A 212,765-nucleotide genomic window follows, 5' to 3' on the forward strand; every position below is an offset into this window, starting at 1 on the left:
GTTTTGAACTGAACTGTCACGGTCACTCTACCCTGGTTTTTGCCTCATTGATTGCACTATAAATCCATTTAATCGGAATGTTCCAGATTAGCTTTCTGTCTGTTGTTGATATCATGGCTTTTCTTTTTCCTTTAGCTACGGCGTCACTGTAGGGGCACTCGCATCCCTGATGGGATTTACTGCTGGATTGGACACTTTATATGCAAAATAGTTTGTTACTAAAATGAGACTATTGAGGCCATGCACTATATGATTATTAGCAGAGTCTTTCTCTCTCTCATCCGCATATCCACTCATTTCTATTCTTATTTCTGCTTTATTAATTGCTTTCTTGTCTCTGTGCAGATAAACTACAGTGATAAATGTTTGTTGGAAAGCGAAGACTAGTGACAGTAAAGGTTTCTTTTGTACCAGGGGTGTAACGATTTCCCTTTTTCTTCTTGCCTGCATGGACTTCTCTCATACGACCTCTTTCCTTACTATGCCTGATTTCCCGAACATCTCAATTTATTATTAACCTTTAGTTTTCACTTTGTTAGGGCTGCTGGTTTTGCTTTGAGGGCATTGGTAATGTTGGCTTTTGGTTGTTGTCTTCCTTATGTACTGTGCTCTAGGGACAAGTTAAAGACCTTGAACAAGTGACCTGTTCTGTAGATATACAATAATTTCAGAAGGTAAGTTTCACAAAAATTGGAATATAATATTGTATGCATGCATGTATGTGACTTGTGGTTTACATCACCCAACAGGGCCACAATATTATATTCGTTCTACTAATTTGCAGACTAGTTGATAAGTGTTGGTGTCACATGACCTTTTGTTTTAAGAGTGGCAAACTCTGCCTGTAATGAGTCATTCTCGAGCGCTCTCCGTTTGAGCAGAACATGTCCAGTCCCGTCGCAGCTTCAAGCTGTGATAAATGAGGTAAATTATAATTAAATTAAAGAAAGGATAATGCGTCTCCTTACTCCCCAGTGTTGACACTGATGAGGAGAAAGCTTCAAGTGGACAGAAAATTGCTGCCGACGTGTGTGTATCTAAGTAATGAGTTGCGTATACCCATTGGGCCTCTCTCACAAAACACAAGCAGAACGAATGTCTGTGGAAACTGTTTGTAACACTATTCTTGCTTAAAAATTTGCACTGAATTTGTATAAGAATAGCTTAACAAATGATTTACACAGAAATTGGTTCTTATGTCTCATGAATGAGGCTCCTTGACTTTTAGACAGTGTTGTTGTAAACAAAACAAAAACTACTGTTTTTGGTAGCTGAAAAGCTAAGCTAAACTAAACTAAAATATTAGATGAAAAACATGTTGAAATGTTGCATTGGTTCAAGTTCAAGTAGTAAAATTACTAGTACAAGTAGTAAAAAAAAAAAAAAAAAACTGTAATAAGTAATTATAATAATGATAGTAGTAGTAATAATAATATTTAAAAATATATTATAAATTAATTAGATAAAAATAATAATAAATTAAAGCTATATAGAAATAAAAATGACAAAAGTACATATCAAAATTACTAAAACTTAAACTAAAATGAAAATAAAAATGTAAAGCATAAAAATTAAAATAAAAGAAAATTTAGTATTATTGATAATTACTATGAAATAACACTTAAACCAAACAAAATCCTATGTATTTTTGGGAAGGACAAAATAAACTTACAAATATTTACATTGTTTTGCAAAAATGATGCTCCATGTAAAAAATATTTGCTTTGCAGTACTTAACATAAACCATGGTACCATGGTATTACCATATTTTATGTTTTGGACATCTCATTTTTATTTAGTTCAAGCTGAAGTACTAAATGACTGAAACTAAAACTAAAACCTTAAAATTATATAATTTATTTGAATTATATATTTTATTTATATAAAATCTTTAGGCCCTTGGGGTGTCACTGATCCGTACATTGTTTGAAGCAGGGATTTTGAGTTCTGCTCTTCATCGCTCGCTCTCTCTCTGCCTGTGTTTATCCCTGCTGCTCTCCTCTGAGAGTTTAGTCACGACTGTATGTGTGTGTATGTGTCTCTGTGTGTGTCCAGGGGCGCAGGGAGGGAGAGAGTTGATTGATCTCGCTCTAAAGGTTGGAGCAGCGGCAGGTCGGTGTGCGTCTGCGGATTAAATCGGGCAGTTGCTCTATTTTTGCAGGTTTGGGACTATTTTTGTGGGCTGTGAAAGGTGGGAACTCACCCTTTGTGAAAGTGCGTCACCCTGCGCATGCAGCTTCTAAAAACAGATCCACTACACACGTGGCCACGCACGCAGACTGACACACAACGCACCGTGTGAGATGCTTTAGAAAGAGAAACTGCTATTTTTAATCACAAAAATACCAAACAAGATCTTTTCTTAGACCAAAATGGTGCCGACTTCATTGTTAGCACACATTTCTGACCTGATTCTTTTATGACGATATAAAGTCTTCATTATAAAATTGGCTGTTGTTTCAGTGAGAGATGCTAAGTTCGATTCTGGCACAGATGTATATGCATTCATTTGATTTGTCATTTGCATTACATTAATGTCGTTATTCATCTGTCTAGCTTGCTCATCTTCTCCACGGCTGCGGTGTGGGAGAAAGAGTGAAGAAGGAGTTGTGACAGATGTGATTATGAGTGATTTATTATTATGCGAGTAAACACAGTTTGGCTACACTTTGGGTAATATTCTGAAATTGTTGCCAATTTCTTTTCCTTGCAATTTTGCTACCTCTCTTCATTGCTCTCACTCTCATTTATAAATCAGTCATTCCCCAAGCTGTTGCATTCATAACAGGCACTTTTATCCAAATACAATACTACAAAATTGAAAGATGCAGGTTACATCATATAGTTTGAGTCAAATGTGAGTCAGGTCATGGAAGATTCTTAAGACATCTCAATTTTGCAAACATTCCATTTATGTATTTACTTTTATATTTACAGTAACATGTACAGTAATGGGTCCAGCTTTCTTTCTTTCCTTCTTATTTACAACTAATATAGCAAGTTTTGTTGTTGTTGTTTCAAATTTAAAAACAAAAAATTACAATTAAGAATTTTGTATTTACCAGAAGATTCATTATTTCTTGGTTGCTAAACAAATAATAATATTAATGTCTTTTCAATTCAGTTTTTCACTCAAGTGTTATTATGCTGATAATATAAATTGTAATTAAAACATTTGTATTCAATTAGTAAAATTACAAACTAGAATCATTTTCTGTAATGTAATATGAATAGGGATTATTTATGTATTTATTCATTTATTTACAGTGTATATACCCGGAAGTGAATTAGGTTTTAAGATTTTGACAAAAGTTATGGTGCAGAATGAAGAAATTTAAGATTCTGCGGTCACTAATCAAATAACTATATTAATATCTTTTGAAATATACTTTTCACTGAAATGTTGTTATACTGATAATATAATTTGCTATTCAAAATTTTGTATTCAGTTAGAAAATGAAATTTTCTCTGGGGATCCCACTGTTTTGTCTCACATTAAATCAAATCTTTTCATTATCTTTTGAAATAACAGTTTGATGTTTAACTGTAAACTGAAAAGTCCAAGAAATATCTGTTCAGTTTGCCCTCTCCAGTTTTGGTTTAGTAATAAGGTGGAAGTAGGATAGACTCATGGTCCCACAAGTCCTTTGAGCTGTCTTTGTATTCCCCCTTCTCCTCCTATGCAAATATGTTCATGAAGTGTAAGAATGGGGCCTCATTTTTCCCCAGAACAATTGTTTTCTTTAGCATTTTATCCAAACAGCATTATATGAGATATGAGAGTCAGTTCCATGATGTCTGCCCTGAGGGCTGCTAGTGGTCAGCTTGTTTTTTTTTGTTTTACACTCAAAAAGGGCATTTATGTAGAGATTTTAAAGGCATAGCAGCAAAGTGGCCAGTTTAATTATATTAATATACATTATTCATATATACTGTATATTGTTTCCACTGTCTTTGTTTCTCTCTCTAAACCTCTTATTTGTTGAGGTTGTTTTCCCATCACATATTGTCTTCCCAACTCTGCGGTGGTCAGGTCTTTCTCTTTCAACCTCCCTGTGGTGTACTGAAGTGGATGTGCCATGTCTGTACTTGTTCAGAGAGAGGCAGCAATTTATTACCACCAGTCCACTGCTGCTCTGGGTTTGCACTAAAAAAGCCTTCATTCGCTGGTCTGTAGCACTGAGGATGCATCTCTTGCTCCAGTTTATTGAAGAGCAGTGACGTCAGGAGCCCGAGGCCCTCATGACAGATAGATAAAATCAATGTGTGAGGTTGTTCTGTCACAGACTAGACATGTTGTTCTTGAAATTGACTGCACTTCTTTGTGTCTACTTCATTTTTGTTTCATTAGGGCTTCTGCATCCTATGTGTAAATTATGTGTTGATCAGCACAAATGGTGTTGTTGGATGTTATTGCATGTTAATTATATTTGCTGCGTATACAAAAATTACTGTGCGGAACTGATGTTGTCATCATTGCTCTTTATATTTTATAACATTTTAGAAAAGCACCATTCAAAATCACATTTAGCCATTGTTTTATCCTAAGGGACATACAACAGGGGCAATTGCCTGAAACTAACCTGAGGTTAAATCTCTTGCTTAAGGGCATTATGGTGACAGCCAATGAGTCTCTCCTTCTGGGGTTTTAACCTGCAAACTTTTGGTTAATAGCCCAAATTCTTAACCACTAATTGAATATTACTTATACATCTGCATCAGTATTTATCAGTAACGTGAATTTTTTTAACTTAAAAGCTAAAGCTCAGGGCTGATAATTGTAAAGCGAGGTGTTTGATTCCCATAAGTTGTCCTTGAGCGAAGCGCTTGATCTAGCGGAATTATTCCTGTACTATAAAATTACTATAATTTATAATCCTATAAGTGTACTACTGGGAGTACTATAATTTGCTTAGGGTAAAACGTCTGCTAAAAGACTACTTTGGATAAAAGGTGTTGGTTGTTCAATCCTTGTTTTCAGCATATTTCTATGTACATACGTATATATACACACACACACACACACATTTTGTGTGATTACATGTACATACTACAAATGTGCCTTCAGTGCATAAGTTTGCAGTTGTTACTTCTTGAACTTGTTACTTCTGATATTTTGTTAAAAAATGCAATGATGTTCTAACACTTTTTCAAATATGTTATACAAAAATGAAGCATAGCTTAATTGTCTTAGTAGTTTTTATGGTCACTTTAGATGTAAATTGTTTGATTTAGAAACTATATATTGTCATACAAGTAAGCAAACCACTAAGCAGCTCTCAAGATCCAAGAACATTGGGAGAGGATGAATTAAGTGTCTAAATAGGTTTTAGAACTGCTGTAGATATAAATTGTCTGTTCTGGAAGCCATATCAACCTGGGAGTTTTTGCAAAATACATATACAGCAGTAAAACACTAACAATTGTTATTACTTTGCACACAAATTATGATTACGGGGCAAATTATTGATTATTATTGATTATTGACTTTCATGCCAGTCCTTTCACTAATTTATGACACTTACCATGATTTGTAAACCAACTAATACATTTTAGTTTTGTATCACATAACCAGCTCCACATGGCTTTTCTGATGTAGTAAACTTGCTTGGTAGTTCAACTGGTACAGTATTGTTGTCCTATGAAACATGAGTCACGATATAAGATCTCAAAGACTTGCAGAAGCAAGCTGAAATGGCACAGTTGCTTAAGGAAATGCATTTTTACCTCAGATTTGCTTTGGTTAACACTATCGGTTAGGTTTTGAGAAGGGTTTAGCGTAGATGCTAAACTATTTTCAAATGCACCCCTCACCAGACATTTCATTTCTGAGCTGCTGCAATACATACAACAACTAACGTAAAACATTGCAAGTTTCCTATGCATCCGTTTTGGATTACACTAAATGTGTTTTTATTGCCACTCATTGGACATTTCTCTTTGAAAGTATTGCAAAACATGAAAAAAGCGACATGATATCATTATATTATAAATTATATAAGACATTTATATTAAACAGAGAGAGGGTGGCTTTCAGTGTCCACGTACTTTTATGACCACTTTAGATGTAAATTGTTTGTTTAGAAGTTATACATTTTTATATAAGTTAGCATAGCATTGCTATGTAGCGAACTGCTAACTGACTACCTCCTCTGACTTCACGGTCATATTAAAGAACAGAGAGAGTGGATGAGGAATGAAGTTGTAGAGTAAATTCTGCCCTTTTGAGAGATGAGTCATGAGTTCAGATGTACTCTGATCATCATGGTCTTTGTTAACATCTTGTCCTTCCGCTTGCTCTGGTGTCCTAGCAAGCAGATCCATATGGGTCATGGATGCACAACATTTGCTTTTTCAGTAGACTGCTCGGGACATGAGCCACAACCTACTGTTCTTAATATCAGAGCAGTCCTCTCTGCACATACAGTACAGACACCCACACAACTGGACACGAAAAGAACACCGTGATCCCAAATGGGTTTGTGTGCATCAAAGCTTGTGTATTTCATGCATGAGCAGGAAAACTAGAAAGAGTTGTTCACTTACATACATGTCTGTAGGTGTGTAAGTTAGTGTCTGCAATACCCACATAGAGTGGCCCTAAAAAGCATTTGGACCCTTGAGATGTTCTTTCAAATGAATGAATGTCGCAGCATTATATAACAAGATATCAAACCAAATAGGATTTATTTAAAAATAGCATATTTGTTTGTTAAACCTTAGGGGTTTGCAATGCTATGACATTGATTAATTTTACGGGTACTTTAAAGGGATAGTTCACCCAAAAATGAAAATTCTGTCATTACTCACCCTCTTTTTGTCCCAAACCCGTAAGACCTTTGTTCATCTTCGTTCAACACAAAGTAAGATATTTTTTGATGAAATCCGAGAGCTTTCTGACCCTCCATAGACAACAATGTAACTACCTAGAATGGTAAAATAAAATAAAACAGTCCATGTGACATTCAGTGGTTCAACCATAATTTTATGAAGCTAGGAGAATACTTTTCGTGTGCAAAGGAAACAAGGTCAGAAAGGGTCCGAAAGCTCTTGGACTTCATAAAATTACCTTAATTTGTGTTCCGAAGGTGAAGGTCTTACAGGTTTGGAATGACATGAGGGTGAGTAATTAATGACAGAATTTTCATTTTTGGCTGAACTATCCCTTGAAGTGTCCAGATACTTTCTGGGGCCTTTGTATGTGTGGAAGAAGCATACCAAGCAAGACAAAGCCTTGATGACATCATTAGTGAAGGTATCACAGTGAATCCAGCTGTTTGCTCTGAGGCATGTTTTTTTCTTTCTCCCAGTCCCCTCCAGCCTGAACGAGCACACCAAGACTTCTCGTTTGGGTAAACAGAGCTCAATAATTCATCTGTCAGCATACGGGAGAGCTGCCAGGCTTTCATTCACTCCCAGGGCTCGGCAGAGGCAGCATGCTCATCTCCTGGCCCTGCCTCACCTCACAAGTCACATTTAGACAAATGAGCGCCAGCCCATTTCAAATCTCTGAAGGGGAACTGTAAAACCAGAGATGAGGCAGAGAGTGACTGGAGATGAGATAGAGAGGCATAGTAAACACTAAAGGACAGGCAGGTCAAACTCCAGAACAGCCTACATATTCTCTAGATCACGGGTCACCAAACTTGATCCTGGAGGGCCTGTGTCCTGCAGAGTTTAGCTCCAGCTTGCCTCAACACACCTCCCTGGAAGTTTATACCTAGTAAGACATTGATTAGCTGCTTCAGGTGTGTTTGATTTGGGTTGGAGCTAAACTCTGCAGGACACCAGCTCCAAAACACCGGTCTGGAAGTTTCTAGTAATCCTGAAGACCTTGATTTAGTGATGGGACAATTGACACCAAGGCTCCGATGCAGTTTTCAAAGCACTATTGTATCACACACTGAACCAATGTTTGTATCGAAATGACAATATCACGTGATTGATTGACGTTTGAAGCTTCGAACGTCATGCAGTATTGGAAAGTCGGGACAGCTGTTTTGAAAAAGTTGTCGCTTCGCATGACTCTTGTGTTTGACTTTACATCAACTTGGTTGTGTGTGTGAACTCTTACTTGGGATTCAGTAGAATAGTTGAGTCAACTGTAACCTCAACACCAGACAGAAACTGAATGCACGTCACACCTCTATTGCATTCAATCATGTTCTAGCTGGGGTCTCAAAGACCCTGAACAGCTCACCCAACATATTTTTGCAACTACTCACGTCATTTATTAATTATAAATCACACACACATATTTTAGGTGAATCCGTTGACCGGACGCATGACACGAGTTGGCACTTAAAAAATTTCAAACCATCTGCTCCACGATGTTTCGTTAGATAGAGAAACTGAGTCTGACCACCAGATGTCGCTAATGCACACGGTGTTAAAAAGCTTCAAGTAATGAACCGTTTTTGGCACAATTTGATGAATGCCTCAAACGGTTCAGAAAGCCTCGGCTTCCCATCACTACCTTGATTAGTTCATTCAGGTGTGTTTAATTAGGGTTGGAGGTAAACTCTGCAGGAGAGTGGCCCTCTAGAGCAGAGGTCATCAACCCTGCTCCTGGGGACCCACTCTCTTGGAAAGTTTATTTCCAACCTGCTTCAGCACACCTGCCTGCAATTTTCAAGCAGTCTTGAGGAGCTTGATTGGCTGTTTCATGTGTTTGATTAGGGTTGTAGCTATACTCTTCGGGATAGTGGGTCCACAGGAACAGGGTTGAGGACCTCTGCTCTAGAGCATAGATGTCTGTCCAAGTCCTGCTTCTGGAGAGCCACCTTCCTGCAGAGTTTAGCTTTAACCTGCTCTAACACATCTACTGGGAAGTTTAAAGTGATTCTGAAGAACTTGATTAGCAGGTTCAGGTGTGTTTACTTGGTTGGAGGTAAACTCTGCAGGATAGGACACCCTATTCCATTGGTCTCGAACTCAATTCCTGGAGGAGTTTAGCTCCAACCCAAAACACACCTGATCTAGCTAATCCAGCTACTCTTCAAAAAAAATTCCAAGCAGGTGTGAGTTGGAGCTGTTTGGAGCTAAACTGTGCAGAGCTGTGGCTCTCCAGGAATTGAGTTTGAAACCACTCCCCTATTCCCTATGCTCTCAAAAGGACAACTTTGTACTTTACGCACCCTAAAAGGTATACCTTAGAGCAGGAGTGCCCAACCCGGTTCCTGGAGATCTACCTTCCTGCAAAGTTCAGCTCCAACCCTGATCAAACACAACTGAACCAACTAATAAGGATCTGAAGGAGCACTTGATAATTACAGACAGGTGTGTTTGATCAAGCTTGGAACTGAACTCTGCAGGAAGGTAGATCTCCAGGAACAGGGTTGGGCACCCCTGCCTTAGTAGTACCTTAAGGGTACATGCAGTATCACTCTATGAAAGTTTTAGGTATGCATATGGTACAGAGGTTTGCCTTTCAAGAATACTTACCCAGTGACATGCTGTTGAACCCCTAAATGTACAATTTTTGCAATTTGTTTGTGTAGACTATATTAGAACAGCTCTAAAACCCCATGATCTCAAAGGAATTTTTGTATTGGTAATGTTATTATAGAAAGACTGTTCAATATAAGCAAAATGTCTAGTCCACACAATTACAGTTTTACATCTTTCCAGGAGACTAGACCCTTGGATATATGTTTTTGGAGGTCCTGATGTTCAGCTTGCTCTGTATGTTCCAGGAATCTGTATGTTTCACTTTCTGCTGGTCTGATCTTGGAAGTCTTGGAAAACTTGGAAATTTCATGTGCCCTGAGGCTTTGGAGGCCCTGGCAGTATGAGGCCCCAGAGAACTAATCCCGCTTGTCTGGGCAGTGATTCAGCTCCGGGTAGCTATCAAATCAGACATAGCAGATTATACAGTTGTGCTCCAGGATATCTCGTTTATTTGCTGTTATCAAACTGTTTAAAGATTTGATGCCACAGACCTTGCAAACTTTCTCAAATCAAGCAACTAGGTCTTTGTCTGGAGTGTTTAAAGTTTGCCTGTTACACTCAAAAGCTCTTGCCACTTTTGCATGCAGTATTTATGAAGATGAGACAGTTGGTGAGTAGTCCCATTATTGTTTAACTGGATTTTCTTATAATTATTACAGCAGAGAATGCATAATTCATAAAACTGTACGCAATTACAATACGTGTACATTAGTATTGAGCACCTTGCCTGTACTCCTCTCCATCTGTCTCCACATACCTTCATGTATCCACCTCTCCCTACCTCCATTCTATTGTTCCCTCTCTCCCTCCCAGCTGTTCCTTCCCATCTCCCTCCCTCCATGCCAGGAATCAGGCCACGTGGTCACAGCCAACAGCAGGCAGGGGTGAGAGAGTGTAAAGCAATAATCTCCTGCAACATGCATCATTCTCCTAGAGCCTCATGTCAGGGTGAGATACAGGCGGCAGCCAGTGCAAATATTCACACGTGAATCTCACACACAAATCATGGCACTGTTCGTCACCCTACTATAGTGCTTAGCTACTGCGGTATGTGCCAAGGTGAAACAAGGAGCTGATAGACATGAGACTCACGTACGGTGCAAGGGCTCCCTCTCTCTGGCAGGATAATCCGGCAGGCACTAATGGTGCCCATCCCGGTGCTGCAGCACTGATGACATTGCTGGAGTTTTTCAGAACACTTGAGGAGATTAACACATATTGGACATATTCGGTAATGTTTGACCTTTGGCGCTTTTGTCCTCATTTGTCATTTTAGGGTTCACCCCCTATGTGCCCTTGATGCACCCCTTAGCCGATCATGCACTAGTTCAAACCTGACAGCAAACTGTTACCCAACAGTCTTTGTCACATTGTCTAGGCTTGGAGGGACTATGGGACTGTGATGGCTGCGGGTGCAATTTGAAACAGGGCCAGTGGTGATGTAAACTGCTGTCTGATGAATCTTGAATGCAGGGTATTGATACTATAACCAATCAGAAAAATGTATGTACAGTTATAAATTATGGACTGGATTTGGTGTGAAATCTTTAAAAGTCATGCAATTGTGTTTTCAGTATTGCCGTCACTTCTCGTGGCCATCCTTAGAGTAAACCTGTTAGACTTTGACCTTAGCTTGATAGGACTTATATTTACCCCCGGTTTCACAGACAAGGCTTAAACCTAGTCCCAGACTAAAGTGTAAATCTGAGCTGTTTCAACTGAAAGAAACTTACACTGACTGATCTTAAAATATATCAGTGCCTTTGTTTTGTCTCAAGATGCACACCAGTAATGTTTTTTTCCAAGGCAAATTTATAAAAATTACTTGAATGTCCTAATTGAACTATGGCCTAATCCTGGTTTAGTCTAAGACTAGGTTCACACTGCAGGCTAAAGTGGCCCAAATCTGACTTTTGCCCAAATGTGACCCATATCTGATTTTCTTATGACAGTCTGAACAGCACAAATCAGATTTTTTTCAAATCAGGCCCAGGCCACTTTCATATGTGGTCCTAAATCGGATACATATCCAATGTTTTGCAATGCGACTTCTGTCTGAACGGCCATGTCGCATTTCATGCATTTTTTATGTCATTGAAATGCGACAGACGTCACAATTTTGCACTGGAGGAATATTAATATTAATATCTTCTTAATATTATTCTTCTTATCACTTCGTTATTTAGGCTCCAATTGCACATTAACTTAAAAATTGTATTTTTATTTCTGCAAATACAGTGTGCTGCGTCTGACGTCACGTCGTCTTCTGCGCATGCGGGTCACTTCAGGGCCATATACGGTTCACACATGAGACTACTGGCAGTCGCATTTAAATGACAATGTGAACAACAGCGCAAAAAATTTGGATTTCAGCAAAAAATCCGATCTGAGCATTAAGACCTGCAGTGTGAACTAAGCCTACGCCAGGCATCCTCATATCTGGCCCACTCCTGCAGAGTTTAGTTCTAACCCTAATCAAACACACCAGAGCATGCTAATCAGAGTCTTCAAGATCATTAGAAAATCACAGGTAGGCGAGTTTGATCAAGGTTGGAGCTAAACTCTGCAGCAGATTGGCCCTCCAGGGAAAGATTTGAGGAACCCTGGTCTAAGCCTTGTCTGTGAAACCAGGCCTTAATGTCACACACACTTTGCTTTATTTTTTTTTAGGTAGAGCCTGTGAAAATCTGTGAGTCTGGGTCTACTCACTGAGAAATGATAAAAGAAAGATTGATTTAAAGCTCAGTATCATTATTTGACAGTATCAGGGCACATGATGGTCTCTAAGAGCAAGTTCAGCTTAAATTGAAGCACTTGTAGACCTAGTGCCATGAAGTATCTGGACATTTAGGTCTCTTTTTTGGATTTCATTGCATTAATACAAAATACAAAATCTCAATGCATCTGAAAACAAATGCTGAGTTTTTTTAGTTAGGTAGCTAACTTCACTTTCGTGAGCCATTATACATATACGTTCATACATTAAGTGTGCCATGGAGTGTACCACTGTGACCATGGAGAATGATGGCAATTTGGGTGAGATTTAGATTGTCATTTAGCTGCACTGACCTGTACTAAAAATCCCCATAAGAGTAGCAATAATCCTGATGATATCGACTAGATAGGGCTGTTGTAGCTGGGGTGTGTGCGCAGGTGTATGTGTGCTTTTGCGTGCTTTGCCTTTTGTCCATTTGTCAGTCTGAATCAGCCTAGTGGAGTTTAGTGAATGTGAGCATTTGACCTTCTCTGAAGTAGACATTGTACTGCTGTCTGGAAGGTTCTTTGTTTTTGTTCTTCACGCTGCTCGCTACTTAGCAAAGGGGCATGGAGGTATTATGTATAAGAGGTAAAGCTAGCTAAATGGTCACCCGTTTACTATGCTTTTTTTTTTTTTTATATAATTTTTTTTAGAAAAATGGAAGTAATTGCTTGTCCATGTTGAGCTGGGCTGTTCTGCATGGTTGGCCATTGTTATGTGTTTGCTAGTTTCTAGCCCACACTCAAGTCTCTTATGATATTTATGTCTGTAGATGTGGCTTGGTTTGTTTTTTAATGTAAGTGTATGGGATTTTTTCACCTGCTTTATAATCCGCCATGCATCATTATTCTAATTGCTTAGAAAAGTAACACATTTTTCGTTAAAATATTAGCAAGGGAATGAGATTTCACAGCTGTAGCAAAGATGCATTTTTTTTCTATTTTTTTTTACTTTTTTTTTTTTTTTTTTTTAGGAGTTGAACAGTACTCAGTTTTAAACTGAACGGACCAGAGCAGCTCGGACATTCTTCCTGACCTTTGTGTTTCATGGAAAAGAGAAAATAATACAGGGTAGGTAGTTGATGTTGATAAACATCTTATTTTGGGGTGAACTATTACTTTTAATAAGATTCTAAATAACTAGAAGCGAACAACTGTAAGCCACAAATAACAACAGTGTTGTAATTGTCCATTAAAATGTTTGCCAAGCCATGGGGTGATGTTGTTCAAATTTGTGGTCCTTCTGTTGTGGTCATTCCTTCGTGACTAAGGATGGTCTGTAGTGACAGGTTTCAGAGGAGATGTGGAGAGTCTGGGGGTGTGTGTATATGACTCAAAAGGTATCTGGGGGATCTGCGCTGTAATTATCTGTTTAATGATGTGTACATCCTGGGTTTCTAAATAAATCAGCACCGCTGCCTCCTCACAGTGGTGTCATCTGGAGGATATGTGAATCTTCCTGTCACAAAAATCACTTACTTTACTGTAAATGGATTTGTAAATGCATCATTGCCTTTTCATTACCGGCAGGGCTGAGTGTAATGTTGTTGAGTCTAAAGCAACGTAAGTTGACCTACATTGCTAAACTTATCAGTGTTTCTTTTTTTTTTTCTCCATACTAAATGTCTAAATGTAAATATAAGTCCCTCACATTTACATTTGTTCATTTAGCAGAGGAATTTCTTGCAGGAATATTCTGGGCTAAATTCAGATATAAAATTTTATATAACTACACAGAAAAGGTACGGTAAAGTCCAGTAATGTTAACAATGTACTAGCCCCATTCCCTTTCACTTTACTGTAAGTGCCACACTGTAACCAATTTTTTTCCCCCCAAAGAAAAGGAGGGTCAAGAAATAAATTTTTGTGGAAATTAACATTATACTACATTGTATTAAACATCTGAATATTCCTTTAAGGTGCAATACTGCATGCAGCCTTTAACTGTGAAGCCAATGCAAGGTCATTTTCTGTGGGATAACTGTGTAAATGTTTGCATTTTATTTTAATTGTCAATTTTACATTAAAATTCCTTACATTCTTGAATAATTCCATCAGATATATTTGCGTTTCTCCTAGACACTCGCTGAAACAGACGCTGTGCCAATTTGAATTAGATCATTTGCCTGTTGTACCTACACGATTACCAATTACTGCATTATTCAAATTAAGTTTCAAATTATGCAAAGCACCGAAGATAAGGGTCTCTCTGTTGCAATTATCACAACAGGTTTTAAGGATTGCTCTCCTTGCTGGTGTCAGTGGGAGTTTATGAGATTTCACATGCCGTTATTAGCGACTATCGATACTCAAATGTGATGTGACAGGAGCTCTGGCACACAATGAGCCAGTGGAGTAATGGAGTACGAGTGTTTTGGCTGACCTTGTTAGGTTATTTGTGTTGGAACAGACCGTGAGTGATGGAAACAGCAGTGCCCCCCTCGAAATGATCCAGGTGTGTGAGAGAGCGAGGGAAAAAAGAGAGACTTTGTCCAGAGCACAGATGAGGGCATCCTGTCCGGAGGAGCATATTGCGTCACCATTCCCTCTTCATCATCATCATCTGAAAGAATAAGACATAAAAGCACAAATTCAATGTCAAACTGCTTTTCTTTGTGTGTGTGTGTGCATTAGGTGATGAGTTTTTTTTTTTTTTCATTTTACATTTGTCTTCTTGGAGGACATTTCTTGCCAAAACTCCAGGCTTCAGACAATGTTGCCAGTAGTAAACAAGACGTTTCATTCAGTTGGAAAAGAAGTCTATTATGCAGAGGTGGGGAATTTTTTTAATACATTTTTTGAATAATTAATCTGTAACGCTTAGCTGTGCATGATGTGAACATCCACTGCAGTCTGTGTGGGGATAATTAACAAATTCTATCGGCTTTATCGCCAGTACATGCTGTTCGTAGCGCTGCACGTCTCGGTGCTGTTAAAGAAAGGGCATTTTGTCATTCTTTCATTTCTGTTTTTCTTCCCTTCATCCGCAGTCCCACCACGCACACTTGCAGCCCAGGGCTACCACGGATTATTTACTTAAAAAAACGGCGTCGACCACAGTAAAAACCCAGAAGCACTGTAATATATACTTTTCTTCAATCCAGCTGACTTCTGCTTCTTTCCATTTGTCTCCCTATATGACACAGACAGACCACGTGTTCTCCTAAACACACAGAATATAGGTAAAAAACAGGTTTGTGACCCTTATCAGAGGATTGATTGAATGTATACAGTAGAGTCACTAATGCATATTTCGTTTGGATCTTCATTCTACTGATGCTGCTACAGTAAAGCCCTTGTTCTCTACACTTGTTTGTCTAGCTGTCCTAGCAGAGGGACGGTTCGTCTGTTGTCTGTCTGCTTCAGTGAGGCAACTGCAGACAGTTAACAGCCTGTTATGGAGCGAGGGCACACTGCTATAATCCATACATGTGTGTGTTTATGTGCCTGTGTGAGTGTGTATGGCGATACAGTTACATGCATTGTCTGAAAACCTGAGAAGGTACGCATAGACATATGCAAATATGGAAATGTGAGGTGAAGGTTTTTATTTAATGAATTGGACAGATGAGTGAGCTATTTCTGCCTGAATTTATCTAATCTATGGTATGAACGTTGGATCAGTCATACCGAATAAGATTTTTGACACATACTAATTAACATTTGACGTTTCCACTTGAAGCATTCTTTTAGGCATTACACTTATTACAGTATAAATAGATTTAAAAAATGGATGGATACAGAGAGGAATGTGAGTGGATGGATAGATGATAAATGCATGTATAGCCTGTATGGATAGATGGATGCATAGACAGAGTATGTATGTATGGAAAGGTGAAAAATTATAAATGGATGTATAGACGGGAAAGATGGATGGATAAACAGAATATGCATGGATGGATAGATGGTAGATGATAAATTGATTGATTTGAGTATAGATAGATACACGGACAGACGGATAGATTGATATATGGTTGATATAAAGGATGGATGGATGATAAATGGATGGATGAATGGGTAGATAAGTGGATGCATGGATAAATGATAAATGGATGGGTGGATAGGTGGATGCATGGATGGATGGATAGATGGTAGATGGATAGATGATAAATGGATGGTAGCTGGATGGATGGATAAATGGGTGGATGAATAGACAGAATATGGATGGATGGATGGAAGATAAAATGAATTGATAGAGTATAGATAGATAGATGGACAGATGTGTAGATGGATAGATATACAGAGAGTATGGAAAGAAGGATGGATGGGTGGATAGATGACAAATGTGTGGATGAATGGATAGACAGAATATGGATGGTGATAAAAGATAGATGATAAAGGAATTGATAGAGTGTAGATAGAAGGATGGATTGATGGATAGATGGATAGATGAACGAATGGACAGAAGGATGGATAGATAGAGTATAGAGAGATGGGTGAGCGGATAGATAACTATGTAACTATAACCATGGGCGTAGATCACGGAGAACATCACGGAGCGTTAAACACTCCATGCAGTGTAGGCTATGTTTCATTCATACTCGTAGCTGGAGGGCGCTCTGGCTCAGAAAATCGTACCAGGAAATTCCTAACATGGACAAAAGCGTCCGCTGTATGAAAACAGTTGTTTTCACAGAAAAACAGAAACGTTTGGAAACATGAAGACATTAAACATGGATTGCGACAATATATGGTTTATTTGTGTTTTTCCATGTCATCTCCAGGTAATAAATAAAGTATATGAACAATGCAGTGCTAATTGACATAGCATTTATTACAGTATAGAAACTATTCTGCGTTGTGATAGTGTTTGTAGTATATAAACAAATCATTATTATTGGTTATTGTCCAGCAATGTATCTGATTTCTAAGCCAATTAAAAGATAGAAATAAGAGAGAAATTAAAGTTGCCTATACACTACCATTCAAAAGTTTTTGAACAGTAAGATTGTTAGTTTTTTAAAGAAGTCTCTTCTGTTCACCAAGCCTGCATTTTTGATCCAAAGTACAGCAAAACAGTAACATTTTTAAATATTTTTACTATTTAAAATAACTGTTTTCTATTTGGATATATTTTAATATATAATTTATTGTGATTTCAGATCTGAATTTTTAGCATCATTACTCCAGTCACACGATCCTTCAGAAATCATTTTAATATTCTGATTTGCTGCTCAAAAAAACATTTATTATTATTGTGATGTTGAAAACAGTTAAGTAGAATGTTTCTTTGATGAATAGAAAGCTCAGAAGAACAGCATTTATCTTAAATGGAAATCTTTTGTAACATTATAAATGTCTTTATCATCACTTTTAATCAATTTAAAGCATCCTTGCTAAATAAAAGTATTAATTTCTATCATTTCTTTTCCAAAAAAAATAAATAAATAAAAATACTGACTCTAAGCTTTTGAATGGTATAGTGTATAATGTTACAAAAGCTTTTTATTTCAGATAAATGCTGATCTTTGTATCCTTATATTCATCAAAGAATCCTGAAAAAAATGTACTCATCTGTTTTAAATTTTGATAATAATAATTTTAAAAGGTTTCTTGAGCAGCAAATCAGCATATTAGAATGATTTCTAAAGGATCATGTGACACCGAAGACAGGAGTAATTATGCTGAAAATCCAGCTTTGATCACAGCAATCAGTTACATTTTTAAATATATTCAATAGAAAGCAATTGTTTTACATAGTAAAAATATTTCGCAACATTCCTGCTTTTGCTGCATTTTGGATCAAATAAATGCAGGCTTGGTGAACATAAGAGACTTCCTTAAAAAAACATTAAAACTCCTACTGTTCATAAACTTTTGACTGGTAGGTAATATATACTACAGAAATGTTATATTGTTATGTTATGTGTATGTGCGTGTGCATATAATATAAAACACATTTGTGTCCCCCTCACTTCTGAAATGATGGCTACGCCCCTGACTATAACTATAGGAGGCTCTTAAAACATTTTGATTCTGGTAACGTTAATGAGAAGTGCGGTATTATGCATGTGTTCCGGTCACTCCAGCTCATTCTGCACCTGACATTAGCGCTGGACCCACTTCACGAGTGGGCGGAATTGGAGGAGTGGTCGCTCCATATAAGGTCCCACTGGGTTTCCTGTCTGGACCCTCACACTCTCCCACCACCATAAACACTCTTCAAGCCATCGTATCTTTCTCATCTCAATGGAGAGAGAGAGAGGAGGGGAGGGATCTGCTCGTGCGTGTGTTTTTTCTTTAACTAGTTGACACTAGCAAAAGGAGACGGCAGCATCCTCTGTCCCGCATCACCTCGAGAATTTTTGCGCTATGCTATAAACAGACCTTCACGTGAACGCAAAAGGATCCGCATCCTAATACCATCCTGTTCCATCAATTTTTCACGCGTTTTCTCCAATGCTTTGACATCTGGAATGTGCTGTTTTCTTGCAAGCGTTGTTTCCATGCCAGCATGGGAACTGCAGTGTCCAAAAGGAAGAATCTGAGAAATGATGCGATTTCTTCGGTGGCAGCCAAAGTTAGGTGAGTGTCTGCTTTTATCTGAACTCGTTTTGGGTTCCGCACCGCATGAAGCCCGTCAGCTCAGCTCTGCATTCGTACGTGTGGCTTCAGAGCTCTGAAGTTACAAAACGCCGCGTGGGGATCTCAACTCTCATTCATGCGAGAAAGGAAAGGTCAGCCGTGATATTTGCCTGAGCAAACCGGTCATTTAGAAGACCAACGTCCCGAGAACGAATGCGTTTGTTTAGCGTTACGGTTCCTTTTATCTGCGAATAATCAATAGGCTACATTGATATTCACATGAAAATGATAATTCGCCCTAAAATGATATTTTTGTCATCATTTCCTTTCCCTCGTGTTGTTCCAGGACCTGTATGACTGTATATATTGGCGGAAACCAAAAATCTGTCTTATATATGCAAATGAACGGTGACTGAAGATGTCAAGCCTCATAAAAATATCATAAGTATCTTAAAAGTCTGTGAGAGACGATACGACGCAGAATGTGAGGACGAAAGTGAATCCAAATTTAATGAAAATATTTTTTAGAGTAGCTACATGACCGAATTCAGAATGTCATGTGTGTTGAATCTTCCAGTGAATCATTACAGATAGGGCTCTCAGGTTCATATCGGTGACTCAATAATGAAGTGAACATCATTATTATTAGCGAATAACCTCAATTTTGATCTGTTCCTCACACAATACTATTGCTATTGTAGGCTACTGTTATGGTGCTTCTGCATGCTTTACATGTTCGATTACCAAAAGCATTTTTCAGAATTTCTGTTTTTATGTTTAGCAAGGGAAAGTATACCATACAGGTCATGAATCCATACATACATTTATTTTTCTGTGAATTATCCCTGTAAGTAAGGGGTCCCACAACTTGCTTAATATATTCAATTATTAATTCATTTTGTTAATTACTCTTGAGAGTAGTTCTCACTGTAAACTCTTTTTATTTTCTAAACAAACAAACAAAAAATCACATAGATGTGAGAATGTTAATCTAAAACTTTCATCTTGATCACCTTAGGCTGGTTTACTGGTCTAAGATGGTCTTGTCAGTGCTAATGATCAACTTGTTAGACCAGCTAGAAACCAGTCTAAGATGGATTTTCCAGCAAAGGTAGCCTAACAAGTCATCTTCTCGTCTCAAGGCATTGACAATGTTCTTCACCGCTGATACGCTTGCAACGGTGAATGTGATTTTCACCAAGTACAACATGTTCCTGGATCAACATCCTTGTTGATCCTGGAACAACATTCCAATCAACCAATCAGAATTGAGGGATTATTTTTCAGGAAATATCTATTTTAGGCTTACTATCTGGGTTAGGTGCTTCTACACCCTTGTTAACCAGCTATCATTTCCCACTGATTTTAGGAATAAATTATGGGTAGTGTTAGGTTTAGGGATAGGGATTGGGTTAAGTCTATATTTTTGCACAGTAATGTTGATCCAGGATCATGTCTTACTTGGCAAAATCACGGCGGCCCGCTTGCAACAGGCAAATATGCACGAGACCGACTCGATCTGTCAATCACCCGCAGCTGACTCGTACTGCCCCTGGTGTTCCTGTGTCACGGTGAATTATATCGTCATTGGAAAACGGACTGGCAGTCTTGTAACCAAGAGGATGATTCAGCCACCACAGGCGTTAAATCAACACGTTACTCTGAGACAACACAATAGTGTCTTGATTTCATTATTATTTATGAAAAGCTTATATTGATTGACCTCTAGTCTTGAGTACAGACTTATTACATAACTAGTGTCTGTTTAGCTCTCATGTGTATCACATCTGTTATAATTCATAAGATGGCAAGAGGTTCACCTTCTCACCTTAACGTCTGGGCCTGGTGCCTCAGGGATGCTGTGAGTCATTGCATCCTTAAGGTTCACATGCAGAATGGATTGTGATTGTTGCATTCAAGCAGAAAAACTTTGTAGCTGTCATTTCTTGTGTAGAGGTCATTGAAATGACCTTGTCTAAATCCAGCTGTAGACGTAAAGCATTCAGGCAAGGATTGAAGTGATAAATGGGATGGAAGTCCTTTACCTCGATGCATTTATGTGTGTGTGTGTCATAAGCCTGAAAGAGTGGCTGTTCAGTATGCAGGGCAGGTAGATCTGTGCAAACAGCTTTGCATGCTGAGTAGAAATGACCGATGTAACAAAGAACGGTAGACAGAATCCTAAACGGACACAACATGTTAATAGCACGATAAGACACTCTCATACGTAGTCTTGAGTTATGCATTATTACTGTTAATGCATGAGTAATCTACATATTGTATGCTGAACATATGAATCTTTTTTGATTAATTATGACCAATTAATTGGTGAAAGTCTTTGTAGATTAACTGTAGGGCAGTGGTTCGCAATCAGGGGGCTGGGACCCACTAGGGGGCGTCAGCACACTCATAAGTAGGTGGAAAGATGACTTCAAATGATTTAAAATTAGACAAAACTAGGTTTAAAATAAGCTAAAATCACATTTTAGCTGAAATCATATTTCTTATTATTTGTTCCCTTAATTCTCCCCCCCCCCCCTTTTTTTTTCTTCAAAAACCATGGTTCTCAAAGGTGTGATTTCTAGACCCGGAAAGGTCATGAAAATTTATATTATATTATATTATATTATATTATATTATATTATATTATATTATATTATATTATATTATATTATATTATTTATAAATGTCTTAATTATAAATTATTATTTATTTAAAATTATTTTATTTTATTATTTTAATATATGTGACCCTGGACCACAAAACCAGTCATAAGAGTCATTTTTTGAAATTGAGATTTATACAAAATGATCTTTACTTAATATCCTAATGATTTTTGGCGTAAAAGAAAAATCGATCATTTTGACCCATACAATGTATTGTTGGCTATTGCTGCAAATATACCTGTGCTACTCATGACTGGTTTTGTGGTCCAGGGTCACATATTTACTCCAAGTTTCTGTAAATAAATAGCTTGAAAATGAGCAGCTTTGGCGGAAATATTGCAAATATTCAGTTGGCCTTCAAATCAGAGTCAATGCTCTAGGGTCCGTCTCTATCAACATAAACAAAAGGGTCTCTAAACTGCCTTGAATTCAAATTAAAGCAAGCTGCATTGGAGCAATCAGACAGTATTCAGACTTCAGATGTGGACGCTGTTAAAATGGGCTGCCCTGCAGGAAGAAACTGCTCATTTGCAAAGGAATTAGTCATTGCCCTGTGGCAGTTGTTACTGCTATTATAGCCTGTAAATTATAGTGTTTTGAGCAAAGAAAGAGGTGTTGTGCTGTAGAATAATTGTCAGCCAAAGCTGAATTTAAATCATTGTCGCACTGAGATTAGTTGACTGTCAAAGAAATGGCTATTTATGTCAAAAGCTAGTCTTTCTCGACACAGTTTGGAATAATGTGCACGCTTTGTGCTCACTTACTATTGAAGCTCCCTGTCAGCCCCTGGATTCGGCATTGTCCGGGGGACTGTTGCACCTTGTGAAGGCGGTCTCTGGTAATCTCCTCTCCTTCAGACACTGGGTCATGACCACTGAGCTGTTCAAAAACAAAATCTGTAGGTGGACCATGTTCTGTGAATACACACAGGATCAATAGTACCCCGGCCCACTCCGACACACTACAGAACAGGAAATACTCCTCTCAACCTGCACTACTTTTAAAATCTTTTCAGCTTGGCCACCTCATGCATTTGTAGGGGTTTTCTCTGAATAATCATTCGAAGTGTGAAACGAAACAGACTCTTTTGATAAGATCTGAGCTGCAGGTTTGAACCCCTCAACGGGTTATTTTTTAGGTGAATTATGTAATAATTTACTCACCATATGATATTTTCGTATCATTGAGATGATATTGTAGTTTGTTAGCAATTTCAGTTTCTATTTTCATTTTAATTCTAGTTAAAATTAAGAATTTGTGTGTTTTTGGCATTTTTATTAGTTTTTCCCCCTTTTCGATGTGTTGCAATAAATGTTCTTTTCTTCTCAGAATAACTTCGTATGACTTATGTAATGGGTTCTTCCTGTTGGTCTTTCTTTCTTTTTTGTGTTTCTGAGTCATTTTTAGGCTGAATGCTTTCAGGGCCACTGGGTCAGCATGGAGAGCCTGGTCTGTACAGTGTTTGTATGCTAATCATGAGCGATCTGCAGATTTCCACTTGATGCTCATCCACTCTGATTTATGAGCCGAGAGTCTGAGTCACCGGCTGTGCTATAACGCCGTCCCGTTTCGACAGATACATGCATATTTCTATTTTGTGAATCCTTTGGGTTTTAGTTAAGGTGTGAATTTGTGAGGTTTAAATGTACCGTAACATTTAGAAATCCATTTGTTATTCCTTTGCTGTACTGTTTATAGTGTGTATCCTTAATATCAGGATGGAAAATAGGTGTAGCAGAATTAGATAAAGATGTTATTAAGGGATAAGCAGTCAGACGTGTCTTAAAATCACTGCCAAACTGAATGCAGTGTATACTGGCGGAGCGTTTAGTGAGATGTCACACTATTATGAGGTTGGGAGTGTTTTTTCATTCTGATTGGATGATTGCAGTGCGGTGTGAAAACTTCTCAAAACAGCCATATTGTAAGATATTTAGCAAAAAATAAAACACATGTAAGAAGCAAAAAGCAATACTGCATACATTTATTTTGCTCAGCTATTAAGGCTTTTATTATATATTTAGAATACATTTTGAATTACTTTTATTACTCTATTGAAATATTGTTTTTTTTAACCATAAATATACTAAACTAGTGAGGTTTATGCTGAAAACAGGAACAGATTATTTGCCAATGGGTAGGAAAAAATAAATGAAATTTAAGATATTACCTAAAAACAAGTCTTATGTAATTTTGCCCCTTTTTAAATATATTTTGTTTTGATGATTTTTGGATTTTTAATTTTTTTTTAAAGAAAAACAGACTCCAATAAGATTAGAAAAATTACTTTTTTACTTTATAACAGACGGACCCTGGGCCAAAGTTGAAAGTAGGAAGGTTTATTTATTTATTTATTTATTGCCGGCTGATGAAAGCACCAGGACCAAGACATCTTAAAGAAACATAATAAGAAATGTTGCATTTAACCTCTTTGACAGTCTTGAGGCTGCTGTCAATCGAAGACCAGTGCAGTGTAATCTGTAACTCTGGCACTTAAAACAGACACTGAAATCCATTGACCTATATGGAACCTTTTAAGGAAGCATCCCGGATATTCTCTCACGCCTGCAGTATCTGAAGAGACTGTCTTTTTTTTTAAGCCTAGTCTGAGCTATCGAGTGGGAAGTGAGGCTCTTTTCAGTGTGTTTTTATTCACTGCAGGCTGATGAGATCTGACTCATTGATCTTTGGACCTCGGATAAGTCTGCCGAATGCTGGCATTTCAGATGTGCTCATAGTTTCCCGGAAAGGATCTAGAGCCACAACCCTGTTGTCACCCTCCTTCCAGCATATTAAAAATAGCTTGTATTTTCATATTAAATATCAAAGCAGGGAATTTATTTAGATTTTCACATATAGCTTTGTGTTTTTGGCACAGGCCACATGAGGCATTGGGTCAACATTTAAATCAGCCATTTATTAACACTGCTGAAACACCAGCCAAGACCAGCTAAATTGGATCAGCTGGTGACCATCTTAAATGAACAAATTGCGGACTACAAGGTACACTGTAGACATGCTGATTTTGACTAGTACCCATTAATAGCTGCTCTGGTCAGGCTAGTCTGCTTGAAACAATAACAAGCCTAACAAATGTTTGATTATGAGATTATAAGCATATCCACTTGGCCAATTAACAGCAGTGTTTATCTTCTCACTTTGTCGGTTTTAATTTCTATTCATTTTATAATCACTGTGTAAATGAATGATAATTGAGTACATATTGTCTAAAATAACTTTCTCTTTATTTACAGTAATTTTGTAAAATACTGTTTAAAAGTTTGGGGTCAGTAAGATTCCAAGGCTGCATTTATCTGATCAAAAAGGCAACAAAACAATAATATTATGAAATGTTATTACAATTGAAATGAATTGTTTTGTATTTGAATATATTTTAAAAAGTAACTTATTCCTGTGATGGCAAAGCTGCATTTTCAGCAATCATATGATCATTCAGAAATCATTCTAATAATAATAATACATTAATAATAGTTAATATGCTGATTTGCAGCTCAAGAAACATTTCTTATTATTATCATTATCATAGTTTTGCGGCTTAAAATAAATAAAAAAATCCATTAAAAATATACTTTTAAAATATTAATCGCCTTTACTGTCACTTTTGATCAATTTAATGCATCATCTCTGAATAAAATATAAAGTATACCATATTGATTGACCTGTAGTATAACTCATGTACTATGTTTCAAGTATAGAAAAAATTATTTGATAGTTTTCTGTAAGGACCAGACTGAAATTGAACTCTTCTCTAATAACCTTCTACTATTCTGCACTTCTTTTCACATGGTCCTTGTATGGAAAAAATCTTCAAAATTTCTCATCTTGTGTTCCAGAGAACAAAATAACCACATCCAGATTTGGAACGACATGAGGGTGAGTAAATAATGCAAGATTTTTTGTTTTTGAGTGAACTCAAAAGTGATCCTTTTTTGGTAGGTTAGACTTAACTAATCCTATTTTATCCAAATGCTAAAAGAACAAATCCTAGATAATACCTCCCACTATGCAAAGCCTTACAGTTTTAACATCGTTAATTATACATCTTTGTGAAGAGACTCCACATCTTATATACTTGTATAAGAAGTCAGTCAGGCGTCTCCCCTCTTCACTTCCTGCTCTATTTATTATCTGGTAGCGGAGATGAGACCGTGTCCTGTAATTAGTCTGACCATTTGAGATAATGCAGATCTCAGGATGACTCTGACACTCTGCGATTACGCCTTTGACATTGTTGTCTCTGCTGTTATGCAAGAGAGAGAGAAAAGGGTCGAGTGAGAGTTGAAGAGAGGGTGCGCTCAGGGCGAAGGAGGGTTCCAGGCGTCATTAAGCCCGGCTCTCAAACCGTGGAAGAGGGAGGAGGGTGACATTTTAATCTGTGGTCTGTGTCGAAGCGCAGGTCCCATATGCTGCACAAACATGCACTACAAGAACATGCCATTAGCCGTGCTGCTGTTTTACTAGCTCAGAATATATCAGAGGAAAATATGTCAGAAAGGCTCAGAAATGCTTGACTGTTCGGTTGTCCCCGGGCTCATATTAAATTCATGTTATCCACTCGCATTATAATTGTTCTCAAGGACCTGCTTGAATTAAATGCATAAGGATCTCTGGGAAAAATGCCAGTGAAGTGTCTGCTTGGTGAAACTGAATAAAGTTTTTTTAAAGTTCTTAAAAAAATAGTTCACCCAAAAATTCAAATTTGTTGAAAATGTACTCACCCTTAGGCCATCCAAGATGTAAATGGGTTGTTTATTCATCGGAAAAGATTTGGAGAAATTTAGCATTACATCACTTGCTCACCAATGGATCCTCTGTAGTGAATGGGTGCCGTCAGAATGAGAGTCCAAACAGCTGATAAAAACGTCACAATAATCCACATGACTCCAGTCCATCAATAAACATCTTGTGAAGTGAAAAGCTGCATGTTTGTTAGATACAAATCCATCATCCAAGGCGCTCTGCACTTCTGACCAATATACCAGTCCATAATCTGTAATAACACTTCTTCCAGTGAAAAAGTCCGTCCTCTGTTGACCTCCTACATCAAAATCCACCAGCATATTTGTTTAGAATGATTTGGACTGTTATGCAGTGCTTGATCAGTGCATATTTCTCTCCTGATTCAGATAAGACTCCTTTTTCACTGGAGAAAGCAATATTATGGATAGAGGACTCACATTTTAGCCTGAAGCCACGATTTGAAAACATCTTGATGGATTAGTTTTTTACAAACATGCAGCTTTTTACTTTAGAAGATGTTAATTGATGGACTGGAGACGTATGGATTAATTGTGAATTATTGTGATGATTTTATCAGCTGTTTGGACTCTCATTCTGACGGCACCCATTCACTGCAGAAAATCCAATTACAAAAAAATAATAATAATCTCCTAATCTGTTCTGATGAAGAAACAAACTCATCTACATCTTGGATGGCCTGAGGGTGATAACATTTTTAGCAAATTTTTATTTGTGGGTGAACTATCCCTTTAATTATAATACCTGTCTATCTGTTAGTATTAGCATTCATCTCAATGGCAGTTGCTCGGTTGGCGTGAGTGATTTGAAATCTACCATATTCTTGTTCTTGTTCTAAACAATTGATGTTAAATGCTATGTGATTAATTTAAATAGGATTTTATGTAAATACAACAGCAGTATACTGCATTATGACAGTCCTGTAATTTAGAGTGGCTTCGAGTGTGAATTTTCTAGTGTGTGTGTATGTTTCATGCATGAGTGCCTGCTGTGTGTGTGTGAATGTGTGTGAGTGCACCGTCATGAATTCTGTCCCCTCCTACCGTGCCCATGCTTTTATGTGCTGCTTCTGTTGAGTAACACTGCTGAAAGCAAAGATACAGAAAGAGCTCTAAAACATTTGCGGTGAGAAATCTGCTCTAGATGATCCTGTTGTCCCAAACCTCTGTGGCATACAGTGAAAGTACATGGCTTTTGGAGTTGTTTTGGACCCCACTGATTTTCATTTTATGGATATAATAGGTTTGTAATTACATAACATTGAGTACTTGTTTATTCATTCATTCATTCATTCATTTACTGTGCTCGGTTCTAACATATTCTAAAACATAGTTGTTTGCTATGATGGCAAAGCTGAATTTTCAGCAGCCATTACTACAGTCTTCAGTTTCACATGATTCTTTAGAAGTCAGTCTAATATGCTGTTCAAGTAACATTTCTTATTAATGAATAAAAGTTGAATTCCTTTCAAAAGAAACTTAAAACTTTGAACAGGAGTGTAGTAGTGCGGTTTATGTATACAGTATAAGATATTTAGCACACCCTCCCAAAAACATACTGTAGTACAAAAAACATAAGACAAAATTATGCTTTATGAGAATCTATAAGGAATTGCCATTGAGAATAATGATAATTACTGAGACGCACAAAACAACATGCGGATGCATTACGGAAATGTAGAATTTGTGTGTGTGTGTTAGTTTTATTATAAATGGCTTTTAATTGGTTGAGCCACTGGAAATGGCTCTGCTGCTGTATTGAATTTCACCAGTTTCTCGCATCTTCTCTGACCGCGTTTCATACACTTTCATGTTTAATGTTCCTCTCAGCTCTCATTTTTTTCATCTACCTTGTTTCCCCGACCTTTTGGAATCACATGATGCATTCCTACACTCCAGCCTCAAAACACACACATTTACATAGTTTTTCCTCTTTTTGCTTCATCTTCATCTTTTTCAGTCACATGTCTGGAAGCATGCTGACTTCCTTTTATTATCTCATCTTCACCTAGTAGCTCTCTTTTTTTCTCTCTCTTTTTCTTCCTCGCTTTACCCATTACCCATTTTCACCCCCCTTTTCGTTCTTATCTTCCTGCATTTCTTCTGATATTTTATTAATATGATAATTCCCTCAGCTTGGGACGTCTAGCTGATGTTAATCAAAGGAGCTAACAGAAAAGGAAGCGATGTAGAATTTTTGCATACAAGAGCGGATAGAATTTATTAGAAATTTCGAACTTTTATTTGTATTTTTTATTTTTTACTTATTTTAATTGAAAAAAGAGCTTTAATTTTAAAGCTCAGTATAAAATCCAAGATTCAACTTTCATTCACTGCTGCATAATATCATTAATACTGAAATGTAAAAAAAAACGGTGCAAGTGTGTAACTCAAAATGTATTATTTTATCCTGTATTTTTTCTGATATTTTATTAATATGATAATTCCCTTGAGACATCTAGTTGATTGGATATTATGGATAATTGCTTTGAATTTTATTTTAATTTTATATTTATTTATTTTTAATTGTAATGTTAATGTTTTTTTGTTTGTTTAATTTTACAGCTCAGTGAAAGAATCCAACATTCAAATTTAATTTATTACTGCATAGTATTGATGATGCTATATATTATACAAATTCAATATGTATTCTTTTTCCCAGTATATTTTATGCTTTATTTAAGCATCACATGGCTAGCTTAGCAACAAGATAACATCAAACCAGTCAAAATTTTGTGCGTCATTTATGTAGAGGCTTCCAAATCTGTCACTAGGATGCTCCCTAAGTAGTAAGCTTCCTATGTAGGCAGCATGCTTACTGCATTCCCCTGCTCTTCAGGTCAAGTATGTGGCTCTTCAGACTGAATTGGCACTCCAATTAACCCTGTTGCATTGGAGGATGCTTGTTACGAAGCGGGCGAGAATGACCTGGTTCAACACGAGCTGTTATGGCAAAACTGAATAATTTAAAGCGCTGTCACAAGTGTCATGATGTTGAACGTTACGTCAGGAAAGCTGAGGGCTACTGCGAGCCACCAGGGATGCCTGTGGAATGATCCCAGGGCGTGTGACAGCTTCTGTGGAGGAGGTTGCAATATTGAGATCGGAGTGGGTTTTCCGTGCGTGGGGAATGCATGTGATTATGTGTGGGCCATATATTGTGCGGAACAGGTTCATTAGATACATTAAAGGCATGTGTTGGTGCAAATATTTGTCTGCGTGGCGAAAACGGGTTCAGGCAGAGCGTATTAAGGACTCATCCGTCATGTCTCCTACAAGATTGAATCAGCTTCCCGAAAAGCAATGACTCACCCGGAGATTTACACAGTTGCGAGTGCCAAAGCCACCGTATGCAGAACAGAATAAACTGTTCGTTTATTATCGAGGCGTCAATATGAAGAGTTTGAAATTTTTGCTGTCTGAAATTTTCTTCTAGAATGAGCATTTTTATCAGGCTCCTATATTTATGTTCAGTTGTTTCCCTTTAATTGCATCGAAAAGGACCTATACTTTGCCATTAGAGTAAAATTACTGAACCTAAACATAGGAACCTGATAAAAATGCTCATTTTAGATGAAAATTTCAACTCTGAACTGTTCATATGCACTTATGAAATGGGAACTGTCAAAGTCTCTTTGGTTATACTGGCTTCATTATTTATTCAAATCTTAATAGTCTGTTCTGATTGGCTAAATCATTTCCCATAATTCTCAGTCAGTGTTATCGATTGTTACTGATGATACCCCCTCAGGCCCGAACTAATTAGTGTTTCTCTTTCTGTCTCTTTGATTCCTGCTGTTTACGATGGGCCAATGGTGACAAATATTTCCTGTGGGAAGCGTTGTGACGTTGGTTTCGCAGTTTTTATGCGTTTTCTCGCTCTTTCCGTCTTTGACACTCTCTTTATAGCCGTTATCGAGTTATCGAGCAGCTGATCATTTGCTTCACTGTTATTCATGAGGCTTTAATTCAAACCAATCAAAGCTGTTATCATGTTCTAATGAAGATAATTTTCTGTAGGCTATATTTGAGAGAAATTCATGCAGATAATAAAGGTACTTTTTTTTAATATCCAGGTAGTTGGCATGCTATACTAATTTTTAACCATATTTATTTTATTTTATTTTATAGTACTGTAGTTGACACGACCTGCAGCATGACATGATATTCTTTTTTTAAAAATGTTTTTAAATCTTATTTTTAAATTCTTATTTTATTGTAGTTGTTGACATGACCTGCAGCATGCCTTGCTATACTAATTTTAAACAATATTTTTTCTCTCTTTTATAATTATTTTATTATTGTAGTTGATGTAACCTGCAGCGTGACATTATGCTAATTTTCTTTTTAAATTCTTTTATTTATTTCTTATTTTATTATAGTAGTTGACATGACCTGCAGTGATTTTAAACTATTTTTCGTTTTTAATTATTTAAAAATATATATATATTATTATAGTAGTTCACATATCCTGCAGCGTGACATGCTAAACTTGTTTATTTATTTATTTATTTTTTATATAGTAGGTGATATGATCTGAAATTACATGGTATATCATTTTTTATTTTTTTATTTTATTATAGTAGTTTACATGACCTGCGACATGACATGCTATCTTCCTTTTAAATTAGTCTTTTCTTAAAATATTTTTCATGATGTATTTTATAATGATTATTATTATGATTTTATTTTATTTTATTTATTTTCTTATAACTGAAAAAAGGTGATTAAAATGGTAAAATAAATGCTGAAAGTCTTTATTTTTCTTAATTTCACAGTTGTTATATTTTATTTATATATATATATATATATATATATATATATATATATATATATATATATATATATATATTATTATATATTTATATTTTCACATCCATATTTCTACTTGTCTCCATGCCCCTGTTTGTTCCTTTTTCACCCTTCAAATCCATCATTCTCCCACATTGTTTCTATTGGACTGGAAAGATAAAAACGCCACATCTGAATCTGTGGGTGGCTCTGAAATACAAAGCAACCAATTACATTTACACAGCGCGTGTGTCTCTGTTCCTCCTCGTCCTCCTCCTCTCTTTTTCTCCCTTGCTCTCCCCACTCTTGTTTTCCCACCTTTCTTTCTGCCACATGCCCTCTTTTTCACAGTCACATGCGTTTCCACATGCCTGCCCCTCATTTCAGCCTTCACGCTGCAGAAGCCGAGCCACATTCTCAAGTTTGAGGAGTCCGGCTTTCAAACCTCTCGATGCAGACAGCTGCCGCATGCAGAGCATTACTCATATCCCTGTGAAAGCCCTTTATACCCGAGGCTGGTGTCAGCTTAGCAGGTGACATTAAGAGGCTAAGAGTAGTCCGCACTGGGCCTGTCATTTCTCAAATTGAAAAAGAAGTGAGAGAAACTGACAGCCGGATCCGGATGCAGGACATACAAGGAACCATCGTCCATCTAGACTATGTCTAGAATGGCTTTCTTGTGTTCATTTGTGGCGATAAATGGTTGTTTAAAGGGGGTCACATCATCAGAAATCTAATTTACTCAATCTTTTGTACATAAAATAGTTTAATTTGCCAGAACAAAGTGCTGTCATGTGAAAATGATATTTGCATAAAAGTCTTAAAGGCTCAGAAAATATATAAACTCTCATTAGTGTCAGTATGAGTGCCTCTCATGGTCACGGGCATAAAAAACAAAACAAAATTATGATTGATTTAGCACACAAAACCTAATTGAAATAATAATTAAATCCAAATAAAATGATAAATATAGTGATTATAATGTTTAAATGTATGCAGGTGCATACAAGTTTTAAAATGCAAGTTTGCGTTAATCCTTGCTTGAATGCTCTGAAGTTAAAAAGAGACATCATTGTAAAAGAGACATCATGATGGGCTTAATTCATTAAAACAGGATTTAAGCAATGAAAGTATTGCAGTAAATGTTAAATATGATCAGTTGCTGACAGGGTCATTGGATTATGCAGTTCTGGATTACACTGTGTGATGCTTCTGTGGTTTTGTAGCCTGATGACTAAGCTGATTTCAGAAGAAAATGTGTGGAATTCTGCAGAATGGATTTCACGTGGTGAAATGTGCTAAACGGAGCTGAGAATACTTTTCTATTACATTTTTTTTTTTAATTAAAATGTTTATTGCAAATGTATATTTTAGCTATACATTGTCATTAAACAATCAGTCAGTAATTATTTTAACTGATGTTTATGTTTAACTAATGTCCGAAACCTTAAATTACATTAAAAGAAAATTAATTACGCCACAATTCACTTACTCTCATTTGATACACCTCATCCAAACTTGTATGAACATTTTCTAGGATATTTCAATACACTTGGAAGTCAATGGGCACTAAAACTGTTTGGTTACCAACATTCTTCAAAATATCTTTTTTTGCATTTCAAAAGGTTTGGTGAGTAAATGTGGACATTTTTGGGTATACTATCCCTTTAAGCACTCAGAAGTGCTCAAAGCTTAATTTCGAGACTGACATCATTGGAAGTTGCAGTTCAGTAAGTGAGTCTAACTGCTCTGATTCAGTGAGTTAATTTGATGACTGATTCAAGCCTGAAATGGTTTGTGAGTCTTTTTGAACAATCCATTAATAGAACCAAGCCATTTGCTTGTGACTTCACAGCCTGTCGTGCCTAACACTATCCTTCATCCGTGACTGTATTCACAGTGTGGGCCTGCCAATGATGAATATGTGTGTGTTTTTTGCAGAGCAGCTCGTGCATTCGGAGAGTACCTTCACACCCATCCTGAGAACCGCAACGGATCAGGTCAGTTATCTCCAATCCTCTTTCTTTCCGCTCTTCTTTTTTCCAGTCCACTCAGAGCCTGTGATGTTCTCAGACTCCAGGCGCGTTCATGTTTCATGAGGAACAGTGGCACTTCTTAATGTAGCGTGTGTTACCTCATCTGTCTTTTTCTCTGTGCATCTCTTGCTGTTTCTCACTCGTTCCTCTCTTTCTCTTGGCATCTGTCCTAATGTTTGATTTGAAGATCACTTACTGTCTGACACCCTCGTTGGCCACGACTCTGACTCCCCAGACAGCCTGTGCACTCAGAACAACAACTTCCACAGCTGCACCATCCAGGGCTCCGCCGTCAGTGCCGATCCCAGCTTGATCAACCCTGCCCTGGGCCTTCTGGAACCGCCGCCTCTGACAACTTCCTCCAAGAGCCGGCTGTCCCTAGAGCGCAGCTTTTCGGCAGAGGAGGACCAGCAGAAGTGTGTGGAGTGCGCCCTGCAGCCTGCCCGGGTCTACACCATCACCGGAGAGAGCGGCATGCTGGGAACCAGCAGGGGAAGCAAGGAGAACCTGGAGCTTGAGGTCTTGAAAGGGGCGCAGGAGGCATGTCAGGCCCAAGCGCTTGCCCAGCCCTCTACGTCCTCCAACTCGTCTTCTCCAACCCAGCATCACCACCACCGTGGAAGCGGAAGTGGATCCGGAAACCATCATCACAGCAACCACCATCATGGTATCCACCATCACAGCAACACCACCGGGGGTGGAAGCAGCGGAACTAGCGGATCAAACCCCCACCAGCACCTCTCCGGTGCTGGAACGTCGCACCATCACCACGGGGCGCACCATCCCCACCACCTTTCCCAGCCACTGCAGAGCTCGGTCAGCGCACACAACATCCGCGGCTGGGGGGAGGGAAAGGAATGTGGCCTGGCGTGCGAGTCCTGTCCTGGGGCTCCCTCGCGCAGCCAGGGCTCCCTGGACCTGGAAAGCAGCACCCGAGAGGCAGGCAAGCAGCGCCGGCCACCACTAGAGCGGATGTGCAGTGTGGACCGCGTGACTGGGCTGGAGCGAGGTGAGAGGGGGAGAGCGACAGGGGAGAGAAAGAGAGAGAGAGGCTCTGGCCGAGGGGAAGGGGTGGGGTTCAGCCAACAACGGGGGCGTTGATGTGTTCGATGTGCCGTGGTCTGTATTTTTCCCGCTCTCCTGTGTCTCTCTCCTCTCTCCTGTGTGTCTCTTTTGTGCTCTCTCCCTCTGTGGAGTGGACCATGTGTGTATGTTGTTGCTGGTAGATCTTTACACAGTGGCCCCAGAAAGTATTTGGATGCTTAAACTACACTTAATGGAATGTTTCAGGTTCAAAGGTAAAGCTCAATCAACGGCATTTGGGCATAATATTGATTACCACTGAAAATAATTCAGAATTTTTTCTTTAAAACAAGCAGAAATTGTTGTTATGGTGAGTGAGGCACTTGCTGATAGTAAATCGAGCCTTGAAATGCATATGGAAGACACTTTTTTTGTTTGTTTTTTGTTTTTTTCCCCAATTGTTTAATGTATACAAACATTTTTGTCAGTTCATGCATACCTTGGGAATCAAACCCATGACCTTGCCGTTGCTACCACTATGCTTTGCTGTTTGAGCAACTGGAATAAAAATGCTTTTATTTTAGCCAATAGTGTTGTACAGCAATGATACTTAAATATTATACATGTTACCATGATACAAGTCAGACTATTTAGTTCATGCACTCATTGGGAATCAAACCCTTGACCTTAGCGTTGCCATTCTCTATTTTTTGAGCCACAGGAATAAAACGCTTTTAGTTTAGTCACACATACAGTACAGCCATTGCACATCAATATTATTCATTAGACTGGTGTGATGGAATAATTTACTGACTTTGAGTGAAGTTTCAACATCAAGCTAAGCAGGTAGTTTTCCAGCTGTCTGGAATCAGCAGATAGACATAAATGTCTCTTTCTTGTTTGCATGCATTCTTAAGGTCTGACAACTGAAAACTAGACAGAAACAAAGTCATCTGCTATGCCTTCATCTGACAACATGTCTCTGTTGATGTACTGGCAACAACCCACAGATACACAGATGCATCTTTGATGAATAACGAGAAGTTCATTTGTCTAGAATTTGTCTTCACATTTCACTAGCACTATTGACTTCTATTATATGTGACTTTGTTTTACCATGTTTTTTGCTTTCTTTAAAACAACAACAACAAAAGGAAAAATTAAGGGACAAGCCAACATGATTTTCTGTAGTAATTGTAGAAAACACTTGCAGTTGAGCTTAACTTGTTTTGAACCCAAACATTAATTTAAAAATGTATGTGTCATCAGATGACAGATGATCAACCAAATGCCATTTATTATGAAAATAGCTCAAGGTCACTTTTCATGCTATACATTTGTTAATACAATATGTTTGTATGTATGTATGCGTGTGTGTGTGTGTATGTATGAAGGCCTATGTATATTATGTGTATTATTGTTATATAGTTAAAAGTAAAACTAGCATCATTTGAGTGCTGTTTTGGTTTGATATTTTGTTGTCTATTGCAATGAAACCTACATTTTTGAGTGTAACTTACGTGTCTAAGTACTTTTTGGGGCCACTGTATATGTTTGTTCAGTTTGACACAATTCATATATTCAGATACATCATTTCAACTGTACTAATGTTGTCTCTTACGTCTGTTTCTAATCAGAAGATAACAGTTGGTTCCCTAAAGAAAACATGTTCAGCTTTCAGACTGCTACAACAACCATGCAGGCGTGAGTACTCACTTCGTCACACACACACTCTAAAACACACTGAAGATAGACGCCTATATTGACCTCAAGTACAGATGGCACAACAGGTGTCTCAGCACTAACACACATTCATTTAGTGACATTTACTGTCAAACTGACTCAGAGAGCTGACAAGTACACGCTGACCACACACTTTCTTCAAACATGGCTGTTATCTAAGCTTTCTGTCTGTCTTTCTCTCTCCTTTTTGTCTGCCTCACCTCTCCGCTCTACAGGATTTCGTGAGTATCCCTTTTGTACCCTTTAAATGTCATAAAATGACAGTGTGTAATGTCAAACGCTAGCTTCCCCAGCACAGCCTCCCCTGCCATCCCTCAGTCCCACAAAATTAGCACTATTTACAATATTTGACGGTGTTTTAAATAAATGAGAAGAAGCTAAGGAGAAAAAATAATTTACTACAAGCACAAACATTCCTATACGGATGGGATTTGATTTCTCTGAGGTAATTTGCTCTGTAATTTTTTTGTAATTGCTTCATAATTTGAGATTGTGTGAGGGAAAAACACACCTGTCTATGAAACAAACATTTATTGGATCTTCTCTGGGTAACTAGTCCCATTCAAACAGTGCTTGTGTGTATGAACCGAGGAAACCACCATTTCACCGCTGTCAAGTTGATGAAACTGAAGTGAAATGATTTTACCTTGATGTATAAATGAATCAGAATGCGCTTGGTTTGAAAACCTGAGGGAAAGATTGATGATGTTGCTTTAGTGGTGCAAAATGCAGCGATGCATTTTGATTCAAGAAATTGCTTTGAAACACATTTGATAGGCTGGTCTGAATAATTCTGATTACCTCAGCCAGAGACATAGATGTAGTTGTCTTGGATGGTTTAGAAATGCTGACAGATGCTGATGCCGATCATTTTTTGAGTTGAGTTGTTTATCTAGAAATGTTAAGTGTCCCTTGAGATGATTTCATATGGTTTTGAACAGCATATTGAATTGCAGGTGTGTATCTGCAGTGTCTTTTTGTTTTATTTACACTCTTTTATTTACTTGAAAGGAGAAACTAGGTCTCTGGGTGTGTAGGAAATTTCAATCTGTAGGTGACACTGTTGGTTAAGCTATCAAGAAGGTCAAGATATTCTCTTATCAATGCAAAACAACACAGCAACGATAAACGGTCTTTTGATTTTCTGCACCAGCAGTGTGGTGGCATAAGTCATTCATTTGATCCAATCCGAGGCTCTGCTCGTTGGCTGATCCTTTATTTACCCAGAAGGAGCTCCTCCTGCCTAACCCCAGCCTAACATTGCCCCTTCATGAGCATGGCTCTAACCTCTAACCGCACTTCAGTGAGCCCTCGCCCTTGCTGGCATTAAAGTTCTGTCACCTCCTGCCAGGGTTTTCCGGAGTCTAGCAGAGAGAAAGAGGAGAAAAAACGAGGTGGAGTCAGCTGCCATCATCCAGAGGTACTTTGTTGCAGGCCTGTCATTTATCACTGCTTTTATTCCTGTCAGATATAGAGGAAGAGCTTTGGCAGTACAACCTTATCTGGCACTACTATCTATCGATCTATCTATCTATCTATCTATCGATCGATCGATCGTTAGTTAGTTACCTCTATACCTGTCGTTCTATCTAAAGCTGAGATATGTATCCATATCAATATAGATTTTGTCCGAGGACTTGGCGCGTTCATTATTCTTAGACATGAACCACCCTAAGCAGTTTAGCCTCCAATTTGCTGTGTGGTTGGGCTGAGATGAGAGTCAGATTCAATGTCCAACCTCCAAGGTTACAACACACCTTGAAATAGCTTTTTGCACAGCCACAAACCAACTTTCTTACTGTTGTGTAATCAAGGTGTGACTGAACTATGCAAGTTGAGAGGAAAATTACAATTGTTTGCAACCTCAGAAATAGCTTTTTTTGTTTTAAGAGGAAAAATAATTGAACCTATGTCAACAGGAGTGCAAGAGAGATTCTAGACATTTCCAATGCTAAATAATGTCAGCGATTTGTTCAGAGTAATAAAAATTAAAATGCATATAAATTAATAAAATGCTTTTTAAACGACACCATAGGGCAGCCTTTGCTAGCTGGTCATATCATATTATAGCAGTAATACTAAATTAGCTAGTGAAATAAGCATGTTCAATTGCAAATAACTTTATAACAAGTTTTTTGAGAGTGATAACTGATGTTTGAGGTATATGACAAATAATAAAATATAATATATAGTATAATAAAAAATAGTTTTTCATTCATTTTGAAAATTTGCTTTGTATTTTGAACTACACCATAGTGTAGTTCAAAATACAAAGCAAATTTTAAAAATGAATGTACACCATAGTGTAGCTTCTCCCTACTGGTTATATCAGCAGTTGATTGAATCAGTATGTGCTAATCATAATTTGGCAAGTGTCCTGCTTTTCAGAAAATCAGTTTTGACTACTGGATGAGCAGTGCATCACCTAATTAATATTCATGAGTCAATGCTGATAAGATTTATAATCCCATCCACGCACACATTTTATCATTTCTAAGCCTCTGATTTACTCACTAAAACAGGAAAAAAAGAAGAAGAAAAGGGGGGGGGGGGGGGGTAGCATATACTGTTTGGATATATCATTAAGCATATTGATCTGATCTCTTAGAATATTCTTCATATAATCAATAAGGTTGTTTTTTGCTTGGCTTTTGTTTTTTAGCCATTATATTTCATTCAGAGTTCTCTCTAAGGATCAGGGGTAATTGAAACAGGACCAGATGGTCACAGTAGCAGTAGATGATTCAGGAGTGTATTGTTGGACAGGGGTGGTGTGATACGTCGCTGGAAAGTCAACCCTGTGAGACAAATGATACACTGCAATCATACATTCAGGAGGAGAATGGAAGGACAGAGAGATGATGAAAGGACGAGAGTGAGAATCTGAATGAGAGGAAGAAAGGCAAGCAGACAGTTACGTAATCATGCTGCTGTGGGTGGGGACGATTGGGAGCCGGAGAGGTCGTATTGGACAGGAGTCTGGAGCATCCAGCCAGATGTCTCCCACAATGCACGGCTGCTGTAGGGGAAAGACAATGTGGTATGGAAAAACACCTGAGTAATTGCTGAAAGCTGAGGTGACCTGAAATAACACATACAGTAGTTCGACCCTACTGAATTTCCCCTTAAAAATTGGTCATCATTTACTCATCCACATGTCGTTGCAAACCCATATGACCCATATAACCCTTTGGTCACACTTTATTTTAAGGTCCAATTCTCGCTATGAACAAACCATTAAATATGATTTTTGCCTCAATAAACTCCTAATTTGCTGCATATTAATAGTTAGTAAGATGGTTGTTAAATTTAGGTATTAGGTAGGATTAGGGATGTAGAATATGGTCATGCAGAATATGTGCTTTATAAGTACTAATAAACAGCCAATATGTTAATAATAGGCATGCTAATAAGCAACTAGTTAATAGTGAGAATTGGTCCCTATGCTAAAGTGTTACCGGCACTTTTTCTTATGTAGAATGCAGATAAAGATACTTTACAGAATGTCCAGGCTGCTCTTTTCCATACAATGAAAGTGAATGGGGACTAGAGCTGATAAAGTCACTATAAAGGTAATTCACGTTTTGGTGCTTTTTGTCATTTTTTGGAGTGTGATCATTCCAGCCCCCATTCACTTTCAGTTTCTTCAAGTAGAAGAGCACCCAGGATAAAAATAATATAATAAATAATAAATGCATTATAAATTAATCTATATTTATTTTTTACTGAATCTTACTATTTCTTTAAATAGTAAAGTAGTGTCTTTTTAATTATTTACAAAAGAAAAAGTCATTTTTGTGTTTGAAATAACATGAGGATGAGGAAATGATGATGACAGAATTTTCATTTTTGGATAAATATTCCTTTAAAAAAAGAAAAGGGGCATGATTGAGGGAATAGAATTATTTACAGCGTGAGAGAGGTGGTGATGAAATTAAAGAGCTAATAGAGGAGCAGAGATTGCAGACATGGGACAGAGAGAGTGAGAGAATGAAAAGAGAGACAATGGAGGAAAAAAAAGCCTCTGACTCATCCTCAGCTGCGGGGGCGAGGGAGGTTTCTCTCTCTCTCTCTCTCTCTCTCTCCAATGTCTGTAGGTGTAAGTAAGCCGTAAGAGGGACAGAAAAGGGAGATTTCTCCATATCTCCCTCCTCTCACAGGTGGGCACAGCTCTGTCACATGTGTAAACAAAGCGTTTTTTCTATCTTCCTCCCATGTTTCTGCCTCTCTCTTCCTGTCTCCTCATTACTTCCCTTCCAATTAGTCATGATCTACAGTGTAATTATGTCACAAAACAGGACACTTGTTGGAGAAAAATACTGAAACAGACTCAATAAAATTCTGAAATTAAATTTTCATAACACAATACACTGGCTAATGAGGATATGCTTCCCCAGTGCGCTAACCATGTGTAGCACTGCAGTCCTGCCAAGAGTGTTGTTTAAACCAAGGCCCAAAATATAGACTAGTACATGAACACAAATGCCTTCCTGTGCTGCAAATCTATGAATATTTTGCCCACAAGGTCTATGTACCAGTCATGTGACTGAAAACGATGAATACCTGAAGAAAGCTAGTTAGCTGTTAGCATTTCCATTGGCATTTTGTCAACATTTAGTAATATACTAGCATATTCCTAGCCTCAAAGCTAACATACGAACTAAATGCCTCAAAACTCAAATTTGGATTTCATAGGGTCTTTCATGGCACAGTTATTTGAAGGTAACTATTTACCACAGTAACACAAGAACACGTTGTACACTCTCAGAAATAAAGGTACAAAAGCTGTCACTGGGGTGGTACCTTTTCAAAAGGAACATGTTTGTACCTAAAGGGTCCATTTTGGTACCTTAAAGGTACATATTAGTACTTATAGTGTACATATTTGAACCTAATAGGTACAAAAGTGTACCTTTTGAAAAGGTACCGCCCCACTGACAGCTTTTGTACCTTTATTTCTGAGAGTGTATGTACAACAGGACCGCATGCTTGTAATGTGTTTGTGTAATGTGCAACATTTGCGTACTTGCGTAGAGTATGTTTCTGACCTAAGAACTCCTCTGTCTTCAAATTTGCTGTTATTTCTTCACGTGCCTCGCTGTCTCTGTCACCTTTGTCCACCCCTTACTAGTATTATACAGCTTTTATAATTAAGTGTACGGTTGTCATGGATATGCGTAGGGTAGTTATGTTGGAGGTGTGGGACTAACTCTACTGCAGTGGCATTTTTCTCTGTCTGCTTTCTCAGTTAGCTGGAGAGAAGCCAAATGGCTCAAAGAAAGTACACACTTGCTGGTTCAATACTGCACATGAGTGCACACAAGCAAGGACGTCTGCTGGTGTCTCCGACGGCCTACGTGGTGCAAATATTTGGCGATGTACTAAAATAAATAAGCGTTTAAGGGTTTCATATAGTCTTCAAAATATGTTTGTGCTGCTGAATAACCAAAGGAAATCTCATCGCGTTCCCAAGCGCAGATACAGTATGAGACAAGGGTTTTTGGTGTAGTGTCACACACATGCAGATATTGATGACCTGTTTTACCTTCCACTCTCTTTTTTCTTTCACTCCTCCTCTACTAATTTCTAGGAATTTCCGGAAGCATTTAAGAATGGTGGGCAGCAGAAGAATGAAAGCACAAAGTGAGTCTATGTGTGAGTGCACAGTATGAATGATTGCACAGCTCCATTCGTGTGTTTTTGTTTGTACATGTGATGCATGTGCTGTAAATTAGCACGTGTATTTTTGCATGTTTGTATGAAAGATGATTGACAGTTTTGCGTCATTGTGACCTATAAACCAGCGACTGAGGACGAGTGTTGGTCCATTTTGCTTCTATGTGCATTGCAAGTGTAGCATAGGAACAATGGACATTGAAGCATATGAGAAATGTGTGTGTAGCTGGTGGTTGTTGGTGTGTTTGAGTGTATGTGATGCAGCCCAGTCTGTGAGGATCATGGGGCGTCACATGTGTGTGCGTGTGACCATCTCTCCACTTCACTAGCATTTGCAGAGCGCAGGGCGAAGAGTTTCAACCGATCCTGGAGCGATCCGACCCCTGTCAAACAAGACTCCCTAAACGACTCAAAAGACAGTGAGTCCATCTGTACACACACACTTATACATGCCACTTTGACACACTTAGCATATCAAGATCACAGCATAAAATGATTGACAGCACTAGTTATTACTTATTTACACTGCTGTTCAACAGTTTGTGGTCAGTGCTTTTTTTAATGATTTTTGCAGTCTAATGCCCACCAAGGCTGCATTTATGTGATCAAAATTCAGTTAAAACAGTAATATTGTGAAATACTATTACAATTTAAAATAAGTATTTATTCTATTCTATTCCATTCCTGTGGTGGCAAAGCTGAATTTTCAGCATCATTACTTCAGTCTGTAGAGCCACATGATAATTCAGAAATCAGAAACATTTCTTCTTATAATAAATTTCGAAAGCAGTTGTGCTGCTTAATATTTTTGTAGATTTCTTATTTTGTAGATTATTAATAGAAAATAAGAAAAAGTCAAATATAATTTTTGGTTACAAATGCAATAGTCTTTACTGTCACTTTTGATCAATTTAATGCATTCTTGCTGAATAAAAGTATTATTTCTTTAAAACAAGGAATCGTATAGACCCCAAATTTTTGAACGTTAGTGTATATAAAATCTTTACATTATGAACAGAAGCCTTCTTGCAGACCACTTATATATCCTACACATACACAGTCTGGCAGTGACGTTCCTCCTCTGCTCTTGATGCTGATCCTGTTTGTCTGTCTTCCTCTGAGCGTGGTTCTGTCCCGAATATGTGCTCCTCTCTTTCTCTCTCTGTGAGTATCTGTCCTGCCTGGAGCGTCTGGACTGGAGACGTATGTGTGTGTGTGTGTGTGTGTGTGTGTGTTTGTGTGTGAGTGTGTGTAAGTGGGCACACTGTAGTATTCTGCGTCAGCATGTGTGTAGTACTCTGTGTGTAGTTTGTCATCATGTTTGTTTTTGCCACCTGTGTCTTCAGGGAGCCTTAAGAATGATTGTGAACATTTGACTTGCAGTTGCAATATTTGTATGTTGGCTTTTCTCTGTCTGTTTTCTATCTCTATAGCTGCCTGGTTTTTCTCTCCTCTTTACTTTCTCTTATACAACCACTACTACTAAGGTCTCATTGCAGTTTTACATTTATAACTCTAGTTAGGTATACTGCTGTATATTTAAATGGACTGCAGTCAAACAAGTGTGAAGAGGAATTCACAGCAAATGAATGCTCCATTTTAGCCGATAAAAGGATAGTTCACCCAAAAATGAAAGCTCTCTAAATGTCATCATTTTGTCACCCTCATGTCATTCCAAACCCACAATCTGTTATTTTTAGTGGAAAATGAAGAAATAAATTTCATACATACATAACATACATGAAAATTTCATCACAGCTGTCCAAAAAGGACTTTCAAATTAAAATTTTGATTAGTTCACAAAAAGTGATATTTTAGTATTATTTATATACTTAGTTTTAACTTAGTTTTACCAATTTATTTCAGTTGCCAAGGCAACATTTCAAATTTTCTTTTAACCTAAAATTTGTTTTATTTTATTGAATAAAAAATGTAATAATTAGTTTTTAGTTAACAGTAATAACACTACAGGACTTATTGTGGAAATCCCAGCAACACTGAATGTTCATAAAGTCATATGAACTACTTTTATGATGCTTTTTCTGGGGTTCTGTTTCTGTTTCTGGGGAGCTTGACAGTTGTGCTCAATATTAACTATCCCTCTGTAGGATTTCCTAAAAAAAACAATCTCTTTATGTTCCACATAAGATATAACAGCATAAAGGTTTGGAATAACATTTTTGGGTGAACTTTTCCTGTTATCAGGTTATGGCTCCTAACATGGAAGCAAAACTGAGTGAAAGTCAACAGCTCAATTACTGCAGTCCATGTAAACAAATTCACTGTCAATCTGTCTTATCTTTGTTCCTTTCTCTTTCTCCACCACTCTTTCCTCTTCTCATTCCTCGGTTGTCTCTTTGTTCCTTTTTTCTCTTTGTCTTCCTTCTGCTTTCTCTGTGTCCATCATTAAACTGTCTGTCTCTGCTGTGTTGTGTGATGCCACAGGTGGGGATCTGCAGACGACCTGCGGTACTCCAGAGGAGGGCGGATGTGAAGACCTGGACTGGGAGGAGGAGAGAGAGATGGAGAGACTGGCATGTGAGGGGGATGACTTCATCCCTCCTAAAATTATGGTATGCAATTGTTTTTTTTTCAGTTTTTACCGCAATTCAGTTTTTGATTTTTTTCTTTTTAATTTTTAAGTAATTTTGCTTCACATAACTATATTGTAAATATAATGTTAATTTAATGTATTATATTTTATTTTAATGTAATTAAAATTTTTACTGTAATTTACTTGATTAACTTAAATTAATTTCTTGGTGACAATCACTTAAGTCATTTTATTTTAATTAAAGGGGTCATCGGATGCCCATTTTCCACAAGTTGATATGATTCTTTAGGGTCTTAATGAGAAGTCTAAATGAAAGAATGAAAAAAATGAAAGTAACGTTAATCCTTTGTGTCTTCAGCGGCTCAGATGTCGGGAGTAAATGACGATTGCTATGTTCATTATTATATCCAACAACAGAACACCTCAATCGCTTAGGAGACATTCTTGTCTTCCCCTGCACCGGAGTTGACATGTATTGAAAGGGACTTTATTACAGCTCACTCAGCTCATTTAGGGTGGGTCTAAGGTAAGACGGCCATGTCAATCAACTATCGTGGGAGCGGCCTTTGTCGGTGTGACGTCACACGGACAAGAAGCTGAGAATGACCTGATTTGAAAAAGGGGATATTACTTATAAAGATTTTTAAAAAGTACCACTGGGTGAATTTTTATCATTATATGGTAGTTGTGTACACACACTGCCAACACACATTTATGTTCAAACAGCATGTAAAAGTGAGTTTTGCATCCGATGACCCCTTTAATTACATTAAATTTACCATGTTAATTTATTCTATTTTATTTTTTACATAATTTGTTAATTGAGTAATTTTCAGATTATTACTGTAATTTATTTGTTTAATTTAATTAAAACTTTTGTCACTTTTGTATCCTTTAGCTGATCTCATCTAAAGTTCCTAAAGCAGAATATGTTCCCAACATCATTCGAAGGGGCGATCCATCTATTATACCCATTCTCTATGTAAGTCAAGCCAGTCTTCACTCTACATCACACAGGAATACATTACATTATCATCCAGATGTCCATTTTGACCATTTACAAAAAAACTAATTAGTTAATGGATTTTCACCGAAAAGATATTTGAAACACAAAGCTAATGTTTGCTTTGTCCTGTGCAGTAGAACCAAAGGCACTCTATAGGATGTGATACAAGAGGACACATCACAAAATACTGTCCAGAGGTTTAAACAGACAAGTGATGACCAAATTGATAGCAAACACAATAGTAAATGAAAACACATCCTCAACAGAAAGCCAGTAATGTTATCTGGAGTGTGAATTAGAGATTAGAGACGTTAAGCATGATACAAAGAACATTTTTCCTTCAGAATTGGTCTTATCTGTGTGTTTATATTGATTGTTTTCATTATTTTTATCTCCAGGATCATGAGCATGCCACGTTTGATGATATTTTGGGTATGTAGCTTTATGTGTGTGTGTGTTGTTTATTGCTGTGTGTTTGTTGGATGCTGTGTGCTTTTTTTGTGTGTGTGTGTGTTTGAGCATTTTACCCCTTGCCTGGTTATTTCATTGTGGAACGACGGTGGGCTTTGTATTGATTTTTGCACCAGCCAGCATGAGAAACACAAAAACAATTGGATTCCTGATAAATGACACTGGATCAGAGAAGTGCCTATATTTTCTAGTGACTGTTTTACAACATCTGTAGTGATCAAGTTTTATTCAGTGCGTTTTGGAGTCAAACAGAATCAGAAATTCATAAATGAACTTTTTTTCTTCCTTTTTAAATGCCAGTGGGTAGTTATGCTAATTATAATGTTGATTGTTTGTTCATTTGTTTGTCCATATAACAAGCAACAAAATGATGATAGCCATCAAAATTAGCTCATTATTAACAACAACAACAACAAAAACTAATATTTAGGATTGAAAGTGCTTGAAAAGTATATAATATAATATAAGGATATATTTGCATGCAAATCAATAAAGCAATAATGCAAGAAAATGGTGGTTACATGAGATTTGGAAATTCAGTCCTGAATAAGTCTGTTATATATTATAATAATATTGTTATATAATCCTTTAAAACAGTGATTTATAGTTAGGTTAGGATAACAGGCAAAATGTAGATTTCGATCTAAAATTACTCATGAAAAATTAAAAATGAAAGAGCTTGAAATAATATATAGAAATAATGCATAATATCATCCCATATATAAAAATTATAATATAATATAATATTAGTGCTGTCAAACGATTAATCGCATCCATAATAAGTTTTTGTTTACATAATATATGTGTGTATTTATTATGTATATATAAATACAAACACATGCATGTATATATTTATGAAAATTTTATGTTTATATATTGAATATATTTATATATAATATAAAATATAAGAATATGAATATATAAATGTATAAACATAAATATTTTCAAAATACTGTATGTGTTTGTATTTTTATATACTTAATAAATATACACAGTACACATACATATATAATGTAAACAAAAACTTTTATTTTGGATGTGATTAATCGCGATTAATTGTTTGACAGCACTATATAATATAATAAAGGGTAACCTCAGCAATAAAGTCAAAAAAAGGAACCATGCAAGAAAATTATGGTTACATTATCTTATTTTTGACATCTAAACTGTTATATTTTGAATAGGCTGATAGAACTGTGATTATAGACTCTTACATGTGAAGTAAAATCAGTGTAATATGCAAAAGGTTTCCATCTGGTTTTGCTTGCCATGGCCTTTCCCCGATTTAAAAAAAAAAAAAAAAAAAAACATTTTAAAGGCTGTAGACTATGTCAACTTATGTATATTCACTGTAAGATCATGCATGTATATGCACTCAATGTAACTACAGCAGTGTTTGTTTTGTGTGCAGAGGAGATTGAGAAGAGACTGTCAGCCTACAGGAGGGGCAGTAAGATCTGGCGCATGCTGATCTTCTGTCAGGTGAGAGAAAAACGAAGCCAACAAACAAAAATGACAAGAAATGAGACTGTAAGTGCACCAGAGTGAATCAGCGGTGTCTCAGTTTGATGATTTGGGTTTGATGTTGTTCAGATGGACAGGAATTCACAGGTCTGTCTCTCAGTTCAGAGGGCAATACTACTGGTCTTCTGTTTCTTTGAGTTTGATGTTATGTAAGGTTTTAAATGTGTAATTTTCTGTTTCAGGGCGGCCCGGGTCACCTGTACCTTCTGAAGAATAAAGTGGCCACTTTTGCCAAGGTCGAGAAAGAGGAAGACATGAGCCTGTGAGTGAGAGCCTTAGAAAAGTCTTGTTTTGATATTCCTTTAGTGACTGTTATCTGAGAGATTCGCTCATGTGTTTGTGGTGTACATGCAGGTTTTGGAAACGTCTGAGCCGGTTTATGAGTAAACTGAATCCGGAGCCCAACCTGATCCACATCATGGGTTGTTACGTCCTGGGAAATCCTAATGGAGAGAAGGTCTGGCAAGTTCTGAAGCAGCAAGTCTGCAGTATTTACGTAATGCTTGTACCTTGAGTTTCTGCATTATATTTAGAAATGGTCCCTCTGGGGCCCGCCGTGGCCATGTTCAGCTCTCATCTCTTTAGACACAGACATGCACCAACTCCATCTTTCCATTTTTCTATATAACACCTCTCTGTCTGTCACCATCATGCCTGACAGCATTTTTCCCCTGGTTATGTAACTTAAAATAACCCTTTCCTGTCCAGTACTGAATCTTTCATAGATCTAGAGCTGTGTTTATGCATCAGCACTCTGTAACAGTCTATTCATTGCAATTAGTGACAGTGTAAAATAACTGAAATAAATAAATAAGAACTACGTAGATATATTTAAAAATGACAAAAACAAAACAAAATGACTAAAACTTTAACCAAAATTAAAAATATAATTCAAAATATTACTAAAAACTATAATAGAATATCAAAAATACTAAAATAGATAATCATTAGAACTGTTTTTGACCACCGAATCAGCATATTAGAATTATTTATTTTAGTACTTGTATATAAAAACATATATTTCAGCACGGTTCTTTTAGTTTAAGTACTAAATTAAATAAAAATGAATAAGAACTGTGTAAACTAATAAAATGACAAAACACAGCAAAATTACTAAAACTTTACCAGAAAAAAAATTTAATAAAAAAAAATAAATAAATAAAAAAAAAAAATATATATATATATATATATATATATATATATATATATATATATATATAAACATACAAACTATGTACTATAACATATATAGTACATTTATAGTACAACACTAATACTACAATAATACTGTTAATAATTAAAAAAAAAGTTTCTTGAGCACTAAATCAGCATATTAGAATGATTTCTGAAGGATCATGTGACACTGAAAATTTAGCTTTGCATCACTGATTTAGATTTTAAAAAACAGTGGAAAACAGTTATTTTAAATTAAAATAATAATCATCAATAACATTACTGTTTTTACTGTATTTTTGATTAAATGCAACCTTGGTGAGCAGATACAGTATATGAGACTTTTGAAATGTAATGTACAGTATATAACACTCAAACTAGTTGCTGTCATCATTAACATCTAATCTGAGACTTCCTTAACTTCTGGACTTCAGACTTAAACACAAATCTCCAACTGTCCTTTAGGGTCGGCCTTAACTTTCAGCTCGTCCGTCTGTTTGGTAGCCTGACGAGTGTTATATGACAGGAGCCCCGAGATTACGCCCCAAGGACACATTCATGCCGCCCCTGGAACCTAATGTACGAATGTGTTTCTATGGAGACGGGTTCAGCGTAAATCTCATTCGCCGTGCGTCATTGCCCAAGAGGCGCCACCATTCTCGAGAATTGCGTTTGCGTGCGTGCTTGTGATTGACACATGGAGGATGACTGACTTGTGTAAATTGCTGTGTTATCTGCCGACAGAATTTGGCTTTCGTGTGTTAATATCAATGTACGTTTATCTCAAATGAGAACTCTATGAATATTGCAACATTTGTTTGTGGCGTCCCCCTTAGCGTTGTGCTCATATTTTCACTTTTATCCACTCTGTAAGGCACTGGCTTCCTTCACAGGGTGAGCCGGAAGAGAAAATCTGTGTCTGTAACTTCATCTTTAATCTCTGTCTGGGTTCTGATGCCTCTCAAAGCGTTGCATGGATGTTAAGATCTTAACTGGGTTCTTTTGAAGGTTCTCGTTTGCCTTTCCAGTTGCCCGTGTGAGATTTATCCAGGGCCACAAACATGGAGGCTGCCATTATCCCTAGCTAACCTCCTCGAGTCAAAGAGCGAGTGAAGGAGAGAGTGAGAGAGCTGTGTGAGGGGGAGAAAAAAAGCGGATTATTAATGTCTTGGCTTATCATGTGCCAACAGCTGTTCCAGAAACTGAAGAACCTGATGAGGCCTTATTCTGTCACGTTTGAGTCACCGCTGGAGCTCTCCGCTCAGGGTGAGACTGTCTGCAATAAAACTGCTGAAATGTGCTTATGCTCACACTCCTACACACAAATAAACACACATAAACAGACTCTTCCTTGCATGATTTGGAATCTAGTAGTTGTTAATGAAGGAATACTGATATATACAGTCATGGCCAAAAATATCGGCACCCTTGCAATTCTGTCAGAAAATGCAACACTTCTCTCAGAAAATTGTTCCAATTGCAAATGTTTTGGTATTCACATGCTTATTGTTTTTCTTTGCACTGCAACAACACAAAAAAACACAAGTCAAACTCAAAAATGGACTGGACAAAATTATTGGCACCTTGTCAAAATTGTAAGAAATAATTGCTTTTCAAGCATGTGATGCTCCTGTAATTTGTATTTAGACACACCTGTGGCAAGTAACAGGTGTGGGCAATATAGTAATCACACCTGCAACCAGTTAAAATGGAGAAAAGTTGACTCAACCTTTGTGTTGTGTGTCACACACTAAGCATGGAGAAAAGAAAGAAGTGTAAAGAGTTGTCTGTGGATTTGAGAGAAAAAATTGTGGAAAAACATGGACAATCTCAAGGCTACAAGTACATCTCCACAGATCTTAATGTTCCTGTTTCCACTGTGCACAATATCATCAAGAGGTTTACAGCCCATGGCACTGTAGCTAACCTCCCTGGATGTGGACGGAAGAGCGAAATTAATGAAAAATTACAACGAAGGATTGTTCGAACGGGATAAAGTACCCTGATTAACTTCCAAACAAAATTCAAGCTGATCTGCAGATACAGGGTACAACAGTGTCAGCTCGCACTATCCGTCGCCATCTGAATGATGGTAGGAGACCCAGGAGGACACCGCTGCTGACACAAAGGCATAAAAAAGCAAGACTGGAGTTTGACAAAACTTATGTGACAAAACCACAATCCTTCTGGGAGAACGTACTGTGGACAGATGAGCTCTGTTTACGAGAAGATTCATGGCACTGTTTACAGAAAAAGAAATGAGGCCTTCAAAGAAAAGAACACAGTCCCTACAGTCAAACATGGTGGAGGTTCAAAGATGTTTCTGGGGTTGCTTTGCTGTTTCTGGCACTGGATGCCTTAACTGTGTGAACGGTATCATGAAATCTGAAATCTGCGCAGCATAGTGGCCAGTGTCAGAAAGCTGTGTCTCCACCAGATCTGAATCCCAAGGAAAAAAGATATGTTTTAAGAGATGATTGAAATAAAAACAATGAAGAGGCCTGTCTAATGGGCAGAGGCAAATCATTCCATAATTTAGGAGCTGCCACAGCAAAGGCACGGTCCCCTCTAAGCTTACGCTTTGTTTTTGGCACATTCAGGAACAGCTGATCAGCTGACCTGAGAGAACGGGTAGGCATATAAGGGTGTAGCAGCTCAGAAATATAAGGTGGAGCAAGCCCATTTAGGGATTTATAAACAAACAGAAGAATTTTAAATTGAATCCTAAAATGTACGGGCAGCCAGTGAAGTGAAGCTAATATGGGGGAAATGTGCTCATATTTACGTGTTCCAGTTAAAAGACGCGCTGCAGCGTTTTGCACCATCTGCATACGAGCAACAGAGGACCCACTAACCCCCACATACAATGCATTACAGTAATCAAGCCGAGTGGTTACAAAGGCATGGATTACTGTCTCAAAATTTTGCCTTGTAAGATATGGCTTTATTTTGGCCAACTGCCTCAGTTGGAAAAAACTTGATTTAACTACTGCCCTGATCTGACTGTCGAACTTAAAATCTGAGTCAATTTTCACCCCTAAGTTAGTAATGGTTGGCTTGATGTACTGAGCCAAGGCACCCAAATCAACCAGAAGGAACACCTGTGGAGAGATCTCAAAACAGCAGTTGGGAGAAGGCATCCTTCAAATCTGAATGACCTGGAGCAGTTTGCAAAAGAAGAGTGGTCCAAAATTCCAGTAGAGGTGTAAGAAACTCATTCACGGTTACAGGAAGCGAATGATTTCAGTTATTTTTTCCTAAGGGGGTGCTACCAAATATTAAGTTAAGGGTGCCAATAATTTTGTCCAGTGCATTTTTTGGGTTCTGTGTGGAATTGTATCGGATTTGACTTTTCTTCTCAGTTTTTTTGTGTTGTTCCAAATAAACATGCAAGTACCAAAACATTTGCAACTGCAACAATTTTCTGAGAGAAGGGTTGCATTTTCTGACAGAATTGCAAGGGTGCCAATATTTTTGGCCATGACTGTATGTATGTATATATGTGTATGTGTGTGTATATATATATATATATATACACACATTGCATGTTATGTAAAAGGGATTTTTCACCCGAAAATGCAAATTCTGACCTTCATGTCATTCCAGTACACTGTTATTTTTTTTCATATAGTACGAATAAATTTAACAAATTAATTAATTTACATTTATTTTTATATATTTTGCAAAGAATCCATTAAATTAATAGAAAAGTAAAAGTAAAGATAATGTTTCAAATATACGCTGTTTTTAAACTTTATATGCATCAAATAATCCTGAAAAAAGTTTCCACGGTTTCCACTTTTTTCAAAATCAATCATTATTAGAAATGTTTCTTAAGCACCAAATCAGCATATTAGAATGATTTCTGAAGGATCATGTGACACTGAAAACTGGAGTAATGAATAAATTAAAAAGAATACATTCTATTTTAAAATATATTCAAATACAAATTTTTATTTTTTTTTTAATTGTAATTATGTTTTACTGGTTTTTACTGGATTTTAATCAAATAAATGCACACTTGGTAAACAAGAGGCGTCTTTCAAAAACATACAAAATTCTCATCAGCCTCAAACTTGTAAAGGTATGTCTACTGACACTCTTATTTGCTTATTATTTAATGAATCGAATTTTGGCATTTGCTCACCCTCATGTTGTACCAAACTCATATGGTTTAAAATGGCATGAAGGCGAGTATAATGACGAATTTTTACTTTATAGGTGAACTATGTCTTTAATGCTCATCTTTACTGACATGCCCTTTACTGACATGAAGTTTACAGGTCTTTTTCTTCATTATTTATTTTTTTTTTTTTAACCTGTCCTGGGTCAACCGAACAGCCCACCTCTCATTCTCTGACTCTTAATTTTCTCTCTTCATTCTCTATAATTTCTCTCTCATCTCTCTTCATCTATATTGTCCCCCACTGCATGCTGTTTTCCAATTATCACCTGAGAAAATCTATATGGAAGTGTCTTTTCATCATAGAGAGACGTGCTCACATTGAATTCACCAAATGTATTCCAAACTCCTATCTACCTCTCTATTTCCCTCTCTTTTAGGCAAAGAGATGATTGAGATGTACTTTGACTTCCGTCTGTTTCGACTTTGGAAAACCCGGCAGCACTCAAAACTCCTCGACTATGAAGATCTCGTGTGACCCCGTGCGGGTCAGTGTGTAGCATTGCGGGCAGGACGTCCCACTGTAAAACTCCATTCCACCAGCTTTCATTTTGGAGTACAGGAGGAAGAGGAGTGGAGATGGTCACAGCCACTTCGCTACCATCACTGCATCTCGAATATTGTTTATTTCAGCTCACCTCTGTGGAGTTCGACCGCCTCAGAACGGTAACACAAGAAACAAAAACAAGTGGTTCAAAACACAAGAGAAGTCCGGATACGTGGTGTTTTTGTTCTCTAACGGAGAAAAGAGAAGTCGTTTCTCAGAACTGGTTGACAGTCTGTCGACTGCTTTTGTTTTTAAACTAACATATCGCCGACTTATCGATCACTAGCTGAGACCGTTGTGCTTACAAGTGTCACGCCGAAACTTACCTACCAGAACACAAAAATGGTCCTATATGAAATAACAACTAATATATCGGTATACATACATGATATACATCTCATAAGTATATAGAGTAGCTATAGTCATGCAAATAATCTAAATGTCAATGGTACACACTTTACTTTTTCAATGTTTATTGTTGTGGTCTTTCTAATGAACTATTTTGAATAACTCAGGTTTTAGGCTTTACCGATATATTAATTACTCCCCTATCCAGATGTGTGGAAGTCATTTAGGTGAAAAGAATGTACATTCTGCCAACATACGTTATAGATTTAGTAATCTTTCGTCAAGTTTTGCTTTCGGCACAACTCCTTACATGCCAGTATCTGTCCCTCCATCGAAAAACATAGACCCGCATTGCAAAACACAACCATACGCAGTCCCCAAACTGGGAAATCGTGACTTCCAGTCATATAATAATAGAAACACTGACCTCAATATAGCCAGACATCTACACCAGGTGCACCTGAAGCGTCAGCAGGAACATAGCGTTACAGAACTGCTAAAATAAGCGCTTGTGTCAATGTGTTCATAACAATTAGGCTGTTTTCACACTTGGTTTGAACCTGTCTGTCTTTAAACATAGTATTCGGCTTCAAGCGGCAGTATATTTGCATCTTCATCATGTGTTTCTCAATACATGCGACTGCTATCAAAAAGGGAATTGTTGTTCAGTTCACTTTTTTACTTATTTGTTTGGGTTTAGTACCAAATTTTACTGTGGCACTTCATTCTGTACTAAATATACAGCAATTAGTAAGATTTCAGTAAAACCTTTCCAATAAGAAATTAATATTTTATTCAGCAAGGATTGATTAACTTGATCAAAAGACTGGAATGGCTGCTAAAAATTCAGCTTTGCATCACAGGAATAAATGACGTTTTAATATATATTTAAATAGAAAACACTTAAATTGTAATAATATTTCACAATATTGCTGTTTTCACTGTATTTTTGATCAAATCCATAAATCTAACTGACCCCAAACGTTTGAATGCTAGTGTATGTATACTAAATAATATGCCATCAATAGCTTCTGGCATCCACAAACAAGGCTGGATTACTTTTATAACAATTGTGAATCATACTTCACTCCACATGAACCCCAGTTTTCTTGACGTGGGTTTGTTTTCATAATATCAGAAGCCGATTTGACCCCAACCAAATGGATTTGGGTTCACACCATCAGCTTTAGTGTGAAAACAGCCTCTCGCTATTTAGTCTAAAGCCGTTGGTGTTGTGGGTCATGAAGAGGCATTATTCTGAAGGTCATTGTTGCCTTATGGGGCAGGGTGGCATTTGATGGCCGTATATGGATAATAGAACCATTTAGACCGTTTTATGGCAGCTTGCAGGTGTAAACTCTATGCATTCTTCTTCTTCTTCCATTAGTAGCTTTCAAAGGTTTTGAGCAACTCGGGAGTTGTTTCTCATGTGTATCTTTATGAATGTTCTAATGTACTCAGCTAATAAGCCATACCCTCTTTAGCAAGCTGCTCAGACTGATGGCTCTTTGATGTGGATGGCTTCAGGCACTCATGAAGAACTTCCAGCTGGTTGAACAATGGAATCTTCTTGTCTTGTTTTTTTATGTATCCACAATGCTAATTGGCTACTCCTTTAGTGTTGTTCATGCAATTCCTAACTTAATTGATAGACAGAATGAGGTCTTGCCCCATGGAAATAAGTGAAGCCGTAAGTCTGCTGTGCCAAGCCATCTTATGAGAGAGAAAGGAACTCTAACAACATGCTAATAGAATGTTAGCAACATACCTTGCCAAGATGTGCATCATCTGGGAATGCGTCCATTTGATTTACAGATGATTTAATTGTGTTTAATGTTAAAATACCTTCTCTTATTTCAATTTAATATGGATGCACGACTAAAAATAAGGTTTATTTCCCAGAAAAGTGTAAACACTGTTGGGGGCGGGACTAATCTGTTCATTCGAAAGGGTTGTCGATAGGGGTGTAAGAATACACTCAGGTCATGATTCAATTTGACGCACAATATCTCCTCACGATACGATAATCTCGCGATTCAAACAAAGCCAAAATATAGTTAAAGAGAGAGTTCATCCAAAAAGCTAATTCTGTCATCACCCTCCACTTGTTCCAAACCAGTGTGAATTTCTTGCAGCTGTTCTTGCAGGACACAAAAGATATTTTAAAGAATGTTGAGTAAGAAAACAGTTGACGGTAGTCATTGACTTCCATAGTATGGAAAAAAATAATAATACTATGGAAGTCTGTGGCTACCGTCAATAGTTTGGTTACCAACATTCTTCAAAATATGAAGAAGGAAATTCATACAGGTTTCGAACAACATGAGGGTGAGTAAATGATGACACAATTTTCATTTTTGGGAGAACTATCCCTTTCAAATGTTTTTTTTTTTTTAATTACTACTTCTAATTACTACTTAAAATGCTAAATTTGGTATTACATCAGAGTGTACTTGAATATTTTTGGACTAAATACATTTAAAAAGTTTAAAATAGTGTATTTTATTTTTAATGTATTAATAATATTTAATAAACATGGAAGCTCAAACGTATGACCTTCTTAGTATACCATATTTGATATGCTCCATTAGCATATTTAATGCAAAATTTTAGCTTTAAACTTTCATTTTGAGTAAACTATACACAATACATATTGCCGCTATCCGCAATACAAATTACTGCATTTCTGTATTATGATATATTGTGACACAACATATTGTTACATCCCTAGTTGCCATCAACACACTTTTGGTCATGTATGGTACATTTTTAATCACAAATGTTGCAAATAAAGCAACAAGGAACATTTTAGCAACATATTTAGCCATTAAAACATTACATATTTAGCAATGAATCTAAAACGCATCAAAATGCACACTTTGATTGGACATCTTGGCAATGTATATGTACTACCAAGACATTTAGCCATACATGCCCTCATTTTAAAGGTACAAAAAGGGATCCGATATGGCAGACATACACAAAAGCTAGTGAAGAAAAGCTTTAATTAGTCTGCAAAATTGCATTGGAAGTGTCTGGATATGGAATACAGTAGGGTTCTGTTATCATAAGGGACGTTGCTATCTCTCTAGTCTAGCTGACACGCCGCTTCCCCTAAAGGGCTGCACCCCGGCCAGAAAATAGGTTGCAAATGAATTGGACCTGATCCTCTAGCAATTCCAGTCATTATGGGGCCATCTGTGACTCACAGTAGGCGTCAGAGAGCCTGGCATGTCAGAGGGAAAGAGAGAATCCACAATCACTATACTACAGACGGCCACATCACACTATAACGGGAACATTTGGTGGCAAGAGTGAATGTTAACTCGGGACGTCCAGTATGAACAGAATGCATCAAATGGAGGGCAGTCGTATCACTCAAATCACTTATTACAACTGTTCTGTACGAATGTTTGCACATTTATTCATTTACTTTTGAATAGTGTTTTAAAGCTGTTTGTCGATGTAGCAATATATGTAATTCCTCTATGATGTAAATGTTAATGTTTTGAGCTTTTTACTAATTTATTATATATTTATGCTATTTATTTTGTACTTGTGCTGGACAGTAATGGCTGTTTGTGCAGAGCCTTCTTTTTTTGTTAAGGAAGAATCTTGATTCTTCTATACACAAAGCTTGGGCAATGTTTGAGGAATCCGCTTTATAAATTGATCTTTTTTTCTGATTAGCCTCAAAAAATGTTTTGCAGTAACAATAAGGGTCAATTTGTTAACATTAATGCATTAGGTACAATAAACAACATCTTTTTATGAATCAGTGTTATTTTAATACTATATATAAATTATTATATTATTTTTTTTAATTAGCTTTTATTTTTATATTTTAATTTAGGTCTTACCATTTTTATTTAATTTTTTGTGTAATTAGTTTAGTGTTTATTTTATTTTATTTCAGGTTTAGTCATTTTGGTATTTTATTTTTATTTCAACTTTATATAAATTATCAAAAGTATTTTTTAATAGTTTTAGTTAACAATGAGAACTCTTTAATCTAGCTTAATTTTATTCATTCATTTTAATAGAAATATATTTTTGTTCATTTTTAACGCATAATGCTATACATTAATAATGTATAAACAATGATAATTAATTATTTAATGTATAATAATGTTGATTTTATTCAACTTGAAATGTTAAAATATATTTGTATATGTAAATGTATTGATTATTTTTAGTGTATAAAACCCTTATATTGACAGTCATGTTAAGACATTGAACCTTATTGTAAAGTCTTACTGATTTCACTTGATGCCAGTTTGCCTGTACTTGATGTAAACACAGACAGTTTATAGAAGGCTGACAATTCAGCTCCTGCCCAAATGTCATCAATAACCCAAGCCCTAACCCCTAGTCCCAAAGATTTTGTGTTAGAGGTTGATTCTAAACCAGATAACCAACAGAACGTGCATATGTTTAAATTGGCATTGTTTGTCAAAAGAGCTTGATGTGCATGAATGGGCGGTTTCAGCTGTCACTCTACATGATCAGAAGATTGCCTCAGCTTTAACAGTGTTTAGCCATCTAATGTATTCCCTTTGTTGTTGGGCCTAAACTAATTATGTGTGAAAAAAAAAAATGTATTAAAGGAGCGGTGCTGTAATTTTTTTAGACAAAAGATTTATTTATTCAAACATACAAGGTATTTTTATGAGACTTATTGAAAATAGTACAGTATGTCGGTATTTGTTTTTATTCACAATTTTAGTAGCCTTTATTAGGCATTATGGTCAAGAAGGTCTATAATATCTGGAGAAAGCTATCTGTTAGCATTTCCATCCATCACAACTGCACTTCCTAAAAGTATGTGATTTAAAAATACGTCAACTTTGCTCATAGTCAGTTCTGCATCTATTCATCTATGAGGCCTATCTACTATCAGGAACTAACCTGGTTAAGTCAACTAGCTGAACCTTGACCTCTTGAGTACAATATTTACATTCATATATCTTGCATTGGTCAGCTACAATCACCAAATCAATCTGGTGCTTCTAGTGAGAGCACAAAGAAAATATTAGATGTAGTATATACAGTATTATTTTATATCTAATGCTTATATGGAAGCTTTTTTTCCACCATGGGATACAAAAAAAAAAGTAATTGTGAATACTTATCTCATAATTTAGACTCAGAATTGCAAGATAGAAACTCAGAACTGTGAGATAGAAACTCAAAATTGCAAGATATAGACACATTCTGAGAAAAGAAGTATGAATTGTGAGATAAAAAGCTGCAATTATAAACTCGCAATTCTGAAAAAATATCAGAATTGCTAGATATAAACTCAGAATTGCAAGAAAAATGAAAGGTTAATGTCTTATTCTGAGTTTATATCTCACAACTGTGAATTATTAAAGAAAATCTGAATTGTGAGATAAAAAAATAGCAATTATAAACTTGCAATTCTGAGAGAAAAAAATCTGAATTGTGAAAGATAATTTCAGAACTCTGAGATATGCAAGATATAAATGCAGAATTCTGAGGAAAAAAGCCAGAATTGTGAGATATAAATGGAAAATTGTGAGATATAAACTCAAAATTGCAAGATATAAACGCAGAATCCTGAGGAAAAAAGAACTGTGATAGAAACTCAGAATTGGAAGAAAAAAGTCTGAATTTATATCTTGTAATTCTAAGTTTATATCTCGCAATTCTGAGAATTCTTAGAAAAAAAGTGAATTATGAGATATAATCTCAGATTTCCGAGATGTAAATGCAGAATTGCGAGATATAAACACAGAAATCTGAGAAATTAAGTCCGAATTCTGAGTTTTTATCTCGCAATTCTGAAAATTCATAGAAAAAAGTCTTAATTGTGAAATAAAAAGTTGCAATTATAAACTCGCAATTCTAAAGAAAAAAAGTCAGAATTGTGAGAAAAAAATTTAATTGTGAGAGATAAACTCAGAATTGTGAAATGTAAACTTGAAAGTAAGTTCAAATTCTAAATTTATTTTCAATTTTCAATTAAAATTTTCAGAATTTTAAGCCTTTTTTATTCCATGGCAAATATGCTTTCATATATTTCAACTTCGTGATCATGCACTACGATCATGTTAATGCATTTTAATGGTTATGCCGAATTCATTTCTAGCGAGGGTGCAGTTGCAGACCAGACTTTCAGTTCTCTCAAAATGCCCTTGAGTAGCATAAATATCTTACACTTTCTCCATAAACTTTCATCCGCTCTCATGTTTTCTCTCTCTGCCCCTCTCGCTTTGTCCTGTTCATGTGTGCGGGAAGATTAGCAGGAGCACAGGTGCGCCAGAGCTCATTAGCCTTATGAGAGACTTGATGGATGGTTCGCTTTTCAGAACATTACACTCCAACCCTCTTCACATCACATGAGACTGTTTTATAATTGAAGAGTATGAATATTCAACAAATAAATACATCCTTTTTCGTCTGTTATTCAGTAAAGAGTAGAATGAACATGTTCTCTGTGCCACTTGAGAGGTGGAGTGTGTGTACCATCAAGGATAATTGATTTTTTTGTCGTTCCCATGAATAATGATGACATGTTATTGTTTTTTATGAAGTAGGTATTGTAGATATGAATTACATAACAAATATATCTGGTGTTGATTATGTCATTGAAATATCTACATCTGCAGAGTTGTGTCTTGTGCATTTCATGGTGTAACTGAATCATTGTGCTGGAGACTTAACTCATGTGGAGATGTATGCGGTTGCTGGACCCGCAGCATCCTAAATACGAGATATTCCAACATGCTGGCACTGAACGGGTGCAAAGTGTTTCTAATGCTTTTCTTTTCTAATAAAATGTTGTTTCGATCATGCTTTGTGAGCTCTTTCCTCTGTTCCTCAACTGTTTTCTTCACGAATGCTATTACTGTTCTCTACCCCTTTTTCTTCCTTGTTTAATTTGTTTAGCTTAAGAATTTGATTCAGACAAGAATATAGTCTAATGAATGTCACAGCTAAAGGGCATTTGTAGGCACCATGTACAGTGAAGTTACTATGGTATTGCCATTGCCATGCTTCTTGCAAAAAAAAAAAATAATAATAATAATAAATTTCATTCAAATTAATGGTATAGTTCACCCAAAATGAAAATTCAGTCATTATTTACTCACCCTGGTGTTGTTTTAATGCTTTATGCCCTTCTTTTTTTTCAAACCACAAGAGGAGAAAACATCCTGCTCGCTGCTCATCCAATGGAAGAGAATATTGACCAGCATCAACCTTTTTTAAAAAGACACAAAAGTATCACAGAACGATCCCATCTGAAACATGCTGTATATTCCAATTGTTCTTGGGGTGTACAATAGGGTTTGATGAAAAACAAACTGAAATTTAATCAGTTTATTATTTAATGAAAATCCTGACCTTGGCCGTTGGTCTTTGGTGCACGATGTGCATTCATGAAACTCTGCGCCACAAAAACAGAAAGATTTACTTAATTATTATTATTTTTGTTTAAATTACAGTTCATGTTACTTAATATTATTATTGCAAATGTTTATTGTAATTGTATTAATTCATTAAACATATAGTGTACCCAAAAGTGAAAATCATTTTTATCTATCCATCATCTATTCAGCTATCCAATATCTTTCATGGCCTATATATGACATCTGCAGAAAAATACAACAATTTGGAAAATATTGCATTTTAATTTCCTGTTGACTTTAAAGGAAAGGTCCACCCAAAATGAAAATTTGCTGAAAATGAACTCTCTCTCAGGTGATCCAAATTGAGTTGTTGTTTTTTTTATCATCAGAACAGAACAGAGTTAGAGAAATTTAGCATTACATCAGTTGCTCAACAATGGATCCTCTGCAGTGAATGGGTGCCGTCAGAATAAGAGTCCAAACAGCTGATAAAAACATCATAATAATCCAAAAGTAATCCACACAACCTCACTCCATTAAAACTCCACTTCAAAAGCTGTGTTTGTAAGAAACAAATCCATTAAAACGCAAAACTTCTTAATGGACCATAAAAACTTCAAACCGTTGCATTAAGCTAAAATACAAGTACTCTTTCCTGCTTTCTCCGGTGAAAAAGTCGTCTTGTCTGAATCGGGAGAGAAATATGCACATATCAAGCACCAAAATCAGCTGTCCAAATCAGTTATTAACAAATATGTCAGTGGATTTTGATGTGAGAGGACAACAGGGGATTGACTTTTTCACTTGAGGAAGCATTATTATGGATTATATTTTAAAGTTTCAAATGCCTTCTAGGGATAGTTCATCATTTACACTGATGGTGACATGATAGAGAGAAAATGATGATATGAATCCTTTTAATTATAGATTTGCTTATTACAAAGGTGCAGCTTTTCACTTCACAAGATGTTAATAGATCTGACTGGAGTCATGTGTGGATTACCTGTGGCTTATTGTGGTGGGGGTTTTATCAGCTGTTTAGTTCAATTCAAAATTTGCTCAGAAATGAAATGTTGTTCAACTTTTCTCAAGATTTACCCGGTTTCACTCTTTCCCAGAAGGCCATCTGGACAAGTGAGGTGAGAGCGGACAGCAGCAGTCATGAGATGAGGGGGGCCGTGATCTGCTGACCTTGCTGAGCTCAAGGCTGCGGAGAGGACGGTGATGACTTGTCACAGCACAACGTGTGTCTTGCAGCCCTCCAGGCTTGAGCTGCAGAGATTTATCACTTGTACTGTTTGCCTGTTCACTTTCACAGGCAGTGGACTACAAGGGCTTTGGATCAGTGAACTCTCTCCCTCTTTATTACTTTATTCATTCACCTAAATGAGCACCTGTGGTTTAACTTGCATCAAAAACCTGATGAAATATTTGTTTTGGAGGGATTATGTAATAAGCCTTATGCATAATAAACTAATTTCTAATAAGCCTTGACTCAGAAGTGTTTTATTAAGCATTAAAAACAGAAGCAGCAATATTAATTAGGTTCTCATACCTCATAAATATTTATATATGTCCATGTTTAACAAAAATATTTGATATGGATATGTAAATGCTGGATGCTGATTGGTCAGTCCAGTACACTTAATACAATATTCCAGAAATGTTAAAGCACATTAGGATTTTTATTTTGATATTTTTGGTTTGTTTGTGGGTTTATTGGCGAATTTAGCCTAAAAACAGAACATTTTATAACGGATGTTAGCTAAATAAGAGCACAGAAACAAAAAGGCCTAAATTCAGGCAAGAGTCAACTATAAAATTGCTAAAAAGATGGCTAGTTGTCACGTCTAATATTTTGTAATTCTATATAACTTATTTAATGGCAGTTTCTTGTCTTATTCTTATTCGCTACTGCACAATATATCGGAGAAATACCCAAAGGGCTGTTTGATGTACATTTACTTTTAAATATACATTGTGTATAGCATTTACATAAATATAAAATAAATAAATATACATAGCCTGAGAAATATTCCCTGGAGTAAACTGTGATAACTAGCCAAGGCCTGAGAAAATTTACCTTACAGTAAAAGTTGTGTGGACAGACTTGCGTTTATGTGAAAGCACACATATGAAGCCTTGAGAATGATGCAGTGAACAGACTGACCTTGCGCAGAGAACATCAATCCAAACAGCCATATGCCAGGAAGCCTTCAGCTGTGACAGTAGCGGCAATATGTTTTCTCTTCCATCATCCACTGACCTAGATGAGAGAGATGGTCCTGTATCTATCATTTTCTCTCATATAGGTCTGAGAGCTGCTCTGGACATGAACCCATCTGACGGAAGGCTCGACTGTAACGCCACCCAGAGGACAGGGTGAGTATGACACAGAACTTTGCCTGCCTTGTTTTAACAGAATTAAACAAGAAAGAAAGGACATGAAAGGACATTTATCGTGAACATTTATCTTCTACACCTAAGTTAGATGACATTGTGAATTTAACGAGGATGAAAACGAGACTGTGAGGGAAAATGGTACCCATTTTACGTAAATTTAAAGTTAAATGATATTAAAAAATAGTTTAAAGTCAATTAAAGGGTGTTTTTTCGAAAGACGTTTCGTCAGTCAATATGTTGTTAGTAGCCTACAATCCATTGAACTTCACAGCTTCGATCTTTTTCCAAAAAAACCAATCATTTAATCATTTGTGCTTATATTTTTCACAACTAATATACATTCATTTTTTAAATATCAAATTTAATTTAATTAAAAAATAATTTTATGGTTGAATTAGTTGTGATAAAAGTATGAGCACAATCATAAAGTAATTTCAAAGACTATTATTTATGATAATTCAAATAAAAATATTGGAGTCACCAAACATTTCCACACAATCATAAAATAGCCTAATTTAAAAAAAAAACGAAGTATAAGACATACAGCAAGTGCAAAGTATGTGTGGGATTGATTTACCTCAGTATCCCTCATAAGTATGTACTACAGTTTAACAGGCTTGAACAAAAAGAGAGTGCATTAAAGATTACAGAATTGACATTTTAGGGCAAATTCGTTTACTGTGTGAAAATTAACAATATAGAGTAATATTAAATTTAATCAATATCAAAATATGTGCAATATCACTGTGCACAAAATAGTACAAAAGTCTCCACTTTTTGTCTTTGTTCTGTTTTTATTTATTTTTATTTTTTTTGCTGGGTCAGCTTTTTGTTTGTATTCAGACTAGAATAGGAGTAACACAAGGGGAGAGAATCTCTGAAAGCAACGTTACAAAACCAGGCCTTGCACCTGCAGTTTTAGAGTACTGACGATAATCCTCATATGGTGCTTGGAGATGTTTGTCGCTGCACCTGTTCTCTGAATAAACAATTAAACATGGCGTCTGGATACAATGCACCCCTGGAATCAGCAAATCTTGTGTGCTGACTCAAGGATCTGAACCCCACATGTGCCGCTCGGTCCAATCCTCACATGAGCCCACGAACAAGAGCTTTTAATGTCACTTTCTTGGCGAGTGAGCTGAGATTGACGGCCTATGATTCCTGTTCCCACAACCTTAGCATTTACTAAAAGCTATAGCATTGTTTCATATATAAGACATTACCTGCATTAGCAAACAGGGCAAGATAACAAACACAACTGCATCAACAAAATAATGACAGAATCAATTATGACGTGTACACAGTGAACACAGTGAATAAGGTTGTGTATAATTTTAGCTGCTGCTTCAGCGGTACAATTTTAGTTTCACCTTTCTGTAGATAATCTGTAACAGAAGGCCATTACTCTTTCTGCCTGAAACATGCTGACCGGAGTGAATGAAATGATTTTGCTGACTCTTAAACCCCACTTTCTTTACCCCGAGCACTTGTACTTTGACTTGCGCATTGCTTGTGAAGGCCGACCTGCGAGTATATGCTCTGATTCTCTAACATTGACTTCTATAGTATTTAATTCCCATACTATGGAAGTCAATGGGGACCAACAACTGTTTAGTCACCCCCGTTCTTCAAAACATCTTTTTATGTTCAACAGAAGACAGGAATTCAGACGGGTTTGGAACAACGTGAGGGTGAGTACATGATGACAGAATTTACATTTTTGGGTGAACTGTCCCTTTAGTTTGTATGAGCCATTTTGTCAATCAAAAATGCTGAAGCAGGAAACAGGTCAGCTAACAACAGATTTTGGTAAATGAAACATTTGTTTGCAGCATACATCTAAAAAAAAGGTACATTCTTGCTATGTGATTGCTCAACTCTTTGTTGACGCAGGTCTTTTACAGAGAGGACTGTTTAGATGTTGTAAGTATGTTCACAGATGCCCCTTTCACTCTATTGCTTGTGACTCTACTGAACCTCAGGTTATCTGCCCTCAGTTTACCCTAGAAAACTGCTGACATGCCACATCTAAGGTTTATTTAGTAGCAAAGTGTTAAAGCCCACTAATATTATTTCTACTGGACAGTAAAACAGTTAGTTGTGCATTACTTGTGTGTCAGGGTTTGGGCCTTCAAAAAATCTCTTCCCAAATACTCTATTTATTTTAGGAATGCTTAATAATCAGAGACAGATGTGTTGTTGTAGGAACTGATTTGTTAAATTCATGCACTTTTTATTTATTTACACAGCCTCTTTTTTTTTAAGTTTGCTTCCTTCTTTTCTGAGAAGATCAATAATATCAGAAAGGCGATTGGCACATCTTCAAGTTATGCAGAGGTCACACAGATTCAACCGCAATTTCAAAAAGCAGTAACTATGTCTGTTTTTGAAGCAATTGATAGAAAAATTTGGGAAGAAATAGAACAGCACCTTAAATCGTCAACCTGCTATCTTGACACACTTCCCACATCTTTTTTTCAAAAGTGTGCTTAACTGTTTAGAAGCAGATCTCTTAGAAGTGGTGAATGCCTCACTTCTTACTGGGACTTTTCCAAACTCCCTGAAAACTGCAGTTGTTAAGCCCCTTATGAAAAAGAGCAATCTTGATAACACCATATTGAGCAACTATAGACCAATATCAAATCTTCCTTTCATAGGTAAGATTATTGAAAAGGTAGTTTTTAATTAGCTGAACAACTACTTAAACTCAAATGGATACCTGGACAGTTTTCAATCTGGTTTCCGAGCGCATCACAGCACAGTGACAGCACTCATTAAGATATAAATGATATTCGCTTTAATTCTGATTCTGGCAATACCAGTGCTGGTATTGATCGTAGTGCTGCGTTTGACACTGTTGATCATAACATACTTCTAGAGAGATTGGAAAACTGGGCTGGGCTTTCTGGGATGGTACTCAAATGGTTCAGGTCATACTTAGAAGGGAGAGGTTATTATGTGAGTATAGGAGAGCATAAGTCTAAGTGGACGTCCATGACATGCGGAGTCCCACAAGGCTCAATTCTTGCACCGCTCTTGTTTAGCCTGTATATGCTCCCACTAAGTCAAATAATGAGAAAGAACCAAATTGCCTATCACAGCTATGCTGATGATAACCAGATTTATCTAGCCTTATCTCCAAATGACTATAGCCCCATTGACTACCTCTGCCAATGCATTGATGAAATTAACAGTTGGATGTGCCAGAAATTTCTTCAGTTAAACAAGGAGAAAACTGAAGTCATTGCATTTGGAAACAAAGATGAAGTTCTCAAGGTGAATGCATACCTTGACTCTAGGGGTCAAACAACTAAAAATCAAGTCAAAAACTTGTTCATGCCTTTATCACCAGCAGGGTGGACTATTGTAATTGTCTTCTCACCGGCCTTCCAAAGAAGACCAGTAGACAGCTGCAGCTCATCCAGAACGCTGCTGCCAGGATTCTGACTAGAACCAGAAAATCTGAGCATATCACACCAGTCCTCAGGTCCTTACACTGGCTTCCAGTTACATTTAGGATTGATTTTAAAGTACTTTTACTTGTTTATAAATAACTCAATGACCTAGGACCTAAATACATTGCAGATATGCTCACTGAATATAAACTCAGATCATTAGGATTGAGTCAGTTAGAAATACCAAGGGTTCACACAAAAAAAGGGGAGTCCACTTTTAGCGATTATGCTGTCCACAGTTGGAACCAGCTTCCAGAAGAGATCAGGGGCCTGTACCATGATGGTGGCTGAACAAACTAAGGGTTACAGGATTAGTTTTGAGTTGACAAAACCAAACCAGTCCAATCCGGCTTTGTTGGTACCATGACACTGATCGTCAACTTTCTCTGTCAACTCAGGCTTGATCCTGAGTTAATGGAGCGCGTGCACACGAAAGTATGACATCAGTAATGAGCAGCCAATCACATGCCTTAAAACTATGATTCACTTCTCATGACAGAGTCAGTGCGAAGATTAAAAGATTGAACAATATGAAGAATTTAAACACATTTACACAGCACGGTCATGAAATTACCTATCCATTAAAGAGGAAAACTTAAAGAAAACATCTTACCATATAAGTGCAAGTAAAAGTTGTAAAGTTAGTTCATAGAGTTGATAATATTTATAGGTATAAAAACACTTAAAAATCTAAGCTCATATGTAGTCATGTTTAAAGCTATTGATTTGAAAATGTATTTATATTGCATATTATCTACAGTATCTCACAGAAGTGAGTACACCCCTCACATTTTTGTAAATATTTTATTATATCTTTTCATGTGACAACACTGAAGAAATGACACTTTGCTACAATGTAAAGTAGTGAGTGTACAGCTTGTATAACAGTGTAAATTTGCTGTCCCCTCAAAATAACTCAACACACAGCCATTAATGTCTAAACCGCTGGCCACAAAAGTGAGTACACCCCTAAGTGAAAATGTCCAAATTGGGCCCAAAGTGTCAATATTTTGTGTGGCCACCATTATTTTCCAGCACTGCCTTAACCCTCTTGGGCATGGAGATCACCAGAGCTTCACAGGTTGCCAACGGAGTCCTCTTCCACTCCTCCATGACGACATCACGGAGCTGGTGGATGTTAGAGACCTTGCACTCCTCCACCTTCCGTTTGAGGATGCCCCACAGATGCTCAATAGGGTTTAGGTCTGGAGACATGCTTGGCCATTCCATCACCTTTACCCGCAGCTTTTTTAGCAAGGCAGTGGTTGTCTTGGAAATGTGTTTGGGGTCGTTATCATGTTGGAATACTGCCCTGCAGCCCAGTCTCCGAAGAGAGGGGATCATGCTCTGCTTCAGTATGTCACAGTACATGTTGGCATTCATGGTTCCCTCAATTAACTGTAGCTCCCCAGTGCCGGCAGCACTCATGCAGCCCCAGACCATGGCACTCCCACCACCATGCTTGACTGTAGGCAAGACACACTTGTCTTTGTATTCCTCACCTGGTTGCCGCCACACACGCTTGACACCATCTGAACCAAATAAGTTTATCTTGGTCTCATCAGACCACGGGACATGGTTCCAGTAATCCATGTCCTTAGTCTGCTTGTCTTCAGCAAACTGTTTGCGGGCTTTCTTGTGCATCGTCTTGAGATGAGGCTTCCTTCTGGGACGACAGCCATGCAGACCAATTTGATGCAGTGTGCGGCGTATGGTCTGAGCACTGACAGGCTGACCCCCCCCCTTCAACCATTGCAGCAATGCTGGCAGCACTCATACGTCTATTTCCCAAACACAACCTCTGGATATGATGCTGAGCACTCAACTTCTTTGGTCGACCATGGCGAGGCCTGTTCTGAGTGGAACCTGTCCTGTTAAACCGCTGTATGGTCTTGGCCACTGTGCTGCAGTTCAGTTTCAGGGTCTTGGCAATCTTCTTATAGCCTACGCCATCTTTATGTAGAGCAACAAATCTTTTTTTCAGATCCTCAGAGAGTTCTTTGCCATGAGGTGCCATGTTGAACTTCCAGTGACCAGTATGAGAGAGTGAGAGTGATCACACCTGCTCCCCATTCACACCTGAGACCTTGTAACACTAAGCAGTCACATGACACCGGGGAGAGAAAATGGCTAATTGGGCCCAATTTGGACATTTTCACTTAGGAGTGTACTCACTTTTGTGGCCAGTGGTTTAGACATTAATGGCTGTGTGTTGAGTTATTTTGAGGGGACAGCAAATTATACAAGCTGTACACTCACTACTTTACATTGTAGCAAAGTGTTGTTTCTTCAGTGTTGTCACATGAAAAGATATAATAAAATATTTACAAAAATGTGAGGAGTGTACTCAGTTCTGTGAGATACTGTATATGTTTACATTGATTTTAAATAAAAGCTTAATAATTACTATTAAACTAAGCTGGCTTGTGTAATGGATTAAGGGTATAATAATTATATAAATAATATAAAATAATTATAATCATCTCTAAAAATCAGATGATTTTATCTTTAAAAATGTTTTACTACGTAGCGTCCTTTAATTTGAAGTAAGAGAAACTGGAGGAGTGGCTTTATTGCATCAGAGACGTGTCACTTTGCTTGAAGCTGATTGGCCAAATTTCGGTTTGAAATCTCTAAACCAGAACATAACCTGCTGTGGAGCATAAGTTACTATGGCGATGAACACTGCTAAAAGCCAAACCACTATCATGGTACCTAAAACCCAGAGTTGGTGCAAACTAAACTGAAAGTAAACTGGCTTCATGGTACAGGCCCCAGATGTGCTAAAACATTAGCCACATTTAAATCCAGATTAAAAACTCATCTGTTTAGCTGTGCATTTGTTGACTGAGCACTGTGCTACGTCCGAACTGATTGCACTGTATTTTATGTATAAACACTTTCTATTCTTAACCATTTTAAATTCATTTTAAATAAATTTTTATATCATTTTAAAAGTTTAAACAGAAGACAAAAGCAAGTGCTGTGATGGTAAAGAGAATGTGGGCAAAGATACAAGTGTGTTGGTTAATCAGTTGAAAGTAGGATCTCTGAGTTCTATTTGTTTGGTTTATGATGGTCAAAGTAAGTGGGGGGTGAAGTAGTGGAATATTTAGGTGTTTTGGAAGGTTTTTCACTTAGTGCGGAAGAGTTTGAACAAAGCTTGAGAATGTTTGTTTTTAAATTCCTTGTTTTTATTGTTGTGACTATTTTACTTCCTTTTATGTAAAGCACTTTGAATTACCACTGTGTATGAAATGTGCTATATAAATAAACTTGCTTTGCCTTGCCTTGCCTTGCCTTTTTATTAGTATATTAAGTTCTGATATTATTAGGTCTTGGCAAGTGTACTTAGGATGTGTTTCAATGAATCACTTGTATGACAGCCTTGTACTGAGCGACACTGATTGCATTTCCCATATAATGAGGCCTGCATCAATGTATTTGCCGCGTTCAGTTACACCAGGGTCATTTACAACCGCCATAGGAACATATTTCCCAGCAGAAATGACACCCACTTACCATCACCCACGTGCATTTCCTCGCAGGAAGCCCTGTCGTGTAGCTGCAAACTGCAAACGTCTGTAAACGCTTCCGTCACAAATCATACTTGCTGTTTACCACCAAGTGCTCTCGTTTCACACTGCTGGTGGCCTCCAAATGGATTTATTTTATTTTTTTCATTTTCCATGATCATAAATTAACATTACCCGAACCATGTCTCTTACAGGACTGGCCTGGTGGAGATCGAGCTTTCGAGCACACAGCATTGTCAAAACGGTAAATCCATGGCCTTCAAGTCACCTCAATTACAGAGGAGAACACGGGCAGTAATGCAGACACCCATATCAGAGAAACCAAGCAGGAACCCTGAATTGCACCTGAATACTAATGACAAAAATAAGAAATGCTCCATTCACTCACAGTAGGTACTTCAAGTACTTCATTCCCAAGTACTTATCATATTGAGTCATGATTTGATTTAAGCAGAGCTTTTTAATGTAGTCTAAAGGAGTTTAATAAGGACATATTGATTTTTGATAGATTTTGCTTAATTGTGTTTTCAGAAATGTAAAAAAACCCTGAAAACTAATCAATATACATTTTATAGATATTGTATGTAATAAATAAAATAAATATAAAAAGAAATGAAAGAATTAGTAAATAAAAGTTAAAAAGTATAATAATAAATATAATTATTATAAAGGAAAAGGGTAATAAAAATAAAGTAAAAGGGTAAAAATAAACAAATAAATTCAGGATTAAATTTCTATTACAAATGAACTATATTTGTTTTTAGATATTATTTATTTATTTTCCTGTTATTACATTCATTTATTCATTCTGCAGGTTTGGTCCTCCATAATATTGCTCAACTGTGTTTCAATAAATGTCAAAAAACTGATCAGTATGCTTTTATTGGTGTAACTAATAAACCAGATATATACATATATGAATGTAACCAAGCACCATATACACAAATAGAGTCAGCAATAATACAAACAGTTCAATTAAACAAAATAGATTCTGGTTTAGAAAGACTAGTTGCAAACATCTGTGAAATCATTATACAAACATATGTACAAGGACAAAGTACAAGACCCAACTAATATGAGAATATTCACATATTTAAAACCCCTTTGTGACCTGAGAAAACAGTGATTCCACAGCCCTTACTTTAGTACATTAACAAACAGCTCTGTACTGTTATTTTTTTGTGATTGTTCAGCTTTTATGACTAAATGAACTGAATTATTATTCAGTAATACATTATGTATTTGTGCAAAAACACTATGATTTAGAAGTTGAGCTCTATGCATATTCTACAACTATATTTTTGATAAATTTAACTAGATATTTTAGAGCTCTATCAATCAGACATGGATGTTAACAGTGGGAAAAATGGGTGACATGGCAAGTACAACAAGGCATAAATAGGTGACATTAACAGTGCGTGTCAAATAAGCAAAGTGTACAATTATTTTGACAGAATATGCTAGTTTTTATAAACAAAAAAGGTAAGAGGTGAAATCGAATTAGTTTCTCTGGTCTAGTTTGTTCCAGGTTTGTGCAACCTCTGCTGTATATTAATTTTAAACTCATTTCCTATACAAAAAAAATAGTAAACTCATATTTTCCTGAAACCCATATAAAACAGGAATGGTCCGTAGAGAATTTGGTCTTTTAGAAAAGTCAGCTGACATGTTGGTCCCTAAACAATCATATTACTTTCATCTATATGAAATGAAAAATAGAAAAGGTAAAATTCAGCCTCTCAAATGGACTCTCGCAATCATTCAGGGTCACACGCTGCAGGGAGGGCGTCCAGAACTGGTTATTGAGCGAACATTCAGTTGAGTGGTTTTGTCCTCAATTACCAGACATTCCCCTGTATATTCTACTCCTGGGAGAACAGAGTGCCAGTCACGGTCCACCGCTGCAGACTCTTATGAAGCGCAGTCCCTTAAATCCTTCAGTCCAGGGGTTTGTTAGGATGGATGTGTGATCACCCTGTAGTTAGGATGTTGTCTGGTGGCTCTAGGGTCTCAGCGATGTCCTCCAGCTCATCCAGGAGCTCAGAGAAGGAAGGTCTTCGGAATGCATCCATCTGAGAGGAAGACAGAAACAGGATAAGCTTTGGTGTTTCACTGAATGTGACCCTGGACGACAAAACCAGTCTTAAGTGTCAATTTTTTTAAATTGAGATTTCTACATCTGAAAGCTGAATAAATAAGATATCCATTGATGTATGGTTTGTTATGATCGGACAATATCTGGGTGAGATACAACTATTTGAAAATCTGGAGTCTGAGGGTGCAAAAAAATCTAAATATTGAGAAAATCGCCTTTAAAGTTGTCCAAATGAAGTTCTTAGCAATGCATATTAAGTTTTGATACATTTACAGTAAGAAATTTACAAAATATCTTCATGGAACATGAACTTTACTTAATATCCTGATGATTTTTGGCATAAAAGATAAATGGATAATTTTGACCCATACAATGTATATTTGGCTATTGCTACAAATATACCCCAGCGACTTAAGACTGGTTTGTGGTCCAGGGTCACATATACATCTTCAAAATAGTTAACCAGGTGATTCAGGAGCCACAATATGAATGCTGAAGGTGAAATCTCTCTCTTGACAGGTGTTAGTTCTATTCACAGTCACGCCATATTAAACACAACCCTCGAGTCGCTACTTCATACCTGACAACAGCTGGCAGAGAGTTCCAGAACCCGCTCTGGGCAGCCCTGCACCAGCTCTCTGAACGATTCCACATCCAGCCCATAGTCCTGTCAACAGATCACACACTGAAGTCAATATTCCTTTTAATATTTCCTTTGAGACAGCACTGCAGAAGATGTGACGTTGTCAGCATTCAGTTGTTCTCTCATAAAAAATGTATCTCTCAATTTTTTTTTTTTTTTTTTAAATTAACGCCAATTTGAAAACACACTGTATTTCTTTAGGGGCGTCAAAGACAAACAAATGTATTTTACTAGGAAAGTGTAGGGCAAAAATGTAAATTTCACCCAAAAAATTATACAAAACACTTTAGAAACAAACTATATCTCACCAGAAAATTACAACACAAACTTCACAAACTATACAAGAAAATTGTAAGACAAACTTCACAATTACATTGTAATTGTACGACAAACTTTACAAACTATATTTCACCACAAAATTGCAACACAATCTTTAAAAACAATCTATATTTCACCAGAAAATGATATGAAACACTTTATGAACATTTCACCACAAAATTGCAACACAAACTTAATCTATATTTCACCAGAAAAGTTTAAGACAAACTATAATTTCACCAGAAAATTATACAAAACACTTTAAAAACTATATTTTAAGACAAAATTGCAACAAACTTTACAAACAATCTATATTTCACCAGATAATTTTAAGACCAACTTTACGATTTCACCAGAAAATTATATGAAACACCTCACAAACAAACTGTATTTCACCAGAAAACTGCAACACAAACCTTAAAAATAAATTATATCTCACCAGAAAATACAAACACAAACTATATATCATCAGCAAATTATAAGAAACACAAAAAAAGTACAGACAAACCTTACAAACAAACTATATCACAGTAATGAAGGTCAAAGCAAACTTTACTTACTTTATTTTTTAATCAAATAAATGCAGCCTTGATGAGCATAAGAGACTTCTTTCAAAAACTTTTGACTGGTAGCATATACATGACAACCACGTGTCTCATACATATATTAACAACTACAGTGAAAATGTATATCGACCAGAAAATCATTATCCTTGATGTGATAGAAGAGCACGATGAATAAATCCATACTAAAGAATCTAAATGTCCGTGTGATGGTTCCCTTGACCCAGATCAGATCTGTGTTCTCTCCCCTCCAGACATCATCGGCTGTCCATCAGCATTAATGAAGCGTAAATGACCACACTGCTGTACACCAGAGCGCAATCACTCTGTCTGACCTTACTTTCATCCCCAATGCAGCAAAGAGAACCATATTAATTCACGCGACATAACAAGCCTCTCTTAAGGGTTATATGTAATCATCCCAGAGCTTGTGCAAGTGCTAAATTATGCATTCTGTGTAACGATATAGTGTACATGAAGAAGTAGTATTCATTTGCATATGCTGAAAAAAAGGTGTTTTCTTTGTGTGTTTACCTTTGTCCTGGGCAGCACTTCTGGGTCGGCAGGGATTCTTGCTAAGATCTCACACAACATGATCCCAAAAGAGAAGACATCAACCTATGATTAAACAGGGGAAACGGCCAGTCAGCAGAGGTTCAGTTCAGTCTCTTAATAACATCAGCACCAGCACTGGCTCTCTCTCTCTCTCAATGAAGCAAAAACAGCTCCCAGTTTATTGTATCTGTTACTCATTATAAATGACTTTCCAAATCTGTACCTCAGCCCTGACCTATTAAGGTTGGCATCAAATCAGAAGGTTAATTTTTAATTAAAACGCAACTGCAAAAGGTTATGTGGATTAATGTGAAATCTGTCAGTAAATCAATACTAATTTAATTTTCGGGAAAAAGACCATCCAACCATAAATGTCCTGTTTTACACTTTTCTCATTTTCATTGGTACAGCATTCTGTTCTCAGTACCTTGCGGTCGTACGGCTCTCCTCTAAGCATTTCAGGCGCCATCCAGAAGGCCGACCCCACCAGAGACAACTTCCTGTCAGGGTCATTTGCAGGCAGATCCCCCACTTCTCTGGCCAGCCCGAAGTCAGTGACCACAGCCTCCCTGCCACGCGAGGTCACTCGGATCAGGCAGTTCTGGATTGACAAAAACAAGATTCCACATGTAGTATGTTGCGTAAGATTTAAGATTTTATCTTGCATCTTTCAGTGTGGTATGAGGAAAGAAAGCAAGCGAAAATAAGCAAAGGAAACAAGTATAAGGAAGATTTTTCTCCATCTCAGATTACCAAATGACAGAGCCATTTTACGACCAAAGTAACACAATTACAGTATAGTGCCACAAGATGGCAGTATTGCTCCACATGAAGATTGAACACTAAGAAATTATCATTCACTCTGCATCTCTATAACAAAATCCCCAAGAGCCTAAAGAAAAACCAAGACATTACCTGACCATTCAAATCTGGTGTGTCATGGACAGTTTGTCATCAACTGTGGAGTTATCCAAGCTTGCTGTTTTCCTCTATTTTAAGTCAAGGCTCTAACATATGGTTGGACTACTAATAGATAATAGTATGCAATATTAGTGCTGTCAAATGATTAAATCGCATCCAAAACAAAAGTTTTTGTTTGCATAATATGTGTGTGAGTTCTGTGTATATTTATTATGTATATATAAATACACACACATACAGTGTATATTGTTTAAATATTTACATGTCTATATTTATATTTATGTAATTTATTTTATAAATAAATATATTTAATATTTAAACATAACATATTTTTCTGAAATGTGTGTGTATTTATATATACATAAATTTACACAGCACACATATATTATGTAAAAAAAAAAAAAAACATTTTGGATGCGATTAATCTTTTGACAGCACTACAATAAATAGAACTATAAACAATACTTAAATGATAATAATAAATCACTTAAATCACATAATTACACAAATTATTAGGAGGGTTAGTCATGGCCTAATGGTTAGGGAGTTGGGCTTGTAACCTGAAGGTTGCTGGTTCGATTCTCGCGTCGGCAGGAATTGAAGGTGGGGATTGTGAATGAACAGCACTCTCTCCACCTTCGATACCATGACTAAGGTGCACTTGAGCAAGGCACCGAACCCCTAATTGCCCCCTAAAGCATTTTGTTCAGTCAGTGAATCACTAACATTAGTGAGTAAAAATTAAAAAATTTATCACAAATTGATAAATATGATACAGAAAGGTGAGAGCAAACTCTCTGACTTCAACTCAACTTAAAGCACACAGTAGTCTTTCACCAGAGAATCAGGTAGAGATATGCATCAATAGGACATCAGTGAGAATGTGCAATGAGTGTGGTATAATGCTCTGAGGTCTCATGTGTGGCAGTAACAGTACCCATGTATTTTGAGTAAACCCATTGACATAAGGCAGCTATACAACCACATGTAACCTGCCGTGTTGTGCAAGCAGTAATGTTTTACCTCCACGCTGTGTAATGGCTTGTAAACTATAGTAGCAATATTTGTGCTATGGACTTCATGTGACTTGTTCAGATGTGTTATTACTTTTTTTTTTTAAGTGAGTGCACTTTCTTTGCCTGCCGGATGACAAAAAGCTAAAAAAAAAAAAAATTATACCCCAGACTTACACTGGGCCAGTAAACAACCCCCAGCTACCAACACATTAGCAACGACATAGCATTGTGGCAATGAGTTTACTTTAGCATGGACAATCTAGTAAAAATCTAGTTATACACAATATAATTGTGTGCTTGTGAGCAGGGTGAGAGGATAAAAGCTTGACAGTTGACAGGAGTCAGCGGGTCATTTCTTATGAGAGAGCGAGAAGAAAGGAAACGAGAAAAAAAGGTTAGCGAGTGAAAGCAGTTTATGGAATGGTGAATGCTGGCTACAGCATTAGCATAATAAAGGTCTGACCTCCCCATCTCTGTTCAAACACACAGGCCTGTGCTCACTGCACACTGCAGCCTGGCAACTGCCACAGTTAAACCATGTCAAGACCATGACTCTTTTTCTCTGCTTACAGCTTTATAGGGGAACAGGTTCCTTTCCCAAAATGCAACAAAATTCTTGTCTTTTAGTCATTTCAACAATATGAGTGAGGGTGTCTCATACTTTTAATACTTTTATGTACCATGGATGCACTAAATTGTTTAAAAGCGACAGTAACAGTGTTGCCAAAGATTTCTATTTTAAACAAATTTGTTCTTTTGAACTTTCTATTCATCACCCTGAAAAAATATATCACGGTTTCCACAATAACAATAATACTTGAGCTCACATCTCCGAAAATGTCGGAGCAAAATTTCAAATAGACGTTATCTTTATTAACAATCCGCATATTTGAAGTCTAAACGAGTATATTCTCACCTCAAAACTACATTCTGTGACGCAAATTTTTTTTTTTTTTAATACAATTATAATGGATTTGAGTGTCCACCATGAGACTCTCTTTGAGAAATACTGCAAGCGGAGTGATACAAATGGTGAAAGAGTTAGAGTTCTGTTATCACTAGAATATCGCACCACTGGAAAAGGCTCTCAGCCAATTAGATTCGAGGACCAGAAAGAACTGCTTTATAAATAATAATATTTTACAATATAATTGTTTTTACTGTATTTTTAATCAAATAAATCCAGCTTCAGTGAACATAAGAGAAAAAAATCTTACAGAACCGAAACTTTGGAACACCAGTGTATTTACGGAAATTTAAGAAGGATTTCCTGATATGTTTTTTCCTTCACTGGATTTCTATAAACACATTCTGTAGAAAAACATAAGAATGTCAAGAAGCATCACTCTTATTTTCCCCAGGGCTGATCCTGTTCCTTTACAAAACACGTGTCCTTCAAGACACAATGTTCTTTACCAAAAAATGTTGAAATACCTTGGCCCGTGGTGTGAGAATGGTCACAGTGGAGGCATGTGGCACAGTTTTTCGTGTTCTGTGCGTTTCGGTATTAAGCACGTTATCTAAGTTCCATCACTCTGCTATTGTGTTCATAAGCGATGAATGGAAACCATAACTGAAGTAAATCTACAGAAACCAAAGCCCTTCACTCAAGATAATATCAAGCATTCGGAGTTTCACACATTGAAAAACTCACACTGAGCGCTACTTGTCACAAAATGCCATTAATTTTTTTTTTCCCCAAAGTGAATAGAAGCCAAATAGACATTTTTGCACACATACTACCTATAAAATGCATTAAATTCATCGCATAATTTACATAAGAAAAAGAACTAACTTCCCTTTAGCTGGTTAAAAGGTAATGGCTAAAATGAGTTAAGTTAGAAAATGTTTAGCAATATCTTGCGGATATGACTTTGATATTTCTCAAATGCAATGAAATTAAATTTTTTTTTTAATTTATAAATTTTATTTTATATTAAGTATGACTTGAGCATCCAGATACCTTTGGGGCCACTGTGCAAGTATGCCAATCTTCACTTTGTAAGATTATGGGAGATAATATTATGTTTATGTCGCAACTAATATCAGAAACTAAACTGTACCCAAGCAATAAAAAAAAAAATGAGGTTATATGAGAAAGGAGGAAATGGACAAGCGAAGTGTGTTAACTACCAGTTAAACACTAAAATATGTGGTATTATCTACATGGTACTTGCTGAATCATGTATTGAACACATTTTGTTCAAAACATGACTCAAGTCAGTCAAGTCAGGCAAGCTAATAGAACATTAGACGTAAAAAACATTAGCAGAAATTTCAATTGAGTGACATTACAAATGTCAGTCATTAGCTATAAGTGCAAGGTGTGTTTCTTGGCACACACCTTCAAATCTAGGTTGAACGCTGCGAGGTGATATTTCATAATACATCTTTGCCATAATTGCTCAACTTTGATCCCTAAAGTCTGCCAACTCACTCGTCCTCACCTTAGAGTTGAGATCTCTGTGGTAGATGTTCTTGTAGTGGAGATAGGTCATTCCTCGGCTGATATCACAGCCCAGTTCGATCTTCTCTCTCCAGCAGAGGTTGACGTCATGCCTGGCCAGCAGCTCCTCCAGACAGCCTCCGCTCACATACTAGGTGGAGGAGGGAGCGACATGAGATTATGATTTATACAGTGAAAATGCAGCTCACTTTTGCAGCATGTTAAATCAGGAAAACCTTTTCTTTGTAGAAAATTATATACTCTTGAACCATTAGAAAAACATAATGATGAGTGAGTCACCGCTTGTGTCATGAGACTTTCTGGGCAGCACGTTGAGACGGCAAAAGACTGGATATGCTGAATTGTGAATACTAATTCCTAAAAGTTTCCACCCACCTCAAGAATTGGATACAGCTTGTTCTCCTTAACACAGATCCCCAGGTACCTACAGAATGAAAATCACAGAACTTTACTTTATCCATCTGAGAACTGAGGAATTATGCAAAGTTTAGAAGTTTGCATAGGTAATGACATAAATGACAAATGACAAATCATTCAATCAGCACCTGTGAACTTTATACATCTGCATAAATTTTCATCACAACCCTTTAAATTGACTTGAGATCAATTTGAAACTCGTAAATGAAACAAATTAGTAGTGCAAATACATTTTCAACCAAATGAAAGTAATCCCTATCTAAAACTCTCTGCTATATCATGATAGGGCGGTTAAAAGGGCGTTTCTATGCAGTTGCATACTTAAACTCAAAGTAGTTTTTAGTTGCTATTGAGTGTTCTGGGTAGTCAAAGGAGGTCACGTTTTTATGATATTATGGTCTCTAGATATGGCCTGAATACAAAGGGTTAAATGTTAGTTCTTATCCTAAGTATGAGCACAGAGGGATATTAAAATTCTGGCTGATCCCAAAACATTATTTTCATGTTATTAATGATAACTGATAAATATATTAGTGCTGCCAAACGATTAAATCGTGATTAATCGCATCCAAAATAAAAAAAATTGTTTACATAATATATGTATGTGTACTGTGTATATTTATTATGTATATATAAATACACACACACACATTATATATTTTGAAAATATTTACATGTATATACATTTATATTCTTATATTTTATATAAATATATTTGATATAAAAATATAAAATTTTCTTAAATATATACATGCATGCGTTTGTATTTATATATACAAAATAAATATACACATATTATGTGAATAAAAACTTTTATTTTGGAAGCGATTAATCGTTTGACAGCACTAAAAAAAATATATATATAATAGTCTAAAATAAATATATATTAATAACAATAAGAATTGCAAATATCAATTGTTTTAAATGCTACAGGTGTGCAGTATGAAAATGGATATTCATATGGAAATTTGTTAAAGACTTTAATGGTGTTATTAAATTATTAATGTTCTTGAAGATAAACTTTTGTGAGTGTTAGTTGACAGGAAAGGCAATCTAACAATAAAAATATTAGAAATTAGGTTTGCACAATTAAATAAAAAAAATCCTCTAAATAAAAATATCTAATATCTATCTGATAATTAACCTGGTGCAGATATATCATCTATACTTAAAAGCAATACTAATAATGATTAGCAAACATTACTAAAACTCAGTATCTAAAACAAGGGCTGATTGTATGTAAAACAGTCTCACAGGCTGATGCTTTTAATATCAGAACAGCTTCTAAATAGTAGCCACTTCACCGGTTACCTTTGTTCAAGGTCTGGAAATCTTAACCCAGTCGGGTTTTATTACTTATTATTAGGCCGACAGAGTCAGAGTTGTTTTCTTCCCATGTTCTGTGTGGGCGCTATGAGCATCAGGCCGGCGTGGGATTGATGGTAGTGATTAATTGCGTGTGCAGAGGCGGCTCACCTCACTATGTTGGGGTGGGAGAGTTTCTGAAGTAGACTGATCTCCCTCACGATGCTGTTCTGATCCACGTCATTCTTATAGATCTTCACCACCATCACCTTCTTCGTGGTGCCGTGCATCACCTGAGCGAGGGAGAATTACATCATTACTGACTCAGCAGCGAGGGCGTCACATACTGTACATACAGTGGAAGTTTCAACAGGAGGGATTTCCTGACACGTTTTTCCTTCACTGACATCCTGTAAAAACATTCACAACAAAAAGGAGCATCACTCTTATTTTCCCCTGGGCTAATTCTGTACAGTACATGTCTCCTTAAGGACAAAATGTTCTTTACAAATGCTGTGATTACTTGGCCCGTGGTGTGAGAATGGTCACAGTGGAGGCATGTGACACAGTTTTTCACGTTCTGTGTATTGATATTAAACACGTTATCTAGGTTCAATCACTTTGCTATTGTAAAACTCTGCTGTGATCTTAGCCCTCACTGAAGTCTTTCCTTTAAGATAGTATCAAGTGTTTCACACTATAATAATGACATTTTTGTGAATGTTGGCATTACAAAATGGTGTTATGAGGTTAAAGGAGCACTGAAGCGATTTTGCAAAACAAGAAAAGCTAGCATATAAATATTGTGGTTACTATAGTTTCCTCAGGCATTTTTTAAAACCATCTAGTTATTTTCCTGTTTGTGAAGGTTTTCAAGATCATCTAAGCTTGACAGGGTGGTGACGGTATGTGACGTTAAACATGTATTTCTTAGTTGGGTTAAAGACTGTCTGCAGGACGTAGCTTGTTTTTAGGAGACAACAGACACGTCATGTCTGTAAGGTTCTGTTGTAAGGACTAACAGGGCTGTGACTTACACACAAAATGATTAGAAGACTATTTAACATTTTGATCAACAGAATTCGGGTGGGTAGAAAATATTTATACTGGAGATACAGAACAAAACCTTTGCTCTTGAAAGGCAGCAGGTGGTGGAACGAAAACATTTATCTTGAAGGTATCAACGCCTGAGATCTCGATGTGCCTCATTTTCACAGCATTGATTAAATCAGTGCACTTTTGCTAAAGGGCAGATTATCTAATCAGATTCTGTGCTGTTCAATAACAGCCACATCCATTATCACACGCCGCCTTTATTTTACCACATTTTTCGCAAACGTTCAATCTCCAAACGGTAATTTGTCTCGCTCCTCCATTACTGACAGGAAACCCTTACCTTGTAGACCATGGAGAAGAAGCCGGTTCCGATAAGCTCTGCGCTGAAGTCTTCCCAGAACTCTAGCTTTCGGACGGTGGTGCGGAGTTGGTGCCAGCAGTCGGTCTGGCAGTAGGTGTCTGTGGACTCATTGAGCAGCGTTGGACTGACTGGTTCTGGAGTGTCTTCTACCTCACACATCTTGGAGATCTCATCTACAACAGAAAAAGCAGAAGCAGGAGAGATAAAGCTTAGTTTTACACTGCACAAGAGTAATCAAAGCAACCAAGACTTATTTGTAGGAGATGAAAAAAAATCTGTTATATACAGTGTATAAAATATTATATACAGCCTAAATCATCTGACGTAAGACCAGTTTTGCAGTAAAACCTGCATTACTCCATTAAGATTAATCATTTGTCCAAGACTGCATCTATACAGAGGATAATCCACAGATAAATATGCCTGCAAATGCATGCATTTTGATGAAAAATAAAATGTCAGAAAACACAATACCTCAAATAACAATATGCTTTTATATAAGATACTTACGTCTGGATTAAACATGCATTTGCATCGAGTTATTTATTAATTTAGCCATTTCATTGCTGAAAAAAATCTATCATTATTTTATCATAAGGACTATTATTTTTTTCAGTATATTTTAATAAGATTTCCATAAAAATGTGTATATTATGATATATAACCTATCGTTATTAACACCCTTGAGCACACCTGCATATTCTTCTTTGTTGTCAGTTATATCCCGTTTCAGATTTACCCACCTTGAAAAGCAACCTGTGGTAGGTCACTCTGGATTTTGGCCAGACGTTTTCCTATCTACATTGGCCTAAATAAGCTGGCAAAGTGGACCAAAGTGACTTTGTGCCAATATTAAAAGGTCTAGATATACAAGCTATCCTGTAAGTGCACATTTAAAGAAGGTTTGGTTTATTTAGGCCAAGTAGACATGACATAACCATGTCCTAAGAACTTGCAAATGTCCTCACGGGATGATCTCATAACATGAGGCAACATGAGCTTAATATTTAGTCAACGTTAGTTTAGATAACGTACACAAGCTTTTATGTACTACACTAGCACAAACTTTCGGCTGACCCTGTGCTCAATAAAGAACACAGCTTACAAAAAAACTACTGTATGTGTGTGTAGCGTGTATAAGGCTGGACATTTCATTGAATTGCGTAGTAGCGTGTCAACTGGAGATTACATCACTGCGCGTCATGTTTGGTGCCCAGAGCACTGGGTGTCCTAACTGCCCGTTAACATGTTTACAGCTTCGGCACGCAACATCCTACAGGGTTTCTCAGTGATGACCCTGCCACAACCTTTATCCATCAACGTCTGACCCCAGGCTACTGACACACACTCACTCCTTCACACTTTATTAGATACTGTATGTGTTAACATCACCCTCAGATATTCAAAGCTCTGTATCGGTTGCAATAATCCCGAAGGTGATGACACATTGCTGCTGTATTGGAAAGCTCTGGAAAGCAGAGTCCATAATATCAGTGTTAGCTCAGCATAAACTCTGGTTAGATAACTAGCTGGCCACACATACGGAGAAAAGGCTGTAATCATTACAGAGTCTAAGAGATTTGCTGTGAGAGAGAGATAAAATAACCGGGTTAGATCACTGCTCTGATGTTTGTCTGAAAAATACATAATTCAGTCCTTTAAAATGTTAATTGCAAATGTAACTGGTCAATACTTTATTTTTTTTTAACTGTAGCTACCTATTAAAATGTTTTGACATTGTAAAAATTACATCAACCCGCAATTACAAGAACAAAAACAATGACAATGCACTAACTGCAAAGTATTATGATATTACCTTGTTTTTCAAACATACACCATGGAAATACCACATTATATGAATATGCAAATCAATTAATCGTTTAGTGGCATATAAAAGTATTTACAAAACTAAAACACTTCAATTCAAATACTGTAATACTATTTCATATTTAAAATATTAACTGTTACCCTAAGATGATGTTATATATATATTATATATATATAATATTTAAAATTGTAATATTTAAAAAGTATATATGTGTGTGTGTGTGTGTACAGAGCTGCTTTCTATACAATAAAGATGCTTGTATTATTTAATAGCTTTGATGACTTTACTTTTATTAAAAATGTGCAAAAAAATAGCAATAAAATTGACAAAACTTATTGTATTATTATACCATGGTATTTCCATCTGATACATTACTATACCACACACAGCACCACAAAAGTACTTTTTGTAAAGATAATTTGTGGAAAATCTATGGCATATGTGCAGTGCACCTATGCTAACAAAAAGTGTTGATTGACATATTTTCTTTGTCCCGCTTGGATGATATTAAATGCTGGCGCGGTACATGCATGTGTGGTTGCATGTGTGAACAAACCAAAATTTTTTTTTGAAAACTTCCTTGAATGCATTATGGTGGCATATGTACGTAAGATGTAATAAGATCCATCAGGGTCTAAATCTTGATATTTCTGTTATCATCTAAAAAGGGAGCATTAGCACAATTACCTAAAGTAAACAGCACTCAAAGATAGACAGCTCATCCAACCATCAAAGTTCATACAACACCAGATAAGATAAGAAACTTGCTAATCCTGTACGATAAGAGAGAGAGAGTGATTACTGCCAATGGATAACTGGCTGATATTTGATATCTTGTACAATCACGCACAAACCCATGCACACGCATGCACGCGGATGCACCAAGTCTTAACGCCATCCTCAGATGTCATTGTCGTTATGCGTGACACCTGAAACCTGCTTTGCCAGACATACCTTGTCTCTCTCACATGCAAACGACAATGGTGAATGTAGGATCGACTGACGTGGTCTTTGAGGGGGTTTAGCAAGCCAGGGTGTCTCTTTCAGTGTCTGCGGGTATGTTAATGTAAATGAAACATGGAAAGAGAACAAAGACGGTTTGGGGAGCGAGTGTAGAATGGATTCAGATGTAGTGTGACGCAAAGCATTTGTTTGATCTACCTTGGGGTGAAGGATAGAAAGAAATTAAACTACACACAGCGCCCTACTGAAATGATAAATTTCACCTCTTGATTCACTTGGAAAATGTAAGAAGAGAGTCTGAAACAAAGCAAACTTTGTTTGCAATGAAAAAATAAAGGTTAAGACTGATTTATTCTACAGCAAGTTGAGCTTCATGCCATTCGTGTAGCTTTTTTCATAATCAAAACCCCTTCAAGTCCACACAGGAAAAAAATTGGCACAGCTGAAGGGTTAAAACAGGGCATTTTTACAGTAAATAATTCAGTGTAAGGCGAGAACTCTCGTGTGTGTCTCTTTGGATGCTCTCCTTTAGAGATCCATTTCCTTCTGTCTGTGTGGCAACCGAAGCTCCCTGGGTCACATCCCCTCTACTTTCTATGACGTGAGCTCTGAAGCGTGTGAATGAGAGAGAAAGAGTGAGAAAAAAAGGAAAAGAGGCAGAGAGCGGATTACAGTTTGGCTACATTCATCCCAAAGCTTAATATTATGGTAGAATATTCAGTGCAATATCGTCTCACAGATGGTTACTGAAACCACAAGCTGTGAAAATCTGTCATTTCAGATCGGTAACCATCTCTAGTGCTTTGATTTGGCCGATCATAACCCTGAAGTCATGCGTGGGTTAAGCAGGTCTCAGTCTTCATAGGTAATGCAGATGGCGCATGTATATTTTACACATTCAGAACGGGTGTGATGAGTATTCAAACGCATTCAGGACCGAGACACTTCTATAAATGCGGGTCAAATATCAGTACAAAAAGACATGGGTTTCTTCATCAGAATAGATTTGGAGAAATCACTTGCTCACCAATGGATGACGGCACCCATTCACTGTAGAGGATCCATTGGTGAGCAAGTGAATGCTTAAATTCTCCTCATCTGCATCTTGGATGGCCTGAGGATAGGTACATTTTCAACAAATGTTCATATTTGGGTGAACCGTTCCCTTAAAAAAAGTAGTGATTTAGTTTTTCCATGTCCATTTTCCAGCCTCTCCGATGATTAGAATTAAACATGCTTTCTTTTCAGTGCGGTGCTTTTATGGATGTTTACATGTAAGCAAGCACTTTGCATGTGAAATGATTATTTATAATGAATTATATAGTTAGCACTGCCTCATGCATTTTCATAACAAACTCCCTGCATTACATTCTGACAGGTTCACACAAAAATCTGCTCTGAAATGTGACGCACAAACTGTTAAGGTTGGACATGATCAGGAACACTGTTGAAAATAAACTTTCTGTCCTAACATTATGCAGAGCTGCATGTGCAGCCTCACAGCTAGGAAGAGTGAAAGATTTGGCAGACTATCTTATTAGTGTTCGTTTATATACAAACTGTAGTCATAGTTACTACTTCTTTTAGTGTTCAGGATTAATAGTTTCTATCCTGTTTTATTAGGTCTTTATTAATTCATCATGACAGGGAGAGCCAAACTTAATACTGAAAAGTTTTCATTGGATTGGCATAGAAATGTTAGAAAACAGAGTGAAACACACCGAGTGAAATGATGGTACAAAATGCTGGAGAGAAAACATTCTTGAAATCAATTGTCTGACTTTGAAATGTAGTCAAGTGTAAGTATCAATTAATGTCAGAACTACATGGGGTCCAACAACCGATTGTTTTACAACAAACAGACATCTTCAGGGTGTAATCACAGGTTATCGGTTTCATTTAGAAAAACAGAGTAAAGGAATCGCCCTGCAGGACATGGATATAGCTGAGCTCTGCAAACACTGGAAAAATCTGGTACGGTGAAGTCAGAGAGGTCAGGCATTTGAGTACAGTGAAGGCACTACCTTTAAAAGTTTGGGGTCAGTACTATTTATTTTTTTAAATGAATACTTTATTCAGTAAAAGTGCATTAAATTGAATTTGTTTTGTTTTTTTAAAGAAATTGATACAAAAATCAATTTCACATAAATGCAGTTCTTTAAAACTTCCTATTCATCAAAGAATCCTGAAAAAAATCATGGTTTTCGCAAAAATGTATTAAGCAACAGTTTTAAATACTGATAATTACAAGAAATGATTCTTGAGCAGCAAATCAGCATATTAGAATGATTTCTGAAGGATCATGTGACACTAAAGACTGGAGCAATGCAAAAGATGCTAAAAATTCAGCTTTGCCATCACAGGGATAAGTTACATTTTAAAATACATTCAAATAATAATATTTCACATATTACTGTTTTTACTATATTTTGTGTCAAATAAATGTAGCCCTGTTGAGCATAAAACACTTCTTTCAAAAATATTTTGATTTTGATTGCTTCCATTGTCCTCATTTGTAACTCGCTTTGGATAAAAGTGTCTGCTATAAATGACTAAATGTAAATATTAAACAACATTACCCCAAACTTTGAATGGCAGTGTGAAAACACACACACATAGGGTGCGGTTCATACCGAGACACCATTCTGTGAAATTCCACACTTTGTGAAGATTTTGAAGCATCGGACATGAGAAAAAGCACCTATCTGCTGTTCTTACCAGACTAGAAATCAATATCATGATGAAAGACACACTAAATAAAGCCTTAAAAAAAGACTATGGATACAAAAACTAGGCTACATGAACCAAATTCAGAAAAGTCAAGAAGTCCCAGAAAAGCAACATCCACAACTGTGGCCTAAAGAACTGATACGATTGGAAACTCTTCGGCTATAGTCACCGACACCTTTGAAAACGAGACTCTTTTCCGTTGTTCAAGGGTTTTAAGACACTTGATCTCCATTTGCACATGTATGGACGGATCTACCAAGTTAACACAAGCAGCTCGAACCAAATCTTTAAAGACTTACCAGCCGGTAATATGCAAAACGTGAGGAAAAAGGTCATCTGATTTTCCGCAAAGGAAATTTATCCTGATTACATCAAGAAAACGAGAGATTAGCTACAGCCTGAGTTCATTAGCGGGTTGCGTGCCACTGCTTTGCCAGAATACAGCTGGCTAACTGAATCAGAGCCCTTGTTCTCTTTGTTTAGCTTGCATAGATGACCTTTAACCTTCTATTGAGACCTTCCACTGCAAACTGGACGGTCAACAGTGATTCCAACAACTTTCATTTTGAACTAAGTGACTGACATGGAGCAATAAGAAAGGGCCTGCTGCCTGGGCATCGTGTCCAAATCATTTATGACCATGAGATTCTGCAATTCTGCTTTGGGTTGATGTAACAAACATTCCCCTCACAGAACTGTCAAAAAGGTCATTGACCTCAGGTCTGAGATGTTGCAAGTTTGGCCAAACCTATTAGCAACAACATGAAATTCAAACAAACTGACTGTCTGTATAAACAGACATCTTGTGACCCTGAAGACTGCAGTAATTGTGGCGGAAAATTCAGCTTTGCAATCCCAGAAATAAATTACATTTTAAAATATATTAAAATACCTTGACCCAGAGTATAAAATACATCCTGATTTAAACAGAGAGTAATTTCGACTCCGCTTGTAAAAAAAATGCACTGACATGAGGAAATCATTCAGCGTTTTCTTCCTGTACACTGACAGGAAAGCAAATCAAATCCAGTCATTTTTTAACAGATTTAGCTGTAAACCTCATAAAAGTTGATTTTCTACATCTTGTACATGAAGCTTACACTAGAAATGACATGGTTCTTGAAATTTCTGTTTTCACATGGCCTCATCCATCTGCGATGTTTCTGTTTATGTTAAACTGACAGTACTGGTAGACACTCTGCGGTCTGTTACCTCAGTAGATATAAATATCTGATTTATCGCCTCCATTTTCATTCGCACTCTCTAACTTCTCAACAACTCTTCACACCTACATAATTTGCAAAACAAAGTGTCAAATCTCACAAAACGTAATATAAATCCTCTTGATAGACACAAGCAATCAATTTGAGAAAAATAATAAGTCAACCACACGTGATTTTAATAGCCAGTGACACACTCCTAAGAATATCCTCGTGTGCATTTGCATTTGTAATTTATTCAATTGAATATTTGTCAACAGCAATACATTTCCAACATATGCCATTCAGTAACACCTGGGCAGACGGCTAGACTGTCATTTTCCGCTGCATTACAATCCACACTTCTGACCTGACTTGCAACTAATTTTAACCCGGGCCATTAGAGGGTTCATATCCCTCTCAGACCAAACAAAATACACATTGACATATAGCTTGTATGTAAAAGAAGCCAAAATATGTTCTGCACTGTCCTTATCGACAAAAAAGCTGAGAAGGAAAGTATTTTAGAAGTGAAACTATAAATTCTTACTCCATCGGTTCAATAAGCTGTTCATGTGCATCATAAGGAGGTGGTGATGGTCAGCTTCCTGTCACTGCCTCTAGAAGAGACCACACAAGTGTACCATGAAATAATGGACAGCAAATTATATCTAAATATGTACTGCAATAAAATACAACATATCCTAAGTAAAATGAAGTGCTGACTGACTAGGCAGCATTGGTTTTCTTATCTACTGCCTGTTTTTTTTTTTTTTTTTGTAAAGCTAGATCTCATCTGTAGCCTACTTCTAAAGATAAAGCAACAATGTTAGATAACTGTTCCTAACTAAACTTTCTAGAACACTGATTATTTGCTTGCAAATTCCTTATGTTTGTGACATTTATGACATAATTTATTCCTGACCATCTTTCGAGATAAGTTTTACACCGAAATAAAATTGAGAACTGAAATCAAAATAAATAAATAAAAATATTGTTTTTTTCAGGTTAACTATATTTTATATTTATTTAGTAGTATTTCTTATATGTAAATAAGCAAATGAAAGAACAGTGAATTGTAATATAAAACATTTTAATGTTATAAATATTCAAATTAAATCTACATATACATCATAAATACAAATATCTAAATAATTACTATTATTCAGTAAACAAACACAAGTCAAACGTGAACTAAAACAGTATAGATTCCGCAATGGCATCTCTAATTTAAATAAAAGAAAGGAAAATATGTACTTACAAATCCTGCTTCCCTCAAAATTCTTTCTGACAGCTTTTTGCGAAAATGTATTAATAGATGTCGCAGGTATATCCAAAGTATGAATCCACAGTGCTGTAAATGCTTCCGTCTCGGACACAGGCTCCGCGCGCTACTGCGTTCTGCACACAAGCACAGAACGCGCGCGCAGAGCTCGTCAATAAGCGTTTGATCAGTTGCCATAGGAACCTGCGAGGTGAAGCCTTCATGCTGATCATAGGCTGCAGATGTCTGCGCAGAGACTGCAAACTTGTGGCGCCTCCCACACGCTACAGATTTTCTTCATTTCCGGGCAAAATATCCGTAGAATGTCCTACATATTTTGATACTGTGTAACGTTCATGTGTAACGTAAAACGAAATATTAAATTAGCCAAATAAAATCATATGTATCATTCTCAAACTAATTTATTTTATCTTATACTGCAAGACAAATATTTTGTCTGCAGAATGCACGAGCACTAACTCCCTCTAGTGATGCATCAATGAAATTTACACGAAGAGTTATTTACTTAAAACATCATTTACATTAAAACTTGTGTCATAATTTACTTATGTTCATACCGTCAAAACCTGTATGGTTCTGTCTTCGGTGTAGAACAAAATGAGATGACCGAATATTCATTTTTGGGGTGAACTATTCTTAAAAGGAAAGTTCTGTCATCATTTACACACACTCAAATTTTTCCCCCGCATGAACACACAAGAAGATATTTTGAAGAACGCTGGTAACCAAACAGTTGCTGGTACCCATTGACTTCCATAGTAGGGAAAAAAATACTATGGAAGTCAATGGGTACCAGCAACTGTTACTATGGAAGTCAATGGTACCAGCAACTGTTTGGTTACCAGCGTTCTTCAAAACAGTATCTTTTGTGTTCAACAGAAGAAAGAAACTCAAAGTTTTGAAACAATTTGAGGGTTAGTAAATGATGACAGAATTGTTATTTTTAGGTGAACTATCCCTGTACCATTTATGATTTTAAGACTACCTAACTTTTACATTTTTGATTAAAAAAAATAGGAACAATTGTAAAACATTTGGAAAAAACAACATTACTACAAGTTAAATGTTAACAGAAAATGTTACAATTTTGCAGACTTGAAGGCTTTTAACCATGTCAAAACAATACTATTACGACTCTACATGCTACTACTATTAATAATACATGAATAAAAATAAAACAAAAGTAAAGGCAACTTTAATTTATTCAAATAATCAACTGGATACAATATATAGTATGATCAGCAATGAGATCAGAGGATGCTGTAAAGAGCTCAAACATGCTTCGAAAACATGCTGAATGAAATTGCGTGATTGTGACGGCATGCATTTATGTAACATCCCTGTAAACAGTCCTCTCAACAGTGCTCAAATGCTGTCGCTAGTGTGATATGGATGCAAACATTTACTCTAGCCCTTCAAGAACTACTGGGCAGAAACAGTGAGGAATGAGGAATTAAGGGGTTATAAATATACAGTACAGCGTTCCCTTCAATATACAATACACCTCTATTCAACGTACCATTTGCAGTGTCAGTATTTGAGAAAGCGGCTGTACATAGGAAACGGAAAAATGCTGTCTTTGATTTCAGCTGGTGAATTTAGCTCGTAGTTTTGATTGTACAGAAGAAAACATGGTTATGGAGGATTTCGCTAAACATGCATCTGAATTCTGCTAAACATTCTAATGTGCAAAGATTTTTTTCTCAGATTTTCCCTATAAATACTTAATCAAAAAAGGGGAACGGTGCTTCTCTGGTCCTGAATATATTATTTAAAGGTCATTAAAATCTGTTAAAATGTCCACTTACATATACAGTAGTGATATTGTATAACCAGCTTCGGTCGGTGCACATGCATATTTAAGTCAATATTACAAGATTCCTTCAACAATCAACATCCAACATACACAAGAGACCAACCGACTGACTTACACAGTCCAGAACTGCACCACAATGTGAGATTTCTTATGCATAGTAATAGTACCTACACAAAAGATTCAAATCAAAAGTCTTAAAGAGAAAGAAAGAAAATCACAGAAAACAAGTACTATAAAATACAGCAGAGTTTAACATGCAGGAAAACTAAAAAGTGGAAAAAACAAGAAGGTAGAGAGTTGACTTATAGAGTTACAAGGTAAACCAACAACATACATTCAACCTACTTGTGCAGAAAAGACTCCCCTGATACATGGAAGCATGAGCTATGTTATTCATTTCAGTGGTGGAAAAGCACCATCACTCTGACATTTTGAAACTACCGCTAAATAGAGCAAACAAACAAACAATCATAGAAAAATAATCAACACAGGAGATACATGACCGTAGTGCACATTGAGAAAATCTCAACAGGGCTTTGGACTATTTTTGCTAACTTTAAAACTGAGCTTAAGCGAGTTACTATAGTTCTACACTGTCTAGAACAGCTTTTCTAAAATTTCCAATTCTACTTTATCTACAATTCTATCGTACCAAAAAACTCTACACATGTACTGATGATCTATGCTACAGTTATGAGTATGAAAATGTAAGGCATACATTTGTGTCAAAACAGACTGACAAACATTGATTCCTTAAGTGAAAAGTCATGCATAGATTGCACAAAGTTATTGTATTTCCTTAAGAACTTCATAGAGTATGCGTCCTATATAGAAATGCCGATAACGAACTCGCTCTGATCATGACGAAGTCGAAATGCACTACTACATGGCATTTTGGTAATCCTACACAGGAAAAGGAAGTGAAATTACAGTAAGAAACTGTTAGCTTCATGATTAAAAGGGTCATGTTACATACAAGAAGACATGTCACAATGCCTATTGTGGCATTCCCTAAAGGTTATTTGTGGCCTAAATAATTAACCTACTATTCAAAAACATGCTATGTAACTCTCTCATTTCTTGGTTTTGGGCTTTGTCGTTTAAAAAAAAATGAGACAGTTTCCAGGTTTGGTCCTGTTCGCCATCTACAGCGCTGACATTATAATATAAACACAAAGTTGTGCGATTTGATATATAAACAAACACACACACACACACACACACAAACTTATCTGCATTTTCCCTAAATGACATCCTGAAGTGTTTCCATACTACATTTATACACATTTCCTGACTGCAAATTTTAAGAATTTGAATTAAAAAATTATGTTTTTTTTTTTGTATTATTTTACTTAATTTGCTTAAACAAACCTGATTTTGAGAAAGAATTCCAGCTAAAGTTGAAATATCTGAAGAAAGTCTGAGTTTTTTTTTTTTTTTTCATTTATTTTTAAATTCAGTTAATCTAATGAGATCTGTAAAACTGCAATGAAGTCCCTCTAATTAATCAGTGATGGAAAAAAAAAAATGAAGAAATCATAAATTTCTTCTTATAAGTACATTTTAGATGTTACTGTCAGCAATTTTAAAGAATTTTAAGGATTTAAAGCTATTTATTTCATGTGTTAATTTCTGTATATTTTACTGTAAATTCATTTAATTTTTTTAATCAAACAAACCAGATTTTTTGAGATTTAAGTTGAAATAAATTTCTGATGAAAGTCTGAGCTATTTTTTATTTTATCATTTTCAAATCATATCATGCCTCTCAAATTAATGAGTGATGGAAAGACATTAAGCATTAAAAACTACTTAAAGGTTATTGTCTGCAAATGTGCAAAGGCTATTTATTATTTTATTTGCCTTGATTTTTTATTTATATATGTTATTTTATTTAAACCAAACAAATCTGATTTTCAAGATGATTTTTTTTGTTTTTGAGAATAAATAAATTTTTGATGAAAGTCTGAGCTATCTTTATTTTATTACGGTCAAATTCAGTTCTAATAAGATCTGTAAAACTGCCACAAAGCAGCACGTCTCTTTAATAATTGAGTGATGGACAAACCTAAGAAATTGTACAGTTTTTCCTAAAAAATTCTGTTTAGCCTTGCGGTGGCGCCCCCTAGCTGAAGTAGAGGAGTAAAGCAGAGTCTCCGTGCCCGGAGAGGAGAGTAGAAACACACGCGCACACAGAAAACAGGTCCTGAGAGACGGCAGAGACCTGGGCGGACAGATACAGTGCATGCTGCTGTGGACTGTACAAATGCATGCATGAGTGGGTGCGCACACTCCACATCAACAACCCAACAAAAGCATCTTCCTTTCTTCCTTCCATCTTTCCGTCCACGCCCCAGGTCCATATCCTGGCCTTCCGGCAGCCACGACAGCCCCATCCTTGCGCATTTCACCCGAGCAAGATGCCCACAACTATCAGGAAAGAACTTCATCCTCGCCCACGAAGGGCAGGTCCATGCTCCGCATGCCTTCCTCGCTCTCTTGTTTCCTAGGAAACAGACAAATGTGGAGGTTGAAAATAACCGCACATTCCAGGCGTGTCAACCTGTCTATGGCAATGCAGACTGTTGTTAAGTGCGGCTAGAATTGTTAGGCAGCAGGTAAATTAAGACAGCGCGAGGGGTGTGGGAGGGGGGAAGCATGGCATCGCATCAGTCATATGCTCGGGTCGGAAGGAGGCACATGAAAGTGACTGACTACCATGTTTTTGCAAGGGGTTGTACTGCGAAGCCCGGGACTGTGGCACCACATGCAAAATGCACCAAAGTCCAACAAACCAATCAGAGTCCTGGTAAAAAAATTACTATGGCTGGGCGGCAAATCAGGATGCTCCTCTCCTTTTTTGTTGCTGACATTATGCATGAGGGGCATGCAGATATAGAAGGACCTGGAAAACATCATCCTGAACTGCCCATGAACTTACAGGACATACATGAACTTGTTTTATCTGTTAAACATTACATGCAAAATATGCTTGATGTACTAAGGGTTGATTATTAAAAGTAGCCTGTACAGCTACTAAGGTTCTTTAAGAGGGCATATCATGAATATTTTATATATTACATGCATGAAATGCCATTCATTAGGTAGGAAAACACAAGCGAATAGCTTGTTATTCTTTAAGCCATCTGAATGATAGTTTTGAGCATGCTAAAAAAACACCACACCATTCCTTTTAAGTGCAGATCATTCAAAATGGGCATGACCATTATCTCCTACATATAATATAGGTGGAGGAGAGTGAACAGGACATAGGTGGAGCGCTAACAGGCTAGCAGAGCTTTACCTGGGGGTACTGAGATTGCGGCAGTATTTCAAACTCCCTGCTCTCCCTTTTCTAGACGGCAGGAGAGATGCGGATACGTGAGAATTCTTAAATCGGAGCGTTTCTATCAAATATTCCTGAAAACATGACTAAACAAGAGCCTTAAAGGAATATTTCATGCTAAATATAACTCAAATATGCTAATGATTACCACAGAAAATAATTTGTGCTTGTCCCTTGGTTTCTGAAAACCTGAAAGGTTCTGAAAGGGATAGTTCACTCAAAAATGAAAATTCTACTCACCCTCATGCCATTCCAAACTTGTATGAATTTCTTTCTTCTGTTGAGTACAAAAGAAGGTATTTTGAAGAATGTTGGTAACCAAACAGCTGACGGTAGCCATTGACTTCCACAGTATGGAAAGAAAATACTATGGAAGTCAATGGCTAAGTAAAGTAAGAAGTTTCATTTTTGGGTAAACTATCCCTTTAACAATCTTAGCAAAGCTATTATTACAAGATATTGTTACTTTGCTAGGTAGTAATCAACCTAGCAAAGCACTGCAATGAAAGCTTCAACATAGTTGCAAAGGGGGCACTCATGAGTCATAAAATGATAAAAATGACTCTAGCTTTGTTCAAATATGCACTGCACACTTTCCCACTATGTAGATGGTGAGAAACAGTATGTGATGTCTGAATTCACAGTATTCATTAGACATTATGCGAAAAGTACCCGTATGAACTACTACTTCGGGTGTATCTGATCCATTTACTATCCCATGAGGCAGCTGCAGAGGATTTGTGAATGGCAGTGAAGCGACGACAGCAATGACAACCTGGCAGATGTATTACGTCTGGATTTCATTCATATTACACACACTCATATTATATAGAACATTACTTTAAGTAGGTTCACTTAGTCATTTAGCAGACACTTTTATTCTAAGCAACTTACTAATGAAGTCAATAGAAGCAATCAAAGCCAACAAAAATGACATTCAAAAATTCAAATGTAGTACCTTATCGGACAGCATGGTCTTGTGGACTTTATGGATACACACAAGTGAAGAATACACATTAAGTATGCTGTTTGAAACAAGGCCATAAACATCTTGAGTAAAGTATTTTAGCGTAGCAGGCTAATCGGTTAGCTTGGTAACTGTAAGCTAAATGAAAACACAATAAACATGTTTAATGTGACCATTCTTAGCTTTGGCTTCATAATCCAATGTGTGATGTATAAGTTCAAGAACATGAATTTATTAATTGACAGAGATGCATTAATTTAGCAAATCACTGGATTAAACTTCACACACAGAAACTGTTAGAAACACACAAAGAGTTAATTCACCAAGAAATGTAGTCTCATCTTAAAAAGATAATTAAGACAACTTAAGAAGTTAAATAATACATTTTACTGAAGGTTTAGTGTAAAAACATTCAAAAGATTTTTTAACATTCACTTATGCTCCAAGGCTGCATTTATTTGATCAAAAGTAGAGTAGAACAGTAACATTTGTGAGATATCCCAATTTAAAAGAGGTGTTTTCTATTTTAATATATGTCACACGATCCTTCAGAAATCATTCTAATATGCTGATTTGCTGCACAAGAAATATTTCTTATTATCAATACTGAAAACAGTTGAGCTGTTAAAGTGTGATACATTTATTTGAAATCAAAATATTTGTGACATTCTAAAATGTCTTTACTGTCCCTTTTGATAAATTTAATGCATCCTTGCTGAACAAAAGTATTAATAAAAGGACAGAAACTAGACAAAATTATTTTCTGTGGAAATGTTGCATAGACATTAAGCTCTATTTTACCTGAAAATACAATTAAGCTCTATCCTTATCATATTACAGTATAACCTAGTGTAGTTAAATAGCATAGAGTAATTAAATCACTAGCTAGGCAAAGCATTTAAAATTGTCTGTGACCACTGAAACCACTGCAGAGTTCCAAGTCTATGCTAAGGAAGTTTGTTCCAGTTATATAGCCCATCCCTAATGAGGAAGACTTACGATAGCATGTGTCCTGGTGCGGCGGGACTCCTGTCTTCCCTGCGGCCCCAATCAAACGGGTTCCCAAAAGAACGCTTGCGCAGCATAGTCCTAACCAAGATCTGAAGCAGAGAGCATGCAGCAAGAATAAGAACTCCAAAAACAGGCGCTGGGCTGTAATCTGTGTGGGTCATTAATCTGTTTATTCATTTGATGAGGTTATTAGCATTGAATACATTATGAGTATTCATAAAAACAGAATTAGGTTGTCTAAATAGGCCACCAGGGGCTTGCGATCTCACCACGGTGGCCAGGCTGGGGATGTGCTTGACAGAGTTTTCCACCTCCTCCTCTGTCACTTCTATCAGGCTGCAGCAGTTGTCGTCCTCAGGGGGGAGGGGCTCAGCACCGTGCCGCGTCACCCATGGGTGCACCTACAAAAACAACAACAACGGAAAAGAAATCCTGCTTTGATATCATTAATTAACTCAAGACTCTGTCTAAGCAGCTGGAGTGTCCTATATTCACACAGGAAGTGCTTTGAAATCATCTTTTAAGAATAAGGAACGGTTTTATTTTTGGTCCATTTGAAGTATGGAGGCTAATTATAACACTACCATGTACAAACAATTTGGGGTCAGTAAGATTTTTTTCTTGAAAGAAATTATTACTTCTATTTAGCAAGAATGCATTAAGTGCATTTTTTTACCAAAATATTTTTATGTCAAATAAATGCAATTCTTTTGAACTTCCCATTCATCAAAGAATCCTGAAAAAAAGTATCACAGTTAAAAAATTAAAAAAAATAGCTGCTAAAATTTCAGCTTTGCCATCATAAGAATAAAATACATTTTAAAGAACATTAAAATAAAACATGTTATTTTAAATTGTAATAATATTTTCACAATATTAATGTTTTTACTGTATTTTTGAATAAATGGAGCCTTGATGAGCATAAGAGACTTTTTTCAAAACTATCAGCCAAATCTTACTGACCCCAACATTTTGAATGGTAGTATGTATGGTTCCAAAACAATTACATGCAAAACAACCAAACGTCAACCAATAGTGTGATTCTAAGCCAAAACTGTTTATTTTTCTGGCCAATCATAAAAGAGGGCTAGTATTGTTGTACTTTAGTACTAGTGCTTTGTTAAACTCGAAGGTGGCGTCATCAGTGAAATAAAAGTCACACTGACCTTAATTTGTGGGACGGTAATTCTGGTTTCAGGATTCTTGTCCAACATTTTAAACAGAAGGTCCTTTAAGTCATCTGATATGTCCGCGCTGTTAAGTGGGACAAAAATCAACATCAGAACATCAGGATGGGGAAGGTCTTTCAGGCTCAAGAGAAATACTCACTTCTCTGGAAGCTCCACCGGTTGGGTCTTGATCTTCTGATGGAGGCTCAAAATACGCTCATCCATAAACGGACACTGTAGAGTGAGAAAATAAAGTCAAAGACCGCAACAAAAAGAATTCATTTCATACACTTTTCTTGAACAGTTTTGCAGAATTGTTACTGTTTACTGTGCGTAGCTCATGATATATACGAAGGTCAAAACAGGGCGTACCACTCCAAAGATGAAACAGTATAAGGTGACTCCCATTGCCCACACATCCAGAGCCTGTAAAAACATGATGGTAACTTGATTAAATCAATATTGACAGAAAGACTGACAGCATATTAGCAACAGAGCTTTTAACCTTTCCAGAGAAGTTCTTGCGGGTCTCTGAGAGGGTCTCTGGGGCGAGAAACGCTGGCGTCCCAACTGTGCTTGTCAGGAGGGCATCCGCTCCCTCAAACTGGTTACTGACCCCAAAGTCGGCAATTTTAACATGGCCATCTTCCCCCACAAGCAGGTTAGAAGGCTTGACGTCCCGGTGAATGATTTTCTGGTAATGTACTGTTGAGGATGAATAGTTGCCATCACTTTAAATCATTAACTATTGTATGCTATTTCTAAGAGAATGGGTACACACATTTACTTTAAATGTCATTCAGATGGCTTCTTCCTGTCCTGTGCTGTTATCTATTATATATTAATTATAACTATTAAAAAAGGTTTTGTTAATTGATAGAAATAAAGCCGAAATAAAATAATATATAAATATTATATGAAAAACTTAAATGAAAATTAAAAATGTACTGCCAAACAACTGAAATAAAAGAAGTTTAAGTATCAAAATTACTAACAAAATTAAAACTGAAATAAAACAAATTAAAACTATAAAAGATATACAAAATCTAATGAAAATGACAAAATGACTAATGGAATAAAAGTAATGAAATGTAAACTGAACATAGTATACAAATAATATCCAGTAATAGTATACAAATATAATAATAAAATACAAATATTAATATAAAGCATATAAATAAATAATAATTTATAAATAATACTAAAATAACACTGCTAATTGGCCAGTTCTTGGACAGAATAGGCAATGTGGACTAAACATGAAAACTAAAATTATATTGAAAATTGAAAATATAAAAATAAAAGCTAATTCAAAATATGAATAAATCCTATAATATATAAATAATACTAAATGCTAAGTAGGTAGTTGGCCAGAATAAGATATTTAGATACAAGACTTTAGTCTAAAAGTTTGGCTCCATTAGACTATCCAGTGTCCAGCCAATGGCACGAGGCCATGAAAATGCATCTTGTCCTTTTATCTGGATGTATTAGCAACAATCATGAGTATTGATCACACTGCTAAGCATTAGCTGAATTCCCGCACTCACAATACTCGATTCCTCTCAGCAAGTCCTGGAAGTAGAAGCGTGCCTGGTCCTCATCCAGGGGCTTATCAGTAGGAACCTCCATCACTGCTCTGCAAACACATGGGGAATGAGACACAGTTTCTCTAGCAGAGTGACACTAGCACAGCATGGGCCAGCGCTACAATCAGTAATAACATGCTTACTCACCCTCGTTTGACAAGCTCGAAAACTGTGAAAGCACACAGGAAACAGTTAGGACGTTTTGCATTACCTTCTCTGATTTCGCATACATTTAGCACAGAAAAGTAGAATAAATTGTGCATGTGCAAGTGTTTAGCATCTGCCAAGAGGATGAGTATCTGGCCAGACTTACCCATGTACAGATGGTCCTCACTTGGATCATCCAGCACCTGCGCAAAAAAACCAAAGCGGTTTAGAAAAGGAATGAAACCAGTCAGCATAGACCTTATATTATGCCTTATTTGATGTAAATGAAAACAAGGGTTTGACGGATAGAAATTCAGTTCATTCAATATGACAGACTGCATTAACATTAACATGCATCAACATCTAATTATTACAACCCAGTTTTGTTGACTTTTTAGGGAAAAACTTTCTTTCAGTGTTTTTATTGGCTAAATATTAACTGCCCATTACATATCAGTAGACTGCAAATAATTATTTTTGTAATCAGTATTAATGTCTTATTTTCCAGTAAAAATATTTTTTCAGATATCCTAAAACCAACTTTTTTTTCTGGTATACTTTTATTTGGTTCTGTTTTAATTATATATAATTTAATTAATTAATACTATTTTTTATTTGAATATTTAATGCAATTTTGCTTAAAAATAAATGCATCTTTATACTATAGTACATTTTTATGGGAAAATAAAGCAAAAATACTGATTCCTCACTGCCTTATTTTTATTCATGTCAAATTTAATATGATGCTTGCAATTTTTTCAAGGTTAAAATACTTTACCCCTCCCAGTTTAATAAATGTATAGGTGGACTTTCTGTTTAAACGGTGGAAGTGTTTGGGGAAACCTGTTTGAACATAGTCATAATTTTTTAATTCTACTTGGTGGTGCACAAATTACACATTTGATTCTTTATTTATTTTTTTTTTTTTTTGAAGTGTACAACATTTAAGAAACTCTATTTATAACCCTCACAGCATTATTTTTATTAATGTTAAATTTATTATGTGGTGTGTAATTTTCCCCTTCCAAGTTTAATAGATTTAAAGGTGGACTTTCTTTTCCAGACGATAGGAAACCTGTTTGAAAATAGTCTTTTTTTTATTAATTTTTTTTATTACACTTGGTGGCACTAGTGGTGTATAAATTACACCTTTGGCTGCATATTGATAATACAAGCACCCACCTCCACAAGCTTAACCACGTTAGGGTGATCAAGCTTCTTAAGGATGGCTATCTCCTGGTAAACACGCTCCAGAGGCCCTTGGGCTGAGGGGGGCCCTCAGGGGCCAATTTTGCCCCACGAGGAGGAGGTCTGCCTATTTAAACCAGCACAAGAGGAAATCATGTAAAAGGTTGAAGTATTGGGCATTCTGCTAGCTGATGAAACTGCGCCCCCAACTTCATACACACATACACTCAATCATAAACCCCGCTGAGCGCTCCATCTGCTTTAAAGCAGACACTTACGCGGGAACCCAGCCTGCCTCATCAGTCGTTTCTTGGACAGCACTTTCATGGCCTGTGGAGAGCAGTGAGAATGAGAGAGTGAGAGCAGATATCCAGTGTCATTACTGGCGCTGGGTGACATATGCCCCATTCTACAACCAGTACTGAGTGAGGACTACAACTGCCCCAAAAATTAGGATAAAAAAAAAAAACGAGCAAAAATGAATCAGAGATTGGGCAATTTTAAGTTAACATTTATTGTAATATTACAGCAGTATATTATTATTATTATTACAGCATGTTCATAATCATCATTATCAAGATATTCTATTTCATATTAAAATTAAATTATTTATCAAATCCCAATAATATAACAATCATTTTTAAATATTACAGCAATTTATTGTTATAATGCTAATAATACTACTAATCGATTGAACAATTTTAAGTTAACATTTATTGTACTATTACAGCAACATATTATTATTATTATTATCATAGCATGTTCATAATCATTATCAATATTTTCCATTTCATAAAAACATCCCCAAAAATAAAAATAAATAAAATAGTATTTTAAGACTATCTATCTATCTATCTATCTATCTATCTATCTATCTATCTATCTATCTATCTCTTCATTTTGATGCCATAGTGAACTGTATATTCAAGAAACCAGCTCTGTATGAAGAGTACTACACAAAAAATTTAAATTAAATAAGCAACAAATAATAAATTTAAGTAAAGAAAAAGCAAATAATCAGAGGAATGATGAAAATGAAGTTAATATCGAAATATTACAGCAATATATTATTATTATTATTATTATTAATACACGTTAATAATGCTAATAATACTATAATTAACTAATTAATAATAATAATAATAATAATCAAGATTAGGACATTTACAAATGTAAAATATTTACACACACATATATACATATACAGTCATGGCCAAAAATATCGGCACCCTTGGTAAATATGATCAACGAAGGCTGTGAAAATAAATCTGCATTGTTAATCCTTTTGATCTTTTATTAAAAAAAATTCACAAATATCTAACTTTTCATTGGATAATATGAATTTAAAATGGAGGGAAATGTTTTTCTCTAATACACATTGGCCACAATTAACGGAACTCTTTTATTCAATACTTTTTGAAACCTCCATTTGCCAGTTTAACAGCTCTAAATGTTCTCCTATAATGCCTGATGAGGTTAGAGACACCTGACAAGAGATCAGAGACCATTCCTTCATCCAGAATCACTCCAGACCCTTTAGATTCCCAGCTCCATGTTGGTGCTTCTTCTCTTCAGTTCATTCTCCAGCTGTGGTCCTTGGAGAGTCTTTAGCCACTCAAACTCTCCTTCTCACCGTGAATTAGGACGATATAGACACACGTCCTCTTCCAGGCAGTTTCGTAACATTTTATGTTGATTGGAAATTCTTAATTATTGCCCTGATGGTGGAAATGGAATTTTCACTGCTCTAGCTCTTTTCTTAAAGCCACTTCACTAATTTGTGAAGCTCAATTATCTTTTGCTGCACATCAGAAATATATTCTTTGGTTTTTCTCATTGTGATGAATGATTAAGGGAATTTGGGCTTTGTTTTCCCTCCTATTTATATTTCTGTGAAACAGGAAGCCATGGCTGGATAATTCCATGTTCATAATCCCCCTGGAGTGCTCAAAATTGTGAATATGAATGGCAATATACTTCAGAGATATTTTACTCATAAGAATTTCTAGGGGTGCCAATAATTGTGTCCAACGTGTATTTGAGAAAAACATTTATTTCATAATGATATTTCCCCCCATTTTAAATTCTTATTATCCAATGAAAGGTTAGATTTTTGTGAATTTTTTAAATAAAAGATCAAAAGGATTAACAATGCAGATTAATTTACACAGCCTTCTTTGATCATATTTACCAAGGGTGCCGATATTTTTGGCCATGAATACAGTAAGAAACAGCCATTTAGTCAACAGTGAGAATAGAGATGAAGTAATGTATGACTACTGATGAAATGACTACTAATTTAGCTGGATTATGAGTCCATGGCTTGTGCAGAAATTCTACATTTCCCATCATTCTATGTGGTATGCTTTGCTCTTTGTTTTGATGCACTAGTGCTTAAATACATTTTACTTCAATTAAAATTGCACCATAATTATGATTTTTGAACCTATTCTCAATGGACAGTGTCTATGTGACCGTTTTAAGACTGGCTGCTGAAGATGACCTCAACACTCATAATTTAATGATTACTGATAACACTAGGATGTTAGCTCTTTACTCTTCATACATGAAGTGTGTATATACTCGTGCAAGATCATGAGAGTGTGTTGCATCAGTGTGTACTCACATAGTACGTGTTGTCATCTTCATTGTACGCCAGCTTGACAACTCCATAGGAGCCCTTTATCGGGAAAACAAGGTGCGTCGGTCATGACAACTTGTAAATGGATCAAATTGCAATACAAACATACTCAGTAACATGCAAAAACGGTGGGAAACAGGAGGCTAAAGTGGCCAAGCATTTGTGCCGTTTGATTAACTGGAGAACATGTAAACCAAACCAAGCCAGTAGGCAACAGCCGGCATCATGATGAATGCCATAGACAGGCATAATTCCACTTCTGTTCTGTCTCTATCTCTCTCAAACCCACACACACACAGGTCCCAGCTGGGAGAGCAGATTGCCGTTCCAGCAGGGAATCCAACCCTCAGACACAGAGATGAGAGCAGAGCAGGAATCTCCCCATCCAAGCTGACAGTTTTCCATGCCCTCGAAAAGAGATGAAGCTTAGTGGAACAGCAACAGTGAAAACACTTCACTGCTCCCTTCACTTGCTTTACTGCATTACAATGTATACTGCTTTATTAGTAAATTCATTAAATGCGCTTATGTGTACTCTTCTTAGAAAAAAGTACTGCGGTAATACTATGGTACACATGGTTCACAAAGAACTCTTCAAAATAGTGTGTAACGTAGCATTAACATGATGCCATGTCCAAAAAAAAACCCATGGTAAAACATGGTACTTTTGTATCTAATTCATTCTGTTCTAATCATGAAACTTTGATCTATCCTATGGTGTCACAAAATTACCATATTCATATACTATGAAATTAAATAATATTCCAAGTTATTTCAAACTCTATTACCATGGTACCCTGTACCAGAAAACATAGTTATCTCTAGTATAACTTTTTTATTCTCATATTCACTACAGTTTAAAAGTTTAAGTTTAATTTTTATTATATTATATTATTATTTTTAGATACGTTTATTCAGCAAGGATGCTTGAATTGATCAAAAGTGACAGTAAAGGCAGTTATGATGTTGAAAAGATTTATTTCACTGTTTCCACTAACAGATATAATATAGCACATTAAACATTGCTTAAACATTGATAATAATAAGAAGAAATGTTTCCTGAGCACCAAATTATTACACCAATATTAATTAATTAATTTTTTTTAGTCATTACTCCAGTCTTCAGTGTGCAAAAAAATAATTTCAATATGCTCATTTGGTGTTCAGTAAACATTTCTGAAAACTCAGCTTTGTCACCACAGGAATAAATGACATTTCAAAATACATTCAAATAGAAAACCACTATTTTAAATTACAATAATATTTCACAATTTTGCTGTTTTTACTGTACTTTTTTAATACAGTGATACAGCCTTGGTGAGCATAAGAAACTTCTTTCAAAAACATTTTAAAATTTTACCGACCCCAAATGTTTAAACTCAAATCTAATTTTCATGTCTATTTATTTCCAAGATACAGAAAAAATGAAAAAGTGTGATCATTTCATGTGGCTAATTTTGTAATAATAACCAATATGCCTCACGTATTTTGTTACTTTTCATATTTTTACTATCTCAAATATGTGAGATGTTTGTTTGTTCTGAAATATGTTTGTTCAATGAATCTTTCAGCAGAGTGTTCATTCATCCCAGACTCAGCAGGAAATGATCTATACATAAATAATAAATGAAAAACAGACATACCTTTCCGATCTCATCTTTCAGCTTGTACTGGTTGAGCTGCACGCAGTCCTTTTGAAATAAAGAAACACACGATATCGATCAATGACACTGAGGTCTTCTTTAAGGAATTGTAGCCACTACTTCAGCCTGTGTGGCCAAAGATCACAGCAAATGCTAACTTGATTCTCTCATCAAGAATATTCCAGGTTCAAAGAATCAAAAGCATTAGCAGAAGAAAAACTACAAGGGAGTATCTGAGCAAGGGTTATTATAGTTAAAAAAAACTATAACCATAAAAAACATTTCCATCACTTAAAACAAATTGAAATAAAATATTAAAAAACATTTTATTTCAGCTAGTTGGCATTTTCTCATTTTCGTTTAGCTTAATTCGAATGACTAAAATAACTACATAAAAGTAAAATGAATAAATAATATATAGACAAAAACTAATAAAAATGACAAAAATGCACAACTAAAACTTTGAAAACAGAAAATATATATAAAAATAATCAAATTCAAAATCTTAAAAACGATACTAGTAAATCAATGATACTAAAATAACACTGACTTGAGCCCAGAAAGGTACACAAGCTAAAGCTACACACATTTCTCGCTGATTTCACATCCTAATGGAAAAGCAGAAGCATCTATAGGGGAACTTTCTCTTGACAAGCGCCATTAAGAGGAAGGTAATTGCTCCTGTCTGTAACCTTACCTTACATACCCTCTCAACCTCGCAGACTTGAAGCCAGTGCAGAGAATGAAGAAAAGGAAATGTTCTTCTCAAAGACAACATCAGTTCTCAAACAAGCAGCTCAAATGATCTCAGGCCACAGCATCATATTCGTCTAGTTTTTAGTGGTGTAATTATATAAGCTTACATAATTGTTAGGCATCATGGTAACCATTGTGTTGTTCAGACAGTTGGGTTGTGTTCAAATAGATGATGTTGTGTTTTACACCTTCCAGACATTGCCCACCTCGAATATAGAGATCACAAAGAGCAATTTCTATATTTGATCAATTATCTTATAATACATTTAGTTTTATGTAATATTTAATATCTAAATATACATGAATTGATATTACTAATTCATTAAATGTTAAATATTATATAAATTATATTAAAATTGTTTTTAAAAAATGCAACATTAGAGTTGAGCATAATTAGAAGAAAAATGACATTTTTTCATGACATTTACAAGCCTACATCACTCAAAATATAGAGACAAATTCATTTATATTAATAATTTAAATATTAAATATATAATAAATTTTTTAGCATAATTACAAACTTTTCTACATTTTATTTCCATGACATTTACATATTTAATATTATATAAATAATATTTACTAGTTAAAATATTTTATATTGATATATACACACACACAATTACTTTATAATGTAAATTTTATATTATATAAAATATTTATTATAAACTATTTACTGTCTATATATTATATATAAATAATAATTTATTGCTATTAATATATATAATATATTACATAATATATTTATATTAAGTCTATATTTTATTTCCAGCCTACAAGCAATTTTTACAAGCCTACATGATTTAAAATATAGTGATCACAAAGAGCAGTTTATAGCCCCAAAGCTTAATAATTTATATATATTATATATTTAATATTTAGATTTAATGCGTAATTATGAATGAATTGATATTAATAATTTAAATAATACATACATAAATAATTTAATTATATAATAACAAAAATGTTTACATTTCATTTAAATTTAATATCATTAATTAATGGATATTTATGTAAGGGACTTCCCTACTCTTCCAAACACACCTGCCATTACCTCCGGCCACCTACCTGCAGGTCTGTGATGGAAACACGATGAGACTCCACGGTTGGTCTTCGAGGGAGGCGTGGAGATGAGTGAGGGGAGGTGATTGGCGAGTAGGGCAGCGATGGGTAAATATAGCGTCCGTTCAGTCCCGGCGAACCGCAGGGCGACGAAAGCGTCTGCGAGCGTTCCTGTAGCGACAGCTTCCTGTCGGAGAGGCTCAGTCTACCTCTGTGCTCCTGCGGTACTGGGAAGAGTGCTTCCGGGCGGCCCACCGTGTGGGACAGAAGATCACAGGAGGCCATGCGGAAGGGCGGGACCGGACCTGACGACGCCGGCTCCGGCGTTTCTGAGCTGTCCATGTCCTCCACCTCCTCCTCCTCTCCGCCCTCCTGCCCTGAGCCATCACTGGGCTCGTACTCCGTCACCACAATCATGGACTCCATCTCGCTGATACAAGGGCTCAGGCGCGTGGATGGGGAAGGGAGCACAACACAGCTCCGCAGCAGGTCAGGCAGTGGCTGATTGGGCAGTTGTACCAGGGGAATGGGCGGAGCATGGCCCAGAGCGGCAGGGGGATCAGAAGAGGGCCAGGAGGAGACACAGGGAAACATAGTGTCCTTCCCAAACACCTCTCAGTAGCCCCTCCATCAACGCCTGGCAGGAAAAACAGAGTTGGAAAATGTTAGATGTCATACAGAATGTCAGCGCTTTTGACCAATGACTTCGAGCATCATTTGGGAATGGCCGTTAAGGTCACTTCACATTTTTATTATTATTTTTGCCAACTCAATATTTTATATATCCAATCCCAATCAATTAATTTTACCCAATCAACAATATTTTATAATGTATTATTTTATATATTATTGTTATCATAGAATTATTATAGCCATTATATAAATATTTGATATTTATATAATAGTTAGTATCCAATTGTTTAGTGTCCAATTATGAATTGATATGAACATATCTATTACATAAATATACAAAAATATTTACATTTTTGAGTTGATCATAACTAAATTTTATTTAGTTTGTATATATATATATATATATATATATATATATATATATATATATATATATATATATATATATATATATATATATATATATATATATATATATATATATATATACACACACACACACACACACACACCTCAATTTAACACACAAAATTAGATTTTATATACCTTTAAAATTCTACAAAATCACTATTTTAAAATTCCTTGATATTCCTGAGTTTTCCTTGACACTGATTCTAGGACAAAGCCGAACTGGGAACAATCCCTTGACTCAAAAAAACCTTTGCTCTATATATATACTCAACCTCCATTTTTGTCCTTAAGTCAGGTCATTGTTATAAAATGATATTACACTGAAAAATGGTTTACCTGTACAGATTAAATGAGTGAATACAGCTAATAAGCTTATAAATATAAGATGCTTCAAGTAAAGCCTGCGCGAAAAGATTACATATCTCCATTCTGCTCTGAGCCTCCGTTTTTCTTATGGCCTTGATTTACATGCAAAGAGCTGTAGTTTCTTTGGCGAGCCGATTTTCTGAACATTGGAGACTCTCTGTGTGTGTGTGGGAGAGGTGTGGGTCTCGCAGAATGAGAGAAATATAAGCAGGTACAATAAAAAAGACATTCATTACTCTGAGGGGTTCAGAAAGGAGAACTTGTGTGGGCTGGCCCACCCCCTCCATCCGTCCTCATTTCTACCGCTCGCATTCACCGAGAACCACTGCAGCTCTGTTTCGTTCCCTGCCATTTCTTCATCTGCGATCGAATCCCTACTTATGTTTTTGCTGTAATATCATCTCGGGGCCCTGGCCTCCATGCGTTCTCCTGACAAAACACCCACACAGCTGGAAGATGGAAGAACACTGCAGGGGAAAAAAAGCCTATTTTTCTCAGCGTTCCTCATCTTTGACCCCTCCCGCATCCATTTCCCAAGTTATTGTGTCCCTGACACTCATTTTCACCCTAAATCAGAACGCACTGATGAGGATTCAAGCTTTTCTAGCTTTCTCACAAAAAAAAAAAAAAAAAAAGAAAGTCACATTCATACTGGAAATAACCTCAATTTTCAAAAATCTCCATTCGGATCAAAAATTACATTACAAGAGAGACTCAGAATATAATAGAAACTTGGTAGGCTCTTAAATTAAACCACTTTATAATCACCCAGAACATAATACAACCACCTAGCCATGTGCTAGAAACCTCGCAGAACACCTTAGGAACAATATAAGTGTCATCCTTTGTATGGTTAAGCAAGCACACATTTATGCATAAAATGTAAAAATCTTGTTTATTAAACTGTCTCTCACCATCCATCACCCACTGAGAGATTCAGCCAGTAAGAGAATTAATGATGGATTTTAGATGACATTAATATGACAACAAGTGACAACCAAGTGATTGTAACATCACGCAAGATGATGTGCACAACATCCTGTGTTGTAAACATTTTTAAAACAGATCACCAGTCAAGCAGACAAAAGTACTGTTATGTTTATTATTAAACTTATAATGACACTTATAATAAACTTACATTTATGCAGTTTCTATTTAATCTTTATCTTGAGATTAAAATTGCATATTTAAATTTTACATTTATTAATAAAGAAAAACCGTCTATTTCAAGTAAACACTGTTCTTTCTATTCTATTCATTAAGGAAGCCCTGAAAACATTTTCAACCTTGATAAGAAGAAATGTTTCTTGAGCACCAAATGCATTTTATAATGATTTCTGAATAATCATGTGATATTGAGGACTGGATTATGTTTGCTAAACATTCGGCTTTGCCATCACAGGAATAAATGATATTTAAAATTATTAAATATATATATTAAAACTCAAAACAGGTATTTTACATTGTAATAATATTTCACAATGCTAATGTTTTCACTGTATTTTTGATCAAATAAATGTAGCATCTTTCCAAAACTTAAAAAAATCTTACTGACCCCAAACTTCTGAATGGTAGCATATGTAGTTATTAAAGATCTGATTGCATTTAAAAGTGATTATTGGTCAATCTCTGAAGGTAATCATTCAGTACTGTAGCAAAGTATCATGGTATTGACATCTGATGCCATTACTGTACCAACACAGCACTAATGGTCAACTATTATTAGTACACATTGGCTAATAAAGCAGCACACAACCAAATAAATCACCTATTTTAAGATATCGGAGTAGAAATTTTATGATGAAATGAGACGTTTTTAATGTCAGATCTGATTTTAATCACTGGTCTGTCTCTGGTTTGGACGCCGTTAGTGACTTCCTGTCTACATCGATGACAAAGAGACAGCCCATCTGAGCACAGAGCGACCAGGCATGTCCGACCCATTTGTCAGCTCAGGTGCTGATGGGGGGATGATGAAAGTGTGCAGAAAGTCAAAGGGATTGATGTGTCATTATCCAGTCCGAGCGTCAGGCAACTACCTGAAACTCATGCGGCAGTATTACAGGTACATTGCAAGCATCTAAAAAACCCAGAGCATCACGTCCTCTTTTCAAGAACAGGAAATTCACAGTAGATGTGGGCAAGATGTGGCCTGACTTCAATGGTAGGCTGAGCTATTTTAATCTGAGAGCAGTTTCCACATTCTTCTGTGACCTACTTCGATCTTTGATGGATTGCAAAGCGAGTGTTTCTCCTTCACGTGCCCAACCTACCGAACCTCATTTGTTATGGAGACTCGGACTCACGAGCAAACAAGCCATGGACCCCAACGGACCACATGTATAACAAATAGGGTCTACATTAAAGGGATTCCACAAAGGACAACATCAAAAGCATAAAAAGATCCACCATTTTCAGTCAAGCGCTTACCCAAGAGGAACTCCAGCAAGAAACCAATTTTACCCTAAAAACAAACAGATGCAGCTTTACACCAGATGACTTTCCACTGTCTAGTTGTCTTTATTATGGTGAGATGCACAGGGCATCCACAGGGAAAGGGGTCCACAGAGGATTGATCGTATGGGACCATCTGGAGTGTTCAGCATTCCTCGAAACATTAGCTTTAACAGGGAAAACCAAAGTACTAATCTGTGGACAAGAGGAAGCAGGAATAATCTACACACTGACTTAATGCTAACCTTTAAAGACAAGTTTTGGGTTCAAAACGAGTTGAGCTCTCACAACAGTATCTGTGGGGTGCTGTCGATCTCCACAGACAATGATTTTGGCTTTACCCCCATATACAGCACTTCAAGCGAAATCAAAGAATGAACTGGTGTGACGCCATTTTGAACAAAATTTAGGCCAAAATGAAGTTCGTTTCAGGAGTTCAAACCTGCTTGCCAAAGTAAGAAAGTTCGCATTGGCTTGAAAACACCTTCAAACTACCATTGCTCCATGGCGATTTCGTAACCTTAAAAATTAAGGTCATTTATTGGCAAATGGTTCCTTGAATGCGCTCATCGGATGCAAAATTAACTTTTACAAGTTGTCTGAACTGAAATGTGTGTTGGGAGTGTGTGTTCACAACCACCCTATAATGATAAAAATCCACCCAGTGTTGTTTTTTAAATCCTAATAAATCATAAGCAGTGTCTCAAATTTTTGGCAGAGTGACGTAGTTCTGCACACAGGCCCCTCCCACGTCTATTGATGAACACTGGCGTTTTATCACAGACCCACCCTGAGTGAACTGTAAACAGTCCGCCATTGTTTCGATGCCGGAGCGGTTATAGACAAGAATGACTCCTAAGCAATTGAGGTGTTTTGTTGTTGGATGTAGCCTAATAATGAACATAGCAGTCATCATTTACTCCCGACATCAAGCTGAAGACGCAGAGAATTACTTTTGCTTTTGTCTATGTTTGCGCGAATCATTCGTGATACAGCTTCACCCACAGAAGTGAGTATACGTTTTTTTATGAATCATCAAATTGCCCAAATTTCCTAATAATGTGCTAGTTAGCAAGTTTCACGATGAATGCGGCTAAAGTTTACAGACTCTCAGAGAGCGGTCAGGTGAGCAGAGCTCATTAGCATTTAAAGAGACATGCACCAAAAAGGCTCGCTGTGAACAGAGCTGTTTTTGACAAGGTAAAATGCGTGTTGTTTTACTCTACCATTGAGAAATTTTAACCAAAGTATGTTACAGAATTTTCATTAAGACCCTAAAGAATCATATCAACTTGTGGAAAATGGGAATTTGTGTGGTAACACAAAAAGCTCTTTAGATTATTAAAATGTTCAGTTTAAGAACTGTTCACTGAAGGGCTCTTTGGGGAACTCAAAATGGTTCTTCAATGCCTTCTTCTGTTCAGTCCGTCAAGGTCAGACATGAGTAAAAAGCTGCTTTATATTAGAAATTGACATTGTAATTCTAATTGAAAGCGCCAATGACACTGTTTTTTATGTTTCTATAAAAAAAGTACTTTGCCATGAGTACATTGGGGCCTTTAAAATGGAAGGGGGCAAGATATTCAGCAGGTTTTAAAAGCAGCTCATATTTCTGTACCTAAATTAACCCTTCTGAGCAAAATTATTATTTATTTGAACTATAAAGTTGTCTTCTACTTTTTTTTAGTTTTTATTCCAATGAAATCCCTTTGACTCCTATTGCAAGTGCATTAGTGAAAACACTGTTGTTGTTGTTTTTCTTACAAACTGTGGGCTAGTTTAAATCATTATCTCTTGTACTAGGTTATATTGAATTTGAAAGCTGTTTAAAAACAAAAAGGTCTGCCACACTTTATACAAGTCAGTGGATATTTCCCATGCCCATGCGTTGGCTGTTAGATGCATCTTCCATAAACTAAGAAGTGAAAAGTAATTACGCCAACCTCAATCACATTTTTGCACGAGGCCTGAAAAATAAATAAACAACTTTATCCAGCTCACCCACAGCTAGATTTCAAATCATACCCGAATGGCTCATTCCACAGGGAAAAGCCCTCCAGAGACCGTCTTATGCCACTCTCTCCAAACAAGGCAAACTATTTTAGACCCAAACACCCAAGCAACATGAAAACAAGTCAGTGAATACAAAATACCATTTGTTAATAATGCAGCACAACTGACATCTAATGTACTTGTATGCATATATCCCCTTTCATTATAGCCATATGGATTAAAATATCACACAATAGCTGTCAAAACCTAGACAGCATTTTTGGACATGAGAACCATTTGCATGTTCCTTTGAAGCCCAAAAATACTGTCTAGGCAAGCAGCTCACTAGATGTTGATCCACAGCCAGAGATTTTACGGGTTTCACTCGTCAACTGTCAAACAAACAGGATGAAAATGAATTAAGGATGCTGAATTCTTTGGTATCTGGGTCATTCTACAAAACAGGTGCCATTTTTGTCTCTCAAATACATGTGTGGAAAAAATGACTTTAACATTCAATAGATGATGCCAACTTTAAACACAAACAAAACCAGTAACTTTCTGTCATGCTTTTTTCTTTCTTCATAAAGAGGAGTCATTTTTAACACTCCTGTCTGTCCAACGTTTAGCTATATATTAGAATAATATATATTTGTAATATTAGCAAGAATTTCATTAAACATAAAATACGTGAAAGCCTAATATATATTCTAATACAAAATTATCTGCTTTACCTAGCATAATCTAAAAATCAAGACAACTTGTTTACCTCTTATCTTTTTTTTTTTTTTTTTTTTTACTTTTGTTGGTAGTTAAATCAGAAATGTTCAACGCCGCTTAGATGGATATGTATAGTAAACATTTGAAAACCGAAAAGTGAATATTTGTTGAAAGATCAGCATTAAATTCTCCTCATAATAAGCACTTTGTAGTTTCACGACCTCGCAATATCAACTTGAACTAAAAACTGACAACCCTGTTTTATCATCAATCCTCTCCCAGCATTAATTACAATTTAATAATTTTACAATTCATTGACACATTGTCTTACTGAATGTTTAGAAACCATACTTTAAATCACCTCATTAAAACTAAAAATGCATAACCCAACTTCCCAATAACCAAACTGATCTTATGTGAATTTTAGATGTGTTGGCTTTGATCACTCCTGCTTCACAATAGCCGTGCAACGCAATTTCATGCATATTATTTGTAAAAGCTTCATGTAAACACTGACACTGGCTCGAAGAGCAGATTCCGTTTGGAGAATAATTTTAAGGCTGGTTGTTATTTTGCTAAAGCTGGCTAACGCATCTCTTACGAAACAGATGTTTGGAAAATCCAGCCGAGGATTAATAAAATCATTGTGATCACGCATGTTCACGCATGTCGCCCTATAGAGGTATAACAGGAGTCGTCGGTTCAGTGTTGTGTCCTTACCTCGGCCGCTGGTAAGATCCTGTTTTTGAAGGGTATGTTGTTAGCTCGCTGGCAGTAATGGTAGCGGTTTATGATATGGTATGATGTGCAGGCAGCGGGGGACGGAGGTGCTTCTGCTGTGAGTGAATGTGAGAGGAGTGGCGACATCTAACGGCCACGAGAGGAACTGCGTCTGATGTTGAACGGACAACCAGGGGGTTATTAGCTTGATTAATTGAACTTCATCGCTGTGCTTCACTCTAATGCCTGTACTATTACTCAACTGCATATTGACACTAAATCACGTCAAAAATTAACTTTCGATTGTTTCAATTTCGTGTAAATCCCCAAAGTACCATTTTTACTAAGCCGGTGTAATTACGGCCCTAGCTGAACTTTCATAATCGATAACATTGATTTCAGTGGGAATCTGTTTGGAGATAACCATGGCATTTATCCATTACTCTAAAGAAATAAACTTCCATTTTTAGATATTGCTGAAGATTGACAAATTATCTAACAGTTTTCAAATTAATATTTTGTGTGTGTTCTACAGCGGTACATAATCAGGACTCCAATGCTAAAATGCAAAAAACAAAATGATGTGTGGTCATAAAACCTGGAGCACCAAAATGAACCTCAACATCTTTGTAAGACAAGTACGAGAAGCTGATTCCCTCCTCCAACATATCTCGTGATATCTGAAGCAACTGGCATGGTTTTATAGACAAAATTCTACTTGAGACGATTAAAAAATTGCATGAACCTATTCTAAGAAGTTTGGAAGCTGTATTAAAGGCAAATGGTAGTGAAACGTCTTAAAGAAATATTGCCTATTTTGCGAGTGTTATTTTCTCTCTCTCACACACACACACACATATATATATATATATATATATATATACACACTTTTAATTACATTAAGAAAACTGCTTTCATTCAGTTGTTTTCAGTCAAAAACTTTGCCCTTTGTAAGTGAAACCTGAGACAAAATCCATATTTTTAATAGCCAATTTAAAAAAAAAAAAAGAAAAGGAAAATGTCTTAATTTCTCCCAACTTCTACTTTTTCTCTCATCTGACCAAAATAAAGCAAACTTTAAGTGTTGTGAGGTTTAGATTTTTATCTGTTAATAAATGCAGTGCGATACAATTAAGGAATGGTTTAGCAGCATTGATAAAACAGATTTCTTCTATAATTAGACAACTTTATTATATGAGAAAAAAGTGAAAATAACTGTTACAAAGTCAACAAAACTTCAAGATCACCAAATTTACCAAACCAGAAAAAAGCACACAATTTCTCATTAACAAAAAAAACCTGTACAAAATGACACCGTGATTGAAACAGGATTCACATTATCGTCTTTTCTGGAAAATATTTCCCCTTCCTCCTGGCCCTCCTCGACCTCGGCCCCTTGCTGCGACTGCAAAGGAAAGACAAACAGTTAGTGGTTTCATCTTATGCGTTTCCCATGAAAAGCATTAACTTGTTCAGCCACCCAATTAAACTAATGACAAACAGTGCTCAGTGCTTTTTTTAAGGACATTTAAATTAATTTTATTACTTATAATTTAATATTTATATATAATTTATATTTAAAGGCAACTGATTTAATTGCTAATGGTATTAAAATGTACTGGATGCTCCAACAAAATCATTCGGGACTACACAAATAATTAATGCAGCTAAAAAACATTTGTCATTGCAACCACTGAAAAACACAGCATAACTGCAGTTACTGTAACAAAGTCAAATATGCCATAAAACGGTCCAACCTTGAGCTTTGAGAATAGCAGCTTTGCCTCTTCCAGCTCCTGCACCTTGATTTTTGTTTTTCATGCTCTTCAACATGGGGGCGTTTTTCAACATGTCGGGCAGAATGAGGAAGCGTATTTTGCTGCCACGAATGTATACCTGCTCCAGCTGGGACACTCTGCCATCTCGATATGTCACTGTAATGTTGGACATCTGATTCAAATAAAACATAAGCCCAGTTAATTTCATTATTCAAGACTCCCTGTAACTAAGTTTAAAGTAAACGTTTGGATAACGTAGATACAATGCATCAAGAATGAATTCAGCAGTACCTGGCAGTTCATGTTATCCTCTGCTTCAATCAATTTGCCTCTGTACACCTCACCAGTGTTTGTCTCGCAGGTCACGATGTGACCCTCTGCTTCATGCAGGACTTTGATGGGAACACCAATAGACATGTTTTAATCTGAAGACAAAAATAAATTAATTAACACCAAGTTTAGAATGGTCTCTAATCGTACATGATGAAAGTAATAACTAGAGGTGAAAGAGTTCAGAGAATACTGATGCTTAAGTGCGAGTCACTTAAAAAGAGCCGATTCATTAGAACAATTCGTTCGAGAATCGGACTACACTTGTCCCGCTTTATACTATTGATTCAGTAAAACGAACCGGCTCAAAAGAATCATTCGTTCAGGAACCATGTTCAGTGCATATTGCATATCCACGCATAAAAATGGAACGTCGTGAAAACCATTCAGTTTTAGTATTCAATAAAGTTAGCTTATACTGACTTAAATAACAAAACGAACATATTCCCAAAGAATATGTAAACTGGTCTCAAACGAGTCGAATACACAAACCAAGCAAACAATGAATGTCTGAAATGGACGTTGTTGTTCCGCTAAAACATCGAACAGACCCAACCAGACCGTGTACTTTCGTGAAAGACAAAACTATAGTCTACAAATAATAGGTTTGCGCAATTACAGTACCTTGTATCAACGGCTTCTCAGAAAACCTCACAGTTGACCAACGTGAGTATTTGCGGCGTTTTCCCGCTCCCACAATGCAGCTGAAAGCAAAAGCCCCGCCCTTTCCTGAAACCCTGTTGCATTTTGGGAGTTGAAGTCCTATTACTAAGTAAAATTCAGGTCAACGTAAACAAGAATCAGACACCTCAGAATTACACAAGAGGGCAGTATTGAATTGTGGATATTATCCCAAACAATGTCATTCAATTTAATATTTTAATTAAACGTCACAATTAGCAATTATAATAAACAGTTTAAAAATCTTTGTCAATATGTTACAGCAAGTGTTCAGCATTTATTTCTGAATGCTATAATAGAATTTAAAACATGCAACATCTTAATATTTTTGTGCACGAAATACATATTTGACACGATTCTGAAACAATTACTTTTTAAAATATATGATACAGTAGGCTACATGCCACATATTAAACAATAAATTGTTAAACAATGGGAAAAAAACATTTGTCTGGTTTTGGCATCATCAAGATTCATTGCTCTAGTCTGAGACACTGTGCAAGGCAGCAATATACAGTCTAAATTTGTTCTGTCATCCTGGTGCTTGATAGACTGATTCTGTGTCTATTCTTAGCAGTAGTCTTTTCCTCTTTGTCTGTAAATCACGGCAGAACAAGAGACCTTTTCAAAATGGGCTGAACTGACAGCCAAGACAGGAAGTATTACTTCTGCCGACTCTGTTTATTAATTGAATGTTCCTGTTTTCCTGAAATTAAGGGTGGTCAAAGATAGCTTTTTTTTAATATAGGCCTACCACATAATGTTGTAACAGCAAATTCCTATAAACCCACCTCCCCATAAGATATTTAACCTACTTTATTTATTTTGTATCAGATATGTTACAATGTTATCTAAGGAATTTTATCATTGGTAAGATGGAAGAAATTTAATTCTTTTCCTTAAAAACATGTCAGCGTTTCTTTCTGTGACCTGAAATTGCCCTCATGAGATTGAACCTGATGTTCTGAAGAATTTCACCTGTATCAAATCCACAAAAGAGTAAAAAGTCAATTCAACCAATTACAAACAGTGACATAGTGGAATGGGTGGGTATTTGTCCGTTGATTACACAGTAACTCTCAGCAATGTCTTCAAACCTCATTTTAGCAGCAGAATGAACCTGCCAGCTGCTACTGATCTATGTGACAAGCTGACAGTCTGTTAGCTTCGCTCCCGACTGATTTACACTACAAGCATTCATGATGGAAGAAGATAAATTACTGCGTAAACCCAGAGATTCGTTTTTGTAAAGAACATCTGTCTCATTAAAAAATGGTGCTCTCAACACAAAATCAAACCATTCCACTGCTGAGCTGACTGACATTTCTCAGCTAAAATCAACAAACCACTAGATTTGAACTGATATACTATAACCAAGTGCTGGACACATTGCACCACCTTTTAGGCAATGGAAGGAGCTTCCGTTTCTTTCCTTTTTACTGTTGTAATGTCTACAATTAGTGTAATTTGGTATTTGGTTGCCATAACAATAATAACAATCAATAATACAATTATTTATATTTATTTTATAAGGGATACTGTGAAATATTATTACTGTACATGATATATTTTATATAATTGTTGCTGTATTTTTAATCAGTAATATTGTGAATTATCATTACAATTAAAAAGAACAGTTTTCTGTCAATATTTTAAATGTAATATATCTATATCTATCTATATTTAATATTATATATGAAAATATAAATAATATATAAAATATGAGAATGTCTGATTATTTATGCTGATTTAAAACATGTTATGGATGTGTTAATGTGTCAACAGTATTGATCAAGGATATAAAAAAACTAAACATTTTCTGGGAAGTCTAGCTCACTTGTTCCATTTTTATGAGTGGTCACTCTAGACTCGCTGCTTCTATAAATGGACAGTTACACATACAGAAATGTCGACTCCCATGTGTCAAATACATGCATCGTGTACACAGTGCAGGTTTTTCCCACTCTAGAGCTTTTTAATGAGGAAAAAGGAAGCGTAATGGTCCAGTTTAAGGGATCATCAAATGCCCCTTCATTTGATTTCCTTTGCATTAGGCCGGCTGCTGGCGTCAGCGGTCTCTTTGTAAATACAATCATAGCTGGTCTGTGTAGGAGTCCAAGATTGCGCTCGTATGCGTGCGTGGCAGAAGAGGAGATTAAACAGCACTGTCCTACATTCTCAATTTTATGATCCCTAATCATTATGTTGTGTTGTAGACTAAATAAATCTATTACACATGATTGCTATTTGTGAGTCATTATTGTTTATACTTGTATAATTTGAACATTATAATGAGAATCAAAGTCCAGTTTATTGAGCACCAAGAAGTCCACTTGACCTTGCACAGACAGTTTGTGGCTTAAACCAGCTGTTTAAGCATTACTGAAGTTGATTTAATGGATAATTGATGTCTGCATGTGATTCTAATAAAGCACATCACTATTCATAAATTCTATTTGGGCAAAATTCGGTATAGCTTTGTTTTATTTAGTACATTTCTTAAAATATTATCACATGCTTACAATCAGTACAGTATTCAGTTTGGCCATGTTTTAATAGGGCTGCATGATTAATCTAAATTAAACTGAAATCGCAAAATGGCTTAGTGCGATTATCAAATTGCAAAAGCTGTGATTTTATTAAATACATTTATTAATATAAATACATATACGCTGCATGTATAGTTTCAGAGTGAAGTATGATCCGGTGTTTTCAGCAGCTTGGTTGACAGTAAATGCAGAAAGCTCCAGTTTAGGTCACTCATAACATGCATTTATTATTATTATATATATTATTATTTTATATTTTATTATTATTATATAGTCATATTGATATATAATCACCTCATTTTTGGCCAAATTGTGCAACCCTACAAACAAGCATAGCAAATCTGGAGTTTTTTTTATAAAACCGCATTTTAAATTGCAGTTTCTATCAGAAAAATTGCAGTATGTTTTGTTTTCCACTAATCTTGCAGCCCTATGTTTTAAAACACTACAGACGCTCTGAAAGTTGTATTGGCTGTACAGGTTCTCAGGTTGGACAAACACCTATTTAAAAAAAGAACAGAAAGGTGATACTTCTTTAAAACATGCCACACATCAAGGTCTTTTATGGCACGGTCATAACAGATTTAGCTGAATTCCCCAGAATATTGATTTAATCCATTATGCCTCTCCCACTTTGACCAGGAAACAATGCTCTTTTAATAAAGCTCCTTGGAAACATTTAAGCTTTGAAAATGCTCAACAATGTCAGCAAACAAGTTCTTCATGAGGTCTGAAAATCTGGAAACGCCATCAGGGGTGTTTGACTGCAAAGATGAGTTGGAATTCCTGGAATTTGTGTCGTGAGGGTTCCCACAGGAGCTATGTGATCCTCGCATAGTTTTATCTTTCCTGACCCTTGATAGTACTGTAAGTGAAGTCACACTCACTAGCAATTCACATCAGTGATAGCTTTGTGAAGAATGAAACAAGCTTCATTCGGGTATTTTCTGAGGAATAACTCTTGTGGAAGTGTGTGTCAAGACACTTCTGCAAGATCGGATGAGTTGCTTGTCCTTATGGGCACCAGACATCTGACATGTGCATTAGTAATAGCACTGCAGTCTTTTACAGTCATGATTTCTACATGGTCCCTGATGGAGGGAACTTCCTCCCCGGTATGTAATGAGAAAATTTTTGTCGAATTGACGGGAAAGGAATGTTCCAAAGTTCCATTTAAACTGTATCCTAAGTCTTGGAATTCCGTTTGAGGCCTGGTTTTTGGTGGCATTTGCTTTGTAAATTTGTCACAGGAAACCATGCCAGGAATGGAATTGGCATCCAACACATAGCCATTGGACGCTGTACAAGAAGTCTCAATCACACTGACCGCAGCAGAAGAAGAAGCCATGCCTCCATTGCTGTTACCAGTGGCCAGTCTGTTTGCATGCCACAGGAAGTGCTGTCGGATGATCCTTCGGAAGGTGTGTCTGAAGTCACGTATTCGGTAGGCGTATATAAATGGGTTCACTACTGAATTAGCATGTGAAAGTATTATGGCCAGGTACATGACCCAGTCCTGAGGTCGAGCACACTGTGGGCAGAACAGTGTGAAGCAGTTAATAATATGCAACGGGAGCCAACATATAGCAAACAGGCCCACGATGATAGCCAGTGATTTGGCCGCGTGGACTTCCCTTTGCAGCGTGGACCGGGATGAGGATCCCTCCCCGTGATCATGTCCTTGCAAGTGTACTAGTTTCTGCTCCATCTGTCTGAGCTGGCGACGGGCAGCCATGAAGATCCGTGCATAGATGGCCAGCATGACAAGTAGCGGAGTCAAGACGCAGCCGAAAAAGTTGAAGTAAACCATGTAACCCATAGTGACCACCTTCTCGAACAGGCACTCTGTCATACCTTGAGGACAAGAGCTGTTGGTGCCCGCGGCGACACGCCTGTTCCAGCCTAGCATGGGGGTCAAACCGATGACCACTGAAAGTATCCAGCATACCGCAATGATGCCTTTGGCTCTTCGGCCTGTGACAAGGCTGTTGTACCTTAGCAAGACAAAACAAAAACAAAAACAGACATGAGACAGCAATTATTGTAGGACGTATGCTATGGAGCACTATATAGTGATAAGCATGCAAAGTTTGGTCATATATTACAACTCTATCTTCCTCAAACAATATGTTGATGTTTCCTGAAGTCCATCCTGGGGTGGGACGTATTGTTTTGTCACAATTCTGTCAGAGCTGCACCATTTTTTTCCCCAAATCAACACATGCATGCATTGACTTTACTCCTGGGAAATGTCCATTGTTTAGGTGTTAAGCTTTGGTAATTGCTGCCAAAGTAGAAAATACCAGGATATGCGCTAATAAGAAGCATATATTTCACCTGTATTGTGCCTATTCTTAAAATAATACTTACAGGCCTTGTTTTTGTACGACTTAACCTTAATCTTTTCAGTGATATAATTAGAAAACCATGAGAAGAATTAAATTGTTCAATTAAATCAGGGGTTTTCAGCTGGAAAAGATGAAAAACTTTTCAGTCTTTTTAGAGGAGGTAAAAAAGCAATCCAATTATTCAGCCTTAACTGTTTAAGAATATATATAAAAAAAATAAAAAAATTGTGGTAATGTATTTCATAATTTTTTTATCATTTATCTTCACATTGTCATATGAACAACCAGTCAGTAACTACTGATGTAACTACCACTTCTTTAACTTTTAAGCTGCATGTGTTTCATTGTGCCTTTATGTTTTTGATTCACTTAAAATAATCAACTTATAAGAGTCATTCTTCATTCTTTCACAAGTCGGACTACACTGTTGTGCTGTATGTTTTTGTTCCCTAAAAAGAACCAGGTCATAAAAGTTATTAATTCAGGAGAAAGACTACATTGGTTGTGCTGTTTGTTTTTTATTCTCTAAAAAGAGCCAGCTCATAAGAGTCATTTTCTTTGCCAAGGGCAACAGTTGGAAACGGTGGTCAAATGTCAATTGTTTAAAAAATCCTTGGGCTTATATCAGGCCCATTGGGAACAACAGGGGCTGCTACATTAAACCCAGAGGACTTACAGGGCTCCAGTACTACTGGTACCTCATTCACACGCCCACAGAGGCTGGAAGCCGGCAGACCTTATGTAATCAACACCTGCCTGGGCTTTTGCTGTCACTGCTGTTCTCTTACAAAGCTTTGGGCGGCTCAATCTACACCATGAGCAGAAATGTGCATCACACCCTGTATGCAAGCGGATGGTAAAGTCCCACACCTTTCAGCTACTGAAAAGTGCTGCTGAGAGCTCCTAGGCCAGAGCATTTAAGAATAACCATTACAATATTTAACAAAGTGCAAAATGCCCCACGTTAAAGACTCTACACTGGTTGCCTTTACATCCTAAATTGTTTAAAGAAGCCCTTTTTTGATAAATATCACTGGACTGAGATATAATTAGCAGTAAATACTAAGGCAAGTATTTTTTGCTATGTATTTTAATTACTAAGTAAAGAGTGCATATACACATATTTGGAAAAAACCCTAAACCTAAGTATTAAACTCCCACACCGTTTGTGATACAGACAATGAATGATACCACAAATCATGCGGCTTATTGTGCAGAGGTGTGCTATTTTTTGTTTTTTTTAAGGGATCAGACCTATGATTTACAACTGACGGACAATATAACGGCTGAAAATCCCCTAGGCTTTCACTAAAAAAAAGGGACTCAAGTCATATTTAGATAGATTTGAAAGTTTTGTAGATAGATAGATAGATGTGTGGTGTGACGTGTTTGTTGTTTCTTTGTATGTCACTATATTACAACATGGTGACAGATTAAGTATTGATTATTGATTTGGCTTTACTGAAATGAACTATTCTTGAAACATTTGTCAACAGTGAAGCTGCATGACTCATATTTACTGAAAAAATCCCCTCACTGCTAGAAGAAAAAGAGTCATTAAAGGGGAAATTACATGTAACTGAGGGAATTGCAGTGCATGTTGTGCCCATTATCAAGTCATTATCAAGAGAAAGGCAGAGGGAGTCACACACATAAATACAGATTAGATAAATATTTCTGCAAACACATAACGTTTGATAAAGACACATGTAAACACTCACACAAACACAATCACATAGACAATGGGACTCAAGTTACTCCAAACCTGTATGATCTTTCTATACACTGTACTTGCTAACTTTCATTTTATGGACAAACTGCACCCCCCCCCACACACACATTTTTCAATATATTTTGTGTGCCAATGACATGAGCGTGAGTAAATGATGACAGACTTTTCATTTTTGAGTGAACTATATATTCAGTTTTGGGTTGAGTGTAAATTCTGCAGCACCAGATGGTATTAAAATTGTATTCAAATAGTTTCAAAAAACTACCCCCATCTGCTATTATTTGAACAAGCAGACACAGTGTAATTCTGTTTGGTCTTTAATACAAGTTTTGATCAGTTTTTTACCATTAATAATAACCAATTGTGAATGTACTGGTAATGCTAATATAGGAAAATCTTTTGGTCTTTATGTTCCTTCTATGAGGTGACTGTAAGTTCAAGCAATTGTGTGATCAGTAATCCTCTTCCTACCAATAGTCTGCCTTCAACTATTGCCTGAAACTCACAACAGAACCATTCACTCACCTCAATGGGATCTTGATGGCGATGTACCGATCCACTGCAATGGCCAACAAACTGAAGATGGAGCTCTGTGTGAGGACCAGCACGAAGCAGGCAATGAAAAGGCACCCGTGAAAATGGCTGCAGAAGCCCGTGCTGATGGTGACGGCGAACGGAATGGCCAGGAGTCCAACTGCGATGTCCGCCAAAGCCAGCGACACCACAAAGAAGTTGGTGATACTCTGGAGGTTACTGTTAAGACAGACAGCCCAGCACACCAGAACGTTCCCAGCCACGGCCAAAACTGCAATCAGGAGCTCAAGAACAATGTAGACGAGCGAAGACATGGTGCCATCAACCGGTGTGAAAGGACATCCTCAGGTTCACACATAGTTGTGCTCCCGATAATTGCTCAGTGGGACTTCACTCCGCCTCTCAATGGCTCCAGCAATAGGTGTGAGGACTAGCCAATCTAACCATTCCTCTTGAATGAATGATATCTCGTTTTAATGGAAAGAGGGGATAGAAATAACCTGGTATCAGCTGCTAAACCACTCTGGGGTACACTGAGGTGACTGCAGGGTCAGTGGTGACACCCCTCTGTAAATCTTGATTTACCCGTTCACCAGCGTGTCCCTTAGGTCCAGCTCAGCCTTTCATTGAAAGTCTTAAAGGAAACAGCTACTAGACTGCATAAAGCGGCTCCGGTAGACCTTCACTGGGACTTCTTACCCTGTAGAAAGAACAATCATATTGCACAATAAAAGATCAACCTCTTTGGGTCACAAAAGCAATCCATCTCCCAAACAGGAGGTCTCCATCAAAAGACGACAATAAGCTTTTATTTTAAGAATGAAATATTTTTGCATGCCTGCTGTTTATTACAAGACCTGGCCAGCACTTCCTTTACTGGTTTCTAGGATGTGTACATTTGAACTTTGCAATGCATTTGCTATTATTGGCTTAGAATTGTGAACAAGTATTCTTTTGTACCCATTCACATGATTCTGCTTTCATGTTTCATTGACTTTCTACATGAAATGGATAAGTTTCTTCTTTATTGGATGAATAAATGGCAATTATTATCAGTTATTTATTTTATATCCCAACAAACACTATCGTCCAAAAGTTGTGGGTCTGTAAGTCTATTATGCTTACCAAGGCTGCATTTATTTGATTTAAAATACAGTAAAAACAGTAATATTGTGAAATATTATTACAATTTAAAACAACTGTTTTTTTTACTTCCATACATTTTAAAAATGTAATTTATTCCTGTGACGATAAAGCTGAATTTTCAGTCATTAATTTTCAGTGTCACATAATCCTTCAGAAATCTTTCTAATATGCTGATTTGATGCTCAAGAAACATTTCTTATTATTATTTATTGTGGAAAACATGACATTTTTTCTAGTTAAAAAAAATGAATTTGTTTGAAATAGATGTGTTTAAATGTGTTTACTTCTAGTTAGACCCCAATATTTTGAACAATAATGTAAGTTTCAGCTCTACTTCTTTAGTACTTGACAATGCTCAGTCTGAATTGTTCAGGTTTGGCTTCAAAAAAACAACAAAAAAAAAAGAACAAAGCATCTAAAAATGTCTGTTTGTATGTGTAATTAAAACAGTCTGGCATCCTCTGACTCTTTTGGGTCATTTATTGTGGTTTTGTGTAGGCCTATCTAGAATGAATTGACTAACTGCAACATGCCTTCCATGGTAGACCACATTATCTGTTTTTTTTTGTTTGTTTTTTTTTAGAGATTTCTTATCTTTTAGCTCCAGTCTGTTTGATCAGGTACAAAAATGTGATGATTAAAGTCACAGTCACTCTTCCTCTGAGTTTTAGTGTTGCTGTTTGCTTTTTATAGCACAGCGTGACTTTGGTATGGCTGTTGACTCCCTCAAGTGATATAATGACAAATTGTTTCCAAAGCACAGGTCTGGCATGTTGCGTTTGAACAACTTTTGCATTAGCATGCATCAGTTTACAAAATGCTTCCTGTGCGTTAAGACAAGGTACTTTCCGTAACTGGTTAAACCGTTATGAGGTATTATAATATTAACTATATGATGTCCAGACTAAAAAGAATATACAAAGTCCCTCACGAGTCACGTCATGCACGTCTGTATTAAAAAAAAAGGGTGGGAGTGCGGAAATACTGTATCTGACAGCTGCTCAGTGAGCATGTTCTGTGTGAGAGGAAATGATGCTTAGGGTTTGGGGACTATGATAAGCATGTACCGCACGCCTATCTGCCATTCAAAAAGCATGCTTAACAGTCATCTTGGTCACTGTAACGTAATTCTAGTGTAGTTAAGATGCATGTTTCCAGGTAACACAAGTCATTTCAATAACATCACAAAGCAGAGAAACACACTGCTGAAAAATTGAAAAATTCGACATTTAGAGGAATGTTGAAACATTTACACAACAGAGAAACAATGTCTGAAACATTATGAGATATTTGTGGCAGAATTCTGTGACAATTCTGCCACACATAACTAGCATAAGTGGTTATTTTAAACTTGCTCAACAACTGTACATTTAATGGAGAACAGAGAAGGATGCTTTATATAGGCTAGCTTGTAAATTACATCAGTTTTCTGTAAATCATTCTATATATGGATTTATGTAGGTTATAGTAGCTGGCAAATAGCATGTATATGAAATTTAAAAATATTAATTAAAATCTTTAAGAATTGTATTTATCTATAAGATAAGGTGTTGATTAAAAATGCTCTAGCTGGTCATCTTTTTTATTTTTTTACCCTTTTTAATCCACTTATATGGCCATGAGGTGTGGCAAATGGTTTAAAAAATAAATAAATAATTAAACAAATAAAATACAGTATTTTCACAGTTAAAATGAGGTTATAAAAGTGCATGAATAGTGCATAATATTTTTTTAAAATTAAAGAAAAACAAATGCTTGTCATGTGAACTACTTATGCCCACTGTAAAAATATACAATAAAATTAGAAAAGGTGAGCAAAGTTGTGACATTAATTAATAAAAAGGATGAATTTAGTATAGATTAGAATGAGCAAAACAATACAGGTGTCATTCAGTCTCCCTCTGACTAACAGGCTGACAAAGTTATAAAATCTAAAAGGCTGACAAAGTTCAACACTTTCAGTTAAATCACGAACTTTACTAGTAAACAAATACATTTACGAACTGTTTATAATGTAAAAACACTCACTTGAGCTGTTTACAAGTGTGTTCCCGCCGCGCACCTGAGGTGTAGGTTTCTCCGCAGGCATTCTGTCATTTCTGAATGTTCAGCCGCAAAACTGAATACAAAAAAAAAAATGAGTAGAGACCAAATCGTTCCACACGTTTTATCACTCTGACGAAGTAACATATACACAAATGCACTACTCTGAACGTGTTGGGTCAAGAAAAAGGCGAGTTGAGTCGCCGCTTCTCTCCGCTCTGTGGAGTTGTGTTGGCCACAGACAAGTGCGCGCCCTTTCACAGTGACACTCACGCGCTGTGAGAGAAGGAGACCCACGCCTGGATTGGTTTTCGTGGTTTGATCTATTCGAGCTATGCCTGCATTAAACACGATGTTTTCCTCCCTACAAGACCCTTGTGGGTGGTAACTTCATCATGTTGCCATACTGTCATTCTTCATTGTCCTTGCAGTTACAATAAAAGTTAAGATGGATGAGCCAGCACGCTACCATAAATAACTAGGCTAAATAAATAAAACAGAAATAATATTAATAAATAAAATAAAAAGATATAACAGCAAAGACAGTTTAAATAACTATAATAATAAATAAAAATAACAATAAACTGTTTATTTAAAAAAAAAGTAGTATTTTAAAAAAAACTCTCTCTCTCTCTCTCTATATATATATATATATGAACAAAGAATAAATAAAATAGGAATAAAGGAAAAATAAAATCTGAATAAAAATAATAAAAGAAACATTCATAGCCTATATTATATAGCCCATAGATCAATGTCACAATGAATGAATGAATACTTACCACTGGTAATATACAATAATAATAATAAAATGTATAGGCTAATAAAAAAATAAAAGTATAAAACAGGCTAATTAGCCTAAAGTAGCAACTGACGTAAACAGTTAGGCTTTTTTAGGTGAACATGATGTGTGAGAAGAGATTTTTTGAAACTTATTAAGTTAAGCCTTAACTTAACCTAATTAAGTATGTTGAGATGATCGTGCAGATCATCTATAATCTTGTTTTAATGACATTACAAGAAAATATAGGCTATTTTTGATCCGATATGACCAAAGACTTCAGAATACCTTAAATGAATTTAGTATCTGACGTTTACAGCATAACGAACGATATTTCATCCGGGAATTCAGCTCGAATCAAGGAGGCTATCTTCTTCATCGTTGGTATAAGCCCAGTGTGAAATATACGCAGACAGTAGGCAACAATGGCTGATGTAAACGTACGTGAGGGACCTGATGGGTACCTTGAGGTTGTGTGGTTTCTCACGTACCGCCGAAACATCCTGCTTCACCTCAGGGCCACATGAAGATAAATGTATGTAATCAGCAAACCAGAGGCTGAGGTCCACCCACCAAGGACTTCATTAAAGCACGCAGCACACACTGCAATGACATTTCTTAATGTTTTGGATCTAATACATAAGCCCAAGACTTTTTTTGTGGCGCTTCAGTAAATCAAATCACAGCCTCCATGCTCACCTTTTACTACAGCCTTGTTTATTCAGAAAGCCTTCGGCACAAATACAGACACTTACCTCAGAGTGCCATACACAATCAGTGTGAAAATGAAAGGTTATTTTAGGAGGAGGAGGAAGTACAGCTGTTTAAATAGACCTTTTCTGCGAGAAGAGAAGGGGTAGTTTAGATTCTTTTTTTTTTTTCCCCATTTCTGATTCTTCCCATAAGTGCTATGCAGGACTTCCAGGAAAGGTTGGATTAAAAAAAAGAAAGATTACCATCCATTGTACAGTCTGATGCTCATGTGCCCTTGGATTGATTTAAAAGAGTGGTGTGTGCTGTTGAGCTCTAACTCATGTCTGTATAAAAAGTATCCATTTTGGATCTATAAGGACAAACCTGCTCAAGCCTATACAGAAATGCACTGAATTTATGTACCGTAAAAGTAATTGTTTACAGGTGCCAGGAATAACCCCAAGGACCAAGAAGAGATCAATATATCAGTGTTTAAATAAACATGAGTGATATTTGGGAAGAAAATAGATTGAGAGGGGTGTAACAACTATGTTAATTTATTATTATTTATTAGTAATTTAAATTAGCTTTTATTTTTATATTTTCAGTTCATTTAATTTTATTATTATATATCTTTAGTTTTAATTTGTTTTCATTTCAGTTGTAATAATTTAAAATAATTTTATTTCAGTTTCTTGCTAAGGCACATTTCTTTAAGTTTTCTTTAAGTTGAAGCTTTTCACCCATTAATATTTTATATTCAAATTTGAATAATTTTAGTTTCAGTTTTAGTTCACAATAATCACACTGACGAATATTTCAGTCTTTATGAAAGAATAAAACCCATTCACATAAAACAACACACTTGAAAATATCAGACTGTATTTGTGCACACAAATATTGTTCTCACAAAACCTTGCTTTATTTTTTTCAAAATCCTCCCCTTGACATGTCGTACATTGCTCTAGAAGTCTTTCTTTGTGAAACAAAGTATTTGTCGTGTCAAAAAGGCATTACAGGATTTATACAAATATGAATTACGGCAAGTTTTAAAGGAAAGCACAGTATATGACATGATTTGGTTCAAATCAAAATCTTCATATTAAACTCTACACGATTAGGTCACAACCTACATCTCACAAGAAGATCCAAACAAAAATACTCCTTGTCACTACTGACCTTTTCTAGGTAATTCAATGTCAGTGTCAATGACATTTCCACATATAAACAAACCAATACACCACAGAGGACTGTCAAACAAAATCTATCACTTAAAACACGACAAAGCTCTCTGTAGCTTAAATGGAATAAATTATAGTTCTGCAACAAATGACGTGCCCTTGACATAAAATTCACTTTGAACTGCTGTGATTAGCAGAACAATTTTGCTGCAACCCACTTGAACCCTTCAGAGAGGTCTCAGATTAACAAAACAAATATATTAAAACAGCAGTGCATTGAAGACAGCAGAGCAAGTTCATCTAAAACATCAATTGTGCTACTGGCTTTTCCTTTTCCATGTAAGGCTTCGGTTTTGTGTGCGGAGGCTTATGTTTGACAGACGTACAGTATATAATGGGAGAGGTACAATGCATGATTTAACCATGAGCTGTCAGTGCGGATGGATTGTAGTCATCTTATTTCACATTTCATATCATTGAATACACATTCAGCCTTTTTTATTTGTGCTTTTACACCCATAAAACAGACTCAATCTGAATCAGCAAGCTTCCAGGACCCAGCTGGCTTTAGGTGTCAAATAAGGATTAGTAGTGCGTAGACAAAAAGGACTGAAATGCTGAAAAATATCCTGTAAAACAGAAAACAAACAGCCATGCATTTCATTTGTGCTGATATTTCAAACAGAAAAAACGTCCTGCAGCATTTTTAGTGATGGAAGATCAGCTGGAATGAGCATTGAGGAAAAAAAAAAAACATGTCTGGTCAAACAGCTTCATTAAAAATTAGAAAATTAGATTCATAATTAGCGTTTGTTTAGTGTATGAAAAAGAAAAAACATTTTGATATCAACAAAACTAAGTTGAATGTTAAAGGAGTAGTTCACCCAAAAATGAAAATTTAATTACCTTCAGGATATCAAAGCTGTAGATGAGCTTGTTTCTTCATCAGAACAGATTTGGAGAAATTTAGCATCACATCACTTGCTCACCAATGGATTCTCTGCAGTGAATGGGTGCCGTCAGAATGAGAGTCCAAACAGCTGATAAAAACATCACAATAATCCACAAGTAATCCTTCAATTAACATCTTGTGAAGAGAAAACAATGCATGTTTGAAGAAACTAATACTTTTTTAAAGAAACAAACCCATTCTGACGGCACCCATTCACTGCAGAGTATTCACTGGTGAGCAAGTGATTTAATGCTAAATTTCTCAAAATCTTTTCTGATGAATAAACAACCTCATCTACATCATGGATGGCCTGAGGGCGAGTAAACTGCCAGCAAACTTTTATTTTAGGGTGAACTGTTCCTTTAAGGAGCCCTGTCTTTTTTATTAGAAAATGTTTTAAAATAAATCAAACGAGACAGATTTAAGCTTATTCAGGCTAAGGAAAACACAAAAACGCCATTTTTGTGGGTGAAGCCTGTTGTGGCATCACTCTTTTGAATAAATACTGATATATCCTTATGACAAAACTATAAAACAAGGCAACTTTCAAAGGCAATCGTATTCACAGATACACATTTTTGTTGCTCGGTTGGCACAATACACTTTAAATAGTGTTGCAATGTTCTTAAAGGAAGTTGCTGGCTCATGATCCCACCGACTTCCCACTTCTCTTCAAAAGCAGTGGTGTTCAGAGAAGCTTAGTAGCATCTGGCCTGTTTCAGCAGCTATACAGGATTCTGGGAAAACACTGGAGGAAAACAGTAAGTTGTGTGGGTAAGTCCCCCATTTGCAGGTAAGGCATCTGGGAAATTTGTAGCATCTTGGCCGCAGCAAGGAAGGTGAAATGACTGCAGCCATTCAAGAAGATTCTCAGGTCTCAAAATACTTATAGATGGCCGTCACGTAGGTCATGACACGCTGCCAGTCGGGTCTTTCTGTGTGCACCATTTCACCAATGTCCTGTCAGACAGAGAGAATGAGTCAGACGTGGGAAGGCAAGAGGAATTGGTCAGAAAAAAATGAGATTTGCATCAACCTATTTGGTGTTGTGTGCTGTATTACACAAGAATCTTGCAACAGCTTGTTGAGCAAAGAGCAAACAACACAGCTGTTACAGCAAGAAATTATCGACTAATGTTGAGGGAAATTCAAAACAAATGAAGATTTATTCAACAGATCTCAATAAAGAGATTGTACATCATACTGAGATCATATATTTAACAGAATTTCTTTAGGAAAGATAAAAAGGCATGGATAAAACATGCCTCCTCTGAGAGGAAAGTTATTTAAATGCATAAAAAAAAGCTCAGCAAGGCTGCATTTATTTGATTAAAATACAGTAAAAATAGTAATACTATAACAATTTAAATGATCTGTTTTCTATTTGAATATATTATGTGAATAATATATGAATATAAGCTGAATTTGTGTCACACGATCCTTCAGAAATCATTCTAATAAGCTGATTTATTATTATCAACAGTTGTGTTGCTTCATATTTTTATGGAAAATGTGATGGATTTTTTCCAGGATACTTCGATGAACAAAAAGCTCAACCGAACTGCATTTATTTGAAATCGACATCTTTTGTGACATTATAAATGTCTTTATTGTCACCTTTGATTAATTTAATGCATCCTTGCTTGAATGAAAGTATTAATTTTTAATTAGGTTCTGAGGCACTGTAATACAATATATATATATATAAATTAGATGTGATGTTCATATTAAACTCACCAGTGTCGATTTAATTCCCACACTTTCTGCTGCCTGGAAGGCCAAAGTGAAATTTCGCCTCTGCAAAACACAAGCAAGAAGAACTAATGTCAATAAATGAATGGAATTATATGCAAGTCTTGTCTAAAATGTTTTATTGTGCCAACTGATATATGTGACCATGGACCACAAAACCAGTCATAAGGGTCAATTTTTCGAATTTGGGATGTATATATCATCTGACAGCAGAATAAATAAGCTGTCCATTGATGTATGGTTTGTTAGGATCGGACAATATTCGGCTGAGATACAACTATTTGAAAATCTGGAATCTGAGGATGCAAAAAAATCATAACATTGAGAAAATCGCCTTTAAAGTTGTCTAAATGAAGTTCTTAGCAATGCATATTACTAATCAATAATTATGTTTTGATATATTTACAGTAAGTAATTTAAAAAATATCTTCATGGAACATGATCTTTACTTAATATCCTGATGATTTTTGGCATAAAAGAAAAATCGATAATTTTGACCCATACAATGTGGTCAGAAACCAGACTGGTTTTGTGGTCCAGGGTCACATATACTAACTGATCAGTGAATTCAGATAAACTGGGCCAAATTAAAAATTGTCCAATTTACCTGAATTCTCCCAGTTTGTGCCTTATGTGTGTTGAGTGTACAGACCTTGTCCTGGTTGTTGAGTTCGTGGTAGGGGATGTGTGCCGGCAGATAGGTGTGAAGTATGGCACAGAAAGCGAGTCCATCATTCCAGCTGCTGCTGAAGTTGGTGATGTCAATGTTCTGTGTGCGTGTGGAGGGGGAGAAAAAAAAAAAGATCAATAATTACAATTTCAGTAGATGAACTGAGGGAATTGGGTGGGTGATTCAGAGGCACTGATGAAGCATTGAATCTTTCCGTGTCCCTGTGACATTATGGTTGTAGTTAAGAGCCACAGCTGTAAATCTTGACAGAAATAATGTCTTTTTTCAGTGTTTACACAAACGTTGGAAACATTGCTTTTCATTTATTTGGAGATACTTAAAGGTGTATGTTGACCAAAAACCTTATCTTGCTACATACGTTACATTACACGCAAGCATTACATTATTTGCTTAGTAAATATTTTGCCTATTTAGTGCTTTCAGCCACAGATAAGGTCATTTTACAGAACATGAACACATGAGCACATGAGCACAATCAGCACTGAAAATGTGAAAACAAATATCAGATTCTGTGTAGACTTGCATACATTAAAATGTGGGTCAGAAACGGTTTGTAAAATAACAATTGTTTCAAAAATAACATGCGTTTACAGTAAGCTCTCCGTTACCTAGAACTTGATGGATGGGATGTATTCTGGGTACACTTTTGCGCAACCAACTATTTTTTCACGCACTTCCACAAAATGTGATTGCTCTCAGAACAGCATTAAAGTTGAATTCAGTGGTCACCTACTTTTTCATATTCGTTTACGGACAGTCTCGGCTCGTCCTGAAGTGTTTGTTCAACAGCCTTGCTTATCTGTATCAGCATACTTCACACATGCTTCAATTCATACACGCAAGTAGCCATCTGACTCAATGCGGGCCATTTATGGTTTTGTTGTGACCAGGAAAGAGGGTGTGTGTTCACTAATGCCAACGAACGCCCTCCTTCTCAGATCTACAGTTGTCATGTGTTGCATTTGCACATATACACAACCATTCAAAAGAGTGGGGTCAGTACGATTTTTTTTTAGACAAATTAATACTATTATATAATTATATTCATCAAGGACGAATTAAAAGCAATAGTAAAGACTTTATATTTTGTTACAAAAAATATTTCAATTAAATGCTGTTTTTCAAAATAATCCTGGAAAAAAAAGTATCATGGTTTCCACAAAAAATATTGAGCTGTTTTTGACTAAATGTTTCTTGAGCACAAAATCAGCACATTAGAATGATTTCTGAAGGATCAGGTAACATTTAAAGGGATAGTTCACCCAAAAATGAAAATTCTGTCATTAATTACTCACCTTCGTGTCGTTCCAAATCCGTAAGACATTCGTTCATCTTCCGAACACAAATCAAGATATTTTTGATGAAATACGAGAGCTCTCTGTACCTGCATAGACAGCTACGCAACTGACACGTTTAAGGCCCAGAAAGGTAGTAAGGACATCATCAAAATAGTCCATGTGACATCAATGGTTCAACCTTAATTTTATGAAGCTACAAGAATACTTTGTGTGCAAAGAAAACAAAAATAAAGACTTCATTTAACAATTTCTACACTTTTGTGTCAGTCTTTGACAGTGTTGGGAGTAACGCATTACAAAAGTAATAATATTACAGTAGTATATTACTTTTTGCTGTAACGCAGCAATATAACGCATTACTAATAAAATTTTGGTAATATTATTAGTCGTTACAATCTCAGTAACGCAAATTAAAACAACATATTTTAACTCAAAATTAAGTGGTGAATTTACCAACACCGCAAAACAGCCCCAGAGAAGAAAAAAATTACGCTTGTAAAATAGTTTGTCTATTTCCTGTTGCTGGAATTCAACGGTTGAGATGACTACAGAGACGGATTCTACGTTTGTGAGACGGACACACACTCCCATTATATTTTCCTCACGCACACACATACAGCATTGCAAACGTTGCAGCCTGTTCGTTATCAAATAAAATACAGTCAACCAAACATAAAGATACACTGGTTAATTTAAATAGTGCGTACTGCGTAGTCAGCCTGAGCTCGGGCCAAACACATTTGCTCATGTGACGAGGATGTTTTTTTACGTGCGTCAAGTGTAAAGCCTGGTTTAGGCCTACATAATAAATAATAGTTTAGCATTCAAATACATCGCGAATATGGACACATTTAATTGGATTCATGCTGAATGAGAGGTAGGCTGCGTTTGCTTTCAGTTTCGCTTTAAATTAGCCTACTTTGTTTCAGCTCGTTTAGCAACTTATATTTTTCAATCTTGTTTTGTTCTGAAAACCGTTCAAAATAGCCTATAGGCTAGGTATTGTGTTTATTGTTTGTACATTATAACAATTCGCTTTATTTACAGGTGTTATTTATGAATGTAATAATGTGGTTTGTGCTTATCTGTGTTTAAATTACAACGTAACCGGTATTTAAATATGATTTTATGCTATATAGACCTACCACATTACCCTCTACTGGTTGTATAATGAGCATTGTATAATAAACTACATTCGGCATTTTATAATGCCTAGTAGTCATACTTCTGTGGATATTTTGGTGAAAGTAACTCAAAAGTAGTGTTACAATTCAGAGACAGTAATATTGTAATGTAACTAATTACTTTCAAAAGACAGTAACTAGTAATATATAATGTATTACATTTTGGAAGTAACAACACTGGTCTTTGAAGTGCGATCACAAGAGTACATGAGAGTGCGTCGTGGTACTCATGAACAAGCATCGAAAACTGACATGTTATTTTTGTTTTGTTTGCCCACAAAAAGTATTCTCGTGGTTTCGTAAAAACAAGGTCGAACCACTGATGTCACATGGACTATTTTATTGATGTCCTTTCTACTCAGAAAGCTCTCGGAAATTTATCAAAAATATCTTAAGATGAACAAAGGTCTTACGTGTTTGGAACGACATGAGGGTGAGTAATTAATGAGAGAATTTTCATTTTTGGGTGAACTATCCCTTTAAGAGTAATGATGTTGAAAATTCAGCTTTCCATTGCAGAAATAAATCAAATAGAGAACTGTTATTTTAAATTGTAATAATATTTCACAATATTACTGTTTTCACCCTGTTTTTCAACAAAAAAAATGCTACCTTGATGAACATGAGACTTTTTTACAGATCCCAAATTTTTGAACACTAGTATAGGTGCAATTAGATTACAAGAGAGGTGCAAGAGGCACAATAACGGATAGCTACGCTAGCAAGGATAATTATCTAGTGCTTTTTTGTATCATATCTGTTTTTTGATCCCAAGATTTGCTTTGTTTGTTATACCTGGAATCCAGAATGAAATACGTAGGCTGTATGGTGGCAATTTACTGGAACTGATATTTGTTCACCCATTCTTCTGATCTATACTCGAGAGTTTCCAAAAGAAACAAAAGCACTCTTTCAGATTACGCTATCACCGACTTCCTCTAGCAAGATGATTTGAAAGAAAGAGTAACAGCCTTTATCAGATGTGGCAGGCCAGTGTAAACGTGCAAAGGGACGGCGTAAATTGGCAGAGCTTTGTGACAACCCACAGAGAGTGGAGTGAAAGGAAGTGATGAGCTCGGAGTGGGCCACAGCAGCAGGGGATGGAGAGGCAGCAACAGACCCAGGTCTGTGGAGAACCAAAGTGGTCTCACACTGATAATGATGCCCTGTTTTTCATCAAGAGATCTGTGATAGCACACTGACCACTGACTGTGGTTGTGTTTTTGTAGTAAGTGTGCCCAAAAAGCATAGGCGTAATTTAAAAATATCAACCCAAGTGGCAAATGTTTTGAAAAAAACAAACAAACATGGCACAAATATGTGGTAATTTACCATAAAAGTTAAAAAGTTTTGTTAAGATTAGTTGCATTAGGTATCATGACAATTACCACTATGAACTGTACTTTTACCACATTTATTAATCAGGTTAATATTTGTTTAAAAGCTACTGTTGTTTATGAATAATTTATGTTGGTTCACTGGAAATTAAGACTGATTTATACAATTTTCTGCCATGGTCTGTCTGAATACTCGATTCTGATTGGCTGGCAGGTGTTGATTAAATTCGTTGAACCGCACAGGTAGTTCCAGGTCAGTTTAATCACGTTCTATATTAATGCGCTTCCTATAAACATTGGTAACCATAGTAACATACAGTTACAGTTGAATAGTAATACAGACGAAAATAACTGTCATTTTTATCGTTCCGGTCAAATATTGCAGCGCAAATATTATTAGCATCTTTAATATGTGAATGCTGGGAAATGACCATGGCATAAACGGGAAAATCAACGGCTAGCTGTGCATTAAACGATTTGAATGCACTTCGCGGAGGCAACCAATGGTTCTTCGCCTCCACGTCCTGCATTCAAATTGTTTAATGCACAGCTAGCCGTTGATTATCCCTTACTTAAAATTGTTCACTACCATTAAAAAGTGTGGGGTCACTCAGTAAAACTATTTTAAATAAAGAAATGTATTTTATTCAACAAGAACACTTTAAATAAATTAATCAAAGGTTACAATAAATGTCTTTAATTTTAATTTAAAGTGTCCTTGCTGAATCTTGTGTCAAAAAATAAATAAATAAATCTATTTAAAATAAATACTAGTCTTTTGTACTTTCTATTCATTAAGCATTCTGAAAAAAATATACACATCACAGATTCCACAAAAATAATAAGCAGCAACCTTTTTTCAACATTATAATAAGAAGAAATATTTATTGAGAACTGATTTCTAAAGGATCATGTGACACTGAAGACTGGAGTAGTGGCTTTTGAAAAATCAGCTTTGCCCTCAAAGCAATAAATTACATTTTAAAATAAATACAGTTTTTTTTATTGTAATAAGTATTTCACAATATTGCCATTTTATTGCATTTTAATCAAATAAACGCAGCCTTGGTGAGCACGGGAAAACTACACCTCTGCTTACTTCCTTAAACACCTGTGTGAACTTGAGGAACTGACTTAATACATACAGTAAGACCAGGAACATGTACTGAGGAAGTTTCAAAGGTCAATTTTGCTTTTACTTCAACTGTAAATTCTTTAAATAGCATTCACTATCATTTCATTTTTCACCAGCCAGTTTAGTCCACAACCCTCCCTTACAATTCAGTGCACAAACTCCAGCCACGTACAGTCTGCAGCCAAACAAACATCAGCACAACAGAACCGTGTGAAGAGAGGGTTACGAAGACATCGAGACGTGCTCCCTGTGTCCTCTCTCGTTTGTGTGCCTGTGTTCAAAGCGAGAGGCTAATGAAAAGAGGTCTTGTGTGCAAAAAAACAGGAAGGCCCAGGGGAGAGAGCATTAGGCTAATCACATTGAAAACGGAGAAACAGAGGCCTGCTCGCTGCAAAAAGTGCACTCCAAGTAAAGCCAGGCCGCTTGTAATGAACACATTAGAGTTGCAGTGAAAAATGTCTTTTATCCACTGGTGGACATTACCATCGATCACACGCACACTTACTGAGAGACAGACAAAGATGCAGAGAGAAAAGAGGCGACAGAGACAGTGGGATTATGGGAATGTGGTGTCAAAATGACAAAAGAACTACCAAAACTGAAAGTGGGAAAAATATAGTTGCCCGGAGGTGATAAGAATGCACATTTCAGAATCTTTGAAATGAAAAAGAAAAACACTACTTTAAATCACAAGGTGTTCAGAATCACAAACCTGTGCCCACAATAGGTTCTATGCTCTAATTGGCTCAGATGTTTTCTGTTTGTGACATGGGGCACGAAGCAGGAGAAATGTAGCACACTTCCTGGCTTGAGAAAAACCATGGTAACATCATGGTCCAAAACCCTCTCTGAATGGTAAACATTTTATATGCTTGACGGCAGAAGAGTAATTGCGATAGAAGGTGAATCTGTTCATTATGCATGGTCACGTTCCGTTTAAAAAGCAAACACACTCAAACAAGAATACCTAAACGCTGCTAACTGTGAATTTGCCCAACTGAATTTGCAGATTTTAACCTTCACTGAAATAAATGTAATAATGTTTCTATTGTTTAACAAGATGAGGTGGAGACCACATAGAAAATCTGGGATTCAAAACAGGTTTTGAAAATTGTAACATGGGAAAGAAAGTCAGAACGAATAAAAAAAAAAACTCACATACATACATACATACATACATACATACATACATACATACATACATACATACATACATACATACATAGCCCGCCATTTTGGACTTGTGTTATGGATCGATTAAAGGAGCTTACAAATCATTTGGTAAGCCACCTTTAGGAAGCTCCGATCACAATACAGTATTACTTGTTCCTACATATAAAACTGTTTTGAAGATGGACTGGTCTGAAGATGCGACGCTACGTTTAAAAGGGTGTATGGAATGTACAGATTGGACTGTTTTTATGGACTCTAGTTTGGACATTGATGAATTAACAGATGTAATTTGTAGTTATGTGACGTTTTGTGAGGATATGTTAATACCTGTGAAATATTTTAAGAAATTCCCTTAAATTTTAAAATCTTTTAACTTGTACATATGGGTCCAGTCATTTTAGACACTTCCAAAACTGTTGCAACAGAGATGGAAATACAATTTTTAAATACATGAATTATGTTTCCATCTTTGTTGCCACAGTTTTGGAAGTTCCTTTTTCTGTTCTAAAGAAGGAGGTGTCCCAATACGTTTGTCCATATAGTGTATGTACAAGTCATTGGTGTTTGGTAAAGAGTTTTTGGCTCAAGATCTGCATTTAAAGTCACACCAGAGGTGTTCAGCTTGGATTAGGACTTGGCTTTCTGCAGTCCAGTCAAGTTCTTCCACACTGACTCAATCAATCATTTCTTTTTGAACCTTGCCTTATACACAGAGGCATTGTCATGTTAGAATAGAAAAGGGTCCTGTCCAAACTGTTGCTTTAAAATTCGAAGCACACAATTCCCTAGAATATCATTATATGCTTAAACATTAAGATTTGTACTCATGGTAATTACTAAAGTAGTCAAACCTGTTCATTAGAAGGGGGTGACCCAATATAGTGTGTGTGTGCGCACGTTTTTGTGAAAAGTCAGGACATAGATTTGTATAATGACAAAGGTATGACATAGGTATTACAAGGTGAAGGTGACTTTTCAGGACATTGACCCATGTCCCCACTTTTCAAAACGCTTATAAATCATACAGAGTGAGGTTTTTTGGGGGAAAGTTGAAATGCACAGTCTCCTGTAAGGGGTAGGTTTAGGTGTAGGGCAATAGCACATACAGTAAGTACAGTATAAAAACCATTACGCCTATGGGATGTCCCCACTTTTCACAAAACAAACGTGTGTGTGTGTGTGTGTGTGTGTGTATATATATATATATATATATATATATATATATATATATATATATATATATATATATATACACACACACGCATACATTTATTTATTAGGGGTGACCCCGAATAGTCAACGATTCGATGCTTCAATAGGAGGAGCCTGATTCTACTCACAGTCTCACAGTCGAATATTCGATATTAAGATAATGCTGTAAATAACAATCTGAAAAGAAAGAAGCTTTAAATAAATATTTTAACATGCGTGAATAAATCCAACCACCCCTATAGATTTAAGTTTCACTTTCCATAACCCGTGACTGACAGATGAGCATCTTGGCGGCAGGGATTTAAAACTTTAACAAGACTCAAATTGAAACAGGCAAAGTGAAAGACTGGATTTTTTCGATCAGGTAGGGTACAAGTGATTTCAAAACATTTCAGCCGGTTTATATATATCGTGTATATATTATTTATCTTGTATAAGATGCATTTGGTTGAGTTACGCTGCAGTAAAGCACTTAATCGTCGTAATATTAACGTTATGTTGTGTAAATAACGAAGCGTATTCTATATGAGATAAATGAGGAGTTAAATCCCATTGATTAAAAACCCGCTATGAAATGCTTCACTCTATCTTCAAATCTTCAGCGCGCGCAGCTCAAAACAAATGCAGAACATTAATAACTACGGTCATATACATAACGTTATAATGAGAGCACTGTTGTAAAAAATGTGAATTCTTAGCGTTTCGCTGACGTTTAATCCTATCTTTTAATCAAAACATAATTTTTTTTGTATCTGTGTGGTGTTACACATTTTCCGAGTGTTAACCTAAGTGATGACTGTCAAATATCTGACTTGACTCTTGGTACTTTCTCTTGGTACTCTGACTTTCGATTATCGGCTAGATTTGAAAATTCGATTCAACTATGAAAATCGGGGACACCCCTAATATATATATATATATATATACACACACACATACATATACACACAGTATATATTATATATAATAAAATGAATATATATATATAAAAATATGTCTCATCTCAGTAAGGCTGCATTTATTTGAAAATACTACAAAAACAGTAATATTGTGAAATGTTCATTTACAATTACTACATTCAATTGTAATATATTTTAAAATGTAATTTACTCCTGTGATGTAAAGCTGAATTTTTAGCAGTTATTACTCCAGTCTTCAGTGTCACGTGATCTTTCAGAAATCATTCTACTATGCAGATTTGGTGGTCAAGAAAAATGACTTGTTATTATCAATGTTGCAAACAGATGTGCTGCTTAATATTCTTGTTGAAACTGTGATGCATCTTTTCAGGATTCTTTGAAGAACAGAAAGTTGTTACTTGTGTGTGCATGTGAGTTTTCATTTATTTTTATTTTATTTAAAATATTATTGAAGTTATTGGTTTTACTACCTCACAGGCCAATATATATTATTAATAGGGGTTCATATATAATTTGATATTTTGACCAATAATTAATATTATGGACAATATTATAAATGCAGATGTTTATTTTATAACGTCTCTAATATTTGCCTAAGAGGACCACTTAAAAAAAAGCTACAATTGGCTGATACCAGCATGGTAATCAATCTATATTGCACATGTCTATTAAATCACAAGTGACTGTAGATACAAATAAATGTAGATACAACAACAACAAGTACCTGATAACCCTCAGTCTTCTTCTGGCACCACCTGAGCAGAGCATTCCTCTTGGATCCTCCATATTCCCTGGCTAATGCAGACAGAGGGTCCTTCCGTTCCTCTCTGGAGAGACATCAATCACTTTAACAACACAGTTCCTTTGTACTGGATTCAACTTTAATAGCAAAAACCATACTTCATTTTTTAAGCTTCAATTCTACCAAGATGCATTGACATGATAGATGCACCAACTTTAAGATCTTTCTAACACTGCCACTGTAACAATTTATAAATTGATCATTGATTCTGTATTGTAAAAATAGATCATCGTACCTACACAGAAAAGTACGGAAGAAGATTAGGGACAAGCAATAAAAAAAAAAAAAAATAAAATCTTGAGATTAAAGTTGTTAAATTTCAAGAAAAAAGTGGAAAATAAAATGTTGAGAACTGCAGACGCTGTTTGACACTCGCAAACGAAAAGAAATGAACCTGACACGAGTCTGTTTATTCTCCGCATTTTAATTAGACTTTTTTTCTCGAAATTTAATGACTTTAATCTTGAGATGGTTTTATTTTTTTATTATTGCTTGGCCCTAATCCTCTGCACTGAAGAGTATAATTATTTTTTAAAATTGTAGTAATTAGCAAACTGACAGTGTCCCATTGATATACACCCTGTAATGCTGGTTAAAAAAAAAAGACTCTTTATAATAAGAAAACTAACAATAAAAAATTGTTTAAAAAACAAAAATTAAAAATAACAATGATAACTATATTTGAATAATATAATAATAATTATTTATTGTTGTTGTCCATAATACATTTTTTAGATTATGTTATGTTCTACATTATATTATACGCTTAACAATAAAAAAATCCCTGTGCATAAATGTCCAGTTTCAACCAGCCAGCACTAGAGTAAAACCAGCTACCATCAGAAGTTGGTTCTAGCTGGATTTTTCCAGCAAGGAAGTCAATGCTACGACCAGAAGGAAATGCTCTGATAATAAAGGAAAGTGAAGAATGATTCGTCTTCCTCCAATGGCCTATTCAAAAGCCACGGTGGACCCACGGTCAGGTTTCAGGACAGGCAAATGAGTGATATCCATTATCGAAACACTGACCTGTCAACACCGCAGCGAACAGACAGAGACAGAGATAGAGTGTGAAACATAGAGACATCTGGCAAACCTGACAGCGAGAAATAGTCTTCTAGAAAGTCAACAAAAGAAGAGCCAGAGCAGAGATGAACATAAAAGAGACGGAGGCCAATAGAAAAACAAGGAAGGCCCACCGCTTACCGTAAACGTCCTCGTTTGGTAGGCGTGACGGAGGCGGTCGGGGAGGAGGAGTTGGATGGCAAAGAAATCTGGGGAGATGACGAGCCTAGCGCGATGATTGACGATGGCGTTGATGCGTCTGTTACCGACAAGTCTCTCTTTAACTCTTCACTGTTTCTGCGAGAAACTGACAAGTAGAGGATGCATGGACATTACAAAACCTGTGTGCCGTTACAGGAAAAGCTCATCCATAAATGAAAATTTGCTGAAAATGTATTTATCCTCAGGCCATCCAGTTTGTTTCTTTCTTCATAAGAACAGATTTGGAGAAATTTAGCATTACGTCACTTGCTTACCAATGGATCCTCTGCAGTGAATGGGTGCCGTCAGAATGAGAGTCCAAACAGCTGATAAAAACATCACAATAACCCACAAGTAATTCACACGACTCAACATCCTTAATATCCTGTAAAATAAAAAGCTGCGTGTTTGTAAGAAACTCATCCAGATGATTTAATTTTAAACTGTCACTCCTCGCCAAAATATGAGTCTTCAATACATAATAATGCTTTCTCCAGTGTAAAAGTCATCTCGCCTGAATCAGGAGAGAAATATGCACAGATCAAGCACAGTTTCCTTTCGAAAAGAATTCTGAACAAATGTATTGGTGGATTGTGATGTGAGAGGACAATAGGAGATGGACTTTTGACTACAGGAAGCATTATTATGAATTATGGACTGGTAATTTGCCCAGAACTGATGGTTTAGCGTTAAAGCACCTTGATGGATTTGTTTCTTACAAACTTGCAGCTTTACTCTACACAAAACATGAAGTGATGGAGTGTGAAGTGTGGATTATTGTGATGTTTTTATCAGCTGTTTGGACTCTCATTCTTACGGCACCCATTCACTGCAGAGGATCCATTGGAGAGCAAGTGATGTAATGCTAAATTTCTCCAAATCTGTTTTGATGAAGAAACAAACTCATCTACATCTTACCTGGACTGAGGGGGAGTACATTTTCAGAAAATTTTCATTTTTGGGCGAACTATTCATTGTTTGATGAACACACATTGGGTATTTTGAATAACTGAATAGTTGAGTATTTGACTGTAGTTGGAGCAGAACAAGTACTATAAACAGGTCTAAACGTACCTGATATAGACTTAGTTGAGTCTTTGTTTGTCACCCTCTGGAGGCTGCAGATGGGGCGTGTTACAGGTGAGGTCCGGAGGAGGTGGTCTGCTATTGAATTACATAAACACACACATACAATCATGACAAAAAATAACAGGCTTTATGTGGCATGACTAAGCTTGTGCTCTTCTAAAATAAATATCCTGCTTCCTTCTCAAGGCCTGGCACACAATCTCAGTGGTCATTAACTGCAAATGTTAAGCCTGAGGGAAACGGTACAGCGCGATTACACATGACCTTTAACTCTGACTTCGCCTCTGGATAACTAGATCAAACCGGTGTGAGGGAAGACCAAAAGATCAAAGAGTTAGATTTCAAGTGTGACTAACGTCAGCCCACCTGGTCTCTTGTCCAGCATTGACGACAGAGGTTTGGCTGAGCTGATGGTGTGCCTCTGTAAAATACAGAAAAAAAAATAAAATTATATTATATATATATATATAGAAGGTCAAAACAGGGCTGGGCAATGCAACTAAAATTAATAATAAATATTGCATACATTTAGATTTTTTTTTTTTATTAATTGCTCTGAAGTGACCTTAATTATAACCAAACCATTTTTTCCAAGCAGATTTAAAATAATCATTAAAAAAAAAAAAGAAAATTAGGGAGGTTTTTCAAAAACTGTCACTAAATTAAGAATGAATTATATTCAATAATTTTCATTATTATGCACCACTATTGTTTTAGTTTTATTTATATACTATTATAGTATTAATAGCTTTTATTACAGCTTTTATTTTGAGATTTTTACATTTTCAGTTTTTATTTTAATTTCTTTTTTTTTGTATTTTTGTTATTTTAGTAGTTTAGCCTTGTAATATTAATATAGCTTTATTTTATTTGAATAATTTTCATTATTTTATGAAATATACTGTGTGCATATATATATATATATATACACACACCTTATTTTATTTTAAGTTATAATTATTTTATTATAATTTTGTAAATTATATATATATATATATATATATATATATATATATATATAAGTATAAGTATAAAAAATTTCACCTAATATTTGTTTTATTTCAGCTTTCTTTCAATTATTGAGCATTTTTAAAATAGTTTTAGCTCACAATATCAATACTGATAATGTGGACAAATATAACAATACACAGTAAGAAATACATTTAATTTAATACTAAAAAATTAAAATACTAGACAGGGACGTTTTTATCCAGAAAAACATTTCAAATTTTTAACACAATTTTCAGTTTTAATGCAACTCTCTAAAATAGACAGTTTGAACCGATTCAAAGAAAAGAATAAAACTTGATGCAAAAGCTGTTTTTGTTACTTTTTCAATTTTAAAACAGACTCCATTCAGAATTCATGAGACAAGTAAAGATTGCGAGGCTAGTCTTATGACAGTGTGTAAGCATTAAAACCTGTATTGTTGTATGCTCTATTTTATCTCACCAGCAAAATCATTTAGAATCTATCATAAATATACAATATAATTTATATCCAGCCCTAGTTCACAGCACAACTTATATAATAAATTCAATGAAGTTATGTTAGAGCTCAGGTGGTCAACACAGTTAGGTGTGAATTGTTGATGTGTTTAAAGCACTCTGTTGTTTTTCATAGCCTAAACGGATAAACACTACTGTCCTGGCTTAGAAAAATTGTTGGTAATTACCATTTTAAAAAATTCAAGGCTCTTTCTTATGCCCAATAACATAATTTAACAAATACAATTATGCTTAAGCAAGAACATATTGGCTGTCTGCAAGTTACAGCAATAAAACAATATTTTAACTTTAGCACCATGATACTAGGGTGCTGTGGGTGATTGCAAGGTGGTATTTTTCTGGCAAAGTCAAAAGCCCACAACAAGTCTATGATATTCTGGTACTCTGGTTTAGATCCCATCCTTCAGTGCCAGTCAATGGGATAAAACTGAATGCTCAAATGTGAACCACCTCCTCAACAAGCAGCATGATTTTATGACCATAGCACATCATGTTCTGAACAACCAACAATAAATTCAAATCCACCACATATACACTACAAGATCTCTGTGCCTTGCATAAGTTTCGTACTCAAAGTACGTCAAACTGCCTCATTTTTTTTTTCTTTCCTTACAAAAACATCCTGTTTTGGCACATTTTGAGGAGACTTGCATGACCTATTCAAAAAAAGCAATGCGACAAAAGGACATCCGTGGAGGATAGAGGGAGAGAACAAGGAGGAAAGCTCCACTCCAGCTCCACGCACAGCAGGTCTGGAGATCTCATCTGACAGACAGGGATGTTAGGTCAGAAAATCCCAATAGAGAAGAATGCAAACATCTGCTAGAGTGATCAGAGAGACCCATCTAGCAAATTCAGTTTTTACTTTTAACATGCGTTTTTTTTACAACGGCTTTAAAGTATCATGGTGTCCACAAAAATATTAAGGAGCACAACTGTTTTCAACATTGCTAATAAGAAGAAACTGGAGCAAATCAGCATATTAGAATGATTTCTGAATGATCATGCAACACTGAAGACTGGAGTAAGGGCTGCTGAACATAATGAATAAAATAATAAGTTAACTACATTTTATTTTAAATTGTAATAAATTTCACAATATTACTGTTTTATTGTATGCAGCTTTGGTGTGTATAAGAGAGAGACCTCTTTCAAAAACATCAGATCCACACATTTGAACAATAGTGTCACTGTTTTAAGTATTTTGTTTTTGCAATGATGTTAACCTGATTTATTATGAATACTCATAAAATTATTATTACTGCATAATGAAACATTTGATGATAGAATAGGCCAAAACTATATTGTGATTTACACAGCACTATCATAATATATTATTACTCATAACCTGATGGCACTCATGGCATTTAAGATGTTGGTTATATAACTACATTGTTTAATTCTATAACACTTTACAATAAGGTTCATTAATTAAAAACAGAACTAAGAATGAACAATACAAAACAGCATTTATTCATCTTAGTTAATAATATTAATTTTAACATTTACTAATGCATTATTAAAATCTAAAGTTGTGTTTGGAAACATTAGTTAATGCACTGTGAACCAACAATGAACAACTGTATTTTTATTAACTAACATTAACAAAGATGAATAAATACTGTAATAAATGTACTGTTCATTGTTTGTTCATGTTAACTAATGTTAACAAATGACAATTTATTGTAAAGGGTTACCATTAATTCTAATTGTTTATACCTGTATAGGAGAGACAGCAGCGGCTGGAGGGGTTTTGATGGGACTGGGACTGAGGGGCGTTCTGGAAATAGCGGCGGCAGCAGCAGCAACAACAGCAACAGCAGCGACAGGACTGGCTGGAACAGGACCTGTATATAAATGGACAAATGGACAGTTTATGTGACTTATAAAAGGAAATAGAAAAGGTTTTATATATTTGCATTCCAACATCTCAGATTGCTAATTAGTCATTTAAATCGTGTTTTCAATCAAAAGCAACTTGGAGGACACTTAGTTGCAGCGCAAACCCCTTGGGCACACTTACAGCAAAATAGCTCAATAGTCCTTGTGAGGTTCGAACAACCTACAACCTTCTGGCAACCAGTCTAGATTTATAAACACTAGGACACAACCCCCTAAATGTGAGCATGTATCTTCATAAATCTGCATGAATTTATGAACCTTGTGAGGCGCTGTCGAAGCTCTTGATGAGTGTTTTGACAGTGGGTGACGGTTCAGAGGAAGTGGAGGAACGTCGGCTCAGGCCCATCCCCTGCCTCAGCGCAGCCAAGTCTCTTTCTACGGCATTCATATAATTATACACACGGCCACGCTCCTCTTCCTGTCTGTAACGCAAGACGCACACTGACGCTTAAATCTCCAGCATATGAAAATATTTGCACATACAAAAACAATCGCACAACCTGTGTCAAAATCATTACAATACATCTCTTACTTCCTGCTCTTTAGTTCATCCAGCTCTTTGTTCATCTTCTCATTTTTCTCCTGAGCTTCCTGCAGGCGGCGCCGCAGGTCTCCGATCTCCTCCTGAGCTTCTGTCTTGATGTCGTTGGCAATGATCACAGCTGTTTGCAGATCAGCTTGGAACTGACGCCACTCGGCTGATTCCTCCTGTGAGTGACAGGTGTCAGTTGGAAAATGGAAGAAAGAATCAATCAATAAATGGTATAATGATAAATGAAATGGAAACAAATAAAAAGGGAAAATTTACCCGCAATTTTCGGTGAAGAACCTTAATCTCCTTCTCCATGTCATATTTCTGATCATGAAGCTTTTTGATGGAATCTAAAGTGAAAAAAAGTGAAAGAAATAAACAGATTTATAAAGAACGTTAAAATATCATTAGTGTGTTGCTGAAAGTTAATTTTTATTTTATTTTTATACATTAATCTTTTCATTCTGATAAAATACTATAAATTATTTTGTATGTAAAATGATCAATTACTTGACATTAAAAATGAAAGCTAAAGAAATGTCAAAAATAATGTCTGTTTACTCTGATAGCTCAATGACGCCTCTATGTGGACAGAAGCATGAATAACCACAAGATAATGAAAACAAAACATTTGGTCAACACCAAATTAGTTTGTTACACACACAGATATATTTGTATAAGAGAGGTACATGCCAATCTGCCTATATATATATATATACACATACATACATACATATATGTGTGTATATGTATGTCAATTAAATATAGAGTTTAGTGACCATTTTGTCACAGCACTTACTCTCCAGGTCAGAAATGATGAGGTTATCATGAAGCTTGACAGCACGATGCTGCTCGACTTCATCCTCAAGCTCAAAGATGGTCTCCTTCATGTCAGCGATCTCGGTGTCCTTCTCCTCCAGCTCAGAGCACTGCTGCTCCAGGAGCCGCTTCTGCTCTGCTAGCTGTGCCTGGACGTCGTCACGAAACGCTCGGAACTCACCCTCAAGCTTTAGCGAACACAAAGATACACATTAGCAGGGATACATGTTGGAAAATGTACAGCACACTGCTACTACTTAATCTGGAGGCTCAAGATCTGTGCTTTAAGTATATGTTAATGCTACAGCCGGTTCAAAACTTCACAACACAATGTCAGGCAATTGTTATATTCCGAGTATGAATTCTGAGTGGTTGTTAGCATGTTGCTAGGAATTGGTTGTTCAAAATCTGTGCAGAAAGCAAAAGTTGAAAATCTTCTTTGACATTCAAGAAGTTGAAAACTACATATTACCTATGCTAATGCCGATTCAAAACTTGATATCACAATGCTATGATGATCTGGGTGGTTGCTAAGGGATTGCTATGTTGTTGTTAGGTATAACAATCATGTTACTAGGGAACTAGATGTTCAATATCAATACTCAAAACAAATGTTGGGAACACTTTAACTTGCAAGAAGTTGAAATTTCATCCAGCAACATAGCTAATATGCTAATGCTAATACTATGCTAAGGCACGGTGAAGACTGACACGAAAGAGAAGAAATTATTGAATAAAGTTGCAATTTTTATTTTCGCACAAAGTATTCTCGTAGCTTCTTAAAATTCAGGTTGAACCACTGATGTCACATGGACTATTTTAACAATGTCCTTGCTGCCTTTCTGGGCCTTGAACGTGGTAGTTGCATTGCTGTCTATGGACAGGGCCGGACTATCATAAGAGCTAGGTGGGGCTGAAGCCCAAGGGCCCACGGATTGCAGAAATCCCACCACGCCCCCACATATTAGTGTCTGCGCTATTTCAGTCCAAAAGATGACCGATAAAAATGTCTTTGTACTCGTTTACACTAGAGTTGCGGGTATCTTTTAATCGCCTCGGCTTTACAGCGCATGGGAAACAAACACTAAAAGTCAAGTGATAAAACGGCACTACGTTACCTGATTAAACCGCGCAGCGCAAAAGAACAGCTGGACCACACCGTCACCAGACCGGTGTCTCCCACCCGTGACTGTGGCTCGATACTTCGCCACTCTATTGAAGTGATAATAAGCAGTGCTTGCCCATTTGAATTCGACACACACATGACACTTATATTTGAACAGTAAAGTCTCTGTGGTGAAGCTAGCGGAAACCAGATTGAATAGCACCGACCATGTAAACTAAAGTGTAGAGGTAAACTGTACAAAACTGTAAATAAGCAATTTAATCCACAGCACCACACCTAGGCTATTTGAACATGCAGTTACTGACGCTGTAGAAATGGCATTAATGACATTTATTATTAATGTCGCGAAAATTATTATAGGCTAATTATTAAATATTGAGTCAAATAAAGGCAATAAGTCACTTTTATAAAGGTTTGCTAATACTACAGAGTTAACTCTGGATTCAAGAATTAGCTTTTCATTAGGGCAACTACAAAGGAGAATTTAATAGTTCTAATAAACTTTAATTGCAGAAAAATATGAATTCAATAATTAAGAGCCTGTGATATAATGGAATATTAATATTGTTAAACGCATTTTAAGTATTCAAAAAAAATCATTTGTTTTCATTCATTATTTATTAATAAATTATTTATTTATTCCAATTGCCCTAACCCCAGCAAGACATTTATGGGGGACTGTGTGGGCCAGATCCAGCCCTGATGATTCTCCTCTTCTAGGGCCAGAAAGAAGACCTTCTAATAATAAAACTATTTAAAATAAACTCCTTAAGGGAGCTGTATATGCTCAAAAGTTGTTGCTGTTTATGGAAACTTGCTTTGACTTCATATCTAATGTTAATGTATTTATTCTTTTAATGTATTGTAGCCTGGAATATTTAGTGTGCATACTCATTGCATCTCTGTGTGTTGGGGATTTGATTAAAAAAAACAAACAAAAAAAACAACAAATTATTCCTGTGGTAGAAAACGTTGTGGCACCAAAATACGCTACTATGAAGGGGGGCCCTTGTGTTTGCTATAGCCCCAGGGCCCTATGTGTTCTTAATCCGGGCCTGTCTATGGATGGTCTGAAAGCTCTCGGGTTTCATTAAAAATATCTTAATCTGTGTTCTGAAGATGAACGAAGGTGTTATGTGTTTGGAACGACATGAGGTTGAGTAATTAATGACAGAATTAGCATTTTTGGGTGAACCATCCCTTTAAAACAACTTAAGATAATCAAAAGGTATGAATTGTCGGAGTGTGTTTGTAAGTTTCACCTTGCTAATTGCTTCCTGGAGCTGGGCAGCTTCGCTGCGCGTGTGCCCCAGTTCCTCTTGTAACTGAGCTGCTTTGGCCTCTGCACGCTCTTTGTCTAATCTCTCGCTGTCCAGAAGGTGGCGTATGTCTGTCTTATCGCCTGCGTTGTGGATGGAGAGGAGCTGGGCCACTCTCTGCCTCTCTTGCTCAAGCTGGATTCTGCAGCGATTCAGCTCCACCTGCTCCCCTTCGGACACAACCCTCAGCGCTTCCAACTCCGCTTTAGCAATGGCCCGTTCCCTCCGCTCCATTTCCACAGCTCTCTCCGCCATATGGACACGCTCCTTCAATGCCGCCATCAGGCCTTGGGCTTCTGCGTTCTCGTGTTCTGCCATCTTGAGTGCACTGCTTAGCTGTTGCTGAACGCCCAGCAGCTGCTCCCGCTCAAATCGCGAGCCCTCATTCAGCTCGGCGTAGCGCCTTTCCAGCTCCACGTATCGGCTGCTTTTGGCATCTTCGTCATCCTTGGCGTAGGTCACCCGATGCTCGTCAAGAAGGCCTCGGAAGTAGTCCAGCTGTCTTCCATACAGTTCCAGACGCTCCCCTTGTTGGCAGAGGGAGTCGACCAGAATGGCACGCTCCTCGCCCAGGCGTTCATTCTCTGTGGTCAGCTCTTGCGTGATCTGCTGCAGGTCAGCAAGCTCCTGCAGAGTGGCCTGGAGTTCTTCTGCTGTGCTGTGCTGGTTCTCTTCCATTTGATGGATGCGCTCAGTCAGGCAGGCCACGGAAACCTCACTGGTGTTCCCGCTGCTGCCCCTGCGGGAATGTTCCCGGCTCGGTGACCCTCCTTCTGATTCAGAAGAGGATCCACAACCTGAGGGCGCATCCAAAGCATCATCGCTGGAGGTGATCGGCTGGTAGGCCTCGCTGCACTCACTGTCCAGTGCATCAGAAGAGCCTACACGTCTTGTTTCTGAAAGCAGGTCCTCAGTAGAGCCTTGGGCAGAGCCTTCTGCAGAAGATGCACACATACCACCCCCGCTGTTTTCGATGTGACCTCCACTAGAAACAGGCTCAGGATTAAAGGACAGGCAGCGCAGACCTTTGTCAGGGCCGTCTAGACGATGCTCCAGAGAGAAGCCGAGAGCATTGAGACGATCCTTCAGCATCCGGTTTTCACTCTTCAGCATATTTAGCTCATCAAGGATGCCCTGGTTCTGGTCTTGAAGGAGAAGCAGAGTGGACTCCACATCTGTGGCACTGATCACAGGAGAAACCACTTTCTCCTGAGGCTGCTTGGTCTCTTGAGGTGCTTGTTCTGCATCAGGGGCCTCAAGTTCTTCCAGACCAAGCTGGGCTTTCATACCTTTGAGTTCAGAGCGGAGATGAAGGATCTCCAGGTCTTTGCTCTTGGCTAAGTCCAGCAGGTCCTTCACTTGGCACTCCAGCACTGCTTTATGGCTTATCTGGCTGTCTGAGCGAGATTTGCTCATCCGAGAATCAGTCTCAGCTACGGTGCGGCATCGCGATCGCTTCTGAGGCATGGCATCAGTGGGTCCGGCAAGCTTTTTGGCAACACTAGTTCTGGAACGTTCTCGCAAGTTCTCTCGGGTCGTGCCTGGATCCTTGGCTGTGGATGACAAGGCACGCCTTCCTGAAAGACCTACAGGAGAAAGAAATGGGTATAAGCAGAAATACTTCCATAAGAAAATAACTTTTATGGATATATCAGTAGCTGTGGGCTTCAAAGTATTTTTTGCAACAACAAAACACTTCCCCTTAAACCAAGAATCAGAATCAAGGCAATGCTTAGCGCTACCTGAATTGGTCTTGGACCTGGTCTCAGTGCTGCTGGTGTTTTGAGAGGAGCTTCCTCTCTTGTTCCTAGCAGTAGCGTTACTGTTGCTAACGGATACTGGTCCACTTCCTGCACTCACCGCTGGGAGATCATCATTGCTCTTTGCCTGGTTAGCATGCAAAACATTAAGTTAATGATCTGCTACAGACAAAAATCACAATGCAACATTCTTAGCTGGCACTTGGTTCAACATATTCATAATGATTAAATACAAATGTTTCAGCTTCCTCCATATTAAACAGTTACCTTAGACAGTGGAGCTGAACTCTGGGTTTTGTTCGTCATCTTGCCACCTGTGCCCATATTGCTGCCTCCCTCAGGTCTGCCTGGGGCTTTAGTGCCCGCTGAGGTTCTGGAGGTGGCGGCCGTGGGCTTGGTCGCCTTTTTCATGCTTGGCTCCAGGTTCTTGATACATTTACAGCGTAATCTAAGTGAAGGAAAACGGCCAATGAGTCATTTGGACACATTACACGCATTCAAATGGACCAACAAAAAATGAATGACAAAATTGAATGACAACTTCAGATAGCCCACTGCTTCAGAAAATACAGAACAGTTTCTGAACAGAATGGCATGCAGTTCTAAGTTAAACCATCCATAGAAAAAAAATACATCACAAAGACATCGCTACCACTTTTTTTTTTTTTCTTCAAACCTTTCGTTTTGTCCTGTAGCATTCAAAAACATTCAATCATGCAGAGCTTTAATCGAAATCTCATTACCTTACTCCAGCACTGGTTATTTTCCTCGGGGAACACATTGTGCACAAGTCTATGTTTTTGCTTGGAGACAGCTGGAATGTAACATTACGGTCCCCGAGGACTCTATTTATGCAGCTTCACACACACTGTAAACTCAGACACTTTAGGGGAAAACAGTCATTGGCCAGTGTTTGAATGCACACAAGACTGTGTGATTGGAGGAGGGTAAGAAGAGGATGGAACTGCTTTTCTTATCACATCATCATGGGTGGAGGCCAAGCCCACTGGACGAGCTGACCAACTGCGTCTAGCCTTAAAAGGCTTTGAAAGCCCAGAGCAGCAGCGCTAGGTCTGAGGCTAGAAAAAAACCCACAACAGCTATACGTAGTACAGAGGAAAAAAAAAAGAGAAGCTGTTTGAAAAATGAAATTGTTTGTGTGTGTATGAACATGTTTCACTCCAATTGTAAGGTCAAATGGGGCATTCTTTTTTTATATGTATATTATATAATTAAGATTTTTGAATCGTAATGTAATAAAAGAAGTCTAGAAGAGAGATCTGTGCAAGTATATGTGTACTCAGGTATGGATGTAACTACTAGAAATGAAAAACCAGAGACTTCACCGCAATGCTCAGGCAGCTAGTGAACTCTGACCTTTTTCTTGCCCTTATGTGGCCTCTCTTTGCAAATTGAAACTATGGCGATTTGGACACTTTGGTGGCAAACAGATGAGGCATGCCCAGATAGACACCAGCCTAAACACCCCTATTTTCCCTGAAAGCCTTTTAAGTTGATATGCTTGAACAGGAGTCAAAACAAAAAGCACCACGCCCAACTGCAGACCACAACTCACAGTCCTGATATTTAACGAAAGAATATGAAGCCAATCCTGATGGTATTGTAAGATGTAACCATCTTTAAATTTAATGAATTATGTGCTGAAAATAAACACAAATAAATTAGAATAAGAATTAAAATACATCCTGAAAATGATTCTATATAGCTACAATAATAATGCGTAAAGAAAAAAACAACAGAAATAAATTCCAGAAATTCCATTATAAGCGTTTCTTAAAGGGGTTATTCACCTAAAAATAAAAATTCTGTGAACATTTACTCAACCTCACAATGTTCCAAATCTGTATGATTTTCTTTTAGTGCTGTCAAATCGATTAATCGGGATTAATCGCATCCAAAATAAAAGTTTGTTTACATAATAAATGTGTGTGAACTATGTATATTCAGATGTATACAAACACATTCATGTGTATATAAGAAATATTTAGATGTATATACATATTTATATATGATTTAAATTATACATATATTTCTTAAATATATACACATGTATGTGTGTATTTATACATACATATAAATATACACAGCACACACACATTTATTGTGAATGCAATTAATTGCGATTAATCGATTTGACTTTCTTACTTCTGTAGAACATTAAAAATGGCATTTTGAAAACTGTGATGTTTTTTGGCCATACAATGGAAATCAAATGGTAGCGAAACTGTTTGGTTACCAGCATTCTTCAAAATATCTTCTTTTGTGTTCCACCAAAAAAAGAAAGTCATATGGATTTGGAATGACATGAGGGTGAGTACATGATGAGAGAATTTAATTTTTTGGGTGCACTATAACTTTAACAAGCATTAGCAATGAAGCTGAGCATTATGGTCATTTTCTTCAAGCGCATCTCGGAAACTGTAAAATCCTAAATGTAACTGGACAAACCCTGAGGTAAAGGAAAGACACTATGCAGTGAAATTCTTCAGCTGAGCAGAATTAACTGCCTGAGTTAACTTCCCAATTTAGAGGTCACTGCAGGCAACTTTCTGTCAAACCCAAAACATTCCATCCAAACTTGATTTCAGCGCTCCATATGCAAACAGCTAGCAGGCATTTGCACAAATCTGAGCACGCTGAACCACAGCACCACAACACTTCAACACCTAGACATATCCATCAACACACTTCTAAAAATGATTCAAAAACACAGAGCCTCAAACATGAGGGACCACACAAGCAAATTCATATCGGGTAACAGAACAAACTCAATGATCGCCAGTGGATTCTGAGCTGAGAGTGCAAGCTCTGAAAGGAGTCTTTAAAATGAAAACAACATTGAATATTTCAGGTTACAACATCCTGACATGCGTCACACGCACTCTAGGTCTCCAAAGAGGTTATAGAAAAAAGATGCTTTCAAAGCTTTTGAGAATGGGGTGGTTTTGTCTTTCAAGTCAACTCAGACTCTGCCAAGAACTTGCATTTCTTTCAATGTCTCTTGAGGTCAAGGGTCATTCCAGGTACATAAAGAAGCCTCTCGAGCACCTGTTCAGATGGCGGTCTTCAACACATATGTCCAAACAAAATCAGATATAGGCAGATAGAACACATTAAAGCAAACTTTGAATTTTTCAAAATTCGGAAAATGTAAACATTTCAAAACAACACTTTTCTTTAAGGCCCGTTCACAACATGAACATTAACTATAATGATAACTATAACTAAAACGTTTTCATTATCATTCTAATTCTATACCACAACTATAACGTTTACGACACAGAGAAACAATACCATTGGCAACCGTGATAACCATGATAAAAACTTTGGCAACCAATCAGAATCCATTTGACTTGATTTTTTTTTAAGGACATAACTGAAACTATGTTTCACAAAACCAAAATGCCATACAGAAAGCCGCTCCTGTTTTATCTCCCATTGGTGTGGACTTTAATCTAGTTATCGCTCTTGGTACGAATGGGCCTTTAGATGTAATGGCCATGTTTACACTTCTTCCTGTGTGGTCAATTTGCCTGTGGAAGCGACAGCGTGTGATGATGCTTTGAATATGTGCAAGATGGTGGAAAGTCATTTGGCCCTTGTGTGTGCAAGACGAGAAAATGTATCCAATGCTGTGGGTAAAAAAAATAAATGGACCCTTCGCTTTGCAAAACATGAAAGAAATGTGCGAAAAGAAGCATAGAAGCTAACAATCCTCAAAAACCCAGAGTGGTGCACTCAAGAAAAACAGATGTTGTTTTGTCGAAGGAGATCCATGTGGTAAAGATGTTGATCTGTTACCTCCCGGTCCCAAAGGAAAGCCACAGTAAAATTCAGACTTTTGACCCCAACCTTAAAAGAAAATAGACCTCATGGGGAATAATACAAACCTTTTGAAAAACAAAAACAAGAAGAAATTCTCATGAGAGGTAATCCAAGAAGGATTGAACAATCCAGGAATCTCTAAACGGTGACCACAGTCCTGACCTTCTGACGCTCAGCCTGAACAAACCGTTTGATATGCAAAACAGGTGAGACGGCCCCGTGGAGTTCAAGGGATTCGATTCCTTCACCGTATCTCAACACAAACCTATGAATTCAGTGTTTGGATTATTCTTTGGGATATTTCAGCCACACATCTAATCTAATGGAAATTCCTCACAGACCTGACACAGCAGCCGCTTGTTAATTGAGCATCAGTTTGAAGGTTTCTAGGAGGAATGTGTTTGTTTGGATAGTTGATTACACTCACACACCTAACAGTCTGCAATTATTACAGCAGGAGGCCTAAACCTGTAAATAAGCCTATAAAACAAAAATCCCAAAACTACTCATAGTGAGAAAACACTACTTTTAAAAGGTGGCTTTCATCGACATCGGTTCCAGTCTCTGCCAAGGGTCTGACTCTGAGACATAAGAACCATGAGGCTACTAATAAGCGCTTCCATTCAATGAAATCATTCCTCTGAGAGCTGCTAATGTGCTCAAGCAGAGTGCAGTCTGATCAAGAGAGATACAACTGGGTCAGCGTCCACAGGACGTCCCACTGGGCACACAAGCAGTCGTTTTCATCCAAGTTTGTTGAAACCAATACAAATTTCTAATGAAGTGCTCAAAGGACAAAAACATATCAGAAAGATCAGCATGCAGCAAGCAAAACATTACAACATTTTTAAAATGAGCCATTAGAAAGGTTTCGTTGAGTCATAAATGAGATTGTGAAATCAAGTCAACATGAAACAGGTTTCACAACCCCCATTTCCGATACAGGATATTCAATGAGAAGAAGAAAAAAAGTAGGGCGGTACCTGATTTTATCCATTGGGAATTGATTGGATTGTGAAAGGAGGCTTTACATACTAGAATGGAGCCAGGAGGTTGGAGGGATGTTTCGATTTTGAAAGAGTATAAAGACTAGTGATTTTCATCAAACAAAAATTTTAGCAACCAAAACCATTCAGCCAAAATGGTAGGGGAAAAAAAAAAGTTTTGGCTGAAATAGGTTATTAACTGAAACAATTTCCAGTGAAGTGTGTCAGTGGTTTGATTTTTATTTTCTGTAAAAAAAAATTATTTTGATGCGTCACTAATAAAGACAAATATTTTTTTTCTCTAGTATAGCCCGCACTAATGAATCATTCACAATAAGTCCAGGAACATTTATTATGAAAGCAAATAGATCGGTTTTGATTTCATGTTGACTTTAAGAAAAAAGGATTAGCAAAAGGCCATACATTTTGAAAGTTAAACTTGACACGCTAAATCTCAGCACTTAAAATGCATGACTAACCAATCACTGACAAGCTGTGGAAAGTGTCGAGTTCTGAATCTGAAAGCAATAAAAGTGACAGATGAACTGGTTACGGACCAAGAAAAATATTCCTCAGGTGTTGTTCCCCTAAAGAAGAAATTAAGAAAATTTCATGCAGTACTTCATGCAGCCCAATTCATCAGCAAAGTATTTTTTTGGCAGAAATGCTCAATAAAAAGGCTAAGCAAAATAAGTTACTATTACAATAAGATTTCCTGATACTAAATTAAAAAAATATATATACACTGCCACTCAAAAGTTTGGGATCAGTAAGATTTTTTTGAGGGAGTCTCTTCTAATATTGGTTTCCTATTTTAATATACTTTAAAATAGAATTTATTTCTGTGACGCAGAGCTGAATTTTCAGCATCATTACTCCAGTCTTCAGTGTCACATGATCCTTCAGAAATCATTCTAATATGCTGATTTATTATGAGTGTTGAAACTGTTGTGCTGCTTCATATTGTTTTTTGGAACATGTGATACTTTTTTCTTTGATGAATACAAAATTAAAAGAAGCAGCAATTGTTCAAAATAGAAATCTTTTCTAACAATATAAGTCTTTACTGTGACTTTTTATTCATTTAACACATCCCTCCTGAATAAAACTATTAATTTCTTTAAAAAAATAAATGCACTGACCCAAAACTTTTGAATAGCATTGTATATTGTAACACAAAATTTCTTTTTTAAATAAATGCTGTTCTTTTTAACTTTTTATTAATCAGAGAATCCTAAAAAAATATACATCACAGGTCCCCCCCCCAAAAAAATAAATAAATGAAGCAGCACAACGGTTTCCAACATTGATTATAAATCAGCATATTAGAATGATTTCTGAAGGATCACTGAAGACTGGAGTAATGATGCTGAAAATTCAGCTTTGATCACAGAAATAAATTCTATTTTAAAGTATATTAAAATAGAAAACTGTTATTTTAAATTGCAATAATATTTCACAAAATAACAGTTTTTTTTCTGTATTTTTGATCAAATAGATACATACAGCCTTGAGGAGCAGAAGAAACTTCTTTAAAAAACATTAAAAATCTTACTAACCCCAAACGTTTGAGCTGCAGTGTATATTTCTATTGCAATCAATCTTTCATAATCAGCTATGAGGGTTTGCCATTATCCATATACTCTACCCTGAAGCACTCCCCAAAATGCTTTGGATGTCTGGGGGCGTTGGGTTGACTGGAATGTGCTGCTGCCTGCTAGAATCAATTAAAACCAGCTCATCAAATGCCTTCATGAGAAGAAAAAGCTATGGATGCCATAGACTCAGCAGAGCCTATACTGAACAACAGTAAAGGGAATTCTTACCACTAAAAAAATTTTTTTTTTTAAATAATTACCATTATGATACAGTCTTCTTATTAACTGTATATATAGATAGTCTACATAAAATAATTTTGAGAAGTTAACATGTCATGTGGTGTGACATACTATACAATGATTATCTATTCATAAAACACATAAAAATGTGACATTTACCAGAAGTCCTCTGATGTGGGACAGGCTCAAAATCACCACTTTAAGGGAAGACAATCTGTTTAAAATGAGTTACTTTTCATGCTAAATACTAGTTTGTCAAAGATATCTAATAGATCTCACTACAAAGGGATTTATGCCTTTTAAGCTTCACAAAAATAGTCATGGAAAACTAAAGTGCACTGTATTCATGAAATGTGACATGCATCTTAACTTGAAACTGGCACAACTGCCATCATAATTAACATAATATACATAAAAGTTATTATGACTCATCTTACGACAAACGCAACATTATTTCCATCAAGACATAACCTTGTCATCAGTTATATAGTTGCAGTTTGCTTTGACATCAAACGAAGATTCATACACTGCTGTGTATGATTTTTCATTTAGGAAAAAAAGTTTTAAATGCTCCCGGTGGGCCTAAATTGCTCTTTACCGACAGAACTGACGACAATCGAGCTGGGACACAATTCAGAAGAATAAACAACATCGATCGAGAAGAGGACAAGGATTTAAATGACATTTTACCTTGCGTTCCTCAGAGAACTTCCTAGGATGTATCCGAATAGACGCAGGCTGGCGTCTTCATTACAGAAAATAAAATAAACGCCTTGATGGAGTAAAAAAAAAAAAAAAAGAAAAGAAAAAAAAAAGGGCACGTCTTTCCGATTCCCCGGCAGCGGAGTGATGCTTGTGTTCCCAGTCCTCCCAGCAGACACCGAACGCGATGTGAAGCAGGGAACAATATTCGGTCACGCCTGTTTTCAGTAAATTGCCATATTTTCAAAATAAAAGTCTTGGACAAAATTTGCTTTTGTCGAAGAATTTATTTGTATTGTAGACTGTCGACTGAAGTGTGGTGGAAGAAGATGATGGACATTTGTTTAAAGTAACTTTAAACTCCAATTTTCTTTTTTTATGTTCTAGTGGTTAACAGTTTAAAAAAATGGGACACTAAAACAAAGGTTGCAGGACATTCCCAAATTTGGATGACCCAGATCAAAGGACTAGTATTGCAGTCTTCAAGAAGTTTGTTTACTCTATCACTTTAAATGAAAAGCTTAGTTGCAGTTAATTAAAGACAAATAATCTCTTTCATAAAGACACTTCCCTAATGTGTGGTTGGTTGTAATTTAGAAACCACAAACTATACAGTCAAGCATAAATCATAATTAAGCTCTTATCTGGCCTCAGTTAATACTGCTAAAGTCCGGCATCACTGTATTTTGAATATGAAAAACAAATATCGAATAATTGAATAAAGTGATATATGAATTTCCTCAAAGCTTTCATTTTCAAAACCACGCATGTCTTTTCTTTATGATGTCTGGCTTCACAAAAAAAGTAGCGATTTGCTTGACGCATGCGTCTTCTTTTCGGAGTCGAGCACAGCCGCGCGCTTTGTAAAACTAACCATGTAAAACATACATAGATATATCGAAATCAACATTAAAATGTTAGTTTATATATTATGTCTGAGGATTAGCAAAGCTAAATATGTATAATTTTCCTCAAAATTCTGCCAAAACACAATATGGGTCAACACAATCAGATGCAAAGACAGTGTGTAAAATATCTATAAACATATAATATATAAGCATTCAGATAAATTAATGAATTGAGATTACAGGATTTTCAGCTCCGTGTTTTGTATTATCTACGACGAGCCTGTGTGACTTTGTTGAACTCGTATTAGGTGAAATATGAAATATGGTGCAATTTAATGATGAATGGTACAGAGACAGGACAACAAAATTAACAAATTAATATTCTTTAGGAAAATAATACTCTTATTCAACAAAGAAATATTAAATTTACAAAAGTGACAGCACAGACATATGTGACCCTGGACCACAAACCCAGTCTTAAGTAGCACGGTTATAGGCCTATTTGTAGCAATAGCCAAAAATACATTGTATGGGTCAAAATGATCGATTTGTCTTTTATGGTAAAAATCATTAGGATATTAAATAAAGGTCATGTTTAATGAAGATATTTACTACCGTAAATATATCAAAACTTAATTTTTGTTTAGTAATATGCATTGCCAAGGACTTAATTTGGACAACTTTAAAGGCAATTTTCTCAATATTTTGATTTTTTTGCACCCTCAGATTCCAGATTTCTAAATACTTGTTTCTCAGCCAAATATTATCCTATCCTAGCAAACCATACATCAATGGAAAGCTTATTTATTCAGCTTTTAGATTTAATTTTTTTTTTTTAAATTTAAAATTTAAAAAGGGTAAAAATTTACCCTTATAACTGGTTTTGTGGTCCAGGGTCAAATATAACAAAGGAGCAGCACAACGGTTCTCAGCATTGATAATAATAAAAAAAAAATTTCTTGAGCTCCAAATCAGCATATTTTAAAATATGTTCAAATAGCCTAGAAAACTGTTATTTTAAATTGCAACATTTCACAATATTACTGTTTTTACTGTATTATTCATCGAACTAATGCAGCCTGGATAAGAGGTTTCCATCCAAAACATAAAAACACCGTATCAGTGTTTTTTCTAACCAATGTTCGATATTTTTTTTAAGTGTGCAAAATATTTTTCTGCCCTAATTAACTCGTGTCTTATTATTATTTATTTTAAATATTACCTATCCAAATGTTATATTATATTATATATATTATATTATCTTACGCTTGCCCAGGAGGAGGCGTGGCTCTTTATTCTCCTAAAGCGCGTTGGTGGCGGGTGTCAGAAAGGAGGAGGCGCGTGGTGTGATACGCGTCTCTGGTTTGAGTGTGCGTGTGTTGTATGTGTGGAGGGGAAGCGCAACACACGTTGTGAGATTCGCACTTCTAAACTGAGCTAGAACCAACTTTATTTCCCCTTCTTTCGCTTTCTTCGAGCGGAGGAGGACGTTCCGGAGTCTTTGTTTTAGGAGTAAGAAGTCAAATCCTCGGCTGTGGGGGAATAATGTCGGCGTCGGCGGCGAAAGTGAGCCGAAAGGAGCAGAACTCGAATCACGACGGAGCGGACGAGACCTCGGGTAAAGTAATGGCGGCCTCCTGCGCACCGCCATTTTCAGTAACTTACACTTATTGCGTTTAAAGCATGAATATCAATTTTAACTAGCCACTTGGCGTTTATTTGAACCTTTAAGCGAAGCCCGAGTTTGTACCCGTTTAATTCAGCAAAAGTCTGTGTGATTTTAGTAAAGAGATGTTGCGCGCACCGGAGGCCATGTTTCCTCGCGCGGCGGCTTCATTGTGCCACGCGCGACGAACATTGAGCTCGCACGCCGTTTACTTTTCAAAAACCTCACATTTCCCGGTGGTTTCCGCTTATTTATGTGCTCAGCTGTGTCTTTTTAAAACCAACGTGGCTCGAGTGCTGTTTGTGCTTTGTATTGCGTCCATGTTGTGTGCTAATAGGCTAACTGGTTATTGTGTCTCCCCGCCATCACGAGCCATTCCCGCATGTGTCTCCAAACCACGCCGCCGCTGTATCATAAATCACCCTAAAGGTGTTTAATGGCGCTGAAGCGGGTCGAAATTACATTCTGATCCAATCTAAGACTTAATGCACGGCAGTAATGTATAATTCATTGGTACTAGGAAGGTAAATTGGCCCAGCGCGTGGCCTCCTCCTCCGTTTAAACCTCGCGGCCTTGCGCAGCTGCTTCTGAAACTGCACCGGATTGAGCTGGTCGCCCGGCGTTAACACCACGCTTTCACTTTTAACTTGTTTGTTGTTTTGAGTCGGATGAGGCTGCGTAAAATAATGTTGCTTTGTTTTGTTATAGAAACTTATTAAATAGATCGTGTTTACATTGTACAAATGCATTGTTTGTTTAGTATGTAGTTGCACGTGTGTAATTTGTAAAGTCATGCTTTTGTTTCTCCGTATATAAAGATTGCATGCACGTGTAATTTTGTCCTGCAACTTTTTGCAGGATATTAATTTAATAGCGAATTATCTTTTTGTTAATTTTTTCTACTTTTTGCATTTCAGAAAAAGAGCAACAGGAGGCAATTGAACACATTGATGAAGTACAGAATGAAATTGACAGGTAAGTTTGCCAAGCTGTTTAAGCATCATTTCTAAGTTTACATTTAATGCATATTTTATTTACAAATTTGTATTTTTCTGCTTGTTGCTTTCCTCAGATTGAATGAGCAGGCAAGTGAGGAAATTTTAAAAGTAGAGCAGAAGTACAATAAGCTACGTCAGCCATTCTTCCAGAAGAGATCAGAACTCATAGCCAAAATTCCAAACTTCTGGGTCACAACATTCGTCAACCATCCACAAGGTGAGAAGATGCATACAATATTGAGATTATTTGATGTTAAATCTGGCTTACCTCTGAAATAGATTCATGTATTGTATTTTAATGTTTTGACTTATAGTCTCAGCCTTGCTCGGTGAGGAGGATGAAGAAGCGCTTCATTACCTGACCAGAGTGGAGGTCACAGAATTTGAGGACATCAAATCAGGTTACAGAATAGATTTTGTAAGTACCCTTTTTCATCTGGTCGAGTCTGAAAGTAATGCACTGCTGTGACAAACCAATTGTCTGATCTGTATTTGTATCCTCTCTGCAGTACTTTGATGAAAATCCATACTTTGAAAACAAAGTCCTCTCAAAAGAGTTTCACTTGAATGAGAGTGGTGACCCGTCTTCAAAATCCACTGAAATCAAATGGAAGGCTGGAAAGGTGGGTTAACAATTCATGTTTTTGGGGTCTGTTTTGACCTGATGCCACTTCCTATTGGGTGTCCGTTAACCGGTTATGCATGATGCAGGACCTGACGAAGCGTACTGGACAGACACAGAACAAGGCAGGGAAGAAAAGGCAACATGAAGAGCCAGAGAGCTTCTTCACCTGGTTCACCGATCACTCTGACGCAGGGGCTGATGAACTCGGGGAGGTCATTAAAGATGACATCTGGCCCAACCCTCTGCAGTACTACCTGGTAAGAAACAATATTGCATTGCTGCAGGTGTGTATTATTGCTAGCAAGATAGAACTTGTACTTATCTTTTCCTCTCTCTTCTCAGGTTCCTGATATGGATGAAGAAGAAGGTGAAGGTGAGGAGGAAGACGATGATGAAGAGGAGGAGGGTTTGGAGGACATAGACGAAGAAGGGGACGAGGATGAGGGAGAGGAAGATGAAGAGGAAGATGATGGAGAAGATGGTGAGGTGAGAGAAATATTTAAAGCTTTGGCTTTGAGGGCTGATTACACTTGCGTTGTGTTGTAATGCATGGCAGGTTTATATGTGGACATTGATTTAAAGTATATTTGTAACAACTTCAGAAACTGGCACGGTTTGACCCTAAATGTATTTTTCTTCAATTCTTTTTCAGGATGATGGTGAGGATGACTAAAGGCTGATAAGGACCTATTCCAACACTCGTACCTGTTCTTTCCTTTTTGAAGTCATCTTCCAACCATGGGAGCAAAAAGCTTTGTTCTTATTTTTATTTTTATTTTTTTTTGTGCTCCACCTTCTGTTCTACTGAAGCCTCTCCTGTCCTGACCATGTCTAAACCCAGTTAATTCCCTGGACATACAGTTCCTGCATTGGAAAACTAGTGGCATCTCATTGCTGAAGCCTCTTGCGTCATCTTTAATTACAACCATCTCCAAAGACAAATATGAAATATTAACAATCTGCACGTCATCCTCTGTAGACTAAACCGAAGTAAATAGCAGTTTATATATTAAGTATATGAAATGTTTTTTTTTTTTTTTCTGTGAATGGTTGTGAGTTGAAGTAATAAGCCATGGTGCAGTGATCTAATCATAGCGTACATACCTAGCCACTCTTTTCTTTTTTTGTATATTTTCTTTAATGCAGAGGTGGGCCCCAAAGAGTTGACACTGTTTTTCCTATGTGATATATTGGACAAAAGGAAAGCACCAGCTAGCTCCTGTCACCTCTTGTAAATGTTTTGGGGTCAATATCAGGGTATGGCAGTTATTATTGTTGACAGTTCAATGGGGTCGGGTGGGGCAAGTGGGCATTTGACACATCAACATTTGGGTTTATGTTGATTGAATTTTCATTGTAATGTTTTACAGACACCCATGAGGTTTGAAACATTTTTAATAAAAACAAAACACAAAAAAACTTCCTCTTGTAATTTTGAGCTTGGCTAATTAAAGGATTATTTAAATGAGATAATAAAGCCTGTAGAATCTTAAAGAACTCTACAAGTGGTCTTTTCTCCACATGTTTTCTTTATTGAACATGTACAAATGAACGCGTACAAGGTGTTTTCTACACTTACATAAATGTTTTGGTACATCTTTAAAACTCTTAACTGTAATTTTATAGCTTGTTTAGCTTAATGTTGAAACTTTTTGAGGTATTGTAGACAGCTGGGTTATTACTACAATTCAGTCCCTTTTAACTCCTCCAAACAAGTTATGGATTTTATAAGGTTACATTTTAACTGCTTGGAGCTCTAAAGAGTTTGCTTAAAATGAGACTTTTTATTACATTACACACCACTTTTGACTCGATTTAAGTCAATTTGACTTACTGGGCTATGGTCATTTTCCTGGAGCTACACCAAAATATCCATTACATTTCATTGAATGGTATGAAAAAAAAAAAATCTATTTATTACATTTTGTGTTTTTTATTTTATTTGTTAATTTAATTTAAATTCTTAAAGTGATAATATTATATAATATTATTTGGGTGTGGGTGTGTCTGATTGTGATGCTGATCATTAATGGTGAAACATCATGTACACCAAGTTACTGGATATCCAAGGGAAACTATTATTATTAATATATTTCTAAAAGTATAAGTCTACCATTAATAAGCTGGCTTATCATTCACGAGTTTTTAGAGTGGACACGTGAGAAAAATGTTAAGTGATCCGTAATAAGATCAGTTTATATAAGATCAAAAAAGAACGGCGACACATTAACATTATTTAGTGATAAAACAAAAAGGTTTATATGGCATTTACCAACTAGTGTTAGTGTTTTTTATTTTTTTTATTTTCAAAGCCCAAAAGGCACCGAATTATAAGAATGACCCATGAAAAATGCCCTTTTATAATATAAAACCGAAACAGCGAAAAGTAGGTTGACCAATCAGAAGCTAACACCAGTGACGTGACGCGGACTGATTGGCTCACGGTATCCATGGCAGCGTCGTCACGGATGTCACATCTAGGGTAACGATGGAGGAACGAACAACGCAGTGCAGTGGCCAAATACAATAAAATAACGTGCAAAATTAGCGATAAGTGGTGTTTTCCCCATCATAGAAGCAGATATTGATTCGCCGAACATAAAATGTTTGTTAAATACGATGAATAACCAGAAAATCGTGCTTAATGAAAAATAACCGCTAGCTCAAAGCTAACTGTAACGTCTTGATACAAAACATTTTGCCGCGATATGAACATATAACGTTTCCTTTTTTTCTGAGAAATTGAGAAACATGTTCACGGATGAAACGCTTGGTTTAATTGGTGCTGAATCGACATGGAGAAAGTCACATCAGCAAACACAAGAATCAGTAAGTAAAAAAGTGTTCTTACCTTCTCTAACGAGAATATTTATGCACTTGAAAAATATCAGTCCTTTTGTGTGATGATGTGTTTTATTCCCGCCCAGAGAAGCTGTCAAACTCTTCCAGTTCACACAGCAGAGGCTGAAACACGAGCCAAAGATGTGTTAGACAACAGCACCCAGACACAAGACCAGATCAGTCAAACACTTTCCCTAGATCAAGACATATCTCACTTTCCTGGTCTGCTGGACTTCTTGCATAGAGCTGAAGACATAATTCTCAAAGAACTGGTGAAAAACTCCAAGAGTCATGCTTTTGATGGGTTTGAAGTGAACTGGGAGGATCAGAATGAGTCGGTGAGAGCCTTGAATGCAAAATATATTAATAATTGTATTAATCATTTTTAAAAATGATCTTACAACTGATGATTTTTTTTTTTTTTTTGCACAGGTGTCCTGCATGTACCGTCTTCAGCATGTTGATGCTCTTGAGAGGGGTCTGCAAGTCACCAGTGTGTCCTGGAACTGCACCGGCTCGGTCATAGGCTGTGGATTTGGCCGGTAACAACCCTTTCCCGCATACAGGCACATAAAACCACCTGCTGTCGTAATCTTAATGTTGTTTTTTTTGGGGTTAGTGAGGATGATGGTGATTGGAGCAATGAGAAGGCTTATGTGTGCATGTGGAACCTGGATCGACAGAACCTGAACCCAAAACGGCCGGATGTGATCATAGACGTGGCCACTCCAGTCATGTGTCTGTGCTTCCATCCTCTGAAACCGTCTGTAGTGGCTGGTTTGGACACACATTTACAAAATCAAGATAGTTTTTTTGTTAATCACAGATGCTAGGTTCATTTATTTACATTTTTTTTTTACCTCTAAATAAATAAAAAAACATAAAATGGAAAAAAAATTGAAATTTTTGTCATGTCAGTTAATTAATACAGAAATAAAAATCATTCTGTCTGGATGCAATGTATTTATGTTACAACAAATTATGTTTTAAATTAGCTATATTAGAGGCAGATAAACAGCTATCACTATTAAATATGGATGGATGGATAGAACATTATAATGACTAAAAACATTAAACAGCACAACAATCAGCATATTAGAATGATTTCTGAAGGATCACGTGACACTGAAGACTAATAATGTAATGATGCTGAAAATTCAGCTTTGCCGATACAGGAATAAATAAAATTGTATAACAAAATTTTGAACATTTTTGTATGAAAATATGAAAATAGAATATAATTCTTAAGCATTCTGAAAAGAGCTAAAGAGCCAAACATTTATCAATAAATAAGTCTGGACATCAACAGTGGTATTCTCAAATATTTTCATACTGCAGTATTTGCCAATCCAAACCTTAAGGTATTAGGGACAAATAAATATTGATGGCTCATTTCCTGTGGTCTTCTTTACGGTGTCATTAGGGGGGCTGTACAGTGGTGAGGTGCTGGTCTGGGACACCAGCCGCTCACAGGACCTCATTCTGGCTCAGACAGGAATGTCTGCAGATACTCACCGTGAACCAGTTTATCAGGTATTTAACCTATTAAATAAAAAGTCTTTGACTGAAACGTGATGAATAAGTATTCAGTGAGTCATAAATGCAGAGTGTTTCTGTGTGTACAGGTCAGCTGGGTCTCAGGGGCTCGCAGAGGGGAGTTTACGGTACTGAGCGCTGGGTCAGGAGGAAGAGTTCTGTTGTGGACTGTTGATGGAGCCGAAGCCAAACTCATCTTGAGTTCTGGATATGCTCTTGTCCAACAGCAAGTGCCTCAGAGTGGAGCAGCAAGCAAAGTGGGTGTCACAATATGGTCTTGGCAAAAAATTATTTTGTAAAAATTGCAATCTATGCATTTTTCCTTGTGAAGATGATGGAATGAAAGTGTTAAACTGATGAACCGCATGGTTTTTACATAAATTAATGTAATTCAGTTTCGAAATTATATCTAATTGTTATTGTAATGATCCCAGATAAATCAGAATGAGAAAACAAATGTGCTAATTAATTATAACTTTCATGGCCTGCTAAATCTCAAAAAGCCTGTCATATACAAGATATATTTCATCTCAAAATCATTGGAAAAATATAACACAATTTTTTTTTTACTTTATATGATAAACACATTTTTTACCAAATTTTTGTCACTGTATATAGTATGTGACAATTGTATTTTTTGTATTATTGAGACAGTATTATAGTTTTTGTAATATTTTCAAATAAGTTTTATTTTTGCATTTTCTGTTTTCATTTAAATTTTGGTAAAACAAATTTTTTTCATTTTAAGTTTTTACAAATAAATGTTTATTAAATTCAATGATTTTAATTTATTTATTTATTTTTAATTTATTTATTATTTTAGTACATCAGGTAAAACTAATTAAAATGAAAATGATAAATGTTGCTTTGGCAACTAACTGAAATAAAATAATTATTTATTTATTTTTTACATTAATTCAGTTACTGTTTATTTTATAACAAGTTAACAAAAATGTTTTGTTTTGTTTTTTTTGCTATGATTTATTCCTAACTACTTTTTAGTTATAATAACCCTGGCATTTAACGATAAAATTATATAGTATGTCATTTGTAAGGAAATTTATATATATTATGGCAGTATTTATTTTACTGTTATAATGCAGTTTTTTTCACAGTGCAATAAAATATAATAATAATCTTTTGATTTTGGGATTAAATGTGACCATGACATATTTTTGCACATTTCACCTTAATAATACAATACAACCGTTTCGCCCTGAAGACCCGAGGTAGCACCAATATAGGAGTAACCTCTGTTGCACTTTCCCCGTGGGACCTCGACACATTCTTGGTGGGCTCAGAGGGAGGCCTTGTGCTCAAATGCTCCTTCAACAGTGAGACAGTGGCAGCAGTGCCCCCTGATGGTGAGAGCGTGACACTGCGGGCCCCAGTACAATTCTCTTTCTCACCACGAGGGGGCCCAGTACACTCAGTCCACTTCTCACCATTTCATAGGTGAGCTTTGTGGTATTTTTTTGTACTTTATTTACTTAGTATAGAATCTGCTTTAAGGCTAACTGGCAGTAATTGTAATATCTGGTGTTTCTGATTTTAGGAACCTGTTTGTAAGTGTTGGGACAGATGGTTTGGCTCATTTGCACACTGTGCTCCAGCCCCGTCCCCTGCTGTCTCTACGGGTGTCCGATTCATATGTGTTTGGGGTGAGGTGGTCACCTACACGCCCTCTAGTCTTTGCTGCAGCCACAGGACAGGGTGAGATGTTTGTAATTCTCCAAACTGCATTCCCCCCCTCCTCAATTTGACATTTTTACTATTTTACTTTTTTCCATAATTTTTAGGACTGGTTCAAATGTTTGATTTGGGTCGAAGGTCTTTAAGGCCAGTTGCCACAATTGACCAGGACACAAGCAGTCAGCCTACGTATTGCCTGGAGTTCAACCCCAAACACACAAATCTGATGGCAGTGGGCAATGCAGATGGTAGCGTCAACATCTGGCAGCTCAGTGGCGAGTTAACGGAACAAGGTGCCAAGGAGACTGCAATGCTGGAACAGCTGGCCAATGAGGTGGCAGACTGAGTCTGTTTTAACTTTGTCATTTGAAACTGTCCTGCTTGAGTGTTCTTAAAACACATTTATATATTCATTGTGTGTATATATATATATATATATATATATATATATATATATATATATATATATATATATATATATATATATATATATATATATATATGAATATCTTCAACTGTACATTTACACTGTAAAAAAATAAAAACACTGACAATTCCTTCCAGTTATAACCAGTAGCGTTTATTTAAGCACACTGCAGTCTCATGGGTGATGTTACAGCATATCTTCTCTATAGGTTTGTTAAACAAAGCAAAGCACTTAGCTAAAACAACCACAATAAAATGCAGACAGATCCACTACACTATTGTCAGTGAAGCATGAGGAAGTGTCAGATAAATACGCAGGGTTAAGAGTGATAGCAAGATACAGATATTGCTATACTGGGTGCTATAGAGAATTTCATTTCAGATCCATGCAGTTTGGCTGTGTGTTCTTGTGAAGGGGGGAAAACGCATCCCGATTGGTCACTGGCAGGCAGGGGGCGGGGAATCAGTTGACGAAGAGTGAGCGGGTGAATTCCACAAAGTCGAAAGCTGACGGGATCTCGCGGCCCTTGCTGTCCAAGTAGGGCTTCATATGGGAAATGCAGTAGTCTGCCTGTTCCTTCGTCAGGTTCTGTAAACACACAGAAGGTCATTAAGATCATGAAACTGAAACATGAAACTGAGGCCAAAGGTTCAATACTAATTGTAAATGGCATGGGTTTGATATTTTGTACCTGGTAGAGTTCTTCCTTGGTGACGTAAGGTTTGTTCTCGGCGCTGAGAGCACGGAAAGCACTCTCGATCTCCTCGCTTGACTTCACATTCTCTGTTTCTCGGCTGATCATGAAGGCCATGTACTCTTGCAAGGACACGTTTCCATCCCTGAACAAAACAAACTGATGTTAGATCCAAGAAAGAAGGTACACAGAATATTTAGCACATCCACAGATGATGTTTCTCACCTGTTCGGATCCACTATGTCCAGGATGGACTCAAACTCTGGGTCTGGTTCTCCTTCTTCAACCATGGGCAGGTCGTAACCCAGAGACCGCAGGCAGGACTTGAACTCCTGGTGATTGAGACGTCCAGATTTTTCTTTGTCGAAATGCCTGAGAAACAAATATTTGCGTTATATTTTCAAGAACGCTTGAGTTTAGCATTGTAATGTTTTGTTTTTCATTTAAAGTGGATTACTCACTTGAACATCATGCTGAACTCCTTCAGAGCCTCTTCTGTTACTCCTGTAGTGTTTCTAGAAAAGAAGTATAATTACACGTAATTTAAAAAATGTAATTTATAAATAACAAAAATGGTTTAAAAAACAAATTGTATTATAATAAAAAGCAATAATATAATAATTAAAAAAATATTCTTTATAGTATTATATTATATTATAATGAAAAAATGTTATATGGACTGGTTTGAGAAGTGTCACCTGGCTTGGATCTGTTGTTCCAGGTTGTGTTGCATTCTCATGCCCAGTTGGTCGAGTTGGTCCCACTGTTGGGCCAGACCCACAGTGCTGTGCTCCGTGTATTTGTTGTCCAGGATCAGCGCCTCCTCCATGGCTGCTCCCAGATCCTCGATCTTCTTCAGCTGACTGCGCATGGCACGAATCTCCTGGTGCTTGCGCTGCAGAGAAAACCCCAGGGATAAGACATGAGAACAGAGCATCTTACAGTTCAGTGTGACCAAGTATCTATTACTGTCTCAGCTTTGAAGCTTATATTCAAGTGTTTTAATGTCCTCTTTCTTGCAGACTTATAAAGTGAAATGTTAGTACACTTTCTGGCCAATAAATTCCATTATATAAATAGGACACACACGTAGCAAAGTTTATAAAGACTATAAAAAATATTGTACTTACCATGTATATTGTACTGAAATGTCTTGCAGATGAAATAATTTAGAGCTCAACAACTAGATTTGTAAAAATCAATATTTTTAGAATTTTATCAATTTGCGTGACTGGGCCTTGAATTTACCATTTTGCACATAAAACAATTTATTTTTTATTTTTCTTAAAGCAATTTTTGATCAGAAACAATGTATTCACTATTTTATAATACACACTACCGTTTAAAAGGTTTGCTGTCAGTAAGTTTTTTTTTTTTTTTTAAAGAAATAAATCATTTTATACAGCAAGTACACATTAAATTGATCAAATGTCAGTAAAAATATTTATAATGTTACAAAAGACTTCTATTTCAAATAAATACTGCTCCTTTAAACATTCTATTTATTAAAAGAATCCTGCAAGAAATGTATCTTGTATCTCAAAAATATTTAGCAGTTTAAATATTAAACTGATTTCAACATTGATATTTATGGTGACCCAGTCTTGCACAACACAACAAAATCACCACAACACAACACATAGGACTAATTTCGTTGTGTTGCAGCTTTTTTCCATTGTATTGCGACTAGTTTCTGTTGTGCTAATTTTGTTGTTGCGACTTGTTTCCATTGTGCTGTACTAATTTTGTTGTGTTGTGGCTTGTTTCTGTTGTGTTGAGCTAATTTCGTTGTGTTGCGGCTTGTTTCTGTTGTGTTGTGCTAATTTCGTTGTATTGCGACATGTTTCTGTTGTGTTGTGCTAATTTCGTTGTATTGCGACATGTTTCTGTTGTGTTGTGCTAATTTCGTTGTATTGCGACATGTTTCTGTTGTGTTGTGCTAATTTTGTTTTATTGCGACTTGTTTCCGCTGTGTTGTTCTAATTTTGTTGTGTTGCGACTTGTTTCTGTTGTGTTGTGCTAAATTTGTTGTATTGCGACTTGTTTCCGCTGTGCTGTACTAATTTTGTTGTGTTGTGGCTTGTTTCTGTTGTGTTGTGGAGATTTTGTGTTGTGCACTATTGGGCCATCGAAGATAATCAGAAAAAGCTGAAAATTCAGCTTTGCCATCTAAAATATTAAATATACTGAAATAGAAAACAGTTAATTTTAAGTTGTAATAATTAGGGATGTGCGCTACGACTAATTTGACTCGTTTAAATGGAAGTTTTGTATCCGACTAGTCTAAAAGCTAGAAACACCCAAAAAATGGCAAAAGAAAAAAACCTGTGCGTGTATAACAGCCTACACTTGAAATACTTAATCTTTGCATCACACTGTCAAATCCCTCAATGAAATCTGCTAAAAATAAGTCACGATTATGCTTGCCTCGCGTTATCATCATTTCATTTTAGGCGGTCGTTAAAGAGAAAAAAAAGGAATGTTAACGTGGTCTGGCGAAAGACGGGACTAGAGGTGATTCTGCACTTGAAAAAAAAAAACGCTCTCGGCAGGAACTGAAGTCACGGGCACGCAGAGAGATAACTAAGCAAGCAGACAGTTTTGAAAAGAGCCAACGAAGTGGGTCTTCATTTTAGAGGAATAGACGGCGCGGATGGGATCGCAACGACGGGTTGTAGTGTATGACATGATTGACATTTGTTGGCTTTGGCTAGTCTTCAAGCTAACGCATACGTGCCTATATTGAACATGATTACGCATTGCTTCAGTAGAGTTATTGTAAGCCAATTTAACATTACACAGTTTACTCAAAACTTTTCCATTTCCTTCTAATTCAAATAATCCCACACCTTGCCGGTTCTTCGCGTGGTCATTTTGAGCTCGCCGCAACTGACATGAAGAAAACGCATGCAAGGTCTGAGGTAAAAATGTAGTTTCCACCCAGATACACTTTTAAAAATATTTATATATTTAAATATTTTGATATTTATTATTTTTCAAAAGTTTTATTTTAACTTATTTAAAATGATTAAAATGTAACGTTATTGTTTTCAGTGTCGACTAGCAGGAGCTGTACTGTTTAGTCAACTAGTCGACTAGATCTGCACATCCCTAGTAATAATATAATCACAATATTACTGTTTTAACTGTATTTGTTATCAAATGCATAATTTTTTGAATGGTAGTGTGCTACTGATTATGTAATGCTTCATTCTGTTATTCAAAATCGATCAGCTTCACCAAACTGGTCTCAATTATCCATTCACTGCTCTCAAACTCACCTTAGTGGCCTCTAGCTGTGACTCTAGAGTTCCGGATTCTTCCACCATGCAGGACCTGCCCACACACAGAGTGATGAAACCAGCAGCAGGAGCCCGAGAGCACATGGCACATCCACCCAAAATCATCTCACTCACTCCACATGCCAGTCTACACCTTACAAGAGCGGCTCTCAAAAGACTAGCTCCCTTATTAGGTCAAAGAACAGAACCAATTGTATTGGGCAGAGTAGACCTTAAAAAAGGTATTTTTTTATTTTTATGACTGAGTTATATTAAATTGTTTAAATGGTTTGCATAACTATTCAATCTAGTTCTGTAACCTGCATCTTCCTGAATTTCTTGTACATGATAATAGGACTTACCAATTTTGTAGTAGATATGGAGTACAAACTATAAGCCACCCTAGAATGCAACTACAGTAACCAAAGTCATGCTAACGAAGCCAAATTATATCCATGGTAATCCAGACCATGCTTGATTAGGGCTGCTGTCAACAGGGTTAGAAACTGCTATATTTGTACCACTGCTTAGTTTTAGTTTTATCTTGCACACTTTTAAAAGCAAAATGTGCAAAATCAAAGATTCAGAGTTCGACTCGACTAGCCATATTGTAAATGTCCAAAAAATGTCAATGCACAGTTGTTTGAATTCAGATCAGGATATTGAAAATGTCTACAAGTACTTTTTCAATCATGGAAATCACATTGCAGTTTCCACCCTGGATCTGGTGCATGAACATTTTCCTCAAAATGAAGGGAAAAAACCCCCAAAACAAATAACTGAAACATGGAAAAAACTAAGTTTAAAGAATGAGATGAAGTGTTCACACTCCTCAACATCGGTGCCAAATGTAGCCAGGCTTGTTGGATTAAGAAGCTGGAGGGGTTCATCTCAAAAAAAGCCTCACATCGCAGTGAATGTTAGTAAAAGGGAATTGAACACACACAGAGCCTTTACAGTGGGGGTCAGACTCGAGTGCATGAGGAGAAGAAAACCCAAAAGGTGTGGGGTGAGGGGCAAGAGGCCAATCAGAGGAAGAAAAAAAGGGAGAAGACCTTCCAGAAAGATCATCATCGACTTCATACTGATAGACACGGATTACCCTCCGATAGGCTATGCTATTCAGAGACGAGGGAGGTGGGAGATGAAGAGGGAATGGAAAAAGAGTGTGAAAAACAGAAAGGAATACATCTGGAAATATATATTCAAAACATACGATAAAATACGCAAAATATATGTAAAGTGAGATAAAGTCCTTCTTGAGACACCCTGTATTATTTCTATCCAAATTATTGTTCTATTCTAACCTGAAACTCCCAAATTCCTGGTTTATTTTTTACCAAATGTGTGTTTCTATCACAAAGGTTCCATTAAATGCTATTAAACAATACATACACACTCGCACACAAACATACTATAGTAAAAGAGTAAAAAATGTGATATTAACCCATCCAGAAGGTATGTCCTGATTAGAGAAATGATCCCAAGCATCAGGGTAGCAGCGAGAAGGCCGAAGAAATGGGGAAAGAGAGACAAATAGGGGAGGGAGAAAGAAAGAAACAGTTAAAACATTGAGTGGTGACATCAACGCCACTACTCAACACTCACATAAAAAGACAATGTGACTAGCGCAAAGCCCTGCTGCAGCATATCAAGGCCAGGTGGGTTTAAGTTGTGTGATCCATGTGAAAACCTTTACCCAAACAGACAACATGGCAAAGCAGGCAATGACTTAAAAGACTGTAGTCACAAAAACAGTCAATGACACGAATAAAAATGGGCGTCTAAGAAAGTTACATGGAGATCAGGAAAGCTTGATCAAATCCGAACAGATGTGTGTGTGATGTCATGCAATGGAAACAAATGTGTAGCATGCGGTGTGTTTAACCCTCGAGGATAACTCTACTCTAGAGAACACAGCACTGTAAGTAGTGCATGCTGGTCCTCTGTACCTGGTCTCCTGCAGCCATTGGTGGAAGGCATTGGCATGTTGGGCGAACTCTTGTCTGAGTTTATCGTTCTCTTCCTGTCTCCTCTGTTCCTTCTGTAGCTCCAGCTCTCGCTCCTATAAATCATATTTATATAATTATTGAGTTTTTTTAAACTCTACTTTATACACATTCAATCATGTTTCAGGATTCTATCATCACCTTGATGATCTTTTGAAGGTTCCTCCAGGTCTCCTCTAGAGCCTCCATGGTGAACCAAGTGTATGGATTGGAGACCACCTGGTAACTCTTGATCTGGCGATCAAGTTCTGCCAGTTGGTTGAAGTCGGCCTCTGCAGAGCTGAGCGAGGAGCGGAAGGCGTCATGGGCATCCCGCAGGGCCCTGATCTCCTCCAGAGAGTTGCACCTTACAGGATCTGTCAAATCTTCTTCAGCATTCTCAAACCAGCTGTTGAAGGCTGAGGCCTTCTTGGCAAAGGTGAGGAATAGATCCTCAACCTGGATGGAGTTACGAACAAGAGTTAAAGACACAAAACTTATTTTCCTAACTTGAGGCAAAATTCCATTCTTCACACCTTTCTGAAGTGCTCCTGGGCCTCCAGAAGCTTCTTCTTGCGGGCGGCTGAGTTGGACAGCAGCTGGTTCCAGCGCTTCATCAGGGTGGCATGACGAGCCTCAATGGCCTTGGACTGCACATGTTTGGCTGCCAACAGCTGGTCTTTCAGGGCTGTGATGTTGGTGATGCCCTCCTGCTGGAAGGCCTGAAGCCCAGCATCAAAGGTTTCCTATGGCAGAGTGGAATAAAAACAGTCAGTTGCAGCAGTAAATGGATATGCTGTGCTATTGCTTATATGATTGTGTTGTACATTATTTCATATGCTATGTCACACCTGTTTAGTGAGCAGAGTCTGCACCGAGGAGAGATCTCGACCATAGTCATCGGTCTTCAGGCTGTTTTCCTTCTCGCCTAAAACACATTTGAGTTACAGATTACAAAGAAGCAGAGAAAATAACACTTTATTTCTTATCAAACCCTCTTTTAAATGAGGTTTTATGCAAATGAAAGGAAGCATTTACTCACCAATCCAGGACTCCACCACATCAGCCTTCCAGTTGAACTGAAGGAAGGCAGAGTTCTCATCCAGTTTAGATTTCCTCTGAGCTGCAGCTCTCTCCAGCTCTGACACCTTCCCACGCAGGGCCTTCATTTTAGCCATAATGTTCTCCACGTTGTGGTTTTCCTGCACAAAAAGCCCCAATATGAGGTTATGATACTGCTATCAGGTTACATTCTACTTCAAAAGAACTGTCTATAATAAAGCATTTAAGGGTCAAAGGGGCAAATTTGTAGCATGCGGACTTTGTAATAGTTGTAGAATACCTTTTTGATAAGTTCATCTCCATTGGAACACACATCATTCACTCGGTCCCTGTGCACGGTAAAATCAGTTTCAAATGCTTCGTGTTTCTTCAGCAAGCCCTGAAAAACAAGAGCCGAATAAAGAAACTTAAGACACAAGCTAAAAAAAACAAACAGCAATATGAAGGTGTGTCCAAGATCAAGCCATAATCAGCTAAATGTGGTTTATTTTTTTCCCACCTGCACAGCTGCCAGAGTATCACCGTAATCCTCACTTCCGACCAGGTTCAGTTTCTCATTAATCCAAGCTTCCTCTTCCTCCACATTTGCCACAAACTGCTGGTACTCCAGCGACTCCTCAAGTCTCTGTCCACTAAAAACCGGAAAACCAAAGAATTTTCAAATTCTTGTCCTAGGCAATATACATAATCATAAGATTTTTCTTAATGTTTAAAAAAAAAAAAAAAATTGATTTAAAAAAAAAATTATTGATCCAATCTTTTGAATGTGATCAGAAAAATAGACCAGAAAAAAGTAAAATAGTAAAATATAGTACTGACCGAGCAGCAGCCAGATCTTTCAGTTCCCTCCAGTGCTCCACAAACTGGGCCAGCCTCTGCTGGATCTCCTCCTGTCCAATGGTGTTGTCATCAGACAGCTTCTTCCCAGTTTCCAATACAGACTGCAAGGCCACAAAAATACTGTTAGCATTCAGAATGACGATTCACTTGACCTAAGACTTTTTCATTTCTGTGAATTGATATGCAACCATGTTGCAGGTGACTCCTCACCTGAATGGCCGGCTCGTGTGCTCCAAGCTCAGCCTCCAGCCGCTTGTGTTTCTTCCTCAGATTCTGTACTCCTGTCAAATCACGTCCATAGTCCTCCGAGCTCACCAACAACTTCTTTTCCCTAATGGAAGAGAATGAATTCAATCTAGTGTACAGCCTCAAATAATGCAGTTTGAAAAATGACAGATCACTCAGAATGATGTAAACCATACTTGATCCAAGATTCCTCATCGTCCAGATCCCTGAAGAACTGGTGCAGACGATGCGACTCGTTCAGCTTGGCACGGCGCCCAGCAGCCATGCTCTTGATTTTGCCAAAGCGTCCGTTGACGGCATCACGCTTGTCCTTAACCTGAGAGGTGTCAAAGGCATTGCTGGCCATCAGACTGTCAGCCTGGCCATTGAGATCCTTCAGACGATCCTATAAGAACACAAAAACAAGCATTGATCAGGACATACTGGATTTTGGAATTGCTTTGAATGAGTGATCCCTGATCAGTATGTCTGAAGAGCTACCTCATGAGCAGAGATGTCAGCCTCCAAAAGCTGGTGCTTCTTAAGGAGATTGTTGACTGAGGCCAGATCTTTGCCATAATCCTCAGAGGCAAGAAGAGCCTCAACCTAAGTGCACAGGAAAAATGTGTAATGGATATTATTATTATTAATATTCTTTAATGAATTTACATTTAAATCAAGAACTATCCTAAGTAGCTACTAAGTCATATCGCAATACCTCAGACAACCAGAAGTCAAAGTCCTTGATGCCAGTGTTGAAGTTCTGCTGCTTGTTTGCCTCCTTCAGTTTTTGACTCTTCTCGGCAGATTTGTTGACGAGGAACTGCCACTGCTCATCCAGAGCATTAAGACGAGCCTGAGAGCAAATGTGAGCACGACCACAGCAAAATGAGCACTGACTGTAACCAGCTGCCTATTGCTGAAATACTTCTGAAATTGTTACCTTCACGGCATCCTCACTTCCAGCACAGGCACCTCTCTGGATGAGAGCATTGCCCGTGTCAATCACCCCACGGATACGATCAGCATTAGCGTGTAACTCAGCCTCAAAAGCCTGGTGCTTCTGGTGCTTGCTCTGAAAGTGGCAAGAAAGCGAAATACAGCTAAACTGAGCCACACAGTGACATCATGCATGAGTGAAGCTGTGATAAAGCAATAGCTGGTTTTGTATCTAACACTGTAGATGTGTACATGATATAAATGTCTCTGTGTAAAAACTCAATTTCAGTGAAAGCAGTGCATATTCAATGCTATTGTAACGTATGTGTGTGCGCATTTCATGTGTATGCCTTTGTGTAGACTGTTTGTGAAAGTTTGTCATTATTTATAGCCACAAAAGAGCAAACCTTTTCAAAACATCAATGTGTACATTGTGAGAGAAAAACGTGAGGTGACTGTGAATTTACAAACCACCAAACACGGACCAAACATGTAACGTGGAACTCATACTATGAACAGGACACATTCAAAGCCTGATGGAGCATTCAATAAAATGAACTGGACACCATCCAGCACACAATGAATTCTGTGAGGAACCTAGGAGGAGTTGGGGTGTTTTGTTTGGGATCATTTCATATTTTATATCACCCAGAGAGAATGGAAGAAGGAAAAAGCACTTCCAAATGGCTTATTTAAGCATTTGCTGATACACTCAAAGGAAGCCGGGCTGCTGGTACTGTAACTGCATATGGATTCTGGCCATAGCACACACGTAACCGTTTCTGTTGTTTTAACACGGTATTCCACAAAAAAGCAAAGCAGAATTACTTGTTTGAAAGCACCTCTCCACCTTCTCTCTCTGGGTTGACAGAATTGCGGCTATGTTCGGAATAGCACTCTAGGAAATATTTGTATGCATGTAATATCTGGATGACTTCCTACATTTATCAAAATGTGCAGTACAGTCAGGGGCACACTGTGGGATATAAAGAGTTAAGAAAATTTACACTAAATTAAAATTAATATTTATGATAAAATGCAATTTAAAAAAAGCTCCAGGTTTGCTGTGCTTGTTTGTAGGGTTGCACAATTTGGTAAAAAAAATGTGGTGAATATATATAAATAATAATAAAGTAAGAAATGTTATAACTTTAATATTTCACTGTAGAATTAAAAAATTATAAAAAAAAAAAAAAAAAAATTCAAAGTACAATTACAAAACAAATTTTTATGACCGTCTTAATATCTTTATTTTCAAACATTAAGCCATTGAAATAACTGAAATTGTAACAAAATGCTACTGTACAGTATGTGTATATCACATACAGCATATACGTTTATATTATGTGTAATGCGTTCTGATTCACACAGTAAAACAGTAGGCAGCATAAAGCATATAATTCTACTATGCTATTCTGAACACGGCCAAAAATGGTCTTCGCATACTACTTTTTGTCAAAGTTTCCTCTCAGATCCACAACTCTGAGAAGCTCAGCTTTTCTGTGTGGAACAAATTTAAACCAAGACATCCCAACTTCAATGACAACAAGTAAATGGAGGCCACACCCAGCAACTAAAAATTAAATGCTGCAACGATGGGGCGCGGGAAGGGGACAAACAACTGATGATGCTGTACAAAGCGAGACACATAATAGACATACGGAACTCAAATACACATTTACAGACAAAAACAACGAGACAACGGACAAGTGGAGAGACCCTATTGGGGTTAGTTAGCTCGGGCACACTACTGCACTTACCAGCAGCTTGGACAGCTAGAAATAGACAATGGGAACACAGACAGAGTTTTAGTTTAATTTCCTATATAATAAAACACTTGGGGTTGTTTGAGGCAGGGATAGTAAGAGAAACACATTTTAATTTGCACTTGAACTTATTACGCTATTAATATATTTACAAGGTTAGACTTAAGCGGGATATTCACCTTTAAAACATAAAACATAGCATGTTTGCAAAAATATTGACATATCTGTCCTGAGAGTGATGCCTGAAATGTGACTTTACCTGGATGTTGGTGGGGTCCTTGTAAGACTCGTCGGTGGCGGTTTGGAGTTTCTCACTGATCCATGCTTCGATCTCATCTACATCTCTGCTGAATTGCTGCAGAGTCTGGGACTCACCCAGCTTAGAGCGTTTCTCAATCATCTGAGCCTTGAGACGGCGCCACCTGGAGGTCAAAAGGAGATACTGCTTTAACTTAAATGACACAAATGGGAAAGATTCACTCAGTGAGAGCAGCATCAAAAAGAAGAACCCTGACCTGTCTAAGACCTCATTACGGCGATTAAAGATCTCAGGTTTGGCGTAGTGATCAGCACTAATGAGCTGGTCAGCGAAAGACTGCAGTGCTGCAATTTTCTCTTCCTGTGAGGACAGACAAATTTAAATAATTATCACAAAAAAAAACCTCCAGATTCAAAATCAAATAATTTCAAGCCTGACTGCTTTATATCACAATGGCGCTTGCTGACCTGCACATTGATAGCCTTATCAAAGTCTTCATGTTTCTTGATGAGAGCCTCCACGCTGTCCAGGGAGTCTCCCTTGTCATCGCTGGCCAAGAAGGCCTCGCGAGCTGCCATCCAGTTTTCAGCCTGCTCGCAGTCACGGTTGAATAGCTGCAGGAGACAAAAAGAAACATATGATATCGTTTGCCATCTTTAAGTGTTCAAAATTTGTGTATTAAATGTAAAAATGGTCCTTGCTGACCTGCAGCTCCAGGCACTGATCCAGCATCATCCTGCGCTGGACCCAGGCCTTCTCCAGGTCAGCACGTTCCCGTTCAAGAGCCTCCAGCTTCTGTTTGATCTCAGGGCTGGCATAATGGCCACGAGCAAGCAGCTGCTGTCCAAATTGTTCAAAAGCCTGGAAGGTGCCTGCACGGGCATCGATCTCAGTGCGGTGTTCCTACAGAATAAGAATATGTGAGTGTTTAACATTTGTTCATGAGCTAAACAGGATTTGGCAAAATATTATCAAAGGAAACTCATCTTCTAAACAGTAACTGTAACAAAGTACAGATCATAGGTGTTTAGAAATCAAATACCTGATGTCTCTCCAATAGGGCTTCAGCTCCAGTAACGTCCTTGGCCAGCTCATCTGAAGACACCAGCCCTCTGATTCCATTGATCCAGGACATGAGATCTCTGGGAGAGAGAAGCACAGATTTGTTTAGTCTCTTCTATATTATTGTTCGGATGTCATATAGCTTCTCTAAATTATCATTTTGCATGTTTTATACTTTCTTTCCATCCCTCTTTCTTCCTCCTCCTCACCTGAAGTCACTGAGGAAGCGCTGCAGGTCGTGAGAGTTGCCCAGTTTTTCTTTGCGTTGGTCAGCACGACCCACCAGGCTGCTCCAGGCAGTGTTCAGCTCGGTACACTTCTCCTGGATGTCATCCACAGCCTCAGGATGAGACTGAATCAGACGCTCTGCGGTCTCACCAAGAGAGTTCACCTGCCCCAGGGATAAAATGACAACTCTCAAAATAGTTTTAGCATGTTAATGGATATGACAATATTAATGTATTTGGTCTTGGCGGACTAGATCTGGTACACCTGCTACACCAGAGCAAGCATGTAAGATATGCTGCTGCTGCACAAATAGGCACATTTAAATTCTATAGCAGATCTAGACAGGTGGTGCTGGGGGAGGTGGAGGGTTTCAGAGGAACTCGGATAGCATGCAGCAGAACTAATTTACAGTATTTAAATATTGAGCAAGCTCACTGGCTAAAGAATCAGCAGAGGACAATGAGCTTGTACTGTGTAGTAAATAATGTGATTTTTAGCAGATTGCACGTAAAGGACCTATCAGCCTGTGCCATATAAAGTTTCATGACTGAATTAAGATATTTAGCAGATGTTCTGTTAGGAATGAACCAAAAATGAACATTTTACCTTGTCTCCTAGAGCAGCCAGGTCTCTCTCAAAGCCTTCGTGCTTACGCTGCAGAGCCTGCACACTGGCGAGGTCATGGCCGTAGTTATCAGTGTTCAGGGCTTGGTTCTTCTCTTCGATCCATTCCTTGGTCTCATCTGCATCCCTGTAAATCACATACTGAGCTGCACTTCATATGGCTCACATCACACAAGTCTAACATGAACATAACAGTATAATTTTGAGGTTAATCAGTGGCATATATGTACCTGTGGAACCTCTGCACCTCATGAGCACTGCCCAGCATGTTGCTTCTGTCTTCAGCCAGCTGCTGCAAGGCCCTCCAGCGGTTGTTCAGCTCCTATACACAAACATACAACCATTAGCAGTTAATCAGAGGGCAGGTTATAAGTGCAGTTGAGACAATGATATGATTCCTAACAGGAGATTCGACTCCGAGGTCACGTCTTAAATGATATAAAGTGACTGATGAGAAACAAACCTTTTTTGCAATCTACATTCAGAAACATGAAATTTTAACAGCCAAACCACTATCCAAAACGCCACATAAATGGTTCCATATTCTTTGCACCATACTTTGCTCTTCATATCAGTAGCAAAGGCAACAGTATGGGTGAGTGGCATAAACAGAAAGGCTACAACATTAAAGCACATAAGATAAGTGATGACAGTTAGCAAATATGGAAAACATGGGTGGTTGCATCGGCCACAAACTGAAAAAGATGCGTTAATGCATTCTAGAATGGCTGTTTTACCTCCACCAAAACATATGGCATGAAGACAAAGGAGTTATTTCAAATGGTCGACACAGACTTATGAATGGAAACAAAGGGGGGGGGGCCATCAACCACAGAGTTGATGGTTCAGTAACAGGACATAGGGAACAAGAGACCATGGTAAGAGTACAAGACCACCACGATGAATTAGTCCTCCAGGTACACGGGGCACAATGCAGGATTTAGTGGGATTGGTTGAGGGAAGATTTAAAGATTGAAACTAAGAACCTAGAATCTTACCTTAATGGTATTAAAGTTGGCCGTTGTTTGAACAGCCAAGCGAACAGACTATATTGAGTAAAAAATTTGCAAAAAACAGAGAGAGGGCAGGAAAAGAACAGAAAAATACACCAGTCAAGAGAATGTCACAAAAGGAGTTACAAGAACCAGACTGATTTTGTTGTTCTGTAATCACAGTCACCAAACACCTCTGTGGATGACATACTGGTCAAACAAGACCCTGCATAAAAACTAAACATGCATCAATCTCAATGACCCAAGATTAGATGATATAATAGATTATGTTTAAAGCATTTCAAATTCAGCATGCTATATTACCTTCCATGGAGATGCACCTTTGGAATCTGCTTCATCCTGTGAAATAAATCCAATAAATAAAATCAGTTTAAATTAAAAAAAAAAAAAAATTCCTGATATTCCGGTGTTTGTTTCATGCAGACACCCCAACTGTTGTAGAGACGTGATGAATGGTATAAAACAATAATGACCTTGCCAGGAGCTGAGCTCAGCATCTCTACTTGCTGATGGTGGGATGAAGGGGTGGCGTGATGAAGGAATGGAGGATCGGAAGGAGAAAGGGGGAAAAATAGGTAAAATCACCAAATCTATAAATCTCATAAATTCAGGCATATAAATAAGAATACTACTCTGATGTATACTCTTCAAGTTTAAATGTAAACATAAAATTGATGAGCGGAATGACTCAAAATCTAGAAAACATCATGATGTATACTATTGTCAAAAAGTTTGGGCTTGGTAAGATTTTTTAATTCTTGAAAGAAATCTCTTATGCTTACCAAAGCTACATTTATATTAACACAAAATACAGCAAAAACATTAATATTGTGAAATATTATTACAATTTAAAAATAACTATTTTCATTTCTTTTAGAAATCATTGTAATATGCTGAAGAAACGTCTTTTTATTAGCAATGTTGTAAACAGTTGTACTGCCTAATATTTCTTTGGAAACTGCTATTCTTTAGGATTCTTTGATAAATAGAAAGCTCAAAAGAACAGCAATTATTAAACAAAATATGCTAGCAACGAAATAAAACTGACCCCAAACTTTCAATGGCAATGTATGTTTAATCAAATACACTGTGTGTGTAAAGTGTTTTTTTTCCATACCTGGGCCTGCACAACAGGAGCTTCTTCAGCCATCAGTCCTTCAGACTCCAGCTCAGATGCCACCTTGTTTATATCCCTCAGCCGAGATTCATTTGCTTTCAGATCCTAGCAAACAATAAAAAATACAAGAGTTTAGAATCAGGGAACACTTATTAGCCAATGCTAGTGTCCAGTGAAAAATTAGTCATAAACGTGTATGAGAAACATACCTTCTGGAAATCATCAAACTTCTTCTGCAGCACTTCCACTTGCTCCAGATCAGAGCCGACCTCCTCATTTGTAAGCGCTGATTCTTTCTCATTGATCCACTGCTGCAGCTCATTCGCCTCACGGAAAAGCATGAACTTCTTGCAGCTCTTCTCCAGCATGTCCTTCCTCTTCTCTCCCAACTCTTGCAGTGTACCATACCTACGAAGAGAGATCAGAGACTTTAATGCAACTCCCACCTCAACACTGGGACTGAAACATCTCCTAGGAGAGGAAATAGGAGCTGGAAACACGGACAGGGGTTCAACTAACAGCGAGAAATCTGCATAGTCAGCAATCGAAAATGCAGAGTGAAACATCTAGACACCAACTCTACAAAAGGAAAAGCTCAGAATGACAACATCCTCAGAAAAGACGTGAACGTCTATCCCTTGATGGAATAGAAGAGGAGGAAGAATGAGACAGTGATCTGATGGACAGAGAATGATAGAATGATAGAAGACCTAAAGCATGAGAAAAACAGCAAGATGGATGAGGGGAATGTGGATGAACATTTTGCAATGATGGAGGCTTCTTTGATCAAATAAAATGACATTGGTCGGGCCTACTCACAGTTCCTCCACCTGCTTCATGCGTACAGATACGCTGCACACCTCCTTGGTGACCACAGTCCTGCCACAGGGCAGGGCAAGCAGACACATGCAAGCATTTAAATTAAGAAAGAAAGAAAACAAGAAAGAAAGGAAAAAGAGGAGTAACGAGGGGTCAGAAACATTATTAAGAGTTAGTTTTTAACAGATGCCTTATTTGAGCTGCAGGAAGAGTAAAGATGTAAAGATCTTAAGAGGCTTTGTGTTAAAAAGAAATGATTTTGTTGGAATGTAAGTAGGTTGAAAAAATAATTACAAAAATGTTCACATTAGGGCCATCAATCAATTAAAATGATGAATTAATATTTCTTAATATTTTTGTGGAAACTGTAATACTTTTTTTTTTTTTTCAAGGAACCTTTTTCTTTGATGAACAAACTGTCTTTGTGAATTGTCTTTAACATTAGAAATGTATTTACTGTCACTTTTGATCAATTTAATAAATCCTTGCAGAATAAAAATATTAATTTCTTTTTATTTTTGACCTCAAACTTTTGAGACATTGACAGCCCGAATGTATATTAGACAAAGTAAGAAGTCTGCCCTCAATCATTTGAATGAAAACCAAAAGCAGAATGACTCTTACTGATTCTCAATCTGCTCCTGTCGCAGAGCGATGCTGCCCTGTTCATTTAGCAGATTCTCGCGAGAGAAGATTGAGTCGGGTCCAACTTCTTCACGTACGCTGCGGGAACAAAGCCCTGCCTGTCGTTCACTTCCACTTTCCACCAGTCCTGAGAACAAGATACATATATATATATATATTACTTACATAAGTCCAAGCACTCATCTGGAACTCAAACTGGCATGCTAAGTAACACATGTAGCATGCCCTATTAATCACCTTGTTGGTGCTATTGAGCAGAGTGAGGATGTCGCCCTTCTTCATGGTGACCTCACGTGGACTCTTCTCCTGGTAGTCGTATAGAGCAAGAACCAGCTCCTTGCCGGTCTCATCATCAGTGGGTGCCACTTGTTGCTGTTGATTAAATCAATGAAAAAGGACCAAATTTTCATTTCCATAAAATGTAAAAGTTTTATGCGTTATTTCCTTTTGGTCAATGCAAAAGTGTTGTTGTGTGATCTTACTCTGCAGGCCTCGGCTTGTTCTTTTAAGGACTGGATGCTGCTGCCATATGCACTCAGATCAGACATCAGTGCCTCGTGCTTCTTCAGCAGAGCCTGTAAATGATAACACTGACATGTTAGAGCCATCCAATTTTTTTTTATACAAAACTGCGATGACACCACAAAAGCAATTGAGTTTAGTTCTGCCAATTAAGCACTTTAAACATCTTATGATGTATAAGGGAGGCTATATGAAATGATCACCAGAAACGAGACAGTTGTTTTTTTTTTTACCTTATATTCTAACTAATTTCATTCTAGATCCAGCCCTCCTCCTTGTTTACCTCTGCAGAGTCTTCATCTTTGCCGTAGTCGGTGCTTCCTACAATGGGCTCCTTCTCTCTCATCCAAGACTCAGCCTCATTGGCATCAGCAAAGTACTGCTGAGCCTGAAGGGAGTCCTCCAGATCCTGTCTACGCTGGGCCGCTTTTCCCTTCAGTCCATCCCAACGATTGTGCAGCTCTTGCAGCTTAGTTTTCACATCCTCCCCTGCAAAGTGACCTGAAATTTGGAAAAAAGCATTTTATTTACATAAATATTTCAAATTTATTGTTTCTACTACAGTGTTTCCCCTATGTTTATGGTTTTGGGAGGGCGGCGACCGTTGTGTGTTCCGTTTTTTTCCCGACATAAAAACATTCCTTTAATTTATATTTTAATGAATAAAAATTAAACAAATCTTATTTTTTGGAAAATAAAGGGGATCTAATAGCACAACTGACAAGATGGCGCCGCAGATGGCAGCCATGGTTTGTCGCTGCTTGGTACTTGTTCTTTTTTTGTTTGTTTGTCCTGTCTTAAGCAACTTTTTCCCGATCAGCTTTACCAGAAACGAACTCCTGGACATCAGAAACGGCACACCAAATAACTCTCTGCCAACATTTGAGCATTCAGACCTTTTACTGGACATTTTAATCGGAGGAGCTGCGTTCCTATACAAGCGCTCCAGCCGACGCAGGCGAGGGAAGCGCGCTCGTGAAACTCCGACAGCGGGGGTTTAGGACTCCGCTGCCGAGCATTCATCTGGCGAATCTCCGCTCCCTGGCAAATAAATCAGACGAACTACAACTCCTCACCCGCACAAACAAGGACTTTTTAAACTCCGCTGCGCTTTGCTTCACGGAAACCTGGCTGAACGGAGCCATCCCGGACAGCGCTTCATCTAACGGGCTTCCAGCTGTTCAAAGCAGACCGCGTCACCGAGTCCTCGGGGAAAACGAGAGGCGGTGGATTATGTTTTTATATCAACGAAGGCTGGTGTACAGACGTGACAGTTTTAAAGAAGATGTGCTGCCCAAATTTGGAAGCTCTCTTTATTAACTGCAAGCCTTTTATTCACCGCGGAGTTTTCCTCGTTTATTCTGGTGAGTGTGTACATTCCTCCTGACGCGCGTGAGCGCGCGCTAGAACTGCTGGCCGATCAAATCACACACACAGAGCAGCGTTATCCGGACTCTTTCATCATCATTATCGGTGATTTTAATAAAGCTAATCTCACCCGTGAACTGCCTAAATATAGACAGCACATCACATGCCCCACCAGAGACAGAAATATACTGGACCACTGCTACACTGTCTTAAAGGATGCATATCACTCTGTTCCCGTGCAGCGCTGGGACTCTCTGATCACTGTTTGGTTCATCTCCTACCAGCCTACAGGCAGAAACTCAAATCTGCTAAGCCTGTAGTAAAAACTGTAAAGAGATGGACTTCTGAAGCAGAGCAGGTTTTACAGGCCTGCTTCGAACTTACTGATTGGAGTGTTTTTGAGGCTGCAGCTACTGATCTGGACGAGCTCACTGACACCGTGACGTCCTACATCAGTTTCTGTGAGGACATGTGTGTACCCACCAGGACTTATTTAACATTTAACAATGACAAACCTTGGTTCAGTGCAAAACTCAAACAGCTTCGCCAGGCCAAAGAGGACGCCTACAGGAGTGGGGACAAAGCCTTGTACAAACAGGCCAAATACACACTGAATAGGGAAATAAGAGTAGCAAAATTAAACTACTCTGGAAAGCTAAAAAAACAGCTTTCAAGCAATGACTCTACATCAGTGTGGAAAGGCCTGAAAGCCATCACCAGCTACAAGACCCCATCCCCCAGCACTGAGGCCAATCAACAACTGGCTGAAGACCTGAACGAGTTTTACTGCAGGTTTGAAAAGACTGGTCTGACACCTCACACCCGCTCCGACCGTCTCACAGCACAGCCATTCACACCCTCACCCTCCCTCCCCCCTACTGTTAATCAGCCTGTACTCAAGATCTGTGAAGATGATGTATGCAAAGTCTTCAGAAAGCAGAAGATAAGGAAAGCCAAAGGCCCAGACGGTGTCTCTCCAGCCTGCCTCAAAGCCTGTGCTGTCCAGCTATCATCCATCTTCACATTGATCTTCAACAGATCACTGGAGCTGTGTGAAGTCCCCTCCTGCTTCAAAGGTTCCACCATCATCCCTGTACCCAAGAAACCAAAAATCACAGGACTTAATGACTACAGACCTGTTGCCTTAACGTCTGTGGTCATGAAGTCATTTGAGAGACTGGTGTTGGCCCACATGAAGGACATTACTGGACCCTTGCTGGACCCCCTACAGTTTGCTTACCGAGCAAACAGATCTGTGGATGATGCAGTTAATATGGGACTGCACTACATCCTGCAACATCTGGACAAACCAGGGACTTATGCAAGGATCTTGTTTGTGGACTTCAGCTCCGCTTTCAACACCATCATCCCAGACACCCTTCAGAACAAACTGACTCAGCTCTCTGTACCCACCTCCATCTGTCAGTGGATTACCAGCTTCCTGACAGACAGGCAGCAGCTAGTGAGGCTGGGAAAACACACATCCAGCACCCGCACCATCAGCACTGGAGCTCCTCAGGGCTGCGTTCTCTCCCCACTGCTATTCTCCCTCTACACCAATGACTGCACTTCAAAGGACCCCTCTGTCAAGCTTCTGAAGTTTGCAGACGACACCACAGTCATCGGCCTCATCCAGGACGGCGACGAGTCTGCTTACAGACAAGAGGTTGAGCAGCTGGCTGTCTGGTGCAGTCACAACAACCTGGAGCTGAACACGCTCAAAACTGTGGAGATGATCGTGGACTTCAGGAGAAACCCCCCTCCTCTCCCCCCACTCACCATCATGAACAGCACTGTGGCTGCAGTGGAGTCATTCAGGTTCCTGGGCACCACCATCTCTCAGGACCTGAAGTGGGACAATCACATTGACTCCATCGTGAAAAAGGCCCAGCAGAGGTTGTACTTCCTTCGTCAGCTGAAAAGTTCAACCTGCCACAGGAGCTGCTGAAACAGTTTTATTCAGCTGTTATTGAGTCGGTTCTGTGCTCCTCCATAACTGTCTGGTTTGGGTCAGCCAGCAAATCAGATTTAAGAAGACTTCAACGGACTGTTAGGACAGCAGAAAAGATCATTGGTGTGCACCTGCCCAGCCTTCAGGACTTGTACAACTCCAGAGTGAAGAAACGGGCAGGTAACATCATCAAAGACCCCTCTCACCCCGGACACAACCTGTTTGCACTTCTCCCTTCAGGCAGACGCTACAGATCTCTGTGCACTAGAACATCTAGGCATAAAAACAGTTTTTTCCCCCATGCCATCTCCAGCTTAAATAGCTAACACGTGGATCATTACCTGTGTTCTGTAATTCATTCTGGAATTCATTCTCCATCTTTAATTATTGCCTCCCTCTCAAGTATAATGTAAATACACATACATATGTTTATCTATACAGCTGTATATAGAGTAAATAATGCACAAATCTGTACATAAATCTACTGTTCCAGACTTATTATTATTATGATTATCATCCATTGTTAAGTCTTACTATTTAAATGTTTTTTTTCTGTTCTCATGTCAGATGTGTATTTATGTATGTATGTATGTATGTACCAGGAGCACCTTAAAACCACAACAAATTCCTCGTGTGTTTGCGCACACCTGGCGAATAAAGCTAATTCTGATTCTGATTCTGATTCTGATTCTAATATTGATAATAACATTGAAGACATTGTATGATTATTCCTTAAAGATAAGGTTTTAATAGTAGTAGTCTATTACGTTCTGCCCAATGTCTTCAAGTGAAACTGAACTTTTATTTTGACGGGTTGCCGTGAATACCTTTACATTTCTGTGTGTATATGATATGAGGATAGTTTTTCTCAAATGAAACGGTCAAATGTTCATGAAGTGACTCTCAGAGCAGTTCTGGAGATATTGTTCGTGTATTTATGTCCTCATTTAGTGAGGCGGCAGATGTTAATATCGCCGCAAGCGTCACACGGGCTTCTGTATGAGTAGTGAACAAACCCGCGCGTAAGCGCCATACATTAACACAGAGACAGGCAGAAGTCATATTTAAATAGTCGTTTTGCTGCTTAATATTTACAAATAGGTGTAACACAAATGTGCTCACTTCTGTGTGCGCTTACGTTTGTTTGTGTGTGTGTGTGTGTGTGTGTGTGTGTGCGCGAACCGGGGCGGAACTCCGCTGTGCGCGCGGTACAGAGAGCGTGACCATGTAACGTAGAGACAGAAATGACATGCCGTCGTGCAAATAAGATAAATAACATAAGGCTATTTAGTTTGTTTAATAAAAGAACAAGGTATAGACCTGTTCTAGAGGGAAGGTAACATTGAATGACCTCTTTTGTGGTCTGGCGCTATAGAGAAAATAAAATTAACTTGACTTTCAAGGGGCGCCCCCCTAAAATAATGGTAGGGGAAACACTGCTACTATGAATAATGACTGTGATGTTCTGAACCGATGTCTTATGAAAGTGCAAGAATTAAATACTACCTTCTTCAATCATGGCCTCCCCCTTCTGAGTAACAGCCTTGATTCGGGGTTCATGGCCAGAGATTTCCGCTTGCAGAGCCTGGTGTTTCTTCAGAAGGTTCTGGACTCCAATAAGGTCTTTTCCTACGAGAAGAGAGTAGGAGTAAGTGGTTGTTTTAAGAATATCAACAGTTTATAGTCATTTCAGATTTCCGTTCATGTAATTTAATCACACTAACCCCTGTTGGTGGAGGAAGCAATGGGTTCCTTCTCTCGGATCCAGGTCTCCTCATCTTCCACATCCCTGAAAAGTTGCTGAAGGCGCAGAGAGTCTGACAGCTTCTGTTTGCGGGCGGCCATGGGTTCCTTTAGGGCCTCGTAGCGTGCCACCAGAGCCTCTTGTTTTTTGCGGATGTTATCAGCGTCAAAATGGCCAGCCTCCTGGAACTGCCTGGCCTGAATAGTAATGCCATCAATGCGGTCCTGTAAAGAGGAGAGTTAAGATGAATGAAGTTCAGATGTTAAAAAAAAAAAAAACACTGCCAGCTGCACAGAATCATACAAGAAACATTGTAAATGTCTAATATCAGTTACTTTGAAAATCATTCAGACATTATTACCTGGTGGGCAGCCACATCAGCCTCCAGCAGAGCATGTTTCTTCTGAAGATTCTGGACGCTGGTCAGGTCTTTGCCAAAGTCATCGGAGGCTAGGTGTCCCTCCACCTCATACAGCCACAGCTCGATGTCCTCTACATTACGATTGAACTGCTGCTGCTGGTTCGCTTCACGCAACTTAATCCCTGAACAAGTAAACAATGTGAGATCACTGAAAAATCTGCCTTTTGTTTCATATTTACCAATAATAAATCAGAAAAACATAGTTTTTAACTACTGACAACTGTCTCTTCCTGTGAAATAGGCAGTACTGTCACACTGTGCTATTTTCTCACCTTTGAGTTCAGTTGCCTCTAGAAGTTTTTTCCACTGAGAGCTGACCTCATCCATTCGGGTGGACACCTCGCTGGAGGCGTAGTGTTTTCCATCAATCAGCTCCTGGCCTGACTTCTGCAGTGCATCAATGCGGCTCTGATTGGCAGAGAGCTCAGCTTCGAAGGCCTGGTGCTTCTGCACCTTCCCCTGCAGGTTGGATGGGTCCTGATAGAGAAGGAATAGAGGGTGAGTGTAAGAAGCAGATATAAACAATTGATTCCAAATGTATAAAACAACTCTAGGACAACATACCTTGTAGGCCTCGTCAGTGGCAGTCTTCATCTTCTCATTGATCCAGCTCTTGAGCTCATCAGAGTCCCGGAAGAACTGCTGCAAATGGAAAGAGTCCTCCAGGGCGGCACGGCGAAACTGAGCGCGCTCGTGAAGAGCGTTGCGTCTGCTCAGCAGCTGAAGTAGAAAAAAAGGTGTTTAAGTCATAGTATTACCAGTGATTCAGCACTTCTGTCAGCAATAATTGAGGGGAGGAAAGTGCTTGCGGGGGTTGAAATGAAGGACGTTTCAGGGTGCCAATCTCCACTTACTGCATCTCTGCGAGTGGCCACATCCTCCTTGGCGTAGTGATTGTTCTGGATCAGTTTGGTGGCAAATTCATCCAGGGCCTGTATATTGCAGTAGAGAATTAAAAAGAAAACGGAGTAAGATTTGTAATCCTGATTATAAAAGGCCTTGGATTTTATGTCAAACTGTGATTCCTTACAGTAATCTTCTCTTCCTGGGCACTGAGGGATTTCTCAAAGTCTTCATGTTTCTTCAGAAGAGCTTCAACGCTGTCCAGAGAGTCACCCAAATCTTCATTCAGCAGGAAAGCCTTTGAGAAAAACAGTTTGAAATGTTTAAATCTACTTTTACTACCATCTACTTTTAACTATTTGTAATGATTTAAGCCCAGCACATTAAAGGCTTTTTATCTTACCACGTGTGTGCCTTGGAAATATTTCGTCTACATAATTTGAAATGTTTAAATCTTTGCTCTCAGTTGTAAACAAAATTAAATTGTTACATGTTTCAGAGTGTTACACGTCATAATATAATAAGCCTTGATGAATTTGTACCTCTTGCTTGCTCATCCAGTTGTCGACCTGCTCAGTGTCCCTGTAAAAGAGCTGCAGGTCCATGCACTGCTCATACTGCTGCCTGCGTAGCTCCCACAGCTCCAGAAGAGACACTTTCTCTTCAGACAGGATGCCCAGCTACACCAACAAACACAAAATTAGGGTCATTCAGATTCCCACTTTAGAATTAAAAATGAATGAATGATGATTTGAAAATAGCCTACAAAAACACAGGACCAAGGTCAGACACACCTTTTCCTTGACTTCCTCGGAAGCATAATGTCCGGTGTTCAGCAGAGCCTGCCCAGCCTCATCAGTAGATTTGAAACTATCCTCATGAGCATCAATCTCACCCTGGTAAAACATTATGGACATTATGGTCTTTCAATGTCAAGCATCCTTGGTAGAGCAATACTATTAGTGCAATACTAAATCAGCAAATCAGTTTTGAAAAAGATCCTATATTTACTATCCAAACATAATTTTCCCATGTTGCCCATGTTGTGTCTAACTTTAGACTTTCAAAGTTCAATACCTTATGCTCCTGGTGGCGGTCAAGCAGGGCCTCAGCTCCAGCCACATCGTTGGCCAGCTCATCTGCATTGATCAAAGCCTTCATCTCCGTCACCCAGCTGGTCAGGTCACGGAAATCTGCAGTGAAGCGCTGGAGCCTAGAAGCAAGAGAACCATGAGATCACAAGTTAGCACTGTGTAAACTGACCTTAAAATCTCAACCAATCAATTTGAAGTGGTGATCAAAAGCAAAAAAGTGCATCTTAGCATACCTGTAGGAGTCATTGAGGCGAGTGTGTCGTTCAGCTGCCAGGGTACGGATCTGCTCCCAGTTGGTAATGAGTTCGTCTCTTTTCAGGTGGATCTGAGAGGCATTCTGGGGGTGCGTCTGCTGCAGACGGTCTGCCTCGCCCCCAAGAGTGTTTACCTGAAGACAGAACAGAATGTCTATATCATACATACTGAATGACTGTACAATGCTTACACATTCTGTTGTACATCTCTGCAACAAATTAAATGTACATAAATAAAACAACAAAAGAATAAGTGTATAAATGTGATGGGCAGGTCTGTATGGAGGGATATAAAAAGAGAGTTTGTGGATATGCTGAGTCTGACCTTGTCCTCCAAGGCCGCCAAATCTCTTTCCAGCCCCTCGTGTTTCCGGAGCAGGGCTTGAACGCTGGCAAGGTCACGACCAAAATCATCAGATGCCATCAGCTGCTCCTTCTCCTTAATCCAGCTGATGGTCTCATCCACATCCCTGTAGGTCAGAACAGAAAATTTCAGTGACTTAACACATTCAAATCAACAAATTTGTATAGTAGTGATTACAAATGCCTTGAATAACTCACCGGTTGAAACGCTGCACCTCAGCAGCTCCAAATAGCTTGCCCTGCCTTTGCTGAGCCAATCCCTTCAGCCTCTGCCAAGCAGCGTTCACCTCCTCCTGCTTCTTCAGGATGAGCTCAGCCTCGGGATGGTTCTCTTGGGTTAGCTTACCGGCTGCCTGGTTCACCTCATTCACACGCTCTTCGTGGGCTGCCAGGTCTGTCTGGAATTCTTCAACTTCTTCTGCAGGACCTCCACATGCTCCAGGTCCTGGCCAAGCTCCTCTGAGGTGGCAATAGCTTCCTGCAATAAAATATCATCAGCGTGTCTTCAAATATTGGATGAAATTATTTTTCAGTATTGACCAAACATATACACAGCGTAATATATGATGCCTACTGTGGTTTCTCACCTTGTCACTGATCCAGTCCAGCGCATCTTCACACTCACGGAGGTACTGCACCAATTTCTGAGCCTGCAGGAGACGCACTCCCTTCTCTTTAGTCTTCTGCAGCAGCAGGTCCCACAGACGGTGAAGTTCCTCTAGACGGGTCTGAATTTTAAGAGGGGACAAAGACAGACAATTAGGATCAAAACAAAACGTGATCAGAAAAAAAAAAATTATACATTATTCAAGAACAGCTCAGATTAAATCGAGAAATGTATTTTTCTGAAAAACAAAGTCAGCTTGGACAGTAATAGAAAGACTGAATAAGGAACTTGAGGTAGAATGAAAAGAAACACAGCACTCAGGCCTTTTTAGGAACATGCACTGTAAAATGAACTACAACAAATGAAAATTTCACCGCACTCAAGTACCTACTGGAATAAAAGCGCCATAATTGACACTTTTTACTATTGGTCGCTGAGCGGTCCGGTAAGGCGTGAAAGACTGATCCATATAGGATAAAGTTAAAACACTATAAATTTCAATTTTCTCCATTATGGAACTCTAGCATGTGGTATTAAAAAGAAAAAAGCCTTACTCGAATGGTTTCAGATGCAAAGTGGCTCTCAGATATCATGAGATTGCCGGTCTCGTCCAGTTTAATGATGGCCCCAGCGTTAGCCTGCACCTCTGCCTCAAAGGCTTGATGTTTCTGGAGCTTTCCCTAAGAGATGGGGAAAAAATGCTATCTGAGACAAAAATGCATCATATGCAGATTTTTATTAATAAACACTGTATATAGTGAAAATGCATTTCTTGTAAAGCCTGATTTCAACCATTTGCAGAATTATCTCTATAAACATCTGCATAAGTCACAACACAAATCTTGTGACCAAAGTCACTGCATGCATGTGGTCATTTACTGTATTCAGCTATTATAACAATCTGATGACTCTATAAAGTACTTCACTGCTGATTACAGCCGACAGACCCAGCAGAGGAATTTACAGCTTAAGGGAGGAGTCACTTCAAGAACAGAGGTGACAGCACATTTTTCGCTAAATGTGATTTCAGAAAGGGCGCTTATGAGCTTATTTTTACGCTCACCTGTAGGTTACTGGGGTCCTTGTAGTTCTCATCAGAGGCGATCTGTAACTTCTCTTGGATCCATTTCTCAAGCTCATCTGCATCTCGACGGAAGAACTGGAACCGGTAAGAGTCCTCGAGTTTCTGTCTGCGCACAACGGACAGCTCCTTGAAGCGACGGTACCGGTCAAGAACCTGCTGACGGCGCTCCTGGATGTCCTCGGCTGACTCCAGAACTTTAGCTCCACTGATATCCATTTTCTAAAAGAGGGAAAAGATAATGAATAAATTTCCAAATGTCCAAGTCCTTCCACATGAACTTGGGCTTAGTAAGCAAAATCAAAAATGTGAATACACTTTTGAAGAACCTTAGTATGACTTCCTGATCAGAAAGGAACAAGAGTACAGCAAGAGTGTTACTTCCACAGAAACAATGGGAACTTCCAGGTAATAGGCAAAAGGGACAAATTCAAGAGTTTATACAGCAACATACAATGTTTTAACTAAGACAATTTTGTACTGACGCAAAAAAAAAATTAAAAAGACACCACTAAGTCTGCGTGGAACACTCACTCGAGGGACGAACCTAAAACCAGACAGACATTTTATGAGTTAAAAGACAACTCTCCCCAGCAATGGCCAACAGCTGAGCACATGGGGGGCCCGGCGGAAATTCCTAACGCTTCTGAGCAAACCGGCACAAAGAGAGTGCTGCCATCAGCCCCCTGCTGACATTGAACACAACCCCCACCAATCCAAAGCTACATCCATCCCAATCCAACGGCATCTGTCCCATACTGTCAGTGGGGAGGGGGTTGTGTGACTTCAGCTGTATTCGAGGGTGGAGGGGACGAGGTTATGCTTGTGCCCAGGGAAAGACAGGTCACACCCAGGCTACAGCAAATGTCTCTAGCTCTTTTTCTACAAACAGGGTGCTGTTTTATGATCTAGAACTGTTCCGTTCGTTCCGGGTCAGAAAAATTGTCACCACAAAACTGCTAATGTCAGAGGTTGGGGGATGGAATAATTTCAACAACAGCTTATTTTGATGTAAAACAAAACTAAGTTGCTCTCATTATAATCAAAGCTGTTGACAGAAGAAACACTGGAAAATGGCTCAAAACTATTCTCAAAACTCTTTATACTCGTAAATAAATACCATTATGTGTCATGTTTACTGTAGTCAGGTAATATATAATGACAAAAGCTGTTGTCAGGAGAATCGTAAGCTGATTCTTAAAGAGGTTTGCTGATTCTGAGCACCAGACTGACTGGATTTCTGTGAATGCAGGGTCAAATTGTTGGTCCATTTCAGAAGAGTCAAAGAATAGGATAATAAATACCCTGTTAATGCAGTCAGACACATCTGGCTCAAATCAAAATGATGTTCAAAGTGGTGATAAAAAGCTAACTTAGGACAAAGAGTAGAAGAATTCACTTCACACACAGGTGTGAACATCTGGAGCCATTCCACGCTAACGTGTGAACATCTGAGCATTCTTCATCTGTTTTAGAAATAGCATGGAAACTCTTTCTGTGAGGATTATTTAGTTATTTATTTATTCATTCATCTAATGATAAAAGCTAAAGGTTATTTTCTTGACCAGAATATTGTAATTTAAATTACAATTGAAAAAAATTAATTGTAAGATTTTAAAACACTAGGCATTATAGGCTTCTCTTCTTTTACTGTTGTTCCAAACACAAGACACTACCAAAAACATGCACCTTGTTGATAGGAGACACAAGACCAATTAAAACAATTTGTTCTAAAATCAGCTCAAAATATCAGATATGTTTGATATCCTCCAACTGGATGGAATTAAAGTCTAAAGCTAAAAAAAATTGAGTCTGTGCCCATCATACACTACACACATTTTCTGTGAAATCTGTTAACTCTAACTACCCAAAATCTTCAGATTAGCAATGACTTCTGGCAACTACAGTGTTGATTCGTCCTGACTGTAAATTGGGGCAAAAATCTCTGCAAAAGTCATGTAGTGTATTCCAGCCTTGACTATATACAAAACTATATTATGACAGAAACATTCATTAAAAATCTTTCTTTATAAAATCTTTAAGCTAATTCAATTACCACTTATTTCTATGGGTTTATTCAACAATAGCATTACTGTGTGACTGCATGTGGATGTTGTCTGACAATCACATGCTGTGCTCCATTTGCTGAAGAGAATCCATCATAGGATGCATTTGGAAAGGGTTCAGGGCAGGCTAATCCAAGGTCAGGAAAACTAACAAAACAGCACTTTAACAATGTGAAAAGGGACCAGACTATGGAGTTAGCCATGTAATGCACTGTCAGCCTGGATCAATACAGTCTTTTGTTATGCTGGCCAGAACTGTCATCTTTCCACTATAACCCTCCAAGCATGTACATAGAAGAAAAAAATAAATAAATAAAGATGGTGGAACAAGAGCAAAGAGAAGATAATGCTAAAAATAAAAGAGACAGAAATGGCAATGGCTTATGAATTCTCATGAAGGAGTTAGATAATTAATTGCAGGAGATCAGCCCTGTACAAAACATCTGCTTGAAATAATGACAGAAGGATGGAGAAGAGAGAAAGCAGATAAGGAAGTGATTAGCTAATGGCTGATCCATTAGTGAAGTCCTTGACTCAATCATAACCTCTTAAAAAAGCATCAAACACATCCAGATGAGAAATTTGATGAATGACCGATGATCTAATGCACAGCTTGTGCTCTACTGTGAATATGTCCTGTTTTTTGGTCAGCTGGACATATGCTGCCCTTCCCCCCACCCTGCCTCTCCCAAAACGATCCCGTCTCCATGTCTGCTTAGATCAGACAGGGGATTACGACCAGCTCAGCTTGGTTTTACTCAGACAGCTCTGTGAGGATAGATGTCATGACCACGGACTGTACCGTTAAATTAAGCCGGCAAATGTGAGTCGGAAAAAACGCAATAGGCCACACCCATGCACAGATCAAAAGTCAGCAGATGTCAACCAATGATGAGTCTTTTAATAAACATGAATTCTCAATATCTAGGTTGTGATGTTTTTCAAAATGCTTAAGCATGAAATAAAAGAGTTGCAAATTAAAATGCCCCAAAAAAGTAATAAAACTCACCAGAATATAAAGCTACGTGTTCACGAGGGTCTCACTGCAGTCCAGCTGTAGCAACAGATAGCACCTCTAAATGCGACTGCGTACTAGTGATAACACAAACTCACACGTTCTTCTCCCTCCCCGTTCCTCTCTATCATTTGTCTTAGTCTGCTGCTTCTGAATCCAAATGAATACAGCAGTACAGCAGCACTCTGGAATGTTCCCTTCTCTTTCCCACACGCTCGTTCATTGAGCAGAGTGCTTCAGTAACAGCCTCTCACATTCCCAACACACGATGACACAGGCAAAGTCCAACCTCTCGCCCTGCTGCAATACAGTGGCCATTTATGATTTATGAACAGGCATCCATTACAAGAGCTTTAAGATATGACATGCTGAAAACCATTTTATGTTCTTGAGGTTTGTGTAATAAAAAAAAAAAAAACACTCAGTAAAACCAACCATCTTTGTTATAGTCATACTAAAACCATTATGGTCAAAAACCACAAACCCACAAACCAAAAAAGGAAGAGAAGATAATAATAAACCATTCTTTAGAAATGCACAATATATTGGAATCACATGTATATTAGTGATTTTAAAAATATATATATCAGTATTGGTTGGATGCAATACTGCTTTGCAGGCAGTATGCATTTTTTTTCTTTTTTAATTAATTGATCAAAAGTGACAGTTTTTTTTTTTTTTGTAAAGACATTTCTTTGCAAAAAATATAGATTTGAATACTTGACCAGAATTTTAATATCAGTGAATCCCTAACCAATTGTTTGCAGCCTATAACATCCTTTGTTACCGTTTTAGGATATTCCCACTCCAACCAGAAAATCAGGACTCACTAATAGCATCAAGGCTCCTATTCCCGCTCTGTCCTGATAATAAGGTTGTCCTAATAGACATTCTTAAGATTCTCTTGGAGAAGAACTAGGATATTAATAACCACAAGCCTGAAGGTGACACAGATTTACAAAGCAGTATTCAGAAGCCACTGACATCTGTGTGAAAAAGAACCACATCAATCATGCAGCTGCATTGCTAAAAAGACTAGATTCTTATCAGATCACAAGGTGACATGAAAAATGAAGTGCTGCAATAAGACACCCATTTCCTCAAGCGTTCATATTTCACAACATGGATCCCATACTCCAAACATCAGTGTTCAGCACGAGTGAAACACTTTAAATTTTTATCATTAAATGCACTCCCACTATCAAGCTGGGAATACTGAGAACTCAGTGAGGTCACATTGAAAGCATGGAAGTTTCCATGGTAACACATCTGTATCCGAGAGGAGCTGACGTCTGAATGGGAGGATGCAGGCCTAAGGAATTTAGAGGAAACGGGTGGGCTGTCTCCAAGGATTTAGCTTGGCTAATAGTAGTTGTTCAGAGAGACCAAAAAGCTGAAATAACAGCGATAGAGATACAGATAAAAGCGCCTATATTATTTAAACCCTTACACTTAAAGAATTGGCAAAAATAAAAATTTGCTAAAAAATACAAATCTACTCACCATCGGGCCATCCAAAATGTAGACAAGTTGGTCTTTATTGGAACAGATTCAGAGAAGTTTAGCATTACATCACTTGCTCACCAATACATTCTCTGCAGTGGGTGCCATCAGAATGAGAATTTAAATTCACAATAATCTGATAAAAACATCTGAAAAAAAACTTGATGAATTATTACAAACTATTATGATAATTTTTTCAGCTGTTTGGACTCTCATTACGATGGCACCCATTCACATGGTGAGTAAGTGATGTAATACTGAATTTCTTCAAATCTGTTCTGATAAAGAAACAAACTCAGCTACATCTTGAATTACCAAAAGGTAAGTAAATTTTGAGTCGACTACACCTTTAAAGCATATCCTGTTAACGACTACTTAATTAAGAGTTGAAAGCTAAATTAACCTTGAGAATGACAATGCACTGAAATTGTGTCCATCTTAAAACATGCAATATTTATGATTATAGTTTGCTGCAGGGAAAAAGGTTCTCCCATCACAGCTGCCAGGGATCAAAACATCACACTCAGATTTCATGAGACTTAATCCATGGCAGCATATCAACTAGGCTACATCATGCAGAAAACACCCACACAAACCATGCAACAAACACATAAAACCTGAAATAAACCAAGCATCTCCATGCATAATATATAAAAAAGCATCCACAGACCTCAAAAATATCCTGTATCCTGCTGTCACATATCCTACCACTTACGTTCAGCTCAGGTAAGTGCGATGATGTTTCTTAAGATGATGATGAGTGCATGAGTATGCAGAAAACAAAACCTCTCTCTGACTGCATTTGTCTAACCATCTCCTCTGCCTCTCGCTGCAGTGCAGACAAAAGCATCAGCGCTGCAGTGACGGGCCTGTGTGGGGCGACAGCCAAGGTAGAGCCCAGCCCATGCGTCTCTCTTTTCCAGAGAATAAGGAGAAAACCACTACACACAGTTTTTTCCCTTCCTACATTGACAATTTTCAGTTTATTTTCACATTGCTACTACACAGCAAACCAGGACAGAGACACACACAAACTCACATATTTTACCTTCAGTTTGGGCTTAAGAAACTTGGACATGGTAACAGGTGTCTCGGGGTGGCTACAAGGCGTAATGTAAAACAACATTATTGGTTAAAACATTGAGATTGGTTAATAAAAATAGAACTGGGACAAATGCACATAAACTAGGGCTGCATGATTAATAGTATTTTAATCATGATTCATGCTCCTCTCAATTAATCAATCATGATCGCCTGCGATATTGGCCAACTGGGTATATTTCCTAAAAATGTTACCGATCTCCACTTGCGAAATTCTTCTCAAATGGAAGTGCTATACAGCCAGTCTATGTTCCTTTAAGAGGCCGAAGAGCCATTTGCTACAAAAATAAAATGCTATATTTTCCTAAAGCATGATTCCTGATTCCTAAAGCAACTGTATTAATGTTCTTCAGTCAAGAATAGTGAGTTATTTTTCTCTTTGCGTTTTGTTGTTTTATTAACGTTAAAGGAATAGTTCACCCAAAAATAAAAATTCTGTTATCTGTCAATTCTGTCATAGTGTTTTATTTAAATACAATCATTTACTCACTCAAAAGTTGTTTTAAACCTGAATGAGTTTCTTTCCTCTGCTGAACATAAATGCTATTTTGAGGAATGTGGAAAACCAAACAGTTGCCGGTCCACAGTGACTTCCATAGTGTTTTTTTTCCTACTATCAAATTCAATGTGGACCAGCAACTGTTTGATTACCCACATTCTTCAAAATATCTTCTTTTGTGTTCAGCACAAGAAAGAAATTAATAAAGAATTGGGACAACATGTGAGTGAGTAAATAAAGACAGGGGTGAACTATCCCTTTAATGACAGTCGGCAGCATGTTTACTGTCCAAAACGCCACCGGTTTTCCATATTCTAATATGTTCTTCTCTCAACTTAGACGAGTTGATACGTACCTCTCCCGTCTCACTGCGTGCACTTAATCACTCTAGCGCATGGCGCAACTATGCTAGCGTTTAGCTTAGCACCATTCATTCCTTAGGATCCAAACAGGGATGAATTTAGAAGCCACCAAACACTTCCATGTTTTCCCTATTTAACATGAGTAGTTATGAGTAGTTACACGAGTAAGTATGGTGACACAAAATAAAACGTGGCAGTAATATCATCATGTGCCGAGGTCGAAGTGCTGCGACGTACTCTTCCACCATACATTATAGTTATCATTTTTTATCCGCTTAGAAAATCGCCACGTTTTATTTTGTGTCACCATACTTACTCGTGTAACTACTCATGTAACCATCTTTAAATAGGGAAAACATGGAAGTGTTTGGTGGCTTCTAAATTCATCCCTGTTTGGATCCTAAGGAATGAATGGTGCTAAGCTAAACGCTAGCATAGTTGCACTGTGCGCTAGAGTGATCAAGTGCACGCAGTGAGACGGGAGAGGTATGCATCAACTCCTCTAAGTTGAGGGAAGAACATATTAGAATATGGAAAAACGGTGGCGTTTTCCTTTAAGACCTGCACGCATCTAATATACAGGCACGTATCCATTTTTCTCTCAACTGTTTACTTTAATTTTAGACATAACCAATTGAGTCTATATGTAAACCTTGTGTGTTTTGACAGTATTAGCGCTAAAGATAACTTAGTTCAGTAATCAGGCGCTGTTTGACAGGCTTTAGCAAGCGCGCTTCTGGCTTCAGAAAAAGAGCACGTCAGACCAGCGCGTAAATAAAACATTTAACTGGCAAGGCTTTAAAGCAGATGCAAATAATGTACTTTTGTGATTGCGAATAAGTGCAGTGTCCTGTGAGAGTAACTCTACTGCTGAGTTAATGCTGATGTGAATGTATGTGGCGTTGTACAGTACATAGAGACGGAGGCGCCAGAACTGTAACTGATATGTGCGCTGTAGCACGATACTATGATATTTCTTCAAAAGCAGATCGTGGAGACATTTTTATCGTCCACGATCAAAAATCGTTGTATCGCACACCCCTATATTAAATCCAAACATGAATCTTGCCTACTTTGTTTTGTGAATGTGGTTGCAGAATAAATGCACTTATGCAACCTCTGTGCTACAATACAAAGTCTTTGTTGTTTTAATAGAAATACCATAACATAATTTGGATTTATGAAAATTAATATTAGGAATTTCACCATTTCAGGTTTTGAAATATTTTTAAGGTTTTACCAGTTCATAATGTAGTCAGTGAGTGTGTTTATGTACATATGATAAATATAATCATTCAGAATTTATTTTTATTTTTTTAAATCCTGTGCATAAGTTAACATTCTCTGGAATTTTGTGCAATAATTATGATCAAATATAAAAACAACAACAAAAATATCAAACAAGAACAATCATGATTAAAAATCACAATTACAATTTTTGAGCAAAATAACTGTGATTATCAGTCCAACCATTGTCGTGCAGCCCCAACATAAACCATTTAATACAATCAAGACCTGGTTAAATTCAGGCCTTTTTGAGCCAAGGTAGAGCATGCAGTATTATATCAGCTCATGCAATAACACAACACAGACCACAGGAAAGAGTTCATCTGATACATGTCAAAGTGACAGAATAGACGTGAATGCAAAATAAGGGTGTCCCTTAGAGCCTGGTAAATAAATAGACCACTTCAGGTTTGTGTTACACCACGATGCAATGTGAAACCAGAACAGACAATGGCACAACACACAGCCGTTGGCCTGTTTTCTATCAGCCTTACAAGGCATCATCCTAAGGCAACAGTAACTGGTCTCTTAATAATATCTGCATCATTATAGAAATAGAGCTGCTATGAATGCAAAAATCAAGTGATTTTTTTCTTTTTCTCAGTGGCACCATAATGACTTGCACCAACCAATTTCAACGTCAGGATTGGTGCAACAGCTTAAACCAAGAAAATTTCTAAAATATGGTAGATTTAAACAACTACTTGCCTTATTTATATGCAAAAACTGACTGCAAAACTAAAAGTATGGGACCCTGACACTTGGGTGGGGTCAACTAAAATAGTTACACAGCTGCACAAAGGCAACATGTCCCAAAGGAAACCCCCACCCACCCTTACGAAGACCCTGCATGCTATGAGTTACGTTATGAGACAGAAGACCACACCCTTTGAAAGATTCTCAACAATTTCAGAATGGATGCCGCCAGCCTTTGAGGAAACAGGACGAGGAGAACAATGAACATCGATATATTTGTTTCTGAAACACACTAGACTGTCTACGCTGTTGTACAGGGACCGACAAAAGTGTAAAATTCCAGATGCTGATATGACAGGCAGTGCAAGGTTATTTCATTATGCGCAATTGCACGGAGGCACCAGATCTGAAAATAGGCCTCAAGTGCTGATTAAGGGCAACTAAAAATGTAATTGGAAAAGTCATATTACTAGAGATATAGCTTTTACGTCTGCTAGAGGTTAGTTTAAATGTCTGATTTTAAGAACATAACATTTTATGTAACATCCAGAACATTTAACTACTGTTTTATTGCTTTTTAGCACAAATAACACTGCACCATTTAAAATTTTAAATAAATATAAATATATATGACTACTGGTGTTATTTATGCCATTGAAGTTACGCAAAATTATTTTGCGATCTAAATGGTTGCACATTTATTGTCATTTATGGTGCCAATTACTAATAATTATCCACAACTAAATTTATTTTAAAAAATGTATTGTATTTGTTTGAGTAAGTAATTTATTCCTTTATTTTCCTATTATTACATTTATTTATTTATTATTTTTGCAGGCTTGGTCCTCCATTTATTATCCGCAAGTCTGATTTTAATATCAAACCAATTATCTGTCTGTCTCTACAAATTATAATGAAAAAGGGGCCCAGTATGGATATTGCAGTTTATAAGCAATGCATGCTAATGTCTGAACACAAAAACATTCATCTTTTTTACTTCAGGAGCTTTTTTATTTGCACAGCAGGGCTGTTGGCATGCATATTAAGTCTCTGCTTCACTATAAAAGTCTATGGCTTCAAAAAGCAAAAGTGCAAAGCGTTAAAATCTTGCAGGCATTTTCAGAGACTGATTTTTTTTTCAATCACTTTGCATAAGCCAGAAGACAGTGCAGTACAGGATATACAGGTGCATCTCAATAAATTAGAATGTAGTGGAAAAGTTCATTTATTTCAGTAATTCAACTCAAATTGTGAAACTTGTGTATTAAATAAATTCAATGCACACAGACTGAAGTAGTTTAAGTCTTTGGTTCTTTTAATTGTGATGATTTTGGCTCACATTTAACAAAAACCCACCAATTCACTATCTCAACAAATTAGAATACTTCATAAGACCAATAAAAAAAACATTTTTAGTGAATTGTTGGCCTTCTGGAAAGTATGTTCATTTACCATATATGTACTCAATACTTGGTAGGGGCTCCTTTTGCTTTAATTACTGCCTCAATTCGGCGTGGCATGGAGGTGATCAGTTTGTGGCACTGCTGAGGTGGTATGGAAGCCCAGGTTTCTTTGACAGTGGCCTTCAGCTCATCTGCATTTTTTGGTCTCTTGTTTCTCATTTTCTTCTTGACAATACCCCATAGATTCTCTATGGGGTTCAGGTCTGGTGAGTTTGTTGGCCAGTCAAGCACACCAACACCATGGTCATTTAACCAACTTTTGGTGCTTTTGGCAGTGTGGGCAGGTGCCAAATCCTGCTGGAAAATGAAATCAGCATCTTTAAAAAGCTGGTCAGCAGAAGGAAGCATGAAGTGCTCCAAAATTTCTTGGTAAACGGGTGCAGTGACTTTGGTTTTCAAAAAACACAATGGACCAACACCAGCAGATGACATTGCACCCCAAATCTTCACAGACTGTGGAAACTTAACACTGGACTTCAAGCAACTTGGGCTATGAGCTTCTCCACCCTTCCTCCAGACTCTAGGACCTTGGTTTCCAAATGAGATACAAAACTTGCTCTCATCTGAAAAGAGGACTTTGGACCACTGGGCAACAGTCCAGTTCTTCTTCTCCTTAGCTCAGATAAGACGCCTCTTTGACTTTGTCTGTGGTTCAGGAGTGGCTTAACAAGAGAAATACGACAACTGTAGCCAAATTCCTTGACACGTCTGTGTGTGGTGGCTCTTGATGCCTTGACCCCAGCCTCAGTCCATTCCTTGTGAAGTTCACCCAAATTCTTGAATTGATTTTGCTCGACAATCCTCATAAGGCTGCGGTTCTCTTGGTTGGTTGTGCATCTTTTTCTTCCACACTTTTTCCTTCCACTCAACTTTCTGTTAACATGCTTGGATACAGCACTCTGTGAACAGCCAGCTTCTTTGGCAATGAATGTTTGTGGCTTACCCTCCTTGTGAAGGGTGTCAATGATTGTCTTCTGGACAACTGTCAGATCAGCAGTCTTCCCCATGATTGTGTAGCCTAGTGAACCAAACTGAGAGACCATTTTGAAGGATCAGGAAACTTCGGCAGGCGTTTTGAGTTGATTAGCTGATTGGCATGTCACCATATTCTAATTTGTTGAGATATTGTATTGGTGGGTTTTTGTTAAATGTGAGCCAAAATCATCACAATTAAAAGAACCAAAGACTTAAACTACTTCAGTCTGTGTGCATCGAATTTATTTAATACACGAGTTTCACAATTTGAGTTGAATTACTGAAATAAATGAACTTTTCCACTACATTCTAATTTATTGAGATGCACCTGTATATCCTGTACTGCACTGTCTTCTGGCTTATGCAAAGTGATTGAAAAAAATAAATAAAAATCAGTCTCTGAAAATGCCTGCAAGATTTTAACGCTTTGCACTTTTGCTTTTTGAAGCCATAGACTTTTATAGTGAAGCAGAGACTTAATATGCATGCCAACATCCCTGCTGTGCAAATAAAAAAGCTCCCGAAGTCAAAAAGATGAATGTTTTTGTGTTCAGACATTAGCATGCATTGCTTATAAACTGCAATATTCATACTGGGCCCCTTTTTCATTATAATTTGTAGAGACAGACAGATAATTGGTTTGATATTAAAATCAGACTTGCGGATAATAAATGGAGGACCAAGCCTGCAAAAATAATAAATAAATAAATGTAATAATAGGAAAATAAAGGAATAAATTACTTACTCAAAAAATACAATAATTTTCTTAATAAATTTAGTTGTGGATAATTATTAGTAATTGGCACCATAAATGACAATAAATGTGCAACCATTTAGATCGCAAAATAATTTTGCGTAACTTCAATGGCATAAATAACACCAGTAGTCATATATATTTATATTTATTTAAAATTTTAAATGGTGCAGTGTTATTTGTGCTAAAAAGCAATAAAACAGTAGTTAAATGTTCTGGATTTTACATAAAATGTTATGTTCTTAAAATCAGACATTTAAACTAACCTCTAGCAGATGTAAAAGCTATATCTCTAATAATATGACTTTTCCAGTTACATTTTTAGTTGCCCTTAATCAGCACTTGAGGCCTATTTTGAATAAATAAATGAACTTTTCCATGATATTCTAAATTATTGAGATGCACCTGTAATATAGTGACAATATAACACACTATCCATTAGGCCTACTCCATCCACACAGTATAGCCAGATAAAATAATTATGACCTGCCTTCAAAGAGTTTATAGCATATATTTTATTTTAATAACAGTCCAAACATTGTTATTAGCTACCAGAGGTTTTCCAATATTCACACATTTTATAGGAATAAACCATTATCTAACCAAAACTCAAAGCTATGGTTATGCATGTTTATAATGAACACTGTTCATTTAAGAAGACCATCAGGAAACAATAAAAGCCAAGCAAAAGCCCAGGCCTCATATCAGAGCATTTTTCCAATGGCTGACCAAGAGAGAAACAGGCTCTGAGTGGATCCTCTATAGAAGGGGTCTCCAACCCTGCTCCTGGAGAGCTACCGTCCAACAGATTTCAGCTCCAACCCCAATCAAACACACCTGAACCAGCTAATCAAGGTCTTCAAGGCTAACGTTACTTGTTAATTTCAGACAGGTGTGTTGGAGCAAGGTTGGAACTGAAATCTGCAAGACGGTAGCTCTCCAGGAGCAGGGTTGGAGATTCCTCTATAGCCTGAATGCATATGTCTATAAATTCACATTAAGCCAATGAAAATACACAAATTGTGTATTCTGAATCGATAGAACAAGGTACACTGTTGAAACGAATGTCTTTGTTTGGAAGAGCATTTGGAATTGGAGGTTGCTTGTTTTTTCTGCAAGTACTGATGCCCTATTAACCTAATTAATTTAATCAAGTTAGGTTTTTATTTAATAATTTAAAATGTCCCTATGCAGTCACATAGATTTAAATGAATCCTGCACACTGCCCTGTATCCGCGCATGTTTAATTTATAATCTAGCCGTGAATATCGGTTAGCTCTGCAGCTAACGACTCCATTGGGCAGGGCAATGAAAAGCTTGTCTGAAAAACGTATATAATTCATGATATTGGCATAACAATGTAATAACAGTACATTTATAGTACAATGAGAGAGACGTGCAGTCCTGTGTATCATTAAACAGATGAAAACGGTCGTTGAAACGCCCAGCACGGCCCTCGGCATAGCAAACGCGACATAAACCCAAGCATTCCTTTAGTGTTGCGCTAAAACGTTGAGGTATTGTGTTTTCTCTGTAAAAATACACAACTGTACAACTGAAATGCTGTATAATATCCTACCTTGCCGAAGGATTTGCTCTGTTTTTCTGGGGCTGGGTGGCAACGGGTGGCGACCTCAACGAATGAAATAGCAGCGTAGCGCGAGCGATAGAACGGAACGCGCTGCGCGAGACAGTGACATCATTCACTGCAGCAACGAGCCGAACGCTGACGGAAAATGCCGAAGCTGTCTAATGTGCTTTGAACTTCTGTGTTCTACATAAAACAAAATAAATATATGTAATATATTTGTTTTGTATTTCTGTATATAACATAAATAAATGCTGGCTCATTTGATTTTGCAATTTGCTGCTGAACGTCAATTTTGGACAGTTAATCAATATAATTTGGTGAATTTCCTGACTGTAATGAATTTAATTGCTTCTGTGTCTATTTGTTAAATTTCTGGCAGTACTCCTGGTCTGGAAAACACTGCCATAATAAATCTGGCTGACATTCTAGGATTTCTGCTGTATCACAGTGTCTTGGCACATTCAGGTGAGTCAATACAGCTTGACAGAGATCATCTGACTGACATAATTTTCTTTTCTGACTAAAGCAAAATGTTCTGGTAGTAGCCTACCTCATGGAAGAGAGTAATACGGGTATTAAAGGAGACATTTTTGTAAATATAGGCTAATAATCTTTAAAGTATAGGAAAACAGAAATATCATCATAATGTGGTGCTTTTGTAAACAGAAATAATAATGACACACATTACATAGAA

The 212,765-nt window shown here is 37.2% G+C and overlaps 9 protein-coding genes and 1 long non-coding RNA gene across 26 annotated transcripts; 3 read left to right on the forward strand and 7 right to left on the reverse strand.

Moving 5' to 3' along the window:
• The first annotated feature begins 9,286 nt into the window (after positions 1-9,286).
• On the forward strand, positions 9,287-60,067 carry nsmfa (NMDA receptor synaptonuclear signaling and neuronal migration factor a). 10 transcript variants are annotated; one of them, XM_058758268.1, is made up of 17 exons: positions 9,287-9,402; positions 9,696-9,842; positions 9,926-10,060; positions 10,264-10,334; positions 32,909-32,967; positions 33,191-34,012; positions 35,664-35,730; positions 41,360-41,412; positions 41,775-41,864; positions 43,891-44,018; positions 44,898-44,981; positions 45,404-45,437; positions 46,888-46,958; positions 47,183-47,262; positions 47,355-47,457; positions 49,364-49,439; positions 52,737-60,067. In XM_058758268.1, the coding sequence occupies exons 3-17, from the start codon at positions 10,043-10,045 to the stop codon at positions 52,832-52,834; spliced, it is 1,854 nt and encodes a 617-aa protein (XP_058614251.1). In that variant the 5' UTR covers positions 9,287-9,402; positions 9,696-9,842; positions 9,926-10,042; the 3' UTR covers positions 52,835-60,067. The 10 variants fall into 10 exon arrangements, with proteins under 10 accessions (XP_058614251.1, XP_058614253.1, XP_058614250.1 ...); XM_058758270.1 differs by having other exon boundaries at positions 9,965-10,060; XM_058758267.1 differs by having other exon boundaries at positions 9,696-10,060.
• LOC131528851 (uncharacterized) lies at positions 43,332-62,952 on the reverse strand. Its single transcript, XR_009267945.1, has 5 exons — positions 62,795-62,952; positions 61,723-61,896; positions 60,620-60,662; positions 60,367-60,475; positions 43,332-43,948 (listed from the first exon to the last, which is right to left on the reverse strand). It is a non-coding gene; the product is annotated as an uncharacterized LOC131528851 (long non-coding RNA).
• A 7,935-nt stretch (positions 62,953-70,887) lies between these two features.
• On the reverse strand, positions 70,888-90,377 carry zgc:113162 (uncharacterized protein LOC553743 homolog). 3 transcript variants are annotated; one of them, XM_058757782.1, is made up of 10 exons: positions 89,720-90,374; positions 89,009-89,078; positions 81,718-81,911; positions 80,493-80,614; positions 78,975-79,023; positions 78,580-78,729; positions 74,623-74,796; positions 74,175-74,258; positions 72,697-72,783; positions 70,888-72,093 (listed from the first exon to the last, which is right to left on the reverse strand). In XM_058757782.1, exons 2-10 carry the CDS (start codon positions 89,040-89,042, stop codon positions 71,992-71,994), a joined length of 996 nt encoding a protein of 331 aa, XP_058613765.1. In that variant the 5' UTR covers positions 89,043-89,078; positions 89,720-90,374; the 3' UTR covers positions 70,888-71,991. The 3 variants fall into 3 exon arrangements, with proteins under 3 accessions (XP_058613765.1, XP_058613766.1, XP_058613764.1); XM_058757783.1 differs by lacking the exon at positions 89,009-89,078 and having other exon boundaries at positions 89,720-90,377; XM_058757781.1 differs by lacking the exons at positions 89,009-89,078; positions 89,720-90,374 and adding an exon at positions 87,559-87,709.
• Positions 90,378-90,927: 550 nt separating this feature from the next.
• Positions 90,928-114,527, reverse strand: LOC131528550 (calcium/calmodulin-dependent protein kinase kinase 2). The gene is given in 17 exon segments (XM_058757780.1): positions 90,928-94,065; positions 94,864-94,914; positions 96,872-96,972; positions 97,153-97,284; positions 98,050-98,137; positions 98,213-98,286; positions 98,425-98,478; positions 98,558-98,757; positions 99,603-99,691; positions 99,789-99,991; positions 100,971-101,047; positions 101,050-101,103; positions 101,255-101,306; positions 103,603-103,656; positions 105,261-105,308; positions 107,082-107,712; positions 114,372-114,527. Coding segments are annotated over 16 exon segments (1,938 nt in total). The 5' UTR covers positions 107,670-107,712; positions 114,372-114,527; the 3' UTR covers positions 90,928-93,992.
• A 920-nt stretch (positions 114,528-115,447) lies between these two features.
• snrpd3l (small nuclear ribonucleoprotein D3 polypeptide, like) lies at positions 115,448-117,215 on the reverse strand. The gene is made up of 4 exons (XM_058759094.1): positions 117,104-117,215; positions 116,441-116,574; positions 116,129-116,321; positions 115,448-115,776 (listed from the first exon to the last, which is right to left on the reverse strand). The coding sequence occupies exons 2-4, from the start codon at positions 116,564-116,566 to the stop codon at positions 115,709-115,711; spliced, it is 387 nt and encodes a 128-aa protein (XP_058615077.1). The 5' UTR covers positions 116,567-116,574; positions 117,104-117,215; the 3' UTR covers positions 115,448-115,708.
• Positions 117,216-119,626: 2,411 nt separating this feature from the next.
• adora2ab (adenosine A2a receptor b) lies at positions 119,627-129,288 on the reverse strand. Of its 4 annotated transcripts, XM_058759096.1 has the most exons (5): positions 129,250-129,288; positions 129,049-129,132; positions 127,498-127,588; positions 124,315-125,023; positions 119,627-121,703 (listed from the first exon to the last, which is right to left on the reverse strand). In XM_058759096.1, exons 4-5 carry the CDS (start codon positions 124,635-124,637, stop codon positions 120,686-120,688), a joined length of 1,341 nt encoding a protein of 446 aa, XP_058615079.1. In that variant the 5' UTR covers positions 124,638-125,023; positions 127,498-127,588; positions 129,049-129,132; positions 129,250-129,288; the 3' UTR covers positions 119,627-120,685. The 4 variants fall into 4 exon arrangements, with proteins under 4 accessions (XP_058615079.1, XP_058615080.1, XP_058615081.1 ...); XM_058759097.1 differs by lacking the exons at positions 129,049-129,132; positions 129,250-129,288 and adding an exon at positions 128,758-128,804; XM_058759098.1 differs by lacking the exons at positions 129,049-129,132; positions 129,250-129,288 and adding an exon at positions 127,677-127,755.
• Positions 129,289-129,886: 598 nt separating this feature from the next.
• Positions 129,887-161,613, reverse strand: specc1lb (sperm antigen with calponin homology and coiled-coil domains 1-like b). 2 transcript variants are annotated; one of them, XM_058758576.1, is made up of 16 exons: positions 161,305-161,613; positions 154,212-154,392; positions 153,927-154,071; positions 152,128-153,770; positions 149,720-149,927; positions 149,197-149,270; positions 148,921-149,096; positions 148,647-148,810; positions 148,206-148,333; positions 145,345-145,399; positions 144,964-145,053; positions 143,830-143,995; positions 142,546-142,648; positions 133,524-133,640; positions 132,857-132,916; positions 129,887-132,079 (listed from the first exon to the last, which is right to left on the reverse strand). In XM_058758576.1, exons 2-16 carry the CDS (start codon positions 154,353-154,355, stop codon positions 131,990-131,992), a joined length of 3,363 nt encoding a protein of 1,120 aa, XP_058614559.1. In that variant the 5' UTR covers positions 154,356-154,392; positions 161,305-161,613; the 3' UTR covers positions 129,887-131,989. The 2 variants fall into 2 exon arrangements, with proteins under 2 accessions (XP_058614559.1, XP_058614560.1); XM_058758577.1 differs by lacking the exons at positions 153,927-154,071; positions 154,212-154,392; positions 161,305-161,613 and adding an exon at positions 150,858-150,951 and having other exon boundaries at positions 152,128-152,156.
• A 1,862-nt stretch (positions 161,614-163,475) lies between these two features.
• Positions 163,476-166,950, forward strand: setb (SET nuclear proto-oncogene b). Of its 2 annotated transcripts, none has more exons than XM_058759208.1 (8): positions 163,476-163,782; positions 164,748-164,805; positions 164,903-165,045; positions 165,143-165,246; positions 165,338-165,451; positions 165,540-165,710; positions 165,796-165,934; positions 166,106-166,950. In XM_058759208.1, exons 1-8 carry the CDS (start codon positions 163,710-163,712, stop codon positions 166,108-166,110), a joined length of 807 nt encoding a protein of 268 aa, XP_058615191.1. In that variant the 5' UTR covers positions 163,476-163,709; the 3' UTR covers positions 166,111-166,950. The 2 variants fall into 2 exon arrangements, with proteins under 2 accessions (XP_058615191.1, XP_058615190.1); XM_058759207.1 differs by having other exon boundaries at positions 163,477-163,782; positions 165,796-165,939.
• A 951-nt stretch (positions 166,951-167,901) lies between these two features.
• Positions 167,902-171,969, forward strand: dync2i2 (dynein 2 intermediate chain 2). The gene is made up of 9 exons (XM_058758215.1): positions 167,902-168,282; positions 168,381-168,632; positions 168,727-168,836; positions 168,914-169,071; positions 169,718-169,827; positions 169,920-170,087; positions 171,053-171,285; positions 171,386-171,543; positions 171,630-171,969. The coding sequence occupies exons 1-9, from the start codon at positions 168,205-168,207 to the stop codon at positions 171,866-171,868; spliced, it is 1,506 nt and encodes a 501-aa protein (XP_058614198.1). The 5' UTR covers positions 167,902-168,204; the 3' UTR covers positions 171,869-171,969.
• Positions 171,970-172,080: 111 nt separating this feature from the next.
• On the reverse strand, positions 172,081-204,407 carry sptan1 (spectrin alpha, non-erythrocytic 1). Its single transcript, XM_058757622.1, is given in 59 exon segments — positions 172,081-172,537; positions 172,641-172,788; positions 172,869-173,015; positions 173,105-173,158; positions 173,342-173,538; positions 175,925-175,979; positions 176,980-177,042; positions 177,372-177,389; positions 177,877-177,989; positions 178,075-178,371; positions 178,449-178,658; positions 178,764-178,840; positions 178,955-179,114; positions 179,255-179,353; positions 179,474-179,606; positions 179,794-179,915; positions 180,025-180,145; positions 180,237-180,445; positions 180,541-180,645; positions 180,758-180,895; positions 180,983-181,114; positions 182,739-182,753; positions 183,004-183,166; positions 183,260-183,363; positions 183,471-183,617; positions 183,709-183,906; positions 184,046-184,145; positions 184,275-184,456; positions 184,900-185,044; positions 185,148-185,239; positions 185,916-185,963; positions 186,234-186,269; positions 186,404-186,436; positions 187,048-187,152; positions 187,257-187,455; positions 187,867-187,926; positions 188,491-188,557; positions 188,560-188,638; positions 188,749-188,883; positions 188,994-189,086; positions 189,317-189,534; positions 193,859-193,981; positions 194,077-194,320; positions 194,458-194,639; positions 194,790-194,994; positions 195,082-195,237; positions 195,372-195,449; positions 195,548-195,658; positions 195,903-196,040; positions 196,155-196,256; positions 196,438-196,573; positions 196,688-196,842; positions 197,034-197,178; positions 197,270-197,483; positions 197,486-197,549; positions 197,659-197,799; positions 198,233-198,358; positions 198,742-198,981; positions 204,392-204,407. Coding segments are annotated over 58 exon segments (7,500 nt in total). The 5' UTR covers positions 198,979-198,981; positions 204,392-204,407; the 3' UTR covers positions 172,081-172,411.
• Between the last annotated feature and the right edge of the window lie 8,358 nt (positions 204,408-212,765).

The sequence above is a fragment of the Onychostoma macrolepis genome, chromosome 21 (genome assembly GCF_012432095.1).
Source record: "Onychostoma macrolepis isolate SWU-2019 chromosome 21, ASM1243209v1, whole genome shotgun sequence".
Lineage (NCBI taxonomy): Eukaryota > Metazoa > Chordata > Actinopteri > Cypriniformes > Cyprinidae > Onychostoma > Onychostoma macrolepis.

What these genes read in the sequence shown, in the direction of transcription:
- nsmfa (XM_058758267.1), top strand. An exon ending in CTATTATACCCATTCTCTAT is followed by an intron (nt 44,982 to 45,403) that starts GTAAGTCAAGCC and finishes TTTTATCTCCAG; the next exon opens with GATCATGAGCATGCCACGTT. An exon ending in AAAGAGGAAGACATGAGCCT is followed by an intron (nt 47,263 to 47,354) that starts GTGAGTGAGAGC and finishes GTGTACATGCAG; the next exon opens with GTTTTGGAAACGTCTGAGCC.
- zgc:113162 (XM_058757781.1), bottom strand. Translation starts at nt 87,595, where the DNA reads ATGACCTTTTTCCTCACGTTTTGCATATTACCGGCTG. An exon ending in TCCCACCCCAACATAGTGAG is followed by an intron (nt 79,024 to 80,492) that starts GTGAGCCGCCTC and finishes TTCATTCTGTAG; the next exon opens with GTACCTGGGGATCTGTGTTA. An exon ending in TCTCTGCCAGCTGTTGTCAG is followed by an intron (nt 72,094 to 72,696) that starts GTATGAAGTAGC and finishes TCTTCCTCTCAG; the next exon opens with ATGGATGCATTCCGAAGACC.
- snrpd3l (XM_058759094.1), bottom strand. Translation starts at nt 116,566, where the DNA reads ATGTCTATTGGTGTTCCCATCAAAGTCCTGCATGAAGCAGAGGGTCAC. An exon ending in AGGATAACATGAACTGCCAG is followed by an intron (nt 116,322 to 116,440) that starts GTACTGCTGAAT and finishes TATTTGAATCAG; the next exon opens with ATGTCCAACATTACAGTGAC. An exon ending in TGCTATTCTCAAAGCTCAAG is followed by an intron (nt 115,777 to 116,128) that starts GTTGGACCGTTT and finishes TTTCCTTTGCAG; the next exon opens with TCGCAGCAAGGGGCCGAGGT.
- adora2ab (XM_058759096.1), bottom strand. Translation starts at nt 124,637, where the DNA reads ATGTCTTCGCTCGTCTACATTGTTCTTGAGCTCCTGATTGCAGTTTTG. An exon ending in GCCATCAAGATCCCATTGAG is followed by an intron (nt 121,704 to 124,314) that starts GTGAGTGAATGG and finishes TGTCTTGCTAAG; the next exon opens with GTACAACAGCCTTGTCACAG.
- specc1lb (XM_058758576.1), bottom strand. Translation starts at nt 154,355, where the DNA reads ATGAAAAAGGCGACCAAGCCCACGGCCGCCACCTCCAGAACCTCAGCG. An exon ending in GATGAACTAAAGAGCAGGAA is followed by an intron (nt 148,811 to 148,920) that starts GTAAGAGATGTA and finishes CTTGCGTTACAG; the next exon opens with ACAGGAAGAGGAGCGTGGCC. An exon ending in AATGCTGGACAAGAGACCAG is followed by an intron (nt 145,054 to 145,344) that starts GTGGGCTGACGT and finishes GTAATTCAATAG; the next exon opens with CAGACCACCTCCTCCGGACC.
- setb (XM_058759207.1), top strand. Translation starts at nt 163,710, where the DNA reads ATGTCGGCGTCGGCGGCGAAAGTGAGCCGAAAGGAGCAGAACTCGAAT. An exon ending in CGGAGCGGACGAGACCTCGG is followed by an intron (nt 163,783 to 164,747) that starts GTAAAGTAATGG and finishes TTTGCATTTCAG; the next exon opens with AAAAAGAGCAACAGGAGGCA. An exon ending in GTACAGAATGAAATTGACAG is followed by an intron (nt 164,806 to 164,902) that starts GTAAGTTTGCCA and finishes TGCTTTCCTCAG; the next exon opens with ATTGAATGAGCAGGCAAGTG.
- dync2i2 (XM_058758215.1), top strand. Translation starts at nt 168,205, where the DNA reads ATGTTCACGGATGAAACGCTTGGTTTAATTGGTGCTGAATCGACATGG. An exon ending in ATCAGCAAACACAAGAATCA is followed by an intron (nt 168,283 to 168,380) that starts GTAAGTAAAAAA and finishes ATTCCCGCCCAG; the next exon opens with AGAAGCTGTCAAACTCTTCC. An exon ending in ACCGTGAACCAGTTTATCAG is followed by an intron (nt 169,828 to 169,919) that starts GTATTTAACCTA and finishes CTGTGTGTACAG; the next exon opens with GTCAGCTGGGTCTCAGGGGC.